Raw genomic sequence first — 288,358 nt, forward strand, 5'->3', positions numbered from 1 at the left:
AACATACTACAGCATACTCTGCCAAACATATTACACACACACAAAAAGAAATGTATGTTCCATTTGGAAGCACACAGATCACAAGCTATTGCAGAACTAGCAGGCCTACTGCATACTGGGGGTCAACAGAAACATCCGATCTCACGCGTCAGCTTTGACCTGTGACGTAAGGGTGTTGTTGTGTGTGACGTCATTACGGCGCGGAGTTTGGTTTGTGAGTGTGGCGTGTTTGAAGATGTTGCCTCGTTGACGTTACCTTAGTAGGAGTATTAGGGCCTGTAATATATAGTTTACCTTTTTACTGTACTTTTTGTTTTAACGTCGTCTATGAGGCTTTTATCAGTTTGCCATTAGATTTTTCAATCTTTATGGTCTATATGTTTTGTCGCTACTCGTTATGTCTAATGAATCAATATTGTTTTTTTCTTTGTTTCTTTTTTTTATCTTTTGATTGACCTACACATTGGTCTGTAGTGTAGCCCTGAATACGAGGTTAGGTTGGGAGGTTTTTTTTTGGTGGGGGGGGGGGGGGCGCAGCCCCCCCCCCCCTGCCTGGCCCTGAGTACCACTTGTTTATTATTATCTTTGTTTGCTATCAATGTTAGCAGACTGTTCTTGTGAAACCTTTGTGTGTGTTGTTTTTCTGTGTGTTTTCGTCTTTGTGATACGTATGCAACGTTTCTATATCCGCCATATTGGAATTGTCGTTTCCGCTATATTTGTGACGTCATGGGTCAAAGCCGACGGGTTAGATCGGACGCTTCCGTATTTCCCATACTGGTATGGTGGAGTATCAATCACTTGGAAACACTACATATAATGTAGTTCCAAATGTTGGTTTGAGGAAGATATATTTGAAAGGTATTACACACACACAAAATTATAATTGTCTGACTCCATCACACACCAGGAACAAATTTTCATAGATACCCTGAATATGCTAGTACTATTAGGTTTAAGATACAGACATCACAAACATTTTGTAGCTGGTTATAACAACAGAGACATAACGGAAAAGGAAGAATGTGCATCATTTATTAATTACAATAAGGTTACATTCCCAGTTTGCCTCAATATAATGTGTGCTTTATACAAGATGCCTCACACACTAGACCTCTGTGTACAAATATCAGTTATTGATCTTTAAAGAGTACCAGTTTTGTATAGGTTGTCCTGATTTTATTTTGATGCAATGCATCACTTATTCTCTTGGCAGCATGTTTTTGCCGTGTCAGGAGGTATCGTGTGGCATTTGCTTTAATCAGCAGTATCATATGATTGTCCAAGGGATGCTGATTTTTCATGTGGTCTGCTAACTCCCTAAACACTGGCTTGAATATGAATTCACTAAGCACCTCAGACACACATTTGGAAAACTGATTTTTCAATCAAAGGAACCTTAGAATTACCTGTACTACTCTTTCTATGAATGAGAGAATAAGCAACATGGCTACCATCCCCTCTCAATACGGATAAACATGGTTCACATTTTAAGGTTTTCTCTAAGTGACGCACCACAAATCCAGCTATATATACTACAATATGGACTGCCACTTCAGAGAGATAAATTCCAGTTGCAAAGTAATCGTGGTCGTTGTCAGTTGTCGCTGCACTATTTTCCGTGCTTAGTAACTGCCACCGTTCCGAAGTGTTAGCCACTTTCTTCTTAAGTTGTCGCTTAGACTGCTGAAGAGTTTTAATTTGTTTTTTGTACTGATCAGTTTTTCTTATGAGGTGTTCACACTTCGTCTTCAGTTCCTCACTTTCAGAGGATGTCTGACTACGTTCTGGTGGTCCTGCAGTGTACTCAGGAACAAGAGCAGGAACTTCTTCATCCTGCACTCTGCTGACGGCAGCCGAAACTGAAGATGGAAAAGAAGAGCTCTCCTTCCGCAATGGTGGCTTTCTCTTCTTGTCTCCCTAAATGAAATAAACGGATGAGAAACATTAAGAACTGTTTTTAACAGATGGTTGAATGTGTTACAGTCTTCGTGTGAACAGCATGTTACAGCCCACTAATTACTCCTATTCTTAGTCCTTTCCAGAAATATAAATTCTATTTTCCAGCAACTATTTATCTTGTTCATAAAATACTCATTACTCTAACAAAAACTGTTGTTGTGTTCAGCAGACAACTTGAAATGCCTCCCATGTGCTAAGCTACAATTAATACACACTTATTGAAAAAATATAAACTTTGAACATGTAAAAATTTCTGCTGAGGTGTCTTGTTTAACTATCACACTGTATCGTTATGGGTGCTGTCAGTTAACAAGTTACCGGTCCAACAGTTAATGATATAAAATTGTGTGTTATATCTAATTTTGCATTAGTGGTTGCTGCATATTCAATGTTCCACAGTTGTGGATAATGTTAACAAGAAGGTACTGCCAAAGCTTTTTAATCAATGATATCTTTCAATGGAGAATGTCAATGAATAGTGCATCAAACAAAAGAAATGTTCATTTGCTGTGCTTAACCCAAATACAGAGTTATATTTAACACAGCCCAAGTGTTAATTTCTGTGACTTCACTAAATAATTATACTAGACAAACTTGTTAGCTTCAGTAGTCTCATAATCTAAACAGTGAACCTGAATTTTCTTCTCAAATATTCTCTTGTGTGCAGAGGCTGATGCTCATCAAAAAGGAGTTTCATAAATTTGTTTCTACATGGCAATGTGGAGAACCAGATTATCTCTTTATAACATACTGTGTAGCTGCAGAAACACTTCAGTGTTCCAGCACCTCCCCTCTTAAATTCTATATACAGCATGGAATCATTCCTAGGCAAAAGCTTTGTGTAAGGACCTAATCAGGTGGAAAGTGAAATTAATGTATTCAAATGACCTGAAGGAATCCTCCCAAAATCAACATATATAAGTAAAACTAGAGCTGTATCAATTACTCCTAAAACATAACTGCCATTGACTAGCAAACACAGTGCAATAAAAATGTTGTACAACACAGTAGACAGACAAAGTGAGATGTTCACAAACTACTGCCTTAGAGATTCACATAACTGATATAATTTACTTTACACGTGTATTCCATTACTTTCGGAGTTAGAGCTAAATAATAGAAACTGAAAACTAAGTTAGCTATACCCTCCCTCCAAAGCCCTATAAATACATTTTGTTTGTAATACGTAATGGGACATTTCAGTTACGTTACTCTACTGGGAAACATTGTTCATTACCACCAATATTTACTGAAATACGGTACATAGAATGGCAAATCTACACAGGTTATTGTTTAGGTCTATCCTTTACGCCAGTTAATGTAGTGTTAGATTTTAATTTGGTACATGACGAAGACAAAGTGAGTTACTCAATACTTCGATTATCGACGATACGTACGTATTATACTGAAATGTGAACTTGAAAACTAAGAATTTAATTCTTTGAATTAACATACCTTTTGCAAATGTTTTGGGTGTGTAGGGAAAACTGATGGTACAGCATTTTCTCGGAGCCTTACTGTTGAAAGGGAAGTTCGGTCTATGTCCTCTTCTCGGAAATGCTGAGAACATATAGTGCTCAATTTAGACGCACGCCAATTCTTCCTCCTCACAGTATTCTCCCACAGAGCTTTCTGACTTTCATTTTTAGGAAATCTGAAATCATACAGGAGAAAAACACGCTGTAGTACAAGTACCGATGTAGCACACGTTCATTCACAATGAAATTGTAAAATCACACTTAACGAGACAACTTACACGTGAAATGTTATTCCCTTCGATTTCGCATCACAATCAGAACGATTCGTACATCTGAACACCATACAAGTCACCATAATAACGCTAAATTCTTCCAAAAGCGAGCGACAAGCCTATGCACACAAGCTTACATCAGCAATGTTTTGGTCGGACTGAGATGGCTACCCTCGGCTTCACATAGCTTCGCAGCTGTGACGTCACGGCATCTTCCTCTATTCTTACCTCCATGGTATAAACGCTGTAGCCAACATGTGACATCACTTACTTCAACAGAGTTGTTTACAGGTCTAGTCACGAGGCAGCGCTGTCACGCTTTCAGCCTTTCTGCTGACGTCATGAAGCGCTTCCTCGGGGCCCGCGAGACGACCGTTTCTAGCTCTGTAGAGTCAAGTTTCAAAGATTACCCCTATGTTTCGTCTCTGCCGTAAGTATAAAGTCATTGCTCAAAGCCGATGACTGGAATCGGACACTAGAATTGACCCAGAATTTTAAAAGCCATATGCAAGGGTAATCATTGTATATGCCACTTATAATTAACGAAGGATTCGATATGACATTGCTTACTTTGTTAAGTTGAAAATATTGTATAGATTGTTGTTACATAGCAGTTTTGAACAACACTCGCTTTTCTAAAAATACATCATAGCCTATATGTACATCGACTACCAAGAGGTCTGCGAAATGGATGTCAGTTTCTCGAAATTATCACAAAGGTTTACGTTAACTGAATGAACAGGCAGATACAATTGCTTTACAGTCTTCCATAGAATGTTACTCATTAAGCTCACTTATATTACAGAACTAAAACTTGAGCATTGGAATGGCCTTTCTGTCACTTGACATTTCGGAGTTACTAGTAATGGAAAGCGACTGCCTCTTTCATTAACATATTTATCACAAATAATTTGCCGCACGATGCAGAACTCATCGGAAAATAATTTATGAAATCTTTCGGGTTCGTGATTTGTATTTCAGTCAATGAATTAACATGTGACTAATCGCTCCTTTTTTTCAACCAGTCTCCGACCCATTTCCTCTCCTTCGTTGTTTTCTGTTTCTCGCAAGCTATAGCTCGCAGACATGTCTGTGCCATAGCTTTCTTTTGACTTCGGCAACTTAACCTTGTAAAATCACGTTGTCAACTGACAATTTTTGTCAATGTTATTGATAGTGTGAGGTCGCTTAAATATATTGAAGGATTGACAAACTAGTATTTTCAATAAATACTGATTGTGTGTAGGCCCCGACAGCACTCGTAAAACCAGATGATGTAGTCGATAGGTGAACTAGTCGATATTAGCCAAAGGTCTGAGAAAGAATATAGTCATGCAATGCTAAGCTGTTTGAGGTTGGTTGGTTAAAGTTGTGTGTACTGTGTAGTGTATAATATGACACGTGTCTACAAATAATTCGTGTGACAGTGTGCACTCCAATAATCAGTCCAGATATGGAAGTTTCATGACATGAGCATTCTTTGTCTACTTATTCGTAAATAAACGTCACAGTGATGAGAGCTGAATAAAATAAGTTTGGAGGGTCCAACGCCAATGGGATTACTTGAAGACATTTAATTATTTTGGAGGTAATGTGAAATGCCAGCGAACTGTATGATTATATACGTTGTAGATAATGGGTCGGAAAAATCGTGCACGCGATATAATAGTGGTTTCTGCGTTTCAGTTTCGTACCTGGCTGCGAAGAAGAATGAGTGATTTAAGTAACTGGTTCTATTCAGTACCAATCTTCACGAGATGGTGGATGACACTGACAACGGGGTTCTCTCTTCTGGGACGCTTTGGATTGCTGAGAGGCATTTATCTCGCCCTACTTTACGAACCTTTCATCCATCGATTTCAGGTTTGGAACATCAAATATGTATCTTGCATAGTTGGTTTGTAACTTGCAGCATTCACAAGCTGTTTAGTGTGTTCTGTATTCCTCCTATTCTGCAGAGTGCACTAAGAGAAAGAGAACAGACACACTTCTTGAATCCTAATTTGAATTGAAATATGGGTTGTGTTGAGACTATCTACAGCGTAGCCTAAAGTAGGCATAAGTGTGGAAGGTGACTGTTTATCAGTTGAAAAAGCGGTATCGAATACTTCAGTTAGACTGAATGTGACCGGTTTAGCTCAGAGTACATTATGCCTATGGATTTTATTCTCTGTAAGATTTCTGGTCAGTTAAGTGGGATTAAAGTGTTTCTTTTATGCCAGTTGGTGGAGGGGAACAGTAATTTTTTTGCACAGACATACTTAACTCAAAAGAAGGCATATTAATAAACGCCATTTCCTCAGAATTAATAACAGAACTTGTGTCTTGAGTGATGAATGGTATTGTGGAATATGCTATACTGAGCAATATTTGACTACTGATGTATTTGTAATGGCTGCTATGGCTTCACATTTTGGTGCATGTATAACAGTTTTGCTGTTAGTTGCCATAGCTGAGTTTGGACGTTCCAGATAATTGCCACAGATATGTTATAGGCATGTTGTTTGTGGCAGCTGTAGCACATTTGCTGCATCACTAATCAAAAAAGGCAACTTGTAATGAATATTCCTCTTATCCAACTTTTCAGTGTTTTGCAGAGTGCGCAATTGTACATTTTCTTATGTTTAAAACAAGTTGCCAGTCTTTACAGCATTCTGAATTATTATAATAATCTGACTGAATATTGCACGTTTAGACAGTACTCCATTAAAGATAACTGCGGCTACAAAAAGTGTGTGGTTACTGTCAATATTGACGGCGGGGTCAGCAATGTACAACATGAACAGCAAAGATGGCAACACTCTTCCCTGGCGTATACTTGAAGTTATTTCTTCATTTGTTGATGACACTTTGTCCAAGAAAACAGTGTGCCTTCTGTGCCAAGAAATTCTTATTCCAGTCACAAATGTTTTTGATAACATGTATCATTGTACTTGTGTTAATAATTGTCTGTGTGGCATATAGTCCATTATTTTGTTTAAGTCAAGAAGTACTGCATACATTGATTGCCCTGATCCATTCAAGATCTCCTGTAAGAAAAGCTCAAGTTGGGTCTTGCAGGACTTAAGTTTCCTGAATTGATGCTGCTTTCCATGGGGTGGTCATTCTGTTAGAGATGCCTCATTGCGTTTCAGCTCAGTTTATAATTTGAGATTGTACAACAAAAATATGTTGAGAGTATTGGATGGTAGACTTGTAGATGCCTCTGCCTCCCTCCAGGTATTTGCTGCAGTCCCTCCCCCCACCCTTCCTGAGGCATTTACCGTAATTTACTGGTCAAAACAGGGGGGGGGGGGGGGGGTGTTAACTGAGCTTTAGATTGTGTATAGACTGTGACAGGCTTTCCATTGAGCTTTGGAGCTTTGTTCAATTTGTGCAATTTCTGCTGTTTTCCAATGTCACTGTCAATAATACACTGATGAGCCAAAACTTCATGCCCACTGCACACCATGAGAGTGTATACTGCCTGGTGCTATTGTGAGCATGAGGCATGGTAAGAAACATGTATAATAGGAGCAGAGCCAAGTGGGCTTTTATCCTAGTATTGATAAAGGACACAAATGGGGAAATCACCGACGTAGGAGACTTTGACAAATGGCAGTTTGTCATAGGCCAGTGTCTGTGAAAGAGCACCCTAGAAACAGCAAAGCTGGTTGGCCGTTCTCATGATACTGTTGTGTGTGTCTATGGAAAGTGGTTTCAAGGACAAATCACAACCAATAGCCAACTGGGTGTCAGAGGCCTACACCTATTCACAGAACGTGGAGACCAGAGGCTTGCTTGTCCAGTAAAGCAGGATGGATGGCAGTTTTTCGTAGGTCAGATGACAGATTACAGTGCTGGTACAAGTGTTTTGGAACACATTGTTCACCATGCATTGTAGGATATAGGACTCTGCAGCATACAACCTCTACATGTTCCCTCGTTGACCCAATGATATCCCCCCCCCTCGGGTCCGGGGGTTAGAAAAGGCCCGAGGTATTCCTGCCTGTCGTAAGAGACAACTAAATGTAGTGTCTCACATTTCGGCGTTTATGTGATGGTCCCCTGTAGGATTTCACCTCCATTTTTCAAAATTTTCCCTAAGAACGAGCCAATTGGGGAAGGGTGCCTTATATGGTACATAGTGTCCATCATGCTCTGAGACCTCGCAGATCCTTTGTCAACGTGGATCTGCACTCCCGCTCATTCTGCAGCTGTTGGGCGAGTTCACCCTCCTGGCTGCGTTTTCCTCCATCCTCTGTGCAGTTTGCTTTCTGCGTTGTTGACGATAATGGACTTCTTAGCTCGTTTGCACCTGATATCCAGCACGGTAGCCAGTCCATTGTTGTGTGGCCACTATGTACCCTTTTGGTTGTAGCCTCCTGACAACACAGGGATCGCTCTGCTGATGCCTGTGCCGTTAACTACCCACATATGCCAAGGAGTAGATGCCCGTCACTCTGGGGCATCGGGACTCCTGCCAATGGCTAACCTGCCAGATGGCCTTTGCTGCGGCTGGGTGGCACCCATAGGGATTGCCCCTGGTCGGAGTGGATGGCATCAGGGCAGATGACACGCCATGAAGTGTAGTTCATCATCTCTTGCTGGTGGTCAAACACCAGCAGTCTTCTCTAAGCGGACAATGTCTAACTTCAATGCTAAGAAATGTGAACCCAAATCGTTCCTTCCCCCTCCTCCTGGCCATATGATGGGAGAAATGCTAGGCTAAGGATGGCAACAAAGCTTATAACCCCAGTACCCCGTATGTAAGAGAGTTGATAGGGAATCTTTCTTTTCAATGAAACCTAGTTTTTTGTGGAGCATTTAGAGGACAAGTTTGGGGTGGTGAAGGGCTTGTCCAAAATTCGGTCAGGGTCGGTCTTGATTAAAACAGCATCCTCTGCCCAGTTGTGGTTATTACTCGCTTGTGACAAGTTGTTTCCATCACACCCACCATAAGAGCTTAAATATGGTCCAGGGACCTTCTTTTGCAGTCTGAAGATGAGCTGCGGGCCAATTTAGAGCGGCGAGAAGTCCATTTCATCCAGCGCATCCACCGAGGCCCGAGGGATAATCAGGTTGCCATCGGTGTCTTCATCTTGGTTTTTGAGGGTGACAAATTACCCGAGAAGGTCAAGGTGATGGTCTGCCGCTGTGACGTAAAGCCATATATCCCTCTCACTATGCAGTGCTGGAAGTTTGGCCGTATGTCTTCCTGCTGTACTTCCAGTGTCACCTGTCGGGATCATGTCCTTCACATCCCAATACTCCATGTGCCCCACCTCCCATCTGTCAACTGTGGAGAGCACCATTTGCCTTACTCGCCAGACTGCAGGGTTCTCCATAAAGAAAGAAAAGTAATGGAATACAAGACCCTGGACCGACTGACCTACACTGAGGCTAAGAGAAAATGTGAGAGGCTACATCCTGTGCATAGGACGCCAGCCTATGCCGCCGCTACGACAACAGTTCTACCATCTTCTGTTCCACCGCATACAGTTGGCTCCGAGCTGTCAGACTCCACCTGCCCTCTTAATGATGGGGGCACTTCCCTCCCTGTTGCTCCTGCACAACCTACCAACCTACTTCAGGAGAATGCCCTCCCCCCCTCCCCCCCCCCCCCTCCCCAACCATCAGGGATGTCAGTCCTCACTTCTCAGCTGAAGAAACGTGAGTCTTCTTTGGCTCCTCTCGATAGGAAGGGATCCCTTGGGTAACTCCCTTCCCAGTGGCAAAGCTGACACTTGCCAGTGGCTAAAGTTACGACAGTAGCTGGTCGTAGGGCTTCACGGCCCTCCTCAGTCCCTGAGGCTGAATCAGTGAAGCCCTCCCAGCCGGACAAACCTAAGGAGCAGCGAGAGAAACCAGAAATGAAAAAGGACCCCAAAGAACCAAGGCACAGCAGTGGCACCCACATCACCACTACCTACAAGCTCTATGTCTGAGGATAAGGTGAAGATTCTGGTGTCCGCTGAGAACCTAGATCTCACTGGGCCCTCAGACACAATGGATGTCGATCTCACAGATACTCATCTGGCGGCAGAAGGTGACCCTGAGGTGTAGACTGCCTCATTGAATGTTTCATGCCTTCCCAGTCTCACATCACATAATCCTCCAGTGGAATTGTGGCAGTTTTTTCGCTACTTGGCTGAGTTGTGGCAACTGCTTTCTGCATTGGCCTCCAGGAAACTTGGTTCCTGGCAATGCGGACCCCTTCCCTATGCGGCTATAAGGGTATATTACAGGAACCATAGTGACTATAATAGTGTGTCAGGTGGAGTTTTCGTCTATGTCCTGAACTCAGTCTGTAGTGAACCTGTGCCCCTTCAAGGTCCTCTTGAAGCTGTGGCTGCCAGGATAAGAATGACGCAGGAAATAACTGTCTGCAATGTATATCTTCCTCCAGGTGGTGCAGTACCCCTGAACGTATTGGCTGCACTGATTGATCAACTCCCTAAACCTTTTCTACTTTAGGTCGATTTTAACAACCGTAACCACTTGTGGGGTGGCTCCATGCTTACTGGCAGAGGTAGGGAGGTCAAAAATTTACTGTCACAACTTGACCTCTGTCTCTTAAATACAGGTGCCCCCACACATTTCAGTGTGGCACATGGCACATATTCTGCCATTGATCTGTCGGTTTGCAGTCCTGACCTGCTCCCATCTATCCACTGGAGAGCACTTGATGACCTGTGTGGTAGTGACCACTTCCTCATCTTCCTGTCACTACCCTGGCGTCATGCCCATGGATGCCTGCACAGATGGGCTTTAAACAAGGCAGACCAGGAAGCCTTACCTTTGCTGTCGCCGCTGAATCTCCGCCACATGGTGCCATCAATGTTGTTGTCGAGCAGGTCACTACAATAATCGTATCTGCAGTGGAAAACACGCTTCCTCATTCATATTTCGGGTGCCCCCAGTGAAAAACAGTCCCTTAGTGGTCGCTGGAAGTCGCTGGGGCAATTAAAGAGCCTCGGTGAGCTCTACAGCGACATAAGCAGCACCCTTCCCTAGAGCACCTAATAGCCTTTAAGCAGCTCTGTGCCCGTGTTTGCCAGCTTACTAAACAATGGAAACAGGAGTGTTGAGAGAGGTATGTGTCGATGACTGGGTGCCACACATCACCTTCCCAAGTCTGGACGAAGATCGGACGTCTTTCTGGGTACCAGACCCCATCAGGTGTCCCTGGCATTATCATAAGTGGCATGTTATCTACCAACGCAAATGTGATTGCCGAGCACTTTGCTGAAGCCCCTCTGTCTCAGAGAATTACCCCCCCCCCCTCTCCCCCCAGCCTTTCGAACCCTCAAATGGCGGATGGCAAGGAAAGTCCTCTCGTTCACTACATGCCACAGTGAACCCTATAACGCCCCATTTACAGAGTGGGAGCTCCTCAGCATCCTTGCACATTGCCCTGACGCAGCTCCTGGGCCGGATTGGATACACAGTTAGATGAGTAAACATCTCTCATATGACTACAAGGGACATCTCCTTGTCATCTTCAACTGGATCTGGTGCTATGGGTCTTTCCGTCACAATGGCAGGAGAGCACCATCATTCCGGTGCTCAAACCTGGTGGATAGCTGCCGGCCCATGAGCCTCACCAAATTTCTTTGTAAGCTGCTGGAACGTATATGGTGTGTCGGCGGTTGGGTTGTGTCCTGGAGTCACGTGGTCTGCTGGCTCCATGTCAGGGTAGCTTCTGCCAGGGTCACTCTACCACTGATAATCTTGTGTCCCTCGAGCCTGCCATCCGAACAACGTTTCCACATGCCAGCACCTGGTTGCCGTCTTTTTTGACTTGCATAAAGTATGCGACACGACCTGGTGACTTAATTTCCTTGCCACATTGTATGAGTGGTGTCTCCGGGGCTCGCTGTCAATTTTTATCCAAAACTTCCTGTCCCTTTGTACTTTCCGTATCCAAGTTGGTGCCTCCTATAGTTCCCTCTGTATTAAAGAGAGTGACATTCCTCAGGGCTCCCTATTGAGTGTGTCTCTGTTTTTAGTGGCTATTAACAGTCTGGCAGCAGCTATAGAGCCGTCTGTTGCATGGTCTCTGTATGCAGATGACTTCTGCATTTCATACTGCTCCTCCAGTATTGGTGTTGTTTAGAGGCGCCTACAGGGAGCCATTCACAAGGTGCAGTCATGGGCTGTAGCCCACAGCTTCCAGTTGTCAGCTGCGAAGTCATGTGTCATGCACTTCTGTTGGCTTCACACTGTTCATCCAGAACCAGAACTTTACATTAATGAAGATCCACTCACTGTAGTGGAGACATATTGATCCTTAGGACGGGTTTCCAAAGCTTGATTGACTTGGCTACGTCACCTTCGTCAGCTTAAGCAGAAGTGCTGACTGCACCTCAATGCCCTCCGCTGCCTGAGCAACACAAACTGGGGTGCAAATTGCTCTGCACTGCTACAGCTCTACAGAGCCCTTGTTCAATCCTGCATTGACTATGGGAGTCTGGTTTACAGTTCGGCGGCACCCTCGGTGTTGCATTTGTTTGACCCAGTGCACAACTGTGGCATTTGCCTAGCGACGGGAGCTTTTAGAATGAGTCCGTTGACCAGTGTCCTGGTGGAGTCTCCTCGAGGTCCATTCACGTACACCTCATGGTGTACACCTAGGCCACAGATTCTTCTGGACCTTTCACATGGCCGTAAGGACTCCATTAACCCTTCGCTATTACTTCCTGTCAATTCTCGACATGTACCGGGTCCATGAAGTGGTTTACGTTGATGGTTGATGGGCATGTAGGCTTTGTGTATGTTCATGGAGAACATACTGAACAGCACTCCTTGCCAGATGGCTGTAGTGTTTCCACTGTAGGGCTGGCGGCCATATCTCGTGCTCTTGAGCACATCCACTTGTGCCCTGGCGAGTCATTTCTCCTGTGTACTGACTCTGTAGCAGCCTAAAAGCTATCAACCGATGATACCCTTGCCATCCTTTGGTAGCATCCATCCAGGAGCTCATCTGTGCCCTGGTACAGTCCCAGTGGTGTTTTTGTGGACCCCAGGACATGTCGGAATCCCAGGCAACGAATTTGCCGACAGGCTGGTCAGACTGACTACGAGGAAACTGCTTCTGGAGATGGGCGTCTCCGAAACTGACCTGCATTCTGTCTTACACAACAGGGTTTTTTGGCTTTGGAAGATGGAATGGCATAACAGTTCGCACAACAAACTTCGTGTAGTTAAGGAGACTATGAATGTGTGGATGTCTTCCATGCGGTCCTCTCGCAGGGGATCAGTTGTCTTCTGCCGGCTCTGCATTGGCCATACGTGGCTAACACATGGTTACCTCCTCCGTTACGAGGACCCACCTCGGTGTCGCTGTGGCTCACAAATGACGGTTGTCATCCTCTTGCTGGACTGCCCACTTTCAGCCACTCTGCGGCGGACCTTTAACTTTCCCAGCACCCTACCTTTGGTGTTGGGTGGCAATGCTTCATTAGCAGCTTTATTTTTATGTTTTGTTTGTCAGGGTGGGTTTTATCATTTGATTTAAGTTTTAGCACATATTCTTTATCCCTCTGTGTCCTCCACCCTAGTGATTTTAGGGTGGAGATTTTAATGTGATGCTTTTTATTCTCATGGTCAGCCAGCCATGGTACTCTGCTCCCTTGTTTTGATCTCTTTTGTGGTTTTGTTGTCTGATTTGGTCTATTTTAGTGTTTGTTGCCCTTCTGTCTTTCTTGTGGTTTTCTCCTTTCTTCCAGGTGTTTTTTGTATGTCTCGATTACTTTACTCCCACTCTTGTGGAATTATTTTAATTGGAACGAGGGACCAATGGCCTAGCAGTTTGATCCCTCTCCCTGCCGCCCCCCTCCCTCTTTTAAACCAACCGACCCAACAATATTGCCCCCTCAGGGGGTTCACAGTTCTTTTGTGGGTTCGTGCATAGCACACATGGGGCCCTTAGTTATTGCAGCCCATTCTTCCTTCCCTAGCGGCATTTCCTTCACTGTGGCCCTCCCTTTCCATCCTCACTCCTGCCCACTGCACTCTCCTTCCACACTCTGTGTTCTTATTTATTTCAACCTGGCTATCCACCAGGTTCCCTCTATTCGTTACAATTTTGTTCCTCTTGCCTATTCTGTTTCAACCTTTTTGGTGTTTTGGTCCTCCCTTGGGGATTAACGTCCACTTATAAATTTTCTGTCTTTAGTGTGAGCTATTTGGGGAATAACTCTCTCCATAACACATACAGTATAGATTCCTCTCCCTGGTCCCCTTTCTGTCCCCTCTGTCCTGCTAGGTCACCAGCATGTGTAGCCAGTCTGTGTGGTGGAGCTCTTATGTACTCATATGGCTGAATCCCTTGACAACACAGGACTCACACTACTGATATCTGACTTGTTGCCTCCCCATGTATGCCTAGGAGTGATTGCTTGTCATTCCAGCCCTTGCTGTGGCTGGGTGGCACCCATGGGGAGAGCCCCTGATTGGAGTGGGTGGTATCAGGGCATATGCTTTGCACATGAAGTGTATCAAGCTCCAAACATCTGCCCATTCTCCTGTGACCATCTCTTCTGGTGGTAATGGATCATTGAATGCTGCTTCTTATGACCCAGCGACCTTCTTTGCCCTGGCTACAGCTGGGAGAAGGGCCAGACTCGCTGGCTCGGAGTGAAACATTTTCCTCGCTACCTGGTCTGTACTAGGAGAGACTGGGTACACACTAACTGTCACAAAGCCACAATTTTTTTTGGGAAAATATCGAAGCCAAGTTTCGTGAAGTCGAGTGTCTTAGGAAGATCCGGTCAGGTTCCCTGTTATTTGAAGCTTCTGCCACCCAATCTGCAGCTCTTCTTGCTTGTGATCATCTTGGCAATTTCCTGGTGTCTATTACACCTTACCGGTCTCTGAGTATGGTCCAGGAAGTGATTTTTCATATGGACCTCATCCTGTAAACTGATGAGGATCTCTTGGCTAACCTGGAGCAACACGGTGTTCATTTTGTTCAGTGTGTGCAGAAGTGTTAAGACAACCTCCCCAATATCGGTGCTTGTTCTGGCTTTTGAATGGAAACCCTCCCATAGAAGGTCAGGTTGTGTGTTCCTGATGCAACATGAAGCTGTACATCCCACCATCCATGAGGTGCTTTTAGTGCTTGCATTTTGGGCATATGTCTTTCCACTGTACAGTGGACTCAGTGTGGTGTCTGTGGCCACTCACTCTATGTCGGAAGCTCTTGTGTACCGCCACCTCTGTGTGTCAACTGATGTGAATGCCAATCTACATGCTCGCCAGATTTCCAGTTTACAAAAAACGAAAGAAGAGCCAAGAGTACAACTCCCTGGATTGTCTATCTTATGCTGAGGCCTATCAAAAATATGACCATACCCACCCAGTGTCGATTTCTTGTACTTTTGCCTCTGTTACATCCTTTCCCATTCCTACCTTTTCCTTGTGCTAGCCCTGTTCCCCTCTCATCTCCCCCTTCGCTGTGGTTCCCATACCCTCCCTTCCAGCTATAGCTACCCCTCCATGGCCAAAGAACTGCCCCCTTCTTCAGCGCCTGCCAGTGACAGAGCTCTGCTCTGACACCTGCCTCCGGTACCTCTCAGGCCGGTGGTCTGCTCCCACAACTCGGCCAATGCACCCCAAGGTTGTCCACTCCCTTTTGGTTCTAGATCTTGTGGATGCCTGCTCTCCCTCTGTGCCTTTCTGTCCTCAACCTCTAAAGGACAAGAAGAAGAAACATAAGTCCCAGGACAATCCCACCAGTCTAACAGCCCCCCCTCCCCCTCTGGGCCACCAGATGTGCCATCTCCTCCTTCACAACCTGAGTCTGACATCTTATGTACACCCCCCCCCCCCCCCTGCGGGTCCGGGGAATAGAATAGGCCCGAGGTATTCCTGCATGTCGTAAGAGGCGACTAAAAGGAGTCCCTCCCCCTCAAGGGGGTAGTTAGCGCCTGCGTCCGGAGACGGACGGTTCCACGACCTCTATTTGCGGTCATTTTGCTTTTTCACTTCTTCTCGTTTCTTCCTTCCTTTGGTTGGTTCCATTCTTTGCTCTTCTCCATTTCACTGTCTTCCTTACTCTTTCCCTTGTCTTCTTCTCCTTGCCTTCTCATTGCCTCCTCCTCCTTGCCTTCTCTGGTCTCCGCCTCGGCGTTTGAGACAGTCTGTCCTCTCTCTCCCTCTCTCTTCTTTTTCCTCTTCTTCCTTCCTCCCTGTGCGCGCCTGAAGGCCGACCCACGCGTTCGCACGCGTAGCTGGTGATGGGGTAACGCGTAATTCCCCGCCCTGGGTAGACAAGTAATGCACGAACGTACCCCCTGGTAAAGGCCAGGCCCAGGGAGGGGTGATTGCCTGAGCTGATACCTTCTGACCATGCCGATTGGTCCCTCCGTCTGTTTCTCGGGAGGTGTGACCTGAGGTGTAAACATTCACCCAAGGCGGGAGTGCCCTCTGAGAGGGTCCCCACAAGGAAGGAGTGCGCCATCGGAGACGCTGGCAATCGTGGGGGATTCCTCCGCAATGGATTTCTCTTCTTCTTCTCTCTCGACTTCTGCCCATAAACGGAAACTTGACCAGCCACCAGTGACAAAAGTACTACCGCCTACCCCACAGTTCCTCGTAGTTCCTCGTAGTTTCTCGATCTGAGGATGGCAAGGATTTTTCCTCTGTCAACCCTTTCGTTATCCAGAAGGGCGTAGATGCCATAGCCGGATCTGTCAAGCCGTGTACCAGGTTGCGTAATGGTACCTTGTTACTAGAAACTGAGAGCGCCTTTCAGGCACAAAAACTGCTTCGGGCCACACTCCTGTACACGTTCCCTGTCCGGGTGGAGGCTCACCGCACTTTGAATTCGTCTCGTGGTGTGGTATATACTCGATCACTCGACGGATTGACTGACGAGGAGATTCAGTCTTTCCTCGCTGAGCAGGGCGTGACGGCTGTCCATAGGGTCATGAAAAAGGTCAACAATGACCTTGTACCTACCCGGACACTTTTCTTGACCTTTGACAGTGTTCAGCTGCCGTCGCATATCAAAGTGGGCTACGAGGTTATTTCTGTTCGCCCCTATGTCCCGACACCTACGCGCTGCTACGAGTGTCAGCGTTTTAATCACACTCGCCAGTCTTGTTCCAATGCGCCTAAATGTGTCACTTGTGGCAGGGATGCCCATGAGGGTGACTGTCCACCTCCGTCTCCTCGTTATGTGAACTGTCAGGGTGACCATGCAGCGTCCTCCCGCGACTGTCCCATCTACAAGGAAGAACGCTGTATCCAAGAAATTCGGGTCAAAGAGAAAGTGTCCACCTCGGCTGCTCGCAAGCTATTTGCTAGTAGGAAACCCACGCTGCTCCCAGTGGGAAAATACAGTACTGTCCTCGCCTCTCCTCGGACTACCAGGGAGGTGGTGATGCAGATATGCAATCTGACCTTCGGCACCACGGTCGTCCATTCGGCCAGCGCGGTTGACGTCTCCTCTTCCTCCCGTCACCCCTCCAACACAAGCACCTTCATCAGCTTCTGCCAAGACGAAGACCCAGAAATCGGATGCACAGGCCTTCAAGAAGGAACCGTCCCGTGCAGACTTCCTACGTACCTCGAATTCCCAGCCGTCGACCAGTACTTCCACTAAAAGACCTTCCAAGAAGGCTCATAGGAAGCACAGTTCTCCTTCTCCGCCACGGCACATTTCTTCTCCTGCGCCACCCAGCGGTTGCCGCCCCAGGCCGTCATCCGTTTCGCCTGACCGCACTGCTGGTAGCCGAACATCTGGCCATCCACCGGCGGAGGAAGCTCCTCCTCCCGGCCATCTTAACGAGATGGCCGATGAACCTATAGAACCAATGGACGATGACTGTCCGCCTACTGATAGCGGCAGCATTACTCGCTCGAAGCCAGGCCCTCAGCGGCATTCGAGGTGACATCTTCTTTCATCTTCCTTTTTTTCTCACAATGGCACTTATTCACTGGAATATTCGCAGCATTCACTCCAACCGAGAGGACTTGAAGTTGCTGCTCTGCTTGCACCTTCCGCTCGTCGTAGCCCTCCAGGAAACGAAGCTACGCCCATGCGATCACATTGCCTTGGCACACTACATCTCTGTGCGTTTTGACCTACCCCCTGTGGCAGGTATTCCGGCTCATGGAGGGGTTATGTTGCTGGTCCGAGATGATATTTACTACGATCCCATCACATTGCACACCGGCCTGCAGGCAGTTGCCGTCCAAATTACTCTCCCCACGTTTACATTTTCTATTTGTACTGTTTACACTCCATCGTCGTCTGCCGTTACCAGGGCAGACATGATGCAACTTATTGCTCAGCTACCTGCACCATTTTTGTTAACTGGAGACTTCAATGCCCACCATCCCCTTTGAGGCTCTCCAGCATCCTGCCCGAGGGGCTCCCTGTTAGCAGACCTTTTCAACCAGCTCAATCTTGTCTGCCTCAATACTGGCGCCCCTACTTTTCTTTCGGACACATCTCACACCTATTCCCATTTAGACCTCTCTATATGTACTACCCAACTTGCACGCCAGTTTGAGTGGTATGCCCTTTCTGATACATATTCAAGCGACCACTTCCCGTGTGTCATCCATCTCCTGCATCATACCCCCTCTCCGTGCTCAGCTAGTTGGAACATCTCCAAAGCCGACTGGGGGCTCTTCTCTTCCAGGGCGACCTTTCAGGATCAAACCTTCACAAGCTGCGATAGTCAGGTCGCACACCTCACGGAAGTCGTTCTCACTGCTGCTGAATATTCCATCCCTCACACTACTTCTTCTCCTCGTTGCGTACCGGTCCCCTGGTGGACCGCAGCATGTAGAGACGCTTGACGTGCTTTACGCACCTTTAAATGCCACCCTACAGTGGCGAATTGTGTCACTTATAAACGATTACGTGCGCAGTGCCGTCGTATTATTAAAGAAAGCAAGAAAGCCAGCTGGGCTGCTTTCACAAGCACCTTCAACAGTTTTACTCCTCCTTCTGTTGTCTGGGGTAGCCTGCGCCGTCTATCTGGCACTAAGGTCCACTCACCAGTTTCTGGCTTGACGGTTGCGAATGACGTCCTTGTGGCCCCTGAGGATATCTCCAATGCCTTCGGCCGCTTTTTCGCAGAGGTTTCGAGCTCCGCTCATTACCACCCTGCCTTCCTCCCCCGAAAACAGGCAGAGGAGGCTAGGCCACCTAACTTCCGCTCCTCGAATTGTGAAAGTTATAATGCCCCTTTCACCATGCGGGAACTCGAAAATGCACTTGCCCGGTCACGGTCCTCCGCTCCAGGGCCTCATTCTATTCATATTCAGATGCTGAAGAACCTTTCTCCTGTGGGTAAAGGTTTCCTTCTTCGTACTTATAATCGCATCTGGATTGAGGGACATGTTCCCGCATGCTAGCACGAATATATTGTTGTACCGATTCCTAAGCCGGGGCAGGACAAGCACTTGCCTTCCAGTTATCGACCCATCTCGCGTACCAGCTGTGTCTGTAAGGTGATGGAGCAAATGGTTAACTCTCGTTTGGTTTGGCTGCTCGAATCTCGGTGCCTACTTACCAATGTACAATGTGGATTTTGTAGGCGCCGCTCTGCTGTTGACCATCTGGTTACCTTGTCGACCTTCATTATGAATAACTTCTTGCGGAAGCACCCGACCGCGGCTGTGTTCTTTGATTTGGAGAAGGCTTACGGCACCTGTTGGAGGGCGGGCATTCTCCGCACCATGCATACATGGGGCCTTCGTGATCGCCTCCCTCTTTTTATTCCTTCCTTTTTAATGGATCAACAGTTCAGGGTACGTGTGGGTTCTGTCCTGTCAGACACCTTTCGCCAGGAGAATGGGGTGCCACAGGGCTCAGTTTTGAGCGTCGCTCTCTTCGCCATAGTGATCAATCCAATAATGGATTGCCTCCCAGCTGATGTATCAGGCTCCCTTTTCGTGGACGATTTTACCATCAATTGCAGCCCACAGCATACATGTTTCCTGGAGCGCTGTCTTCAGCGTTCTCTTGACCATCTTTACTCCTGGAGTGTCGCCAATGGCTTCCGTTTTTCTGCCGAGAAGACGGTCTGCATTAACTTCTGGCGCTACAAAGTGTTTCTCCCACCATCCTTACGACTCGCTCCCGTTGCTCTCCCGTTCGTGGAGACAACAAAATTTTTAGGTCTTACATTTGACAGGAAACTTAGCTGGTCTCCACATATGTCTTATTTGGCTGCCCGTTTTACCAGTTCTCTAAATGTCCTCCGTGTTCTCAGTGGTATGTCGTGGGGAGTGGATCGAACTGTCCTACTTCGCCTATATCAGTCGATCGTCCGCTCAAAGCTGAATTATGGGAGCTTCCTATACTCCTCTGCACGGCCGTCCATCTTACGCCGCCTCAACTCCATACAACATCGGGGTTTACGTCTTGCAATCGGAGCATTTTATACTAGTCCCGTCGAGAGTCTTCGTGCTGAAGCCAGTGAATTGCCACTGCCCTACCGGCGCGATATACTGCTTTGTCGGTATGCCTGTCGGCTACTGTCAATGCCCGACCACCTGTCTTATCGTTCCTTTTTTGATGACTCTCTCGATCGTCAATATGGGTTGTATGTCTCTGCCCTGCTACCCCCTGGAGTTCGCTTTTGTCGCCTCCTTCAACACCTTGATTTTTCACTCCCTGCAACCTTTAGAGTGGACGAGAGCCACACGCCACCTTGGCTCCAGGCTCAGGCTCAGGTTCGCGTTCACCTTGATCTCAGCTCACTCCCAAAGGAGGTTACCCCCGGTTCGGTATACCGCTCCCGTTTTGTCGAACTTCGTTCGAAGTTCATTAATATGACCTTCATTTATACAGATGGCTCTAAGACCAATGACGGGGTCGGTTGTTCTTTTATTGCCGGGGCACAAAGTTTCAAATACCGGCTCCATGACCATTGTTCGGTCTTCACAGCTGAGCTCTTTGCTCTCTACCAGGCTGTTCTTTACATCTGCCGCCACTGACATTCTGCTTATGTCATCTGCTCAGATTCCCTGAGCGCCATCCAGAGCCTCAGTGATCCGTATCCGGTTCACCCTTTCGTGCACCGGATCCAATGCTCTCTTCAGCAGCTGGTGGACCACGGTTCTCCGGTTAGCTTTATGTGGGTTCCTGGCCATGACGGTATCCCTGGGAACGAAGCTGCCGATGCCGCGGCCAAGGCTGCGGTCCTGCAGCCTCGGACAGCTTCTTGTTGTGTCCCTTCATCAGACGGCGCATTTTATCGCTGTGGCATGCCGATTGGGCTGCACTTACGGACAACAAGCTTCGGGCCTTGAAACCTCTTCCCGCGGCTTGGACGTCCTCCTCACGCCCCTCTCAGTGGGAGGAGGTAGTTTTGGCCCGGTTACAAATTGGACACTGCCGGTTCAGCCATCGCCATCTGCTGACGGCTGCGCCGGCGCCGTTCTGCCCATGTAGGCAATTGCTGACGGTCCGCCATATTTTAACGTCCTGTCCGGATTTTACTACACTGCGTCTTGATCTTGGCCTGCCATGTACTCTCGATGCCATTTTAGCGGATGACCCAGGAGCAGCTGCTCGCGTTCTTCGTTTTATCAAATTGACCAACCTGTCTAAGGACATTTGATTATGCTGTTTTTTTAATCCTATGCCTGTCGATCTTTTATCGTGTTTTCCCTTTTAGTTGCTGTTTTAAACTTGTGCCTCGCGGTGCATTCCTAACGTAGTCTGGGCGCTAATGACCGTTGAAGTTGTGCGCCTTAAAACCACCAAAAAAAAAAAAAAAAAAAAAAAAAAAAAATCTTATGTACTGGAGCCATGCCATCCACATCAGTTAAAATTACTAACCCAGTGACATGACCTCCCCTTGGCTTCTTTGTCTAACGAAGACTTGCACGACAGGAGAATCCAGTGGAACTGCAACGGATATTACTGTCACCTTCCGGAAATAAGACTTGTTTTCTCTTATTCTGCCTTCTGTCTGGCTCTTCAGGAAACACGTTTCCATGGTAACCATTATCCAATATTACACACTTATTGGGCATTCTGTCGGAACCGGGCCGTTCCCAGGATAGCATCTGGAGGAGGCCTGCAGTTTGATTCACCCTAAAGTTGTGCCAAGGCTCGCACCCTTATTAAGCACAGTAAAAAGGAATGGTGGAGTCACTATGTTTCCTTCGTGGGCATTATGCCTCTTCATCATAGGTTTGGTCCAAGCTCTGTAGTCTTCTGGGCCGCTAGCGACAATCAACTTCCCAGGGTCGTATCCTACAAGAGTGCTCTGTGTACCGATCTATCAGTTCTTGACGAACACTTCACGACACACTTTGCAATAACATCGGCATCCTCTTCCTATCCTGCTACCGGTCTGCAGCACAAATGACGAGTTGAAGAAAGCCCCTGTGTTTCAACCCCCTCCAAGCTGAATCCTATAATTAGAGGTCTGCGCATATAAGAAAAGTGCAATCCGCATCTGCAAGGTCCTAATCCGAAACCGCATCCGCAGCAATTAATCCGCATTCGCAAGTTCCTTATCAGCATCTGCATATATTTAAGTTTTGAATGAGTAATTAATAGTAATAGACAGTAGTACTTAGAATTATGGTATGTAATGACAGAGTTATTGTTATGCTGCCATTTCTGCGACAACTTAACTACTTTTGACTTCTAAAATCACAGGAAATGCTCTATACCTACTCTAAAGCAGACCATTCCAAACCGGAAAGCATTGGCGCTCCGGAGCACACACAGTAGAGGCTCGGATCTCGTGAGATTGGAAACGCTATTTAAAAAAATAAAATTCATTGTAATAGTATTAAATGATGAAAATACGTGTATAGAAACAATTATATTTCACTGCTCTTGTGCCAAGGCAGCTGAAAATGACGATGGTTTTAAACTGTTACTAGCACATTACATCATTTGCCGACAGTTTTTTTTGTACTCAATGCTTGGATGTGTCAAATTTTGAAGCCATTCATGTCAGCTGGTGGTTATATTATAGCTTACGCGTTCAGTCCTCGTCATTGCCAGGTGAAAATATTTACAGTATTAGGCCTACACTGCAAAACGCTGGCGCACCTGTGAAAAAGTTAAACTTGTCTGGAAGAAATAACTCGTCTTCTGAAGAGTGATAACAAAATCAGTGGTTATAGAAATTAGGAGTCCATTTAGCTTTAGCTAAAAATAAGATTGAAATCTCGAACCTCACCTTTTGGCTGATTTATCGAATTAAGACCTAGCGATAAATGAATTGTCTGTTTCATTCTCAACTAAACAAAGTTTTTCACACTTTAAAACATCCTCAACATTGGTCTAAATTACTAAGACAAAATTTGCAGTAGATTTCGCAGTTAATACTTTCAATGTTAAAAAATATTTTTTTTTTTCAGACTTTAATGGAACTGCAAACGATTTCAAGATGTCTATATAAAAACCACTGTCCCATAACTTCAAATGTTAGGCACTGTTCCCTGTAAAGCAATACCGAGTTACAGTTAAACTGTTCAATTTTGTTACGAAATTCAGCCTTTATCTTTACTAATTGTCAGGTAAATTAAAAGATACATTATTATTTTGGATGATTTGAATATGTTGTAAGTTTACAATGTGATCAGAATAATCTTTCACGGGCTATCGCAGTCACAGCTTGTTGGTCATCGTGAGCCGTAGTTTGAAGTCCCACTTGTAGTTAATTACAAGGCCCGCCGTGCGACCGCTCCAGCCGGGCTGTTTCACTGTTCACAAAGAGTGACAATGCTCGGCGGCTGCAAATGTTACTGTAGTGCACGCTAAAATTTAGGTAGGCACTTACGAGATCATCATTACCTAGTTTAATAATATTGACGTGTTAGCTATTGAATGTTCTTGTTACGAAGAGTAAAAACTTAAAATTGTGCTCCTTAATATGAAAATTACAACAAAACAAATTGCTTGTTAAATATTTCCTTCTTTTACCTAATGTTCTTATTGGGAATAGTAAAAATACTAACAATATGTCAAGGAAATTCTTTACTATAAATATTACAATAAAAACTCACAGGCTTCAGATTAAATAGTTTCATCTTCTGCTTGCTTCTGATTCAAATTATGTAAAAGAAAGAATCAGATGAAAAAAAATTGTAACTAATTCAGATAAGCCCAAAAAATACAGTGAAGTAAGAGAAGCTGTACAAGTAAGTACCTTTCTACTTTGGAAGATTACTATGCAGGAACATGATGATATCAATCGTCTGTGACTTCAAAGACGTGTGTCGGTCCTGCATTATTTGTCCCGCAGTAGAGAAGCTTCTCTCAGATGACGCGCTGGACGCTGGAATGCAGTGCACGAAGTATGTGAGTTTGGAAAGACGCGAATAGATGTTTTCACATCCATGCCACCAAGCTATCAGGTCGATGCCTTCCGAAAATTGGACTTTATCATTCGTATATCTGAGAATTTCATCTGACGCAAAGTCAAGATCTCTCGCCGATTCATCTTCTGAGGAATCTTCAAATTCATTAAAAAGTACGTCAGACTTTTTTCCAGATGTTGTTTCCTCCTTATCTTTTAACTGTGGACAATTTCTCCCAACATAATTTTTCGCTTCCTTTACAACTTCATCTTTTTCGGCACTGCTAAGAAATTTTAGATTTTTATATTTTGGATTCAAAAACATTGCAAGTTTATGGGTTGCTGTTATGTCCCATTTGCTGATTAAAATAGATTTGGCTATACTCTTTAAATCTATCAGAAATGGGCAGTCGCCATCATTTTTTTCAAGGAAGGAGAGAAGTTTTAACTTTCACAACACACATAAAGCATAGGGGTTTTGGAGGCTTCGAGATCACAAGAAGCTATTTTAAATGGTGTCAGAAAGGCTATTATATCTTCCAACATCCTCTTGTCTATAGAATCAATCAAATTATCTTGATTTTTCTCTGACAAAATTGACAGAACTTCAAACCATTGTGAATTAATAGATTCAAACGTATCCAATTTACTGTTCCATTGTGTGTCTATATCTCCTTTCAATGACTTCTGAAGGCGATTCTGAAGACCAGATCTTTTAAAGAAAGTTGTGACTGCTCGTCTGGAATTTATTAGTCGTTGCACGTCACTCTTATCATCATTTGCGTCTCCTCGAGCCGTGTGCTCCAGCACAGTATTAAGAATGTGTGCTGAGCATGAGAGCCTCTTGCATTGGCGAAGTGCTGTCACAATATTTGGACCTCTATCCGTAACGAACAAGATGTTATTCACAGCACTGAATAAATCGAACGACCGTAGTATCTTAATTAATTCAAGTTTAATGTTTTCTCCTGTTTTTTTAATCTCTCTCTCAAAATTTCTGGTGCACAACACTCAATCCTCAAGTTTCACTTCTTCATAATTAACATAATGTGCAGTCACTCCCATATAGTTTATTTTATGGTACGAATCAGTCCATAAATCGACAGTTAGTGCTCCACCTATATCTCTGAATATATTCTTCACTTCTGCGGAGACAGTTTCATGCAGATGATCGGCCTTTTCCTTCAAATTTCTGGATATAGTGGTTGGATGAGGTAGCAGTTCCTTAGCACTCACTGCACCGTACTTGGCTCCCACATCAATAAGAAATTGTGCCGTCTTGAGAAACCCAGATCCACACGCATCTTCAAATGGTAAAATGTCTTTGCTGAGAAGATTGATAAGTTTTTCTGTTGTGGCCGTCTTCAAATTTGGCAGAACTTCAGGAACTTTCACGTCTCTCTTGGTATTTAAATAAGCAATTATGCTACTTTGTCCAGCCACACACGAATGTTTTAGCGAATTTGAAGTTCCACTTTTGTGTCCAGTGTAGAAGTATAGTTTTTTACATGCAAAACAAGCCACTATATCTTTTATCTTTTCGTTGCCATCAAATACGTATCCGAATTTTTTCCAAATTGGCGATTTCAATTTGTTTTCCTTCACTAACGTAAAATCACCTTTTTCACCTTACACGAAATTGTATCCATCGACATGGTGTTCATTTGAAGAAAGAACTCTCACTGATATTTGCTGCGATGCACGTTGTCACTCGGTCACTACAAAGCGCTAACTGAAGGCAGCAGAAAATTGCAACGGGCACCTGTCTGGCAGACAGTGGGCAGGTTTGCCACCCAGAGAGCACTTCACAGGCCACACAAAAGACACGGTCGTGGAAACGGATTAGGCGCAGGTCTCTCGGGTACAGCTACGTCGGTCGTAGCCAGGGGCTGAGGACAACAGACATCCGCTCTACCCGGGCTCTGCAAAATTCCAAGAATGTTAACAGACTTGAAGTTTTCAACTAACATTGCAACATACGTACTGGGCAGCTGCCTTGCTCATTATCCGGAGATGACCCGTGGATATCCGCGCCGGTCGCGATTTTATCCGCCAAGTAACAAATACCACGGACATCAGCATCCGCGCAGACCTCTATCTATAATGAACCCTCCACTGAATGGGAATTCTTGCAGGCTCTTACCTCTTCACATGACACACCCCCAGGCCCGAATTCTATCCACAACCAAATAATCCAACACTTGGGCGTTACTCAGAGGCGACATCTGCTCACGGTCTTCCCACATGTGCCTTCCCCTCGAAATGGCGAGACAGCATAGTTATCCCCACCCTTAAGCCCGAGAGGAACCCAGTGTCTCTTGATGGCTATCGTCGGATTAGCCTCACCAGCATATTTTGTAAACTGCTGGAGAGAATGGTTAGCTTCCAATAATGTTGGGTACTTGAATCTTTGAGCCTTTTGTCCCTGTAATGGTGTCGGTTCTGGGTAGGACGATCTCCAGCTGACCATTTACAAAGATTAGAAACAGCAATCTGACAGGCTTTTACTACACAGTCTTCTGTGGTCTACGTTAGGCATATAACACAGCTTGGCACTGTCATATTTTAGTTGCTCTCCATGACTGGGAGTTTTTGTCCCACCAGCTCTTCTGGGTTTAAGGCGGCACTTCGCTAAGTACCCCTCAGATCCAGGAGAATGGTATCCCACAGAGTTTAGTGTTAACTGTCACATTCTTCCTTGTTGCCATCAATGCGCTTGTAACGTCTGTTAGGCTTCTGGTTACCTTGGTATTGTATGTCGATGATTTTTACATACGGTGCAACCCTTAATCAGTACCAGATGCTGAAAACCAGCTCAAAAGCACTATCTGACAGGCCTCTCAGTTGGTCCTTTCCTATGGATTCCAGTTCTCTCTCTCCAAATCGAGGGTTATGCATTTTTGCCTTTGACCCACAGTACACACCAATTGAAAACTTTATTTAGGCGACCAGCCCCTAGATGTTGTACCACAGTCCTGTTCCTTGGGCCTTCTTTTTGATGAAAAGCTGATGTTGCTGTCCCATATTCACCACCTGAAGACCATCTGCATGCAGAAGCTTAATGCTCTCCGCTTACCAGCCCATATGTGTTGGGATGCAGACTGTGCTACTCTTATCCATTTTTATTAGACACTTATATAGACTTCGATCAGAAATCTGTAGCTAGGGTAGAATATTCAAAATTTCTAGGTGTATGCATTGATGAGGGGTTGAACTGGAAAAAACACACTGAAGATCTGCTGAAACATTCGATTTTAGCTACTTATTCCATTAGGGTCATTGGAAATTTTGGCTATATATATCTCAGTAAATTAGCTTTCCACGCCTGTTTTCATTCTCTGCTTTCGTATGGCATCATATTCTGGGGTAACTCATCATTGAGTAAAATTGAGTAAAATGATGAGTAAAAGAGTATATATATATATATATATATATATATATATATATATATATATATATATATATATATATATATATATTCACTTATGAAATTTGTTATTAACAATCCGAACGAATTCAAAAGTAATAGCAGTGTACATGGGTACAACACTAGGAGAAAGGATGATCTTCACTACTCAAGGTTAAATCTAACTTTGGCTCAGAAAGGGGTAAATTATGCTGCCACAAAAGTCTTTGGTCACTTACCTAATAGCATCAAAAGTCTGACAGATAGCCATATAGCATTTAAAAGGAAATCGAAAGAATTTCTGAATGGCAACTCCTTCTACTACTCATTAGATGAATTTTTGGATATAGTAAGTGGGTAATTTCCCCAACCCCACAAAAAAAAAAAAAAAAAAAAAATTAAAAATATTAAGTGTCATGTAATATTTTAATGTAATATCTTGTATAGACACCTTTTATTAACCTGACACGTTCCACATGATTATGAAGTGTCATATTCATGATCTATGGAACAAGTACTAATCTAATCTAACTGGTTTGTCCAGACTAGATTATGGTTGTCAGGTTTATAGCTTGTTGGCTACTTCCAATCTGAAACTACTTGACCCTGTTTATAATTTATGGAACGTGCTTGGCTATTAGTGCCTTATGCTCTAGTTCCGTCGACAGTCTATTCGCAGGAGCGGGGATTCCCCCTCTACAAATACGACTAAGCAAACTTTGAACCCTGTCCTCTTTGAAAATGAGGTATGTCTCCCTCCTGAGACCTTTTGTTTGAATTGCCGGTTTGAATTCGTCTCACTTCCCTCTGTGGGGAACTCCATCTCCACTCACAGGAATGAGCCCCGTGTATACGGCTTGGCAATTACATACTGATAAATCTAATTTTATATTGTGCCAAAAATTGTGATGTTTCCATTAAACTGTATCTCAGTAGGACAAAACAACAGCTACCCTCAAGGAGCTCATCGCTCTTCGGTGAGTTTGTGCTTGGCTACAACGGGGCCCCATCTTTGCATCACCTTTTCCCTTCCTTGGCGCGTGTTTATCCTCGTGCCATTCTGTTTCCGCTCCCTTGGGAAATATATCTGGAATATTTCTGGGCATGCATTCAGAAGTTTCAATAGCTTCACATCAGAAAAGTCCATACCTTATTCTCTCTTTCTTTCATTCTTTCTTGGTTCTCCATCTCCTTTCCTTCCTCTGCTTTGGTGCTTGAGGTCCCTTTTTGATTCTGCTTCCTCTGTGTGTGCTCCTGAAGGCCATCCCACTTGACTGCCGCGTAACAGGTGACTGGGTAACGTGCAATTCTCAACCTCGGGTTGACAGATAGGGTTCGCGTGTACTCTCTGGTACAGGGCAGGGCCCAGGGAGGGATGGTTGCCTGAGATATTACATTCCCAAATAGCTGATTGTCCCTCTGCCAGGAGTTTTTGAGGTCTGAACAATCAACTAAGGCAGGGGGTCCCTAGTTGGAAGGGGCACGCTATTGGAGTTGCTGGCAATCGTGGGAGATTTTCTTGCAATGAGCCAGTCACCATCTCAGCCTATGTCTACTAAACATAAATGATATACGAGGGCGGTTCAGAAAGTAACCTCCGATTGGTCACAGTGCGGGTTGTGGGGGGAGTAGCGATGCCATCTGTGTGTTCACGCACTCAACAGGTCAGTCGGCATCAAGCCGTGGTCGAGTGAACGTCATATCTGCGCTAGTTTAGTTTTTGTGGCAGTTTGAAATGTGTGCTGCAATAGAAAACCCCGCCAAATGTGAAGTGCATGCTGTCATAAGGTTTTTTACAGCTAAAGGACATTCTGCAGCAGCTATTCATTGTGAGCTTTGTGCCGTGTACGGACCAAGAGTTATGAGTGAAGGAGTTGTCCATGAATGGGTACGTTTATTTAAAAGTGGACGAGAAAACGTTCATGATAAAGAGAGGAGTGGTAGACCATCATTGGTGACTGACGAACTCGTTCAGACAGTTGATGCAAAAGTTCGTGAAAATCGACGTTTCTCAATGTCGGAGTTGTCTACTGGTTTTCCACAGATTTCTAAGACTCTCTTGTACGAGATAGTGACAGCAAGATTGGGTTACCGTAAGTTCTGTGCACGATGGGTGCCCAAAATTCTTACCGACCACCACAAAACTCAAAGAATGGCTTCTGCATTAGACTTTCTGTCACGTTATGAGGACGAAGGTGAACCATTGTTAAACAGAATCGTGACCGGTGACGAAACCTGGATTAAGTACGTGAACCCTGAGACAAAAGAACAATCAAAGATGTGGGCACATTCAAATTCGCCTACCAAACCAAGAAAAGCCTCGCAAGATTTTTCTGCCAGAAAACTGATGGCAACGGTGTTTTGGGATGCCAAAGGGGTGTTGTTGGTTGAATTCATGGAACGTGGTACGACCATTAATCAAGACGTGTACTGTGAAACAATAAAAAAGTTACGACGGGCTATACAGAACAAACGCCGTGGTATGCTGACTTCCGGTATCGTTTTTTTGCACGATAACGCCCGTCCTCACTCTGCTCGCAGAACAACGGCCCTTCTTGAGTCCTTCAAGTGGGACGTTATCAACCATCCACCTTACAGCCCAGACCTGGCGCCAAGTGATTATCACCTCTTCATGCATTTGAAGAAATGGCTCGGGTCACAGCGGTTTGATGACGACGAAGAGCTCACAGATGCGGTCACAGGCTGGCTCCAGGCACAAGCGGGTGATTTTTATGCAGAAGGAATTTCAAAGCTTGTGAAGAGATACGTATAGTGCCTCAATCACTATGGAGACTATGTAGAAAAATAGTGCAAAGATGTAGTTGTAAGATGTATATATTAAAATATTTTTATTTAACTTGGTGTATTTTCTTAAATCAACCAGAGGTTACTTTCTGAACGGCCCTCGTAGATATAATATATATATATAAAATAATATAAAATATAAAATAATATAGATTCCATGACTCTCCCAGCTGCACCTCGGTTCCTTGTGGTATCATGTACTGCAGGATATCAGTCCTTTTTTACTGTTTATTTTTTATTGTTTATTATTCAGTAAGATGCTGATGCAATTGCCGGTTGTCTGAAATCCTGCTCTCGTTTACATAATGACACTTTGCTTTTGGAAACCAATTGTGATTCTCAAGCACAACTGCTTGCAGCTCTGCTCCTCCGTGGTTATCCTGTTTGTGTCAGGGCCCATCGAACACTGAATTCTTGACATGGTTTTATTTACACTATGATGCTTCATGGCCTGACTGAGGGAGAAATCCGAACTTACCTCTCTGATCAGGGTGTCACTGCAGTCTGTCAGGAGTTGACAAAGGTTGATGCAACCTTCGTACCTACATGGACGCTTTTCTTCGTGTTTGTTAGAGTAATGCTTTCATCAAAGATCAAAGCAGGCTATGAAGTCATCATGGTCCGACCGTACATTCCAAACCCGATGCGTTGCTACCAGTGTCAACATTACAACCACACTCTAACGGCCTGTCAAAACAGGACCAGATGTGTTATTCGTGGTAGGGATGCTCACGAGGGCAATCGCCTGCCTCCTCACTACTGTATCAATTGCTATGGCAACCATGCTGCCTCATCCCAAGAATGTCCCATGTATCTTTACGAGGTGGCTGTACAGGAGATCCAGATTAAGGAGAAAGTTCCTTACCCTGTCACTCACCTGCATTTCACTATACGGCACTTACAGTACCGTTCTTGCTACACCTCACTCCACAAAGGACAGAGTCACGGCAACCTCAAATTCAGCACCGCAGTTGTAAAGTTTCCCAGTGTCACAGTAGAAGTCCCATCTCCTCCTCCTCCTCCTCCTCCTCCTCCTCCAGCTGTGCAAAAAGCCACCAAATCTTTGCCGCCTCCGGTGGCAAAATCACCTCCTACACAATCAGCAGGCCGGAAAGGACAGAAGTAATACACTTGCAAAGATCTTCTTCAGTGGTGTTGCCACATGATACCCTCACTTGGCCAACTTCCGCTCTGCCGGTGTGCACCACTGACAATTTTTTTTGCCCTGGAATCCACAGGCCAACACAGTGAGAATGCCGATGCCCATGTTGATCTCGTGGAACAGGATCCTCCAGCCTCTGCGCTCTGTAGTAGTGAGTCTTCAAAGGCTGGCACTCGCTGGCTACCGAGGTGACAACCCTTAACTTTTACTCTGGTATAATCCATATCAATTCAGACAGCTTAGGGAGAAATCTTACCTTCATAGCCTCGGATATTATTGAATTTAGCATATAGCATAATCCGTATCATCATACTTCCCATTGCCTCTGCTGAAACTGTTCTTCTCAGGTGACCAGTATTTTAAGATAACACTGAACACTCTTCCACAGCATGCATAGGTTCCTGGAATAGCAAAAATGAACTCCACGTACCTTTTAAATTCTTCATTATATCGCAATAAGTCTTCATACAGTTGTTGTTGTTGTGGTCTTCAGTCCTGAGACTGGTTTGATGCAGCTCTCAATGCTACCCTATCCTGTGCAAGATTCTTCATCTCCGAGTACCTACTGCAACCTACATCCTTCTGAGTCTGTTTAGTGTATTCATCTCTTGGTCTCCATCTACGATTTTTACCCTCCATGCTGCTCTCCAATGCTAAATTTGTGATCCCTTGATGCCTCAGAACTTGTCCTACCAAATGGCCCCTTCTTTTTGTCAAGTTGTGCCACAAACTCCCCTTCTCCCCAATTCTATTCAATACTTCATCGTTAGTTATGTGTTCTACCCATCAAATCTTCAGCATTCTTCTGTAGGACCACATTTCAAAAGCTTCTATTCTCTTCTTGTCCAAACTATTTATAGTCCACGTTTCACTTCCATACACGGCTACACTCCATACAAATACTTCCAGAAACGACTTCCTGGCACTTAAATTTATACTCGAGGTTAACAAATTTCTCTTGTTCAAAAACGCTTTCCTTGCCATTGCCAGTCTACATTTTGTATCCTCTCCACTTCGACCATCATCAGTTATTTTGCTCCCCAAATAGCAAAACTCCTTTACTACTTTCAGTGTCTCATTTCCTAATCTAATTCCCTCAGCATCACCCGACTTAATTCGACTACATTCCATTATCCTCATTTTGTTTTTGTTGATGTTCATCTTATATCCTCCTTTCAAGACACTGTCCATTCCGTTCAACTGCCCTTCCAAGTCCTTTGCTGTCTCTGACAGAATTACAATGTCATCGGCGAACCTCAAAGTTTTTATTTCTTCTCCATGGATTTTAATACCTACTCCGAATTTTTCTTTTGTTTCCTTTACTGCTTGCTCAATATACAGATTGAATAACATCGGGGAGAGGCTACAATCCTGTCTCATTCCCTTCCCAACCGCTGCTTCCCTTTCATGTCCCTCGACTCTTATAACTGCCATCTGGTTTCTGTACAAATTGTAAATAGCCTTTCGCTCCCTGTGTTTTACCCCTGCCACCTTTAGAATTTGAAAGAGGGTATTCCAGTCAACATTGTCAAAAGCTTTCTCTAAGTCTACACATGCTAGAAACGTAGGTTTGCCTTTCCTTAATGTGTTTTCAAAGATAAGTCGTAGGTTCAGTATTGCCTCATGTGTTCCAACATTTCTACGGAATCCAAACTGATCTTCCCCGAGGTCGGCTTCTACCAGTTTTTCCATTAGTCTGTAAAGAATTCGCGTTAGTATTTTGCAGCTGTGACTTATTAAACTGATAGTTCGGTAATTTTCACATCTGTCAACACCTGCTTTCTTTGGGATTGGAATTATTATGTTCTTCTTGAAGTCTGAGGGTATTTCGCCTGTTTCATACATCTTGCTCACCAGATGGTAGAGTTTTGTCAGGACTGGCTCTCCCAAGGCTGTCAGTAGTTCTAATGGGATGTTGTCTACTCCCGGGGCCTTGTTTCGACTTGGGTCTTTCAGTGCTCTGTCAAACTCTTCACGCAGTATCGTATCTCCCATTTCATCTTCATCCTCTTCCATTTCCATAATATCGTCCTCAAGTACATCGCACTTCTATAGACCCTCTATATACTCCTTCCACCTTTCTGCTTTCCCTGCTTTGCTTAGAACTGGGTTTCCATCTGAGCTCTTGATATTCATACAAGTGGTTCTCTTTTCTCCAAAGGTCTCTTTAATTTTCCTGTAGGCAGTATCTATCTTACCCCTAGTGAGATAAGCCTCTACATCCTTACATTTGTCCTCTAGCCATCCCTGCTTAGCCATTTTGCACTTCCTATCGATCTCATTTTTGAGACATTTGTATTCCTTTTTGCCTGCTTCATTTATTGCTTTTTTATATTTTCTCCTTTCATCAATTAAATTCAATATTTCCTCTGTTACCCAAGGATTTCTACTAGCCCATGTCTTTTTACCTACTTGATCTTCTGCTGCCTTCACTATTTCATTCCTCAAAGCTACCCATTCTTCTTCTACTGTATTTCTTTCCTCCATTCCCGTCAATTGTTCCCTTATGCTCTCCCTGAAACTCTGTACAACCTCTGGTTTAGTCAGTTTATCCAGGTCCCATCTCCTTAAATTCCCACCTTTTTGCAGTTTCTTCAGTTTTAATCTACTGTTCATAACCAATAGATTGTGGTCAGAGTCCACATCTGCCCCTGGAAATGTCTTACAATTTAAAACCTGGTTCTTAAATTTCTGTCTTACCATTATATAATCTATCTGATACCTTTTAGTATCTCCAGGATTCTTCCAGGTATAAAACCTTCTTTTATGATTCTTGAACCAAGTGTTAGCTATGATTAAGTTATGCTCTGTGCAAAATTCTACCAGACGGTTTCCTCTTTCATTTCTCTTCCCCAATCCATATTCAACCACTATGTTTCCTTCTCTCCCTTTTCCTACTCTCGAATTCCAGTCACCCATGACTATCAAATTTTCGTCTCCCTTCACTACCTGAATAGTTTCTTTTATCTCATCATACATTTCATCAATTTCTTCATCTTCTGCAGAGCCAGTTGGCATATAAACTTGAACTACCGTAGTAGGCATGGGCTTTGTGTCTATCGTGGCCACAATAATGTGTTCACTATGCTGTTTGTAGTAGCTTACCCGCACTATTTTTTTATTCATTATTAAACCTACTCCTGCATTACCCCTATTCAATTTTGTATTTATAACCCTGCATTCACCTGACCAAAAGTCTTGTTCCTCCTGCCACCAAACTTCAGTAATTCCCACTATATCTAACTTTAACCTATCCATTTCCCTTTTTAAATTTTCTAACCTACCTGCCCAATTAAGGGATCTGACATTCCAAACTCCGATCCGTAGAACACCAGTTTTCTTTCTCCTGATAACGACGTCCTCTTGAGTAGTCCCCGCCCGGAGATCCGAATGGGGGACTATTTTATCTCCGGAATATTTTACCCAAGAGGACGCCATCATTATTTAACCATACAGTAAAGCTGCATGCCCTTGGGAACAATTATGGCTGTAGTTTCCCCTTGCTTTCAGCCGTTCGCAGTACCAGCACAGCAAGGCCGTTTTGGTTGGTGTTACAAGGCCAGATCAGTCAATCATCCAGACTGTTGCCCCTGCAACAACTGAAAAGGCTGCTGCCCCTCTTCAGGAACCACACGTTTGTCTGGCCTCTCAACAGGTACCCCTCCATTGTGGTTGCACCTACGGTACGGCCATCTGTATCGCTGAGACAGGCAAGCCTACCCACCAACGGCAAGGTCCATGGTTCATGGGGGTAGGGCTACCTTCATAGTCTTGGATTTTATTGAATTTAGCACATGTTAAAATTCAGGAGTAAGTAAGAAATACGTTTTTTTTGTTGCTTTATCATTGCCCTGTTTGTTGCTTTATCATTGCACTGGTATCCTCTGTTTGGGTATATCTAAGTTCTTTTACTGTCACCTTTTGATATTTTTTGTAATTTACAGATTTTTCTTTTCTTTTTTCTTTCTTCAAAAATGCCAATCTAGAAAAGTTAGATTTTTCTGTTGATTAGTACCGTGTAATACTATATTATCTGTAAAGGAGAACTTCCACTCCTGTAAAAATTGAAACCTAGTCATTACTCCAGTTATACCTTTGTTCTTCTTGTGGGAGAATTACAGACCAGTTCTTAGCAAAATCATAGTGAAGCACTAAACATAGTTCAGCCAGTACACACCCTTTCACTTCTGCATGTAATTTATGTAGTTATCCACTATGTCCTCCAGTCCAAGTGTGTAAAGACAGTCCTCCCTTTCCAGGGCAGTCACCACATTCTTGAAACAGACAAGTATCTTGCTTTACGTCACAGACTACAAACGACTTCACACACCCAACCGAGGTGTCACATGCTCCAGTAAGTTCTTCAAAGTTACCACACAAAGTTCAAAATTCGTGCAGTATACACCTCTAGGTGGGTATGGACTACCCACTTAGGTAGTAGTGAATAAAATTTTGATCTTCCGATATGTTAAGTTGTATAGTTGCTCTTATAAATTGCAAAAGTTTCTTTAATACTGCGAGTCATGTACCTCTTCACTTTCATAAGTTTTAGACCTTCAGCCGTTTCAGTTATATTGTCTTTTTTGTTGGTACTCTGGCGAGAACAGTCCCATTTATGTTCCAGATAAAATTGAATGCACTATTTGAACTTGAGCTGCTTCTACAGGATGACCATAATAGGAAACAGGTCTTCCTAAGACTCTCGCAATTTACTAGCCACTGCACAATTTGGCTTTTGAACAGGCCGTTCTGTAGTTGACCATGTCATCACTTAGTCCACCCATATCATGAATGGCCTTCTACAGTAATCCCAGACTGGCCGTGTTTTTCGATTTGGAGAAAGCCCACGACACCTGCAAGTGGACTGTTATCCTCCATACACTCTAAATGTGGAGGTTCTGTGGCCGCCTGCCCTGATTTCTTCTGAAATTTTTAAAAGACCGAGTTTTCAAGGTACATGTGGGCTCTGCCTTGTCGGACACCTTTATCCAGGAAAATGGTGTGCCTCAGGTTTCCATCCTGAGTGTCATCCTCTTTGCTGTAACCATTAGCCCTATAATGGCCTGTCTCCCACCGGGCATCTCCGGCTCCCTTTTTGACGATTTTGCCATCTGTTTCAGTTCTCCATGGAGCTGTCTCATTGAGCAGCATCTTAAACGACGTCTCAGTTGTCTTTACTCGTGGTGCATCAACAACGGCTTTCACTTTTCCATTGACAAAACAGTTTGTATGAATTTCTGGTGGTACAGTGGGTTTCTTCCACTGCCTTTACATCTCGGGCTCTTCTGTTCACCGATAGTACGACATTCTTGGGGCTTGTGCTCAATAGGAAACTTTCTTGGTCCTCCCACTTGTCTTATCTGGTCGCCCACTGTATGCGGTCCCTCAGTGTCTCAGGATCACGATATGCACATTTCTGGGAAGGAACATGTAGAAGAGGTGAGATTGATGTTAAGAAGAAAACTTGACCAAACACAGGTCTCATATGTACCTACTAGAACAGTTCATAATGGGAGGCACACACATGGTACATAGTCTCTGTAAAGAAATTTCTAAAGAAACTACAACTACTGCAGAATAGCTGTCAAACAAGCATAGCATAGTTGGCCAAACCAGTCAGTCTCAACATGAAAATAGGATTGCCGTAATAAGTAGTGTAGCCCCAGATATACATTATACATTAGTCATGGCAGTTATATACTTGCATATCTTATTTCGTACTGCACCAAAAATTGTGATGAGAAATTGCACAGGGCATATTCCAGCCAGTGGAGATGGAGATCCCGACAGGGGGAAGTGAGACAAATTCAAACTGGCAATCCGACCAAGGCGGTATCAGGAGGGAGACCCCCCCTCATTTGCAAAGAGGACGGGGTGCACGGGATAGTCAGAAAATCTTTGAGTGGCAATTGTGTAAAAAATCAGGAGTGGACTCAGTTGTATTTCTAGAGGGGGTAATTCCCCATTTATGCAAGTAGACTGTCGACGGGACTAGGGCGAAAGGCACCGATAGCCAGACGCACTCCATAATTGATAAACCGGGTCAAATAGTTTCAGAATGGAAGTAGCCAATGAGCCATAGACCCGACATCCATAATCTAGTCTGGACAAATGCAGTGTGTGGTAAAGATGGATAAGATTAGCACAGTCTGCCCCCAAAATGTGTGGGCTGGTAGGTGGAGAGCATTAAGCTTCTGCATGCAGATGGTCTTCAGGTGGCGAATATGGGACAGCAACATCAGCTTTTTATCAAAAAAAAAAAAAAAAAAAAAAAGCCCAAGAAATAGGACTGTGCTGCAGCATTTAGGCACTGGTCGCATAGATGAAGTTCTGGTTCGGTGTGTACTGTGGGTCAATGGCAAAAATATATAACCCTCAATTTGGAGGGAGATAACTGGAAGCCAAGGGAAAGGGCCCACCTAGAGGCCTGTCAGATAGTGCCTATGAGCTGGTTTTCAGCACCTGGTACTGATTAAGGGTTGCACCGTATGTAAAAATCATTGACATACAACGCTGAGGTAACCAGAGGCCTAACAGAGGTCACAAGGCCATTAATGGCAGTGAGCAAGAGTGTGACACTTTACACTAAACCCTGTAGGATACTGTTCTCCTGGATCTGAGGGTTGTTGAGTGAAGTGCCATCTTGCGGGTGGAAGAGCTGGTGGGACAAAAAGTCGTGGATGAAAATCTGAAGGGGGACGTGAAAGGCCTGGTCATGGAGGGTAACTAAAATGTGACAGTGCCAAGCTGTGTTATGTCTTCTGTAGGTCAAAGAAGACTGCGACAAAGTACCTGTATTTAGAAAAAGCCTGTCAGATTGCTGTTTCAAATCATTGTAAATGGTCAGCTGGAGATCGTCCTTCCCAGAACCCACACCAATACAGGGACAAAAGGCCCCAAGATTCAAGTACCCAACATAATCGTAAGCTAACCATCCTCTTAAGCAGTTTACACAGTACGTTGGTCAGACTAATCGGGCGGTAGCTGTCAAGAGGCATTAGGTTCTTCCTGGGCTTAAGGATGGGGATAATTATGCTGCCTCGCCATAGCGAGGGGAAGGCACCGTGAGTAGATATCGCCTGTGGGTAACGTCCAAATATTGGATGATTTGGTTTTGGATGGACTTCGTGTCTGGGGCCTGCAAGAATTCCCATTCAGTGAAGTGTTCATTACAGGATTCAGCTTTGTGGGGATTCAAGCAGAGGGGGTTTCTTCAACTTGTCATGTCTGCTGGACACAGTTAGCAGGGTAGAAAGAGGATGCTGATGTTGTCGCTCAGTGTGTCGTGAGGCGTTCAGCATGGACCGATGGATCAGTACACAGAGCAGTCTCGTAGATGAGCATACAATAAGCAAGTAAACATAAGTGAGGCCAAGGGCTTGGCTCATCGGGCTTATATTAGGCTGCTGTGCACGTGGCACCGTGCTTCCTGTGTCGTCTGTCCAGGTGTGAGGCAACATTACCAGGCTGGCTGTGAAAGCACTTGTATCATGCACTAAAAGATTACGTGCACTCACAATGGAGGGTTACAACAAAAGCAAAGTGGAAGTTTGCAAATGGTGTTAGAGTTCACGGGGAAGAACTTGCCCACGAAAGTTAGTCAATGGCATAAAAATTGTTAGAGAGATTGCAAATGACTTAGCTCAGATTAGTTGAATGTAATGGATATTGCCTTGGAAAAGAAGTTAAAAGACGAACATCAATAAAAGTAAAACAAGGGTGCTAGAATGTAGCCATATTAGATAGGAAAATCGTGATGAAATGAATTTAGGAAATGACACTAACAATAAAAGATGAGTTGCTTTGGCAGCAAAATGATTGACATTTGCTGAAGTAGACTGACAGTAGCAAGAAATACAAAATTATTGCATTCCATTCCTTTGTGGCAGGGAGCTACAGCAACCAGTGTAGAAGTGACATACTTACTTACTGACTTAATTCCTTTTACTCCAATGTGGAGCATAGGGCACATATTAGAGCTCTCCATCTGACCCTGTTCATTGCCATCATCTTGATATTACTCTGGGAGTGGCCAATGGCTGTCACCTCAGCTTCAGCCGTCGTGCGCCAGGTTGACCTCTGTCTGCCTGTGCTCCTTGCTCCTTTGGGGTTCCATTCTAAAGCCTGCTTTGTAATATGTTGCGGCCTCTTCACATGGTGTGTCCAAGTCATCTCCATTTCCTTTCTTTTATGGGTTATGTCAGCTTTCTGTTGTTGGGTTCATTGCCATAGTTCTTGGTTTGAGATAAGATTTGGCCAGCATACTCCCAGTATAGTCCTCAAACATTTATTAATGAAGGTTAGTACTCTTGTTTTAATTTGTGCTATCACCTTCCATGTCTCACACCCTTAAAAGAGAACAGATTTTACATCCTCCCAGCAAGAGTGAAATTATCAAGGCTCATAAAAGCTGCAAGAATTACAAGGCACCTGGTGTAGACAGTGTGGCGGCAGAAATGCTCAGGGTAGACTATGAAGTAACAGCATATACGTTACTGCTCCTTTTCCAAGAAACATGAAACACAGAACCCATCCTGGAAGGTTGGAGGAAGGGAATCCTTATCAGGTTGCCCACGAAAGGAGACCTGACAAAGTGTAACAACTGATGCAGCGTCACACTTTTGTCAGTATCCAGGAAAGTATTTTCGAGGATTGTTTTCAACTGTTTGAGTGCCCATGGATAGTAAGCCCAGGAAACAGGCTGGTTTCAGAGAAAGCAGATCATCCACAGACCAAATCAACACCTTGAGGATCATTATTGAGCAATTCATGGAATACTGGTCTCCTTTGTATCTGGCTTTTATTGACTTTGAAAATGCCTTTGATAGGGTGCAGTGTGAAGCCATCTGGAAAACAGCACAGAGCAACAGAGTACCTCCAAAGATCATCAGTATTGTGAAGATGACGTTCAGAGAATATACTTGCCAGCTGAAATATGATGGAAATCTCTGTGTAGAATTATTTCAGAAAAAAATTGTCTTTGTTGAAAAGTTATTTAATACCAGTGACGCGTTTTGAGCATCATCAGATGGCCTGTACAAACAAGAAAGCAATTAATTAGTGGAATGGGTATGACCCTAACTTTTTTCTACTACAAAGCTGACATGAACTAAAAGTAGATGAAACTTATTTAAAGGTAGCTGAATATGTAACCCATAATAACGCCATATATAATGGAAAACGGATGCAGCAGTAACTGGACATGTAACCCATCTGTCATAAAAACATATAAAATGCACGGTGAATCTAGTTAAAAGAAGACTTCTAGTGTGTCATCGAAAAGGTACAGGAAGGTAGGGGGAAAATTTCAACGACTGTAACATGATACCTTGAGCACCTCAGCTGACTGCCATAGCAGCACAAAGTTGGGCCCCACTTACAAAATAAACATGGTAAGAGCCACACACAACACTGTCTGTTCAGCGTGCACGCAGATATTACTGTGACAGATCAAGATGCCATAATGGCATGTAGTGTGGCAAGAGGTGCCCAGTGGCACGCCTGATTGATGTAAGACACATTTTCAAAATAAGAAAACTGCGTAAAACTAATTGCATGAAAGCTAGGTATACACACACCATTTCAATTGCATAAAATCAAAAGTACACTAAGGCACTACTACATAAAGCAGCAGAAATAGATAAAATTATGACAAAAAATTGCAAGTCAAATTATGCCATTAAAACTGTCATATGGAGTAAGATAGCCAAGTTTTTAAAGTCCTTTCTTCCAGGAGTGCTAGTTCTGCAAGGTTCGCAGGAGAGTTTCTGTGAAGTTTGGAAGGTAGGAGATGAGGTACTGGTGGAATTAAAGCTGTGACAACGGGGCGAGAGCCGTGCTTGGGTAGCTGAGTTGGTAGAGCACTTGCCCGCGAAAGGTAAGGTCCTGAGTTCAAGTCTCAGTCCGGCACACAGTTTTAATCTGCCAAGAAGCTTCAAGTTTTTAAAGTGCTTGCGCAGCATATGCATACGAGACTAACAACCCAAACATCAAGGCACGAAGATCAGGGACAGTAAGCAAGCATCGCAAAATAGAGACAAAGATTATTTTTAGTCATTAAAAAAAAGTTAAAAATTAGGCTTTTAAACAAGATAAAAGGTATGATTGTAGCAATGTTCCAAACACTGGTAGAATTGCATCATAATGTACTTGATTTTTGCTAATCAGTTGACAATTTAGTAACTTGTCTTTATCACCATAGAGATGTTTAACAATTTTCAGCTGCTCAAGTAGATTCAGATTTTTTTCCCCTTCTGATCAAGGTGTAGCATTCTCAAGTTTTCTAATGTGGGATGCTTGTGCCCACTTAACTTGTAATGCTCAGCGAACACAGAATTCTGTTAAACAGGGTCTTTCATAGTTAGCTTGTGTTCATTGAACCTGGTCTTAAATATCTTGCCAGTTGCCCTTTATATGACATTTCACAATCATTGCTCTATAATTTGTATATGACTGTCCCTGCATGATTATCCTTATGGGGGCATTCACTGTGAATGTAATATGCCGAAGCTTATTACCGGTAGTGAAAACAACATGGAAATACTGGTTTTTAGAAAAGCTTAGGAAAATTGTAAGAGAGGTTCCCAATTTAAGGGATCTTCACAAATTTGGACCTCAAAAACAGCTAGACTGGGAGACGTCTGTGCTCAGCTACTTATATATTTTCTTTATGTAGCTTATCAAAGATTACATGATTATAGGTATTTACAGCAATGCATTTGAAATTCTCTCTTTTTTTTTAGGGGTATGGTCTGAGTGGTATATCACTAATTAAGTGCACCACAAGTATGAAAAAACTCAGCTTACTCTGATAATGGTGGCAGGAGGAAGTGTGGATTATAGAATTATTAGTTGTGGGTTTACGATAAATGTCAAACCGAATAATCCCTCACCAAATTGAAGATGCAACTCTAAGTAATTGTGTCCTGTTGTTGCCCATCACTTTTTGTGTAAATACCATCATTTCATGTGACATTAAATTTCTCAGCTAGTAATGTAATATCAGAGATAGAGCTGTTGAAGACAGTAATAATATCATCTACACACCAGTGATAAAATACACTACTGGCCATTAAAATTGCTACACCATGAAGATGACGTGCTACAGACGTGAAATTTAACCGACAGGAAGATGATGCTGTGATACACAAATGATTAGCTTTTCAGAGCATTCACACAAGGTTGGCGCCAGTGGAGACACCTACAACATGCTGACATGAGGAAAGTTTCCAACTGATTTCTCATACACAAACAGCGTTGACCGGCGTTGCCTGGTGAAACATTGGTGTGATGTCTCGTGTAAGGAGGAGAAATGTGTACTGTCACATTTCCGACTTTGATAAAGGTCAGATTGTAGCCTATCACAATTGTGGTTTATCGTATCATGACATTGCTGCTCGCATTGGTCGAGATCAAATGACTGTTAGCAGAATATGGAATCAGTGGGTTCAGGAGGGTAATACGGAACGCCTTGCTGGATCCCAACGGTCTCGTATCACTAGCAGTCGAGATGACAGGCATCTTATCCTCATGGCTGTAATGGATCGTGCAGCCACATCTCGATCCCTGAGTCAACAGATAGGGACGTTTGCAAGACGACAACGACTAGCACAAACAGTTCGACAGCGTTTACAGCAGCATGGACTAACAGCTCGGAGACCGTGGCTGCGGTTACCCTTGACGCTGTATCACAGATGGGAGCGCCTGTGGTGGTGTACTCGGCGACGAACCTGGGTGCACAAATGGCAAAATGTCATTTTTTTGGATGAATCCAGGTTCTGTTTACAGCATCATGATGCTCTTATCCATGTTTGATGACATCGCGGTGAACGCACAGTGGAAGCGTGTATTTGTCATCGCCATACTGGCATATCATCTGGCATGATGGTGTGGGGTGCCATTGGTTACACGTCTCGGTCATCTAATGTTCGCATTGACGGCACTTTGAACAGTGGACGTTACATTTCAGATGTTTTATGACCCGTGGCTCTACCCTTCATTCGATCCCTGTGAAACCCTTCATTTTAGCAGGATAATGCACGACCGCATGTTGCAGGTCCTGTACGGGCCTTTCTGGATACAGAAAATGTTCGACTGCTGCCCTGGCTGCACATTCTCCAGATCTCTCACCAACTGATAATATCTGGTCAATGGTGGCCGAGCAACTGGCTATCACAATGCGCCAGTCACTACTCTTGATGAACTGTGGTATTGTGTTGAAGCTGCATGGGCAGCTGTACCTGTACATACCATCCAAACCCTGTTTGTCTCAATGGCCGGGCGTATCAGGGGTGTTGTTATGGCCAGAGGTGGTTCTGGGTACTGATTTCTCAGGATCTATGTACCCAAATTGCGTGAAAATGTAATCACATGTCAATTCTAGTATAATATATTTGTCCAATGAATACCCGCTTATCATCTGCATTTCCTCTTGTTGTAGCAATTTTAATGGCCAGTAGTGTAGTATCTATTGAGAGAGACGAGCATTTTGTCTCAAATATTTACACTCTAGGTGATTGACATAAATATCCACGAGACTCCATGCTAAACAGTTCTCCATGATCAGACCATCATTTTGTTTTTAATACTGACCATGGAAGTGAAGTAATTGTAGGATGTAAGTGACCTATGTAAGGTGATTAATTCTGCTATCTCGTCTATGCTGATACGCTGATGTTTGAGGAAATTTTCTTGTATAATGATCAGTGTTTCATAGATACATACATTTGTATATAGATTTTTAATATCCGAGGAGAGCAAACTGCAATCATGTGGGAAAGTTTTACCATATAGAAGCTGAACCAATTCTTTTCTAGTAGGGATTACAAAATTTTCTTCATAGACAAATTTTTTCCATATTAGCTGTGACTTGTATTCAGAGGGAAGTTCAGCTGGGAGCAGTATACTGTTAATTGTTACATATATGGGGGAACCAGATTTGAGTCTTAATTTGGGCAGGGAGGACTGGTGCCTTAGGATTCATCACTTTCAATTCTATAATCCACGCTTCATCAACATAAACTGAGCTTTTTCAAATCTATGATGCACCACATTAGTGAGATATTGCTCAACCAATCCTCCCTAGAAAAAGAAATAGCGAATTTGAAATGCATTGCTATAAACAATGCTTACACTCCTGCAATTGGTGGCAAGCTATAAAGAAAACACATCAGCGGCTGAACACAGGGGTTTCTCCATCTCACTGCTTACGAGGTCCAAATTTGTGAAAGTCCCTTTCATGGGGAACCTCTCTTACAGTTTAGCTAAGCTTTTTAAAAGCGAGTATTTGCTTGTTGTTTTCACTACTGGTAATAAGGTTTAACGTATTTAAATTTACAATGAATGCACAGATAAGAATGTAGGATTGGGCATCTACAGGTTAGTGTGTAATGATGTGAAGTGTCATATATGGGCCAGACTGGGAGGGTGTTTAAGTAAAGTTCAGTGAGCACCTGCCAACTAAAAAAGACCAGGTTAAATAGAATTCCGTGTTTGCTGAGCATTGTAAGTCATGTGGGCACCCGTGTCCTGCACTAGAAAGCTGATTCTACTCAACTGGAAATTGTTAAACATCTCTATGTTGATAAAGAAAAGTTGCTGAAGGATCAAATGGTTAGCAGAAATAAAGTATATTATGGTGCAATGCTGCCAGTATTTCGAATATTGCTATAATGATATCTTTTATCTTGTTGACAGCCTTGTTTGTTTTTTTGTGAATGAAGTGAAAGGAGTTATATTTCAAGGGAGGCTTACTAGTGACCTTATTTTATTGTAGGTGACATTATCTTTATATATTCTACAGAATATATTTCATATATTTCATTTTAATGACTAAAAATAAGTAATTGTCTCTAGTTTGCAGTGCTTACAACTGTTCCTGTTTTTGATGTTTGGGTTGTTGGTCTTGTATGCGTAACCTTTGCAAGCACTTTAAAATTTAGTTATTTTACTTTGTATGACAGTTTTAATGACACATTTCGACTTGCAATGTACATTTGGCTTTATGTGACTGCATTGGTATGCATGCATTTTATGCAGTTTTTGTATTTTGAAAATGTGTCTTATGCTAGTAATGCGTGCCTGGACACCTCTTGTCACGCTATATAGGATGTTGGCATTTTGATCTGTACCAGTAATATATGTACATGTGCACGGCGATTGGGTATGTTTATTTTGTAAGCATGGCCCTATTTTGTACTGCTATGGCAGAGTCACCTTGTGTGCTTAAGGTAACATGTGCTGCCTTTCTATACCTTCTTGATGGTATATTGGGAGCTTCCTTTTTTTAAAAAAAACCTTGGTTTGCCTTGCATTTTGTATGTTTTAGTGATGGATGGATTACATGTCCAGATACTGTTACATCCATTTTCCACTGTGTATGGCCTTGTGACGATAGGTTACATATTCAGCTACTTTTAAATAAGTTTCTTCTACTTTTAGTTCTTTTTGCCTTTGTAGTCGTACAAGATAGGGCCATGCCCATTGCCCTGTTTGTGTCTAATTACTGGTTTATTGTTTTTATGGACAATTTGATGATGCACCAAAAGGGTGAAATGTGTCACTGATTTTTAATAATTTTGCAGCTAAGATTGTTTTTATTCTAGAGCAAGAAATATGGTTTTGAAAAAAAGATATATGTGTATCCTTAATCTAAATTTGCATGAGGAAGTCTTTTCTGAAAGTATTTGTCTGGAGGTTAGCTTCCTATTGATGCAAAGCCTGGATGACAGTGTTAGGATGTGGTTTGACCATACAGGCATAAGAATAATGCAGAACTAAGAACAGCAGACTTAAAAGCATGTGCATAACAACATCTGTAGGCACTAAAGATAGTACATAGTGGTAAAATTTGAATGTTAATACCCCTGCTGAATTTTTAGTCGGTTATAAATTAAGAATTGCTTTATTAAGTTCATGGCTCTAGGGTTGAAGTCAGCGCTTAAACACATTTCAGATGCTTCACCAGTACATTGGCCATCATACCTTCTGGTGACTGATATTCCAGTTTCAGTGGATCCTCTTGCAGAGCTTGAAATACAAAGCATAATTTTATATGAATGTGCTTAATCTTTAGTGGAAAAACTGGGTTGTGTGCTACCTTTCCAGCTCAATGATTGTTACTAAACAAGATTATTTATTACAGTTTCCCTAACTGTAGCTTCTTCATGAATGTTCACAGGTGAATTGCTTCCCCTATTCCTTTGTTGAGGTTCATACCAGCTTCAGTTAATGAAAGAGCAGTGGTTCTCTGCTTGCTTGAAGCCCTTGAGATTGCTGATATGGGTAGAGTGTAGTTGCAGCCTGTGTATGACTTCCTATCAGCATCAGAACTTCCCCATTCAGCATCCATCAAACCAAAGATTACATCCTTACCCCTGATGTAGGTCAGTTTCTTGTCTAGGATTCCTTTGAAGTAACTAAGGATTCACTTATCCACTTGCCAGTGAACAAAATTATGTCTGTCATTGTAATGGCTTACTTTATTTATGGCATAGTATAACAAGTTGAGTACAGATGGTGGTGATGTACATCAGTGCTCCAACCAGTTCTCTAAATGGATTATGAGTGCCATCTTCCATAATCGTAGCTGTTGCACCCAGCTTGCTCCCAGGTTCCAATGCAGTTCTTGCCAGCATGCCGTCATCCATTCTGAATCTGTGTAGAACTTCTTTGACATAATGTAATTTTTTGAACTTATTGGTTTACTTAAATTCACAGATAGTGTCTTATGGCACCAAATTCCTTGACGTCAAATCTGCCAGTTAACTCATCAATTTGTTTGGTCCTTTCTGTATTATCTGAAGTGGTTATAAGGCGATCCACATGAGTGGGTGGGAAGACTGGACATTTTGGTACACTTGCTTACAAAGATGCATTGATCTAAATTTGTGGATTGCAGTCCAGTTTGTTAGGGTTGCATTCAGCTTAGCATACCACTGTTGACTAGCTTGCTGCAGCCTGTAAGTGGCTTTTCTAAGTTCACTCAGTTTACGACCAAATTTCAATGTTTTCAGCATGCCACTTGCCTTCTTGATTTTATAATTATCTTTTTCCACATCTTTCACCTTTAACAATGGAAGATCCACTATGGAATAATGAAATATTATGAAAAGGTCAGATTTCTACTGACCATACAGTAAAAATGCTGTCGCAGACAGCCCTGACAAAAATACTGCTAAACTAGTAAGCTTTCAGCCTAAAGCCTTCTTTTGAATTAAGTATCTCTCTCTCTCTCTCTCTCTCTCTCTCTCTCTCTCTCTCTCACACACACACACACACACACACACACACACACACACACACACATCAGTGTGAGTGCAACACAAGGCTCCTTGCTATTGCTACCCAGTCTTCCTTCCCAGGCTGCATTTCTTTCCCTGTGCCCCTCCCTACCCATCCTACCCATGCTCACTGCTCACTCCTTTCCTGCTGCCACTCCCTCCCCCCTCCCCCAGCAACCCCTCTTTCGGTGCTCTTTCCTATGTCGAACTAATTTTCCACCTGGTTTCTTGTATTCCTTGCAGTTTTGTTCCCCTCGCCTGTTCTCCTTCATCCTTTTGGGCATTTTGTTCCCCTTCTAAATTTAGTGTCTGCAGTGTGAGCCATTTGGGGAAGAATTCCCTCAGCCATTCACGTCATGGATTCCTCTTCTCCTTCTCCTCTATCTTTCCTGCTGTAGTCCCCCTTCACCCCAGTAGGTCACCAGCATGTGTAACCAGTCCGTGTGTGGGGCTGTTATGTACCTATCAGGCTCTGCCCCATAACACAGGGATCACACTGCTGATACCTGAGCTGTTGACTCCCCATACATGTGAAGGAGGGGCTGCTTGTCATTCTGGCCCTTGCTGCAGCTGGGCAGCACCCGTGGGAAGAGTCCATGATTGGAGTGGGTGGTTTGCGCACGGAGCGAATCAATCTCCCAACATCTGGCAGTTCTTCTACGGCCATCTCTTCGGGTGATAATGGATCATGAAAGCTGCTGCTTATGACCCAGCAGCCTTCTCTTCGCTGGCTACACCCTGGGAAAAGGACCAGGCTCACCGGCTTGGAGTGAAATACTTTCCCCACTACCTGGTCAGTATTAGGACAGATGGGGACACTCACAGCCACAAAGCCACTATTTTTTGTGGAAAATATCATAGATGAGTTTGTCAAACTAGAGTCTCTTAGGAAGATGTGGTTGTGTCCCTGTAGTTCAAAACTTCTGTGGCCCTATCTGCAGCTCTTCTCTCGTCGTTCTGGGTTAATCTGGAACGACAGCGTGATTATTTTTTTTTGTTTGATGAGTGCAAAAAGGTTGTAAGACATTTTATTTATGACTGTCACCCCATTATCATTGGTGGTGGAGGGTGATCCCATTTGGATACGCACTCTGTGGTAATTCAGTGGAACTGTAATGGGTACTACCATTGACTCCCAGAGCTGCAATACCTTATTGCCTTTTACTCAGCAGATTGTGTTGTTCTCCAGGGATCTCATTTTACTGATGCTTAGTTTCTGATCCTCCACGGGTTCTGTGCTTCGTCGGAACCGGGACAGCCCTTTGAGGGCTTCTGGTGGTGCCTACTTTGATAGATACAGATATTCTTAGTACACGGATCCAACTTCGTACCACATTGGAAGCTGTTACTTTTTGGGTCCATTCTGCCATCAAGGTTTGCAATCTCTATCTCCCTCCTGATAGGTCATCTACATGTGCTGACCTAACTGCCCTCCTTCAAAATATGTTTCCCAATCACTGAACAAACAGATAGAATGATACTCTGACAGACCACCACATCTTAATTAAACTCCTGGGATAGGTATGCTCAAGAAGGGGTGATGGAATAGACTGGAAACGAATTTACAAGGATTTTGTGAGGGCACATGGCCATGTTTACTATAACCCTAGAGAGACAGGACAAGAAAACTAAGTCTACACAAAATATCCACCAACAACACGAAACGTATCCAACTAAATTGCATGAGAAGTGTGTTAGTGGGGACAGAGCTGATTAAACTAATAGAGGATGAAGCAGCTGACATCATTTGCCTAGAGGAACCATACATGCACAGTGGGAAAGTACCTGGCGTTCCAAGGCAATACATTGTAATCGCAGGTCCCACATATGCAAAGGCAGCAATCATAGTGGCAAACACATAGATAAGTCACACAAATTACACAGCTGAACACGGAACACTCAGTAACAATAGAAATCACACTAAGCAGGGAACACTGGGTAATCTCTTCCATGTATGCCCAGTAGTCACTCGAAATAGAACCTTCCACAATTAAAATAAGGAAGATAAAGCATTTCGCTCAAGGCAGACACTTACTGGTACACACTGATATCAGTGCATGCTCGACCCTCTGGCATGCTGACAGAACGGATGCCAAAGGGCAGGACATTGCAGACACAATAAGCGAGTGGAACCTTTTTGACTGAATAAAGCAGGAGAGCCACCAACCTTCTCTGGATTGCAGGTGAAACTCTCACAAATGAAAAATCAGTCACAATGTCCTAGTCAACGTCACACATAGTGACCACAACATAATACACACACACACACACACACACACACACACACACACACACACACACACACACACAAGCACCCACTGTTGCTGCTTCACAAAGAAAACTGGCAAACTCTGAAAGAGGAGGTTAATAACTGTGGTGTCTCTATACCACACATTATAGCGTTGATTTCAGAGTTTATGCACTGACACATACAGGGGATAGACTAAATAATGTGAACAGTGGTATTAATGGAATGGTTGTGTTTGGCGGCCAACAACGCAGTTAAGGCACGTGTTGCACTGGACTGTGCATGTGCAGTACGGACTAGGCATTAGTGCAGAATTTTTACGAGTAGTGCACACTTCTTATTTGCAGAGGCTGAGGTCAACAGGCAATGAAAGACCTAACAGAGTTCCAAAGAGCGCAGATTGTGGGGCCCCCATTAGCTGGAGCATCAGTAACCAAGACAGCCAACTTATTGGAATGTTTCAAGAGTGTTTCAACAGTCATGACAGTCTACACAAAACATGGAGAGAAATCATTGTGTAAACATAATAGTGGGTGCAAATTAAAACTGAATGACAGGGAATGGTGTACACTAACACAAATTGTGTCAAAAAACACAAAACTACTGCAGCTAAAGCGACAGCAGGTACTGCAGCTAAAGTGACAGTAGCCATCTTAAAAAAAAAAAGAGACCCTGTATCTATTGACACTGGCCGCCGAAAACCCGAAGATGTGAATATTCGTGGGTGAGTTGCTATACGGAAACCATTTGTGATGACAACCAACACAAAGAAGTGTAAAACATGGGCATCAGGAGCAGAAATCCTGGATGGCTGATCAATGGAAACACATCATATGGTCCAATGAGTCAATGTTTTGATTATTTCCAACATCAGGCTGGGTTTACATATGGAGAGTGCCAAAAGAAGCCTACAATCATGATTGCTTGATTCCAGTGGTTAAGCATGGTAGTGGAAGTGTGATGGTGTGGGAATCCATATCACGGTATTCTGCTGGTCTCATCATTACTCTCAAAGGCCGTGTTAAAGCCAATGATTATGCGGACATTTCTGGTAGTGAGGTGCACCTATCCCTTGTATATTACAAAAAGCCCAGCTGCCATACCCGTAGCAAACAAAGGGCAAAACAGGAATGCCACGGTCCACAATGTTGACCAGTCTCCGGAAAGACCCACAAGAAAATTATACTCCAAATGTATTGCAATACTAAAGACAGGTATAGAACCGAACTTAACAAGACAAGACAGAACCGCTGGGACAACTTTGTGTGGACTCAGTTGGAAAATATGTGGGGAGAGCAGTACAAACAGCAGGCTGACAAAACCAAAACACCATTTGTACGGTTGACACCAAGACGTATAGACAGCTCCTCTATGTGAGGCTGGAGAAGCTTTGCAGAATACCCTTGTCAGAGGCTTCTCCTGGCCGATGACCAAACTGAAGCCCACCAACAACACATCAGTCTCAGTCGACTAATTGAAATTAACTACGCTATTAACCATGTAGTCATCCCTTTCGCTCAGGAGGAAGTTACCCTGTCAATTAAAAATCTCAAACCTAGGAAAGCCCCAGGGCCCTGACAGAATTCACCCAGAATGCAGCACCGCAGATCGTACCATTTCTGACCAAATTACTGAATGATACCTTACAACAACACAAGATACCCACAACATGGAAATCTGCAGATGCAGTAATGATCAAGATGACTGAGGACAGAGACCTGACAGATCCAAAGACATACAGACCAATTTGCTTGATAAACACGTTGGCTAAGATTCAGGAGAGACTGCTGTGCGACAGACTCTAGTTGCACAGACAGCTCTTCGGCCTTAGTCCCCACCAGTTAGGGTTTAGACCACAAAAATCTATCGATGACGCCATTAACAGTGCACTGCAAACAATACAGATGTCACAAGACAAATATGTAGTTGCGATCCTAATTGATATAGCCACTGCCTTTCATAACCTCTGGTGACCTGTACTATTTGCAATATTTAGGGAAATGCAGATACCCACACCGTCATATTACAGTCTCCTAGACAACTGCAACAATAGAGTTATAGAATGATGTGCAGGCCATCAAAGGGTCATCAAAAGGGCTGCCCACAGGTAGTCCCATATTCTAGGTCATCACTATAGAACCTCTTTCAAACACTCTTGATGAGGGCAATAGGGTAACAGGAGTAATTGCTTATGCAGCTGATGTAATGACAATTACATTGGCCAATTCAAGAGCAAATGTAAAATTAAAGGCAACATGAATACTGCAAATACTAAATAACTGGTGCAACAACAATGAACTTCAAATAGCAGGCAACAAAACTGTCTACCTATTGCTAAAGGTAGCATTACAAAGAAACCTAACAATCAGACTTGACAATACCACCATACAACAAAAGCTTACGACAAGATACATTGGACTATATGTTGACAGAAAACTTTCATTCGAGGACCACGCAAAACTCGCGAGTGACGAAAAACTGATGGATAAATGAGCCAGACTTAACACTGCACAGTTTATACTACCATTACAGATGACATGAACCTACCATATCACCTTGTTTGAGTCCATTCTGAGCTTTGCAGCCAGCACATGGGCCCATCACATCACACAAAACCATTGTACAATGTGGACAGAGAAGCATCCTTTTAAGAGTGTCAGGAGCATTTGGGACAACATCTGTAGAGGCATTATGTGTCATCCAGAGTGTGCAGCCAACAGACGTTACAGTACGTTTCAGAGCTGCAGCATACTGGACGAAAAAGGAATGACAGGAATAAGTACAAGAAATTGCAAGGGAAAAAAATAACTGGCGAGAAACGACTTAATGAATGACAAAATGATACTTGGCAGACTGAATGGGGTGCAACAGGACGATGACACAGAGTGCACACATTCTTCCTGAACATCTGAGAACTAATGAGCGTGTAATATATAGATTCGACACATGGTATGGTCCACTTTGTTATGGGACATGGACGTGCCCACACCATCTCCATCGTGTTGGGCTAAGTGACTCAGACATATGCATATGTGGAGAAATCAGCACAGTGGAACACATCACATTATATTGCAACGTGTTTAGGCACATACGACAGCAACAGCATGACAGTGATGTATGACAAAGGATAAGATAGCCAGATGACTGGTTAGAACTAAACAGTCACCAACAGAATTTCACAAGCACTCCACACAGCATATGGACGATCGTACACAAGACGGAGAATAGGCAATTGCCCAACAAGGCAACACAACCATTGACTCAGATGCCTCAACAAACTTAGAACAAGACAATATGGACTTGTAATAATAATAATAATAATAATAATAATAATAATAATAATAAAACCCCGTGCAGGCCCGGGAAAAGAATAGGCCTCCGGTATGTTCTGCCAGTCGTAAAAGGCGACGAAAAGAACAAACCAGTAATAGGGCTAACCCTCCTTTTAGTGTGATCAGTTGGTTCATGACAGAACTAATGAAGCCTCGGATAAGCGCTGTCATGGTCGGGGACAACGCTTGAACCCTATGCCCGTCCACAATGGTAACGACACTGCTAGCCACGCGGAAAATGATTTAAATCCAAATAGAGGTGTTTTGCAGGATATGCTTCCTGCAGCCACTCCAGAAGGAAAACAAAGACAGAGGATGAGATGGTCAGATGAAGTTAACAGACACCTTACGTTCTGTTATTACCAAGCAACAAACCTAGGAACCAACACAACTGGATACAGATCACAAGTATACTCAACATTTATTACCAGATACCCAGAATTAAAATTTTTAACAGAACAACGACTAGCTGATCAGATCCGTGTAATAATAAAATATAACAGGATACCCCAGTCAGAATTAGAAAACATAAAACAACAAGTACTACAAACACTGGAACAAAATAATGTGCAATCAGAAGAAGAAGAAAATACAGTAATGGACTCAAACATCCCAGAGCAAACAAACAAAGAACAATGCATCAATTAAACAATCAGGGGAAAACGAAATCTTAAGACAGACACCAGAACAAGCACAAATAGAACAGAAAGTGACACACATGTTAAATATAGAAGAAACATTTCAGCTGACATATATAGAATACAAAGACACAAATACAGACATTACACCATTCTTGCATAGACCACCAAATAACGCACAAGTCGAAACAATAACAACTATCAACACAATCATACACAACAAAATAAATGAAAATAAAACTATGGAAGAGTAACAACTACTGGTTTATATAGGAGCACTCACTACACTAAATATACACACTAGGCAGAGATCAGAACCAACCAACACACAGAAGAAACCCACAAAACCAGCATGGCAACACAGGCTACAGATCAGAATAGAAAAACTGAGAAAAGACATTGGACAGCTGACACAATTTATAAGAAATGAAATATCAGACAAGAAACGAAAAAGGTTAGGTAAAATCTCACAACAAGAAGCAATAGAGCAACTAGATGAAAAGAAGCAGAAATTACAAGCATTCAGAAGATACAATAAAAGTGAAAATAGAAGGAAACAAAACCAAACATTCAACACAAACCAAAAGAAATTTTACCAGACAATAGATAACACACACATTAAAATAGACAATCCACCAAACATAACAGACATGGAACACTTCTGGAGCAACATATGGTCAAACCCGGTACAACATAACAGACATGCACGGTGGATACAAGCAGAAACAGACACATACAATATGATACCACAAATGCCTGAAGTGATAATTTTGCAACATGAAGTCACCCGAGCAATTAATTCTACTCACAATTGGAAAGCCCCTGGAAAAGATAAAATAGCAAATTTCTGGCTAAAGAAGTTCACCTCAACACATGCACATCTAACTAAATTATTTAACAGTTACATTGCAGACCCATACACAGTCCCCGATACACTTACACAAGGAATAACTTATCTGAAACCTAAAGATCAAGCAGACACAGCAAACCCAGCAAAATACCCCCATAACATGCCTACCAACAATATACAAAATATTAACTTCAGTCATTACATAGAAATTAATGACACATACAACACAGAACAAAATCATAAATGAAGAACAAAAAGGCTGCTGCAAAGGACCACGAGGATGTAAAGAGCAACTGATAATAGATGCAGAGGTGACACATCAAGCTAAAACCAAACAAAGGTCGCTACACTACGCATACATTGATTACCAAAAAGCTTTTGATAGTGCACCCCACTCATGGTTACTACAAATATTGGAAATATACAAAGTAGATCCTAAATTGATACAGTTCCTAAACATAGTAATGAAAAATTGGAAAACCACACTTAATATCCAAACAAATTCAAATAATATCACATCACAGCCAATACAGATTAAGCGTAGAATATACCAAGGAGACTCATTAAGTCCTTTCTGGTTGTGCCTTGCTCTGAACCCACTATCCAACACGCTAAATAATACAAATTATGGATATAATATTACTGGAACATACCAACACAAAATCACACATTTGCTATACATGAATGATCTAAAACTACTGGCAGCAACAAATCAACAACTCAACCAATTACTAAAGATAACAGAAGTATTCAGCAATGATATAAATATGGCTTTTGGAACAGACAAATGTAAGAAAAATAGCATAGTCACGGGAAAACACACTAAACAAGAAGATTACATATTGGATAACCACAGCGACTGCATAGAAGCGATGGAAAAAATGGATGCCTATAAATATCTAGGATACAGACAAAAAATAGGAATAGATAATACAAATATTAAAGAAGAACTAAAAGAAAAATATAGACAAAGACTAAGAAAAATACTGAAAACAGAATTGACAGCAAGAAACAAGACAAAAGCTATAAATACTTATGCTATACCAATATTGACCTACTCATTTGGAGTAGTGAAATGGAGTAACACTGACCTAGAAGCATTCAATACACTTACACGATCACAATGCCACAAATATAGAATACATCACATACATTCAGCAACAGAAAGATTCACATTAAGCAGAAAGGAAGGAGGAAGGGGATTTATCGACAAAAAAACCTACATTATGGACAGGTAGACAATTTAAGAAAATTCTTTATAGAACGAGCAGAAACTAGCAAAATACACAAATCAATCACTCATATAAATACATCGGCTATACCATTGCAATTTCATAACCACTTCTACAACCCTTTAGATCACATAACATCAACAGATACAAAGAAAGTAAATTGGAAAAAGAAAACACTACATGGCAAGCAGCCTTATCATCTAACACAGCCACACGTCGATCAAGGTGTGTGGCTAAGAAAAGGCAATATATACAGTGAGACAGAAGGATTCATGATTGCAATACAGGATCAAACAATAAACACCAGATATTACATCAAGCCTATTATTAAAGATCCCAATACCACAACAGATAAATGCAGACTTTGCAAACAACGAATAGAAACAGTAGATCACATCGCAAGTGGATGTACAATACTAGCAAATACAGAATACACCAGAAGACATGACAGTGCAGCAAAAATAATACATCAACAACTTGCCATACAATATAAACTAATAAAACAACACGTCCCCACACACAAGTATGCACCACAAAATGTACTGGAGAATGATGAATACAAATTATACTGGAACAGAACCATTATAACAGATAAAACAACACCACATAACAAACCTGACATCATACTCACCAATAAAAAGAAGAAATTAATACAACTAATCGAAATATCCATACCCAATACAACAAATATACAGAAGAAAACAGGAGAAAAAATTGAAAAATACATCCAACTGGCTGAGGAAGTCAAAGACATGTGGCATCAGGATAAAGTTGACATTATACCAATTATACTATCAACTACAGGAGTCATACCACACAATATCCACCAGTACATCAATGCAATACAGCTACATCTAAACGTATATATACAACTACAGAAATCTGCAATTATTGATACATGTTCAATTACCCGAAAGTTCTTAAATGCAATATAACATATACTGTACAGTTAAAAGGAATCACGCTTGATCAAAGTCCGCGTCACTTTCCATTTTTAACCAGACATAACGTCTGAGAAAGGAAAGAAATAATAATAATAGTTGTTGTTGTTGTTGTTGTTATATAATATTAAACAGTATCCAATGGTAGAAAATGGATAAAAATATGTGAAATGTATAATGATTGTAACGCTAGATAAGTAACATGTAAATAATTGCTAAGTTTAACTTCATAACGGCGTACATTACAAAAATACACTGAGCTGAAACTTCTTGGGTAGGTGAGGTTCGATGAACTTCAGAGGCTCCTCTCCCATAGTAAAAGCCATGACGTTGCCAGTAAAATTAATATGATAAATGTATACTAACTGATAATATTTAATGAAAAATTGTAGCCTAAATAACATATTAATATCATTTGTACTTAGATCTGAGCAAATTGCTGCTTCATCTAGGAGTGCCTTGAAGTTGTTTTGATGCCCTCCCACCTGGAACAGCCAGGTAGTGGGGCACTTTCTTCCATTAAAAACCTCTCCTATCATATATTAGCTTCTTCTTAAATTTTTAAATTTTCTGTTTTCTTTTTCTCAATTTACGTTCATTTTACTCCAGTACCAACTCATCATTGTTACTCTTGTTTTATTGCTCAAGGGAAAAAAATGTTAGCAATATGGAACAGTGTATTGTAACAGGAAAAATTGTAAATTGTAAAATCTACAGTGTGCTTTTTAAAATAGGTAGCAGGTCTTTAAATATGCAATAAATGAAAAAAAATCATGTACTGGAAACAGTGGACTGAGGCTTCCTGCCTATGTTTTACCCCTTTCCAGGCAGAATCCTTTTACCGTAAAGGAACTTTTTCTGGCCCCCTCTTCCCCTCATGATTCAGTCACTGGCCATCACTCGATCAATAACTGGTTACTTCAACACCCTAATCCTCCACAATGGCAATGTCTCATCCAGGTTTTTAACCATTTTTGGCTCCAAGGCACTTTCCCTCTCAGTGGAGGGACAGTATTGTGGTTCCTGTCCTTAAGCCTGGCAATGATCTGTCATTCCTTGATAGTTAATGGCCCATCAGCATTCCTATTCTGGGTCCTTGAATCCCAGGGTCTTTGATCTCCTTACCAATGTAGCTTTCAGGATGGACGGTCTCAGATCAGTCCTCTGCTTCTGGAAATGGCAGTTTGGCAGACCATCTTGTTGCAGTTTTCTTCGACATTTATAAGGCCTACGACACAGCGTGGCACCAATTTTTCTCATCACTATTAATGGACTTGTGGACTCTGCTGGATCGTTGGTCACCCTTGCTCTATATTTGGATGATTTATGTATTTGGGCTAGCTTCCACTCATTGATCTCTGCAGAATGACAGCTCCAGGGTGCCATCTGGTGCACTCCCATTTAGGCAGTCTCACACTGTTTTCAGTTCTCTCCCCTTAAGTTGAGAGTGGTGAATTTCTGTCTCCGTACTGTGGTCCATCCTAATCTGAAGCTCTACCTCGATGCCCAACACCTGACCATGGTCCCCTAGTTCCATTTCTTTGCGTGTCTTCTTTTTGACAACAAGCTTACTTCATTGCCCCGTATCCTTCATCTGAAGGTTCTCTGTTTTCTTAAACTCGATGTGCTCCGCTTCCTTGCCCACACTTCTTTGGGGCGCAGATTATTTGACCCTTTTGCACCTTTACTGGGCATCAGTTCTGTCCCATCTGGGGTATAGCTGTCAAGTTAATAGATAAACTGCCCTTTCTGTGCTGCTCCTCTTGCACCCAGTTCACCATTGTGGTATCCATGTAGCCACTGATACCCTGTCTGTAGTTTTGTGGTTGACACTGGGATCCCTCCCCTTTCGATTTAGTGATGCCAACTCCTGGTTTCCTATGCAATCACTATCTGCTCTTCCCCTGCACACTCTTCCTATTCTATTCCTTTTGTGGCTTCAGGCCATCACCCCCTTGCTGCTCGCACTCACGTGATTTCACCAGTTGGGCTCTGCCTTGCTTCTCACCACCGTGACTTCCATCTCCCCTCCTTGTCCTCTTTCCTCCTCCATTAGTTGCTTGACCACAGATTCAGATGGATCTCTTTCAGGGATCAAAAGCCACCAAGGCTCCACTGGTGTTCCATTGTTTGTTATGACGGCTTTTACGAATGTTACAGGACGTCACTGTTTTTTACACTGATGGCTCCAAATCCACTGATAGTGTGGGATATGCCTTCATGCTTGTTAGCATGTAACATCTCCTGCCTGCCATGGGAATTTATGGCCATCTTTTGGGCACTCTGTTTTATTAAACAGTCCTCCCTCACCTGAGTTTTGTTATGTGTGGGCTCGATGAGTGGCCTTTAGGCTATTGCTCAGTGTTTTTCATACCAACCCTTCGTCTCTGCCATCCATGACCTCGTTGAGCTCGGTGCTGCTGCTTTTTCCATTGATTTTCTTTGGGTTCCTGGCCACATAGGTATCCTGGGTAATGAACATGCTGATCATCTGTCCTGAGGGGGGGGGGGGGGGGTGACCATGTACCCCCCCATACTCCTTGACCCATCCAGTGGCATATTCGTGGCTTTATATCAAATCCCTTTTTGCTAAATCACTTGCTGACTTTTGGGAGGCTACCCCTCTGTCTAATAAAATTCATTCCATCAAGGAGACTCCCACCATGTGGAGTTCTCCGCTGTGCCTCTGCTGGCAGCAATCTACCCTCCTCTGGCATCTCTGTATTGGCCATACTAGGTTGACCCATGGTTTTTTAGTGAGCTATGGATCACTCACCCTCTCTAGTTGCGGCTCCGCTCATGGTGATCCATATTTTACTGGTTTGCCCCCACCTTTTGACCCTTCGCACTAAATATGCCCTCCTACCTTCCTTGTCTTGGGTGTTAGCAGACGACTGTCACATGGTTGCGTTTGTCTTCTGTTTTCTTCGCGAAAGTGGTTTTTACTCAGATAAAAGTCCTTGTATTTTCCTCTGGCATTTGAGCCCCTCAGTTGCTTTGGGCATTAGTTATGGAGGCCTTTACCTTGCCTTCACACTGACCAGTTTCTCCTTGCATTTTGTCTGATCTGTTGTGCAGTTTTGTTTCCCCCTTTCCTTGTATCTTCTTCCCCTGGTGTTATCTCCCTTTTATCATGAGAATGGTATGATGCAGGTGTTGGGACAGGTCAGTGGCAATTCTGGTGCCCCCCGCGCGTAGCGCTCCTGGGGACCACTGCTGCCTTGGTGTCCCTTATCACTCTTTGTTTGCACCTTATCCCTTCCCCTTGACTGGGCTGTGCTGTTTGTGTTTTTCCTCCCGTGATCTCTACCATCCTCGTTCGTGGGACCACTGGCAACCCTCAAGGGAGTTCTGTGCACTTTGGCGGGTCCATGTTTGGCTACCATGGGGCCTCAGTCCTTGCAACATCTTTTCCCGCTATCCTCATGCTGTTTTTTTTCCCCTTCCTTAGGGAACTTGTCTGGGCTGTTTTGGAAATGTATTCTGCATCTTCAATGGTCAATGTCAGAATACTCTCCACTATCTTTGATTTCTTTATTCTTTCTTTGTTCACCTTCTCCTATCGTTCCTCCGCTTTGGCATTTTAGGTTCCCTTTTTTTCTTCTTCCTCCCTGTGTGCTCCTGAAGACTGGCCCATGCATCTGACGCATAACAGGTTACTGGGTAATGCATAATTCCCACCCCAGATTGACAGGTAGGGTTTGCACATACCCCCGGTACAGGCCAGGCTCAGGGAGGGGCGATTGTCAGAGCTGCTGTGTTCCCAAATTCCTGATTGGTCCCTCTGTCAGGTGTCAGGAGGTGTGACCTGAGGTGTCAACAATCACCTAAGGCCAAGGTGCCCCCTTCTGAAAGAGCACACCTTCAGTCACGCTGGCACTTAAGGATGATTTTCTCACAATGAACCAGTCAATGGCTACAAAACGTAAACAGTATAAGGTTAATGGTTCAAAGACCCTCCCAGTTGCACCACTGTTATTCATGGTTTCATGTACTAAAGACAGTCAGTCCTTTGCTATGGCAAATCCAATTATTATTCAGAAAGGTGTTGATGCAGTTGGTGGCCCTGTGAAATCCTGCTCTAGTTCATGCAGTGGCACTTTTTGTTTGGAGACTTTTTCTGATTCTCAAGCACAACAGCTGCTTGCAGCTTCGCTCCTCCACGCCTCTCCTGTTCGCGTCAAGGCTCATTGAATGCCGAATTCTTTCCATGGTGTTACTTACACTAGGCTGCTCAATGGTATGACCGAGGCAGAAATCCAAACGTACTTCTCTGATCAGGGTGCCATAGCAGTCCATCATGTGATGAAAATGGTACACACATCCTTAGTGCCCACACTCACTCTTTTTCTCACGTTTGATAGAGTAGTACTTCCATCAGAGATGAAAGCAGGCTTTGAAATTATCACAGTGCGACCATACATTCTGAATCTGATGCAGTGTTACCAGTGTCATCGTTACAACCACACTCTAATGCCCTATTGACATCCAGCCAAATGTGTAACCTGTGGTAGGGATGGTCATGAGGGCAATTGTTCACCTTCTCCCCACTGTACCAATTGCAATGGCAACCATGCAGCCTCCTCCTGAGATTGTCCCATCTGCAAGTCTCCCACAATACGCTCCTTAGACGACTGGACGAAAACCGCAACACATTATCATTTTTAGCTAATGTACTATTGTAATTAAAAACAAGAATGATGAAAATTCCTGACTTAACCACAGGGTAATTATTCTGCATAAGCTGTATGTAATGTAAGAGTGTGTTGAAAGATTTCACTGTGTAGTTAAATATTGAAGCCACTGAAGGTATTATTTACAGTAAGTCGTCTGGTAATCTCTTAGCTCCTTCCTTATCCGAATCAGAGATACACATTTCAGTTCTGGAAGCATCACCTGCTACGTTGATAATGAGCCTATAAACAACAGAATCTTCGAAGCCAACCAGGCGCAGCATTTTCTCCTCTTCTTTTATGACGAGCTGTTCTATACATGGCAGCGTTCGGCACTGATGTGTGAAAGAGCTTTGTGCGTTAGTTCCAGTGCGTCTGGCAGCCTAACACTCTTGCTACTTCTCAGGCCAAATTCCACAGCTTGGCTCCAGATCAGCTTTGTTGGGTTCATATTATAATGGTACAGTAGCAAATGTAAAAATGCAGCATTTGTATGAGTGCTCGATTCTGTGAAAATGATTGTTTTTCATGTTTCTACGATACTTATGTACCTCTGTGGTATAAAACGATGGACATAGTCCAAATAAAGATTCGATATAAGTAAGGCATATGATAGGACACACTGTATTTTCACATAACTGCATCAAGGGGCTTATGGGGCCATCTCCCCATCTTCATATGGTTTGTTAGAACCTGAGTAGGTGACACACTACCTGATCGATTTTAGCAGGAGAATGGTGTTCCTCAGGGCAGTGTTTTAACTGTTAGCCTCCTTTCCACAGCCATCAACAGTATCACATCTGCAGTAAGGAGTCCTGTACAGTGCTCCTTATTTGTAGGCAGATTTTGCTGTTTTCTGTTCCTCCACAAGTGTTGCAACGGCGAACTGTCAGTTGCAACTTAAAGTGCGGAAGTTAGAGGAGTGGGCTGCAAAGATAGGTTTCCAGTGTTCTGCAGCTGTGGTGTGTGTGTGTGTGTGTGTGTGTGTGTGTGTGTGTGTGTGTGTGTGTGTGTGTGTGTGTGTGTGTGTGCGTGCGTGTTTTTATTTTAATTGTTCTCGTCATCTTTGTAATTTGCCTGCCTTGAATATCCTACATTTTAGGGACACAGTGCGGTTTCTGGGCCTCATTTTTGACTTTAGATTGTTGTGGTTACCACACCTGTGTGACCGGAAAGGTAGAATCTTCAAGGCGCTGAACATCATCAAGTACCTTAGCCACAGGTCTTGGGGAGTGGACAGGGCTTGTCTCCTTCAGTTTTATTGGGCTTTTGTGCGTTCGCGGCTGGGCTATGGTTGCATGGGGTGTGGCTCAGTGAGACCCCCTTACTTGCAGATCATTGACACTGTCCATCATGAGGGGATTCAGCTGGCCACAGGTGCTTATCGGATCAGTCTCATACCTAGCATCTGTGCTGAGGCAGGGGAACCGCCATTTACCATCCGGCAGCAGCTCATGGTGCGTCTGGCATGCAAGTTCCTTGGCACTCCATCTTCACCATACTGTTGCTCGTCAACCTCTGGAACGCCTTTTTTCCAACTGTTCATGAGCCATTTGGGATCCGCATGCAGCATGGAGCCAGTACTACCCCAAATCCAGGGTTCTAACAGTCTGCCAACCTGGTTACTGGAGAGACCCAGCGTGATTTAGATTTGGTGCAGTTCAGGAGAGATACCACTCCTGCTTCAGTTTTTAATGCGATATTCTCTGATATTTTATCTGAGTACCATGACAATGTAGTTGTTTTTACAGATGGGTCTAAGCATGGGAACTCTGTTGGTTGCTCTGTTGTTTTCCTGGATCGTGTCCTCAAGGTAAGACTGCCTCTGTAATTTACCATCTTTGATGCCGAAATATGTGATCTTGCGATCACTGCAGTGGTTGAGATGTTCTCCTGGTGTTAGATTTCTCATCTGCTCAGAGTCTCTGTGTGCCCCTTTACTGTCTCCAACATTTGTACCCAGTGGATACAGTAACCCAGAATATCCAGGATGCGCACCTAAAACTAAAACAACTGAGGAAGGAGGTGTCTCTCTGCCACATCAGTGGGACGAGTTCCTCCTTACTCCTCTTCGCATAGGCCACAGCCCTAAGACACATGGATTCTTACTCCAGCGAGAGGCCCCTCCAGTGTGTCATGCTTGTGGTGTGCAGATCAGGGTGCACCACATTTTATTACACTGCATTTTATTTGTTGACCAGCGGATTTGCTGGTGGAACTGCAGTCTATTTAATGTAACTGTCAAACAAATGTGGTTAGGATTTTAAAGTTTTGTGAATTGTCCAAGGTTTTTAACAAGATTTTAGGGAGATGTTTTTAATGTATCAAAGTGTGGCTGCCTCACCCTAGATTTTTGTAACTGGTCAGCCAGTCACATTTTCCTGTTCTTTTCTTTTAGTTCTTCTGTAATTTGTTTTCTCTGTGTTGTAATCTCTTGATTAGATTTCTTCCCCCCTTGGTTTTAGTGTGTGATGCAGAGTGACTGTGTGATCATTTCGAGTGCATGTGTGTACAACACTTATACTTCATCTCCACATTCATTTGTTTTCATAAGTTTAAGGGCACTCATCTCACCGTTGGGTGCCCATTACACACACACACACACACACACACACACACACACACACACACACACACACACTCTCTTTCTCTCTCTCTCTCTCTCTCTCTCAGGCCATACCCTTCTCTTCTAAGAATCTTGAGTGCTACAATGCCGCCTTTACTGTGACGGAGCTAGATACTCTTCTCACTTCATCTTGATCCTCTGCCCCAGGTCCGGACGATATTCACATTTCGATGTTGCAGCACCTTTCTCTTGTGGGCAAGCACTTTCTGCTTTGTACGTACAACCACATCTGGGGCACCTTTCCCAGATGCTGCCGTGAAGCTACTGTCATACCTATACCTAATCCTGGTAAGGGCTACCACCCCATTTTTCTCACCAGCTGTGTTTGCAAGGTGATGGAACATGTAATTCATGCTCAGCTGGTATGGTGGCTCAAGTCTCGCAATTTACTAACCACTGCACAGTGTGGATTTTGATCGCACCATTCTGCAGTTGACCATGTTGTCACTTTGTCTACCCACATTGTGAATGGTTTCCTGTGGAAATTCGAGACTGAGGTTGTTTTGTTCGTTCTGGAGAAAGCCTATGACAACTGCATTTGGACTAGTATCCTCGTTACACTGTAAATGTGGTGCTTCTGTGGCCACCTGCCCCATTTCCTGCAGGAATATTTAAAAGACCAACTTTTGAAGGTATGTGTGGGTTCTGCCTTGTCGGATACCTTATCCAGGAGAACGATGAGCCCCAGGGTTTCATCCTTAGTGTCATCCTCTTTGCTATCGCCATTGACCTTATAATGGCCTGTATCCCTCTGGGGATCTTTGGCTCCCTTTTCTTTAACAATTTTGCCATCTATTGCAGTTCTACATGGGCTTGTCTCATTGAGCGGAATATTCAGTGATGTCTCGATCATCTTTACTCAAAGAGCATCGGCACTGGCTTTCGTTTTTCCACTGACAAAACAGTTTGTATGAATTTTTGGCAGCACAGTTGGTTTCTTCCACCACCTTTGCATCTTGGGCCTGTTGCTCTTCTTATCGTTGAAACTGCAAAATTTTTGGGGCTCCTGCTCTATAGGAAACTTTCTTGGTCCTCTCACGTCTTACCAGGCAGCCCGCTGTTTGTGGTCCCTCAATGTTGCACGTGTCCTCGGTGGTACTCCCTGGGGAGCAGATTGAACCCTCTCCCTCTCCCACTCCCCTCCGTTTATATCGGCAGCGGTAGTTAGGCAGCTTCTGCATACAGACTCAACCAGGCTAGTGTAAAAGGCACCAGATGCCACAATGGTGGGTAGTATGGAGATGGATTATAGCGACGGACATGCAGGTAGAAAGCAAAACTACTACTACTACTACTTCTTCTTCTTCTTCTTGTTCTTCTTCTTCTTCTGTTCGGCACCTTCCCTCAAATCAGCCAAGCAACCAGAGATAGTGTGTGTGTGTGTGTGTGTGTGTGTGTGTGTGTGTGGTTGTTGGACGTCTGTCTTCTTCAAAGCTTTACTGTTTGAAAAGATTTAATTTATGACCAGTCTGATTTTAAAGTAGATTATTGAATTCTACAATTTTGTTGACAACTCCTTTATGTTGAAGAAGGAAATAGACTTGATACCTCACAGGCATCAAAGTAGATTAACTCCAGAAGTTTCTTTCTCATTTAGTGAAAGAACTGTATGTGACTTTTTCTTCAAGACACATTATGCATCAAGTAAGAGTGACATTGTTGAATTCCAGACCTACTCATTTTTGAGCATTTTGATCATATCTCACAAGAGCGTGTGGCTTAATTGACGATGCTAGATATGCATACTTTTTATAACTTTCGACTCAGCATTGGTGCTCACTTTTGGACCACCGTCTTGTAAATAAAACAAGTTACCAACTCATATGCAATCACTTTGACTTTGCCATTAATATCTCGAATAACTGTAAGAGTTTTCTCAAATGTCACTGTGTGGTTGTTATCCATGTCTTTTGCCACAGAAATGAAATTTATTCAGAGTTTTACCACATATAAAGGGTTTCTTAGTGTTTCGGAGTTGGCACCATTGGCTACTTTTGCAATGTGTAGATCACATTTAGCTGTTACTTGAGTAGCACTATCGCCTGCAAGCATTAAATTCTCTTCTAAGCAGGCTTGTTCATAGAGAAACAGTGATTAGCTTTGTCGACATTGTTTGCAGCTTGCACACTTGGTTTCTTCTTGAAAAAACATTCAGCTTCTTGTTACAAAAGCTACATTTGTATGCTGATTTTTTTTCCATTTTTTAAAATTGTGTTGCAGTTTGTCACTATTACTCATTCATAGCGCTATTTTACTTGTTCATGAAACATTTACCAGAGTTAACAAAAATCAAGGCACTAGTATTTTCACTGTCTTTCTCAATCGTTGCATTGTGTTGTTCCAAGATTTTTACTTACAGGCTCTTTACATGTTGCAGATTCAATAGCAAGTCTAAAATTGTCGTAGTTACATGGAAGACTGTAGAGCAGCATTATTGACAATTTATGACCGTTTTTCAACATCCGTTGCATGTAACTTGTCTGCAGTATTGAAGAATTCAGTAAGATGTGTCACATCGTCATTATGATCCATGCTGTAAAGCGTTAGCCATTTGAGCAGGTTGCTTTGCGAACAGATTGTCTGAATCCTCTGACTGATTCTAGTTTAAGCCATGCCTGACTTGATGTATTTAGTGCAGTTACTTACTTGCTACAGCTTGATGGGATTTGTGGATAAAATAAAATCTGCTTTTGCTTTCATGTCTGTCGAAAGCCTTGCTTTGCATGCAGATTCTGCAGCAGCAAACATTTGACCTTCACCAGTTGCTGCAGGTTGTGGTATTTCTCCAGACCCACATCCCCATGTGTCGTTTCTGATAAGTGGTGCTCCAGCTTGTATTCTCATTTTGTCGTAATTATCATATGACAGCATCTCCAGTCAACATTAGTGTGCAGCAGTCACATGTGCCATGTTTGTCTTCACAAACTTGTTTGTTTTTGCACTTTCAGATTGTGAATTCAAGTTTTCGTCCAGTCGAAAAATGTCACTTTTCCTGGATGCATAACCTGGACCCATAATCTGTTGGCTGTGGTTTGACAATAGAGGCATGACATGTAAATACTGGACAACTTTATTCGTGACTAACTGTATGAAGAGTAACACAGAACTAAGAACAACAGACTTATGTGCATAGTGACATCTACAGACACCAAAAATATTACATATTGATGTCTGCTTGTGACTGTATTGTGCGGATGGATGTGTGTGTGTGTGTGTGTGTGTGTGTGTGTGTGTGTGTGTGTGTGTGTGTGTGTGCGCGCGAGTGTATACCTGTCCTTTTTTCCCCCCTAAGGTAAGTCTTTCTGCTCCCGGGATTGGAATGACTCCTTACCCTCTCCCTTAAAACCCACATGCTTTCGTCTTTCCCTCTCCTTCCCTCTTTCCTGGCGAAGCAACCATTGGTTGCGAAAGCTAGAATTTTGTGTGTATGTATGTGTTTGTTTGTGTTTCTATCGACCTGCCAGCGCTTTCGTATGGTAAGTCACATCATCTTTGTTTTTAAATATATTTTTCCCGCGTGGGAAAAAATATATCTAAAAACAAAGATGGTTTGACTTACCAAATGAAAGCACTGGCACGTTGATACACACACAAACAAACACAAACATACACATAAAATTCTAGCTTTTGCAACCAACGGTTGCCTCGTCTTTCCTGACGAGGCAACCGTTGGTTGCGAAAGCTAGAATTTTGTGTGTATGTTTGTGTTTGTTTGTGTATCGACGTGCCAGCGCTTTCGTTTGGTATATATAATCTGTAATTATTGATACATGTTCAATTACTTGAAAGTTCCTAAATGTAATGTAACATATACTGTACAGTTAAAAGGAAGTCACACTTGATCAAGGTCCGCGTCACTTTTCATTCTTAACCAGACATAACATATAAGAAAGGAATGAAATAATAATAATAAAAGCATAACTTGTCTGAAAAAGAAAGAATTCTTTTTATGGATTTTTGTTGTTTTGTATGTAATTAAGAATAGTGTATTGCAAAAATGAAATAATGTTTAATCTTTCGCTACTCTCCATTTCACATTTTTTGTAACTTGGAGTTTTCATGCTTTTTTATTTTTCCAGGCAAATGTACAAGATCCCTAACACATGTATTAGTTAATAAAAACACATTCTTACATTGCACCAACACAACAACTTGTACTTATTACACACTTTTTTATTAAATGTTTGCTTGTAGTCACGCTTAATTGATTTTGTCCTTTCTCAGTCAATGGATCTGCTCTGGAAGGCCTTAGTTCCTTTGGGAATTTTGTTTTCTGTTAGCACTTGAAAAAAAGATTCAATAGACTTCATGTCGACATTGCACACGAAAGCCAATACCTGCACAGTAAAAAGTGAACTCCAAACAGATAAACCTGACCCACCATAAGGTGAAACATGTCAGAAGCACGAACACAATTTCACACTCGACGATGATGTACATTATGGTTCTCAGCGCTTCAAATGGGTTACTCTATCATGAAATCCATAACTTAATATACTATATCTCATTCAGAATCCCACAAGATAGATTTTCCTATCAGTATAACTATAACATATACTGATGTCCGATCTAATTTTACTGTATAGTGAATGAATTGGTATATTTGAGGAGTGTGCTACCATGCAGCAGGCATTGAAGTAAACTTGTAATTGAGTGGTAAGGGCAAGCTGTGCACATCGCGAACCGTGCGCATTGTTTATCAAACCTGTATGTAATTGCCCCATAAGGCAGTTATGTCACACCAGTCGACCGTGCCCAAAAACTCCTTAAAACCTGCACAACTGAACATGTGCTCATGACCAAAATGCCAAGTTTCACGGAGTCAAGAGGAGTAGCAATGTAGCACAGGATGGTATGTTCAGTGTTAGGTACTCTGATTACTGGCATTCAAAGAAAAATAACCAATAAATCTGCAAGGTATCAAAAGTTAGTTGTTCATGTTATTGTCTGTTCTTATATAACGTGGGTCAGTTGTGTCCCATTAACATACATTCACACTTAATTTTCCCACTGTAAAGGTTTGAAAACTTGTGGGGCTGCTGAGATTATTTTGGTTGAAAAGAAATTTGCTATTTAATAGCTGATGTAGCAGGTCCATCATGGTAGCAAAAAATCGGAAATCCAGACTGCTTCAAAGATTCGACCAGCAGGTGCTGGGCAAGGTAATACTGTGTTCATTAGAGCAAAAGACAAAACAGACATTAAAGAAGGGTGAAAGACAATGATAAGGGGCATTGACCTTATTAGAGAGCAACTTAAAGTGATGAGGAGCGTCCAGCAATTGTGGTAATAGTAGGACTGGTGAAAACTGATGAAACTTTCAACTGAGCTTAATTCACAGAACAACTCAGAGCACCCAAAGAAGACTGAATGAGTCGTCAAAATCCTGTGCATAAAATTGAAACAGCAACAACTTGGCTGAACACCTGGGAGTACACCATTAATCTTCCACACCAAGAAAACCTGAGAGATCACAAATATTTGTTACGGTTGAATTTTTATTTGATTGTTTCAGCTGCCTGTGTTGTACATTAATCTTCATTCTTTAAGTTCATTTCTTTCTTCAGAGTTCCTTCATTCTCTGACTGTCTTTCACTGACTCTTTTTCCAAGAATACGCTTCGTGCTCTTCTTGCTTTCTCTTCAGATAGTTCTACTGTCATTTATTATTATTATTATCAGACAGAGAGAGAGAGAGAGAGAGAGAGAGAGAGAGAGAGAGAGCATTTTTGAAATGTTTGTAAGTCATGTAACTGAAGTGGAATGTGAGTGGCTAGTGGTGGCTGAGCAGGTCGTAAGTGTGCTGGGCGCGTGAATCAGACTGCCTGGTGGGTAGCCGACACTTTCTGCCTATGCCTGCAAGTTTGTGGGGACAGGTACCGTTGCCCCTTAGGACACTGTCAGAACAACAGGGCCTAGTCCTGATGTGGGAATCTGCGTAAAACCCACATCCAGACTGTCCACACACCGGCCCTCGTCGTTAATCTGCGAGGTGGACTTAGTCTGGGGCTGGCGTGCCTCCCCGCATCCTGCAAGTCACTTGTTAACAGGAACAACTATCTGGATTAATGATGATAATAATAATAATAGTAATAATAATAGTAGTAGTAATAATGCATCTTTCAGCTATGATTTACTTTATTGTGGTTCATAAATCAATTTTTCCTTGCAAAGGAAGTGACAAAAATTCTAAATAGAAAGAAGTCCATCTAAATATGAAGAAGCCAATTTTTGGCACTCACTGCTGATTATTCCTGTCTCAGTGCTTGATAAACAAATGCTGCTCTTCTGCCTTCGATGATATTTGACTGTACATGTCAGAAGATCTGTGTTCCTGATATAATAATGGAGGTTTTGAAAGAATATTTTTGTGGATGAGTTTGGGGGAGGGAGGGGGCGGTTGTGGATACATCTTTATTATTATATATTTTATATTATTATATTATATTATATATTATTGTTCATTTGATATGTAGGTCTTACCTGACTTACAAATGCTTTCGAATGTTTCAGATATGGAGGCCAGTCACAGCTGTCTTCTACTACCCCATTACTGCTTCAACAGGATTCCATTTCTTAATAAATTTATACTTCTTATACAAGTATTCATTACTTTTGGAAACTGGTAAGAATGCATGACTATTGTCAGAAATTTGTTGTCTCATTATTTGTTATATTAGAAACGCAACCTAAGAGGGTGTGATAAATGAAGTTGGGAACAGTAAGATTACCTGATTGGACCACAATATTAATAATAGATATGCCACTGTGAGTGTTAAAATATGCTCTTGAGTAACATGTTCATATCGAAGTGTTGTAGTTAAAGGCCTGATGCAACAGGAGTCTTAACTATCTATTAATCTGGGTGAGTTATGTGCAATAAAGGAAAGTGAGTGGAACTTGATGACGGATTACCAGGTGTGTGGAATTAGCACAGTATGACATGACACATTTGTGTGTGGCTCATGTGGGTACAGGTACATCTACATCTGCCTAAATACCCCACAAGCAACCTAAGACGGAGGGTGCCTTGCGTCACTGGTATTCGTGCTCTTTCCAGTTCCACTCAAATGGAGTGAGGCAAAAAAGACTGTCTACATGCCTCAGTGGAGACCCCAGTTTCTCTTGTCTTTTTCTTGTGCTCCTTATCCAAAATTTATGTTGGTGTCAGCAGAATCAGTCTGCATTCAGTCTGAAATACCAGCTCTCTAAACTTTGTCAATAGTATTCTGCAAAAAGAGCATAACTTCCTTCCACAGATTTCCCTTGGTGTCCACAGAGTATTTCTGTAATGTGTTGATTGAACATGCTGGTAAATCTCTGGCAGCATGCCTTTGAATTTCTTTGACATCTTCATTTAATCTGACCTTGAGGGATCACAAACACTCAAGCAGTACTCAAGAGTGAGTTACAAACAAGTGTTCTGTATGTCGTTTCTTTTATAACTGAGGTAAACTTTCCTAGCATTTGTCAGTTAACTGAAGTCGGCCATTCGCATTTCCTAAAATCAACCTTATGTGCTCATTCCATTTCTCATAACTTTGTAATGTTAATCAGTCAATTGAGCAGCACACAACTAATCCTGTACTTTGAATTTTAAGGGATTGTTTTTTCTACTTCTCTGCATTAACATACATTTTTTAGATTCAGAGGAAGTTGCCATTCACCACAGCACATAGAAATTCTGTTAGTCATCCTGTACCCTCCTGTAGTCAATCAATGAAAACACTTTCCCATACACTTCAGCATCATCAGCAAACCACTGCTGCTCACCCCATCCTCCAGATTATTTCTAAATATAGAGAACAAACGTGATCCTATCACACTTCAGTGGAGAACTTGTTTGTTTTGAACACTCGCCATCCAGGACAACGTACTGTGTTCTTTCACTTACGAAATCTTTGAGCTATTCACATATATGACAACCTGTTCCACATACTCGAACCATAGTTAAGTTTGCAGTGAAGCATTGTGCTTTCTGGAAATCTAGGAATATGGAATCTGCTATTGCCTTTCATCCACGGTTTGTAGGATATTGTACGAAAAAAGGGCAAGCTGAGTTCACATGAACAGTGCTTTCCAAATCCCAGCTGATCTGTGGGCAGGTGCTTATGTGTATGGGTGTTGCTCTGTAATTTTGTGAGTCCACTCTTTTACACTTCTTGTATACAGGAGTCACCTGCACTTATTTCCTCTCAGCGAGACTTTGCACTGAATGCCTCTGGTGGTGTTGTGACCATGTGACACTGTAAGGAAAAAGTGTAAGCAGAAGAGAGATGAAGTGGCAGTCATTATAGTGAAGATACAGGCCAAAACTGCGGAAATCCACTGATATAAATGGTTTGGACAAAGGACACATTTTTGTGGCACTGCAGCTGGAAACGAGAATCTCTTAAATAGCGAAGCTGGTCACTTGTTGACATACTACTGTTGAGAGCACCTATGGAAACAGGTTGAAGGATGGTGAAATGAGTAGGCCGCATGGTATTGGATGACCACGTCCCATCACAGAGGTCAGAGGATCCTCCACTGTGCAATCCAGGATAGGCAGCAATCTGTGGCAGATCTGACAGAAGAGTACAGTGCTAGTGCAGGTATGAGTGGTTTGGAGCATGATGTTCAAAGCCCACTGTTGAACATGGAACTCCACATCACACAACCCCTACTTGTTCCTGTACTGACCCAATGACATCAGTTCTGATTGCTGTGGGCACAGCTTCACTGAGTTGTCACTGTGTACCTTGCGCATCAAATGAATCGCATTTCTTGTTACACCAGGTTGATGATTGGGTCCTTACAGGCTGCACACACGTCCAGTCCTGAGAGTCTGGTGAGGACAAAATTATGCTATGGGGTACATTGACCTGGGGTTTGATGCGATCTGTGGTGGTAATTGAAGGCATCGTGACTGCAGTGGACTATGTGAACATTATTTCGTACGACCTGCATCACTTCTTGCTTGAAGTTTTCCCCTTTGGCAATGACATCTTCCAGCAGGATAACTGTCCCTGTTGCAAAGTCAGAATCGTGCGACAATGGCTTTAGGGGCATTACAGAGAACTCACATTGATGTCTTGGCCAGCAAGTGTGCCTGATCTGTACCCATTGGAACACGTCTTGGGCACCAGCTGCCTGCCCTTAAATGACCATCTTACAGTTTGTGGGAACTACTTGATCTGTGCATGGGCATCTGGTGCCACATACTTTTCGAATTCTGTCAAGGACTTGTAGAATCCGTGCCAGACTGAATCTCTTTTTCATTGTATGTGAAAAGTGGAATAACACACTATTAAATAGGTGTTCTTAATATTTTGGCTCATTAGGCTTTAATAAATCCAAAGATACATTTATTGCCATTGAAAACTTAGTCCTTTAATGTGTTCATATTCAGTACTATCACTCACTGTGAAACATGCCCCAAATTTTGAGTTGTCACAACGATTATATCAACAGCAGTGTGCTTTATCATGCATCTGCTTTGCAAGCATTACGTTAGTACTGCATTATCTGGTTGTTGCTTAATGTACTGAGGGAAGATACCTGCAGCTTCAGCATCAGCAGTGTGAGAAATCATCATGCTCTCCACTCCTCTTGTCCTCTTCATCAGTTTCATCATCTTTTCTTTCTTGTAGGCTTTTGATTATTTCTTCATCTATTAAAGTTTGATCTGTATCACAGTTTTCCTCGTGCAGCCACTCAGCAACATAATCTTCACGAGTATCTCCTCCTCCTGGAAGCGTGCGGAACATGTCGGTGTACAAAGCGTCAGCAACTGACAATTTGAATTGACTGGCTCATGGCTGTTGCTCAGTACTGGCTCCAACTTAGCATCAGTGGATAATCACAGTTTTCTCCAGCTCTTCATTTTGGTAGTACCAGTCTCCACCTTCTCATGCCTCTGCTGTTTGGAAAACATCATGCAAGTTGATTTCTTTCCGCACCTTCAACATAGCCTCGCTAGAATCTTTTTCAGTTTTGTGTGGCAAGCGGACAAGAAGTCCGTGTTGATAGTGATGTTTTAATTTGATTTCACAATTCCCTAATCAGTGGGCTAAAGCAGAGCTGTGAATTGGATGAAAGTAAGTGTGTTTGTAGTGTATTCCATCAGACTGTTGAGTCAAGCCGGAAGGATGACGGGAAGCACTGTCAGTTATAAGGATAGCTTTCAGAAGAATGTTTTTCTTCTTTAGCTCTTCTCTTGTGAATGGTGCAAATGGTTTGTGGAACCACTGAGAGACTATTTCTGTCCCTCCACGTGTTATTCTCAGTGCATTGTTGCATTGGTAGTGTATTTTGATTACTTTTTTTTGAAAACACTGTAGATGTTGAGATTTCCCAGTCACTATGAACAGTAGTTTGACTCTCATTTGCATTCCAACACGCATTGTTTCTGTTGTTTGTGCACGTGAACTTTTTCTTATTCTTGGCAGCTAATGTTTTTGAAGGAAGCAATTGAGGCTGGTTTCATCAGCATTGTACAGGGCATCAGAAGTTAAAATCTTCTTCCTCTGTTATCTTCCATATCTTGGTTACAAACCTACATGCATCTTTTTTGTTAGCTGAGAAAGTTTCCCCATTGACTGTCACTTGCTGCATGCCATGTCGGTCTTGCCAGTGTGATAGCCAACCCTCTCTTGCTGCAAACAAAGCTACTGCCATCAAGTTGTTTCTAATATGCAACTGTTTTTCCCCCTATTATGGAGCAACTGAATGGAACTTCTTTACTGTGTTGTTGTATGAACCAGTCAAGTTCTTACTTCTCACTCTTTCATATAACCTCCCATTTACCCAGTTCGATCTCCATTTGAGTTGCATCCTGTCGAATAATGTCTTGTTTCATTTTTAAAGCCAAAAATAGTTGTTCACCCAACAATTTAATCAGTGGTAGTGGCTTTCTGCAGAGAACCTCAGTTCAACTTACCTAAAATTTAAAGTTTGTCCATAAGGTCTAGTGTAACACGTTTCCTTTTAGAAGTGATGATACTGAACTGTAAAGAAAGCCACCATTTCAGGTATGTATAGAATTATTTAACACCATAATTAACAATATTGTCACACACGATAATTCATTATTGTGCTTGTCATTTCTATGTGAGCAACTAGATGCTGAATGTGGGTCAGATAACTGAGGGAAAGGCCAGTAAGAGTTCAGTGTAGTTCAATAGGAAAAAGCTTGAGGGTGAGAGGAATATCTATAATGTAATTTTATAATTATGTGAGAATTACGTTGGAGAAAATGGGAGAGAGGCCAGTTAAGTCTGAGAGAATGAAAATACATACTGCACGTGGCAAAAAGTAACAGCAGCAGAGAAAATTGTAAGCAGTGAACTGCAGAGCAGCAGTAACCAAGAAAAGTAAAATCATGAAATGAAGATGGACATGACAAAGTGAAGAAACATTAAAATTGTGATGGATAAGTCTGCAAGGAGGATGAGGGGGGAGGGGGAGGGGATTTGAATCGGGTGAGGGGGGTAAGAGGGTTATTAACATAAAACAGGTGGTGTTGGTAACCAAGCATTTGACAGGTAAGTCTTATTTCTGAAGTACTCACATAATCCAAAGTAAGGAACCTCTGTCATCCCTGTAGTGCAGCTTGAACCCGAGGGTGGGATAACAAGAATGAGGCACATAGATGGGAGAAACAAGAACTGGGGATTGGCGGATAGTCACAGGAGTAGTGTGGTGCATGTGGTTATGCAGGATGTTAAAAACTTTGGGGATAGGTTCCTGACTCATAAATAAGAAAAAAAAATCATGTCAACATGAGATTTAAAATGTGTACAATAAGAGCTATCAGCCCTTTTTCAATAAAAGAGATGTTTTTCACAGGAGCAAAGATGTAGTAGTGCTCATATATCCTAAGGTACACATTTTAGAGCAAGTGTTTACTTCATGATTTTTCTTGATTTGGCGTAAGGAACCGGTCTCCAAAAGTTTGTAGACATATTTTTTGAAATACCATGTATACAATGGTCTGTTTGGGGGGGGGGGGGGGGGGGGGGGGAATTTAGTCTGGCGATCTCCAGTCAAATGGAAACTGCTGACAGAACAGTGTGGATGAAGTTTCATAGGTGTGAACTGAACTGATACAAGATGTGATAAAAAGTAATGGGAATTTTTTAATTTAGTGGGTTGTGTTCATAGGATTTTCAATTTATTTATTTTTTATGTTGTTCATATACATTTTTTTGATGTATGTTTGCATTTTAGCTGTTTTGAATACTCAGTTTTTGACAGTTTTCAAGTACTCAGATAATTTTTTTCTTTCGATAAAGATGGTTCAAAGAATTTGCTTTAATAAATGGAAGAAAATGCAGCACCACATCCAAAATGTGAATTGTGTCTTTAGGCAAAACTACTAGGAGAAAGACAAAAGTTTATTGGTGGTATAAATGTTTAAGAGGTTTGAGAAGACAGATGACGACCACCACCCTGGGCACCCTAGCGCAATTACTAACAATAATGTGGAAGAAGTAAAGAAAATGGTTCTGGAAAATCACCAAATCACCATTAGAGGGGTTGCTCATGATGTTGGCGTACCCTTTGGCTCATGTCAAGGAATTTTTTCAGATGTTTTAGGCATGAAAGAGGTAGCAACCAAGTTTGTTCCAAAATTGTTGAATTTAGACCAGAAACACATTGCGTAGACATCCCCCAGAAAGTGTTGAATATAGTCGACAATGATCCAGGACTTATGAAAGGTGACAAAGCATGGGTATACGGATATTACGATGAAACTAAGGCCCAGTCATCCCAATGGAAACTGCCTGAAGAGCCAAGACCTAAAAAAATTCAAGAAGTTCGATCACATGAAGATTCTTCTGTTTTCTTTGATTACAATGGGATAATGCTTCGGGGGCTCCTGTGTTATGGTTGTACAGTTAATAAGGTATGCTACCTGTAAGTTATGCACCATTTGCATGAAGCAATCTGGAGAAAATGACCAGAATTGTCGCAAAACCACTCGAGGAAATTACATCACAGTCATCCTCCTGCTCATGATTGATTGTGTTTTTTTGGCAAAAAACAAAACTGTTGTGTTGCCTCAGCCACTGTATTCACAGGACATGGCCCCTTGCAACTTCTCTCTATTACCGAGGCTGAAGAGAACCATGAAAGGACATTGTGTTGCCACCGTTGATGAGATAAAAACAGACTCGCTGAAGGAGCTAAACTCCGTAATGGAAAGTGAGCTCCAGATATGCTTCCTGGAGTGGATAAATCACTGGTGCAAGTGTATTACATCTGAGGTGGATTAGTCTGAAGGGGACAAAGTTGACTATGAATAAAGATTCATAAAGAAAAATAAAAACACCCGTTACTTTTTGATCACAGCTTGTATATTGGGTACTACAGGATCCACAACTGCCACACATTCTCTGAATAACATGTCATTAGATGAATTACCATTTATTTTGTTTCCATTACAATACAGTTACTGCTGTAAAGCTGCATTAGTGTGTCAACATTTGCTCACTCTTTGACCCTTTGTTTAGTGCTGTGTGGTAAATATTATCTATACCATTTTTGAACATTATAACCAGTATAAAAATATTTTATTTAGGTTGCATAAGGAATAGTTTTTAGCTACTGTGAGGAATAGGTGTTGAGGAGATAATTTGAATAGATATATGCAGTGTTGTTTTTTTAATATGGTTTACAAATCCTGCCAATGTTTTTCTCATTGTTTTAGGTATTTTTGATGGTCGCCCTGCTGATTATCTGTTCTTACTTCTTTTCAACTGGATATGTATTGTTATTGTAGCACTCATGGCTGATATTAATGTAAGTACAGTTATATTTCATAAGTTTTTGTATGGTATTGTGGAAATGTAAATTATAAAGTCCTGCGAAGAAATTGAAGAAATGTAGATGAAATAAAAGAAATTATTCACATAGTGAAGGGAGACGAAAATTTTATAGTCATGGGTGACTGGAATTCGGTAGTAGGAAAAGGGAGAGAAGGAAACGTGGTAGTTGAACATGGATTGGGGCTATCAAGGGAACCTCCCCATCGCACCCCCCTCAGATTTAGTTATAAGTTGGCACAGTGGATAGGCCTTGAAAAACTGAACACAGGTCAATCAAGAAAACAGGAAGAAGTTGTGTGGAACCGTGAAAAAATTAGTAAAATATACAAACTGAGTAGTCCATGTGCAAGATAGGCAACATCGAGAAGAATGTGAGCTCAGGAGCGCCGTGGTCCCGTGGTTAGCGTGAGCAGCTGCTGAACGAGAGGTCCTTGGTTCAGGTCTTCCCTCGACTCAAAATTTTACTTTCTTTATTTTCGCAAAGTTATAATCTGTTCATTGACGTCTCTGTTTACTGCAATAAGTTTAGTGTCTGTGTTTTGCGACCGCACCGCAAAACCGTGCGATTAGTAGACGAAACGACATGCCTCTCCAATGGGAACCGAAAACATTTGATCGCAAGGTCATAGGTCAACCGATTCCTCCACGGGAAAACACGTCTGATATAGTCTATACGACACTGGTGATGGCATGTGCATCTCATGACAGGAGTATGTTGTCGACCCACCTAACTTGTACACTAAGCGAATGGGTAAAAAGATTCTTCTACCTTGCCCGATTTAGGTTTTCTTGTGGATGTGGTAATCACTCCCAAAAAAAATGATGAAAACGTAAGAGTTTGTCACATAAACTGAAAATAAAAAAATTAAACTTTTCACTCGAGGGAAGACTTGAACCTAGGACCTCTAGTTCCATAGCTGCTCTCGCTAACCACGGGACCATGGCGCTCCTTGACTTCCAGTGTCCTTGATGTTGGCTATCTTCGCACGGACTACTCAGTTTGTATAGTTTCCTAATTTTTTCCATAGTTCCACACAACTTCTTCCTGTTTTCTCGATTGATCTGTGTTCAGTTTTTCAAGGCCTATCCACTGTGCCAACTTATAACTAAATCTGAGGGGGGTGCTATGGGGAGGTTCCCTTGTAAGAAATGAAAGAGGAAGCTGCCTGGTAGAATTTTGCACAGAGCACAATTTAATCATAGCTCACACTTGGTTCAAGAATCATAAAATAACGTTGTATACATGGAAGAAGCCTGGAGATACTGACAGGTTTCAGATAGATTATATAATGGTAAGACAGAGATTTAGGAACCAGGTTTTAAATTGTAAGACATTTCCAGGGGCAGATGTGGACTCTGACCACAATCTATTGGTTATGAACTGTAGATTAAAATTGAAGGAAAACCAGAGGTTGTACAGAGTTTCAGGGAGAGCATAAGGGAACAATTGACAGGAATGGGGGACAGAAATACAGTAGAAGAAGAATGGGTAACTTTGAGAGATGAAGTAGTGAAGGCAGCAGAGGATCAAGTAGGTAAAAAGAAGAGGGCTAGTAGAAATCCTTGGGTAACAGAAGAAATATTGAATTTAATAGATGAAAGGAGAAAATATAAAAATTCAGTAAATCAAGCAGGCAAAAAGGAATACAGGCGTCTCAAAAATGAGATCGAAAAAAAGGGCAAAATGGCTAAGCAGGGATGGCTAGATGACAAATGTTAGGATGTAGAGGCTTATCTCACTAAGGGTAAGATAGATACTGCCTACAGGAAAATTAAAGAGACCTTTGGAGAAAAGAGAACTACTTGTATGAATATCAAGAGCTCAGATGGAAACCTAGTTCTAAGCGAAGAAGGGAAAGCAGAAAGGTAGGAGTATATAGAGGGTCTATACAAGGGCGATGTACTTGAGGACAATATCATGGAAATGGAAGAGTATGTAGATGAAGATGAAATAGGACATATGATACTGCGTGAAGAGTTTGACAGAGCACTGAAAGACCTGAGTCGAAACAAGGCCCCGGGAGTAGACAACATTCCATTAAAACTACTGACAGCCTTGGGAGAGCCAGCACTGACAAAACTACCATCTGGTGAGCAAGGTGTATGAGACAGATGAAATACCCTCAGACTGCAAGAAGAATGTAATTATTCCAATCCCAAAGAAAGCAGGTGCTGACAGATGTGGAAATTACCGAACAATCAGTTTAATAAGTCAAAGCTGCAAAATACTAACGCGAATTCTTTACAGATTAATGGAAAAACTGGTAGAAGCCGACCTTGGGGAAGATCTGTTTGGATTCCGTAGAAATGTTGGAACACGTGAGGCAATACTGAACCTACGACTTATCTTAGAAGCTAGATTAAGGAAAGGCAAACCTACGATTCTAGCATTTGTAGACTTAGAGAAAGCTTTTCACAATGTTGACTGGAATACTCTCTTTCAAATTCTGAAGGTGGCAGGGGTTACATACAGGGAGCGAAAGGCTATTTACAATTTGTACAGAAACCAGATAGCAGTTATGAGAGTCGAGGGGCATGAAAGGGAAGCAGTGGTTGGGAAGGGAATGAGACAGGGTTGTAGCCTCTCCCCGATGCTATTCACTCCGTATATTGAGCAAGCAGTAAAGAAAACAAAAGAAAATTTTGGAGTAGGTATTAAAATCTATGGAGAAGAAATAAAAACTTTGAGGTTCGCCGATGACATTGTAATTCTGTCAGAGACAGCAAAGGATTTGGAAGAGCAGTTGAACGGAATGGACAGTGTCTTGAAAGGAGGATATAAGATGAAGATCAACAACAATACAAGGAAAGTGGAATGTAGTCGAATTAAGTCGGGTGATGCTGAGGGAATTAGATTAGGAAATGAGACACTTAAAGTAGTAAAGGAGTTTTGGTATTTCGGGATCAAAATAACTGATGATGGTCGAAGTGGAGAGAATTTAAAATGTAGACGCAATGGCAAGGAAAGCCTTTCTGATGAAGAGAAATTTGTTAACATAGAGTATAGATTTGTCAGGAAGTCGTTTCTGAAAGTATTTGTATGGAATGTAGCCATGTATGGAAGTGAAACATGGACGATAAATACTTTGGACAAGAAGAGAATAGATGCTTTCGAAATGTGGTGCTACAGAAGAATGCTGAATATTAGATGGGTAGATCACATAACTAATGAGGAGATATTGAAAAGAATTGGGGAGAAAAGGAGTTTGTGGCACAACTTGACTAGAAGAAGGGATTGGTTGGTAGGACATGTTCTGAGGCATCAATGGATCACCAATTTAGTATTGGAGGGCAGCGTGGAAGGTAAAAATCGTAGAGGGAGACCAAGAGATGAATACACTAAGCAGATTCAGAAGGATGTAGGTTACAGTAGGTACTGGGAGATGAAGACGCTTGCACAGGATAGAGTAGCACGGAGAGCCGCACCTCCCCCCACCCCGCACCTCCCCCCCCACCCCGCACCTCTCTCCCCCCGCACCTCTCTCCCCCCGCACCTCTCTCCCCCCGCACCTCTCTCCCCCCGCACCTCTCTCCCCCCGCACCTCTCTCCCCCCGCACCTCTCTCCCCCCGCACCTCTCTCCCCCCCCGCACCTCTCTCCCCCCCGCACCTCTCTCCCCCCCGCACCTCTCTCCCCCCCGCACCTCTCTCCCCCCCGCACCTCTCTCCCCCCCGCACCTCTCTCCCCCCCGCACCTCTCTCCCCCCCGCACCTCTCTCCCCCCCGCACCTCTCTCCCCCCCCGCACCTCTCTCCCCCCCCGCACCTCTCTCCCCCCCCGCACCTCTCTCCCCCCCCGCACCTCTCTCCCCCCCCGCACCTCTCTCCCCCCCCGCACCTCTCTCCCCCCCCGCACCTCTCTCCCCCCCCGCACCTCTCTCCCCCCCCGCACCTCTCTCCCCCCCCTCACCTCTCTCCCCCCCCCTCACCTCTCTCCCCCTCACCTCTCTCCCCCCCACCTCTCTCCCCCCCACCTCTCTCCCCCCCACCTCTCTCCCCCCCACCTCTCTCCCCCCCACCTCTCTCCCCCCCACCTCTCTCCCCCCCACCTCTCTCCCCCCCACCTCTCTCCCCCCCACCTCTCTCCCCCCCACCTCTCTCCCCCCCACCTCTCTCCCCCCCACCTCTCTCCCCCCCACCTCTCTCCCCCCCACCTCTCTCCCCCCCACCTCTCTCCCCCCCACCTCTCTCCCCCCCACCTCTCTCCCCCCCACCTCTCTCCCCCCCACCTCTCTCCCCCCCACCTCTCTCCCCCCCACCTCTCTCCCCCCCACCTCTCTCCCCCCCACCTCTCTCCCCCCCACCTCTCTCCCCCCCACCTCTCTCCCCCCCACCTCTCTCCCCCCCACCTCTCTCCCCCCCACCTCTCTCCCCCCCACCTCTCTCCCCCCCACCTCTCTCCCCCCCACCTCTCTCCCCCCCACCTCTCTCCCCCCCACCTCTCTCCCCCCCACCTCTCTCCCCCCCACCTCTCTCCCCCCCACCTCTCTCCCCCCCACCTCTCTCACCCCCACCTCTCTCACCCCCACCTCTCTCACCCCCACCTCTCTCACCCCCACCTCTCTCCCCCCCACCTCTCCCCCCCCCACCTCTCCCCCCCCCACCTCTCCCCCCCCCACCTCTCCCCCCCCCACCTCTCCCCCCCCACCTCTCCCCCCCCCACCTCTCTCCCCCCCACCTCTCTCCCCCCACCTCTCTCCCCCCCACCTCTCTCCCCCCCACCTCTCTCCCCCCCACCTCTCTCCCCCCCACCTCTCTCCCCCCCACCTCTCTCCCCCCCACCTCTCTCCCCCCCACCTCTCTCCCCCCCACCTCTCTCCCCCCCACCTCTCTCCCCCCCACCTCTCTCCCCCCCACCTCTCTCCCCCCCACCTCTCTCCCCCCCACCTCTCTCCCCCCCACCTCTCGCCCCCGCACCTCTCGCCCCCGCACCTCTCGCCCCCGCACCTCTCTCGCCCCCGCACCTCTCTCGCCCCCGCCCCGCACCTCTCTCGCCCCCGCCCCGCACCTCTCTCGCCCCCGCCCCGCACCTCTCTCGCCCCCGCCCCGCACCTCTCTCGCCCCCGCCCCGCACCTCTCTCGCCCCCGCCCCGCACCTCTCTCGCCCCCGCCCCGCACCTCTCTCGCCCCCGCCCCGCACCTCTCTCGCCCCCGCCCCGCACCTCTCTCGCCCCCGCCCCGCACCTCTCTCGCCCCCGCCCCGCACCTCTCTCGCCCCCGCCCCGCACCTCTCTCGCCCCCGCCCCGCACCTCTCTCGCCCCCGCCCCGCACCTCTCTCGCCCCCGCCCCGCACCTCTCTCGCCCCCGCCCCGCACCTCTCTCGCCCCCGCCCCGCACCTCTCTCGCCCCCGCCCCGCACCTCTCTCGCCCCCGCCCCGCACCTCTCTCGCCCCCGCCCCGCACCTCTCTCGCCCCCGCCCCGCACCTCTCTCGCCCCCGCCCCGCACCTCTCTCGCCCCCGCCCCGCACCTCTCTCGCCCCCGCCCCGCACCTCTCTCGCCCCCGCCCCGCACCTCTCTCGCCCCCGCCCCGCACCTCTCTCCCCCCCGCCCCGCACCTCTCTCCCCCCCGCCCCGCACCTGTCTCCCCCCCGCCCCGCACCTGTCTCCCCCCCCCCCGCCCCGCACCTGTCTCCCCCCCCCGCCCCGCACCTGTCTCCCCCCCCCGCCCCGCACCTGTCTCCCCCCCCCGCCCCGCACCTGTCTCCCCCCCCCCCCCCGCCCCGCACCTGTCTCCCCCCCCCCCCCGCCCCGCACCTGTCTCCCCCCCCCCCCCCGCCCCGCACCTGTCTCCCCCCCCCACCCGCACCGCACCTGTCTCCCCCCCCACCCGCCCCGCACCTGTCTCCCCCCCCACCCGCCCCGCACCTGTCTCCCCCCCCCCACCCGCCCCGCACCTGTCTCCCCCCCCCCACCCGCCCCGCACCTGTCTCCCCCCCCCCCGCCCCGCACCTGTCTCCCCCCCCCGCCCCGCACCTGTCTCCCCCCCCCCCGCCCCGCACCCGTCTCCCCCCCCCGCCCCGCACCCGTCTCCCCCCCCCCGCACCTGTCTCACCCCCCCCCCCCCCCCGCACCTGTCTCACCCCCCCCCCCCCCCCCGCACCTGTCTCACCCCCCCCCCCCGCACCTGTCTCACCCCCCCCCCCCCCCCCCCCCCCCGCACCTGTCTCACCCCCCCCCCCCCCCCCCGCACCTGTCTCACCCCCCCCCCCCCGCACCTGTCTCACCCCCCCCCCCCCCCCCCGCACCTGTCCTACCCCCCCCCCCCCCCGCACCTGTCTCCCCCCCCGCCCCCCCACACACACCTGTCTCACCCCCCCCACACAAACACCTGTCTCCCCCCCCCCACACAAACACCTGTCTCCCCCCCGCCCCCCGTCTCACCACCACCACCATCCTATCTCCCCCTCCCCGCCCCTTCTACTACCTGACCAGCCTACAATTGGAAATACTCAATAACTCTATCTTGTTGTGCGACGGCTTTGTTCAGTACCTTTTTTTACCACGGCCGTTCAAAATCAAGTATTTAAGTTCTCATACAAATAATTGCAGTGTTGTACAGTTCAGTGCCCCGTACAACTTATAATTTCCATCACAAATCATGCTGTCTTCAATTATTTATTTTAAAATTTCCTTTCTTTGTTTTATCTTGATTCTGTTTGGGAAGCTTACGGAAAAGAATCTGACAGCAATTTATGCCTTTTGGTGTGACAGACTCAAATTTGTGTAAAGCCTTATTTCTCTCATGGAATCCACTTGAAGGTGTATAGATTGCAGTGTCAGCTTGCCCCTTTACGAGAACTTGCAGCTCCTGATTTTGATGAAATGCAGTTTATTGCCCAACTGCCATCGCAAATGAGCCCATATCTTAGTGGTGCAAATCAAATTCTACTGATGCCGCAAGAAACAAACCAGTCATACAAGGTCTGGGCTGCCAAATTTTATGGTCTTAGCCGTAAATATCAATTCATTACTGATGCCCATAATGAGTCTTACGCAGGCTCTGTGGTGTGTGACGCAATTATGTGTTTAGCTCCGGATGAGAAGGCACACCAGAAGGCTCTGTGAAAACCCCCCATTGGCAGATGTTTTGCAAATGGCACAATCTTTTGAAGTTTCTCAGGCCGTGGTTGAATAATTGAATTGTGGCATAATGTTGCAGTAGTGTCACAAGATGTACCCATTAGGACACAGTGTGCACAAGGAAGTGGCAGTGGCAGCTGTAAACAAATGGACCGAGCACCAGCACCAAGCAGATCAAGGCCGGTCCAAGTAGCTGCGACCACCACAGCCCTTGCGTCAGAGTTCGTTTCCGTCTTGTCCTGTCTGTTTTGTTCACCACGAACATACAGCAGTTCTAAGCGCTGAGCTACTTGTAACGCTTGCCACAAGATAGGCCATGACACATCCGTGTCTCATTCGCTGAAGGTTGCTAAAGATGTGGACACTGGTGAAAACTTAGACTCGAATACCTGTGACTTTGAGTTAAGTGTTTTTCACCAAGTGCTCTGGGTACAAGTTGATACAGGTGCTGTAGTGATGTTACTGAATTCTCAAACCTACATGAGTTTAGGCTTGCCGCATTGATGCAGATCACATGGAAGCTGGTCAGTCCTAACAAACAGATCATTGCACTGCTGGGACAGTTTACAGCATCATCTTTGTACAAGTCAGTGGTTCATTCAATTACATCTTTGGTGGTTGCTGATGCCTGTGATGAGAACTTTTTCAAAAGGGATGCATTTCAGGCATTTGGATTCTCTGTCACCAACGTGGTTTACCTTGTGTCTAATCGTGTACCCGTATTCTCAATTGGCATCAGTATATGAGGAGTTTTTGGAATTGTTTTTGGGAGTTATAGGGTGTGCTACAAATTTTTCTGCTCATATTTCTTTGGAATCCACGGCTCGACCTCGATTTTGTTGGGCACTTCCTATTCCTCTCATCCTGAAAGATCAAGTGAAAGCTGAATTGGACAGGCTTCAATCTCTGGGGGGTAGTGCAACCAGTTATAGCTAGTGAATGTCATCTCTGCTCGTTGTAGTTCAGAAGTCGTTGGGGAAATTTCACCTCTGTGGTAAATTCAGTACCTAGCTGGTGGACGTCGGTACGCCGGTTAGCTTTATGTGGGTTCCTGGCCATGTCGGTATCCCTGGGAACGAAGCTGCAGATGCCGCGGCCAAGGCTGCGGTCCTCCAGCTTCGGACAGCTTCTTGTTGTGTCCCTTCGTCCGATTTTAGCAGGGTCATTTGTCGGCGCGTTGTGTCGCTGTGGCATGCCGATTGGGCTGCACTTACCGACAACAAGCTTCGGGCCTTAAAACCTCTTCCCGTGGCTTGGACGTCCTCCTCACGCCCTTCTCGGCGGGAGGAGGTCGTTTTAGCAAGGTTAAGAATTGGACACTGCCGGTTCAGCCATCGCCATCTGCTGACGGCTGCGCCGGCGCCGTTCTGCCCATGTGGGCACTTGCTGACGGTTAGACACATTTTAATGTCCTGTCCTGATCTTAACACACTGCGCCTCGATCTTAACCTGCCTAATACTTTCGATGCCATTTTAGCGGATGACACACGAGCAGCTGCTCGTGTTCTTTGTTTTATCAATTTGACACACCTCGCTAAGGACATTTGATGATGCTGTTTTTTAATCCTATGCCTGTCAGTCTGTCTTTTATTGTGTTTTCCCTTTTAGTTGTTGTTGTCAACTTGTGCCTCGCGGTGCATTCTTAGAGTAGTCAGGGCGCTAATGACCATTGAAGTTGTGCGCCCGAAAACCACAAAAAAAAAAAAAAAAAAAAAAAAAAAAAAAAATTCAGTACCTACTGTCATGTGCATTGATCATGGACATGTATCCTCTCTCACACCAGGAGGAACTGTTAGTGAAAATATAGGTGGCAAGTACTGTACTAAAATTTCTTTGTTTGAAGCGTAACTGCAGATTCCTATGGACAAAGAGTCTCGGTCAGTTGTGGTATTGAATACTTATGTGGTCTCTATCAATATTAACATTTTCCTTTTGGTGTAATTAGCACCCCTGGTATTTTACAGTATTTTTAGAGAAATTGACAACGTTAGTCCCCAGTTTGCATTAATTGTGTGGATTATATTGTTTTCACATGCTCCTCTGTGGCCAGTCTCCTGAAAAAATTGTGCACTTTGTTTTCTGTCTTACAGTCGGCAGGGTTCCGGTATAACCTTGTAAATTCTCAGAGTTTTCAACCTTCTAATGATTATTTGGGGGATGGGGTTCGTCCTCTGCCATATCACATCTCCACTGTTATGTCTATGCCTCATCCTCGTCCATAAAGGAACTTCGGGCCTGCCTAGGGAAGCTAGCCTGCTACCATTATTTCCTGCTGGGGGTGGCCACATTGACCCACTCGTTGCATGTTTTCTTACGCAAGAATTCACCTAATTAGTAGAACCCGGACTCAGAACATGCTTTTCAAGTGTTGAAATCCAAACTACTCTCTCACTTGTTTAGTTACGTTCTTTTCAGACCAGCACATAGTTTTGGCAACTGATGTGTCACTGTATGGCCTCAATGTGACCCTGGAGCACTAATATGCCAATGACCTGTTGCTTTCTCTTCTAAATCTCTCACTCTGGCCCAGCAGTGTTACTCTAAGATAGAAAAAGGGGCTCTCCACACCATCTACAACATGGGGAGCTCTTTTTATCTTGGTACAATTATGAAATTCATTTTCGACCTATGTTGCTTTTTCCCACCGCAAACCCCCAGTAGGCTGACTGCTCATTGGCGGGTTCGTGCTTGGGTACCATGGTCATTGCAACATCTTCTCCCTTCCATGCTGCATATCTATCCTCTTGCTGTTCTTTTTCTCCTCGCTTGGGAAACATGAATGGACTGTTTCTGGAAATGAATTCTGCATTTTCATTTGTCAGTATCTGAACACTCTCCACTGTTTTTCATTCCTTTATTCTGTTTTTCATTCCTTTATTCTGTTTTTCATTCCTTTATTCTGTTTTTCATTCCTTTATTCTGTTTTTCATTCCTTTATTCTGTTTTTCATTCCTTTATTCTGTTTTTCATTCCTTTATTCTGTTTTTCATTCCTTTATTCTGTTTTTCGGTCACCTTCTCTTATCGTTCCTCCACTTTGGCGTTTGGGGTTCCATTTCTTCTTCTTCTTCTTCTTCTCCTCCTCCTCCTCCTCCTCCCTGTGCACTCCTGAAGGCCGGCCAATGTGACTGACATGTAACAGGTGACTGGATAACGAATAATTCCCAATCCCAGATCAACAGGTAGGGTTCGCACGTACCCCCTGCACAGGACAGACCCAGGGAGGGGTGATTTCCTGGAGCTGCCACCATCCCAAGTTACTGATAGGTCCCACTGTCAGGTCTTTGGGAGATGTGACCTGAGGTGTCAAGAATCACCTAAGGCAGGTGCGCCCTCTTCTAAAGAAGGCCACCAGTTGGAAGGAGCATGCCATCAGAAATGCTGCAATCATGGGGATTTTCTTGCAGTGAACAAATCATTTTCACAGTCAACAGCTTTGAAATGTAAACAGAATGAGACTATTGATTCGAAGACCCTCCCAGTTGCACCATGGTTCCTTGTGGTTTTGCATACTGTGGAGGGCCTGTCCTCTTCTACAGTATATCACTTTATTATTCAGAAAGGTGTTGGATATCACAGGGCCAGCAATTGTATCTTCTCTCTTTTATGCAATGGCACTTTGCTTTTGGAGGCTGCTTCTGATTCTCAAACACAACTATTGCTTGCAGCTTTGCTCTTCCATGGCTGTACTGTTTGTGTCAAGGCCCATCGAACACTGAATACTTCCCAAGGTGGTGTTATTTACACTAGGCTGCCCGATGGTCTGACAAAGACTGAAATCCAAACATACCACTCTGATCAGCGTGTCATTGCTGTCCATCAGGTGATGAAACAAGTAGATGACTCCTTAGTGCCCACACACACACACACACACACACACACACACACACACACACACACTCTTTGTCACTTTTCATAGAGTAGTTCTTCTGTCAGAGATCAAAACAAGTTATGCAGTTATCTCAGTCAGACCGTATATTGCGAACGCAGTGCACTGCTACCAGCGTCGTCATTACAAACACTCGAGAGTCCTGTCGAAACCTAGCCAAATGTGTAACCTGTGGTAGGGATGCTCACAAGGATGATTGTCCGCCTCCTTCTCCCCCTCCATCAACTGCAATGGCGACCATTCTGTCTCCTCCTGAGATTGTCCTGTGTATCTTGATGAGTGGGCTATCCAGGAGATCCGAGTGAAGGAAAAAATACCTTAACCGCTCCCCCATAAGTTGTTGGCTAGTCGGAAACCCTGTGTTCTACCATCTGGCACAGACAGTACTGCTCTTGCTACATCTTGCTCCATAAAGAACATGGCCATGCAGATATGTGACCTCAAATTTAGCACTGTGATTGTGAAATTGCCCAGAATCATGTTAGGATCCCCATCTCCTTCTCCAGCTGCGCAGCACACTACCAAACTTTCATCTCACAAGGCAAAGCCACCTGCTACACAACCGGCAGGCCGGAAAGGACAGAAGGAATACTCCTGTGAAACCTTCATACGTCCCTCCAGCCAACCTACATCTGAGTCTTCCTGTGCTAACGGGTAAGGCTCGAAGAAGTCAAAGAAAGGCAAACGGTCTTCCCCTTCACTGACTCTGAGATCCTCTTCAACAGTGTCGCCATGTGGTACCCTCGCCGAGCTGACCTCTGTGTCGCTGGTGTGCACCACCAACCGTGTTTCAGCTCTGGACTCCATAGGCCGACAGCAGGTGAACGCTAACACTTCTGTAGACCTTGTGGAGAAGGATCCTCCTGCTTCTGTGCTTTGTAGCTACGAGTCTCTAAAGGCTGGCATTTGACAGCCACCCGACTGACACCCCTTCATTTTTTCCTCCTGATTATTCTCTTCCAATGGAACGTACGGGGCCTTCAATCCAACAAAGAGGATTTACGGCTGCTCTTAGAATCACAGCATCCACTTTTTCTGTGCCTTCGAGGAACAAAATTGCACCCTCATGACCTCTGTGAGCTCTCACATTTCTTGCCGGTCCGTTTTGACTTTACCCCGAGATTGGCATTCCATCTGATGGGGGAGTCATGCTACTCGTATGGGATGACATTTATAGTCAACCCATCTCCCTGACTACCATCCTTGAAGCTGTTGCAGTTCACCTTTTCCTTTCTTACTTGACCTCTCCCCTTTGTACTGTTTACATCCTTCTATCATTAGATGTCACCAGGGCAGACTTCCTCCAACTTATTGGGCAGCTACCTCACTCCTTTCTGATGCTCGATGACTTTAATGTGCACCACCTCATTGGGGTTCTCCCAGAACCAGTCAGAGAGGTGCCCTCTTGGTTGACCTTTTCAATCACCATAACCTCATCTGCTTTAACACTGGAACACCCACGTTCCTTTCAGACTCCAAGCACACCAATTCCCATGTGGACTTTTCCTTCTGCACTGCCCAGCTAGCCCATCATCTTGAGTGGTCTGTTCTCTCTGACACACACTCGAGTGTCCATTTCCCATGTGCTATCAGTTTGCTGACTCATACCCCACCTATGTGCACACCCAAATGGCAGCTTACTATGGCCAACTATAGGCTTTACTCCTTCCTGTTGACCTTCGACAAACAACATTTCCCCAGTTGTGAGGACCAGGTGGAATATCTTACAAATGTTATCCTTACCGTCTGACTGTTCCATTGCTCACACTTCCTCTTTAGTACGCTGTGGCCTGGTCCCTTGGTGGACTGAGGTGTGCCGCACCACCATGCAATTCGCACACAGATAGGTGCTCTCCGCATTTCTAACAGTAATCCTATGATGGCAAACTCCATTCATTATGAATAGATGCATGCACAGTGTCATCGCATTCTTCGAGACAGCAAAAAAGCTTGCTGGATTTGATTCACTAGTTCATGTAACTGTGCCTGTACCTCTTCCATCATGTGGGCCAACCTCTGATGGCTCTCTGGGACCAAGATCCATTCCCCAGTTGTGGGCATGACAGTAGCAGACAATGTCATTATGGACCCTGTTGCTATCTGCAACACCTTGGGCCACCAGTTTGCGGAGATTTCAAGCTCCTCCCACTATCATCTTGCCATCCTCCATCAGAAATGAGTGGAGGTGGCTCGGGCGATACCCTTCTCTTCTCAAAATTGAGTGCTACAATTCCGCCTTTACTATGAGGGAGCTAGATCACACTCACTTAATCCTGATCCACTGCCCCAGGCCAGATGCTGTTAATACTCAGATGTTGCAACGTGTATCTCTTGTGGGCAGTTGCTTTCTGCTTAATATGTACAATTGCGTCTGGGCAGAGGGCCTGTTTCCCAGATGCTGACATGAAGCCACTGTAGTACCTGTACCTAAGCCTGGTAAGGACAAACATCTTCCTTCTAGCTACCGCCCCATTTCTCTCACCAGCTGTGTTGGCAAAGTGATGGAACGTATGATTCATGCCCAGCTGGTATGGTGGCTCAAGTCTCACAATTTACTAACAGCTGCACAATGTAAATTCTGAGCGCACCATTCAGCGGTTGACCATCTCGTCTATTTGTCCACCCACATCATGAATGGTTTTCTGCTGAAATACCAAACTGTGGCTGTGTTTTTCGATTTGGAGAAAGCCTATGACACCTGCATGAGGACTGGTATCCTCCTTACTCTGTAAATGTGGGGATTCCATGGCCGCCTGCCGTGCTTCCTTCAGGAATTTTAAGACAGGTTTATTCAAGGTATGTGTGGGTTCTGCCTTACGGACACCTTTATTCAGAAAATAGTGTCATCATCTTTGTTATCGCCATTAAGTCTGTAGTGGCCTGTCTCCCGCCAGGCATCTTCGGTTCTCTTTTTGTTGACAATTTTGCCACTTATTGCAGTTCTCCACGGATGTGGCACATTCGGCATCTTCCTTGAAGTCGCGATCATCTTTACTCAAAACATTGGCAATGGCTTTCATTTTTCCACTGCAAAACTGTTTGTTTGAATTTCTGGTGGTGCAATTGGTCTCTTCCACCATCTTTACATCTTTGGCCTGTTGCTCTTCTGTTCGTTGAAACTATGAAATTCCTGTGGCTCACGCTCGATACAAAACTTAGTCCTCCCACATGTCTTGCCTGGCAGCTCGCTTTATGCAGTCCATCAATACCCTGTGTGTTCTCAATGGTACTTCCTGGGGATCACATCAAACCACTCTCCTCCTTAGGTATCGGTGTCTTGTTTGTTCGAAACTAGACTATTGGTGTTTCATTTATGCATCTGCATGTCTGTCGTCTTACACCATCTCAATACTATCCGCCATTGTGGTATCCATTAGGCCACTGGTGCCTTTTACAGTAGCCTGGTTGAGAGTCTGTATGCAGAAGCTACCGAACTACCATTGTCATTCCGCCATGACTTTCTCCTCAGCAGATGTGTGTGCCATTTGTCTGCCATACGTGGCCACTCATCCTATGCCTCCCTCTTTGATGATTCCTTTGATTGCCAGTATGGGGCGTGTCCCTCTTCTCTGTTACCTCCTGGAGTTTGCTTTTGGCTCTTACTTCAGCAGCTTAATTTCACTCTACCTGCAACTTTCCCAGTGGGTGTGAAACCTTCACCACCTTGACTTCATCCAGCGGCCCATGTTTATGTTGGTCTTCATTTACTTCCTAAGGATGCAACTCCAGCCTCACTCTATCAACTTCAGTTTCACGACCTTCACATAGAACTTCACGATCGGCTTCCAGTACACTGCTCAATATTTGTAGCAGAGCTCTTTGCCCTGTATCAGGCCATAGAGTACATCCGGCGACACACTTTTCAGTTGTGTCACCTGCTCAGACTCTTAGTTCACTTCAAAGCCTGTGTGTGCTGTATACCATCCATCCCTTAGTGCATCAGGTCCAGGAAAGCTGTCAGTTGCTCACTCTTGGAACCTGTATTGCCTCTGCTTGTGGCAGCCAGGACCAGAGTCTTATAATATTGAATCTAACGATCTCGCGGCTGCAAAGTGTGCTCTGTAGCGGCTAATCGTATGATTCTCCCCATCTCCAGTTGCCCGTGTGCTCTATGTAGTAGGGAATATTGCCGGCCACTCAAAAATGCTGGAACATTTAAGATCAGTCAAAAATTTCTCCAAAGCTCTGGAAAAAGTGAGAATTTGCAGGATAGCATGTAGTGGAGGCATGAACCTGTGTACCACAAAAAAAGTAGAAAAAGAGTAGGGCAACTGTAAAAGAGGTGAAACAGATAGGCCTTCTGTCACGGAACATGTTTTGCAACTGGGATACCACCAGTTTAAATTTGATTAGACTCAGATCGTGACTTCCATCAGGAGATAACAGGTAATGGAGATTACTAAACATTACAAATTTTATCAAATGGAAGAGGATGTGAAATTGAGTGGTATCTTTATTCCTGTGCTAAAAAAGATGTATGCCTGTCTTCAAATATGGGGTGATGGACATAGCAGACTCAACAACAGCCAGTCACATGCCAGTTAGGATAAAATGCAATGTCATGCCAGTATGAGAGAGCTCTTAGAAATGAAATGTTACTTAATTCAGCAGTTAGCCAGGTTAGGAATCAGCCTTTCACAGAAGCTGCAACCCCCCTTGAAGGTGTTCTCCACAGATGCAGATGAAACAATGGGTTTCTTCAAGAAACCATGGCATAATAGCCCATAATGTTTTTTTAAGTGTAATATTTCCAGCCAAGAAAGTGCACATGTTACTGAAAAACTGTTGATACATACACAATTGTGGAAAAGTAGAGGCCTAGAGTAGGAAAATTAAAAGAACCTTTGGTGAAAGGAGAAACAGCTAAAAGGAGAAACAGCTATGCAAATATCAGGAGCTCAGATGGCAAGCCAGTACTAAGCAAAGTAGGGAAGGCTGAAAGGTGCAAGGAATAAATATAATGGCTGTACAAAGGAAGTGAGATTGATGACAGTATTATAGGAAGGAAAGAGGAAGTAAATGAAGATGAGATTGGAGATATGAGACTGCGAGAATAATTTGACAGAGCTAAGTGAAAACAAGACACATGGAGTAACAACATTCCTCAGACTTGCTAAAATCTTTGGGACAAAACTATTCCACCAGGTGTGCAAGATATGAGATAAAATAGTGTCAGCTTCTGGAAGAATGTAATACCAATTCCGAAGAAGACAGGAGTTAAGTTTGTTGCAGGATTATCAGTTTAATAAATCATAGTTACAAAATACAGACATGAATTATTTGCAGATGTATGGAAAGACGGTCAGAAGCTGACATCGGACAAGATCAGTTTGGATTCTGGGGAATTGTAACGATATGTGAGGCGATACTGACAGTACAGCTCATCTTACAAGGGAACCTCCCCATCGCACCCCCCTCAGATTTAGTTATAAGTTGGCACAGTGGATAGGCCTTGAAAACTGAACACAGATCAATCGAGAAAACAGGAAGAAGTTGTGTGGATCTATGGAAAAAAATTAGCAGAATATACAAACTGAGTAGTCCATGCGCAAGATAAGCAACATTAAGGACAATGTAAGCTCAGGAGCGCTGTGATCCCGTGGTTAGCGTGAGCAGATGCAGAACGAGAGGTCCTCGGTTCAGGTCATCCATCAAATGAAAAGTTTAATTTACTTTATTTATAATAATCACAAACTGGCAAGATAGAAGAATCTTTTTACCCATTCGCCGCGTGTACAAGTTAGGTCGGTCGACAAAATATTCCTGTCATGTGACGCACATGCCGTCACCAGTGTCGTATAGAATATATTAGACGTGTTTTCCTGTGGAGAAATCGGTTGACCTATGACCTTGCGATCAAATGTTGTCGGTTCCCATTGGAGAGCCACGTCCTTTCATCTACTAATCACACGGTTTTGCGGTGCGGTCGCAAAACACAGACACTAAACTTATTACAGTGAACAGAGACGTCAATGAACGGACAGACAGATCATAACTTTGAGAAAATAAAATTTTCGCTCGAGGGAAGGCTTGAACCAAGAACCTCTCATTCGGCAGCTGCTCACGCTAACCACGACACCACGGCGCTTCTGAGTTTACGCTGTCTACATCTACATCTACATCTACATCCATACTCCGCAAGCCACCTGATGTTGCCTATCTTGCGCATGGACTACTCAGTTTGTATATTTTGCTTATTTTTTTCATAGTTCCACACAACTTCTTCCTGTTTTCTTAATTGAACTGTGTTCAGTTTTTCAAAGCCTATCCACTGTGCCAACTTATAACTAAATCTGAGAGGGGTGCTATGTTAGAAGGCAAACTGAAGAAATAAAAATTTAAAATGGAAACTCCAAGCAGAAATACCAGCAGTGTAAGAAAAGAAAGATTGCTCCTTAGGACAAAAGAAGACATGAAAATTTGCAGACAGGCCTGTCAGCAATTTCACACGTCGTCTTTACAGTAGGTAGCAATCTCTTTCCCTACAGTGTTCAAACACAAATTTAAAATTTATAGAATTGGCATATTTAGATAAAGCTTTTGAGAGTGTTGACTGGAATAGTCTTTTGGAATTCTGAAGCTAGCAGAGGTAAAATTCAGGAAGCAAAAGGTATTAACGACTTGTATAGAACCCACACTACAATGACAAGAGTAAAAGTGCGTGAATGGGAAGCATTGGTTGAGAAGAGTGAGTCAGGGTTTTAGGGTATCCCCAATGTTATTCAGTCTGTATATTGAGCAAACAATGAAGGAAACCAAGGAGTAATATGGAAAGGAAATTAAAAGTTCAGGGAGAAGAAATGAATTTTTGAGATTTGCCAGTGACTGTGAGTCTGTCAGAGAGAGCAAAGAGCAGTTGAACATCATGAAAGGTCACTTGGAAAGACGTTATAAGGTGAATATCAAAAAAGTAAAACTACAGTAAAGGAGTCTAGTAAAATTAAATTGGGTGATGTTGAGAAATAAGATAAGGACATCACACACTAAAAATATTACTTAATTTTGTTTGAGCAGCAAAACAACTGGCTCTTGTTTAAGTAGAGTGTATAAAAGTGCAGACTGGCAATACTAAGAAAAATTTTTCTGAAGTTGTTTGTCTATTGTGTAGAGGTCTAAGTGAATAAGAGAAAAGAGATCAGCAGGTGCCTTATCTGCAACCACAGCTCTTTTACCACATTTGTATCCATGAATATAAATAATCAATCTGCAGAAATCATGAGGTAGGATACTCACTGGACTGAATTTTCATCTGGTGAAGTTGGACCTCATACTTCACATTACGTAGACTACTAAGGAAGGAGGCCAATCATGACCGTTTCTTAATACAACAAAACTGTTTTAGTAAGTTTCATACCCTACAAATTTGTATCGGAATTTGTGGAATTAATTTTCTGAAAAACATTTTTGTAATATTGAGAAGTCAAAAATGTGTTAATACTCGTCATAACATTTTTATATGGTAAGTTGATCATCTAGTTTATCAAAATCACATAAATTCACCACAATTTTGTCAGTAGTGAAATCTTTTGTCTTAAAAAATTGTGGAAAATAAAGGCCGTAAATAATTAACAAAAATCTGGGAGTTGTGCACTGAGTAATGATGGGGATCTTCCCCCTAACCCTTTGAACTTTGGTCATCTCTACGATTTGCACAACTTCTTAATACATTATATTACCTATGCAAGTGTATAGTATCTGTTCCCTTGTATGTATTGTAGATTTCCTAGCAAATGTTTCTAAAAGTTTGATTGTTAATATAATGCTTCATAATTTCAATTCCAGCTCCTTATGGTTTCCATGGTCCTCAGTGTTCTGTATGTTTGGTGCCAGCTAAACAAAGATGTCATAGTCAGCTTTTGGTTTGGAACTCGCTTCAGAGCTACATATTTACCATGGGTCCTCTTTGCCTTTCATCTTATTATTTCTGGAGGGTAAGCACAATTAGCTATACAAAAAAGTTATTAGATTAAGAGAGAGTAGTAATATTAGTTATGACACAAGAAAGTAATCTGTTGCATTAGGACCTTAGCTGTTTGTAAATTGAAGCAGGAGTTCCTTGTAACTGAAACCAGCTTTCTTATTGTACCAAATGATATCTGGCCACATTGAAGTGAGCCAGTGACTGAAAAGGGGTGCTTGCGCTTATAGGGAAGTGTTACAGCAGCTGGAGTGGATTCTGTTTTGTTCCTTGGTGAGAGGACTGGAATTAGAATGAGGTGTTTTCAACCTTGTGTGTCCAATTGAGGAGGTACGTGAGTGAGAAGTGGTGGTTCCAAGTTTTAGAAAGCTGACAGTGGCTGGGACAGTGGTGTGCTGATATTATGCCTTCCATACCACACCAGTGATGGCCCAGGGAGAGGATGATACGGCGGCTGGTTGATACCACCATCCTCGTGGCTCGGCTTTGGAGTCAGGATTTTTTTAGATGTGATTTCCTTTATCAAATTTCCTGCTTCAGTCAACCTATCTCTTTAATTAAGTTTTTCATTTTGCTTTAATTACTTTTGCTTAGGTAATTACAATGGTGTAGATACTCATAAGGTAATTTTTTCTTTAATTCCAAAATTTTTTGTTGATCATTGTGTTGTGTATGTTCTAGAATGCATATGGAAGTATACTCCCATTCTAAACATTTAATAGTTATTGCAATACAAACATGTAAAATGTGAGTGCATGTGCACCTTTGCGTGCAGAGAGAGAGAGAGAGAGAGAGAGAGAGAGAGAGAGAGAGAGACCTAGTGCAACATTCTGTGCCAGCTTGCTATGTGGCAGTTAACTGCTATATTAACTACTTTTTAAATTGTTTCTATTATATTTTGCATATCCATTATACTGAGATTTAAATCTCCTATCTCAGTGTGTATTCTCAAAGATTTTTGATGAAAACATTAAACTCACCTGTAGTGATAAACTTAATATTGCACAATTTAATTTTAGTAACTATGCATTACAACCAAACTGGCAAAGTAAGTAAAATAACAGTGAAATACGTTGACTTAAAACTGAATCCCCAAATTCTATAGTTCACTTGTGACAATGTTTGCATTTCCCTGACCATGCATAATATGCAGTGGCCTCAAAATCATGGTGGTGTTGTTAAACCCAGTGGATTTGTAGGAACAGAAGCCATTAAAACTGTTCTGTGTGAAAAGTTAATGGCACTGATCAAATAGCTTAAGTGTCTCAGTACTGACAAGCTGACATACAAGATGTCGTTTGTCTGTGAGTGTCCATAAATTAGAAGCATTGAGTTGGCAGCAGGCGTGCACACACAGAAGAGAAAAGAAACTTGCTAGCTTTCTGAATCATTGTGATTTTTTTTATGTACCCCATCACCATGACTTACATAATTGGTTTATGCAAATAAGGAAGCAGAAAAAAATAAAGCTGTGCAAAATGTATGTGGGAACTTTAAAAATTCAACTTACGTTGACATAAGCATACCAGGGAGATGATTTCATACAGGATGTTGTTTACACATTAACAGACTGGGAAAAGCCTTTGTTAGTCATAAGATCTTGGATATCGTCCACGTGAAATGAAATGTGCAGCAAGGCTTTAAGCAAATTATATCTTTGAAAGGCAAAAGTTTGTGTGTGTGTGTGTGTGTGTGTGTGTGTGTGTGTGTGTGTGTGTGTGTGTGTGTAATTTAATTTGCAATGTGATGAAACAGTGTCAGTAATGGCCTCTAACAAGACCAAGAGCAATGATGACAATGCTTTCTTAGGGTCAACAGTTCCAACTTACACAATTACAGTGTTTGTAATTCAGATTTGCCAGGTGCCAATGATGATAAAATATGTACTCTGCAAGTCAATGCCTGTTTTATAAAAAATAAATTATTAGAATTGGAACATTGTTGTATCGTTGTTAAGTTACTTACAGAGAATATGTGGCTAGCCAAGCTGATAGAGTATTTGCAGATCACGTTCTGTTGTTTTTAACATTTTATCATAAGCAACCAACTTATTCTAATGAATTTAGTGTGGCATGAGTAGGAGTTGGAACAAATTGTTATTTATTGACAAGTCAAAGAATGCAAAGTAGGACTCTGTATATGAGTGTCAGACAGAAAAAAATGGAGTTGAAAATGATTTTTGATGACTTTTTTAAAAAATATAGAGATTCATGGTTTTCATGTTCCCCATTAATAACAATTATCTCCTTTAGGAGATGTAAAAATACAAAAATTACCTGGTACACAAAAGGACTGGCAGAAATCGCTCATATGGTATTGAATATATAAAAATGAGCACAATTGAGGGATTTGGATTACAATGCTTACTTTAAAAGTAAAAAAAGTACTACAAAGCAAAGATCATACAGGCTAAAACAGCAGTATGTGAAAGGCATATAGAAGGTGCTCCAAATAACTACAAGGCAGGGCGGAAAGTCATCAGACCAGTGAATTCTTCCAACTGGGTCTGTCAAACACTGCTTGATCAAGGAGAGTTAAATGACTACTTTGTCACATCAGTCAGAGAAATAGACAATATTAAAACCACAGTCATGTCTGCAAGGGATCTGCGTGATCCCCAGTTGCCTGAAAGGGCTTCGTTTCATTGTAATAAAATCATGCCTGATAACGTCCGTAAAACTATTTCCAAAGCATCTAATTCCAAAAGTATGGACTGTGGCTGGATGTCTAATTATGTTGTTAAACAAATAGATCACTTGATAAGCAAGCCACTAAGTTTTGTTCATAATAAAATGTTGAGTATGTATTTTTTCCAGGACTCACTTAAAATCTCAAAATCTATCCCCATTTTCAAAAAGGGTCATAAGCAAATCCCCCAGAGCTGTGAACCAGTTTATATTGTGCCAGTATTCTAAAAAATATTTGAATGACTCATGTACATTCAATTAACCCTGGAGCATATAAAGTACTGGATATTTAGGTTTTTGCTAGGCGACACTGCTTTTTCTCAGATTGTTGGCACACTAGCTATTCCTCTATTGTGGTCTCGGCTACCGACTGTTATAGTTAGTTTCACTCTGTCGCTTTCTGTTGCCTGTGGTTCCATGAATCTGTTGGCAGAATGCTATTGGTGTACAAAGTACCCCGCACGTCTGATCCTGTAAGTAAATACATAGTTGATATGTATGTTCAGACATGTGTAGATATTTATATCAGATCGGTAGTTTGAAAAAGCTAATTAGTTTGTTATTTATTCAGGGAAATGACACCAGAAGAAGTAGCCAAAATCCTGCAGGAGTTGTCAGATTATAAACTCTGCAGCAGTGGGATTGAGATGAGGAGGTGGAAGTAATTCAATAAAGTGAGCATGGCAGTGATTTTGAACAAGACACACTATCTATTACTAAAGGTGGCAATAGTGATTCAAAAGAAAAGTAAATGTGGAGTTTTTTATTGGAAGAGATAATGTTACCAAGTGGAGAAAAACTGAATACTTTACCCCCAGGATGTGATTTGATGGAAAGGACACATGAGCTGAAAGTGGAAAACGGACAAACTAGATGCCATTCATCCTTTCTTGCAGATGTTTGTTCTCAATTGCAGAAATTTGTACAACCTCGGGCCGTATGTGACTATTGATGAGAAATTCCGTGGGTGCTGCAATGTGATACAGAATATTCCCAATAAGCACACAAAATATGGACTCAAGATCTTTCCTATGTCCAAATCAGAAACATTTTTACTTGTAATTCATGGATCTTTTACATATAGCTTGGAAGTATACTGGGGAAAACAAGAGGGTGGCCCATATCAGACCCCAAACAAGCCAAGCGAGATAATGATGCACCTGATTCCTGATGTCAAAGGTAGCAATAGGAACGTCACATTTACACCATTATTATTATCATCTTCACTTTCTCAGACGTTAAGTCCGGTTAAAAATGGAGTGACGTGGACCTTGATCAAGCGTCACTTACTTTTAACTGTACGGTATGTGTTATATTGCATTTAGGAACTTTCGGGTAATTGAACATGTATCAATAATTACGGATTTCTGTAGCTGTATATATATGTTTGGATGTAGCTGTATTGCATTGATGTACTGGTGGATATTGTGTGGTATGACTCCTGTAGTTGATAGTATAATTGGTATGATGTCAACTTTATCCTGATGCCACATGTCTTTGACTTACTCAGCCAGTTGGATGTATTTTTCAATTTTTTCTCCTGTTTTCTTTTATATATTTGTTGTATTGGGTATGGATATTTCGATTAGTTGTGTTAATTTCTTCTTTTTATTGGTGAGTATGATGTCAGGTTTGTTATGTGGCGTTGTTTTATCTGTTATAATGGTTCTGTTCCAGTATAATTTGTATTCATCATTCTCCAGTACATTTTGTGGTGTATACTTGTATCTAGGAATGTGTTGTTTTAAAAGTTTATGTTGTAAGGCAAGCTGTTGATGTATTATTTTTGCGACATTGTCATGTCTTCTGGGGTATTCTGTATTTGCTAGTATTGTACATCCGCTTGTGATGTGATCTACTGTTTCTATTTGTTGTTTACAAAGTCTGCATTTATCCGTTGTGGTATTGGGATCTTTAATAATATGCTTGCTGTAATACCTGGTGTTTATTGTTTGATCCTGTATTGCAATCATGAATCCTTTTGTCTCACTGTATATATTGCCTTTTCTTAGCCATGTGTTGGATGCGTCTTGATCGATGTGTGGCTGTCTTAGATGATACGGGTGCTTGCCATGTAGTGTTTTCATTTTCCAATTTACTTTCTTCATGTCTGTTGATGTTATGTGATCTAAAGGGTTGTAGAAGTGGTTACGAAATTGCAGTGGTGTAGCCGATGTATTTATATGAGTGATTGCCTTATGTATTTTGCTAGTTTCTGCTCGTTCTAGAAAGAATTTTCTTAAATTGTCTACCTGTCCATTATGTAGGTTTTTTATGTCGATAAATCCCCTTCCTCCTTCCTTTCTGCTTAATGTGAATCTTTCTGTTGCTGAATGTATGTGATGTATTCTATATTTGTGGCATTGTTATCGTGTTAGTGTATTGAGTGCTTCTAGGTCTGTGTTACTCCATTTCACTACTCCAAATGAGTAGGTCAATATTGGTATGGCATAGGTATTTATAGCTTTTGTCTTGTTTCTTGCTGTCAATTCTGTTTTCAGTATTTTTGTTAGTCTTTGTCTATATTTTTCTTTTAGTTCTTCTTTGACTTTTGTATTATCTATTCCTATTTTTTGTCTGTATCCTAGATATTTATAGGCATCCGTTTTTTCCATCGCTTCTATGCAGTCGCTGTGGTTATCCAATATGTAATCTTCTTGTTTAGTATGTTTTCCCTTGACTATGCTATTTTTCTTACATTTGTCTGTTCCAAAAGCCATACTTATATCATTGCTGAATCCTTCTGTTATCTTTAGTAATTGGTTGAGTTGTTGATTTGTTGCTGCCAGTAGTTTTAGATCATCCATGTATAGCAAATGTGTGATTTTGTGTGGGTATGTTCCAGTAATATTGTATCCATAATTTGTATTATTTAGCGTGTTGGATAGTGGGTTCAGAGCAAGGCACAACCAGAAAGGACTTAATGAGTCTCCTTGGTATATTCTACGCTTAATCTGTATTGGCTGTGATGTGATATTATTTGAATTTGTTTGGATATTAAGTGTGGTTTTCCAATTTTTCATTACTATGTTTAGGAACTGTATCAATTTAGGATCTACTTTGTATATTTCCAATATTTGTAGTAACCATGAGTGGGGTACACTATCAAAAGCTTTTTGGTAATCAATGTATGCGTAGTGTAGCGACCTTTGTTTAGTTTTAGCTTGATATGTCACCTCTGCATCTATTATCAGTTGCTCTTTACATCCTCGTGCTCCTTTGCAACAGCCTTTTTGTTCTTCATTTATAATTTTGTTCTGTGTTGTATGTGTCATTAATTTCTGTTTAATGACTGAAGTTAATATTTTGTATATTGTTGGTAGGCATGTTATGGGGCGATATTTAGCTGGGTTCGCTGTGTCTGCTTGATCTTTAGGTTTCAGATATGTTATTCCGTGTGTAAGTGTATCAGGGAATGTGTATGGGTCTGCAATGTAACTGTTAAATAATTTAGTTAGATGTGAATGTGTTGAGGTGAACTTCTTTAACCAGAAATTTGCTATTTTGTCATTTCCAGGGGCTTTCCAATTGTGAGTAGAATTAATTGCTTGGGTGACTTCATGTTGCAAAATTATCACTTCAGGCATTTGTGGTATCATCTTGTATGTGTCTGTTTCTGCTTGTATCCACCGTGCATGCCTGTTATGTTGTACCGGGTTTGACCATATGTTGCTCCAGAAGTGTTCCATGTCTGTTATGTTTGGTGGATTGTTTATTTTAATGTGTGTGTTATCTGTTGTCTGGTAAAATTTCTTTTGGTTTGTGTTGAATGTTTGGTTTTGTTTCCTTCTATTTTCACTTTTTTTGTATCTTCTGAGTCGTTTGGCTAATGCTTGTAATTTCTGCTTCTTTTCGTCTAATTGCTCTGTCGCTTCTTGTTGTGAGATTTTACCTAACCTTTTTCGTTTTTTTTCAGAGATTTCATTTCTTATAAATTGTGTTAGCTGTCCAATGTCTTTTCTCAGTTTTTCTATTTTGATCTGTAGCCTGTGTTGCCATGCTGGTTTTGTGGGTTTCTTCTGTGTGTTGGTTGGTTCTGATCTCTGCCTAGTGTGTATATTTAGTGTAGTGAGTCCTCCTATATAAACCAGTAGTTGTAACTCTTCCATAGTTGTATTTTCATTTATTTTGTTGTGTATGACTGTGTTGATAGTTTTTATTGTTGTTTCGACTTGTGGGTTATTTGGTGGTCTACGCAAGAATGGTCTAATGTCTGTATTTGTGTCTTTGTATTCTATATATGTTAGCTGAAATTTTTCTTCTATATCTAACATCTGTGTCACTTCGTGTTCTATTTGTGCTTGTTCTGGTGGCTGTCTTAAGATTTCGTTTTCCTCTGATTGTTTAATTGGTGCATGTTGTTCTTTGTTTGTTTGCTCTGGGATGTTTGAGTCCATTACTGTATTTTCTTCTTCTTCTGATTGCACATTATTTTGTTCCAGTATTTGTTGTACTTGATGTTTGATGTTTTCTAATTCTGACTGGGGTATCCTGTTATTTTTTATTATTACACGGATCTGATCAGCTAATCGTTGTTCTGTTAAAAATTTTAATTCTGGGTATCTGGTAATAAATGTTGTATATACTTGTGATCTGTATCCAGTTGTGTTGGTTCCTAGGTTTGTTGCTTGGTAATAACAGAACATGAGGTGTCGATTAACTTCATCTGACCATCTCATCCTCTGTCTTTGTTTTCCTTCTAGGGTGGTTGCAGGAAGCATATCCTGCAAAACACCTGTATTTGGATTTAAATCATTTTCCAGTTGGCTAGCAGTGTCGTTACCATTGTGGGCAGGCATAGGGTTCAAGCGTCGTCCCCGACCATGACGGCGCTTGTCCGAGGCTTCTTTAGTTCTGTCCTGAACCAACTAATCACACTAAAAGGGGGGTTAGCCCTATTAGTGGTTTGTTCTTTTCGTCGCCTTTTACGACTGGCAGAACATACCGGAGGCCGATTCTTTTCCCGGGCCTCCACGGGGTTTATTATTATTATTATTATTATTATTATTATTACATATCTGCTAAAGAAGCAGCTCACTTGTATTGGTACACTGAAGGACAGAAGAGAGATACTTGTTGAATTCCAGGAAGGCAAAGAGCAAGAAGTTTGGTCCTTACTTTTTGGATTTCAAAAAGACGTCATTCTCACATCATGTGTACCAAAGAAAAATGACTCGGATACATAAACTACCGAAACTTGACAATAAAACAAACAAACCTGAAATAATAATGTACTATAACTCGGCAAAAGGGGAGTTGACACCGTGAATCAATTATATAATTCTTACAATGTCCCATGTGTCAAGAGGCGATGGCAAATGGGTGTCTTTTACTCTCTTGTGAATGCACAAGAATCAAGGCACAGAGTTTGTATTCCTCAAATCTAAAATAACTTGCATCATGCAAGAAGAACTTTCTTTTTAAGAATTTAGCAACGGCATTTATGGAGCCACATCAGACTGAAGGATCTAAAATAATGTGTTGGCCTCGTGACATTTCGGGATTCTTGATGAAATGGTGAGAAATCTTGGAAAAGAGAGACATACGTCCATCTACTTCTCAAGAATCAGCAACCAAGATTCTTGATGAAATGGTGAGAAACCTTGGAAAAGAGACATGTCCATCTACTTCTCAAGAATCAGCAAGCAAGAAATGTGTGTGGTTTGTGGCTGAGCAGCAGGTGTGTGTGATATATGCAAAAAGTTTGTTTGTAAGAAATGTGACAGTTGTTTATGCTTGCAACAACTGTAATGCCTAAGTCATTTCTTCAACTGTGGCTTATGTTCGTGAGGCTTAAATTGTAGGTGACATGTACAAAAATGAAAAATAAAATAGGTAAACCTTAAGCGAAACATTTTCTATTAACTTTTCATGAAATATTTAAATTTCATCGTAAAAAATGTTCAAATAATCAGTCAGGTTCAGAAAGAAATATAGAATTAAAATGCTCAGTAACATTAACATTATCCATAAAACGAACGTCATTTTCCCAAAGATTGAGATTTTGTTATGTAAATTGTGCACTGGGCTATAAAATACCCCACCTGTCTGCTTGACTAATGAAAATGTTGCATGCCTGATTAAGGGTTAAGCAATTATTTTGAAAAACATAACATCCTTACCAACGGTCAATACAAATTTCAGCCAGGTAAAAATACCACCTCAGCTGTTCTGGAAATTATTGATCAAGCTTTAACAGCTTTTGAAACTAAGAAACCAGTGTCATTTGCATTATGCAATCTAAGTGAAGCATTCTACTGCATTCCTTTTAACATATTGCTAACAAAATTAGAATATTATACTATATAAAAATCTAATTTAGCTGTAATTTCTTCCTGCCTGAACAACAGAAGACAAATTGTCTCCATTAGAAATACACACTCCTCTTAGTAGAAATTGCTCCAGATGTATCACATGGCTCTGTCCTTGGCCCGTTTTTCATTGTGTATCACAGTTGGTTATCTGGTATGCTGATGATACGACTTTACTTTCTTTGCATCACGTCATCCCAACTCTGGATAAGATTACACAGGAAACTCTTGACTCTGCTTTAAACTGGTTTGCTGCCAATAAACTTGTCTGTAATCCAGACAAAAACCAGAAGGGCTGCCTAAAAATATAGATAACAAATGTGTCAAACTCTTAGGAACATGTATTTATTCCAAACTCAGTTGGGAAGAACATATCAACAAGTCGGTAAAAAGATTTCGTGATTGTCCTACCTCATGTGGATATGGTCAGCAATAATCATCTCTGTATGACATATTTTGCACTCTGTCACGTATATCATATGGTCTACTCATACGGGGTCATTCTCCTCAAATCAGTAACATTAAAAAAATTGTGCATGTAATATGCAAGGCTGGGCCAAATCAGCACTGCCACTCTCTTTTTACCAGGCTTAGGGTAATAACAGTGTGTAAGTCTGCACCCCTTGTCAAGAACAACATAAAAAAATTTGTTATTAGGAAAATAATTCACGAACATGACACTAGAAATAAGGCAAACATTGACATCCCAAGTTGTACGTTACCAATAAAAGAAAACTCCCATAAAGTGAATACGCTAAAAATTTTTAAGAAGTTTCTTCTCACTGCTCTATCTTGCTATTCAAAAAATTAAAATTTAATTTATATGACTGGCTAACAAAAAATCTGTGTTATGATATCAGGGTTGCCACAATCCTGGAACTCAAGGAATATCAGGGAATTTCAAATGTGTCGGGGGAAGCATCAGGGAAATTTGAAAAAACGCTGGAAAAATCTTGTTTTTTATCCCAGTAGATGAAATAGTTTGGTTACTGAAATGTCATGCTGGCTGAATGCAGCGGAGTACGTGCGCCGCTTCATACTTCTCATTCTTACTGCTTTTCCTCTTCCTACCATAGCCCTCTGCTTACAGTCAGTGCTACCATCACTTCTTGCCACTAGCCTAGCAGCTGCCGACGAGAGGCAGGGAAGCATGAGGAGCGGTTTGTTTGGAACTGATTCTGAGAGATTGTTGGTGCAGTGGCTGGAGACAGCAGTCGCGTGTGTGTGTGTGTGTGTGTGTGTGTGTGTGTGTGTGTGTGTGTGTGTGTGTGTGTGTGCGCGCGCGTGCGTCTCTATAAAAAAAAAATTTTAAAAATCCTCAATCTCAAGGCGTGCTGCCGCTGATGGGATAGGTGGCTGTTGAGGTGGAACAGTCATTAGCAGGCAACCTCTAGGGAACCTGCCACACCTCAGTTGTATAAGGCTTACTCAGGCATGCAGGGCTCTGTCAGAGTGGACCCTTATTTCCCTAGCTGCTCGTGGGACCAAGACGGAACCCTCGAAATCATCATCATCTCCTTCCAGCGGGAAGGTCACTGCCTGGGAGTATTCACACCCATTCATCCAAGAGAATGAGAGAGGTTAGTCCTCCTGATAATAAGAATACTTTGTCTGGTACCGCGTGCCGTGGAATTTGAATCCACGCCAGACGTCATGGACGTCGAAGACCCCCTAGAAGTCTCTGCACAATCGCGCCGTAAGCTGTGGCGGCACGCACCTCCTGGCCCGCTTTTAGTGTGAGGGTGCCACAGTGGAACACGTGGTTCCAGCAGCCAGTAGCGGCACCCCTGATAGCGTACTTACGCGCCTGCCTCTGTCAGCCAGTCAGTCTAATCTCGCGTACGTCTGTTGACACATCGCCTCGCCAGCGTACTTATTTGTTCTGTGTACGAGTGGACGTGTTTGTTAGGTTTCCTTGTGACTCCGTTGTTCAATCTTGTTGTTGTTCGATCTTGTTGTTGTTCGATCTTGTTGTTGTTCGATCTTGTTGTTGTTCGATCTTGTTGTTGTTCGATCTTGTTGTTGTTCGATCTGGTTGTTGTTCGATCTGGTTGTTGTTCGATCTTGTTGTTGTTCGATCTTGTTGTTGTTCGATCTTGTTGTTGTTCGATCTTGTTGTTGTTCGATCTTGTTGTTGTTCGATCTTGTTGTTGTTCGATCTTGTTGTTGTTCGATCTTGTTGTTGTTCGATCTTGTTGTTGTTCGATCTTGTTGTTGTTCGATCTTGTTGTTGTTCGATCTTGTTGTTGTTCGATCTTGTTGTTGTTCGATCTTGTTGTTGTTCGATCTTGTTGTTGTTCGATCTTGTTGTTGTTCGATCTTGTTGTTGTTCGATCTTGTTGTTGTTCGATCTTGTTGTTGTTCGATCTTGTTGTTGTTCGATCTTGTTGTTGTTCGATCTTGCTGTTGTTCGATCCTGCTGTTGTTGTTGTTGTTCGATCCTGCTGTTGTTGTTGTTGTTGTTCGATCTTGTTGTTGTTGTTGTTCGATCTTGTTGTTGTTGTTCGATCTTGTTGTTGTTGTTGTTCGATCTTGTTGTTGTTGTTGTTCGATCTTGTTGTTCGACCTTGTTGTTGTTGTTCGATGTTGTTGTTGTTGTTGTTCGACCTTGTTTTTGTTGTTGTTGTTGTTCGACCTTGTTTTTGTTGTTGTTGTTGTTCGACCTTGTTTTTGTTGTTGTTGTTGTTCGACCTTGTTTTGTTGTTGTTGTTGTTCGACCTTGTTGTTGTTGTTCGACCTTGTTGTTGTTGTTCGACCTTGTTGTTGTTGTTGTTGTTGTTGTTGTTGTTGTTGTTGTTGTTGTTTGACGTTGTTGTTGTTGTTGTTTGACGTTGTTGTTGTTGTTGTTGTTGTTGTTGTTGTTGTTGTTTGACGTTGTTGTTGTTGTTGTTGTTGTTGTTGTTGTTGTTGTTGTTGTTGTTTGACGTTGTTGTTGTTGTTGTTGTTGTTGTTGTTGTTGTTTGACGTTGTTGTTGTTGTTGTTGTTGTTGTTTGACGTTGTTGTTGTTGTTGTTGTTCGACGTTGTTGTTGTTGTTCGACGTTGTTGTTGTTGTTCGACGTTGTTGTTGTTGTTGTTGTTGTTGTTGTTGTTGTTCGACGACGTTGTTGTTGTTGTTGTTGTTGTTGTTGTTGTTGTTCGACGACGTTGTTGTTGTTGTTGTTGTTGTTGTTGTTGTTCGACGACGTTGTTGTTGTTGTTGTTGTTGTTGTTGTTGTTCGACGACGTTGTTGTTGTTGTTGTTGTTGTTGTTCGCAGGCCTCTCCGTGGGTCCTGCCGCTCTTTCAGTCATTTCAACCCCGCGACTGTCCCAGTCTGTTACAACACTTTGGACTTCAGTCACAGGGCTCATGGAGTTATAAACAATAATGTGTTTTTGGTGGCAAAGAGGAAGGAAGGGACATTTGAGAAAGTGTCGTCCTTCTATATCCGTAAGGGCCGGGGTAGGCCTTGCTGGCACTTAAAAATCTATAAAAATGACTGTGTAATGTCTCACTTTTGGTCGAAACTAACAGGTCAAAGCAGGTGGAACTTGATAAGAAATTGCAGAAACTCAGTGAATATTATATCATTGTTTAGATGCATGGTTCATGGTGTGGGTTCCTGTAGTCATGTCCTAGTTCATGAACCACGGGCAACGTATGAGTGGCCAAGTAAGTTGTCCCAACAGTCGGGATACCAGTTACTTTGGAATAAGGCTGGGCATCTCGGACATATTCTGAGTCGTGGTCACCTTTGTGCTCATATGGCAAAGACTACCAAATCCACCGGTTTGTCCCTCAGCCGTTAGGGGTAAAACCCAATGGGACTCGGGGCAAGTAAGGCTAGCAACCTGCTTCCCTGGTACTTTAAATATGATTCTGGCAACAATCGGAGCAAAATGCCTCGGACCTTTGGAGGTGACGGAGTCCCACCTCTAACTGACAAACCAGGGACTCCAAAGATACGACTTGGCAAACAAATGGTAATGAGATGGGGAGCTATTAATATCAATGGGGGCTACTCTGGGAAGAAGGTAGAACTGGCAGAGGCTGCAAGTACAATGGGGCTGGACGTTTTAGCTGTTAGTGACGTTCGGGTAAGGGGTGAGAAAGAAGAGGTAGTGGGAGAATACAAGGTCTACCTGTCAGGAGTCAAAGCAGAAATAGCACAATGGGGTGTAGGGCTTTACATCAGGAAAGAAATGGAACCCAGCGTAGTTGGAGTAAGGTATGTAAACGAACGACTGATGTGGATAGATTTGACAGTGTCTAGCAAGAAAATTAGGATTGTGTCAGTATATTCGCATTGTGAAGGGACAGATCAAGATAAGGTGGATAGTTTTTATGAGGCACTCAGTGATGTAGTTGTTAGAGTAAAGGACAAGGACAGTGTTCTGATCATGGGTGATTTTAACGCCAGGATTGGAAATCGAACAGAAGGGTATGAAAAGGTTATGGGTAAATTTGGAGAGGATATGGAGGCCAACAGGAACGGGAAATAACTCTTGGATTTCTGTGCCAGTATGGGCTTAGTAATCACAAACTCCTTTTTTAAACATAAGAACATTCACCGGTATACTTGGGAAGGCAGGGGAAACAGATTTGTCATTGACTATATAATAACAGATCAGGAATTCAGGAAGGCTGTGAGGGACACACGTGTATTCAGGGGATTCTTTGATGACACTGATCATTATTTAATCTGCAGTGAAATTGGGATTGTGAGGCCGAAAATGCAGGAGGCCAGGTCCATATGTAGGAGGATAAGAGTGGAGAAACTTCAGGATAAGGAAATCAGGCACAAGTACATAACAGCGATCTCAGAAAGGTACCAGTTAGTTGAATGTAGTCAATTACAGTCATTGGAAAAGGAATGGACAAGGTACAGGGACACAGTACTAGAAGTGGCTAAAGAATGTCTTGGAACAGTAGTGTGTCAAAGTAGAATGAAGCAAACAGCTTGGTGGAATGATACAGTCAAGACAGCCTGTAAAAGGAAAAAGAAGGCGTATCAAAAATGGCTACATACCAGAACCCAGGTAGACAGAGAAAGTTATGTTGAAGAAAGAAACAAAGCCAAACAGATAATTGCAGCATCCAAGAAGAAATCGTGGGAAGACTTTGGAAACAGGTTGGAGACTATGGGTCAAGCTGCTGGAAAACCATTCTGGAGTGTAATTAGCAGTCTTCAAAAGGGAGGTAAGAAGGTAACGACAAGTATTTTGGACAGGTCAGGAAAACTGCTGGTGAATCCTGTGGATGCCTTGGGCAGATGGAGGGAATATTTTGAAGAGTTGCTCAATGTAGGTGAAAATGCGATCAGTAATGTTTCAGATTTCGAGGTAGAATGGGATAGGAATGATGATGGAAATAGGATCACATTTGAGGAAGTGGAAAAAATGGTCAATAGATTGCAGTGCAATAAAGTGGCTGGGGTGGATGAAATTAAGCCAGAACTCATCAAATACAGTGGAATGTCAGGTCTTAAATGGCTACACAGGATAATTGAAATGGCCTGGGAGTCGAGACTGGTTCCATCAGACTGGACAAAAGCAGTAATCACACCAATCTTTAAGCATGGAAACAGAAAAGATTGTAACAACTGCAGAGGTATCTCTTTAATCAGTGTTGTGGGTAAAATCTTCTCCGGTATTGTTGAAAGGAAAGTGCGAGTATTAGTTGAGGACCAATTGGATGAAAATCAGTGTGGGTTTAGGCCTCTTAGAGGTTGTCAGGACCAGATCTTTAGCTTACGGCAAATAATGGAGAAGTGTTACGAGTGGAACAGGGAATTGTATCTATGCTTTATAGATCTAGAAAAGGCATATGACCGGGTTCCTAGGAGGAAGTTATTGTCTGTTCTACAAGATTATGGAATAGGAGGCAAACTTTTGCAAGCAATTAAAGGTCTTTAGATGGATAGTCAGGCAGCAGTTAGAGTTGACGGTAAATTGAGTTCATGGTTCAGAGTAGTTTCAGGGGTAAGACAAGGCTGCAACCTGTCTCCACTCTTGTTCATATTATTTATGGATCATATGTTGAAAACAATAGATTGGCTGGGTGAGATTAAGATATGTGAACACAAAATAAGCAGTCTTGCATATGCGGATGACTTAGTTGTGATGGCAGATTCGATTGAAAGTTTGCAAAGTAATATTTCAGAGCTAGATCAGAAATGTAAGGACTATGGTATGAAGATTAGCATCTCCAAAACGAAAGTAATGTCAGTGGGAAAGAAATATAAACGGATTGAGTGCCAAATAGGAGGAACAAAGTTAGAACAGGTGGACGGTTTCAAGTACTTAGGATGCATATTCTCACAGGATGGCAACATAGTGAAAGAACTGGAAGCGAGGTGTAGCAAAGCTAATGCAGTGAGCGCTCAGCTACGATCTACTCTCTTCTGCAAGAAGGAAGTCAGTACCAAGACTAAGTTATCTGTGCACCGTTCAATCTTTCGACCAACTTTGTTGTATGGGAGCGAAAGCTGGGTGGATTCAGGTTACCTTATCAACAAGGTTGAGGTTACGGATATGAAAGTAGCTAGGATGATTGCAGGTACTAGTAGATGGGAACAATGGCAGGACGGTGTCCACAATGAGGAAATCAAAGAAAAACTGGGAATGAACTCTATAGATGTAGCAGTCAGGGCAAACAGGCTTAGATGGTGGGGTCATGTTACATGCACGGGAGAAGCAAGGTTACCCAAGAGACTCATGGATTCAGCAGTAGAGGGTAGGAGGAGTCGGGGCAGACCGAGGAGAAGGTACCTGGATTCGGTTAAGAATGATTTTGAAGTAATAGGTTTAACATCAGAAGAGGCACCAATGTTAGCACTGAATAGGGGATCATGGAGGAACTGTATAAGGGGGGCTATGCTCCAGACTGAACGCTGAAAGGCATAATCAGTCTTAAATGATGATGATGATGATGATGATGATGCTTAGATGCAAATCTCTCTCAACTAAGGGCATTGTCATGTGCTGAGGTATCATGGACATGGATATATCGCAATTGAAACAAGAATGGGTATCCCAGGGGATAACTGATGTGGAGCAATGGACACGGACAAATGGAGACACTGAAAAGACTGCCACTTTCATTATCACATTCAATTCTCTGACACTGCTTGAACATAATATGGCAGGATTCCTTCGGCTTAATGTTCAGCCTTACATACCAAACCCTATGCAGTTCTATAAGTGTCAGCGTTTTGGTTGTAAACCATGAGTTGTGGAGTGCAGAAAAGCAGCTGACACTGGGACCGACTGCCCATCTCGAGCAATCTGTGAACTGCTCTGGGAACCACAGAGTCTGGAGCTGAGACTGCCCTGTTTGTGCTGAGAAATGCAAAATACAGGAAATAAGTGACCAAGCAGATCCCTATGCTGAAGCTAAAAAAGAGTATAAGGTAACAAAACCTCCCTGTCTTTGCCATCTCATTTTCATCCATGGTGCAGAAACCTGTTCCCCAGTCAGACGCTGCAATGCAGGCGATGTCTAGTTTGCGTGTATCCACCACAATCACCTATACTTGCGTGTGTACATGCCAAGGAAAAAAGAGAAAGGACAAACTAGTTCAGGCAGCTGCAGTAGGAAAGACCAATAACAATTGAGCAGCGAACATCCAGAAGGCACACATAAAGCAGGGTGCCTCTCAACACCCCCTTCTCCCTCATCCTTGATGGGACAGGGTGCAGGGAAAGGAACCCAACGTTCAGGTGACAAGCTTCCCAGGCGTCGTCAGATGTCATTCTGGGACGTCTGACTGATGAGGATGAGGGGAATGTCATGGAGTTAGATGCCTTGGATCCAGGCAGCCCTTCCATTTACCCTCACTCTACAAGCCTCCCTGATGCAAAGATACGGGTAAAGTAAAATCACACCAATGACTTGTGTTTACAAGAAACACATTTTAAAGATGCAGACATCCCTGTGCTACGGGGCTATATGCTATACTGCAAAGATGACCTATTGTGGGGAAAGAGCCAAGGGAGGGGTTGCAGTGTTTGTCACTAATGCGTACCATTCTTCTGCTGTCCCCCTGGATACTGACCTGCAAGCAGTAGCAGTTGAAATTTATGCACGTCGGAGGCATACAGTTTGCTCTCTGTATTTACATCTGTTGGATGCAATAGGTTCTAAGGCTCCCCTCAGATCTTGTGGAACAACTCCCTCGACCATTTCTCCTCCTGGGAGACTTCAATACCCATCTTGTCCTGTAGGGCTTGACCTCTACTTGGTCTGAAGATGGGGTTTTGGAGAGCCTCCTGATGTCTCAAGAGCTATGCATCGTACTCATTTCTGTGCTGCTACTGGATTATTCATGGCCATCAACCTATCTCTCTGCTCTCCAGTCCTTCCCAACTCTGTTCACTGGGAGGTCATTGACGACCTTTATTCCAGCGACCACTTCTCAATTTGCTTTTGCCTGATGTTGCTGGAACACAAGCCACCAACATGGATGATTGGCAGGTCTAACTGGGCATTGTTCAGCCAGTTGGCTGTGTTTGAACACTGTGACAACATCCAGGAATGGGTGGACCACATCACTACTGGGATCCATCATGGTGCTGACCTGTTCATACCATAGTCTTTGAGTCCTCTTAGGTAGTGACTTGTACCCTACTTGACAGAAGAGTGCCATTCAGCCATCCAGGCCAGATGTGCAGCTCTTAGACGGTTTAAATGCTGCCCAACAGCAGACAACCTCACTGCTTTTCGTGTCAAGAGAGCCAAGGCTTGACGTATCATTAAGAAAAGCAAAAAGCACTCGTGGCAAACATTCCAGGACTCCATTAACTGTTCCACATGTTTTACAAAAGCATGGGAAGCCATCAGGAGGATTTCCAGTAAACACAGCCATTTACCAATAACAACAGTGCTGAAACAGGTGCATCTCCGAACGACGCCCAGAGGCATTGCTCAGACACTGGCCAGAATCTTACATGGAAGACAGGCAACGTCCCCAACTCACGGAGGGTGACAGTTTTATTTTACTTTATTTACACATCACGTTCCATAGGACCAAATTGAGGAGCAAATCTTCAAGGTCATGGAACGTGTCAGTACATGAAAGTACAACATAGAAGTAATAACGGATAAAAATAAAAATAAATTTTTATGAACTCAAAAAAAGTCAGTCAATAAGTTTAAGTAAATGCAATCAACAATGCAACAAAAATCAGCTTAATTTTTCAAGGAATTCCTTGACAGAATAGGAGGAGTGACCTATGAGGACTATTCAATTTCGATTTGAAAGCGCATGGATTACTGCTAAGATTTTTGAATTCGAGTGGTATCTTATTGAAAATGGATGCAGCAGTATACTGCACACATTTCTGCACAAGAGTTAAGGAAGTCCAATCCAAATGCAGGTTTGATTTCTGCCAAGTATTAACTGAGTGAAAGCTGCTTGTTCTTCGGAATAAGCTAATATTGTTAACAAGAAATGACAGTATGGATTATATATGAGAGGCCAGTGTCAAAATATCCAGACTCGTGAACAGGGTTCGACAAGAGGTTTGTAAACTTGCACCACTCACTGCCCGAACCGCCGTTTTCTAAGCCAAAACTATCCTTTTAGAATGGGAAGAGTTACCCCAAAATATAATAGCACACGACATAAGCGAATAAAATTAAGTAAAGTGACTAATTTTCGTGTCGAACACTCACTCACTTCAGATACCATTCGAATAGCAAAAATGGCAACATTAAGTCTTCGAACATGATCCTGAACGTGGGCTTTCCATGACAGGTTACTATCTATCTGAAAACCTAGAAATTTGAACTGTTCAGTTTCACTAATCATATGCCCATTTTGTGAAATTAAAACGTCAGGTTTTGTTGAATTGTGTGTTAGAAACTGTAAAAACTGAGTCTTGCTGCGACTTAGTGTTAGTTTATTTTGTACAAGCCTTAAACTTAGATCATGAACTGCACTATCTGAAAGCGAGCCAATGTTGCACCCAACATCCTTTACTACCAAGCTAGTGTCATTAGCAAACAGAAACATTTTAGAGTTACCTGTAATACTAGAGGGCATATCATTTACACAAATAAGGAACAGGAGTGGCACCAACACTGATCCCTGGGGCACCCCCCTCTTGACTGTACTCCACTCAGACCCCACATCACAGCCATTCTCAACATTGCGAATAATGACATTTACTGCCTGTTGCTAAAGTAAGAGGTGAACTAATTGTGATCTACTCCCCGTTTTCCGTAATGGTCCAACTTGTGGAGCAATATTTTGTGATCAACACAATGAAATGCCTTAGTTAAATCAAAAAATATGCCTAGCATTCGAAAGCTTTTATTTAACCCATCCAGTTCCTCGCAGAGAAAAGAGAATATAGAGTTTTCGGTTGTTAAGACTTCTATAGCCGAACTGCACATTTGATAGCAAATCCTGTGATATAAAATGATCTATTATCCTTATATACACAGCCTTTTCAATAACTTTACCAAACTCAGATGGCATTGAAATAGGTCTAAAATTGTCTACATTATCCTTTTCTCCCTTTTTATAAAGCGGCTTTACTACTGAGTACTTAAATCGCTCAGGGAACTGACTGTTCCTAAAGCAAAAATTACAAATATGGCTAAATACAGGGCTAACATGTGCAGCACAGTACTTTAATATTTTGCTAGGCACTTCATCATATCCATGAGAGTCCTTAGTCTTCAGTGATTTAATTATTGATTCAATCTCCCTCTTGTCTGCATCACGGAAGTACTTCAGACATCAATCTTGGAAAGGCATTTGCCAAAAAAGTTATATGGTTCCCTGTAGAAACTAAATTTTTATTTAATTCGCCAGCAATGCTCAGAAAATTATTGTTAAATACCGTACATATTTCTGATTTGTCAGTAACAGAAATATTTTTACTGCGAACTGACTTTATTTCGTCGACCTTGTGCTGCTGACCAGACACTTCTTTTACAACTGACCATATGGTTTTAATTCTGTCCTGTGAATTAATTATTCTATTTGCATACCACATTCTCTCTGCCTTCCTTATAACATTTTTAAGCACCTTACAATACTGTTTGTAATGGGCTACTGTAGCTTGATTGTGACTACTTCAGATGTTTTATATGTGCACTGCAACGACATTACTGTCTTTACAGATGGATCTAAGCGAGGGGGCTCCATTGGTTGCTCCGTTGTTGTCATGGATTGTGTCCTCAAGATCCGACTGCCTCAGGAATTTACTATCTTCAACACAGTTATACGCAATCTTACAGTCACTGGAACAGATGAGGCATTCTTCCAGTGCTAAACTTCTTGTCTGTTCAGATTCTCTGAGTGCCATTTACTCTCTCAAATGTTTGTACCCAGCATGTAAACTCATCCAGAATATCCAGGATGCCCTCCTCCAACTGTGAGTGGGGAAGGTGGTGTCTTTCTGCTGTGTACCTTGGCAGATGGGAACTGATAGGAATGAAAGGGCAGATCGAGCAGTCAAGGAGGTGTGTTGTTATCTGGCTGGAAGTGACTGACAACAAGCTCCATGTAGTAAGCCAACAACTCGGCTGTGGTGTACTTCCTTCCAGCCACATTGAAGGGACGAGGTCCTTCTTGCTCGTCTTCGCATAGACCAAAGCCCCATGACACAAGGATTCTTATGCTGGTGGAGGAACCCTCCAATGTGTGGTGCTTGTGGTGTGTGAGATCACTGTGCAGCACATTTTATTGGACTGAGTTTTATTTGTCAACCAGCAGACTGCAGTGGATTTGCCGACAGATCTGCCCTCTATATGAAGCTATGTTCCAATGGTGCGGTTAAAGTGTTAAAGTTTTGTGAATTGTCCAACATTTTTAAGATGATTGTAGAGAGATGTTTTTAATGTGTCAACAGGGTGAGTGGCTCACCCAATTTTTTTGTATGTGGTCAGCCAGTCACATTTCTCTGTCCTTTCTTTTAGCTCTTCTGTGTTTTGTTTTCTGTGTTTTAATTTCATGTATAGCTACTTTCTCTCCTAATTGTTTTTAGAGCATTTGAGATAGTGACCGTGTAGTCATTTCCAGTGCATGAGTGTACAATAATTTTAGTTTATCTCCACATTCATTTCTTTTCATAAGTGTAAGGGTTCTGATGACCTAGCCATTAGGTGCCCATAAAACTCATGTCCCTCCATAATCCACCACAACTTTCCAAGTATATTGTCCATAAATCACTAATTTACCGGAACCAAGATAACTCTGGGCCATAGCAAAATGATTTTAAACTCTGTTACCTCAGCTGTTAAGTTTGTATTAGTTGAGCAGAGTCAGTTCTTAAAAATTCTATGTTTATTTGCTTCAAATTTTTGAAAATTTTACATGCGTAATATTGTTTTTTGTATTAAGTGTGCTACATTTGTTGTTGTTTTTCTGTTGCAGAGGACTTAATGAATTGGTGGGTATCTTAGTTGGACACCTGTACTTCTTCCTCATGTTTAAATATCCCCAGGAAATGGGAGGTCCAAGCCTTTTAACAACACCATCAATTTTGTAAGTAGAAATTAAAATTTAATATATGGAAAGGCTAAGATGTAAATTAGTGCTGAAATTGTATTATAAGTAGCAACTAAACATAATGAGAAACTTTTCTGTCATATCAACATACCACTTGATGTATTTGTGGTATGGCATTCAGCATTGTTGGTGTGCTGTGGTGGGGGCATAATTGTTAGTATTTTACGGTTTCAAAATTAAAACAGACAAACTTGCCTAAATGCTGTAATGTATTGTTGCAATTGCCATTTTTCTAATTGGGTGAAACACTTAAACTCAATTTACTACATGAAACTACATACCAATTAAGTCAGAAAGACAACCAGTACCCAAGATGGTGATGGTGATTTGTGGGTGAGGATGCTTCACAAGATCATCAGTGCTGTTGCATGCTGATGTACAGATGTGTGTAATGAAAATCTATTAAAAAATAATAGTAAATCTTAAAACAAAGTTTCTTTCATATACAATTGAAAATAACACCCTGTAATCTTACCCTCCTTCACATCACTTGTCACCCACTTCAAAATAAAATCTTTTAATAAGCTTAGAGAGGAGTAAGATTTACAAATAACTTTTTTACTTACCTTCTTTTCTCATTGTTGTCTCCAGTTCTTCACATCTAGGGGTTGATTTGTGAAGCTGAAATTTTTGATATTGTATGTTCCAAATGACATCATAACTACTGAAGAATTGCCTGTTTTTATCTTAATTTTTATATTTTCACATTTTTCTACACCACACTGTCTTTACAATCTCCACTTCTAAATCGAAAATTACATTGTTATTGCCAAAACTAAAAACACGTCCAGTCACATCAGAGGCATGCCCACTACTACCTCATTCTGCAGTATTAACAATATTTCAAAGAGTTTACAAATTTTCTTGACGAAAGAAGAATCTTCACTAAGTTATATCATTATTTTTCAAATGAATCTAGAAATAAATTTGATAAATATCATCAGATTGTGCTATTAATAATACGAATTTTAAGTGTGCCAAATATTTCCTCGTTTCAGATGTTTCTAGAAAAAGAGTAATTTTGACTGTATATACAGAGTTAGTACATATCGATTGTAACATTGAAAATATATTGATTTGTTTTTATATATTTTAGCCTGAAATATATCACATTGTATAAAAAATCATATGAAATTCTCTTTGGAAAACAGCTGAGATAATATTAACCTGTTTAAAAGATAGAAAGTATTTCTGATGTTGATAGCTTCTGTTGAAGAAAAGGAATGTTAGAGGAGGGTGTCCCTTTACAACCGTCATAAGGTAATCATCAGAAAAGCCCTCAGTAAAAGTCAGACATAACCCAGCAGGATAACTAGATGAAATCAAGGATAAAATACCAGTTCATACATGGTTAAAAAGGGGACGGGTGACTGTGGCTAGGTGACTACTTTGAAATAATTGGTGACCAATCTGTTCTGTGACAAATCAAAAACTGACACCCAAAATTTTGGGAAGAATTGTGGACTAACACGCAATCTTGAAACACGAACTACACTCATCTCGTCAGATAAAATAGAGGGTAGGTCCTGTGGGAGATCCAGATCTACCTCCAGGTTGTCACATAAAACAAAGTAAAGTAAAACTGTCATGTTGACAGCTGTGTCCCACATTGTGACACAACAGCGGCTCCTCACGACATAAAAGAAAGCGATGGGTCTGTGCACAATGTCCCACTCTAAAACTTCTAGGGGCTACTACTTCATCTCAGCACGGTCAGAAGGGTGTAAGCCATGGTCGCACTGAAGATTTTAGAGAACATAAGTTTAAAATTACTCTTCACTTACAGCAACTGAGCCTCCCGACGACACATGGTAGTCTGATCACAAATGAGACGAGTGCCTGCAGGGAGACTGAACAGTGAGCAGGAGGTGGCAGGGAGTAAGCCTGTTTAGCAGCTGTATCAGTGTGTTCAGTTTCCTAGTCCTGCCGTTGCAAGAGGACGAGAGGGTCCTGCACTCCTTGCAACATCTGATCTGCTGGGTGTGTCTGACCAATAGCAAGAAAGAGACTGTGGGAATCTGAGCAGATGTGGAATCTCATGCCACAATGGGTTCTCAACTGCTCCATTGTCCTCAGGATAGCATACAGTTCCACGTAATTTACTGAAAGCTGCTCTAGGAGCCCTATCTTGAGGACAACATTGGGAAACACGACAGTGCAACCAGTGTCCGTGTAAAAAGTAATAAAATCCAGGTGCAGATGTAAAATCTCATTAAATTTAACTTAAAATAATTTCTGGGGTACAATTCTTCCTGTAGCCTGTCAATTTGAATAGTAACCTAAAACTTTTGTAGCCAGGAGGCTCCCTTATTCCACCCTTGGCTATGGATCTCAATGCCTCCCTTCCCCCTCTTCCCCTTTTCTGTAGTAACTCGAGGCTCTCCCTTGCACAGATCCCAAACAGTCTTGTTGCCTGGGGACGGTAACAGAACAGCCTTTCCAGTGGAGGCTCTAAAGCAGAGAGGGGTGCTAGTGAGTTCGGGATGGACAAACTCCTGTATGCTGGGCTTACCAAATGGAGATATTAGGTTAGCAATTGGACTTGTGTGGTAATCCCCTATTGACAGTAATATCACCACGGTGAACCACATTCAGAATTTTTAGTATGAAGGCCTTGCTAATCTATAAACCTGACGTCTATATTCACGATGGGGTCACACGAAGGCATTATAATATGGGAGCAGACATGCTCTTTTGGCTCCCCAAGACTTGTATCCGGTGAATTTAAGGATGTTAACCTTGCAACACCTCCATTCTTTTTATAATTATTAAAGATGTGGCAGCAGCATTAGCTTCTGATCAAAAATGAGGCCCAGGTATTTCACCTATTTTGCCTTAAAAGTGAGAACAGTACCCCCAGTTTTAAAACACACAAATTAAAAAGAAAGAGGGAGCAATTAAAATCAAGACAATTTTCTCCATAGAAGATTTCAAACCTATGGTGGTAGAGCATTCTTCCTACCACCTGATTATCAAGTGCAGTTACCTAGTAGCCATGCATGGATGGAGGATGCACAGAAGATAAAATCGTCCACAAACAAGGAACCCTGTATGGGACACTGTACTATGGATGTAATACTGTTGATAGAAGTGGCAAATTTTGTGATACTTAAAACACTCCCTTGACGGACACCATTCCCCTGCTTAGAACGAGTTAGACAGGTCATTTCCAGCCTTGTATCTAAGATATTGTCAGAGATGAAGACCCCCCCCTCAACCAGGGGCTCTCAACTGTTATGTATGTTTTTGCCTGCCTCAGGGCCCCAGCATTTGCAGCACAACTTCCCTTTCTGTGTAGCAAGCCTATAATTCCAATATCCCTTTCCCTGCCTTTCTATCGGATGATCTTTGTGATGCAGAACTCACTTGGATCTGGTACATGATTTAGTACCCTTGTTTCACTCTCTACACCTCATTAATCAATACATGGTCCCCGTTGTTGGGTTTGATCTGCCGCCACTTTTCCAGAAGTGCAGATTGTGCAGAGAAAGTCACTCAATGTTGTGCATATTCCACCTTAGCCTACTTCCTTTCCAATAAAGTAGTACATCCAAAACCCTGCACAGTAGCCATCCCATTGTGGAGGGAGGGAGGGGGGGGGGTTGTCAAGTACCTGCATGGTGGTAGCTCTCTGACCCATGCAGGGTTGCATGTGCTAGAAACTCCCTATATATGCCAAAGAGTATGAGCTTGTCATGACTGGGGCAAGGGGACTCTTGAGCAATGGGTTACTGGCCAGGCAGCTGTTGCTGCAGCTAGGTGTCTTCCATGGGGAGAGCCCTCGTTCGGAGTGGGTGCCACTGTGGTGGATGACTTGCATATTAAGCAGATGAAGCTTTCTCCTGCTGGTTGTCATAAGGCCCCAGCAGTCCCTTCAGAAGGAAAGAACTCATTCAATGCAGAAAGATATGACCCCAAAATATTTCCTTCCCTGGCTGCACTGTGGGAGGAATGTAGAGTTATGTGACAAGCAGAGAAATACTCCCTCCAGTACCTGGTATGTATAAAGAGTGATGGGGAGTCTTTCCTGGCCACAAAGCCTCTATTCTTTGTGGAGAACATAAAGGAAAAGTTTGGAGAAGCTCCAACAACATCCAAAATGAAGAGTGGGTCAGTTTTGATTAAAATGGCATCCCCTGCCCAGTCATGGATGTTAGTCACTTGTGACAAGCTGGATGACATTTCTATGATAGAAAGAAATCTTCTAAAAGGAGATTCCAGTGGCCCCAACACCACTATATCCTGCATGTTCCACTTCTGTGGCCAAGGCGGAGATCCCAGTGACTCCTGAGGCCCGAGATTGCTCTAAACATCATCTCAAAACCAACATGTGTTGATACTATAACCTCTCAACCAGTGGCAGCAGGTGACCATGGAGCATAACCTACGTCCTTCGTCCCTTTGCGCCTTCACAGTGTACCAACAGCAAGAGGTTTTTTCCACCACCTGACTGAACTATGACATCTCTAAGCTCCTGCCCTGCTTTCTGCATAGCCCTTCATGTAACTTGTTTTCAGCAATGCGGAGCCCTGCCCTTCATGACTACCAGGGATATTTTAAGAATCGCACTGGCTATGATTCGGTGTCAGGTAGAGTTTGCACATATGTTCTGGACTCTGTATGTAACGAACTTGTGCCTCTCGATACAGTTTTGGAGACTGTGGTTGTTTGGGTAAGGGCGTTTCAGAATTTTACCACCTGTAACGTTCATCTCCCTCCTGAAGGTGAAGTCTCAGATCGTATTGTCTCCATTGGTTTCTCAGCTTGCCCACCTTTCCTAATCTTGGGTAACTTCATTGCCTATAACCCTTTGCAGGGTGGAACCACTGTCACTGGCCACATTAAAGGTATCAAAAACTTACATTTGTCTTTTGAATACTGGTGATCCCACACACTTCAGTGTGGCACACAGAACTTACTCGGCCAATGATCTTTCTATTTGCAGACCTAGTCTTCTCCCATTCATCCACAGGAGAATCCGCAATGACCTGTGTGGTAGTGACAACTTTCAATCTTCCTGTCCCTCCCTCAATGTCACTCCCCTGGGCGCCCACCCAGATGGGCTCTCGACCGTGCCAACTAGTGTGCTTTCACTTCCTTAGCACTCACAAAATGGGGATATTGGCATGGCTGTCCAGAGTACAACAGCAGCCATTCTACTGATGACCAACTTAATGATCCCCTATTCTTGAGGATTGCACAATTGGAAGGTAATGTGTCGGAAGAACCTCAGAAATCGCTGAAGCTGTTAGAGGTAGCAGGTGTGTTCTTCAGGGCCATAAGTGGCATCTATTGATGGAGTACCTTATGCATTAAACCAGCTCCACGCCTGGGTCCACCATTTAATAAAACGGCGGAAGCAAGAACGTTAGGACTGGTTTGTTTTGAATGATGTCCACACTTTATTTCTGTCTTCTTTGACCTGCAGAAGGCTTACGACACCACATCCTCGCTACCTTACGTGAATGGAATTTCCGGGGCCTGTTTCCGATTTTTGTCCAGAACTTCTTCCACCGTACTTTCCGTGTTGAAGTTGGTGCTTCCCACAATACCCCTCATATCCAAGAGAATGTGGTCTCACATGGCTCTGTATTGAGTGCCCTCTCATGCTAGTGGCCATCAGTGGTCTAGCAGCAGCTGTTGGGCCCTCAGTATCACCCTCCTTGTATGCTGCTTTTACTGTTGCTGGTCTAGTGTGGGTGTTGCTGATTGGTGATTGCACAACACCATTCAAAAGTTGCAGTCAAGAGCTCTCACCCACAGCTTTCATTTTCAGCCACCAAGACATGTCGTGCGTGTCATTTGTCGTATATTTCATCCACAACCAGAACTGTACGTAGATGACCAGTTATAAAGTGTGGTGGGAACTTATCACTTTTTGGTACTTTTGATGCACGGTTGATGTGGCTACCCCATTTTTACAACTTAAGCAAATGTGTTGCCTACACCTTTAACACTTTGCTGCATCCATAGCACACCTGGGGTGCAGAGTGCTCTACCCTCCTGCTACTTTAAAAAGTGCTGATCTTGTCCTATCTTCATTACGGATCCTGGCATGTGGTTGGGCATCATCTTCAGCATTGTCGTCACTGGGCCCGAAACACTATTGTGGGGCCCAGCTTGCAACAGGAGCCTTTCAAATTAATCGTGTGAACAGCCTACTTGTGGAGGCTGTGGTCTCTCCATTACGGATCAGACACCAACTACAACTTCTCAGTTACGCTGTAGAGACTTGCAGCTCCCCTAAACATCCAAACTACCAGTGTTTCTGCTCTGATCTAAACTTCCTCCACTGTTGCCTTTTGTCAGGTAGCAATTGCTTACACCCCCCATGGCGTGTAGCCTGACCTCAGATCTCTATCGATTTATTGTTTGAATTGAAAGATTCAGTTGACCCCGTGGTTTTTTTGCTGCCTGCTCCTGGCTGTCATTGGTGCGTTTCCGGGTTTGAAGTGGTATACACGGACAGGTCAGTGGTTGATGGACAAACTGGTTTTGCATATACATGTGCAAGGTACTGTGAACTATACTTCCTGCACTGTCTTCACTGATGAATTGGTGGCCATCAGATGAGCCCATAGCCATGCTTGTTCTTGCACTTGCAACATGCTTCTATTCTGCAGCAACTCCGTGAGCAGACTACAGACCAGTGCTACCCTCATCACCCATTACTCGTAACTATCCAGGATCTTCTTTGTGACCTCCGTGAAGTTGGACAGCCAGTCATCTTTGTGTGGACCCGTGGTCATGTCAAGATATCTGGGAGAGAACATGCCGACTGGTTAACAATGTTCGATACCCGGATGCCAATTTTGGAAATAGAACTGGACCTTCTTTCGACTCTGTGCCATCAGTTAAGAGGTCTGGAACTCTCAATGGTCCACCCTAAACTCCCCAAACAAACTGAAGGTGATAAAGAAGACCATTAGTTGCAAAGTCTAGCAGAAAGAAGGTTGTGCTGTTAGGTAGTTCCCACGGTAGAGGTGTGGGCCAGCAGTTGCAGGAAGAGTTGGGGAGTGAGTACCAGGCCACCAGCATTGTGAAGCCTAGTGCAGGGTTGGCTCAGGTGACTGAAAGCATAGGGGAGTTATGTAAGAATTTTGAGGAGGAGGAGGATCAGGTAGTGATAGTGGGTGGAGCAGGGAACAGTCCCGATAGGGACGGGGAATATGGTGTAGGTGGTGACCTGGTTAAGATAGCTACTCATTCTGGTGGCACTAATGTGCATTTGGTGCAACTGTTTCAGTGTCATGATCGGCCTCACCTTATTGCGGCTGTTAGGTTTGATGACTTGGGGCTGGGGAGGGCACTGATGGCAGAGGGCATGGGTCACATCTCAGTGGTTCCAGTTGGGTCTATCAGTAGGTCGGGTTTCACTAGACATGGCCTGCACCTCAACAGGTATGGGAAGAGGAGGCTTATAGGTGACAGTGTTGTGGTGGTGGTGGTGGTGTGGAAAAATTCCTGTAGTAGTTTGTGTTACAGCTGCACATTTTTTAGATTGAAGTCAGCAGATAGGTATACCTGCTTAAAGGAAGTCCCTCTAACTAAGGGTTCACCTTCAGAGGATGTAACATTTACAAGTAGAGAAGGGATTAGCATATTTCATCAAAATATGAGTTATTAGAGATAAAGTTAGTGAACTGCTTATGGATGTCAACTCTGAAATTTTTGGTATATCAGAGCACCACTTAAATAATTTGACAACTCGGAGGCTTCCTTTACCAGGCTACACATTAGCTGACTGTTTCTCGAGGAGTTCCTTGCGGGTTGGGAGAGTGCCTCTGACGTATCATGACACTGCACTGATCAGATATTTGAATGTTGTGCAGCGTTAGTTGAATTTAATGAAACTAAACTTCTAATTGTTATTGTTTGTAGGTTAGGGTAACTCCGACTTCAGAGCATTTCTGCTCAATCTAGAGAGGGTTCTTGATTCACTTTGTAGGAGGTGCCAAAACTAGTTATATGTGGTGACTTCAATATTAATTTGTATATGATTGTGCAAAAGAAAGGATGTTGGTAGATCTCCTAAATTCATATGATCTGATGCAAACTGTTTTTTCCAACTAGGATGCAAGGGAACAGTAGCACAGCCATAGACAATATTTTTATTCATTCTTCGTTATTGGATGGGCATACTGTTAGTAAAAGGGTGAATGGCCTTTCAGACCATGATGCACAAATTTTAACACTAAAAGGCTTTTGTACTCGAACTAATGTCATATTTAATTACAAACTGTGTAGGAAAGCTAATCCAACAGCAATAGAGAATTTTTTAAAACTTGTCAAGGAACAAGAGTGGCAGGATGTTTATAGTGCCGCTAACATAGATAATAAATACAATGCTTTCCTTAACACATTTCTCATGCTCTTTGAGAGTTGCTTTCCATGAGAACATTCTAAACGGGGTACTAGCAGTAATGGGCTGCCCAGGTGGCTGACTAGTGGGACAAGGATATCATGTAGAACAAAGCGGGAATTATATAAAAATGTTAGAAGTAGTCACAATCGAGCTGCAGTAGCCCATTACAAACAGTATTGTAAGGTGCTTAAAAATGTTGTTAGGAAGGCAGAGAGTATATGGTATGCAAATAGAATAGCTAATTGACAGGATAAAATTAAAACCATGCGGCCAGTTGTGAAGGAAGTGTCTGGTCAGCAGCACAAGGTCGATGATATAAAGTCAGTTTGCAATAAAAATATTTCTGTTACTGATAAATCAGATATATGTATGGTATTTAACAATCATTTTCTGAGCATTGCTGGTGAATTAAATAAAAACTTAGTTTCTACAGGGAATCATATAACTTTCTTTTTGGCAAATGCCTTTCCAAGATTGATGTCTGATATGCTTCTGTGACACAGACAAGAGGGAGATTGAATCAATAATTAAATCACTGAAGACTAAAGACTCTCATGGATATGATGGAGTGCCTAGCAGAATATTAAAGTACTGTGCTTCACGTTAGCCCTGTATTTAGCCATATTTGTAGTTTTTCCTTTAGGAATGGTCAGTTTCCTGAGCGATTTAAGTACTCAGTAGTAAAGCTGCTTTATAAAAAGGGAGGAAGTGATAATGTGATAATTTTAGACCTATTTCTATGCCACCAGTGTTTGCAAAAGTTATTGAAAAGGCTGTGTATGTAAGGATAATTGATCATTTTTATATCATTTGCTATCAAATGTACAGTTCGGCTTTAGAAGTTGTTTAACAACTGAAAATGCTATATTCTCTTTTCTCTGTGAGGTGCTGTATGGGCTAAACAAAAAGTTTCGAACGCTTGGTGTATTTTTTGATTTAACTAAGACGTTTGATTGTGTTGATCACAAAATATTGCTCCACAAGTTGGACCATTGCCGAATATGGACAGTAGCTCACAATTACTTTTTGCAACAGGCAGCAAAAATCATTATTCACAATGTTGATAACAGCTGTGATGTGGGATCTGAGTGGGGTACTGTCAAGTTGGGGATGCCCCAGGGATCAGTGTTGGGGACACTCCTGTTCCTTATTTATATAAATGATACGCCCTCTAGTATTACGGGTAACTCTAAAATATTTCTGTTTGCTGATGACACTAGCTTGGTAGTAAAGGATGTTGTGTGCAGCATTGGCTCGGTTTCAAATAGTGTAGTACATGACCTCAGCTAATGGCTTGTAGAAAATAAACTAACGTTAAATCACAGCAAGACTCAGTTTTTACAGTTTCTAACACACAATTCAACAAAACCTGACGTTTTAATTTCACAGAACGGCATATGATTAGTGAAACTGAACAGTTCAAATTTCTAGGCATTCAGATAGATAGTAACCTGTCATGGAAAGCCCACGTTCAGAATCTTGTTCAGACTTAATACTGCCATTTTTACTATTCAAACGGTATCAGAAGTGAGTGATACTTTGACACGAAAATTAGTCTACGTTGCTTATTTTCATTCCCTTATGTCGTGTGGTATTATATTTTGGGGTAACTTTTCCCAATCTACAAGGATATTTTTGGCTCAGAAATGGGTGGTTCGGGCAATAAGTGGTATCAGTTCACAAATCTCTTGATCTCTTGTCGACCTCTGTTCACGAGTCTGGGTATTTTGACATTGGCCTCTCAATACGTATATTCCTTATTGTCATTTCTTGTTACCAATATTAGTTTATTTCCAAGAATAAGCAGCTTTCACTTGGTTAATACTTGTCAGAAATCAAACCTGCATTTGGATCGGACTTCCTTAACTCTAGTGCAAAAAGGTGTGCAGTATACTGTTGCATCCATTTTCAATAAGCTGCCACTCGAATTCAAAAATCTTAGCAGCAATCCAAGTGCTTTCAAATCGAAACTGAAGAGTTTCTTCATGGGTCACTCCTTCTATTCTGTTGAGGAGTTCCTTGAAAAATTAAGCTGATTCTTATTGTATTGCTGATAGTGTTTACTTGAACTTATGGACTGACTCTTTTCAGGTTCATGAACATTTATTTTTATCTGTTATTACTTTTATTTTGTAATTTTATGTCCTGACACATTCCATGACCTTGGAGTGTGGCTCCTCAATTTGGTCCTACAGAACTTGACATGTAAATAAGTAAAAAAAGACCACATGGTTATCTACCCTTCACACTTTTCACAGAGAATCCACCGTCTTTTGTTGGCTATGCATAGGGAACACGTGACTGACCCATGGCCACATTCTCTGATGTGAGGATCCACCTATGTGGTGCCTGCTTGATAGTGGCCTATATGCCACTACACTGCCCAAATTTGGATGCTTTGCGGTGATATGTTAACCTTCCTGATATGCTTCTTCTGGTGCTAGTGGACAATGCCAAAGCAGCTGACCAGTTCCCCCCCCCCCCCCCCCCCCCCCCCCCCTCCCCCATTATCCCCATTGTCAGCAGAGTTTGTTGAAGGTGTAGCACACAGCATTTCATCATTTCCTTCACATGTGGCTGAAGTTTTTCAGAGGCTGGGTGATTTAACGCACAAAAATCCCATTTCCCACACTACTGAAGTCACATTCAGACTCTCAACATGAAATAGAACTAAGTTTTATTCACCAGCATCAGATATCACGACACCTTTGCCTAACAAATTGTATAAAAAACTTACACGTTTTGGAGAGTTCTTCAGGTGCTTGAATTAAACAGCATGTTTTCTGTTGCCTACAAGTGTATACACATGAACAACATCGATGACAGGACTTAAGCTGCACAGACACGTAAATTAACATGGTGCCTGCTCAGCTTGATTCTATCATCCAGTCGCAGCATAGGATGCATGCTGTCATGCAAATGTGTTTCTGGTGACTGCCTGATCTGAAGTGCAGCTTGAGCTTGAAAGGTGACAATGTGATTGAGAGTTGTCAAAGCCAATGGATGTGGTTCCATAAGGAGCTATCTTACTATTTTTGCAGTTTGATTTTGGCTGATAAAAGCAAACCGAGCACGTGCTGTTAAGTGTTTGCAAATGTAAAGTGGTTTTGAAATACGTAATTTAACTGATGCACTTCATTCAAATTATCTCCAAAAATGTCATCCATGGTTTAGTTTGTTGTAGAAATGTGGCAGTAAAAGTAACTAAGTTACTCTGGAATAGTTAGCTGTAAATAGAGATTTTCGTCTGATATTCCAAAGCTTTTTCCATGTGAAGTGATTGGTCGTTTTACATGTGAACCTCAACTTGGAGAAAAAAGTAGAGATTCAATTGTTATCATTATCAGTAAACTCGTGCCTTCAGACTGACCATATCTTTCACACAAGAATGTTATTATTTGTGTTTTCATGTCCTGTATGTACATCATGTAGTAGAAAAAAATGGTGTTTTTAAGTTCACAAATTTGAAACTTTGGGGGGAAAGATTTTTTTAGGGGATAATGGAGGGGCAGAGATTTAGCAACCAGATTTTAAATTTACTGCCTACAGGAAGATTAAGAGGCCTATGGAGAAAAGAGAAGCAGCTGTATGAATATCAAGAGCTTAGATAGAAAAAAGTTTAAAGCAAAGACGGGAAAGCTGAGAGGTGGAAGGAGCATATAAAGGGTCTGCACAAAGGTGATGAGTTGAACACAATATTACAGAAAGGGAAGTGGATGTAAATGAAGCTGAGATGGGAGATACGATACTGCGAGAATAATTTGACACATCTCTGAAGGATCTAAGCTGAAACAAGGCGTTGGGGGTTGATGATATTCAGAATTACTGACAGCTTTGGGAGAGCCAGCCATGACAAAACTCTTCTGTCTTGTGTGTAAGATGTGTGAGACAGGTAAAATACCCCCAGATTTAAAGAAGAATGTAGTAATTCCAATTTCAAAGAAAGCAGATGCTGACAGGTATGAAAATTACTGAACTGTCAGTTTACTAAGTTATGATTGCAAAATACTAACGTGAATTCTTTACAGAAGAATGGTAAAGCTGGTAGAAGCTGACCTTGGGGAAGATTAGGTTGGATTCTGCAGAAATTTAGGAACACACAAGGCAGTACTGGTCCTACATCTTATCTTAGAAGGTAGCTTACAGAAAGACAAAGCTACATCTGTAGCGTTTGAGAAAGCTTTTGACAGTGTTAACTGTACTATTCTCTTTGAAATTCTGAAGGTACCAGGGCTGAAATACAGGGAGCCTTTCCCCAATGTTATTCAAGTTATTCAATTTGTAAATTGAACAAGCAGTAAAGGAAACCAAAGAAAAATTTGGCGTAGGAATTAAAGTTTAGGGAGAAGAAATAAAAATGTTGAGGTTTGCCAATGACATTGTAATTATGTTGGACATCAAAGTATTTGGAAGATCAGTTGAACAGAATGGCAGTGTCCTGAAAGGAGGATATAAGATGAACATAAACAAAAGCAAAACAAGGATAATGGAATGTAGTCAAATGAAATCGGGCGATGCCGAGGGAATTAGATTACGAAATGAGACACTTAAAGCAGTAGATAAGTTTTGCTATTCGTGTAGGAAAATAACTGATACTGTTTCATTAGAGTACTTGATAGATTTTATATATAAGACCTTGGTACAAACTACCCAAAGATGACATGCTCTCACGATATAAGAACAAATATTTAAAAGTTATTTTAAAGAAACTACATACTGTCATATTTACACCAATGATGAATGATAATTAAATATAATTGAGAACAAAAGCACATGCAGGTTAACTAACAAATTTCTGTAAAATAATTATAATCTTCCTAGTTGTAAGTATATCAAAACATGGGCCTTACGTATAAGAACTTCGCAACAACTCCTCGAAAGTAACCTTGTCACAAAATAGCGTATAACATCACAGATTTACTTTAGGCTACTGACCATTAAAATTGCTACACCACTAAAATGACGGGCTACAGATGTGAAATTTAGCCGACAGGAAGAAGATGCTGTGATATGCAAATGATTAGCTTTTCAGAGCATTCACACAAGGTTGGCGCCGGTGGCGACATCTACAACGTGCTGATATGAGGAAAGTTTCCAACCGATTTCTCATACACAAACAGCAGTTGACCGGCGTTGCCTGGTGAAACGTTGTTGTGACGCCTCATGCAAGGAGGATAAATGCGTACCATCACGTTTCCGACTTTGATAAAGGTCGGATTGCAGCCTATCGCGATTGTGGTTCGTCGTATTGCGACATTGGTGCTTGCGTTGGTTGAGATCTAATGACTGTTAGCAGATTATGGAATCGGTGGGTTCAGGAGGGTAATACGGATCACCGTGCTGGATTCCAATGGCCTTGTATCACTAGCAGTCGAGATGACAGGCATCTTATCAGCATGGATGTAATGGATCGTGTAGCCACGTCTCGATCCCTGAGTCAACAGATAGGGACGTTTGCAAGACAGCAACCATCTGCACGAACAGTACGACGACGTTTGCAGCAGCACGGACTGTCAGCTCAGAGACCGGGGCTGTAGTTACCCTTGACGCTGCATCACAGACAGGAGCGCCAGCGATGGTGTACTCGACGATGAACCTGGGTGCGCGAATGGCAAAACGTCATTTTTCGGATGAATATGGGTTCTGTTTACGGCATCATGATGGTCGCATCCATGTTTGGTGACATTGCGGTGAACGCACATTGGAAGCGTGTATTTGTCATCGCCATACTGGCGTATCACCTGGCATGATGGTATGGGGTGCCACTTGTTACACGTCTCGGTCATCTCTTGTTCGCATTGACGGCACTTTGAACAGTGGACGTTACATTTCAGATGTGTTACGACCTGTGGCTCTACCCTTCATTCGATCCTGCAAAACCCTACATTTCAGCAAGATAATGCACGACTGCATGTTGCAGGTCCTGTGCGGGCCTTTCTGAATACAGAAAACGTTCGACTGCTGCCCTGGCCAGCACATTCTTCAGATCTCTCACCAATTGAAAACATCTGGTCAATGGTAGCCGAGCAACTGGCTCGTCACAATACGCCAGTCACTACTCTTGATGAACTGTGGTATTGTGTTGAAGCTGCATGGGCAGCTGTACCTGTACACGCCATCCAAGCCCTGTTTGACTCAATGCCCGGGCGTATCAAGGCCGTTATTACGGCCAGAGGTGGTTGTTCTGGTTACTGATTTCTCAGGATCTATGCACCCAAATTGCGTGAAAATGTAATCCCAGGTCAGTTCTTGTATAATATATTTGTCCAATGAATACCCATTTATCATGTGCATTTCTTGTTGGTGTAGCATTTTTAATGGCCAGTAGTGTATGAGTATAATATGTAGTCATAGGAGCAAAGACATAATAGCATATTTTACTACTAAAAGTCATCCATAAAGTAAGTTATAATGAGCCAATATATCTACAGATATGACTTATTTCTACATAAAAAATCACAAGCTTCACTAATGTATACAACGTATAATGCGTCAGTTTTAGATACTTGAAAATGGTACAAGGCCGAAATTGTACAATTATACATAAAATAAAGAGAATGGCAGCTGAAGCCATCATGAAAGCTTTCAAAAAACTGATATTGGCTGAAGTGGGGAGGATAAAAATGGACATTGGCAATGACAAGAAAAGAATTTGTGAAGAAGAGACATTTGGTAACATCGGATATAGGCTGAAGAGCCAAACAAAACTGGTACACCAGCCTAATATTGTATAGTGCCCCCGCGAGCATGCAGAAGTGCTGGAACACAACTTGGCAGGGACTCGACTAATGTCCGACTTAGTGCTGGAGGGAGTTGTCACCATGAATCCTGTAGGGCTGTCTATAAATCCGTAAGAGTACGAGGGGGTGGACATCTCTTCTGAACAGGACGTTGCAGGGCACCCCAGATATTCTCAATAAGGTTTATGTCTAAGGAGTTCGGTGGCCATTGGAAATGTTTAAACTCAAAAGAGTGTTCCTGGACCACTCTGTAGCAATTCTGGATGCTTGGGATGTTGCATTGTCCTGCTGGAATGCACAATAAACATGAATGGATGCAGATGATCAGAGAGGATGCTTATGTATGTGTCACCTGTCAGCCACGTCTAGACGTATCGGGGGTCCCGTATCACTCCAACTGCACATACGCAGCACCATTACAGAGCCTCCACCAGCTTGAACAGTCCCCTGTTGACATGCAGGGTCCATGTATTCATGAGGTTTTCTTCATACTCGTACATGTCGATCCACTTGATACAATTTTCCAATCGTCAACAGTCCAATGTCGGTGTTGACAGGCTCAGGCAAGGCACAAAGCTTTGTGTCGTGCAGTCATAAAGGGTACGAGAGTGGGCCTTCAGCTCTGAAAGCCCATATCTATGATGTTTCGTTGAATGATTTGCACGCTGAGACTTGTTGATGGCCCAGTATTGAAATCTACAGCAATTTGCGGAAGATTGCACTTCTGTCACATTGAAAGATTCTCTTCAGTCATAGTTGGTCCCATTCTTACAGGATCTTTTTCTGGCTGCGGTGATGTCAGAGATTTAATGTTTTACTGGATTCCTGTTATTCACAGTACTCGTCTGAAATGGTTGTATGGGAAAATCCCCACATCCCCACTTCCTCGCTACCTTGAAGATGAAGATGATGTGTTCAGAGTCAATTAAATCTTCATAATGTACCATTGTAGCAGCAGTAACCAATCTAACAACTGCACCAGACACATATTCTGCCTGTTTACATATCTCTGTATTTGAATATGCATGCCTATACCAGTTTCTTTGGCACTTCAGTGTAGATTTAAGTGTTAGGAAGTCTTTTCTGTAGATATATGTTTGGAGTGTAGCCAGCCACATGTGGAAGTGAAACATGGACAATAAACAGTTTAGACAAAAAGAAAACAGAAGCTCTCAAAATTTTGTGCTATGGAAGAATGTTGAAAATTATATGTGTTGATCACATAACCACTGAGGAGGTATTGAATAGAATTGGGCAGACAAGAAATTTGTGGCACAGTTTCACCAAAAGTAGGGATCAGTTGATAGGACACATTCTGAGACACCAAGGCATCACCAATTTGGTAATGGAGATAAGTGTCGGGGGGGGGGTTAGAAATCATGGAGGGAGACCAAAAGATGAGTACAGTAAATAGATAGAGAAGGATGTAGGTTGCAGTAGTTATTCAGAGGTGAAGAGGCTCGTACAGAATAGAGTAGCATGGAGACCAGTATCAAACCAGTCTTCAGGCTGAAGACAACAACAACAGTAATAATAATAATAATAATAATAATAATAATAATAATGGAGTATGGTGGTCAGCAAGTTAAAAAAAAAAAGTATTTTCAATCATTTATATTATATGTAAGCCACAAACTTTCTCTAGGCTGCTCATAGTACACTCATGTTCAGAAAAACTTGAATAATTAGAGGTAGGACACTCATATTCACAGGACACGTACAATAGTAAGTTCTGCAGAAATTATTAGCATTTGTCACCTCATTTCAGTATGTGTGCTGTTGCCTAGTAGGCACAGCATCCACCATGGGACCTAATAACATGTTCCAAGCTAGATAGCATCCTGTGGTATAGGAAATAAACAGAACCTGGATTTGTCAGAGAACACTATTTGATGCCATTCCTTTCTCCAGTGACATCATTCTATACACCATTGCCATCTTGTATGTTTCTGCAAACTTGTCAAAGATAGGCAAGAAGTGGACGATGCACACAGGATCCTTGCTGCAATAAACGGCAACTGACTGTCACCCCTGATAGTGTACAATGTGTTAAACTGTTCCACTGTTGCAACAGACCCGAGGAGGACACAGATCTCTCCTGAAATGCAATTCAGTTGAAATGTTGATCTTGTCGGGGTGTGGTGTGGGTGGTGCGACCTGACCCATCTTGTCGTGTTCTACGGCCTTCCATAAACCATTCTGCATACAACCATTGCCGCTCGTATGGAATGAAATGTGCAATTTCCCAGATAGATGCATCACATTCCCTCATGCCAATAATGCGCCCTCTTTCAAACTCATTTATTTGATGGTACAGTTCGAGCATATGTCTACGAGGCATCCTCCATGTCTGCTCCAGTCACACTGATCCATTACGTTCAGTTTATAGCAACAACAAGAGGTGCTGGCACATTTAACGCTAAATGGTGGTGTGCCACACTATTGATGTTCTCCGTGAACCCATGGGCCGATGTGGTTCTAGTGTTAATCATTTCTACAGAATGTACTAATGTACGTGTCCTGTAAAATTGAACATCCTGTATCTTGTGTTCAGGGTGTTCTGTCTTTCCTGAACATGAGTGTATGTTACTGGCCTTACTGAAACTCTTTCATCATGTGATTTGGTGACGTTCCATTTTTTACCAAGTTGGTATCAACATTTTGAAGACGAAGACCGAGCACAGCTCAGGTCACAACATTGTGTCATAAAGAGCATGCCCGAATACAGATCAAGCATTGGTTTTCTTGATGAACGAGCCACATATCACTCAAAAACTGGACTCGTTTCATACAAGAAAAATGTACGGATATCTCAATAGCTGTCCTTCAACTGGTGCTATCTTTTATTGTCTATTTCTGTATTTATTTCAAAAGAAACATTAGTGGATGTAACAGCTGCTGTTGCGATGGATGAGCCGATACGGTCAGTTAGATATTTGTTAGATTTTGGAGTTTGCTGTAATTCTGCTACAGATATGTAACATTTATTGAGTGGTGATGAGCTGCAGGTAGGCACAACAAAAAGACTGACAGCAACTAAGCTTTCGGCCAAAAAGCCAAAGAGGCCTACATTAGAAGTACACACACACACACACACACACACACACACACACACACACACACACACACACACACACACACACGGCCATAGTCTGTGGCTGTTGAGACTAGACTGTGAGCAGCACTGCATGATGGGAGAAACACCCCAGTAGTGTGGGTAAGGAGGAGGCTGGGGCAGATTGGGGGAAGGATAGCAGGATAGGGGTGGGGGGCAGTAATGTGCTGCTTGTAGGAGCATACAAGGATGAAGTAGGGAGAAGGTAGGGCAACTGACAGTGGATTGAGTGTTGCATTTGCAGCAAAGTGTTAAGTGTGAGTAGTATATACATTTCATAATCTTATTTAAAACGTATTTGTAAGGACCTACCACACAGCTAGTCTGTGGTATTGTACAGTTTGAACCATAATGTCTTTTGAAACTATGTAAATTGTTTGTTGTACAAATATTTACAGGAAATACTGCAAAATTATAATTATTTAATATGTGTAACCAGTTTATTCGAGTGTCTTCAGTCACATTTGACACACTGCAGATGAAAGCAGTAATGATACATCAGTCTTACATTCTGTTATAATTAGATGTGAGGCTTCAGGGCAACGTTAGTTATTTTTTTTTTTTTCCTTCCCTTTCAGGTACAGGTGGTTCCCAAACAGACAAGGATCAGTGCACGGTTTTGGTGTCCCACCACAGAGCCGGCGGCCAGTGGCCGATCCTCCAGGGGGGCGCCACAACTGGGGCCGTGGATATGTTCTCGGCGAGGAATGAGCGAGCTGCATGGAGCTATCATAAAGCAAATTTATTAAAATCTTATTTTCCTAAAAGATGTTTGTTTTGCTTAAAGTGTATAATATTTTAATAACTTGTTAGGTGAATGAAGGTTTCAAGACAAATAACATGTGCTGGCATAAATCTTGTTTTATTGAGGATTGTTCAGTGTGCAGTTTATTATCTTTCATGAGAGGGAGAGATAATGTTTGTCATCTTAGGTATTATTTCTGTACAGTTACTTAACCGCTTAAAGGCATAAGTAATACTAAATGCAGAAAAGGGAGGATTATTTGTTTTACACTTCCAGAGCAACTTACTGAAAGTGCAAGTACTATTCAGTAGTAAAAATAAAGGTTGTAAAAGAACAGTGATGTGTATGTATGAAAGTGAAAAGAAGTAAAAAAATAAAATAAAAAAATAGACAATATTCTAACATTGTCAGTATTCTTTCCTTAAAAATTATTTAGTAAGCCATCTCAAACCTTTAGCATTTTTTTGTGGCCTCCGTGTGTGTTACGGAGGGTGCATGCTGCAGTAGCTTTGGAAATAAGTCCACATAATGACCAATCACTATTCTACCATTTTGATTTAAGTGCACAAGATGGTTACCAAAGAATGTACTCTCATGCTAATACTTGCAGAGACTTGATAATCTTTGTTCCTCATTATCCTAACAATAGGTGGGTCTAAGGATCTGAGCAGAGTAACCTCTCCTTCTATAAGCTTTCTTGACCTATCCCTCTTTCCTCACCAAGAAAGGAACTAATAATTCCAAAAGTTAGGATATTGGCAGTGTTAAGAATTATATAGTTCTATACTAGTCTTCCAGTTTCAGCCAGGAATGTGTAGTGCGTCCAGTGTAGCAGATTGTAACCACCACATATTGGTTTCCAGATATTAAAGCTCTGTTGTTATGATAAAAATGCAACTTACCAGGACTCCAGGAATGCTCATAGTTGGTCTGTGGTTTCATTTCTGCAGATGCCCGAGAGCAGTTGTCAGTGTTTGGCTGTCAAGTTTTAAGTAAAGTTTAAAGGATCATGTGAGCCAGATAAAATGACAGCTGAGTTAACCAAATAAATAATCTGATGTAAGTAGTACACTGCAAATATCGTGTATAGTTTATGTAACATAGACTGGCAGCTTCTAGTATGACAGAGCTGAGTGAGATATTTAAAGAATATTTCGGGTCAAAAGAGAGAGTCAACTGGTAATTAAATTGAAATGCCTTCTTTTAAAGTATCAAATGTTACATCATTGTGAGTGGTCAGTTTGTGGAGGGGACGTTAACTGTTAGTGGTAAGTGCGTCCCTAGGCAGGCAGTGACCGGTGGGCACAGGCTTTTCCCCTGTGGGGCCATGCAAGGTGATTGATACAGAATGGCAACAGCAGTGAATGAAATATCTTAGATTTCCTGAGAAACCAGTTACAAACCTTACAAACATGATACAATAAAACCAAATACACCATCATGGTGGTGAAATGAGCTCATTGCATTTTTACGCATACTTCTATGATAAGGATAACAATTGAAACAATGGCGTTATCACATCAAAGTATCAAATTACAATTGACATCAGTAAACACCACAATATGCTAAATTCCAAATCCTGCATGGAAAACTAGACTATTTTGTGAAAGAGAGATAAGCAAATGTGCCACAGCCATAAATCCTCCACAAACTACACATGATATGAAGGCAGAATGAGTTACATATTTCCTCACCTAATCATGGCAGGTAATGACTACCTATAGCTAACAATTTGATATACTTTAAATGAACAGTTGTTAATGAAAGTTATATTGAACTGGTATGAAATCACAAATAATAAAAAAGAAAACATTTGCATGAAAGAACACACATCTAGAGAACAGAAGGGAATGCTTTCATTGATCTGTCCACTGATAACTTGTAACTTTAAGTAACTATTTCATATTGTAAAATGAAGTATAGCAGTTTTGCTAATAAAAATAATGGAAATTCCTGGATGGTAAAGGCAACTACTTACCCATAGAGGATTAGTGTGGGCCACACAGAAACGTGAAAAAGCAGTTAACATTAGAATGAGATTTTCACTCTGCAGCGGAGTGTGTGCTGATATGAAACTTCCTGGCAGATTGAAACTGTGTGCCAGACAGAGACTCAAATGCAGGAACTTTGCCTTTTGCCGGCAAGTGCTCTACCACTTGGTAGAGCACTCGCCTGCGAAAGGCAAAGGTTCCGAGTTCGAGTCTCGATACGGCACACAGTTTTAATCTGCCATGGAGTTTCAGTTAACACTAGTTTTCAAGCTCTTGTTCTTTTTTCTAGTAAGAGTACACACATTCTCACACATATCCAAACGTACCTGCTTGCAGTAGCAGTAAGACTGATTATTGATTATCGAAAGCAGTTATCTGAACAGCTGGAGGGGAGCTGGGGTAACAGTTAGTGTGAGAAAGGTCTTTCACCAGATTGCTATGTGGCTGCACAAGGCAAAATTTCGAGTGCATTTCAAAAAGTAAAGATACAATGGGTTGCAGTCCTTAAATAGAACATTTATTTAGAAAACGTCAGTTACATCTTATTAACTGGATTATTTGTTATTTTTCGACATAATCACCCCCGTTATCCAAACATTTGTTAAGTTGGTGCACAAGCTTTTGTAACCCAGTCACAGAAGGTTGCCGCCTGTTGTCGGAACCACATTTCAACTTCATCTTTGATCTCTTCATTGTCGTGGAATTATTTTCCACCAAGATGTGACTTCAGGTAACGGAAGACATTGAAGTCGGTGGGCACAAGGTCCAGGCTGTATGGCAGATGGTCCAGTACGTCCCATTTGAATTGTTTGAGTAGTGCTTTGGTTACGAGCGCTGTGTGAGGCCGAGCATTGTCATGAAGCAAGCGGACTCCACTTGTCAGCATTCCCCTGCGTTTGTTTTGAATTGCCCTTCGAAGACATTTGAAAGTCTGGCAATATGCACCAGCGTTAATTGTCGTTCCAGGATGCATAAATTCCAACAGAAGAATGCCTTGTCTGTCCCAAAAAACAGAAGCCATGATTTTCTTCACTGAAATCGACATTTTGCATTTCTTGGCTTTTGGTGAATTTGAATGGCGCCATTGAATTGATTGTTGCTTGGATTCAGGCGTATGGTGATAAACCCACATCTCGTCACCTGTCACAATGTGATCAAGGAACTCATCACCTGCTTCAGCATAGCGTGTGAGGAAGTCAAGTGCAAAGCCCATCCTTTTCTTTTTGTGTTCTTCCATTAACAGTTTTGGAACCCAGCACGCACACAATTTCCTGTACCCTAACTTGACAGTCATGATGTCATAAAGGGTTGTCATTGACACGTCCGGTATGATCTGATGCAATTCTTTCAATGTGAGACGTCTATTCACACGAATTGCTTCCTCCATTCTCCGAAGATGGGCATCAGAGATCACAGATGGCTGACCTGTTCTTTATTCGTCATGAATATCGGTCCTACCTTCAAAGAAATGAGGACACTATTTCGTTACATTTTGTCGATTCATAATGTTCCCATAAACAGAAACAATTTCTTTGTGAATATCCGCTGGTCGCTAACCTTTTGCACAAAGAAAATGTATGACGGAGTGCACTTCGCATTTGGCAGGATTCTGAATCGGCGCAGCCATTTTAAACACGACCTATTCCAACCAGAAGCAACGTTCAACTGCCAAACAACCGCGAGGAGAAAGCTAACAGTTCAAGGTTAACACCAGTGTTGCCAACTTGCTCGCCAAAACTCTTCTGTTCCTTTGGCGTATCTTTACTTTCCGAAATACCCTCGTACTTCAGAGGGTAGGGCACATTACGGATTGGGGGGAGGAGAGGAAGGTGGTGGCAAAGAGCAAGGCATATGGGGGGAGGGGGGCCAAAGAAAGAAAGAAAGAGAGAAGGGTAAATGTTAGGTGAGGCAGTGAGAAACAAGTTAGGAGAGGTTTAGGCCAGGGGGACTGCAAGAGCACAGAATATGCTGGCGACACATTTCCCATATGTGTAGTTCAGAGAAACGAAACATCTCGAAGAGAGAATCCAAATGGTCCGTGTAGTGAAGCAGCTGTTGAACTCACTAGTGTCGTGATATGCTGCTTGTTTGGCAACTGTATGGTAAAGTTTATAGTTTAGCAGTAGCCATTCGTGTGAATGGATAGTTGTTGCTTGTCGTGCCCACAAAGAATGCAGATACATAAAAAAGGCTGCTTTCATACGTGGCCCTTCCTTTCATGGGGTGGGAAATGCTTGTCACTGGACTGTGCATACACCCCCCTCCCCCTCCCCCTCCACTTCCTACGCTGTGGGGCTCACCACTCTTTGGTGAGTTCATGCTTGGCTACTACGGGGCCACAGCCTTTGCAGCACCTCTTCCCTATCCATGCTGTGCACGTCTATCCTTCTGCTGTTCTTTTTCCCCTTCCCGTGGGGAACATGTCTTGGATATTGTTGGGAATATATTCTAGGGTATTAATAGCCTGACATCAAAGCAGCCCCTCATCTATTTTTTTTTTCTTCCCTTCTTCTCCAGCTCCTACCCTTCCTTTGCTCTGGAATTTGAGGTTCCTCTCTGCTTCTTCTTCCTCCTCGTGAGTTTGTGAAGGCCGGTCTGAATGTTGGCACGTAACAGGTGACACATTTCCCAGCTCTGGGTCAACACGCAAGGTTCGCACTTACTCCTTGGACAGGCCAGGCCCAGGGAGGGGTGATTGTCTGAGCTGCTACTTCCCCAAACTGCCAGTTGGTCCATCTGTCTGGAGTTTGGGAGATATGACCTGAGGTGTGAACAACCGTCTGAGGTAGGTGAGCCCTCCTCTGAGGGAGTGCGCCATCAGAGAAGCTGACAATCATGGGGTATTTTTTCACAATGAGCCAATCACCATCTCAGTCTACATCTAGTAAACATAAACAGAATTAGACTATAGATTCAAAGAATCTCCCTCCTGCACCTTGGTTCACATACTGAAGGTCAGTCCTTCGCTATGGTTAATCTGTTTATTATTCAGTTAGGTGTTGATGCTGTTTAGAGCCCTGTAAAATCTGCTCTCATTTATGCAATGGCACTTTGCTTTTGGAGAGTACTTGTAAATCTCGAGCCCAACAACTGCTTGCAGCTTCGCTCTTCCACGGCTATGCTGTTCACGTCGAGGCCCATCGAATGCTGAAATCTTCGTGTGGTATCATTGACACTAGGCTTCTTCATGGTCTGTCTGAAAGAGAAATCCAAACTTATCTCCGATCAGGGCATCACTGCCATCCACTGGTTAATGATAAAGGTTGAGGCAATGTTGATGCCTACACACACTCTTTTTCTCGTGTTTTATAGAGTAGTGCTTCCATCGAAGATTGAAGCAGGCTATGAAGTTGTCATGGCCTGACCGTACATTCCAAACCCAATGCATTGCTACCCATGTCAACATTACAATCACGCTCGCGTGTCCTGTTAAAACACAGCCAAATGTGGTTCTTTTGGTAGGGATGCTCGTGAGGGCTATAGACTGCTTCCTGCTCCCCACTGTGTCTATTGAAATGGCAACCGTACAACCGTATCTTGGGAATGTCCCGTGTATTTAGATGAATGGGCCATCCAGTAGATCCAGGTGAAGGAAAAAGTACCATCCTCTGTTGCTCGCAAGTGTTGGCTAGTCAAAAGCTGGGTTTACAATATTGTACTTGCTATGCCTTGCTCCGTGAAGGACATGGCCGTGCAGACTTGCGACCTCAAATTCAGCACTGCAGTTGTAAAATTGTCCAGTGTCTTTGTAGCACCCCGTATCCTCTTCCAGCTACACAACAAGCCACCCAATCTTTGCTTCTGACAGCAAAATCACCTCCTTCACAGCCAGCAGACCAGAAAAGACAAAAGAAACACCCCCACAAAGCCTTCTTACGTCCCTCCGGGCAACAAACATCCAAGTTGTCATCTGCCAACTGCAATGGCTCTGAGAAACCAAAGAAAGACAAATGGTTTTCTCCTTCCCCAACTCTGAGATCCTCTACAATGGCGTCACCACATGATACCCTCACCTGGCCGACCTATATTTTGCTGGTGTGCACCATCTACAATTTTTCTGCCCTGAAATCTGCAGGCTGACCCAGAGAGAATGCCGAAACCTCTGTAGATCTTGTGGGATAGGATCTTCCAGCCTCTGCACCCTTTAGCAGTGAGTCTTTGAAGATTGGCACTCGGTGGCCGCCATGGTGACAACCCTTAATATTTTCCCTCCTCCCTTCCCCCTTGTGAATCTGCTCCAATGGAGCATTCGTGGCATTAGATCCAACAAGCAGGAATTACAGCCACTCCTGGAATCACAGTGTCCGCTTGTTTCCTGCCTCCGAGAAACAAAACTGTATGCTTGAGACTGCTTTGACCTCTCGCATTTCCTTTCAGTCTGCTTTGATCTTCCCCCTGTGGACAGCATTCCATCTCGTGGGGGAGTCACACTGCTCATCTGAGATGACATTCATAGCCAAACCATTTCACTGAACACTCGGCTGCAAGCTGTTACAGTCTGTATTATACTTCCTTGTTTACCTTTTCTCTTTGCAACATCTACATCCCTCTGTCGTTCAGTACCACCAGAGCAGACTTCCTCCAGCTTATTGGTCAACGCCCTCACCCCTTTCTGCTGCTTGGTGACTTTAATGCACCCGCTGGGGGGTCTTCCAGAGCCTATCTGAGAGATTCTCTTTTTCCTGACCTTCTCAATTAACTCAACCTCATTTGCCTGAACACTGGAGCACCCATGTTCCTTTAAGACTCGACACATACATATTCCCATTTGGACTTTTCCTTCTGCACTGTCCAACATCGCCTCGAGTGGTCCATTCTCAGACACGTACTCGAGCGACCATTTCCCATGTGCTATCATTTTGTCAACTCCTACCCCACCCATATGTAAACCCAATTGGCGGCTTTCTAAGGCCAACTTGAGGCTTTACTCCTCCCTGGTGACTTTTGATGAACAACATTAAGGCCAACTTGAGGCTTTACTCCTCCCTGGTGACTTTTGATGAACAACATTTTCCCAGTTGTGGTGACCAGGTAGAGTACATTACAAATGAAGACATGGGGGGGAGGGGGGGGGGACAATGAATATCACTTTTTACCAAAATTTTGTTTATTCTTCTGTTAAACTTGTTGAAGTGCATAATTTAGAATCATAAGACAGGGAAAATTGTGATTGTCACGGTATTTTGCAAAGCAATGATGAATGTCTTGCATGTGTTTGAATATTATTAAAACCAGATTCAAGTTTGTATTTCGGTGTAAGTAGTGCTGGATATCAGTTTAAAGCATTTCCATTGTTGTTTAGATGAATTACTGCTTTAATTGTTTAAAATGTCAATAGATTCAAGAGCCACATGGATTAAGTTTAGTATTCTTGAAAGACTCATAGTGACATGAAGTGCTATTTTGTTAGTGCAAAGGTGTTGTTATTTCGATTTCTACAATGGATCCAAATGAAAATGCTGTTCCAGAGTGGAAAGTTAATCCAAAGAAAAGGCAAAAGTATGGATGAGTATGGGGTGCTACTAAGATGAGTAACCACAAGTGTGAAACTGGAAAAAACTGTGAGTGTAGTAGATTAAAATATTTTGAGAAAATTAATGAAAGTGAAGGGCAGACTATTATAAAGCATTTTAATGGGTTACCTGATAAAATGCTGAGAATTTACATTTATCTGGGCTAGTAAAAGCCCATTTCATCAAACAAGGATGGAGTCATAAGAATCAAGCAGAGTCTGATCTTCATCATCGTTCATACACATTCAAAAGAGGTGAATTATTACATGAAGAATGTGTATGCTACAAAGCGTTCATAGCACTTCATTGTGTAACCCCACAACGTCTGCTAACTATTCAACAACAGCTGACAATGTATGGGATGGTATGTTATGGAAGAGGTAAACACAGTAACAGACCCCACTCTATAAGTAATGAAACACAATTAAAGGTCAATGAATATATTCAGTCCCTCAAAGGTCGCCACTCTCATTACTCCTTGGAAAAAAAAATCCAAAATATATTTACCAGAGGAACTCAGTGCAAGGATAATACACAAAATGTATAGGGAAATTAATCCAACCAACCCCATTTCATATGATAGCTACTTGCACATTTTTAACAATGAGTATAACATTTCATTTGGTTATCGTAGGTCAGACACTTTGTAGTGAATGTGATTCAATAAAGGTACAAGAGAAACAACTACATGAAGAGCTGCCACTCTTTGCAGAAACTAACAACCCCAGTTTAGTCAGCCAGAAAACAAACCTTTTAAAAAACCTGGCCATAATAAAGGAGCTCTACTTAAAAAGAGCACAAACTTTCTACAAAAGAAAACAAAAATACTGAAAAAGTTATTAAAAAAGTGACACAGAAGAATCTATGGACTTCCAAAAGAACTCTTCTCCAAATATATCAAGCAATATTGTGTACTACAAACCCCAGTTGACAATACATCTGTTTAATATCCATGTTCTGACATCTGGTTACTCAGTGTTTTACTGTTATTATCAAAGCATTGCAAAGAAAGGATTGGATGAAATAGTATCCATGCTTTACCATGATATCTTCAATATTTTTCCACCTAAAGTGAAACAGCTACACATTTTCTGTGGCTCTTGTGGTGGACAGAATAAAAATTACACCATTTTCCGCTATATTCATTACATTGTAACAACATGGTACCGTTCAGAAAAAATCACAATGACATATCCTGAAAGGAGGCGCTCTTATTTGGAGTGCGACAAAAATATGGTGCTCATTCCACAGAAACGAATTGCTGAAGTTCCTCAAGACTAGTATGCCGTTATTAGAGATTGCAGCCTAACCCATTCAAAGTACTTGAATGTGACCAGACTCTTTTCAAAGAATGGACATAATTCTTTTCTCTTCAAAATTTGAACAAGCCAAAATTATCTATACCTGCTAGACCATTGAATGAAGTTAAAACTGAAGTTCAGCTCCCGCGCCTCCTTTCTCTGAGGACAGGAATCTGCAATGGGCCTTGGGAAACTACAGTAGTGACCATGAAGAGGAAGACAACAGAAGAGAAACTAACTGATGGAGAATTCATGTTACCTGGCTCAGCCTACTCGGACTTCATACTAGTTCCACTGTTGAAATGAGTGAATGAATGCAATGAATGAATGAATACAACTGTTCACAAAAATGTTCTGACATATTTCTGTAAACTGAGTTCTTCTATTCTAAATATAATTTATACTTTTTTTTTTCGGGAAATTTCAAGACTTATCTAGTGAGACAAGGAAAAACTATTGTAAGAATGTACCTAACTGAAAAAAGAATGTTAAAAATGTGAACAGGTTTCATTATTTTACATTCTTAGAAATTTAAATTTGAGTATTCTATTACTTCCTTAAGATAGAAACCTCATTAACATAAAATGATTAGCGCAATGAATATGAAATGTGTGAATAAAAATGAATATCCATCATTTTTTCCGCTTATAAATATTCATCAGTTTCAAAAATGTGTTCATTGTTGTTATTGTTATATAATACTAGTTACAAACGAGTCAATACTATGCCTAAATGCTTGCTTCATGTTAACCAAAACTGAATTTGAATTAATAAATAAAGGTTCACAAAAAATGGTTTCAAAGCTTAAAAATTGTTTTTCTCTGTAATAGTAAAAAGTGACAGTCATTGTTCCCCCTCCCCCCCATGTCTTCGAATGTTATTTTTACCTCTGCAGAATGTTCCATACCTTGCACTTCATCTTTACCACGCTGTGTCTTGGTCCCTTGATGGACTGAGGCATGCTGCAACTTGGTTTGCACACGGAGATGTGTTCTCCACATTTTTAACTTGTTTTGTTGTTGTTGTTGTGGTCTTCAGTCCTGAGACTGGTTTGATGCAGCTCTCCATGCTACTCTATCCTGTGCAAGCTTCTTCATCTCCCAGTACCTACTGCAACCTACATCCTTCTGAATCTGCTTAGTGTATTCATCTCTTGGTCTCCCTCTACGATTTTTACCCTCCACGCTGCCCTCCAATACTAAATTGGTGATCCCTTGATGCCTCAGAACATGTCCTACCAACCGATCCCTTCTTCTGGTCAAGTTGTGCCACAAACTTCTCTTCTCCCCAATCCTATTTAATACTTCCTCATTAGTTATGTGATCTACCCATCTAATCTTCAGCATTCTTCTGTAGCACCACATTTCGAAAGCTTCTATTCTCTTCTTGTCCAAACTATTTATCGTCCATGTTTCACTTCCATACATGGCTACACTCCATACGAATACTTTCAGAAATGACTTCCTCACACTTAAATCAATACTGGATGTTAACAAATTTCTCTTCTTCAGAAACGCTTTCCTTGCCATTGCCAGCCTACATTTTATATCCTCTCTACTTCGACCATCATCAGTTATTTTGCTCCCCAAATAGCAAAACTCCTTTACTACTTTAAGTGCCTCATTTCCTAATCTAATTCCCTCAGCATCACCCGACTTAATTAGGCTACATTCCATTATCCTTGTTTTTCTTTTGTTGATGTTCATCTTATATCCTCCTTTCAAGACACTGTCCATTCCATGCAACTGCTCTTCCAAGTCCTTTGCTGTCTCTGACAGAATTACGATGTCATCGGCGAACCTCAAGGTTTTTATTTCTTCTCCATGGATTTTAATACCTACTCCGAACTTTTCTTTTGTTTCCTTTACTGCTTGCTCAATATACAGATTGAACAACATCGGGGAGAGGCTACAACCCTGTCTTACTCCCTTCCCAACCACTGCTTCCCTTTCATGTCCCTCGACTCTTATAACTGCCATCTGGTTTCTGTACAAATTGTAAATAGCCTTTCGCTCCCTGTATTTTACCCCTGCCACCTTTAGAATTTGAAAGAGAGTATTCCAGTCAACATTGTCAAAAGCTTTCTCTAAGTCTACAAATGCTAGAAACGTAGGTTTGCCTTTCCTTACTCTTTCTTCTAAGATAAGTCGTAAGGTCAGTATTGCCTCACGTGTTCCAGTGTTTCTACGGAATCCAAACTGATCTTCCCCGAGGTTGGCTTCTACTAGTTTTTCCATTCGTCTGTAAAGAATTCGTGTTAGTATTTTGCAGCTGTGACTTATTAAGCTGATAGTTCGGTAATTTTCACATCTGTCAACACCTGCTTTCTTTGGGATTGGAATTATTATATTCTTCTTGAAGTCTGAGGGTATTTCGCCTGTCTCATACATCTTCCTCACCAGATGGTAGAGTTTTGTCAGGACTGGCTCTCCCACGGCCGTCAGTAGTTCCAATGGAATATTGTCTACTCCGGGGGCTTTGTTTCGACTCAGGTCTTTCAGTGCTCTGTCAAACTCTTCACGCAGTATCATATCTCCCATTTCATCTTCATCTACATCCTCTTCCATTTCCATAATATTGTCCTCAAGTACATCGCCCTTGTATAGACCCTCTATATACTCCTTCCACCTTTCTGCTTTCCCTTCTTTGCTTAGAACTGGGTTTCCATCTGAGCTCTTGATATTCATACAAGTCGTTCTCTTATCTCCAAAGGTCTCTTTAATTTTCCTGTAGGCGGTATCTATCTTACCCCTAGTGAGATAGGCCTCTACATCCTTACATTTGTCCTCTAGCCATCCCTGCTTAGCCATTTTGCACTTCCTGTCGATCTCATTTTTGAGACGTTTGTATTCCTTTTTGCCTGTTTCACTTACTGCATTTTTATATTTTCTCCTTTCATCAATTAAATTCAATATTTCTTCTGTTACCCAAGGATTTCTACTAGCCCTCGTCTTTTTACCTACTTGATCCTCTGCTGCCTTCACTACTTCATCCCTCAAAGCTACCCATTCTTCTTCTACTGTATTTATTTCCCCCATTCCTGTCAATTGCTCCCTTATGCTCTCCCTGAATCTCTGTACAACCTCTGGTTCTTTCAGTTTATCCAGGTCCCATCTCCTTAAATTCCCACCTTTTTGCAGTTTCTTCAGTTTTAATCTACAGGTCATAACCAATAGATTGTGGTCAGAGTCCACATCTGCCCCTGGAAATGTCTTACAATTTAAAACCTGGTTCCTAAATCTCTGTCTTACCATTATATAATCTATCTGATACCTTTTAGTATCTCCAGGGTTCTTCCATGTATACAACCTTCTTTCATGATTCTTAAACCAAGTGTTAGTTATGATTATGTTGTGCTCTGTGCAAAATTCTACCAGGCGGCTTCCTCTTTCATTTCTGTCCCCCAATCCATATTCACCTACTATGTTTCCTTCTCTCCCTTTTCCTACACTCGAATTCCAGTCACCCATGACTATTAAATTTTCATCTCCCTTCACAATCTGAATAATTTCTTTTATCTCGTCATACATTTCATCTATTTCTTCGTCATCTGCAGAGCTAGTTGGCATATAAACTTGTACTACTGTAGTAGGTGTGGGCTTCGTATCTATCTTGGCCACAATAATGCGTTCACTATGCTGTTTGTAGTAGCTTACCCGCATTCCTATTTTCCTATTCATTATTAAACCTACTCCTGCATTACCCCTATTTGATTTTGTGTTTATAACCCTGTAGTCACCTGACCAGAAGTCTTGTTCCTCCTGCCACCGAACTTCACTAATTCCCACAATATCTAACTTCAACCTATCCATTTCCCTTTTTAAATTTTCTAACCTACCTGCCCGATTAAGGGATCTGACATTCCACGCTCCGATCCGTAGAACGCCAGTTTTCTTTCTCCTGATAACGACATCCTCTTGAGTAGTCCCCGCCCGGAGATCCGAATGGGGGACTATTTTACCTCCGGAATATTTTACCCAAGAGGACGCCATCATCATGTAATCATACAGTAAAGCTGCATGCCCTCGGGAAAAATTACGGCTGTAGTTTCCCCTTGCTTTCAGCCGTTCGCAGTACCGGCACGGCAAGGCCGTTTCGGTTATTGTTACAAGGCCAGATCAGTCAATCATCCAGACTGTTGCCCTTGCAACTACTGAAAAGGCTGCTGCCCCTCTTCAGGAACCACACGTTTGTCTGGCCTCTCAACAGATACCCCTCCGTTGTGGTTGCACCTACGGTACGGCTATCTGTATCGCTGAGGCACGCAAGCCTCCCCACCAACGGCAAGGTCCATGGTTCATGGGGGGGGCATTTTTAACTGTCATCTTACAATGCCGAACTGTCTTTGTTATAAATCATTGCATGCACCATGTCGTCGCATTCTTCAGGATAGCAAGAAAGCTAGCTGAATTTCACTTACTAGTACTTTTAACAGTTTGACTACCTCTTTCGTGCCCACATCTCGTGGTCGTGCGGTAGCGTTCTCGCTTCCCACGCCCGGGTTCCCGGGTTCGATTCCCGGCGGGGTCAGGGATTTTCTCTGCCTCGTGATGGCTGGGTGTTGTGTGCTGTCCTTAGGTTAGTTAGGTTTAAGTAGTTCTAAGTTCTAGGGGACTGATGACCATAGATGTTAAGTCCCATAGTGCTCAGAGCCATCCCTCTTTCGTCATGTGGGGCAACCTCCGTTCGCTCTCTAGGGCCTCAATGCATTCCTCAAATTCCGGCCTGACCGTAGCAGATTATGTTGTGACCATATTGCTATCTCCAACACCTTAGGCGCTATTTTGCAAAGAGTTTGAGCTCCAACCACTATTACCCCACCTTCCTCCCTCGAAAATGAGTAGAGGAGGCTCAGGTGACATCTTTCTCCTCTCGGAATCAGGAGTGCTACAATGCCGCCTTTACCATGAGGGCGCTAGATCGTGCTCGCATGAACTCAATGCCATCAACCTTTATTGGTTTGTCATTTCATGACCGAATGCTTTTTTCCCCCCATTGTAGTGTATGTTTGCCATCCGACTTATTGGTCGTTTCAGTGAATGATGCATAGGCTGCCAAGTGCATTTTACTTCTTATCCGCTGTTGCAATATGGTGAAGGACATTTAATCTTTAGTTCAGGACCTCCGCTGTCTCAACAGTGTATTGTGTGGACCTTTAACTAAGAGGAAACCCTTGTTCTTAGCTCACTTTCCTTCAATTTGGCTTAATGTGTAGTTGCTTTTAATTTCTTTTTCATATTGGTTTTCTGAAGGTATGACATGGGTGCTTACAACCTCAGTTGTCTTTGCATCCCCCTGCCCTGCAAAGAAGAAGAAGAAGAAGAAGAAGAAGAAGAAGAAGAGGAAGAGGAAGAGGAAGAGGAAGAAGCAGCTCTGGACTGCAGCAGGAGATTGTGGATAGATGGATGGGGCAGTTCTCTTTCACCTGGGTCAACCACAAGGGAATGACTCGGGGGATGCAGGATTAGTATAAGGAGGGACGAGACATTCTGTAGGTTAGGTGGCCAGCAGAACACTGGTTTGGGAAATGTGGGTAGGATTATCGGTGGGATGTCCCTCATCTTGGGGCACAGAGAGAGGATGACGAATTCCTTGTGAAGAATATAGTTAAGCTTTTCGAGACCACTGTGATACTGAATGATTAGAGGGATGCTGGTTGATGGCTGGTTAACAGGGTTGCTGGAGTCAGAGGAGGAGGTGGCACAGGAGATATGTTTATGGATGAGCTGGATAAGAAATTGTCTGTCAGTAGAGGCTGTGATGAGTTAATCAATGTATTTCGACAACTCCTGCTTTCCACTCCAGAGGCAGTGTCCACAGGTGCCGAGGCTGTGTGGAAGAGACTTTTTGACATGGAAGGGCCGACAGCGGTCAAAGTGGAGGTACTGTTTGTGTTGGTGAAGGCTGTATTTGTGGAGCCATCTGAGACATGGAGATCAACACCTAGAAAGATGGCTCGTTGAGTTGAGAAGGACCGGGTGAAGTGGATTTGGGTACAGATGCTACAGTAATGGAGGGAGGAGCAAAGGTTGTCCCTCCCACGAACCCAGATCATGAAAATGCTGTCAATGAATTTGAAGCAACAACGTGTTTTCGGTGTTGACTGGAAAGGAGGGATTTCTCCAAGTGAGACATAAATTAGTTGGCATAGGAAGGTACCATATGAGTACCTATGGCAGTATCACATAGATTTGGCTTCAAAAGTGAAATAATTGCGGGATCAGGATGTGATTGGCAAGGATGATTAGAAAAGAGCTGATGGCTTTTGTATCACGATGATGTTTGGAAAGGTAGTGTTGGAAAGTTGGTGTATAAGGATGTCGCATTCACAGTGACCGGCAATGAGTCTGGTGGTAACAGGATAGGAACTGCGGAAAGGTGCTGAAGAAAGTGATTATGTCTTGAATGTGGGACAGGAGGTTGTGGACAATAGTTTGGAGGTGTTGGCCAACAAATGCAGAGGTTTGTTTAGTGGGGACATTGTGCCCATCCACAGTGGAGTGACTAGTGGGAAGACCTGTGCGGGTTGGTTTTGGAGAGTAGGTAAAATGTAGGAGTGCAGGGGTTGCAGGTAAGGGAAGGAAACGGATTCAGGTATCATAATTTGAGATGGACCTTAAAGGCCTTAAGGAACTGCTGGTGGTCTTGTTGAACTTTTGGATTTGGATCATGGTCATAAAGTTTGTATGCAGAAGTGTCAGAAAGTTGGCGGAGACCCTCAGCCACTTCCACTATGATTGAGGACTATTATGGAGAAGCCTTTTCCTATGGGAAAGATAATCAGATCTGGATTTGTTTTTAGGTTACCAATTGCTGTGTTCTGTCAAAGTAATGCTGGACTCATTGGGGAGGAATTTATGAAAGGAAGGGGAGGCCAGGTTAAAAGTGAGGAATTCATGAAAGCTAACCAGAGGGTGACTGGCTGTAAGGGGAGGAGGGTCATGGCTGGAGGCAGTTTCTGTGTAGGGTTCTGGTTGGCTGTTGCCAGTGCAATGTGTGGTGAAGAAATTTGTCCACTGCAGAGAACGGGTAAAAGAAACAGGTCCGTTACAAGTCCAGCGTGGTTGAATTCGAGTTGTCAGTGAAAGGCAGGGCCTTTAGAAAATACTGAGACCTCTGCAGGAGTTAGTGTTTTGGTGGAAAGGTTGACAACAGTGTTATGGCATGGGTGTTTAGCAGTAGTTTGTTTTGTGAAGTGTGTAGTTAGTTAAGGATATGAAAAGTGAAGTAGTAGTAGTAGTAGTAGCAGCAGCTTTATTCATCCGTAGATCCGTCCGTATTTACAAGGTTAGATCAATTTAAAATAAGCTAATTCATATACACATATATTTACAGATTTCTAGTGAGAGGCAATCATTAGATTTACTCCTGGTATACAATACTTTTTTATAACTTGTTAAATAATGAAATGCCACACTGTTCACTCATATCTCACTGCAAACACTATACACACATTGTTTCATAACACTTCAGTCACGACACACACACACACACACACACACACACACACACACACACACGTACATGTGTGATCTCTGGGCAATTTTCTGTACTGCAACTTTCCATTTGCTATCCTGAAAAACTGAGTCAGCATCCCTCCATAATGAATGAGATGTTGAGCTCGGAAAGAGGAAGAGGTGTTAGTATTGTGCTATGCATAGCTTGGGGGTAAGTATTTCTATAAAGGAAAAAAGAAGGAAAAAAACATAAAGTGAAGGTGTTATGTGGAATTTTGGATGTTTTATAATCATTATTGTTATTATTATTATTTGTTTGTATTACATTTTTTCATCAAACCTCTACTCTGTTTTATCTAAGTAATCATTCAAACTATAAAATGTGTAGCATAACAGGTACTGTTTAGCTACCTTTTTAAATAAGTGTATTTTTACAATTTCTTTTATCTCTTTTGGTAATTTATTGTATAGTTTTATTCCTTGGTAGAAAATGGTGTTTTGAGTTTTATATTTATGTTTTCCTGGTTAATGTAAGTTGAGTCTATCTCTTGTTGCATGGTCATAGACAGAGCTGTTTGTGCAGTACTTACCAACGTTATTTTTGATGTGTACGACTGACTGGTAAATATATTCACATGGAGCAATTAAAATCCCCAGTGTTTTGAACAGATGTTTACAACGAGCTCGACTAGTATTTTTGGTTATTATTCTTATGGCACTTTTCTGAACTTTGAAAATTGTGTTCATATTTTGTGCGTTTGTTCCCTAAAAAAGAATGCCATAACTAAGAATTGAGTGTACATATGAATAGTATGTAACTAAAAGACACTGCATGTTACACACTGATGATATTCTGTTTGCAAGTACCTTTGTTTGTTCACACCACTTCAACTGAGAATCAATATTCATTCCTAGAAATTTTGCATTTGTTACACAGTCTATAGAGGTGCCATCTACATTTAATTTTCATTTTTCCTCTTCAAACTGAAATTCATGGCATTAGTTATCTTTATGTTCAATGTCACTTTATTGCTTATTAACCAATCATAAACTTCCTTGAGAGTTTCATTGGCTTTCTCGGAAAGGAGTTCTCTTGTCTTCTCAGTCACTATAATATTGCTGTCAACAGCGAAGAGAATTTTTTCACCATGAGTAAAACTACTGGGAAAGTCTTTGATGTACACTCCTGGAAATGGAAAAACAAACACATTGACACCGGTGTGTCAGACCCACCATACTTGCTCCAGACACTGCGAGAGGGCTGTACAAGCAATGATCACACGCACGGCACAGCGGACACACCAGGAACCGCGGTGTTGGCCGTCGAATGGCGCTAGCTGCGCAGCATTTGTGCACCGCCGCCGTCAGTGTCAGCCAGTTTGCCGTGGCATACGGAGCTCCATCGCAGTCTGTAACACAGGTAGCATGCCGCGACAGCGTGGACGTGAACTGTATGTGCAGTTGACGGACTTTGAGCGAGAGCGTATAGTGGGCATGCGGGAGGCCGGGTGGACGTACCGCCGAATTGCTCAACACGTGGGGCGTGAGGTCTCCACAGTACATCGATGTTGTCGCCAGTGGTCGGCGGAAGGTGCACGTGCCCGTCGACCTGGGACCGGACCGCAGCGACGCACGGATGCACGCCAAGACCGTCGGATCCTACGCAGTGCCGTAGGGGACCGCACCGCCACTTCCCAGCAAATTAGGGACACTGTTGCTCCTGGGGTATCGGCGAGGACCATTCGCAACCGTCTCCATGAAGCTGGGCTACGGTCCCGCACACCGTTAGGCCGTCTTCCGCTCACGCCCCAACATCGTGCAGCCCGCCTCCAGTGGTGTCGCGACAGGCGTGAATGGAGGGACGAATGAAGACGTGTCGTCTTCAGCGATGAGAGTCGCTTCAGCCTTGGTGCCAATGATGGTCGTATGCGTGTTTGGCGCCGTGCAGGTGAGAGCCACAATCAGGACTGCATACGACCGAGGCACACAGGGCCAACACCCGGCATCATGGTGTGGGGAGCGATCTCCTACACTGGCCGTACACCACTGGTGATCATCGAGGGGACACTGAATAGTGCACGGTACATCCAAACCGTCATCGAACCCATCGTTCTACCATTCCTAGACCGGCAAGGGAACTTGCTGTTCCAACAGGACAATGCACATCCGCATGTATCCCATGCCACCCAACGTGCTCTAGAAGGTGTAACTCAACTACCCTGGCCAGCAAGATCTCTGGATCTGTCCCCCATTGAGCATGTTTGGGACTGGATGAAGCGTCGTCTCACGCGGTCTGCACGTCCAGCACGAACGCTGGTCCAACTGAGGCGCCAGGTGGAAATGGCATGGCAAGCCATTCCACAGGACTACATCCAGCATCTCTACGATCGTCTCCATGGGAGAATAGCAGCCTGCATTGCTGCGAAAGGTGGATATACACTGTACTAGTGCCGACATTGTGCATGCTCTGTTGCCTGTGTCTATGTGCCTGTGGTTCTGTCAGTGTGATCATGTGATGTATCTGACCCCAGGAATGTGTCAATAAAGTTTCCCCTTCCTGGGACAATGAATTCACGGTGTTCTTATTTCAATTTCCAGGAGTGTATATCAGGAACAGTATTGTAATGCGGAACCCCTATATTGAAGTATTTTGATTCTGATAAGTGTTTTACGAAATGTTTCGATCTATTTGAAGTATGTGTTATCTCTAGTCTTTGTACCCTATCTGTTAGGTATGATCAAAACCAGTCATTAGCTACCCCTCTTTTTTGTAATGCTTCTAATTTATTTAATAGAATCTTATGGTTGACTGTATCAAAAGCCTTAGAAAGATCCAAAAATATGCCTGCAACACACTCGTCTTTACCAAGACCATCAAGTACAACTTTTGTGAATTCTACTCCGTATTTTTGCCACTTTGGAAACCAAACTGTGATTCGCTTAAAAGATTGTATTTATTCAGGTAATTCATTAATCTGTCTTTCATAACTGCTTCTATTATTTTTGAGAATGCTGACTGCAGGGAAATGAGTCGGTAACTTTCTGTGTCTTCTGCATTACCTTTCTTAAGCAAAGGCACAACTCTTGCCTGTTTTAACTGCTCTGGAAATGTCCCTTATGTGAGGGATTCATTTATTATATTTGTTAAGGGGCCGTGTATAATCTGTATGCATTGTTTCAGTAAGCACATTGGTACTTCATCTAAGGCTACTGGATTTTTATTTTTTAGTTTTTGAACAATTTTATTGACTTCATTCTCTGTGGTTGGAAGTAACATCATTGTATTTAGTGCAACCTTATTTACAGGTGTTATATTTTTTTGGGGGAATTTTTGCTGTAACTTCTCTGCAATACTTGAAAAATGCTCGTTTACATAATCTGCTAAGTGTTGTGGATGATTTACCTTATCCCCCTCCTTTAGCAGTATGTTAATCTGTGTTTGTTTGCCTCTCCCCGTTGCCTTTTTTATAACATCCCAGACTGCTTTGCTTTTGTTCTCTGAATTATATATTATTTTGTCATTAAATGACTTTTTTGTAGCAATCAGCACCTTCCTGTAGATCTTTTTGTACCTATGATAGAAATTTAAGAATTCTGGATCATTGTGAGTCTTTTTCATGGAACTGAGGTGTTTAAGTGTTTGGGAGGACTTCTTAATTCCTGCTGTTATCCATCTGTTTTTGTGAGATGTTGATACAGACATGAATACTTTTGGAAATGCCTTTTCAAAGTTAAATTTAAACAATGTGGAGAATTTAGAGAATTTCATATTCACATTGGTTTCCTTATATACTTCAACCGAGCTTTGTTTTTCTAGTTCTTTTGAAAAATCTTCTATTTTGATTTCTGATAGATGTTGTCTGTAGGCTTGTTGTTCAGGGAATGATTCAATGCCTTATTTTCCTGTTGTTATTTGACAGAGATGATCTGATAGTCCGAGATCTTTAACAGCTACATCACATTTTTCCCTGTCCATGTTTGAGGCCACATGGTCAAGTACGGATGCAGTTGTTGCAGTAACCCTTGTTGCACTATTGACCAATAGGGACATGCCAAAACTTTGAAGGATGTTTATGAAGGTGCTGCTGGATTCATTTATGATATTAGTGTTGATGTTAATTTCCCCACATAGAATTATGTTTACCTTTGTACTTGAGACTTTATCTAGATCTTCTGTTAATTTATTGAAAAAAGTGTCCACTCTACTACTGGGAGATCTATACACACACAAAATGATTAATTTCTTGCTGATATCACACCCTATTAATGCAATAGTTGGTATTTCAAAGTGTTTGTGTTCACTTGCTGTACTGAGGTCATGTCTTGATTTGAACTGTGTTCCTTTCCTGATATAAATTCATGATCCTCCACCCCTTGAAGTAGTTCTGCAGTAAGAGTTTGCTTTTTCATACAATGATAATACTACATGTTGCATTTCCGTGTCTCTACACCAGTGCTCAGTAATACAAACTACTGTGCAGTTCAAAGATTGGACCTCAACTTCTAGTAGTTGTAATTTATTTTTTATTGATTGCATGTTTTGATGGAGGATTGTAAAGTCTGTGAAATGCCCCATGTTACTCTTTCCAATGGTTTGTTTTTCTTTGTGACATCTGGTTTGTATGATATTTGAAGTGTTAAAATCTGTTTTATGAATGATTGTTTCAGTATTTTTTAAACTGCTGGAGATACTCTTTAGGCAGGGGAACCTGTTGTCTGGGTTTATACTAAAAAAAATCCTACTTTTCCTACCTATGACAACAGGTATTTGACCGTGTGTCACCTGAGATCCACACCCTATACTTTCATGAATTGGCTGTACCAGTCTTCCCTTCCCAGTCCTGTTTAGGTGTGGGCCATGCCTAGTGAAACCCCATCTGTTGATAGTCCTGACGGGCACCAGAGAAACATGAGCAAAGTTGGCTGTCATCAGAGCCATCTCTAACCCCACATTGATTCACCTCACAGCTCCATCAAGGTGTGGTCGATCATGACGCTGGAACAGCTCAACAAAGTGTATGTTGGTGCCATGAGTCAGGGAAGCTATCTTGTCCAGGTCATCACCTATGTCATATGCCCCATCCCTGTCCAAACTGTTCGCCACCCCACTACTATCACTACATGGTCCTCTTTTGTGAAGTCCTTACATATAGACCCCAGGTCCTCTATCACATGACTTAGCCCTGCATTTGGCTTGAAGATACTGGTGGCCTGGTACGCTGCCCCTAAACTTTCCTGTAACTGAGGCCCTACATCTCACCCATGGCTACTATCTAGCAGCAGCACTTTCTTCTCCCTAAGACTTTGTACATTTCTAGGCCTCTCGGCCTCGGTTGAAGTGTGCTGCACATTTCCTGCTCCTCGTTCTACTTGAGGCTCTTCTCCACTTAACTCTGGCAGTGATAGATACTTGTTTTTGGTGTTGATGATAAAACTGTCAGATCGCATTTTCTTTCTTCCCGTCCGCCTACCAGCTGCCAGTTCCCAACCACCCTCCTCCTCCCTATCTACCTTGATCCTTATGAGTTCCTTCCTTGCTTCCTTCCAACTGTGCCTCAAGTGCCCAGATTTTCCTTTCCTGTTCCCCAATCAAAATGTTCCTACTGCATACTCTGCTGTTCCAGGAGAGAGCCTCTTCTGTTCTCCCAACATTGTCCCCACTGCAGCCCCCTCCCCCCCCCCCCCCATTGAAAACATTGGCAACAAATCCCTCTACTACCCTATAACAGCTCCCACATTTCTCACTCATGGTCAGTTACGAAAGAATAACTAAGTTTAAAGAACGTTTTAAATTTGTCAAGGGCGGCAGTGTGTAATCAAAAAGCGGACGAAGGTCTTATGTGCGATGGTTGTTGTTTTTGTACTGATTTAGAGATACGATGACAGAAGAATGAATTTGTAATTACTTTGCTTTTAGAGAATTTACATTATCAGGTGTGTTCGGTCAGGTTCTTAAGCGTTTATAACTCAGAAAATTTAGGCCTAGATCGCGTGTAACTAGTAAACAATACGAAATGTGTTGGTTAAATATGATTTAGAAACGTTTAATTACACTTTTATTGTGACAATAAACACAGATGAAACTAGTAGCTGACTTTTTAAAGTGAGTTTTGCACTATCAAGAAAACTTGAATAGAATTTTTTGTGTTTGTCACGCAAAATTTCCGGTTATGTCGCAATTATCGGGACTTAAGTTAAAGAACAAGTTTTTTCAAGAAATTGTATGTACAGCTTCCTAAGATCATGCTGGGAATGCTGTTCCAACTGTTGGAGGAAGGGCATTTCTATTGCAATAACAGAATTAAGTAAGTTGTGGTCTGAGAGGAAAATGGTTTTGTGAAAGGAATAGAGGCTGTCAAAGAATGATTTGAGCTTGGCTTGTTTGATTATGAAGGACCAGATTGGTGAGGGGCTAATGGAACTGGAGAAGGTGAAACTTCTTGTGATAGGATGGATGACAGCATGAAATGCCAATTTTAATGGTAAACCCATAAGGTGGAATACCAAGTGCTTGACAAAATTTCAGGAAGAGGATGTGTGCTTGGAGTTTCGCTGGGGCAATGTGGAGTGAATGAGCAGAGATTCATGGTTGGATGGTCAGAAGACAAAAGTATGAACGGGGAAAAAAGTAAGAAAATGAAAGCTTATGGTCAAAGAGTTATAAAGTAAAACATGGTAGGTACCATAGATAGAGCTATGTAGGAAGTTCTAATGAAGATCAGGAAATGGTTTAAAGAAGCAGGAGGTAGTAGGATAATTCTTCAATAGATATGCTTGATCACAAATTGACACATGCAACAGTAAAAAATACACACGACCCTAAAGTGCTGCGGAAAATAAACACGCGCACTTGGACAGCATGATTCAGAGGTGAAGAAAATTTGTAACAAAGCACTGGAATTAAATATTCCAAGAAAAGAAACCATTGTGAGAACAGGTAATTGTAGCACAGCAGTTATTAATGTGGTGGGTTGTCACAACAGTGAGCATTCTGACTGTACAATAGAGGGTGTTTGGTGTGTGTTTAGAAGGCAGATACTGCAGAGGAGAAGAAAGTAAAGACATATTAAGGAATAAAGAATGGACAAATAAGCTTTAGATAATAAAAGAAAGACAGTAACAGACATAAAACGATATGGGATTCAAGAGAGCTGATTGGCAATGTAATACGAGGGTTGACTGAAAAGTAATGCCTCCACCTTCATAAGTCTTCAATGGTTGCCAGTATTGGTGTGCGGCAGGTACTGGCTTGTTCCATAGTCTCTTCTCTACAGCTCCAGTTGGCTGGAAGCCTTAGCATTGAACGGTTGTGTTGTTACATTGTGAAGTATGGAACTCTGCACAGAAAGTTGGTCAATGCAATTTAAGCAACGTTCAGGCATTGAATTCTTGACAAAGGAGATTCATCAGTCACATTATTGCTTTGCTTGGCTATCAGAACATTTGTGCAAGATGGGTACCCCAGATGCTGATTCCTGAAATGAAAGCACACAGACTTGAAATTTGCCAGGATCTCGTCTTGCATTATTAGAATGAAGGTGACACCTTTCTCCATTCAATTGTGACAGGAGGTGAAATCTGGGTACACCATTATGACCCAGAGGCGAAACATCAGTCTATTGAATATTGACGCAAAGACTCACCCCAGAAAAAGAAGTCCAGGATGCAGCTCTTAGCTGGAAAAATCCTGGCCAAAGTGTTCTGGGATGCAGATGGTGTTACCGATATTGATTTCCTTGATCATGGAACAACAATAAATTCAGAGCATTACACCACAACACTGAAAACTGTGAAACGATGGCTAACAAGTGTCTGAAAGGAAAAGGGAAGTGTTTTCCTGCAGCATGACAATGCCAAACCACAAACTTCAAATGCCACCACAGCAGAACTTCAGAGACTGAATCTCACCACCGTACGCCATCCTCCATACAGTCCAGATTTAGCACTGACTGACTTCCATCTGTTCCTGATGATGAAAGACAATCTGTGGAGAGATCATCAGGTTTCTGATGAGGACGTTGAGAGAACTGTGAAACTGTGGTTGTGGAAACAGTGTGTCGACTTCTTCCGTGACGACTTCAGAAAACTTGTTCATTGTTGGCAGAAATGTATCCAATTTCTTGGTGATTATATGGAAAAGTGAATATTGGTAATTAAAAATCACATTCTAAGGATTATTTCTATGTTTGATTTATTAAAATATTCCCATCCAAATCTAATTAATGAAGGTGGAGGCATTGCTTTTCATTCAACCCTCATACAACGATGGAAATGCCTGGATGAAAAATTAAGGGAAAGACAACCACTTTCCTATAGAGGGTTGGCAAGTGGCACACAGAAACATGTAATAGAAAACGATAGCACTAGCTTTTGAGCTCTTGCTCGTTTTCTGCTAAGAGTATACACATTTACACACACAGACAGTGCTCACCTCCTTCGTCACCTTTTCACAGTTCTTCTCCCATCACAACCAGACTCCTTACTGGTCACAGTGGATGCAACACCCTTAACATTAACATTCCAACTCTACCTTTCCTCCTGATACCAAACCCACCACCTCTGTCCTAATTATCCCAGCCATCCACATTCTGTCCCACAATTAGTTCACTTTTGAAGGCCAGATCTATCAACAAATCCATGGTACTGCTATGGGTACTCACATGACACCTTTCTTTGCCAACATATTCATGAGCCATCTGGAGGAATTCCTCCTTTCCATTCAACAGCTAAACCCCTTGTCTGCTTCATATTCATTGATGGCATTTTCATGATATGGGCTAATGTGAGGGACAACCTTTACTCCTTCCTCCAAAACCTTAATACCTGTTCCCAAATCCACTTCATTGGTCCTTGTCAATGAAGTGAGCCACATTCCTAGATGTTGAGCTCTACCTCTCAGATGGCTCCATAAATATGTCCATTCATATCAAGCTCACCAACATTACCTCCACTTTGACAACAGTCACTCTTTGCATGTTAAAAAGCCTCTTCCATCATCCATACAGCCTTCCCACCTGTGCACACTGCATGTACAGTGGGAAATGGGAGTTGTCAATGTATACTGATAACCTTACCACAGCCTTTATTAACAGACTATATTCTATCCAACTCATCCATAAACATATCTCCCAGGCCATCTCCTCCGGTGACACCTGTAGCCCTGTTAAGCAGCCATCGACCAGCACTCCTCTAACGATCCAGTATCACCCTGACCTCGAAAAGCTCAATCTCATTCTTCACCAGGGCTTTGACTCCCTATCGTTCTGCCCTGAGATGATGAATATCCTGCCCAAAATCTTGCCCAGATTGCTAAAAGCAGTGTTCTACCACCCACCCAACCTACAGAAAGTCTTTGTCCATCTATATTCTAAGATTCTAAGCCAGTTCCCAATCCTGCAAACCCGTAGCTCAAATCAGATGCAAGATGTGTTCCATACATCTACTTATCACCTCCTACTGCAATCCAGTCGCAGGCATCTCTCACCCAATAAAAGGCAGGGCCACATTTTAAAGCAGGCATATTATATATCAGCTACGCTGCAATTACTGTACACCAGTCTATGTAGGCATTACAGGTAACCAACTGTCCACTTACGTGAATGGTCACCACCAACCTGTAGCAAACTGCTGAGCTGTTTGTAGTCACATTAGAGTTGTAATGAAGGTCTTTGGCTCTCAGCAATGGCACAAACTATAAACCACACAACAGTAGTATCAGGAGCATGAGGAGCTGTGAAGCAACACATTCTGGCAAGTACTTGTAACGTGTGGCCTGGTTAGCCAAAGTGGCTACAGGAAGTGTGTTGTGGCTGACCTCTACCCTGCATATGGTACTGGAACTTGGTAGTTGGAGCAGTGGTGCCAGAGTTGACATTATGGGCCAGAGGGATTAAGAGAGGGATTAAGTACGATTCCATGTTGGATCACATCAGTTGCTGAACTCTCAGGAGAGAAGTTGTTTCCTTGATGAGCGACGGCAGTACAAGGAACATTGTATACACTGCCCGAAACAATTAGAGGAACAAGAATTTGGTTGAGTGCACTATGTACATAGTCCATGATCAGGATATATATACTGTTGCTCTTGTGCTTCCAACATGTTTTAATAATGACAACAATCCTCCACAAAACAGTTGAAAGCCATGGGTTAGTGGCAGTATTCAAATGTATTTCACTAAGCCTAAGAGTGAAATGGATGAGCAATGTTTCCATCTAGTGAGTGCCCTGTCTACTCTTTGTGTATATTTCATAAGTCAACATAACACATCTGATTGAGGCAAAACATGCTGAGGCCATGACTTTACTGTAGGAAGGTTGGTCTATTTTTTTCAGTGTCTACAGAACTTAATATGGCTTCATCTGTTGTTCGGAGGGTTTGGAAATGATTTCCTAGAAAGGGTATGTACATAAGTAGACCAGGGTAAGGGAGAAAACGGAAAATATCAGTGAGAGATGACTGATATGTGGTTAATTGTTCTCTCCACTGGCACACTTTGACTGCTGAGGACCTACAAAGTGATTTGAGGGCAACAACTGGTTGCAATGTCGGTGACCAAACACTGGTCAACTGACTCCAAAAGACTAGTTTAAGTCCAAGAAAACCTCATTTAATCCCTTGATTAACTGCTCGGCACATGGGAGATCAATTTTGATTTGCTGAGGAACACAAGCACTGGCGGCTGCGTCACTTCCTCAATGTATTGTTTACAGAGGAGTCCTGCTTTTGTCTAACACAGTACAATGAACATATATATATACAGGGTGTTTCAAAAATGACCGGTATATTTGAAATGGCAATAAAAACTAAACGAGCAGCGATAGAAATACACCGTTTGTTGCAATATGCTTGGGACAACAGTACATTTTCAGGCGGACAAACTTTCGAAATTACAGTAGTTACAATTTTCAACAACAGATGGCGCTGCAAGTGATGTGAAAGATATAGAAGACAACGCAGTCTGTGGGTGCGCCATTCTGTACGTCGTCTTTCTGCTGTAAGCGTGTGCTGTTCACAACGTGCAAGTGTGCTGTAGACAACATGGTTTATTCCTTAGAACAGAGGATTTTTCTGGTGTTGGAATTCCACCGCCTAGAACACAGTGTTGTTGCAACAAGACGAAGTTTTCAACGGAGGTTTAATGTAACCACAGGACCGAAAAGCGATACAATAAAGGATCTGTTTGAAAAATTTCAACGGACTGGGAACGTGACGGATGAACGTGCTGGAAAGGTAGGCAACCACAGAGGGCAACGCGCAGCTAGTGCAGCAGGTGATCCAACAGCGGCCTTGGGTTTCCGTTCGCCGTGTTGCAGCTGCGGTCCAAATGACGCCAACGTCCACGTATCGTCTCATGCGCCAGAGTTTACACCTCTATCCATACAAAATTCAAACGCGGCAACCCCTCAGCGTCGCTACCATTGCTGCACGAGAGACATTCGCTAACGATATAGTGCACAGGATTGATGATGGCGATATGCATGTGGGCAGCATTTGGTTTACTGACGAAGCTTATTTTTACCTGGACGGCTTCGTCAATAAACAGAACTGGCGCATATGGGGAACCGAAAAGCCCCATGTTGCAGTCCCATCATCCCTGCATCCTCAAAAAGTACTGGTCTGGGCCGCCATTTCTTCCAAAGGAATCATTGGCCCATTTTTCAGATCCGAAACGATTACTGCATCACGCTATCTGGACATTCTTCGTGAATTTGTGGCGGTACAAACTGCCTTAGATGACACTGCGAACACCTCGTGGTTTATGCAAAATTGTGCCCGGCCACATCGCACGGCCGACGTCTTTAATTTCCTGAATGAATATTTCGATGATCGTGTGATTGCTTTGGGCTATCCGAAACATACAGGAGGCGGCGTGGATTGGCCTCCCTATTCGCCAGACATGAACCCCTGTGACTTCTTTCTGTGGGGACACTTGAAAGACCAGGTGTACCGCCAGAATCCAGAAACAATTGAACAGCTGAAGCAGTACATCTCATGTGCATGTGAAGCCATTCCGCCAGACACGTTGTCAAAGGTTTCGGGTAATTTCATTCAGAGACTACGCCATATTATTGCTACGCATGGTGGATATGTGGAAAATATCGTACTATAGAGTTTCCCAGACCGCAGCGCCATCTGTTGTTGAAAATTGTAACTACTGTAATTTCGAAAGTTTGTCTGCCTGAAAATGTACTGTTGTCCCAAGCATATTGCAACAAACGGTGTATTTCTATCGCTGCTCGTTTAGTTTTTATTGCCGTTTCAAATATACCGGTCATTTTTGAAACACCCTGTATGTGTATCGTCATCGTGGTGAACATTATAATGAAGCACTAGTCCAGGAAATGGGCAGATTTGGCTACAATTCAGTCACATTGTGGGGTGATGTCACAATTGATGGTTGATCAAAATTTCAGATACTCAAGAGGCAGACTTAATGCTCAGAGGTACAGCAGAGAGATTGTACAGACTCTTGTATGTCCATAGCAGATGTAGTGGGTCCCCAGTTTATCCTACAACAAGACAGTGTGAGAGCGCATTAAGCAGAAGTCACTCTGGAAATGTTGCAAGAACTCGCAGTTCAAACATTAGAGTGTACTGCTATGAGTCCTGACCTCACTCCTATTGAATCCTTATCAGATATGCTGGACAGACATCTATGGACATGTTCTATAGCACCGCAAACTTGTGAACAACTTGCAGAGGTGCTCAGTGAGGAGTGGGAAAAAATTCCATAAGAAAATGTTTGCTGACATGTCAGGAGCATGACTCGGGGATACGGGACAGTAATTCGGCCACATGGAGGACCTATCACATACTGAAATGTTTCGTTTTGTAACAAGTGAAGGAATTTCCACTTTGATTTATGACATTGTGGTGAATTTCTTGCCATAGCATGAAAAGAGAACAGGCTATGTACATTTCTGCTAAAAGAACGTTTCACTTTCCAGAACAAAAGTCTGTTTCACTCCAGACATTCCTAAAAAAATAATGCAGGTGTTTAAAATGTTACCCCTTTAACTTTTTGAGCAGTGAATATTGGTATGTTCCCTCTGAAACTAAAAGTACTTGGCACAACTAAATTACACTCGAGTCCTTTGTGACTTCAGTAATTACATTTGAACTTCCTTTGCAAATTCTGCTTTTCAGTTAAAAAACTATTGCTACAGTGTTTACAGGTGGTGCCTCCATTTTGACATTGATAGTTATTCTTGTAATCAGAAATTCGGACTTGTATTTATGAATGTTTTACTGCATGTGTAGTTGGCAATGATGTACAAGTCATCAATCCTCTAAGGCATTAATCTACATAAGTTTAACATTGACGTTTAGTGCATCCAGAGAGAATTGTATTGGAAAAGGCATTTCGTAATTGTTACTGTTTTGAATATTGTGATTTCCTTTTATTTGGTGTTGTGAGCTTTTAGAAGAGAAATTGTTTATTCTCCGGTTTATTAGAAATTTTAACCAGCCTAGTGTGAGTAGCTACCTTATGGTATGCAATAATAATAATAATAATAATAATAATAATAAAACCCGTGGAAGCCCGGGAAAAGAATATGCCTCCGGTATGTTCTGCCAGTTGTAAAAGGCGACAAAAAGAACAAACCACTAATAGGGCTAACCCCCCTTTTAGTGTGATTAGTTGGTTCAGGACAGAACTAATGAAGCCTCGGACAAGCGCTGTCATGGTCGGGGACGACGCTTGAACCCTATGCTTGTCCACAATGGTAACGACACTGCTAGCCACACAGAAAATGATTTAAATCCAAATAGAGGTGTTTTGCAGGATATGTTTCTTGCAACCACTCTAGAAGTAAAACAAAGACAGAGGACGAGATGGTCAGATGAAGTCAACCGACACCTCATGTTCTGTTATTACCAAGCAACAAACTTAGGAACCAACACAACTGGATACAGATCACAAGTATACACAACATTTATTACCAGATACCCAGAATTAAAATTTTTAACAGAACAACGACTAGCTGATCAGATCCGTGTAATAATAAAATATAACAGGATACCCCAGTCAGAATTAGAAAACATAAAACAAAAAGTACTACAAACACTGGAACAAAATAATGTGCAATCAGAAGAAGAAGAAAATACAGTAATGGACTCAAACATCCCAGAGCAAACAAACAAAGAACAATGCATCAATTAAACAATCAGGGGAAAACGAAATCTTAAGACAGACACCAGAACAAGCACAAATAGAACACAAAGTGACACACATGTTAAATATAGAAGAAACATTTCAGCTGACATATATAGAATACAAAGACACAAATACAGACATTACACCATTCTTGCATAGACCACCAAATAACGCACAAGTCGAAACAATAACAACTATCAACACAATCATACACAACAAAATAAATGAAAATAAAACTATGGAAGAGTAACAACTACTGGTTTATATAGGAGCACTCACTACACTAAATATACACACTAGGCAGAGATCAGAACCAACCAACACACAGAAGAAACCCACAAAACCAGCATGGCAACACAGGCTACAGATCAGAATAGAAAAACTGAGAAAAGACATTGGACAGCTGACACAATTTATAAGAAATGAAATATCAGACAAGAAACGAAAAAGGTTAGGTAAAATCTCACAACAAGAAGCAATAGAGCAATTAGATGAAAAGAAGCAGAAATTACAAGCATTCAGAAGATACAATAAAAGTGAAAATAGAAGGAAACAAAACCAAACATTCAACACAAACCAAAAGAAATTTTACCAGACAATAGATAACACACACATTAAAATAGACAATCCACCAAACATAACAGACATGGAACACTTCTGGAGCAACATATGGTCAAACCCGGTACAACATAACAGACATGCACGGTGGATACAAGCAGAAACAGACACATACAATATGATACCACAAATGCCTGAAGTGATAATTTTGCAACATGAAGTCACCCGAGCAATTAATTCTACTCACAATTGGAAAGCCCCTGGAAAAGATAAAATAGCAAATTTCTGGCTAAAGAAGTTCACCTCAACATATGCACATCTAACTAAATTATTTAACATATCTAAAAATAAAGATGATGTGACTTACCAAACAAAAGTGCTGGCAGGTCGATAGACACACAAACAAACACAAACATACACACAAAATTCAAGCTTTCGCAACAAACGGTTGCTTCATCAGGAAAGAGGGAAGGAGAGGGAAAGACGAAAGGATGTGGGTTTTAGGGGAGAGGGTAAGGAGTCATTCCAATCCCGGGAGCGGAAAGACTTACCTTAGGGGGAAAAAAGTACAGGTATACACTCGCGCGCACACACACACATATCCATCCGCACATACACAGACACAAGCAGACATTTGTAAAGGCAAAGAGTTTGGGCAGAGATGTCAGTCGAGGCGGAAGTACAGAGGCAAAGATGTTGTTGAAAGACGGGTAAGGTACGAGCGGTGGCAATAAAAAATTATTTAACAGTTACATTGCAGACCCATACACCATCCCCAATACACTTACACAAGGAATAACTTATCTGAACCCTAAAGATCAAGCAGACACAGCAAACCCAGCAAAATACCCCCATAACATGCCTACCAACAATATACAAAATATTAACTTCAGTCATTACACAGAAATTAATGACACATACAACACAGAACCAAATCATAAATGAAGAACAAAAAGGCTGCTGCAAAGGAGCACGAGGATGTAAAGGGCAACTGATAATAGATGCAGAGGTGGCATATCAAGCTAAAACTAAACAAAGGTCGCTACACTACGCATTGATTACCAAAAAGCTTTTGATAGTGTACCCCACTCATGGTTACTACAAATATTGGAAATATACAGAGTAGATCCTAAATTGATACAGTTCCTAAACATGGTAATGAAAAATTGGAAAACCACACTTAATATCCAAACAAATTCAAATAATATCACATCACAGCCAATACAAATTAAGCGTGGAACATACCAAGGAGGCTCATTAAGTCCTTTCTGGTTCTGCCTTCTTCTGAACCCACTGTCCAACATGTTAAATAATACAAATTATGGATATAATATTACTGGAATATGTTTTCGTTGTTGTTGTGGTCTTCAGTCCTGAGACTGGTTTGATGCAGCTCTCTATGCTACTCTATCCTGTACAAGGTTCTTCATCTCCCAGTACCTACTGCAACCTACATACTTCTGAATCTACTTAGTGTATTCATCTCTTGGTCTCCCACTACGATTTTTACCCTCCATGCTGCCCTCCAAAGCTAAATTGGTGATCCATTGATGCCTCAGAACGTGTCCTACTGACAAATCCCTTCTTCTAGTCAAGTTGTGCCACAAACTTCTCTTCTCCCCAATCCTATTCAATACCTCCTCATTAGTTATGTGATCTATCCATCTAATCTTCAGCATTCTTCTGTAGCACCACATTTCGAAAGCTTCTATTCTCTTCTTGTCCAAACTATTTACCGTCCATGTTTCACTTCCTACATGGCTACATGGTTTCACTTCCTACATGGCTACACTCCATACAAATACTTTCAGAAACAACTTCCTGGCACTTAAATTTATACTCGATGTTACCAAATTTCTCTTCTTCAGAAACGCTTCCCTTGCCATTGCCAGTCTACATTTTATATCCTCTCTACTTCAATCATCATCAGTTATTTTGCTCCCCAAATAGCAAAACTCCTTTACTACTTTAAGTGTCTCATTTCCTAATCTAATTTCCTCAGCATCACCCGACTTAATTCGACTACATTCCATTATCCTCATTTTGCTTTTGTTGATGTTCATCTTATATCCTCCTTTCAAGACACTGTCCATTCCATTCCACTGCTCTTTCAAGTCCTTTGCTGTCTCTGACAGAATTACAATGTCATCGGCAAACCTCAAAGTTTTTATTTCTTCTCCATGGATTTTAATACCTATGCCAAATTTTTCTTTCGTTTCCTTTACTGCTTGCTCAATATACAGATTGCATAACATCGGGGAGAGGCTACAACTCTGTCTCTCTCCCTTCCCAACCACTGCTTCCCTTTCATGCCCCTCAACTCTTATAACTGCCGTCTGGTTTCTGTACAAATTGTAAATAGCCTTACGCTTCCTGTATTTTACCCCTGCCACCTTCAGAATTTGAAAGAGAGTATTCCAGTCAACATTGTCGAAATACTAGAAACATAGGTTTGCCTTTTCTTAATCTAGCTTCTAAGATAAATCGTAGGGTCAGTATTGCCTCACGTGTTCCAATATTTCTACGGAATCCACACTGACCTTCCCCAATGTCGGCTTCTACTTGTTTTTCCATTCGTCTGTAAATAATTCATGTTAGTATTTTGCATCTGTGACTTATTAAACTGATAGTTCGGTAATTTTCGCATCTGTCAACACCTGCTTCCTTTGGGATTGGAATTATTATATTCTTCTTGAAGCCTGTCTCATATATCTTGCTCACCAATGGTAGAGTTTTGTCAGGACTGGCTCTCCCAAGGCTGTCAGTAGTTCTAATCGAATGTTGTCTACTCCTGGGGCCTTGTTTCGACTCAGGTCTTTCAGTGCTCTGTCAAACTATTCACGCAGTATCATATCTCCCATTTCATCTTCATCTACATCCTCTTCCATTTCCATAATATTGTCCTCAAGAACATCGCCCTTGTGTAGACCCTCTATATACTCGTTCCACCTTTCTGCTTTCCCTTCTTTGCTTAGAACTGGGTTTCCATCTGAGCTCTTGATATTCATACAAGTGGTTCTCTTTTCTCCAAATGTCTCTTTAATATTCCTGTAGGCAGTATCTATCTTACCCCTAGTGAGATAAGCCTCTACATCCTTACATTTGTTCTCTATCTATGGTACGGCTATCTGTATCGCTGAGGCACGCAAGCCTCCCCACCAACGGCAAGGTCAGTGGTTCATGGGGGGGTACTGGAACGTACCAACACAAAATCACACATTTGCTATACATGGATGACCTAAAACTACTGGCAGCAACAAATCAACAACTCAACCAATTACTAAAGATAAGAGAAATATTCAGCAATGATATAAATATGGCTTTTGGAACAGACAAATGTAAGAAAAATAGCATAGTCATGGGAAAACACGTTAAACAAGAAGATTACATATTGGATAACCACAGGGCTGCATAGAAGACATGGAAAAAACAGATGCCTATATATATATCTAGGATACAGACAAAAATAGGGATAGATAATACAAATATTAAAGAAGAACTAAAAGAAAAATATAGACAAAGACTAACAAAAATACTGGAAACAGAATTGACAGCAAGAAACAAGACAAAAGCTATAAATACTTATTCCATACCAATATTGACCTACTCATTTGGAGTAGTGAAATGGAGTAACACAGACCTAGAAGCACTCAATACACTTGCATGATCACAATGCCACAAATATATAATACATCACATACATTCAGCAACAGAAAGATTCACATTAAGCAGAAAGGAAGGAGGAATGGGATTTATCGACATAAAAAACCTACATTATGGACAGGTAGACAATTTAAGAAATTTCTTTATAGAACAGGCAGAAACTAGCAAAATACACAAACCAAGCACTCATATAAATACATTGGCTACACCATTGCAATTTCATAACCACTTCTACAACCCTTTAGATCACATAACATCAACAGATACAAAGAAAGTAAATTGGAAAAAGAAAACACTACATGGCAAGCACCCTTATCATCTAACATAGCCACACATCGATCAAAAGACATCCAAGACATGGCTAAGAAAAGGCAATATATACAGTGAGACAGAAGGATTCACGATTGCAATACAGGATCAAACAATAAACACCAGATACTACAGCAAGCATATTATTAAAGATCCCAATACCACAACAGATAAAATGCAGACTTTGCAAACAACAAATAGAAACAATAGATCACATCACAAGTGGATGTACAATACTAGCAAATACAGAATACACGACAATGTAGCAAAAATAATACATCAACAACTTGCCATACAACATAAACTAATATAACACGTTCCGACACACAAGTATGCACCACAAAATGTACTGGAGAATGGTGAATACAAATTATACTGGAATACAACCATTATAACAGATAAAACACCACATAACAAACCTGACATCATACTCACGAATAAAAAGAAGAAATTAATCAAAATATCCATAAATCATAATTACCATAATTAATCAAAATATCCATACACAACAAATATACAGAAGATAACAGAAGAAAAAATTGAAAAATACGTCCAACTGGCTGAGGAAGTCAAGGACATGTGGCATCAGGATAAAGTTGACACCATACCAATTATACTATCAACTGCAGGAGTCATACCACACAATATCCACCAGTACATCAATGCAATACAGCTACATCCAAACATATATATACAACTACAGAAATCTGTAATTATTGATACATGTTCAATTACCCAAAAGTTCCTAAATGCAATGTAACATATAACGTATAGTTAAAAGCTAGTCACGCTTGATCAAGGTTCGCATCACTTTCCATTTTTAACCAGACATAATGTCTGGACCTTGCCGCTGGTGGGGAGGCTTGCGTGCCTGAACGATACAGATAGCCGTACCGTAGGTGCAACCACAACGTAGGGGTATCTGTTGAGAGGCCAGACAAACGTGTGGTTCCTGAGGAGGGGCAGCAGCCTTTTCAGTAGTTGCAGGGGCAACAGTCTGGATGATTCACTGATCTGGCCCTGTAACACTAGCCAAAACGGCCTTGTTGTTGTGATATTGCGAACAGCTGAAAACAAGGGGAAACTACAGCTGTAATTTTTCCCGAGGGCATGCAGCTTTACTGTATGATTAAATGATGGTGGCGTCCTCTTGGGTAAAATATTCCGGAGGTAAAATAGTCCCCCATTCAGATCTCCGGGCGGGATTTCGTTATCAGGAGAAAGAAAACTGGCGTTCTATGGATCAGAGCGTGGAATGTCAGACCCCTTAATTGGGTAGGTAGGTTAGAAAATTTAAAAAGGGAAATGGATAGGTTAAAGTTAGATATAGTGAGAATTAGTGAAGTTCGGTGGCAGGAGGAACAAGACTTTTGGTCAGGTGAATACAGGGTTATAAATACAAAATCAATAGGGGTAATGCAGGAGTAGGTTTAATAATGAATAAAAAAAAATAAGAGTGCGGATGAGCTACTACAAACAGCATAGTGAACGCATTATTGTGGCCAAGATAGACACGAAGCCCTCGCCTACTACAGTAGTACAAGTTTATATGCCAACTAGCTCTGCAGATGATAAAGAAATTGATGAAATGTATGATGAGATAAAAGAAATTATTCATGTAGTGAAGGGAGACGAAAATTTAATAGTCATGGGTGACTGGAATTCGACAGCAGGAAAAGGAAGAGAGGGAAACGTAGTAGGTCAATATGGATTGGGGCTAAGAAATGAAAGAGGAAGCCGCCTGGTAGAATTTTGCACAGAGCATAATTTAATCATAGCTAACACTTGGTTCAAGAATCATGAAAGAAGGTTGTATACATGGAAGAACCCTGGAGATACTAGAAGGTTTCAGATAGATTATATAATGGTAAGACAGAGATTTACGAACCAGATTTTAAATTGTAAGACATTTCCAGGGGCAGATGTGGACCCTGACCACAATCTATTGGTTATGAACTGTAAATTAAAACTGAAGAAACTGCAAAAAGGTGGGAATTTAAGGAGATGGGACCTGGATAAACTGACTAAACCAGAGGTTGTACAGAGATTCAGGAGAGCATAAGGGAACAATTGACAGGAATGGGGGAAAGAAATACAGTAGAAGAAGAATGGGTAGCTTTGAGGAATGAAATAGTGAAGGCAGCAGAGGATCAAGTATGTAAAAAGGCGAGGGCTAGTAGAAATCCTTGGGTAACAGAAGAGATACTGAATTTAATTGATGAAAGGAGAAAATACAAAGATGCAGTAAGTGAAGCAGGCAAAAAGGAATACAAATGTCTCAAAAATGAGATCAACAGGAAGTGCAAAATGGCTAAGCAGGGATGGCTAGAGGACAAATATAAGGATGTAGAGGCTTATCTCACTAGGGGTAAGATAGATACTGCCTACAGGAAAATTAAAGAGACCCTTGGAGAAAAGAGAAGCACTTGTATGAATATCAAGAGCTCAGATGGAAATCCAGTTCTAAGCAAAGAAGGGAAAGCAGAAAGGTGGAATGAGTATATAGAGGGTCTAATCAAGGGCGATGTACTTGAGGACAATATTATGGAAATGGAAGAGGATGTAGATGAAGATGAAATGGGAGATATGATACTGCATGAAGAGTTTGACAGAGCACTGAAAGACCTGAGTCGAAACAAGGCCCCGGGAGTAGACAACATTCTATTAGAACTACTGACGGCCTTGGGAGAGCCAGTCCTGACAAAACTCTACCATCTGGTGAGCAAGGTGTATGAGACAGATGAAATATCCTCAGACTTCAAGAAGAATATAATAATGCCAATCCCAAAGAAAGCAGGTGCTGACAGATGTGGAAATTACTGAACAATCAGTTTAATAAGTCACGGATGCAAAATACTAACGCGAATTCTTTACAGACGAATGGAAAAACTGGTAGAAGCTGACCTCGGGGAGATCAGTTTGGATTCCATAGAAATGTTGGAACACGTGAGGCAATACTGACCCTACGACTTATCTTAGAAGAAAGATTAAGGAAAGGCAAACCTATGTTTCTAGCATTTGTAGAATTAGAGAAATCTTTTGACAATGTTGACTGGAATACTCTCTTTCAAATTCTAAAGGTGGCAGGGGTAAAATGCAGGGAGTGAAAGGCTATTTACAATTTGTAGAGAAAACAGATGGTGGTTATAACAGTCTAGGGGCATGAAAGGGAAGCAGTGGTTGGGAAGGGAGTGAGACAGGTTTGTAGCGTCTCCCCGATGTTATTCAATCAGTATATTGAGCAAGCAGTAAAGGAAACAAAAGAAAAATTCAGAGTAGGTATGGAAAAGGAGGATATAAGATGAAGATCAACAACAATACGAGGATAGTGGAATGTAGTCGAATTAAGTCGGGTGATGCTGAGGGAATTAGATTAGGAAATGAGACACTTAAAGTAGTAAAGGAGTTTTGCTATTTGGGGAGCAAAATAACTGATGATGGTCGAAGTAAAGAGGATATAAAATGTAGAATGGCAATGGCAAGGAAAGTGTGAAAATATTTGTATGGAGTGTAGCCATGTATGGAAGTGAAACATGGACGATAAGTAGTTTAGACAAGAAGAGAATAGAAGCTTTCGAAATGTGGTGCTACAGAAGAATGCTGAAGATTATATGGGTAGATCACATAACTAATGAGGAGGTATTGAATAGAATTGGGGAGAAGAGAAGTTTGTGGCACAACTTGACTAGAAGAAGGGATCGGTTGGTAGGACATGTTCTGAGGCATCAAGGGATCACCAATTTAGTACTGTAGGGCAGTGTGGAGGGTAAAAATCGTAGAGGGAGACCAAGAGGTGAATACACTAAGCAGATTCAGAAGGATGTAGGTTGCAGTAGGTACTGGGAGATGAAGAAGCTTGCACAGGATAGAGTAGCATTAAGAGCTGCATCAAACCAGTCTCAGGACTGAAGACCACAACAACAACAACAACGTCTGAGAAAGGTAAGAAATAATAACTATAATAATAATAGCAACAACAATAATAATAACAACAATAATATACAAAAAAATATTTAAAATTTCTTGTGAGTTGGAGAGTGTTTTTGAGTACCATTGCTGTATTGTAACTAGTGTTGTGCCGCAGTCTATGGAATAATAAGCACAGCTCCAGAGTAATGCCATACCATGTGTGATGGTTGTCTGAAGTGAAAGATAGTACTTGTTATTTCTCAGATGACTGTTGTTGTCTTGTGATGGCCATGTGGAAATTATACTTTGAATCTGGTTTAGTGTAGACACACCCCAAACAGCTCCCTGTGCCATTTATTGAAATATGATATTGTAGAATTGTCCGTACTGCTTTCAATGGGCCACTGGGTCATTAAAGTTTAAAATAAACTAATTGTGTTATCTTAAATTGACAAATTGCGGTAGGTTTTTGAAATCATTTTATCATGTAATTGTGATAATTTATGTGCAAATACCCTTAGTTTTGAATGATGATTGTTGTTTTAATGTTTAAGAGTGATTCATTAGTGTACGACATCAATGAAAGTATTTAAGGGCAAGCAGCATTGTCATGTGGCCTTTCACCTTTAATGAGTAGTCTTCCATTCTTGAAATCTGTATTGATGGCAGCAGTCGATATAGTCCAGATGATGAATCAGCCACACTAGTTAAAGTCTTTAATTTTATTTGGATTCCAAGTACCTATTTTTCTGCAGTTAATATTGTGACTCATGTGTGATGTCCTTATGCTTGTTTTCACAGATATTGTTTAGGGCAATGAACTTCAGTTTTATGGCACGATTGATAGTAAGAATCTGTGCAGTTGGACTTTGAGAGTGTGCATACTAATTTTGTGTTTAATGGATTTTTAAATGAATTTTGCACGCATATTTTGCTTACATTGTTCTGCTACACTATATTAATTATTATTTATTATTGTGTTGATTTGAATCTGTAATTATGTAAGGCTACCATTTGCAAAAAGACATTTATTGAATACAAGCAACAGTTATTCTGTTTCAGCAATATTATCAATCCTATGGGATTTATCTAGGTAGTTTCTATATTTATAGATTGTTTCAGTAAATGGCCTATTACATTATAGTGATCCAAGTGTTAGTTCTTTAATAAATGCTTGAGCTACAAAGCACTGTTATGCAACTGACACCTGCAACACTGAAGCAAGTTGAGATAATCGTACACAAGGCACATCAAGAGCAAATTTAAAACATTCCCAGACTAGAAAGGACTTATTCGAAGCAAATACTGACACTTTAAATGTCAAGCCATATGTTTTCTATGCTAGAGCAAAACAAATAAAACCATACATTACTTATTGGTAGAAATTTAAATAGTTTCTTCATAAGTTACATGGGCACAGAATCTACTAGTTACAGGGGTCCAATCTGAGATATTTCAATTCAGAGCTTTTATTTCTCAGTGCTGTTTCTGCTGAAATTGAAGCAAATTGGTGAGAGAACTGTTTGGTTTCCAGTACCTGTAATCCTTAATTTGAACAAAAAATCCAAACTGGTACTTCAGTGAACATAGGAGAGAGAGAATTTCTATGAGGAAGACTGATTAGGTGGCATATTTCTACAGGCACATGGTAGTAAATAAAAGTTAACCTTCAGAATTGAAGTTTAACTCTGCAATAGTAATGAAAACTGATGAATGAAAATTATGTTTCAGATTCACATATAAACCAATAATTTGGGTCCACATTTGCTCTATAAGGCATGATGTTAATTTGTTATAATGTTTCTGACTTTCTGCTTTACTTCTGCAATGCCTGAAACCTATTGCTTGCAGCCTTTAGTCTTACATTAAAGATGCAGTTTCTTTCTTCTTCTTCTTGCTTCACCTCCTCCTCCTCCTCCTCCTCCTCCTGCTCTGTACCCCTACTACACTCCTTGCTTGTCATTTTTAATATTTGCCATCTCATTCACCATCATTTCTAGCAACCATGATTTGGTTGCCAATGAGCATTACTTTACCGTGAACTACCTCTATATTCTGCATACATATTGAAATAAAATGTACTGAGCCCGGTGGTGCATACTGAACTTGCATTCAGGAGGACAATGTTTCAAACTTGTGCCGGGATGTCTAGATTTAGGTTTTCCTTGTTTTCCCAGAGTGCTCCAGGCAAATGCCGGGATGATTCCTTTGAAAGAGCATGGCCAATTTTCTGCCCCATCCCTCACACAATCCGAGCTTGTGCTCCATCTCTAATGACTTTGATGCTGACAGGACGTTACACCCAGTCTTCGTTTCTTTCATCTTGAGAGGTAATGAAAAAATGGGGCTTTTGATGGCCATCTGAACCTGGAAGATGTGCTACATTTCAGTGATCTGTCACCCTGATGCTGCTCATGAACATCTGTCTAGACTATTTTCTTCCAGTCACATTCTTGTAATTTCTTGATGCTGTGGACCTGCTGTCCAGTGCCTCCAACTCTCACTGTGTTACTTCTTTTCCATTTGCTGTTGTAAGAGAGCTCTATTGTCTTCAAGTTATGAATGACATAACTTCCTTTTTTTTTTTAAAAAAAAAAAAACAAACTCTTTTGCATTTGCTCCATGTAAAACATACATGTACAGTAGATGAACAGATCTCTTATTAACTAGAACAAAATTTTTGAAACAAATCTCCTAGCATCACAGAAGAGATTGGCTTTCCTCATCATCTTCATTCAACAGTTTCTGGGCATTGACACTGTAGGCAGTGCTTCTTCCTCTCTGCCTTCCAAACCACCACAAAGCCCTGACCCCAAAGCATAAGCGATCCCTTCATTACAGGTGGAGATAATTGATCACTGTGGCACTTTGCTGATGTTCTGTGCCCACGTTTACATCATATATACATGAACACGAAGCAAGCACAGTGGACATTCTCCAGATGCTACCTACTTAAACAACACCTTTACATCAAAATCTTTACATCAAAATCTTTCATCTGATCTCAAGGATGAAATGGAAGATGTTTTTCTGGATGAATAACACTTACCACCACAATATGACAGTCTCTATATTCATCCACATCTCCTTCTTCTCTGAAGTAAAGATACAGAAACACATCCACAGCATAGCCCTTAGGCACTCAGATGGCAAGTATTCATGTGTCACTGAGAGGATTCCTTCCAAGTTACCTAAAGCCTTCAACCTCTCACATTCTCAGATTCACTGATGATGCTTATGTAAGAAGGACTAAGAGAATTTGTGGTAATTTGTCCCCAACCTTGACATCCTTCCAGTTTGTTTCATTTGGTGCTATGTGGCAGAGCAACTCATCTTAATGGACATCAATGTCGACCTCTCAGATGGGTCAATATCTTGACAATTGACATAAGATGAGCCAAAACAGACCTTTTGTAGATCAAATTCAGACCAGGAGAATCCCACAGGAAATCCACGAAATACCAGGGCACTCAAACGTAAAAAAGTCCATGTAAACCAACAATACACAAAAATAATGTAAACGAGTAGGAAATAATACTAAATGAAGAAACTCCTGGTATTCTAGCTATGACAGAACATGAATGAAATGGGCATGAAATTTTAAATCATGTTGTGGAAAATTAACGTAATGACCAGCTCTTGGAAAAGGAATAGTAAAGGTGGGGGAGCTGCTATATTAATCTTTAGCAGAACAAGGAGAAACTGTATATGTGCTTCTGATGGGTGCAAAATATGTAATATTGAAAAAAGAATCTTAAACATCTACAGATCGCCAAATGGCTGCATAGACTCTTTCATTGAAAATATTGGAGACCACTTGCATATTGTCCAATCAAGGGGAAATATGTTTGGCAGGTCACTTGTGTACCACTTAAAGTGGAGGACTAGAAGATATTTTGACTCACTGCCCATGTTTTAGAAACAACTGCCTCTAACGTTATGACCTGCAATCAACTCAGAACTGATTGAATTGGTTGATAATTGAAAACTGCAAATTGCACATTTTCATAATTATATATAGGGCCCATAAACACACATTTTCTGAGAAATAATGCCCTTCAAAGAAATTGTCACTGGCTGAGCAACCAAGGCAAATGCCCAAAGAGTAGAGAACCTGTATTTGAATCTTACATGTGTCTTGCAGTATTTTCTTATTTGTATTTTACTTTGCAATGAAACTGGTGGAAACAGAAGAGTTAATAAGGTAAGTAAATTTCTCAAACAGCTTTGATTAATAAAGAATTAAAATTTTGATCCTCATTCTATGAAAACAACTCTGAGGAGGATTGCTCTGAATTCATCACAATGTACAGCAGACAGCTTTGTTTTGAAGCTTCATAATGGCAATTCATTTCTGGAATGCCAATGGGAATTGTACAGCTGCAGAAACGAAGTCATTCGTGATCAATTTCCGGCACTGTTTTTTCATATGTTATTGTATGTGTGGTGTGGTATGAATGCCACACTCAGCATCACTCCCATCTTTGCAGAAGAAACATGTAAATCAGCTGCTGCTAGAGAGGGCTCACCAGACAACAACAGGGGATGCCACATTCATGTCGCTTCATTGCCTGCAATTGTGATTGGTCCATACATCTTTTTAAGCCACCACACTCAGAGCTCTATCGCAGACTCTCCTCAAATTAACTTCAGACAACTCTCCAGTCACACCAAGCACATGGATGAGAGTGCAGTGAGATCTTACAAATGTAGCACAAAGCCAGTGGGAACTTGACATACCTAGCACAAAGCTATTCCAGTGAATACTGATAAACAGGGCTAACATTGGGGCAGAGGATTGGGGAGGGTTAGCGGAAAAGGAGACAAGTAAAAAGACTGGGTACTTTGGTGGAATAGAGGGTGTGCAGTGCTGGAATGGGAACTGGAAAGGGCTAGATGGGTGAGGACCATCATTAACAAAGGTGGAGGTCAGGAGGGTTGCGGGAGCATACGGTATATTGGAGGGAGAGTTCCCACCTGCACAATTCAGAGAAGCTGGTGTCGGTGGGAAGAATCCAGATGGCACAGGCTGTGAAGAAGTCATTGAAATAAAGGACATCATGTTGGGTGGCATGCTCAGCAACAGGGTGGGCCAGTTGTTTCTCGGACACAGTTTGTCACTGGCCATTCATGAAGACACACATCTTGTTTGTCGTCTGTTATATCCACAGATTAACACACATTTGCGAACAAAAATTTTTTATTAGGTGGAGCTTAATTTTACAAAAAGATAAACTTCCTTTGCAAACAAAAAGCTTCTTCTGCCAAAATTTTATAACAAGCCAAAGAATTATGCCACCTTATTGAATTAAAATATTAGCAACTGAACTGAATTTACGTTCCTTTGTCGGGTTTTCTCTCGACACTTTCTGGTGGATGCTGAGGAAGTAGAAGGGCGCAGAGTCTGGGGCCGTTGGCCTGCATAGCGAAGATGTGGCACCTGGACGTTCCGGCTGCATTGAAGTCTCTTCCGGGTGGCAGTCTGTAGCGGGTCGAAAGACGCCTGCTTTCCTTTCTTCTAGCTATTTAACACGGTGGCTCCAGTCTTCCTCTGCTGATTCCGGAGTGATGATTGGTGGCCGTTGGCAATCCCTGATTGGTGGATGGTGATATCATGGTGTGACCACCTGTGCCAAAAAAAGGCTCGTGCACGTGTATAGTTTGCGGCTGATTGAATGTTTCTCGGGAATGCCACTAGCGCTGGCTGGTGGAATGCGCCGGTACTAAGTTGCAGGCGCCACTTAACTCTGCCACAGTAGCTGACCGATGAGTTTGTGTGGCTGTGCGCGCCATGGCATTGTCAAACCCATGTAGAATGCAGCACTGTGGTTGCAGCTTAGCTCGTAGAACACATGAGTGGCTTCACAGGTTGCCCCGCTTTTGATGGCATAGGTGATGTTTGTGATAGGACTGGAGCAGCAGGTGGTGATGGGAGGATGTATGAGACAGGTGTTGCATCTAGATCTGTAATAGGATTATGAGCCATGAGACAAGGGTTGGGAGCAGGGTTTGTGTAGAGATGGATCAGGATGTTGTGTAGGTGAAGTGGGCGGTGGAGTACCTTGTGGGAGGAAAGGGAAGGATAGTGGGAAGGACATTCCTCATTTCATGGCATCATGAGAGGTAGTTGAAACCCTAGTGGAGAACGTAGTTCAGTTGCTCCATTCCTGGGTGGTACTGAGTCACGAGGTGAATGCTGCTCTGTGGCTGGATGGTGGGACTTTTGGAGATGTTGGGTGACTGGAAAGATAAGGCACAGGAGATCTGTTTTTGTGCAAGGTTGGGAGGGTATTTACAATCTGTAATGGCCTCAGTGAGCCCCTCTGCATATTTTGAGAGAGTCCGCTCGACACTACAGAATCGACGGCCAAGGGTGGCTAGGCTGTATGGAAGGGACTTTTTGGTATGGAATGGGTGGCAGCCATCAAAGAGGAGGTATTGATGGTGGTTGGTATGTTTGATATGGACAGAGGTAATGATATAGCCATTTTTGAGGTGGAGGTCAAATTGTGGAAGGTGGCTTGATGGGTTTAGTAGGCACAGGTAAGCAAATGGGGGAGAAGGTGTTGAGGTTCTGGAGGAATGAGGATAGGGCGTCCTCACTCTTAATCCAGATCACAAAGATGTCATCAATCAATCTGCACCAGGTGTTTGGGATTCTGGGCATTTAGGAAGGATTCGTCTAGATGTCCCATGAATAGGTTGTCTTAGGATGGTGTTGTGTGAGGATAGGTTGCAGGTAATAGAGTGAAGGTGTTGGTCTATGAGAGCAGAGATTCTCTCACTGGGGCCCAAGAAATCGGTCACAATAGGGCATCCTGGGTGGTTGGGCGTATGAACTTTAGTAGGAAGCATCTAGAAGGTAAGAGAGTGGGGAGTAGCAGCAGGGAGGAGAGAGATGGACTCTGGGGAAAGGTTCTGGGATAGGCCTAAGTATTTGAGGACATACTGGACACCCTGCTGGATTTCTGGAGTGGTGTCACTGTAGCAGGGTTTTTAGGTGGATGAATCTGACAGCTGGTGGAGTCCTTCTGCCAGGTAATCCTTGTTGTCCAAAACAACAGTGGAGGAGCCTTTGTCGGTAGGTAGGACTATAAAGTCAGGATCAGTTTTTAGAGTGTGGATAGCGGTTCTTTCGGCAGATGTAAGGTTAGTTTGCATATTAAGAGATTAGGGGAATGATGGTGAGGAAAGGTTTGAGGTTAAGAAATTCTATAAAGTTAACGGGATGATTTAGGAGCAGTCTGGGTGGATCACACTCAGATGGAGGAGTGAACTGAGTCAGGTAGGGTTCAACATTGGTTTCTGGTTGAGTCTGATTGGTGGGGTTGGTGACAAATAAGGGTTTCCACTGTGAGAAGGAGATAAGGTCTTCAACAAGTTATGCGGGATTGAATGTGAGGCTATTGGATAGGGCTGATATTTCTGTGGGGCTAAGGCTTTTGTATGAAAGGTTCATGACTGTGTTTCAGGTCTATTTAGTTTCTGGATTCTGTGTGGTGGTGGGAAGGAGATTTGGAGGGTGGGTTAAATGTAGTAGGTAAGCAAGGCTGGGTTTGTCAGTTATGAGGGGACATGGGGGAGGTTTGGAGGTACTTGTAGGGGTGATGGACAGTGTTAGTCCAAGGCAGGAGTAGGCAGTAAGCAGGTTGGAGAGTTTTTTGAGGTGGCTTTGTGTATATCACTCTATTTCCTAGATGGCAAGAGTTTCATTGTGTGTAATGGGATCCAGAAATTTGGGATTGCATAGCAGGGATTGTATAGCACCCAGAATGCCAGACCCCTCATGTGGTTCATATTCGTTGATGACATCTTGATCTGTATTGAGGGTGAGGACATTCTTTCCATCTTCCTCCAGAACCTCAACACCTTCTCCCCCAGCCCGCATCTCGTGGTCGTGCGGTAGCGTTCTCGCTTCCCACGCCCGGGTTCCCGGGTTCGATTCCCGGCGCGGTCAGGGATTTTCTCTGCCTCGTGATGGCTGGGTGTTGTGTGCTGTCCTTAGGTTAGTTAGGTTTAAGTAGTTCTAAGTTCTAGGGGACTGATGACCATAGATGTTAAGTCCCATAGTGCTCAGAGCCATTTGAACCTTCTCCCCCATTTGCTTCACCTGGGTCTACTCAACCCATCAAGCCACCTTCCTTGATGTTCACCTCCACCTCAAAGCTCAAAGATGGCTATATCAGTACCTCTGTCCATATAAAACATACCAACCACCAGCAACATCTCCATTTTGACAGCTGCCACCCATTCCATATCAAAACGTCCCTTCCATACAGCCCAGACACCCATGGCTGTCACATATGTAGTGATGAGCAGTCTCTTTGGAAATATATTGAGGAACTCACTGGGGCATTTACAGATCGTAATTACCCTCCCAACATTGTACAAAAACAGATTTCCCACGCCTTTTCTTTCCAGTCCCCAAAACCTCATCGTCAGGTTACAGAGGAGCATTCCCCTCGTGACTCAGTACCACCCAGGACGTGAACAATGGCATTTCCTTCTCTGCCAGGGTTTCAATTATCTCTTGTTATGCCCTGAAATAAGAAATGTCCTACACACTATCCTACCCACTCCTCCCACAGTGGAATTCCATTACCCATTGAACCTATACAATATCCTCATCCATCCCTACAGAACCCCTCCTACCAACCCCTTAACTCATGGCTCATGTCCTTGTAACTGACCTGCATGCGAGACCTATCTTATACATCCTTCCACCACCACCTACTCCCATCCTGTCACAGACATCAAACGCAGGGCTACCTGTGAAACAACTCATGTGATCTACAAGTGAATCTGCAACCACTGTGCTGTATTCTATGTGGTCATGATGACCAACTGGACCACTCTGTTGCTGAACATGCTGCCCAGTGTCTGCTTCACAGCCTGTGCCATCTGGATCCTTCCCACCAACACCAGCTTTTCTGTATTGCACAGGTGGGAACTCTCTCTGCAACATACCCTACGTTAACATAACCCTCCTGGCTTCAACCTTTGTTAGTGATTGTACTTACTCATCTAGTCCCCTTGCTGTTCCCATTCCAGCAGTGTACAGTTCTCTATTCCACCAACGCACCCAGTCGATTTACTTCTCTCCTTTCCTGCTAACCCCCCCCCCCCCCTCCTACCCCCGCCCTACGTCTAACCTCACGACTGCACCTAGCTGCCCCACTCTCCACTTCATCCCTGCATGCTCCCAGTGGCATTTTACTGTCTGCCACCCCTACCCTGCTATCTTTCCTCCTCCTCCCTCCCAACCACCTCAACCCACCCACCTCCTTAACCCACCTGGTCGTCTCTCTCATAATGCCTTGCTGTTCTCAGTCTGGCTCCAGCTGCCAGGGACTGTGGTTTTGTGTGTGTGTGTGTGTGTGGGGGGGTGTTCCATTTGCGTGTGTTTATGTTGTCTATTTTTGACAAAGCTCTAGTTGGCCGAGAGCTAACTTTCTGACAGTCTTTGTGTTGTGCCTTTTTGCAGCTCAGAATCTCTGCTACATGGTGAGTAGCAACTATCCTTTTCATTATATTGTTACATTCCATCCTGGATTTTCCATTGTTCAATTTTGCCTGATGGTTTTTCTTCGATCCTAAACCCGTGCTGTTTCTCTTTGTTACCAGTTAGTTTCGCATCATTATACACAATGTCCGTCCTCCTTCCTTTTCTTCCCTGTGATTTTCTTGTCAGCTTAAAAACTGCACTGCATGCTCTACTTACGAGCCACACTGTATAAATCATCTCAGCCAGGGACAACCTACAACTAAAACACAATTCTGAATGTTGGTGCAACGTCTTATGCCCCACATTACTACTGCTGATACCATCAGTCCTACACTTTCATAGGATTGATGATATCAGCAGATGTAATGTGGGGCATCAATCGTATACCTTCATATCCCCATCCCCCATGAACCACGGTTCTAGCCGTTGGTGGGGAGGCTTGCAACCACAACAGAGGGATATCTTTTGAGAGGCCAGACAAACGTGTGGTTCCTAAAGTAGTTGCAGGGGCAACAGTCTGGATGATTGACTGATCTGGCCTTGTAACACTAACCAAAACAGTCTTGCTGTGCTGGTACAGCGTATGGCTGAGAACAACGGGAAACTACAGCCATAATTTTTCCCAAGGTGATGCAGCTTTATGTATGGTTAAATAATGATGGTGTCCTCTTGGGTAAAATATTTCAGAGGTAAAATAGTCCCCCATTCGGTTCTCCAGGCGGGGACTACTCGGGAGGACGTCGTTATCAGGAGAAAGAAAACTGGCGTTCTACGGATTGGAGCGTGGAATATCAGATCCCTTAATTGGGCAGGTTGGCTAGAAAATTTAAAGAGGGAAATGGATCAGTTAAAGTAAGATATAGTGGGAAATAGTGAAATTCGGTGGCAGGAGGAACAAGACTTCTGGTCAGGTGAATACAGGGTCAAATAGGGGTAATGCTGGAGTAGGTTTCATAATGAATAAAAAAATAGGAGTGTGGGTAAGCTACTACAATCAGCATAGTGAACACATTATTCTGGTCAAGATAGATATGAAGCCCACGTCTACCACAGTAGTACAAGTTTATATGCCAACTAGCTCTGCAGATGATGAAGAGAATGATGAAATGTATGATGAGAGCAAAGAAATTATTCAGATAGTGAGGGGAGATGAAAATTTAATAGTCATGGGTGACTGGAAGTCGACAGTAGGAAAAGGAAGAGAGGGAAACGTAGTAGGTGAATATGGAATGGCGGTAAGAAATGAAAGAGGAAGCCGCCTGGTAGGATTTTGCACAATACATATCTTAATCATAGCTAACACTTGGTTCAAGAATCATGAAAGAAGGTTGTATGCATGGAATAGGCCTGGAGATACAAGAAGGTTTCAGATAGATTATATAATGGTAAGACAGAGATTTAGGAACCAGGTTTTGAAGTGTAAGGGCAGATGTGGACTGTGATCACAATCTATTGGATATGAACTGTAGATTAAAAAGGAAGAAAGTGCAAAACGGTGGGAATTTAAGGAGGTGGGACCTGGATAAACTGGCAGACTCAGAGGTTGTAGAGAGTTTCAGGGAGAGCATAAGGGAACAATTGACAGGAATGGGGGAAAGAAATACAGTAGAAGAAGAATGGGTAGCTTTGAGGAATGAAATAGTGAAGGCAATAGAGGATCAAGTAGGTAAAATGGCTAGTAGAAATCCTTGGGTAACAGAAGGGATACTGAATTTAATAGATGAAAGGAGAAAATATAAAAATGCAGTAAATGAAGCAGGCAAAAAGGAATACAAATGTCTCAAAAATGAGATCGACAGGAAGTGCAAAATGGCTAAGCAGGGATGGCTAGAGGACAAATGTAAGGATGTAGAGGCTTTTCTCACGAGGGGTAAGATAGATACTGCCTACAGGAAAATTAAAGAGACCTTAGGAGAAAAGAGAACCACTTGCATGAATATCAAGATCTCAGATGGAAACCCAGTTCTAAGCAAAGAAGGGAAAGCAGTAAGGTGGAAGGAGTACTTAGAGGGTCTATACAAGGGCAATGTACTTGAGGACAATATTATGGATTATGGAAATGGAAGTGGATGTAGGTGAAGATGAAATGGGAGATATGATACTGCGTGAAGAGTTTGACAGAGCCCTGAAAGACCTAAGTCAAAACAAGGCCCCAGGAGTAGACACTATTCCATTAGAACCACTGACAGCCTTGGGAGAGCCAGCCCTGACAAAACTACCATCTGTTGAGCAAGATATATGAGACAGGCGAAATACCCTCAGACTTCAAGAAGATTGTAATTATTCCAATCCCAAAGAAAGCAGGTGTTGACAGATGTGGAAATTACAGAAGGTGTTGACAGATGTGGAAATTACAGAACAATCAGTTTAATAAGTCACGGATGCAAAATACTAACGCGAATTCTTTGCAGACGAATGGAAAAACTGGTAGAAGCCAAGCTCGGGAAGTTTAGTTTGGATTCTGTAGAAATGTTGGAATACGTGAGGCAAATATGAACCTACGACTTATCTTAGAAGCTAGATTAAGAAAAGGCAAACCTATGTTTCTAGTATTTCGACAATGTTGACTGGAATACTCTCTTTTAAATTTTGAAGGTGGCAGGGGTAAAATACAGGAAGCGTAAGGCTATTTACAATTTGTACAGAAAGCAGATGGCAGTTATAAGAGTCGAGGGGCATGAAAGGGAAGCAGTGGTTGGGAAGGGAGTGAGACAGGGTTGCAGCCTATTGCTGATGTTATTCAATCTGTATATTGAGCAAGCAATAAAGGGAACAAAAGAAAAGTTTGGAGTAGGTATTAAAATCCATGGAGAAGAAATAAAAACTTTGAGGTTCGCCGCTGACATTGTAATTCTGTCAGAGACAACAAAGGACTTGGAAGAGCAGCTGAACGGAATGGACAGTGTCTTGAAAGGAGGGTATTAGATGAACATCAACAAAAGCAAAACGAGGATAATGGAATGTAGTCGAATTAAGTCGGGTGATGCTGAGGAAATTAGATTAGGAAATGAGACACTTAAAGTAGTAAAGGAGTTTTGCTGTTTGGGGAGCAAAATAACTGATGATGGTCGAAGTAAAGAGGATATAAAATGTAGAATGGCAATGGCAAGGAAAGTGTGAAAGTATTTGTATGGAGTGTAGCCATGTATGGAAGTGAAATATTGACAATATATAGTTTGGACAAGAAGAGAATAGAAGCTGTCGAAATGTGGTGCTACAGAAGAATACTAAAGATTAGATGGGTAGATCACATAACTAATGAGGAGGTATTGAACAGAACTGGGGAGAAGAGAAATTTGTGGCACAACTTGAGTAGAAGAAGGGATTGGTTGGTAGGACATGTTCTGAGGCATCAAGGGGTTGGTAGGACATGTTCTGAGGCATCAAGGGATCACCAATTTAGTACTGGAGGGCAGCAAGGAGGGTAAAAATCGTAGAGGGAGACCTAGAGATGAATACACTAAACAGATTCAGAAGGATGTAGGTTGCAGTAGGTACTGGGAGATGAAGAAGCTTGCACAGGATAGAGTAGCATGGAGAGCGGCATCAACCAGTCTCTGGACTGAAGTCCACAACAACAACACCTTCATACTGATCATTCTCCGTGCAACCTCCTCAGATATTTTCGAATCTTGTTTGCTGCACTTTTCCCGAACCACACAAACTTGTATCACACCCTACTAACCCTCCCCCCTGCCCCTCCCCCCGTTGTAGTTTGCACCTATTAATTTCACCTTCTGCCATCCCCATTTTGACACTTAACCACCCACAGACCTGCAACCCACATTAAAAATATTTTTATTTTCCATTTGATCTCACTGTTACTTCACACCAGTTTCAATTGCTTTTCACCTTTCGCTATCGGCCTACCCCCTCAGATTTCATCTAGTTTCATGTCATCCATTTCTTCCTTTTTGTAAATTTCCTATGTGTTTGAGTTTATTTTTTCAATTTTTTTTGGATGTCATTGTACGTTATTTATGTATTTTACATGTTTTTTTATACCACCTTGGGTCCATGCTTCATGTGTCAATACAGAAAATTTTCGTTGTCCCAAACCAGAACCTAGTCCCACATGATGTTCTTGCAATGTTGCTTGGGTCATAAAGTCCCCCAAATATCCTTACCATCAAATTACCCATCTCCAGCTGCCATCTGTCCTTCCACAATGTTCCATCTGTTCAGATTTCACCAATCATTAGCCCTCACCAACATAGTGTTGCAAAACCATATCAGTTAGGCCCAAACATTCTTGCAATAACTTCTCCCCATCCATAAAATTCTCCTGCTATGCAATCCCAAATTCCTGGATTCCATTACACACATTGGAACTATTGCCCTCCAGGATTTAGAGCAACATGCACAATGCCACCTCAAAAAACTCTCCAGCCTGCTCACTTCCTACTCCCATCTAGGACTACCACCTCTACAAGGACCTCCAAACCTCCCCCATGTCCCCCTATAGCTGACAAACTTTGTCTCACAGACCTACTACATTTACCCCACCCTCCAAATATCTGTCCCATGACCACGCAGAATCCAGAGCCTAAACAGACCTGTAACACAATCGTGAACCTTTCCTCCAAAAGCCTAAGCCCCACAGAGGTATCAGTCCTTTCCAAAGGCCTCACATTTTGCCCCACCCCCAAATTCAGTCTTGGAGGACTTGTTAAAGACTCTCTCTCCTTCTCCCGGTTCCCACAGTGGAAACACTTTTTGCCACCAACCCTACCAATCAGACTCAACCAAAGACCAATGTTGAACCCTACATGACTCAGTTCACTCCTACAGCCAACCATGATCCACCCCCACTGCCTCCAAACCACCCACTGTTAACTTTCTAGGATTTCTTAATATCGAACCTTGTCTCACCACCATTCCCCAAATCCCTTAACACACAAACTAACCTTACATCCACCAAAAGATCTGAAGTCCAACACCTAAGAGCTGATCCTGACCTTATAATCCTACCTGCTCACAAAGGCTCCTCCACTGTTCTTTTGAGCTGCAAGGATTACCTGGCATAAGGACTCTGCCAGCTGTCAGATTCAACCACCTACTAACCCTGCCACAGTGACCCCACTCCAGAAATCCAGCAGGGTGTCCAGTATTTTCTCAAATTCTTAGGCCCATGCAAGAACCTCTCCCCAGAGTCAATCTCTCTTTTCACTGCTGCTGCTCCCCGCTCTCCTACCTTCTACATGCTTCCTACTAAATTTCATAAACCCAACCACCCAGGATGCCCTATTGTGGCCAATTACTGTACCCCCAGTGAGAGAATCTTTGTTCTCATAGGCCAACACCTTCACCCTATTACCTGCAACCTACCCTCCTACATAAAAGATACCAACAATTTTCTCTACCGACTCTCCACAGTAGCTATCCCTTTACCACAGGCTGCCCTGCTTGTCACTATTGATGCAACCTCCCTTTACACTAATATCCCTAATACCCATTGCCTTACACTATTGAATGCTACCTTTCCCAACACCTGATGGATTCCAAACCAACCACGTCCTTCCTAGTCGACATGACCAAGTATAGCCTCACCCACAATTACTTCTGCTTTGAAGGCATTACCTACAAACAAATCCAGGCCCTCGCATAACACCATCCTAAGACAACCTCTTCATGGGCCATCTAGAGGAATCCTTCCTAAACACCCAGAATCTCAAACCCCTCACCTGGTAAAGATTCATTGATGACATCTTTGTGATCTGGATTAAGAGTGAAGACACCCGATCCACATTCCTACAGAACCTCAACACCTTCTCTCCCATTTGCTTCACCCAGACCTACTTGAACCACCAAGCCATCCTCCTTGATTTTGACCTCCACCTCACTGATGGCTATATCAGTACCACAGTCCTTATTAAATCTAACAACTACCAACAATACCTCCACTTCAACAGCTGTCACTCATTCCATACCAAGAAGTTCCTTCTGTACAGCCTAGTCACCAATGGCCATCACATCTGTAGTGACAAGTGGTCTGTCTCCAAATATACTGAGGGTCTCACTGGGACCTTTACAGATTGTAATTACTCTCCCAGCCTTGTACAAAAACAAATCTCCTATACCTTATCTTTCCAGTCACACAACACCTCCCAAAGCCTCACCATCTGCTCACAGAGAAGCAGTCCCCTTGTGACTCAGTACCACCCAGGACTGGAGAAACTGAATTACATTCTCTGCCAGGGTTTCGACTACCTCTTGTCATGGCCTGAAACGAGAAATGTCCTACCCACATTCTTCCCACTCCTCCCACAGTGGTATTCTGCTGCCCACTGAAGTTACACTATATCCTTGTCCATGACTGCACAACTCATGATCCAAACCCCTTGCCTCATGGCTCATATCCACGTAATGTGCCTAGATGCAAGACCTGTTCTGTACATCCTCCCATGACCACCTATTCCAGTCCTGTCTTAAATGTCACCTATCCCATCAAAGGCTGGGCTACCTATGAAACCACTCATGTGGTCTACAAGCTAAGCTGCAACCATTGTGCTGCATATGGGCATGATGACCAACAAGCTGTCTGTCCTCATGGATGGCCACTGACAAACTATGGCCAAGAAACACCACCGCCTTGTGCTGAGCACACAGCCCAACATCAACATGACTTCCTTTGTTTCAGAGACTGCTTCACAGCTTGCGCCATTTGGATCCTCCTGACTGTACCTAGCTGCCTCACTCTCCACCTTGTCCCTGTATGTTCCTAACAGGACCATATCATCTCCCATCCCTACCCTGCTATTCCTCCCTCTCCCCTCTTCTGCCTCCTCCTTAGCCCCACCGGTTCCCTCTTCGATAATGCCCTGCTGCTCACATTCTGGCTCTAACTGCCAGAAACTGTGCCCATGTGTGTGTGTGTGTGTGTGTGTGTGTGTGTGTGTGTGTGTGTTTTGTCTGTTTTTGATTTAGTTGGCCCAAAGCTAAATTTCCGACAGTCTAATTGTTGTGTTTTTCTGTGACTCAACATGTCTTCTATATGGTGAGTAGCAACTCTCCTTTTCATTATATTACTACAACTTAGAAGTAGTTTGTGATGAAGTGGTTCTCTTCCCCTGGATTGGGTTTACCTGTATTTTCATAACAAAACTGCCCTTTAACAGTTGCAGATCTGGTTTCTGTTAACACAGCAGCATTTCCTAAAGCTGAAACCTATTCCTCTGCTTCTTTCTTAGCCTTTTCAAAACCATTGACTCTATGTTCTTCATTAACACCAAGTGCTGATTTATTAATTATACTGTAGCGTCTAGTTGCTTACTTTTTCTATGAACTGCTTTGTTGACTGTTGAGATGACAAAGAACAATATGCTATATTACATTACATAAAAAAATTTAATTTTGTGACCTCTTCAAAGACACTACATATTTAATTGAAACACAGTAGATAATTTTTTTGTATGTATTCTTTAACTATGTTAATGCAAGACCTATGCTATTAAGCTCAGACTTTACAACCTGAACACTTTCAATCCTAACCTCCCATCTTGCATCACACAGCAGTTTCAGAATCAGGTTTATGTGACTCTTGATTGATTTCCAGTGCTTTTCAGAGGCACAAAGTAATGCAAACACTCCTTGAATAACACCAAAAAATTATAGTGCAATTACAGATGACTTACACGTATCATTAACACGTTCAAGATAGGAGCGTAGCAAGGGACATAATGAGATCTTGGATTTTCTTGGATGGTGCGAGCTGGTGTAGCACTCTTCTTGTTCTTCATGTTGTAACATTGTCCATGACAATCTACAAATGGTGGGCCCAAGTTATGTAGTAAGTTCTGAAGTAACAATTGTTTGAGACCTTTTCCATTAGCGTTTCTCACTTTAAAAAATATATAATGCTTATTTTTGAATTGGTATACTTCATGATAGATACAATCTCACCAGAAAATATGGAAATTGTTCAATGTTGTATGTCCTTACTGAAGAAAGTAACCGATCTCCCAGGTTTAATACATAATTAATATGACCATTTAATACATAATTGAACTTTTCCATTAATTCTACTTGCCCTAAAAAGTTTCAAATATCTTGATTTCCCAACATTTCATGGTTGCCTCTTAATGCAAGATTTCTTTCAGCAAGGAAACATACTGTGGAAAATAACCTTAGCAAAACTGATCTCCACAACTTTTCTAATTGATCAATTAGATCTTGAGTTGCCTGATCATTAATTTTGAGTTTTTAATTCTCTGTAAAAGCTCTTACCATTTGCAAATTTCAGTTATCTGGGTTAGGGACAGTTCATGGTTAGAGAGAATTTTCAAGCGCTTTGCAAGTGTCTTACACAATTTCTTATGAGAGTGCCAGCACTCGGGTTTAACAACTTGCAACAAAATCAATACACAGCAGCCTTTGTTCAAGAATATACAAGCCACTTTTGCTTAACTTGTCAGTGATTTAAAGGACAATGAAAGCAGTGAAAAATAATAACACATGTTCTTGTCTTGCTATCCCCAGGAAATTTTACATTATTTTTGCTAGTATCTTGCTGATCTTCCTTATTACTCTTGTCCTAAAATTATAATTTATATTATCCAGCCAGGTTTCCAAATTGCTAAGACCATCGACAAAACTTCCTTAGACAATTTTCTTTCTTCTGGTTGATGTTGGCCTGCTCCAATTTCTTCCTCAGTAACACTATCACAAGCTATTTCCACAGTTTCATCAACCACTAGTTCTTGCTTCCATGAACCATGCATTCCTCAGCATTATCAACTGATGAAACTTTGTAACACTATATGCTATCATATCACACTGTGCATTCACAGAAACTCTGTAAATTCAATTTAAAAACTTATTTAATGAACCCTTTTGCTGCAACTGATCTTTTAGGATGTCACCATACATTTTCTTTTTTGGCACTGAACAACTACTTACATAAAACAAACCACATGTTTCAACAACACCAGACACAGACACACAGACTGTGTTCATACTTCATGCGTGACTGGATTGCTAACCCAAGATACTGATAACATTAGAGCCCTTTCCTCATACATGCCCATCCCAGAGATTAGCAGTGGAAATTCCAAACTGTGTTGGTCGTAAGAGTTGAGAGCTGACGCTGCGGTATGCCTGTTGACTTCAGCCTCCATACTGCTGCACTTTGTGTAGCATTGTAAGCAACATCAAACATTTCTTGTATTGCCGCACAAGCCAGCAGCCAACCGGAAGAGAATTGAAAATCTATATTGCCATCAGTTCATGTGAAGAAAAACTTCTGAGGTATTCATCAAAGCTGTCCAGATTAAGGAAATGTAGAATCAACAGTGAAAGTGCACTGGGTAGTGGGACTAGTATGAATTCAGCCTATCAACATTCCAAATTTGAAGAAATGTGTTCCTTTTGGGAGGAAATTATGCTGTTCATCAAGAAAGGACAAATTTTGCCAAGCACCATTGGGGGGGTCTCATAATGCTTTGGACCCCCTACGACTGTAGTTCTATTTCTTGTGGTAGCCTTAAACCGGCCCTGTTGCTGACACTTACCTTCAACTTCCCCAGGATAAGGAAATGACAAAAATTTACGGTGTTCAATTCACACATTGGCGTGTATCCCTTTGAGAATTCATCTTCTCCTGCATTATTTCAGTGTTTTATTTAACAAGAAATATTGAAAGTTCCATCATGTTTGATATGGATGACATTGTTATGTCAGAACGTCCAGTCAAACACTGGAACAGCATCCAAAATTTTGGAACTTCTTTTTCAAGTTTAACCGAAGCAGGACTTAAGTGTAATTTACAATAATGTTCATTTGTCAATATGGGAATGGAATATTTGGGACATCTCACTGATACCAAGATACTTGGCCCTCAACTAAGCGTTTGGAGGCAAACTAAAGGTTACCTTCATCATTTCAAAAGTTCGAAAATGTATTGCTTTCTTTCCAATGCCTTATTCACTTCAATCATCCGTAATCAGTAGTGCCTGCAGTTGGCACATCATGACATGAAAAAGGGGCAGCTTTATCGTACAATTTTTAGCAACACTGAAAACAAGTCAACTACAGCCAGAAGGAAAAGGACGCCTACACCATTATCTAAGGTGTCATGAAATTTCATTGATATTTGCATGGTCGAAAAGTTTTTCTCATTTTTATCCAAAAAAAAAATGTGCCAAACAGTACAGCACAGAAGCTGTAAAAGTTGATCACTGTTTCTTTCAAATTACCAATGTGAAATTCTCAATCACCCTGTAGCATTGCATGCAAATGCAAACACTGTGTTTCACTTACCTATGGAAAATTATGCAGTGTTCTGTACATCAGAAGCTTCTTGTCTTCAGATTGATTGATCTGATATTCAAGCACTACATGCTTTTAGTATATGTAGACAATGCAGTAATTATATCACATATACACTTTAGATAAACTAATATCTCGATTAACCTGAAACTATCTAAATCTCAATTCAGTAGGACAGAAGTTGAATTTTTAAAACACGTGTTAAATAGGGAATGAAGGAATAAGACCGGGCCCACATAAATTACATGCAATTACTAAATGTTGGCAACCATCAAACAAAAAACAACTGTGAGCATATTAAGGCTGGCAGAATTTTACAGAACATTTTTGAACAAATCAGTCCAAACTGCACACACATGACAAAGTTGTTGTTGTTGTTGTTGTTGTTGTGGTCTTCAGTCCAGAGACTGGTTTGATGCAGCTCTCCATGCTACTCTATCCTGTACAAGCTTCTTCATCTCCCAGTACCTACTGCAGCATACATCCTTCTGAATCTGTTTAGTGTATTCATCTCTTGGTCTCCCTCTACGATTTTCACCCTCCACGCTGCCTTCCAATACTAAATTGGTGATCCCTTGATGCCTCAGCATATGCCCTACCAACCGATCGCTTCTTCAAGTCAGGTTGTGACACAAACCCCTCTTCTCCCCAATTCCATTCAGTACCTCCTCATTAGTTATGTGATCTACCTGTACAATCTTCAGTACTTTTCTGTAGCACCACATTTCGAAAGCTTCTGTTCACTTCTTGTCCAAACTATTTATCGTTCACATTTCAGTTCCATACATTGCTACACTCCATACAAAACTTTCAGAAACGACTTCCTGACACTTAAATCTATACTCGATGTTAACAAATTTCTCTTCTTCAGAAACACTTTCCTTGCCATTACCAGTCTACATTTTATATCCTCTCTACTTCGACCATCATCAGTTATTTTGATCCCCAAATAACAAAACTCCTTTACTACTTTAAGCATCTCATTTCGTAATTTAATTCTGGCAGCATCACCCGATTTGATTCAACTACATTCCATTATTCGCATTTTGCATTTGTTGATGTTCATCTTATATCCTCCTTTCAAGACACTGTCCATTCCATTCCACTGTTCTTCCAAGTCCTTTGTTGTCTCTGACAGAATTACAATGTCATCGGTAAACCTCAAAGTTTTTGTTTCTTCTCCATGGATTGTAATTCCTACTCCGAATTTTTCTTTTGTTTCCTTTACTGCTTGTTCAGTATACAGATTGAATAACATCAGGGAGAGGCTACAACCCTGTCTCACTCCCTTCCCAACCACTGCTTCCCTTTCATGTCCCTCGACTCTTATGACCCCCATCTGGATTCTGTACAAATTGTAAATAGCCCTTCGCTCGCTGTATTTGGCCCCTGCCACCTTTAGAATTTGAAAGAGAGTGTTCCAGTCAATATTGTCAAAAGATTTCTCTAATTCTACAAATGCTAGAAATGTAGGTTTGCCTTTCCTTCATCTATTTTCTAAGATAAGTCATAGGGTCAGTATTGCCTCACGTGGTGCAACATTTCTACGGAATCCTAACTGACCTTCCCCGAGGTCGACTTCTACCAGTTTTTCCATTTGTCTGTAAAGAATTTGTGTTAATATTTTGCAGCTGTGGCTTATTAAACCGATATTTCAGTAATTTTCACATCTGTCAACACCTGCTTTCTTTGGGATTGGAATTATTACATTCTTCTTGAAGTCTGACGGTACTTCGTCTGTCTCATATATCTTGCTCACTAGATGGTAGAGTTTTGTTAGGCCTGGCTCTCCCAAGGGTGTTAGTAGTTCTAATGGAATGTTGTCTACTCCTGGGGCCCTGTTTCGACTTAGGTCTTTAGTGCTCTGTCAAACTCTTCACGCAGTATCATATCTCCCATTTAATCTTCATCTACATTCTCTTCCATTCCCATAATATTGTCCTCAAGTACATCGCCATTGTATAGACCCTCTATATACTACTTCCACTTTTCTGCTTTCCCTTCTTTGCTTAGAACTGGGTTTCCATCTGAGATCTTGATATTCACGCATGTGGTTCTCTTTTCTCCAAAGGTCTCTTTAATTTTCCTGTAGGCAGTATCTATCTTATCCCTCGTGAGAAAAGCCTCTACATCCTTACATTTGTCCTCTAGCCATCCCTGCTTAGCCATTTTGCATTTCCTCTCAATCTCATTTTTGAGACGTTTGTATTCCTTTTTGCCTGCTTCACTTACTGCATTTTTGTATTTTCTCCTTTCATCAATTAAATCCAATATCTCTTCTGTTACCCAAGGATTTCTACTAGCCCTAGTCTTTTTACCCATTTGATCCTCAGCTTCCTTCACTATTTCATTCCTCAAACTACCCATTCTTCTTCTACTGTATTTCTTTCCCCCATTCCTGTCAATTCTTCCCATATGCTTTCCCTGAATCTCTGTACAACCTCTGGTTTAGTCAGATTATCCAGGTCCCATCTCCTTAAATTCCCACCTTTTTGCAGTTTCTTCGGTTTTAATCTATAGTTCATAACCAATAGATTGTGGTCAGAGTCCACATCTGCCCCTGGAAATGTCTTACAATTTAAATCTGGTTCCTAAATCTCTGTCTTACCATTATATAATCTATCTGAAACCTTCTTGTATCTCCAGGCCTTTTCCATGCATAGAACCTTCTTTCATGATTCATGAACCAAGTGTTAGCTATGATTAAGTGACGCACTGTGCAAAATTCTACCAGGCGGCTTTCTCTTTCATTCCTTACTCCCATTCCATATTCACCTACTACGTTTCCTTCTCTTCCTTTTCCTACTATCGAGTTCCAGTCACCCATGACTATAAAATTTTCATCTCCCTTCACTATCTGAATAATTTCTTTTATCTCATCATACATTTCATCAATCTCTTCGTCATCTGCGGAGCTAGTTGGCATATAAACTTGTAGTACTGTGGTAGGTGTGGGCTTCATGTCTATCTTGGCCACAATAATGCTTTCACTATGCTGTTTGTAGTAGATTTCCCGCATTCCTACTTTCCTATTCATTATTAAACCTGTGTTGTCACCGCCATACACCACACTTGCTAGGTGGTAGCCTTTAAATCGGCCGCAGTCCATTAGTATACGCCGGACCCGCGTGTCGCCACTGTCAGTGATAGCAGACCGAGCGCCACCACACGGCAGTTCTAGAGAGACGTACTAGCACTCGCCCCAGTTGTACAGCTGACTTTGCAAGGAACGGTTCACTGACAACTATGCTCTCATTTGCCGAGACGATAGTTAGCCTAGCCTTCAGCTATATTTGCTACGACCTAGCAAGGCGCCGTATTCAATTGATATTGAGATTCTATTAATGTATCATCAAGAGCGATGTTCTACAAATGTGGATTAAAGTTAAGTATTACAGCAACTGCGTCCATTTTCTAAGTTCTCATTTCCTTTTAACTGTTCCAGACCTCACGCTAATCTGCGTGAGCTTAATGCGTGCCTTTCAGCTTCCTCTCGTTGTGACTTGGCTGTCTTGCTAATTCACAACAAAACCTACTGCTGCTTTACCCCTATTTGATTTTGTATTTATAACCCTGTAGTCACCTGACCAGAAATCTTGTTCCTCCTGCCACCAAATTTCATTAATTCCCACTATATCTGACTGTAACCTATCCATTTCCCTTTTTAAATTTTCTAACCTGTCTGCCAGTTTTCTTTCTCCTGATAACAACTTCCTCCTGAGTAGTCCCCGCCTGGAGAACCGAATGGGGGACTATTTTATCTCCAGAATATTTTACCCAAGAGGACGCCATCATCATTTAACCATATAGTAAAGCTACATGCTCTCGGGAAAAGTTACGGCTGTAGTTTCCCTTTGCTTTCAGCCGCTCGCAGTACCAGCACAGCAAGGCCAGTTTGGTTAGTGTTACAAGGCCAGATCACGCAAGAGGCTGCTGCCCTTCTTCAGGAACCACAGGTTTGTCTGGCCTCTCAACAGATACCTCTCCGTTGTGGTTGCACCTATGGTACGGCTATCTGAATCGCTGAGGCACACAAGCCTCCCCACCAACAGCAAGGTCCGTGGTTCATGGGGGGATGACAAAGTTATCAAGACAATATTCAGTGTGATGATGCACACAACAATGCACAGCCAAGTTCTTAGCTATCAGGGACAGCTTAGTGTCAGCAGCATTACTTATGCATACTGATTTCAGCCAACCATTTCATCTGGCTGCAGATGGCTCAGATTACTGCCTTGGGGCCCAGCTGTACCAAGAAACATTATTGAGTGTTATAGTTGAACACACACCTACAGCATTTTCAAGCCATATGCTCACACGTACTGAAAGAAATTACAGAATAACGGAGAGACACTAGTAGTAGTATTTGCTTTTAAAAATTTAAATACATATGAGCAGGACACGAAATGAGAGAATTAGGAACATCATGTAGAACATATTGTGCTGGTAAACACAGCAAGTGGATGGAGCTGGTGACTGATTTTGAAAGAATACTGGACAATCTCCCCCGTTCATTTACCAGGATAGCTAGCACCCATAGATATTTTAGGCAAGAAAATCAAAGATGAACTTTAATTGAAGTTTATTGATTGCCCGAAGAGAATGGGTGGATTACTTCAGTATCACAATCGAATATCAAAGAGAACTTAATTAAAGAAAATAACAAGAGAAAAAAGATGGCAAAGGAGTGCCCCAACAGTGTATATACTAGAAGATTTAGTGTAGCACAATAAAAGTCCAAAGAGTGAAGGACTAACTTCCAAGTTTCAACATTTCAGCGAAGGACCATATGTAATAGCAAATATACCTCACTCAAAAGCGGCCATGCTAACTGACTCGATTACAAGGAAAGAAAAAGTTATGTTTAACATGCAAGACTAAAAACCTTTTGTAGTCAGAGAGCAATAAATTCTTCACTATATTATGTTAAAGATTTAAAGCAAAGTGGGATTCAATGAAAGCCCACAATCATTTTTGAGGTCAGAGAGTACGATGTCAATGGCAAGGGAATACCCAATGATAGTCCATATATAAAGTGGTGAAGAGATGAAATACGGAAATTAAATAGCAATCAAGTGAGGAACTGTAACATGATCTGAGTGAGATGGCAACTATGAAAGTCATGGTTCATATTAAGCTGTGAGATACCTGATGAAGGAGAATTAAGTATTAATGTTGAAATTGCTACTCTTTTTTTTACCTCTTGCATGAATGGGGTATATTACTTAAGATTGCTTTGTTGACTCAGTCAGTTTAGATTAAAGATACATGGTACTGGTATTGAATGGTGCACATGGATGAACCTGTTCTCGTTATTGACTGTAATAATTTCTTGTCAATTGGAAGTTAAACCAATTTGTAATTGGAATAATAAACCCTTGTTCGTGAACCCACTAGCACCTACATAATAGTAATCATTTCAAAGGAGAAGTCAGGGTCCCTTTGAAACAAGTAAGAAGATCGCATCAAGAAGGACAGAACTCTCGCAATGTCCAAACATTGTGACCCACATTCGAGGGAAGATGCTTTGATGTTTGTCAGGTCCTATCACATTTTGCCTTTCCCCAACATTTCACCAACAGCATTATTGTGTGGTTGTCATCTTTGCACTCCATTGCATCTATTGTACCGTTGATAGCTGCTTCAAATGCCAACATCACAATGAAGTTCCGTATGAAGGACAAACTTTTGTATCACGTCTTTAAGAAGCCTCACATCTGGAAATAATGGATTATCACTCAGATGACTGACCAAGCTTACTATACCATTAATGACAAATTAGGCACCTGTCCTCATTAGGTTTTCTTCCTTGTTTTCCCTAATCATCGAAACAAATGCCAGGTTGGTTTCTCTGAAGAGACCTCATTTCCACAGTCTTGTAGTGTGTGTTTTGTCGTTTATAAACACACATATTTTCTTTAAATAACTATGACCTTCTTTGATTTTACAGTAATTATATTTTTTGTAATGTATTTCTTGACATGTCTCATACTGTTGTTAAGATGGTCCATGGACAAATAAATAAATATGTGGAACTAATGGAATATCATCTATACAAATCAATTATTGTATTCAGAAACTGAAGAAATCTCTTACACAACTAACCAACACATGATTCTTGAAAGTAATGTCTCCAAATTGCTTGAAGACTGCACTGACAGAACCAATACATGAAAATGGAAACAAATATGAACATGAAAATTGTAGACCCAGAGTTCCTCTACAGTTCATACTGAAACGCTGAAATGAGCTTATGTGCAAAGACTCATTGATTTCTGATGAAATATGGTGTAAAGATAAAAATGTCTTCCGTAAAGATAAATGTACCATAGATGCAGTCATAGATTGATTGAGAATGTCATAAACAATTCGAAAAATAAATTACTCTGAAACAAGTATGTAGTAGTAGTTATAGGTCCAAACACAGGTTTTTGACTGTGTGGACCATAAAATGTGTACAACTTTATTATATAGGAGATTTACTACTATCACACCTGAAAAACATGAGCCAATGTACAGAAATTACGAAAAGTCAAGAGAGAATAAGATCTAAAACAAGAATTTTATACCTCTCTCCTCTAAAAGGAACCATACTTGACCCATTGTTCTTCATTTAATGCACAAATCACATCCCAAAGACTGTCAGTTATGACATCTACATCTACATGGATACTCTGAAAATCACATTTAAGTGCCCGGCATAGGGTTGATCAAACCACTTTCACAATTCTCTATTATTTCTATGGCACGCAGAAAGAACTAACACTTATATTTTTCTGTACGAGCTCCGATTTCCCTTATTTTATCGTGCTGATCGTTTCTCCCTATGTATGTGGGTGTCAACAAAATAGTTTCGCATTTGGAGGAGAAAGTTGGCGAATGGAATTTCGTAAGAAGATTCCGTCGCAACGAAAAATGCCTTTCTTTTAACGATGTCCAGTCCAAATCCTGTATGATTTCATTGTCACTCTCTCCCATATTTAGCGATAATACAAAACATGTTGCCCTTCTTTGAACTCTTTCGATCTACTCCGTCAATACTATCTGGCAAGGATCCCACACCGTGCAGAAGTATTTCAAAAGAGGACAGACAAGCGTAGTGTAGGCAGACTCGTTAGCAGATCTGTTACATTTTCTGAAGCTACGTTTTCCTAGCTGCGGGAATTTGTCGCAGCGTGCTGCGGAATACGCTTGCGTTTTCCGCTGTGCGATTTGGGTCGCAGGATGCTGCGTGAAACCTTTTCCTAGGCACGGCGCGGTGCTCGTCAGAACCCACAAAATGAAACTTTTTAACCAACTGCACCTCATAGAGTGATACGAGAGCTACCTCCTGATACGTTTTTTTTAACTCGGTGAAAATTTTGTGCTATTGAAATAGATAAATATGTAAGATTTTAAGAAAAGTTGATTTTCGTGCTACTCGATATTTATCTCGCCATGTCTCCTAAACTAAGTGTCGTACGACAACATAACTTTATAGTTGCCGTCAGTAGTATATGTCGACAACGTCTGCAAAAGCTCTCGCCAATAGAGTCGGCAATAGTGAAGGGGGTGACAGCGAGAAAAAGTTTCGGAAAGGTTTGAAATAATTTTTACAGTTTGTTGGAAGTCGGTGGGTGCTATAGTTTCTGCTAGACGAAAGCAGTTTCGTGCGGTTCGTTGGCGCCACGCTGTTTGCTGCGCACTGCGAGGAGCTCTCTGCTAGGCCCGGGGCAGTTAGCGCGAGAGCAGCAGCGGAGGCATGTTTATGCAGCGCAGTGCTCGTGATAGAAAACTGTTGATTTTGAAAGTACATATAAATTAGGGAGGAGGAGGAGGACTGTAAGTTATTGGAATGAGAACTCAGGAAGCGCAATGCAGTGAGACGAATGTTCTTGCATAGTGAAGAAGAAGGAGCACGTAAAATTTTAGTTACAAATCATTTGCTCGACGATGCGGAGAAGTTTATGGCATTTTTCGATTCACACTCGACCAGTTTCATTATTTTCTTTCGTTAGTTGAAGACAAACTGAGAAGTAATTCCTGTAACTGAGTGGCAAAATGTATTACATCGGACATAATAAAAGACATTTACATCTACATCATACTCCACAAGCCACCTAATGGTGTGTGCCGGAGGGTACTTTCGGTTCCACTATCTGATCCCTCCAACCCTATTCCACTCACGAATAGTTTTACTCATTTTTCTTCCGATTTATAACCAAATTAAGTCTTTTCCATTTGATTTTTCCACTCGGCGTCGGCCATATTCCACAAAATTTGCGTTTCGGAAACCAGTTCGATAATTTGCTCATCCTGTGGGGCAGCCGACATTTCTGGTGATTGTTTCTATAACAACTCTGTTAAAAATTGTCTGTTGTTGCCTGTGCGCGCGAAACAACAGTGGAGCTGTCGTCTGGCTGCTGCCCAGTTCGACTTTCCCTGCTCCTCCGGCCTAGTAAAGTCGCTGCGACGTGCGGGGCAGACTCCTCCCGCGTGCGGTTCTCACAGGCGGAGCCCGCTGCGGCACCGCGTTGTGCGCATCCTAGGAAAACGGTCTCGTATGTTTGTATTGTGCGAGTGAGCTGCGGAGTCCCGCATGCGTTTTACGCAGCACGCTGCGGGAAATTCCCGCAGCTAGGAAAACGCAGCTTAAGTGTCCTGCCAATAAAACGCAGTCTTTGGTTACCCTTCCCCACAACATTTTCTGTGTGTTCCTTCCAATTTAAGTTGTTCGTAATTGTAATTCCTAGATGTTGTTGTTGTGGTCTTCAGTCCTGAGGCTGGTTTGATGCAGCTCTCCATTCTACTCTATCCTGTGCAAGCTTCTTCATCTCCCAGTACCTACTGTAACCTACATCCTTCTGAATCTGCTTGGTGTATTCATCTCTTGGTCTCCCTCTACGATTTTTACCCTCCACGCTGCCTTCCAATACTAAATTGGTGATCCCTTGATGCCTCAGAACATGTCCTACCAACCAATCCCTTCTTCTTGTCAAGTTGTCCCACAAACTTCTCTTCTCCCCAATCCTCTTCAACACCTCCTCATTAGTTATGTGATCTACCCATCTAATCTTCAGCATTCTTCTGTAGCACCACATTTCGAAAGCTTTTATTCTCTTCTTGTCCAAACTATTTATCGTCCACGTTTCACTTCCATACATGGCTACACTCCATACAAATACTTTCAGAAACGACTTCCAGACACTTAAATCTATACTCGATGTTAACAAATTTCTCTTCTTCAGAAACGCTTTCCTTGCCATTGCCAGTCTACATTTTATATCCTCTCTACTTCGACCATCATCAGTTATTTTGCTCCCCAAATAGCAAAACTCCTTTACTACTTTAAGTGTCTCATTTCCTAATCTAATTCCCTCAGCATCACCCGACTTAATTCGAGTACATTCCATTATCCTCGTTTTGCTTTTGTTGATGTTCGTCTTATATCCTCCTTTCAAGACGCTATCCATTCCATTCAACTGCTCTTCCATGTCCTTTGCTGTCTCTGACAAAATTACAATGTCATCGGCGAACCTCAAAGTTTTTATTTCTTTTCCATGGATTTTTATACCTACTCCGAATTTTTCTTTTGTTTTCTTCACTGCTTGCTCAATATACAGATTGAATAACATCGAAGAGAGGCTACAACCCTGTCTCACTCCCTTCCCAACCACTGCTTCCCTGTCATGCCCCTCGACTCTTATAACTGCCATCTGGTTCCTATACAAATTGTAAATAGCCCTTCGCACCCTATATTTTACCCCTGCCACCTTCAGAATTTGAAAGAGAGTATTCCAGTCAACATTGTAAAAAACTTTCTCTAAGTCTACAAATGCTAGAAACGTAGGTTTGCCTTTCCTTAATCTAGCTTCTAAGATAAGTCGTAGGGTCAGTATTGCCTCACATGTTCCAATATTTCTTCGGAATCCAAACTGATCTTCCCCTAGGTCCGCTTCTAGTAGTCTTTCCATTCGTCTGTAAAGAATTCGCGTTAGTATTTTGCAGCTGTGACTAGTTAAACTGATAGTTCGGTAATTTTCACATCTGTCAACACCTGCTTTTTTTGGGATTGGAATTACTATATTCTTCTTGAAGTCTGAGGGTATTTCGCCAGTTTCATACATCTTGCTCACCAGATGGTAGAGTTTTGTCAGGACTGGCTCTCCCAAGGCCGTCAGTAGTTCTAATGGAATGTTGTCTACTCCCGGGGCCTTGATTCGACTCAGGTCTTTCAGTGCTCTGTCAAACTCTTCACGCAGTATCATATCTCCCATTTCATCTTCATCTACATCCTCTTCCATTTCCATAATATTGTCCTCAAGTACATCGCCCTTATATAGACCCTCTATATAGTCCTTCCACCTTTCTGCTTTCCCTTCTTTGCTTAGAACTGGGTTTCCATCTGAGCTCTTGATATTCATACAAGTAGTTCTCTTTTCTCCAAAGGTCTCTTTAATTTTCCTGTAGGCAGTATCTATCTTACCCCTAGTGAGATAAGCCACTACATCCTTACATTTATCCTCTAGCCATCCCTGCTTAGCCATTTTGCACTTCCTGTCGATCTCATTTTTGAGACGTTTGTATTCCTTTTTGCCTGCTTCATTTACTGCATTTTTATATTTTCTCCTTTCATCAATTAAATTCAATATTTCTTCTGTTACCCAAGGATTTCTACTAGCCCTCGTCTTTTTACCTACTTGATCCTCTGCTGCCCTCACTACTTCATCCCTCAAAGCTACCCATTCTTCTTCTACTGTATTTCTTTCCCCCATTCCTGCCATTTGTTCCCTTACGCTCTCCCTGAAACTCTGTACAACCTCTGGTTTAGTCAGTTTATCCAGATCCCATCTCCTTAAATTCCCACCTTTTTGCAGTTTCTTCAGTTTTAATCTACAGTTTATAACCAATAGATTGTGGTCAGAGTCCACATCTGCCCCTGGAAATGTTTTACAATTTAAAACCTGGTTCCTAAATCTCAACCGAGCGAGGTGGCGCAGTGGTTAGCACACTGGACTCGCATTCGGGAGGACGACGGTTCAATTCCGTCTCCAGCCATTCTGATTTAGGTTTTCCGTGATTTCCCTAAATCGTTTCAGGCAAATGCCGGGATGGTTCCTTTGAAAGGGCACGGCCGATTTTCTTCCCCATCCTTCCCTAACCTGAGCTCGCACTCAGTCTCTAATGACCTCGTTGTCGACGGGACGTTAAACAACACTAACCTAACCTAACCTAAATCTCTGTCTTACCATTATACAATCTATCTGAAATCTGTCAGTATGTCCAGGCTTCTTCCATGTATACAACCTTCTTTTATGATTCTTGAACCAAGTGTTAGCTATGATTAAGTTGTATTCTGTGCAAAATTCTATCAGGCGGCTTCCTCTTTCATTTCTTACCCCCAATCCATATTCACCTACTACGTTTCCTTCTCTCCCTTTTCCTACTACCGAATTCCAGTCACCCATGACTATTAAATTTTCATCTCCCTTCACTATCTGAATAATTTCTTTTATTTCGTCATACATTTCTTCAATTTCTTCGTCATCTGCAAAGCTAGTTGGCATATAAACTTGTACTACTGCAGTAGGCGTGGGCTTCGTGTCTATCTTGGTCACAATAATGCGTTCATTATGCTGTTTGTAGTAGCTTACCCGCATTCCTATTTTTTTATTCATTATTAAACCTACTCCTGCATAACCCCTATTTGACTTTGTATTTATAACCCTGTATTCACCTGATCAAAAGTCTTGTTCCTCCTGCCACCGAACTTCATTAATTCCCACTATATCTATCTTTAACCTATCCATTTCCCTTTTTAAATTTTCGAACCTACCTGCCCGATTAAGGGATCTGACATTCCACGCTCCTATCCGTTGAACGCCAGTTTTCTTTCTCGTGATAACGACGTCCTCTTGAGTAGTCCCCGCCCAGAGATCCGAATGGGGGACTATTTTACCTCCGGAATATTTTACCCAAGAGGACGCCATCATCATTAACCATACAGTAAAGCTGCATGCCCTCGGGAAAAATTACGGCTGTAGTTTCCCCTTGCTTTCAACCGTTCGCAGTACCAGCACAGCAAGGCTGTTTTGGTTAGTGTTACAAGGCCAGATCAGTCAATCATCCAGTCTGTTGCCCCTGCAACTACTGAAAAGGCTGCTGCCCCTCTTCAGGAACCACACGTTTGTCTGGCCTCTCAACAGATACCCCTCCGTTGTGGTTGCACCTACGGTACGGCCATCTGTATCGCTGAGGCACGCAAGCCTCCCCACAAACGGCAAAGTCCATGGTTCATGGGTGGGGTGGGGGGGGGGGGGGAATTCGGAGATATTTAGTTGAATTTACGGCCTTTACATTAGACTGATTTATCGTGTAACCGAAGTTTAACTAATTTCTTTTAGCACTCATTTGGATTGTATAAAACTTTTCGTTATTTAGGGTCAATTGCCAATTTTTGCACCATTCAGATAGCTTTCCTAAATCGTTTTGCAATTTCTTTTGATCTTCTGATTAGTTGATTAGTTGATAAACGGCACCGTCATCTGCAAACATCCTAAGACAGCTGCTCAGATTGTCTCCCAAATCGTTTATATAGATAAGGAACAGCAAAGGGCCTATAACACTACCTAGGGGAACTCCAGAAATCACTTCTGTTTTACTCAATGACTTTCCGTCAATTATTACGAACTGTGATCCCTCTGACAGGAAACATAAATCCGGTTACATAACTGAGATGATATTCCATAAGCACGCAGTTTCCCATCTGAAAGCCCACTGTCAATAACACTCAGCAGTTCATGCGAATAAAGAGCTAGTTGTGTTTCACAAGAACGATGTTTTCTAAACACATGTCGACTGTGTGTCAATAGACCGTTTTCTTAGACGTAGTTCATAATGTTCGAACACAATATATGTTCCAAAATCCTGCAGCATATCGACGTTAATGATATGGGCTTGTAATTAAGTGGATACTGCTACTACCTTTCATGAATATTGGTGTGACATGTGTAACTTACCAGTCTTTGGGTACGGATCTTTCCTCGAGCGAACGGTTGAATATGATTGTTAAGTATGGAGCTAATGCATCAGCATACTCTGAAACGAACCTAATTGTTATACAGTCTGGACCAAAAGATTTGCTTTTATTAAGTGATTCAAGTTGCTTCGCTACTCTGGGAATATTTACTTCTACGTTATTCATGTCTTCAGCTATTCATGATTCGAATTCTGGAATATCTACTTCGTCTTCTTTTGCGAATGTAATAGGAAGGCTGTGTTTAGTAACTCTACTTCGGCAGCACTTTCTCCGATGGTATCTCCATTGCTATCGCGCAGAAAATGCATTGATTGTTTCTTGCCACTAACGTACTTCACATACGACCAGAATCTCTTCGGGTTTTGTGCCAGGTTTCGAGACCAAGTTTCGTTGTGGAAACTGTTATAAGCATCTCGCATTGAAGTCCGCGCTAAATTTCGAGCTTCTTTATTAGCCATTGATCATGCAAGATGAAATAGGCTTCGTCAGTACATAAAATAATATTAATATTCCAGACACTATATATAAGGCATAGATATAATTAGCATATGAGTAACTTACAAATAACCTAAACCTTAAGCAGGTGACTACAATGCTTAATACATATTCTTGTTTCAGATACATACAAAGGTACCAAAAATGAGTTACATTGTAGTAGCAAACACAGTAGTTACGTAACACATCATAACACTGGCAAATAAAGTAGTTACCTAACACAGTTGAAATACAAAGGTATTAGATATGAAATATTTTGTAACAGTATATATAGTAGTTAATTAAGTTAATTATGCAATTACAGGTTTATCTCTGTGCTACTCAGATCATAATATTCTTGCATAGAATAAAATGGATTGTCAGATAACCAATTGTACAAATTTTGTTTAAGAATTTTTGTGGGCATGTCCCGAGCAGATTGCGGTAGTTTGTTGAATATTTTTAAGGTATTCACTTTGTGTGAGTTACTACTTTTTGTTAGTCTGTGTCTTGGTATATCATAATCTGCCTTCCTTCTAGTGTTGTAGTTATGAATTTCTTCCCTGACAACACCTTCCATACCATTGTTTTTAATGTGTAACACACAGATATAAATATACAAGTTTACAATGGTCAACAGTCTTAGCCTTATAAAGAGAGGACGACAGTGCTCCGTGGAACCGACTTTACACATTATGCACAGCATTCTTTTCTGCATCAACAAAATTTTGTTACTGTGAGAGCTGTGCCCCCATATGAGAAGGCCATATGTAATATGTGACTGGAAGAGTCCACAGTACATTGTTCTCAGAAAGTTCATGCTAATCATGTCCCTAAGTTTCCAAAGGAGATAGGAGACTCTTGAAAGCTTTTTGCAAACCTGATTTACGTGTTCTTCCCAATTAAGTTTGGAATCAATATGCATTCCTAATAGTTTTACAGTTCTGTAAAGGATCGCCAATCTTGGGGATTTTGCATCTATTTAAATTTGGCATGTTTGTTTCGTTGTTTCTGCAACAGTGCTCTGACCCTTGTGTACCAAGGACGATCAGCTCCGTCGTTTGTTAATTTATTTGGTATAAATCTCTCAATTGCTACCGATACCATTTCTTTGAATTCAAGCCACAACTGGTGTGCACTTATATTATTAATTTGGAATGAGTGGAGATTGTCTCTCAGGAAGACATCGAGTGAATTTTTATCTGATTTTTTTAATAGGTATATTTTTTCTTTATTTTTGGAGGATTTGGGGGTTACGATATCCAGTCTTGCTACGACAACCCTGTGTTCACTAATCCCTGTATCCGTTTTGATGCTCGTTATTAACTCAGGATTATTTACTGCTAAGAGGTCAAGTGTGTTTTCACAACCTTGTACTATTCGCTTGGGCTCATGAACGAGCTGCCCGAAATAACTTTCAGAGAATGTGTTTAGCACAATTTCGGATGATGTTTTATGCATACCTCTGGAATTAAACATGTATTTTCGCCAACATGTCGAGGGCGAATTAAAGTCACCACCAACTATAACTGTATGAGTCGGATACGTGTTAGAAATCAAACTCAAGTTGTCTTTAAACCTTTCGGAAACTGTAGCATCTGAATCGGGAAGTCGATAAAATGATCCAATTATTATTTTATTCACGTTGCCAACAAAGACCTCTGCCCATACTAACTCACAGAAACTATCTACTTCAATTTCGCGACAAGATAAACTGTTTCTAACAGCAACGAACACGTCACTGCCAACCGTGTTTAGCCTATCCTTTCGGAACACCGTCAGGTTCTTCGCAAAAATTTCGGCTGAGCTTATCTCCGGATTTAGCCAGCTTTCAGTGCCTATAAGGATTTGAGCATCAGTGCTTTCTATTAGCGCTTGGAGCTTTGGTACTTTCCCAACACAGCTACGACAATTTACAACCGTTATGCTTCCAGTTCTAAGCAAAGAAGGGAAAGCAGAAAGGTGGAACGAGTATATAGAGGGTCTATACAAGGGCGATGTATTTGAGGACAATATTATGGAAATGGAAGAGGATGTAGATGAAGATGAAATAGGAGATACGATACTGCGTGAAGAGTTTGATAGAGCACTGAAAGACCTGAGTCGAAACAAGGCCCCCGGAGTAGCAACATTCCATTAGAACTACTGACAGCCTTGGGAGAGCCAGTCCTGACAAAACTCTACCATCTGGTGAGCAAGATGTATGAGACAGGCGAAATACCCTCAGACTTCAAGAATAATATAATAATTCCAATCCCAAAGAAAGCAGGTGTTGACAGATGTGAAAATTACCGAACTATCAGTTTAATAAGTTACGGCTGCAAAATACTAACACAAATTCTTTACAGACGAATGGAAAAACTAGTTGAAGCCGACCTCGGGGAAGATCAGTTTGGATTCCGTAGAAATATTGGAACACGTGAGGCAATATTGACCCTACGACTTATCTTGGAAGCTAGATTAAGGAAAGGCAAACTTACGTTTCTAGCATTTGTAGACTTAGAGAAAGATTTTGACAATGTTGATTGGAATACTCTCTTTCAGATTCTAAAGGTGGCAGGGGTAAAATACAGGGAGCGAAAGGCTATTTACAATTTGTACAGAAACCAGATGGCAGTTATAAGAGTCGAGGGGCATGAAAGGGAAGCAGTGGTTGGGAAGGGAGTGAGATAGGGTTGTAGCCTCTCCCTGATGTTATTCAATATGTATATTGAGCAAGCAGTGAAGGACACAAAAGAAAAATTCGGAGTAGGTATTAAAATCCATGGAGAAGAAATAAATAGATATAAAGAATAAAAGAAATAGGAGAAGAAATTGGTAGGACATGTTCTGAGGCATCAAGGGATCACCAATTTAGCATTGGAGGGCAGCGTGGAGGGTAAAAATCGTAGAGGGAGACCAAGAGATGAATACACCAAGCAGATTCAGAAGGATGTAGGCTGTAGTAGGTACTGGGAGATGAAGCTTGCACAGGATAGAGTAGCATGGAGAGCTGCATCAAACCAGTGTCAGGACTGAAGACCACAACAAACATGCTTCCTGTATCTACGTGCTTCCGGTGTTCGGCCTGCACCTTTTGTGACTGAAGCCCTTCTTGTGTTTTCTCGAGACCCTCTAACCTAAAAAACCGCCGAGTCCACGCCACACAGCCCCTGCTACCCGTGTAGCCGCCTCCTGCATATAGTGGACACCTGACCCATTCAGCAGAACCCGCGACCAAACCACCCTTTGGCACAAGTCAAGGAATCTGCAGCCTGCACAGTCGCAGAACCATCTGCGCCTCTGATTCAGACCCTCCACTCGACTCTGTACCAGAGGTCCACAATCGATCCTGTCGACTATGATTCAAATGGTCAGCTCTCCTTTCATCTTGCAAGCAAGATGGTTCAAATGGCTCTAAGCACTATGGAACTTAACATCTGAGGTCATCAGTCCCCTAGACTTAGAACTACTTAAACCTAACTAACCTGTAATGTTTGAATACTCCATTAATAGTGTAGCACTTGACACAGTCACGTCAATTAAATATTTGGGCGTAACATTGCAGAGCGAGATGAAGTGGGACAAGCATGTAATGGCAGTTGTAGGGAAGGCAGACAGTCGTCTTCGGTTCATTGTTAGAATTTTGAGAAGATGTAGTTCATCTGTGAAGGAGACCGCTTATAAAACACTAATACGACCTATTCTTGAGTACTGCTTTAGCATTTGGGATACCTATCAGGTCGGATTGAGGGAGGACATAGAAGCAATTCAGAGGTGGGCTGCTAGATTTGTTACTGGTAGGTTTGGTCATCATGCGAATGTTACGGAAATGCTTCAGGAACTCGGATGGGAGTCTCTAGAGGAAAGGAGACGTTCTTCTCGTGAATCGTTACTGAGGAAATTTAGAGAACCAGCATTTGAGGCTGACTGCAGTACAATTTTACTGCCGCCAACTTACATTTCGCAGAAAGACCACAAAGATAAAATAAGAGAGATTAGGGCCCATACAGAGGCATATAGGCAGTCATTTTTCCCTCGTTCTGTTTGGGAGTGGAACAGGGAGAGAAGATTCTGGTTGTGGTACGAGGTACCCTCCGTCACGCACCGTATGGTGGATTGCAGAGTATGTATGTAGTTGTAGATGTAAGCACATCACACACACCCATGCCTGAGGCAGGATTCGAACCTGTGACTGTAGCAGCATCACGGTTCCAGACGGCCCGAATCTCGTGGTCGTGCGGTAGCGTTCTCGCTTCCCACACCCGGGTTCCCGGGTTCGATTCCCGGTGGGGGTCAGGGATTTTCTCTGCCTCGTGATGGCTGGGTGTTGTGTGCTGTCCTTAGGTTAGTTAGGTTTAAGTAGTTCTAAGTTCTAGGGGACTGATGACCATAGATGTTAAGTCCCATAGTGCTCAGAGCCATTTGGTTCCAGACGGAAATGCCTAGAACTGCTCAGTCACACTGGCCGGCTGCAAACAAGACTGGCAGCCTTTACCACTTCTGTTAGCCACTCTAAACCAAAGAGAATCTCTTCTGATCCAAAGTGACATACATCGTTGGTGCCGACATTAGCAACCACCTGCAATTGGCTGCACCCTGTGCTCTTCATGGCATCTCGGAGGACGCACTCCACATCTGGAATGACTCCACTGGGAATGCATACAGAATGCATATTGGTTTTCTTTCCCTTCTTAGTAGAGTTGCGTGTCTCCAGGAGAGATTACAGCTGCAGCTTCCCCTTGCTTTCAGCCATTCGCAGTAACAGCACAGTAAGGCCATTTTGGTTGATGTTACAAGGCCAGATCAGTCAATCATCCAGACTGTTGCCCCTGGAGCTACTGGAAAGGCTGCTGTCCCTCTTCAGGAATCAAGCGATTGTCCGATCTCTCAGCAGATACCCCTCCATTGTGGTTGAACCTATGGTATGGCTATCTGTGTCGCTGAGGCATGCAAGCCACCTCACCAACTACAATGTCCATGGTTCATGGGAGTTAATTCTTAACACCTCCAATGTGAAACCTGGTGGCATGTCTATCAACGTAAATAAAACACTAAAACTAAATTATGAAATTATAGATGTAAGTGAACTTTGTATACAGTCTAATTTTGAAGATGCAGCAGTATTGCTACCAAGACTGAAAATTATAACTGTGTACGTTTCTTGGAATGAGATTTATTTTAGAAAGTCTTCAGAAATTATCAGTTTTGCTCCCAAAGTATAAAAATAGCAGAGTTTTAATATCTGATCTCATTAATATAGCTGCCATTATGTTTAGAAGTAGGATACATTAAGGTCACAAAATTTTTGCTGTGCAAATGAAAAGACCATCAAACTGAATGAAAGTGTGGATAAAATTATCTGTAATTTTCACATGAGCAGATGTCTGTTTAATACAATCAAACTAGGTACCTATGAACATCAAGGACTGTGACTTAGAATACATCTGAAACGTAAAACAGATACTTTTCAGGAAAGAAAATCAGACCTGTATGTGGACAGAAGCTAAACAAACTAAAATCTAGATTAATATTAATAGACTGTAATGAACTACTTACACATGATATGCACACTAATGTGTCAAGCAAAAAATTTTTAGAAGTTGTAATTGAAGTCTTTGATGGCATATACCATAGGTACTATTGGAAACATTACAACTATAACCCCTATTGTAACCCAGTATATTTAAAACACTGGTACACACTACAATTGAATCGGTAGTTGGAAGAAGGGAATAAACACCGAAAGTAATAAATCAAGATTTTGCCGAATTCGAGTCATGTAAGGTTACACGTAACTATAGAATACAAGAAAGGAACGAAAACCAACCCATCAAGCCTTGAAAACCAGGTCTGAATATTCCGTAAGTTGGAAGAAGAAAACAAAGACTGAATTTATTTCTGTCTTCCAACTACTGCCACACACGGCCAAGAGATGGCACCAGGGCAAGGAACAAGTTCGTTCTTGCTCCATCTGCTGGATATCTTTTTAACTAGTTAGTTTGCAAACAGTTAGTTAATGTGATTAAGTGTTTGCCTAAAGCTTTTACTAGTCACTAATTTCTTCGTACCACAACATACTTATATAATGTCATCGATTTCCGAGAGTGATTCTGAAGTGGTTTCATCGTTCAGAAACAAGCGGAAAAAAGGAGTTCGCAATGTTCACTGCTATAAACGAGAAGTTCAGAAGAGGCAGTGTCTTCTTGGTCAACAATATGTGAGTACCATCACAGGTAACACTAGTCCTGCAGAATCAAACACCAACATTTCGTGTTCTTGCAAGTTGAAATGTACAGACAACTTCTCTCCTGAAGAGAAGAAATATTTTCTACATAATTTATATGATGTAGGAAACAAAAATGAACAAGATACATTTCTAATGGGTTAATAATACGAAGTGATCCAAAACGCCGCCGTTCAGACAACGAAAACCCTAAGAAACGAGACAACGCTTTCGATTTCTTTGTTCTGAACAATGCCAACAAAAGAATTCAAGTTTTATATGCCATCAAAAATAAAGCGCTTTTCCGTTTGACGACTACAGCTGCTTCTGGAAAATCTGCAATTGATATGCGCGGTAAACATATGAACCGGAGTAATATGTTACCTCCACAACTACGGGCTGCTATTGATGATCATATACATGAGTTCCAATTACACCATTCTCATTACTGCAGTAAGGAAATTAAATATCTAAGTGCTGAGCTGGAAATAAAAACTTTGCACCGCCTGTTTAGTGAGAAATATCCGCATTACGCATTTAGCGTCAAATACGATTTTTATCGAAAATATCATGATGAGAATCATGTATATAGATTTGGGAGGCTCCAAATTGACGTCTGTAGCACATGTGAGGAACTGGAAACGAAGATCAAATCACCAGTTCTCAACGACACTGCAAAACCTGTCGTAGTCGCTGAAAAGATAGTCCACTTACGTCGAGCCAAGAAATTTTACTCCAAACAAAAAGAAGTGTTGCAACTGTGCAATGAAAAAGAAGAAGTAGGGTGCCTCATCTTTGACTACATGGAAAATCTTCCACTGCCGAAAATTACGGTGGAAGAGATGTTCTATCTAAGAAAGCTTTGGTTGTACATTTCACGTATCCATGATGTGAAAACAGGATCAGCAAATTTCTACACATATCCAGAAGGTGTGGCTAAAAGAGGCCCTGATGAGATTTGTAGCCTACTTTGGTTGAAGATTCAGGACATGAGTCCAACGGTTAAGGAACTTTACATTTTTAGCGATTTCTTGCGGTGGACAAAACCGAAATAATACTGTTGTCAGGTTCTACTTGTCTTGGTATCACTTGGCCGTTTTGCTACAATTCACAAATATTTTCCTATTCGTGGACATTCGTTCCTGCAGTGTGTTAGGATCTTTGGTATCGCCAAGCATAAGATTAGGAAAATGGACAGAATATACACATGGGACGAGTACTGTGAGTTGATACAAGAGAATCTGGCTATTCTGTGACAAAGGTGACCAGAAAAGATCGTGAACTATAAGGTTTGGTGGTCAAAGTTCTTCAAGAAATCGACGAAAAGTACTGACAAACATTCAAATTTTTGTATTTCTAAATACCAACACCTTCAATATCCAACTGATTTGAAGGGTTCTGTAATAGCCTCCAAATTCATTGATGGCATCGTTCAGACAAGATTTGTCGTTCAGAAACCAAAGTTATTGGATGAAATAACGCTTTGTACAGATACTGCATACACAGGAAAAATACCCATAAATGAGAAAAAATGCAAGACGTAGAGAAGATAATCACCTACATACCTACAGCAAAGAAAGACTTCTATGAGGACTTAATGACCTGGCCTACCACCTCAGATCTGTGTGTAAGTACAATCTAACTTCTGCACCATTTCAGTGCAGTAATGCGTTCATTGTAAATAAGTATTATAGTAGTTGTATTACATGTTTATTACCTTATAAATAAATAAAAAACTTTTTTTATTTTAAATTCAGTGCATTAGCATTTGTAAAATGACTCTTTCATATAGTGTTAATTAAAAAATGACGATCATTCCACTTGGGACCTGTGGAATGGTACATTAGCTTATTTGTTTTAGTTGTAAATATTTGTCATGTATTGTTGTTCTTCTGACATGTTCCACATCCTGGAGGACCTCCTCTCTATGGATCAATTGGAATGAAAGAAAATCTAATCTAATCTAATCTAGCTGGTCATGATGATGAGTGATTTTTGTGTCCAAGTTTTTTTTCTCTAAAACTTTCTGTGCATTCTTGGTGACAAATAATTGATGCCCCTTTAAACTTTTCAACTATATACACTTTTGAAATAGCATAGTGTTATGTTTTTACAATTTTGAATAAAATTTGAAAAGCATTATTGACTTTTTTCTTTATTTTTAGTAACATTTTCAATCAGGTGGATGAAGGAAACAAATCCATCAACTTTGTATAATTTTACGAGTCAAAGTACAATACTTTGAAATTGTCTGAACACTGCAAACGGATGGAAATGTGGTTCTGTATGTGCAATAAAAAATAAATTCTGGTTCAATGAAAAAGTTATACAGTTTTTTTTAAATTTCGCAACAAATAGGTTTAGGGAGTTATTTCCTTCTTCCAACTGCCAATTCAATTTAAGAATCATGATGCTGCTGTATTTTAATGGATCACAACAACGTAAAACAGGTAGGGATAAATATGAGATAATAAAAAGGAACTTTCAGTGTGCAATTTTGGCAGAAAAATGTAGGGACAAAGATGGACACACTCTTAAGTCTTAAAAAAATATAAAGCAACAATGGAAACGATCAAAACTGAAATAATTGCCAAAGAAACATTACAGTATTCAGGTTCCTCCTGATGCACTAAAAAATAGTTTGTGAATTCTGCATCAGAAACCAACATCAAGAATTATGTGAGCAAAACAGAAGCACTACTGCCACCATTACCTAATAAAGCAACTGAATGTTTTGAATGCTATATTGTAACTTCCTGACAAGTCTGTGATGCAGTAGCTAAACTTAGTAATAACTGAACAGAAGATCACTACAGCTTTCCAATTTTTTTTGTTAAGCATATAAGAAAAGATATAATAGCGGCCTTAGCAAAATAATAAACAAAACATTAACTGAGGGAGTGTACCCGTAATGCCTGAAAATATCCATCATGGAACTGGTCCACAAGAAAGGTAGCATAACATCTCCTGACACCTGTCAACCCATTTCACTAGTCACAATTATGTCTAAAATAACAGAGCACTGCACACACCAACAGATGACACATATTTTGAATATAATAACCCAATCTGACGTGAGCAGTATGGCTTCAGGTCTGCCCTCTGTACTGTGAAAGCATTTGACAGCGTCATAACAAAAGTCTATGACTGCTTTGAGAATAATTCAATAGCCTATGCAACACTACTGGATTTAAGGAAAGCCTATGATGCATTGTCCCACCCTATCCTAATGAGAAAGCTCCAGTACTATGGAATAGGGGAAAATGTCTTCCTCCTACTGCAATCATACCTAAGCAATAGGAAACTGGTAAGCATGATAGCACCTGAAAAGTTTGTGGGACAAATGTTGCATGGGACAGTGAGGGCCATAATATGATGTTAGTTTTTTGTTGCTATGTGGGGTCGTGTCAGAGATATGAAAGTCGACTTTTTTTTACTGGAATGCTATAGTTTGGTACTTACAAATCCAATGATGTGTAACAGTAATGTCTTTGAAGGTCAACGGAGGTCAAAAATTTGGCATGAACATCCATTTGCAGAAGGTGGTCGAAGTAATGACCATTGGTATCAGTGCAGTGCTGCGATCTTGTTATCTTGGATTGAGTGGCATTCCTTATCACTGCAGCACTTATTGAAGCACATGCTCTGACCATTCTCTCTCGTATATAGTGCAAATAATAAATATTCGCCAAATGTGGCATATCCACCTAACATACCATTGACGTGTAAACACCAGTCGATAGTTTCGCAATACAACACTAATAGGAACCATAAGGCTAGTATCGTCGAATGAAGTGAATGTAAATCATGTATTCCTTCGAAGACCAAGTCGATATGCTTCTCATTTATGGAGAATGCCAACGAAATTCAGTGAGAGCTAGCGATTTATACAATGAAAGAGATCTCTCTATTTATTTATTTATTTTTTATGATGGCCTGTAGAAATGTGAAGTATAGTTACAAACATAAAATACATTTAGATCTTAGCCGTACAGGTAGCAATTAAAGAATAAATTGATGCTTGTCAAAATACATTACATCTTACACATATTAATACATTACCTTTTATACATTATTTTACAGCTCTTAAACTTAACCATTTAAAATTCATTGAGTGAATAGAGACACTTTTCAATTAATAACTCTTTTAGTTTTGATTTTAATTGCTTTTTATTACTGTTTTTCACTGGCAGTTTATTATACTATATCAGTCCATTAGTGTATGGGCTCTCATCCATCATTTTTAATCTTTTTTTTGTTGGTAGTATTTATCTTTGGATATTGTGTTGTGGTCATGTATATCACTACATTTAGTATTTTGGAAAAAACGACATTTTGTCAATGGAGTGCGTGACTGAATATTTTGTAAATTTTTTTTTGTCTATTTATAGACGCAATAACAGTCTTATGACACAGTCATAACTGGTTTCGGCTGTACAAAGACCATCTTCAGAGTCTAAAGGCGGCATACACTAAATACAGGTTCACGCATTGTCAAACGCATGAACTTGTGTTCAGTGCATGCGGCCTTTAGAATCTGAAGATGATCATTGTATGGCTGAAACCGGTTATGACTGTGTCATAAGAATGTGATTGCATCTATAAATAAACAAAAAAATTACTACATTTAGTTACCTCAGTTTCTGTGAGACAAAAAAGTAATTAATTTATAAAGATACAAAGAGTACATGGTGAAGTACTTGCATTGTCTGAAAACTTCACAGCAAGAGTCTTTATAGCATAGTCCATGTATAATTCTTAACCCTCCTTTTTGTAGCAATGGTACTCTGTTAAGGTGAATATCTACAGCACAACTCCATATTTCTATACAGTAACTAAGATTGGGACAGATTGTCTCATAATACACAGTTTTAAGCATATGGGTGGCCATCACTTTGGACAGTTGGCTTAGAAGACACAGTCAATTTCTAACTTTTTTTTACATACAGCGTTAATGTGCCTAATCCACTGGAAGTTTGAGTGCAGATGGATGCCTGGAAATCTACAATCATTTGCTTCCTCTGCCACTATGCCACACACCTCATTTACACATGAGTGGTGTGAGCTGCCAGTTGTAAATATTAGCGTCTGGTATTTATTTACATTCACCTTTAATCCTTGTGCGTGAAAATATGAACTTAATTCTAGTATTCCATTACTTGCTGAAAATTTCAGTTCCTCACAGTCTTTACCATGAAATAAAACTGAGGTGTAATCAGCATAATGTAAAATGTGCGAGTTAATGGAGTGTACGATGTCATTAATATATTCTAAAAAGAGGAAAGGTCCAAGAATTGAGCCTTTGGGAATCCCTGTGTCACTGTTCCACTTCTGTTTTTAAAAGCTAAGATTTTATTGTCAATTTGGTATCTAAGTTTGGTACACTGTTTCCGTTTCACCAAATAGGTGGATAGAAGTTTCATTGATGCATCACTGATATTGTATGCCCACATTTTCTTTAGGAGCAGTTCAGTAAACCATGAACTTCTTCTAAAAAAAATGTGGGCATACAATATCAGTGATGCATCAATGAAACTTCTATTCACCTATTTGGTGAAACGGAAACAGGTCAAGGAATATTCCGACTGTGTGCATACCCTGTACTATACTGCTATATACTTCATGGAAGAAACTGGTAACAGGAGTGGCCATGCTTAGGTCTTTCCTAAACCCATGCTGCAATTTGGTAACCATTTTGTGTCTTGAGAAAAATGTTGTGAGTTGTGATAACTGTTTCAAATATTTTACTGAAGATAGGGATTAGTGATGTAAGTCTATAATTTGAAACTTCTACTTGAGTTCTCTTCTTATGGAATGGCTGGGTTACACTTATTTTTATGGCATTTGGGTATATGTTCTCATTAATACCACAGTTGATAAGATAGGTAAGGGGTTTAGTTATTTCATTGGCACATTTCTTTAACACCACACTTGAGATACCATCCCATCCAGATGAATTCTTGTTCATTAGCTTTTGTGTCCTGTTAAATACTTCCTGTTGATTCACCTCCATAAATTCGAGCTCTATACCATCCGTGACATCATTTGGTGTGCCAGCCTGTAGATCTATAATAGGAGCTGGTTGGTCAAAAGGAGAGATAAAATGCTTATTGAATAAATTACGTACTTCATTGTGATCTTTCACTAGATGGCCCTTGTGTCTAATGCTAACTGGTTCACTCTGTCCCTTGCTGGTGGCTTTACGATGTTTATTGATTAGTCTCCAGGATGCCCTACCGATGTTGGCTGAATGCTCTAATCTTCAATGCTTATCTGTTTCCTCATGTGTAAAAGGTCTGACTTAAAAGTTTTTTTGGCTTGATTGTATTTTTCCTTAAATACATGTAGCTTTGTTTCCTTATATAAACAGTCAAGATCATATATAATCAGCCTTAACATAATCAACCTAGGTGTAAGTTTCAGCCTAGTATTACTTTCAAGACGAGAGTTGGTTCATACCCTGGTTATTTCTTCGAGAGGGCAACAGCAGTCGAGATGTCCTGGAAGTGAATCGTAGACGATAAATAGTTTAGACAAAAGGAGAATAGAAGCTTTCGAAATGTGGTGCTACAGAAGAATGCTGAAAGTTAGATGGGTAGATCACATAACTAATTGGGGAGAAGAGAAATTTGTGGCACAACTTGATTATAAGAAGGGATCGGTTGGTAGGACATATTCTGAGGCATAAAGGGTTCACCAATTTAGTACTGGAGGGCAGTGCAGAGAGTAAAAATCGTAGAGGTTTGAAGGAGCTGATGCTGGTGGTATTCAGGATCCACTTCTCAATTATCTCAGTTGCTGTTGGTACAGCAAACATTAAATATTTTAACACCTGACAATAATGATTTGAGTAATGAAAATCAACACTTTGAAAGTCAGAATTGTCTGACTACCTTTCATAAAAGGGACTTGAATAAAGATGGCGGCTAGTGTTGATATACATAGTGTTCATGCGAAAAAAAGTGAAAAGTATACCGATAAAAACAGCGTGTGCACGAATTGTAGTGATGAAATCAGAAAGCTAAATGATCATGTAAGTAGTCTGCAATTAACCATTAATACTCTGATGATCGAACTAAAGAAACGTACGTCCAAAAAGTGTGAACCTACATCAAACTTGCCTCACAGTAACCACGAAATTCCAGGCAAACTGAAAAACAAAGTGCCTCTTTCGCAACGAAGCTTATTGTATGAGCCTAATATCGCGGTTACAAGCAGGTTCAGTGTGCAATCAACTGTGCAAGATAAGAAACATGGTGCATGTGATAAAACTAACTTCCGAGCTGAATATGAAACTACAAATACACAGAATGATACAACCGAAAGAATGCCTAACAACTCAACTACTGTTATGAAAGGAAATGAAACTGAAAGACCTGAACACTTGCGTGACCTAAATATCAAGTGTTTGTCCAGCGCTGATACTAAATTGTTTGGCCATAACGCCGGTGGGCCTTCTAAACATGCAGAGAAACCTAAACGAAGAAAACTAGTTGTGATGGCAGACAATCATGGTCGTGTATTTGCTCGCCTTCTGAACGGTCAGTCCAGTGTACAAACAATCGCTTACATAAAGCCTGGTGCTTGTATGTCGGAAGTTTGCAATCATGTACGATCCACAGACTTTGCTGATTTATCCTCTGAAGACTTTGTTGTGCTAATTGGTGGGTCAAACGACGTATATAAAAACGAAACACACAAAGCAAAACAAGAACTAAAAAGGTGCTTAGGACAGTTGACACACACAAATGTTTTAGTGCTGAACGTCCACATCGGCATGACTTACCGTTTTGGTCATGCGTAAATAAAGAAATAATCAATGCCAACGAACAAATTTCATTACTTTGCAAACATTTCAGAAATGTAGAACTCGTAAATGTTAACAATATTGGGCGCAGATTCCACACATTACATAGATTGCACGTTAACAACATGAGGAAAAAAACTGCTAGTCGGAAAAATTGAAGAAATTATCATCAAGAGGCATCAAACACTCAAAAGCAAAATCATTCTGGATTGAGTACTTCCAGCACACCTGAATGATTTTTTATTGACAAGGTAAAGGTAAGTGATCAATTAAATATGCCAAAGTTTAACAATATGCCACAGCCTAACAAATCCTTCAATTTCATGCTGATTCATCAAAATGTCCAATCATTGCTAAACAAATTAAGTGAAGTTGAAATTTTATGTACTGATGAGCTAAAAAACGCTTCTGTAATGTGTATAACTGGACACTGGCTGCCTAAAGATGCAATATCAGTCACAAGACTTGCAGACTTCAATCTTTCATCATCATTCTCTAGAATTACATCCAGTCATGGAGGGTCATGCATATTTGTTAAAAGTGACATTGATTATTGCAATGTAAAACCCATTGAACTGTTAGCTGAAGAGAAATTTTTTGAAGTATCTGCAGTTGAACTCTCTGCATTAAAATTAATAGTCATCTGTGTATATAGGAGACCTGATGGGAACTTAAATGATTTCTGTCATCAGCTAGAAGCAGCTTTAAATATTATAAAAAACTTCAACAAAACAGTGATCATATGTGGAGATTTTAATATTGACTTTCAAGAAATCTCAAAAGACCAGTAAAGCATTATGACCCTACTGGAAACATATAATATAAAAGCCAACATAGACTCTCCTACAAGAGTTACACCAACAACTATCTCAACAATTGACCAGATATTAATAAACACAAATGTAAATCACAATTTCTGTGCTGGAAATATTAATACTGGTTTCAGTGATCACTATGCACAGTTTATTGCTTTGCACACCCCAAGTGAAACAACTGAGAAAGAGGAACTTGTAGGAAATTCACTAACAAACAAATAAACCTTTTTAGATTAGATTAGATTAGATTTACTTTCATTCCAATTGATGCGTAGTGAGGAGGTCCTCTAGAATGTGGTACATGTCAGAAGAACAATACATGACAAATATGTACAACTACAACAAATAAGCTAATGTACCATTACACTGGTCCCAAATGGAATGATCGTATTTTTTAATTAACACTATATGAAAGAGTGATTTTACAAATACTAATGCACTGAATTTAAAATAAAAAAGTTTTTTATTTATTTATAAGGTAATAAACATGTAATACAACTACTATAATACTTATTTACAACAAACACATTACAGCACTGAAATGGTGCAGAAGTTAGATTGTACTTACACACACACACACACACACACACACACACACACACAAATTTTCATTGAACACATTACTGCACTGAAATTGTGCAGAAGTTATATTGCACTTATATACAAATCAGTTGGTTTTACTGAGAAATTCATCAATGGAGTAGAAGGAGTTGGCCACCAATAGATCCTTTAGGCTTCACTTAAATTGAATTTTACTGGTTTTTAAGCTTTTTACGGCTGCTGGCAAGTTATTGAAAATGTGTGTTCCTGAATAATGCACACCTTTTTGTACAAGACTAAGTGACTTTAAATCCTTGTGAAGATTATTCTTATTTCTAGTATTGATTCCATGAATTGAGCTGTGGGTTTGACAAAAGTGATATACTTTTAATGAGAAATTTCATTAAGGAATAAATATATTGGGAAGCAGTAGTTAGTATCCCCAGTTCCCTATACAGGCTTCTGCAGGATGTTCTTGAGTTCACACCACATATAACTCTTACTGCACGTTTTTGTGCCTGGAAAACTTTAGCTTGGATTGATGAATTACCCCAAAAAATAATACCATATGACGTTATGGAATGAAAATAAGCATAGTACGCCAGCTTTTTCATTTTTATATCCCCTATGTCTGACAAAATTCGCATTGCAAACAGAGATTTGTTAAGACGCTTCAGCAGTTCTGTGGTGTGTTCCTCCCAGTTGAATTTATTATCAAGCTGTAATCTCAAGAATTTAATACTGTTCACATCTTCTATCTTCTTGTCATCGTATGTTAGACATATACTCGTGGGACAACCCTTACAAGTTCTGAACTGCATGTAGTATGTTTTTTCAAAGATTTGTGACAAAGAATTGGCTAGGAACCAGTGATTAATGTCCACAAATATTTATTGGCTGATCTTTCTAAGACTACACTTGATTTGCTATTTATTGCAATGTTTGTATCATCGGCAAACAAAACGAACTTGACATCTGGTAATGTTACTGATGAAAGGTCATTGATACACACAAGAAAAAGTAAGGGCCCTAAAATGGAACCTTGTGGGACCCCACATGTAATTAGTTCCCAGTTGGATGATGCCTGATAGCTTGATACATGTCTCTTTCCTGATAACACCCTTTGTTTCCTGCCAGAGATATAAGATTTGAACCATTTTGCAGCATTTCCTGTTACACTATAGTATTCTAATTTACCTAAAAGGATATTGTGATTTACACAGTCAAATGCCTTTGACAGATCACAAAATATACCAGTTGCCTGCAATTTTTTGTCTAATAAATTAAGCACATTTTCACTGTAAGTGTAGATAGCCTTCTCAATATCAGAACCTTTTAGAAATCCAAACTGAGACTTTGACAGCATGTTATTTGAGATAAGATGGTTATAAAGCCGACTGTACATTACTTTTTCGAAAATTTTTGAGAATGCTGGCAACAGTGAAATTGGACGGAAATTTGATGCTGTTTCTTTATCTCCCTTCTTAAACAGTGGCTTAACTTCAGCATATTCAAGCCATTCAGGAAATATTCCACTGATAAACGACTGGTTACACAGATAACTTAATATGATACTTAGCTCAGAATCACATTCTTTAATTAACTTTGTTGATATTTCATCATACCCACTAGATGTTTTTGATTTTAAAGATTTTATGATGGACATTATTTCTGTTGGGGTAGTGAGGGTCAAATTCATATTATGGAAGTTACTTGAAATGTCTGGTCTGAGGAATTCCATAGCAGCATCTACAGAACCTGACAACCCCATCTTTCCAGTAACAGTTATAAAATGTTTGTTAAAAAGTTCTGCAACACTATACACATCTGCCACCAATGTATCATTTACTCTTAATGCTATTTGTTCCTCTTCATGTCTGGTTCTACCGTTCTCCTCCTTCACTATATCCCATGTTGTATTTATTTTGTTATCTGATATGACTATCTTTTCCTTGTAATATATTTGCTTTAATGTCCGTATTACAGTCCTTAATATTTTGCAGTATTTCTTGTAATGAGCTATAGCATCAAAATCGGAACTGTTTCGGATTGACACATACAGTTTTCTTTTTGTTTTACAAGATACCCCTATTCCTTGAGTAATCCATGGCTTCTTTGTAGACTTTGCTCTAACCTTGGTAGGTTTTGGGGGAAAACAATGTTCGAATAAAGTAAGCACTTTATTAGCAAAAGTGTTATATTTTTCATTCATGCCATGAGCACTGTAAACATCAGTCCAGTGAATGTCTCTGAGGAGTGTCCTAAAATAATCAATTTTTGGCTTACTGATTACCCTGTTGAACTCAGATTTAACAGATTTTATATCCTGTTCAGTATTAATATTTAACAGAAGGAACTGCATGTCATGGTCTGAGAGGCCATTGACTATTGGTTTTGTAATATAATTTTGTTCATTGGACTTTTCTATAAAGATATTATCAATGGCTGTTTGTGAGCAAGTGGCTATCCTAGTGGGGAACTTTACAGTGGGAATTAAGTTGAATGACAGTGTTACTAACTCAAATAAGTTCTTATTGGGAGAGTCTTTAAGGAAATCTACATTGAAATCACCAGCAACCACTATTTCTTTGTTTTTGGTTGTTAAATGGGCCGGTATAGCTTCAAGGTGGTTTACAAACAGATTAAAGTTACCTGCAGGTGCTCGATATACACTTAATATTATGAAAGATTTTTTGTCAAATTCTAATTCTGTTGCGCATGCTTCCATATGCTGTTCTAGGCAAAATTTATGAATGTCTATGTTCTTAAATTTATGACAGTTCCTGATGAATGTGGCAACTCCTCCTTTCTCCATTTATGATCTACAAAAGTGAGATGTTAACCTAAACCCTGTAACACTTAAAAGTTCTATACCAGTGGTCACATGATGTTCAGAGAGGCAGATTATGTCAGCTGGGTTTGAAGACTCTAATTCATCTATGCAGATAGTTAATTCATTAATTTTATTTCTCAGTCATCGAATATTTTGATGCAATAAAGATAGCTCACATTTCACATTGACTGAGTTAAAATTGGGTAGAGTTAAAATATCTGGTGACTGTTGAAAATTCTTAACCAATGGCTGTTTATGCTGATGTAATAAGCTGGAATTATGTTTTTTGATTTATTTCTCAAACTGAAGGTTTGTCTCAGATCCAACCTCTCTTAAAATTTGATTTCTTTCTGTCCTCCCTACCCTAAAAAAGGGTCTTTTCTGAACCCTATAACCACTGGTATTTTACCACTCATGACAGTGCCTCCCCCCTTTAACTTTCCTGCTATTTCCCCAGGCAATTTACCCTTCCCCTTCCTGTTGAGGTGAAGGCCATGCCTAGTATAATCCCACCTACTTAGAGAATCAACAGGAACCCTGCATCCGACATGAGCAGCCGTTCCAGATCCAAATTAACTCTCTTGACAGAAGAGTTCAAATGAGGTCGGTCATGGCGCCCAAGAACAGATACAAACTCAACACTAGTATGCTTCGATGCTGATGCAATCTTCGCCAGGTCTCACTCTATCCTGTACCCAGGATCTCTGTCAATACTGTGTCCTGCCCCACCCACTATAACCACGGTGTCTTCGTTAGTGAAATCTTTGCAAAGTGACCCTAAATCCTCTGTCACCTGCTCCAGACCAGCACTAGGTTTAAAAAAATTGGTGACCTGGTATTCTGATCCTAGTTCATCCTGCAAAAGTTGGGCAACACCTCTTCCATGGGAACTACCTAACAACAACACTTTCTTTCTCTTTACTGATTTCCCTACATTCTTACTTTTCAATTTGCTGCTGAAAGTTTGTTGTGCCCTGTCTACACCTGCAACTGCTTGAGGCTCACCAGCTTCTAACTGAAGTAACAGGTCAAATCTATTTTCCACATTCACCATGAAGCTGTCAGACAAAGATCTATGCCTGTTCCTCCTGTTGCCTGTTGCCACTTCCCACCTCTCTTTACCCTTCTCCCTCCTTAACCTGTCAAGATCTCCCCTGGCCTTGTCTAATACAGCCTGAAGGGCGGCAATTTTCCCCTCCTGTTCTAGTATCTCCCTATCTCTACTACAAATCCTACAAAACCACTGACGAGTCTCATTTACTTCCCCTATTCCCACGCCACTACAATCACCCACATGGAAAAAACTACAGCACCCATCACACCAAAGCCCCGACCTAACAATTCTACGGCAAGTCAAGCACTTTTCACTCATGATAAAGGTAATAGTTTATTAAGAATAATTCAGTTAAATTACAGATAAACACGAACATATGGTTACACAAATTTGGCCTATACGCAACTGTGTGTAAACAAAAACACTCCCAAAGTTTCTGAAACAACAACTTAAACTTTACGCTACTTTCCGGAAATGCTATTTAAATAACGAAAAGGTACGCTAAGTTAAATTGCTGGAGAGAGCAAGGAACAACTAAACGAAATTCTATAGATTTGCTGCAGCAGAATGTATACAGAAAATACGACTGTACGGTCTTTTCGCGTTTTCTGCTATATTACGTAAAGAAAAATGAAACCTTCAATGGTACACTTAAAAGGCACACTAATACACCTATTTACCACGTAATCACTACTAATCTATATGTTTTATAATCTAAAATGACTTATCTTTACGAGAACACCAAAACTCGCGCTAGTCGCCTGGCTGCAGGGCAGCCAACAGACCTTGTACAGAGACTAAGTGAATAAAGTGTATACTTGTGAAAATACTAACAAAAAGTTTGAAAAATTCATGGAAACCTTCATGTCATACTTTGAAGGTGCATTTCCATTAAAAAAACAAAAATGTCAGCCTAACTTCAAAAAGAACAAATGGATTACAACAGGTATTAGAATCTCTTGTGCAGAGAAAAGAAGATTACACGATATAGCAAAGACACAGAACATGCCTCGTGAATTTCATTTGTGCCTGAAGAATTATAAGAAGATCCTCAAAAATGTTGTAAGGAAAGCTAAAACAATAGCAAATAACAAATACAATGAAAATTCAAAAAACAAATCTAAAGCTATATGGGAAGTTATAAAAAAAATCGAACAACAAGTGAAACTAAACAATATAAAAATATGTGCTTATTATATGAAGGACAAATTATTTCTTGCCCTACAGAAATTGCTGGGACCTTCAACTAATATTTTGCAAACGTTAGTGAACAGTTGGTGAGTGGGCTGGAAGAACACTTCAAAATATCACCTCCACCATGCAACAGTGTGAGAAATGTGTCTACATCTTTATTTCTTTCACCCACAAATACTGAAGAAATTTTATCAGTTATAAAAACCTTGAAAACAGGGTACTCATGTGGAATTGATGGTATACCAGATGCAATTATTAAAAAATGCTGTCTTGCCTTAGCTGAACCCTTGACACACTTGTGCAGCAGCTCACTGGCATCATGAACCTTCCCTTCATGCTTAAAAACAGCAAAACTGAAACCACTGTTCAAAAAAGGAAATCCAGAATGTGTTTCAATTTATAGACCAATAGCCCTGCTGCCTGTATTTTCAAAAGTTTTAGAATTTTTTTTACAAGAGATTGTCTGATTTCCTAAATAAAAATAAAATTCTCTCTCCTTCACAGCATGGCTTCAGGAAAGGCTATTCAACTGAAAGTGCAATATTTGAATTAATGAAATCTATACTAAACTGGATGCAAGTGAGTTTGTGACAGGCATATGTCTTGATTTATCTAAAGCTTTTGACGTCATTGACCATAATGCCCTACTGCAGAATTAGAGGTATATCCAATGAGTGGCTCAAGACATAGCTATGTGGTCGCAAACAGGTGGTTGAAGTGCAATATACTGACCATAACAAAATCAGCTACTACTATTCAGGATATGAAAATGTGAAATATGGCGTCCCTCAAGGATCAGTATTAGGGCCCATTCTGTTTCTCCTCTATGTCAATGATCTTATGTACAACAAGTATTGCCAAACTACCCTCCAATTTGCAGACGATACAAGCTTCCTTATGTGTGGTAAAACAGAAGAAGAACTAAAAGACTCTGCTATCCAAACAATGAACAGTGTAGAACAGTGGTTCAGCTATAACAAGCTAATTATAAACAAAGAAAAGACAGTAGCACTGAACTTCTATAATGTAAAAGGAAGACCACCCAAATATAGAAATTGAACTTAGGGACAGAGTTCTTGAAAGTGTTGACAGCACTAAATTTCTGGGACTCTGGCTCCAGAACAACACAAAATGGGAGGTACACATTGAATATTTGCAAAGAAAACTAAGCAAAACCTGTTACATGACACTGATCTTAAAAACATGTTGCAGCAAAGCCAGCCTGTTAAATGTACCCTACTCCTATGTGCATTCTGTAATTAAATATGGCATAATCTTCTGGAGCAAGACAACAACAAATATTAAACTTTTCAGGATGCAAAATAGAATACTAAGAATTATTGAAGGGGTAAACAATACGAAATCATGCAGACCCATATTCAAAAAACTGTCAGTTCTTCCTCTTCCTTGCATTTTTATCTACGAAACATCAGTTTTCATCAAACAATATATTGATAGACACCCAGATATCTTATTTAAAAAATGAAGATATACATGCACACAATATGAGGCAAAAATCTGACATTCATATGAAACAGGTGAGAACATCATTGTGCCAAACGGCACACTACATACTGGGATAAAGATTTTCAATAATCTACCTAACCATATTAAATCAATAGGTAAACTCTGTAGTCTTAAGGCTGAAGTAAAGTCATATTTAATTGATCATTGCTTTTACAGTCTGACAGAATATATAAAAGCCAAACAACAAAAATAAGATGCATTATTAATATTCTTCTTTGTATGTTGCCTGTAATGTTTGTTGTATGTGTGAATCTTTGCTAAATTATTTCAATAACTAGTCCTTAGGATTGCAATACAAACTGTATTTTATCTTGTAAATACCTAACCATGTCCAATATCCTTGTATATATTCTATACATATAGGATTTGAAGGACTAAGTAAATAAATAAACATTTTTGTTGACTCTTACATAATCTATCTTACTGGAGCTTGACTCAGTTTTTCTAGTGTCAGAGTTCACTATATTTCTGAGATTACATGAGTTTAATATATCTGTTATTTTCAAATAGTTTACACTACAGGAATTTGCATCAATATTTAAGTCTCCAACTATGCTAAGGTCAGTGGGGCCTGTTTGTCTAATTTCCCTGTTAAGTCTATCAAGATGGTACAACACATCTGTATTTGGTGGGCGATACATACCAATAACTTTATCTTTAGCTAATCTGCCTGAATGAGTGTTAATGTGGACCACAACACCAGCCATTTGAGTTGTTCCTTCTTTGCAGTATTGCTCAACAAATGCTATTTTCTTTAATGGAAGTTGTTCATTTACAAGTATTGAGACCCACCCCCTTTGTGTTGTTGCCCTCAGTAACTATCTGCTAACACATAACCATCTAATTTGTAATACTCAATTTAATTGTCTTTTAGTCCATGTTCTGTAATAGCTAACAGGTGTGGCCGATGGCTAGAAATGAGTGCAGAGACAATTCCCAAATTGTTGGATTGGACACAAAGATGTGTCGTGGCCGGCTCGTTCGCGAGACTTGACGCCTCTGGATTTTTCTTGTGGGGGTTTCTAAAAGACATCACTTAAGAAGATGTTCCAACTACACCTGAAGGTATGCAAGAGAGAATTGTTACAGCATGTGCTTCGATAAGTGTTGATGTGATAAGGAATACCACTCAATCCTTGATAAGAAGATTGCAACACTGCATTGATACCAGTGGCCATCACTTCAACACCTTCTGTAAATGGACGTTCATGTCACCTTTGAGACCTTCGTTGACCTTCAAAGACCTTACTGTTACACATCACTGTATTCGTCTCGATAGCTGCTATCAGAAAATAAATACCAAACTATAGCACCCTATATAAGAAACAAAGTTGACCTTCATATCTCTGAAGCGACTCCACCTAGCAAGAATAAACCAACATCATAATATGCCCCCACTGTCCCATGCAACATTTGTCCCACAAACTTTACAGTTCCTATCATAATTTCGCAGTTATTCTTGGTGGCAATGGTTAGTGACTCACCCTGAATATATATAAATTATAATGGACTGAAAGAGTATAAGAACAAATAAAATTATTGTGTACATATATATATATATATATATATATATATATATATATATATATATACGCAAACTGTCTTCAATATTGCTCTCTAGGGTTGTACTATATGCAGATGACACCACATTAATTGCTCAGACTATCAACAGGGATGAGTTGCAACTGACTGTAGCAATAGCAATGGGCAGGTGTACCTCCTGATTTCAGGTTAATGCATTATACGTAAATAATAGCAAAACAGGATTTATTGAGGGGCATTCTTAAAAATAATAGAAGCAATTATGAAAGACAGATTAATGATTTACCTGAATAAATACAATCTTTTAAGCGAATCACAGTTTGGTTTCCAAAGTGGCAAAGATACGGAGTCAGCGATCGCAGGTCTGCGGCGGGGCCCGGGCACGGAATGCGCGTTGTCTGCCCGTTGTCGGTTGCGTGGCCGAAGCTGTGCGGTCACGGTGTCGGAAGGCGGGCGGTATCTCCACGATTCCTCTTCTCCTTCTCATCCATCTCCCATCTCAGCTCCTCTTCGCAATATTCTTCCTGTCGGCGTTGTCATTGGCGGACGAAATTTTCAATGCATCCCAATGACAGATCGCCTCTCCGTACAGGGTGGAAATTTTCTATGTGGCGTGCGCTGGCGTGTGGCTGATGAATCGGTATCTTTCTAACGATTTCACATTCTTAAGACGTTTTCCTGCGTTACGAGGCTGTTGGGAAGCAACTACACAACACTTCATTATAACCGCACTCTCTGCGTGAGGCCTGGACAGACTCGTGTTTGGGCTGCGTCTCAGAATCTGCCGGGGTCCGTCATTTACAAGGAACGTCCTCACTATCGAGGAAAACATCTTCATAAGGATGCTGGCTTCTTTCACACGCCTCCCGGCGCCAATTCCCCGCGCTTTTTCGCACGCTCCTCCCTGTGCCCATGGGGTGTTGTAATTGTCGGCGCATCCCTGCTTCCTAAGCCAGGTAAAACGACTGCCGCCAGACCAGAAGAGCTCAGATGCTTTTGCTCGCACTCTCTCGGCTGCAGGTGTCCGCCAGCCCTCGGCGCGGCACGCTCCTCGCCGCGTCGCATCGCGTCGCGCTCCCCTCGAGCGAGGCGAGGGCGCCCGGCCCGGCTTCCCGCCGCGGCTCGCCCCGTCGTGTCCGGCTGGCCGCTCGCGCTCGGCCGCACTGCAATACCTAAAGCATGTAACGCACCCGATCATCTGACTGCCATAAATTTTGACCCTATAAGGCTAAATTCAGATTTTAGCGACCGTGCCTAAAGGGTTGGATAAACAATTTTGGGACAGAACTTTGGCTATGTAATACTATTCTATTGAAAATACGTGTTTTGTGTTAATAAGGTTCATTCTTAGGGCTGCCATATGTAAATCAACGTATCCTTCTCAAATACAATGAGACACAATCACCTCTTCGCGTTACATATTACGAATGTTGAATCGCAACACATTCCAATAAATTGAGATATTGTCACGCACTATTCTGATGGCACACCGACGTTTTTAAATATTTCATTCTTTGGCCGGCACGGCTGACACGAACACTTTAGTAACAACGACTCTACTGAGCAATAATGTCACAGCCACAGCGCTCTTGAAGCTTCGACCTCGAAAATCGATCTTTGTCTCAACAAGTGACGTGTATCACTCCGCAACGAATAGCTCGGAGTAAGAGATCGAGGATTGCATATAAACTGAAGACAGAAAATGTGAAGAAATTTTGGAACGTGCTAAAATGATAGCGGACAAAGGTTTGTGACGGTGGAGACTCCCTACCGTTTTTATGTCAGGTGACACTTATCCTCAGTTATATTATTCTTCACTGCATTAGGCCAGCGTCTATTCCGTTCTTAGCCGCTGTAATAAAGTTCGACGTTCTTTGAGGCACTCTTTCATCTCCTCCACCTGGTCTGAAAGGTAATACATTCTTGTGAAACTTAGAACTACTACTGGTCACACATATTCTTGTCTACACAAACATTTCACAGGGCTCGTATTACTGATGTTAGTCATTCCTATTCCGGCTACATAAGCAAATCGTGTTGGAGTTAAAATGATAGCCTGTTTGCCTTTGCAGCAGCCCAACCCCCTCTTGATGTTATAGTGCACACGCGACAGATGTTGAAGGTAGAAAAATATCTCTTTTTCATTGGTCCTTCAGTTAATAAGCGTAAAGCCGGAATTTCTACTCTATTATTTCCACTGTTAATTACATGTATTGGTTATTATCTCGTTTTTTCTTGCTGTTCGCATAATTAGCTGCTGCCGTAATACGCCATGGCGTTTATTCCTACGGGTATTGAGCAAGAAATCTCAATCTTCGTATGTTGTTTGCTGAGTACCTGAAATTACTTGTGAGCAAGTTCACAATTTAAAAATGGTTCAAATGGCTTTGAGCACTATGGGACTTCTGAGGTCTTGTCCCCTAGAACTACTTAAACCTAACTAATCTAAGGATATCACACACATCCAGCCCCAAGGCAGGATTCGAACCTCCGACCGTGGTTCAGTACTGAAGCGCCTAGAACCGCTAGGCCACAGCGGCCGGTTCCTAATGTTATAAGAGACGCGAAAATCAGTTTGGATTTCGGAAACATAAAGGTAACAGAGACGCAATTCTCAAGTTACGCTTGATAATGGAAACAAGAAAGAAGAAAAATCAACATACGCTCTTAGATTTTGTTGACCTACAAAAAGCTTTCGACTATGTAAAATAGTGCAAGGCGTTCGAAATTCTGCGAAATATGAGGGCACGTTTTGGGAAAGACGGGTAATATACAATATGTACAGGAATCGAGAGGCAACAATAAGATTGTAAGAACGAGAACGAAGCTTTCGGATTGAAATGAGTGTTGGAATGGGATGCAGTTTTTTCCCCTGTTTTTGAATTTATACATTGAAGGAAGAATGATGGTTCAAATGGCTCTGAGCACTATGGGACTTAACATCTGAGGTCATCAGTCTCCTAGAACTTAGAAGTACTTAAACCTAGCTAACCTAAGGACATCACACACATCCATGCCCGAGGCAGGATTCGAACCTGCGACCGTAGCAGTCGCGCGGTTCCGGACTAAAGCGCCTAGAACCGCTCGGCCACACTGGCCGGCTGAAGAATGATGAAAATACCAGAAAGTTCAAGGAGTGATATTAAAATTCAGGATGAAAGGGTATCAATGATAAGATTAATTGATGATATTGCTACCTTCACTGAAAGCAAAGAAGACCATACGATATGTTGACTGGAATCAACAGTGCAATGGGTATAGAATATGGATTCAGACTGTACCGGAAAATGGCAAAGTAATGAGAAACAGCAGAACTAAGAATAGCGAGAAACTTAACTTGAAAATTGGTGAGCGTGAAGAAGGAGAAGCTAAGGATTCTGCTACCTTGGAAGCAACGTAATCTACGACGGATGAAGGAAGGAGGACATAAAAAACAGACTTGCAAAAGCAAAGAGGCCATTCCTGGCTAAATGAAGTCTGCTAGTATCATAAGCCTCAATTTGAGGAAGAAATTTCTGAAAATATATTTTTGGAGCACATCATAGTATGGTAGTGAATCATTGACTGTGGTAAAACCAGAACAGAAGAAATTAGAAATAGTTGAGATTTGGTGCTACAGAAGGACGATGAAAATTGCGTGAGCTGATAAGATAAGGAATGAGGTGGTTCTCCGCAGAACCGGTGACAAATGCAACGTATGGGAAACACTGACAAGAGAAAGGGGCAGATTGATAGGACGTGTGTTAAAACATTAGGGAATAACATCCGTGGCCATAGAGAGAGCGGCAGAGAGTAAAAACTGTTGTGGAAGGCATAGAATGGAAAATATCCAACTAATAATGGAGGAGATACGGTATATGTGCTACTCTGAGGTGAAGAGGTTATCGCAGGAGAGATACTCGTGGCAGGCTGCACCTAACCAGTCTCACAAAATACGTACTTCATCATCAAAACACACAGTGCTGTTTTGTGTCAAATATCCGTTATAAGCTGGTGAACACAATGAACGAGTCTGAACGACTTCTCCAGTGAGTTGTATTTTCTCTCCAACAGCATGCCCCACACTGAATAGTTTCAAGCGCACACGTAAACAAACGAATCGTAGTTGATTCTTCTAGAGAGATTGCCTACACTACGCTCTCCGTTCCGTTCTTGAGTATTGCTGCACAGTATTATGAGATCCTTAAACACATTGCTCTGCAAAATTTAAGGACGAGCAAGACAAAGTATCGTAACATACTATCTAATAGGTGGAAATGTATTACAGTGCGAGAACACGTTGCCAGAGTTCTCCCAGTCCTCCTCACGGTGTGAGATCAGCGTAGCTACAGCAGACCCCGCAACACGAGGGAGAAGACAGTGCGTGTTGATCAGGTGATCAGTCAGCGGTGCGCCACGATGGTGGCCTCTGTTGTAACACGGTCCGGAAACAACGTCTGGGTGGCTCCACGCAGGGAAGCATCTACCGGAACATGGAGGAGGACAAAGTAATACAAGTATAACCCGCGAGTTCGGTATTGCTCACAGCATTGTTTCAGCTGTGTGGGGAGCTTTCCGAATTACAGGCTTTGCTGCCCGAAGGGGAGGAGGTGGTGGACCACAGTCTAATGCAGCAACGGGTGACCGCTGTGTTATAATACAGGAAAGAAGCGATCCACTTCATTTAGAAGGCATAATTACAACTACATTTAGCAGTACTGCAAGGCACGCAATCTCACGCTCCACAGTTGCACGACGACTGCATGGGGGTGGTCTCTTTACGCGACAACCAGAATGTTGTTTTTCCGTTGACATCCGCACATCGGCGACACCGTTGGCGGTTGTGCCAAGAGAACAGGGACTGGAGCAGCGAGCAGAGGGATCCCGAGCTCTTCTCAGAGAAAGCAGGTTCAGTCTGGGTAGTGATTCTGAATCCACGCCTATATCGTGAGAGGTGGAACTCGTATTGCACCGAGGAGCATTGTCGAACATGATTGATATGGTGGTCCAGGCGTTATGGGCTGGTGATACGTAATGTTGCATACTGACCACCAAATCCTGGTACACTCACCGATCGAATCTACTACGACAGTCTACGTGCGTCTTTCCGAGGATGCATTCGGTCCTGACTTCATTTTTAAAGACGACAATGCACGACCACATCGAACAGCAACTCTTGGAACGAGAGGACAGTGGGTCTTCTTGTTGCCCCGACTTAAATCCTGTGGAGCACGTGTGGGACGCGTCGCCCCAGTCGCTTCTACACTGCCGGAGAAACAGTACTCCTAGAAAGACGATGTCGATTTTGATTCGACACCTCGGGACAGAAGATGTACTGGTAATGGTTTCAGCGTCGTCCGCCATCAGATAACGTAGTGGTACAGCTAGAAGAGCACCCTGTGTGTGAATGCCTCGATAGGAAATGCTCACAGACAGAAGGCTCTGTATAGTCCAAACGTGTGAAACAAGCAGGCAACCGTGCCACAGAGACTCGCACCTGCTTCCTACAGGCAACCGAGAGGGTTTGAAAGAGGTCAAGTCAAGTTGTGGCCTTCCGAGGGAGGGATGGTGCTTTCGGAGAACTGCCACACAAGTTGGACGTGCTGTGCTTCCCACACTCGTAGATGAGGCTGGCCGTCCGTGCGGCACAGGCGGCCCGCAGTGCCCGATCATACAGTCACCGTAACACAGGTAAGGGGGCTTGTGAGCCCATACGAGTCACCGTCAACTACTGTGAACCGTTTATTAGCAGTGGAAGTACAGTCGCGCACATCTCGGGCCCGTCTTTCACTCACGCCACAGCATCGACGTGCACGTCTAGACTGGTACCGTCAGAGGATCACTTGGAAAATGGAATGGCGCGCAGAGGTCTTCAAAGGTGAAAGCAGATTCTACCTACACTCAAGATATAGTCGTCTGCATGTACGGCGTACGTCTGGTGAACGCTGTCTCACAGAGGGCATTCGTCCAAGTATACTGACCCCAGCCCAGGCCTTATGATCTGAGGTCTGGTAAGCTACAACACTCTGTTTGATGTCTCTGGAGGGAACGCTAACCAGCGGTCAGTACGTGTAAAATGTTGTTGCTCGCCCACACACTGCTCTTGAAACTCAACGTGCTGTGCAAGGCGCGCAGCAACTGTCCTTGGCCAGCACGATACTTGGACTTGTCTCCAGTCGAGCGCTTGTGGGGTATGATGGAACGAGAAGTGACTCGTACAGCTCGTCCAACAACTGCTGCAGAACTACACGAATATGTCGAACAGGCGTGGAATAACGTACCCCAGGACAGTGGTCGCCATCTGTGCCATCGACTGACTGCCAGAGTGAGCTCCTGTCCTGACGCCCGTACAGGCTACAGCACATACTAATACGGGTGTTTCCGCATGGGTCGATGTCTAGTGCCTCAGAACCGCTTGTGCTATGCATCTGTAAATGCAATCATTTGATGTCTTCAGTACGCACTGCTGCAACAAAAAATGCTGAGTGAACTGGAAATCTCTAAAATGATGCACAATTTTTTTATTTTATATTCTATTTTATTCCATTTTTTTATTATTTTTTTTTTTACAACAGTGTATGTTTGGTCCAAGTTTCATCCAACTATGTAGCTTGACAGTGACACATTATGAGAAAGGAATTTCCGTACACACGCGTTTTAGGGGTAGTGTCTTAGACTTCTAATGAAAGCTTCATCGATGCCTGGTTCGAACCCCGCCACTACTTAAATTGTAGATAAAAATCGTCACCAATAGCGGACGAGGACTCTGGCATAAGAGATCACCCTCGTTAAAACAGTCTTGTCAAAGAGGGCCTTGAGGAGGGAAACTGCACCTAAAAGGGGGAAAGAGTCTGCAATGACCAACTCTATGAGGACCCCAAAGACAACGGAAACCACTGCACTGAAGACACATAATAAGTACCCACAGGACATGTGGACTGTAATTGAAAAATGTGTCATGATGATCTCTCTGTTGGCAAAAGGTTCTGGCTAGTCCCCCATTCTGACCTCCAGCAGAGGACTGCAAATAGGGAGGTGAGAGTAAGAAAAAGATTGAATAACCAACGAAAGGATAACGTTCTATCTGTTGGGGTGTGGAATGTCAGAATCCTCAACGTGGTAGGTAAACTAGAAAATCTGAAAAAGAAAATGCTAAGGCTCAATCAAGAAATAGTGGGAGTCAATGAAGATAATTGTATAGAAGACATGAATTTCTGGTCAGATGAGTATAGTAGCAGAAAATGATATCATGGCAGTAGGATTCGTTATGAATAGGAAAGTAGAGCAGAGAGTGAGTTACTGTTAACAAGTCAGTGATAGAGTTGTAATCATAAGAATCGACAGGAGGCAACAGTGATAACAATAGTTTAGATATTCACGCTGACATCACAAACATAGCATGACGAGGAAGTATATGCGTATTGGGGCTAGGCCAGTACCATCCAAAAGTACCATTAGCCAAGATGGTGGCGATGACCTCATCCAATATGGCGGCAATGCCGTCATCCAAGACGGCGGAATTTGGCGAGAAGTTTGAATTTTGTCGGGAAAGTGCCACGCCCCCCCTCCCCCAGAAAAATGGCGCGAAGTTCAAATTCCAACATGACAATGCGTCACACCCCGGTTATCTCTACTAAGCAAAGAAATGACGGGAAAAAAGGACTTGTCTTTATTATTTAACCACCGGGCCGCGGACATCCGACCATTTATGTCACACACCATCGGCCGCCACCTCCATACATGCGCCGGACATACTTTTCTGTAAGTATGCTAACTAAAGTAACACCCACATCGCGCATCTAACCTATCAATTACCTAAGTACTTAATTCCATTTCAATTTTAATCATATTCAATAATTCAATTTACAATTTCAATATTCAATGATCAAATGAGAAGTTCCACATTTTCCCAGTATCAGCGCGGTGTTCATGTGTTCATTCATGGCCTAGCACCCCCTCCCTCCCCCCCCCCCCGCCACTCCCAGAATGCTGCACTCCTATTGGCTACTGCATTAGTCACATGATTCGACTTCACATAGGTAGGAAAAGGTGTTCACTATACTTTCAACTACCTAGTTTCAACTACTTTTCAAGGTCCAGACCGCCACCTCTTCCTAAGAACCGGCGCCGAGTTTGAATTCTGGCAGTAAGGAATGATCACTTGGGCTTTCACTACCAATGTTAGAAAATTTTTGCAAACAAAGCTCACTGCCACGAACCTAAGCCTCCAGACCGCAACCTCTTCCTAGTGGTTGCTGGTAAAAGGACTCAGCATGCACTAGGCTGATGGGGAGAAGAAGGAGTGTACTTTATTTATTTGAGAGTACTTTATTTAGGGATGGAGTATCGTCGTCGGCTGATACTCGTATCCGAGTTTTCATTTCTCTACTGAGATTTCCTTTGTCACGGTTCAGGCGTGGAAGTGTCGTTGATGGCTTAACAATCCAATCCTAGCGTGGAACAGGTGGCCACAGACATTTCAGCTGATGGAAGGTGGAGGACGTGGCTGAGCCTGGAGGAGTTTACGTCTCCAGCGTTTTTTATTCTCCATTCTTCGACGTTCCAGCTCAAAGTTTTGAAGAGCATTTGAGGTAACTGAGCGCCAGCGACTCCGATCTTCTGCTATTGTGGACCAGTTACTCGGATCGATATTCAAGTTTTTCAGTCTTTTCTTGTACTGATCCTTATAACGTTTGAGAGGGGCACCTCGTGGTTCTATTCCTGTGCTCACTTCGCTGTACAGCATTTGGCGTGGAAGTCCGTCATTTTTCATCTGCTGGACATGTCCGACTCATCTGAGTTGATGCCCAATGGTAAGAGCTTCCATGCTACACATTTTTGCTTTCTCAAGAACAGCCGTGTTTGATATGAAGTCATCCCATTTCAGGTTCATGATATATCTTAGCTTCTGTTGGTTGAAGCGTTCTAGTTTCTTCAGATCACAGCAATATAACGTCCAGGTTTCGCAACCATATAGCAGGGTGGAAATGACTACAGCTTTGTACACCATCAGTTTGGTGTACAGTGTTAGGTCTTTATTCAGGAAGACACGTTTTGTAAGACGTCCAAATGCTAGATGGACAGCACGTAATCTATTCTCCACATCTTTTCCAGATGAGCAGTTAGATGACAGTATGCTTCCTAGGTAGAGGAAATGGTCCACTTGTTCCAAGGGTGTATCATAAATGGATATGCTGAAATGAGGAACGGAGGACCCAGGAGTTGGCTGCACCATCACCTTTGTCTTTGGAATATTGATGGAGAGACCAAATCGTTCGTACGCCCTGCTGAAGGAATCGACTGACAGCTGCAACTCTGCAGGTGAATGAGCTGGAGAAGCATTCTCATCAGCATACTGCAGCTCTGTCACATGAGTGGTACTGGTGAACCTTTTTGAATGGAGTCTGGACTGGTTGAATAATCCTCAATCGAACCTGTACTTTAGTTCTATTCCTGCATTGTTTACGGATGTCTCGTAAAGCATAGCTGCCAGATACAATGCAAATAATGTTGGAGCAAGAATGCATCCTTGTTTAAGCCCACTTGTTATTGGGAATTCACCAGTTGTTTCATTCTGGCAGAGGACCTGCCCAGTCATCTCATCGTGGAGAGCTCCAATCAAGTCAACAAAATGTTCAGGGCAGCCGAAGCGTTTTAAGACCATCCACATGGCTTCTCTGGGAACTGTATCAAAGGCCTTTTCTAGATCGTAGAAAACAAGTAGTAAAGGCTTTTGCTGTTCTCTGCGCTTCTCCTGTAGTTGTCATGCACAGAAAATCACGTCAATTGTCCCTCTTGAAGGTCGAAACCCGTATTGAGACTCAGGTAGTATAGTCTCTGAAAGTGTCTGGAGGCGATTTAAAAGGATTCTTGCAAAAATTCCCCGGTAGTTACCACAGACGCTTCTGTCGCCCTTCTTGAAGATGGTGACAATTGTGGAGTTCTTCAAGTTAGTGGGTTTCCGACATTAATTGAATGAGTGAGAAGAGTCTAGTTTTTAGAGGCAAGCCGCCACCCTCAATAAGCTCCATCGGGATGCTCTCAGGTCCAGGAGCCTTCCCAGGTTTCACACTCTTGAGTGCCTTGCAAAATTCTTGAAACGTTGGAGGATCAGCCATTCAGGGTTGTGGAGGGTGCTGTAGGACATTTTTGAAAAAATCTCCAGTGGCATTAGAAGGGCGGTTTAACAGTGAGCTGAAGTGCTCTTTCCAGCGATTTAAGATGTCCTGACTTTCAGTAAGAATGGTGGAGTTGTCAGCAGCTTTCAGTGTTCCTGATGAGGAGCGGATAGGTCCATACAGCTCTTTAATACCAGCGTAGAAGCCACGCAGGTTCCTTGCATCGGAAAGATTTTGGAGTTCTGTGGCTTTCTGTTGCCACCATTTGTTCTTGATTGCTCGCATTTCACTTTGACATTTCTGCTTGAGTTCTTGAAAGTGTGCTTTCTTTTCTGCGCGGGACGGATCTTGAGCAAGGGATAGATAAGCATCCCGCTTTGCATTGATGATGGCTTGGATTTCTCCATGGTTGTCATCAAACCAGTCACTTCTTTTCTGTGCACTGAAACCAACAACATTCTCAGCAGTTTCTTTGATGATGTTCTTTAATGTGGTCCATTCTTGTTTGACATCATCTGTGGTTGCTGTAGCTTTGTTAAGTTGTTCAGACAACATGTCTTGGAAGTGTGAGCGAACGTTTTTGTTGTTCAGGTTGCTTATGTTGAATTTTCTACGTGGTGGGTTTCTAAAGTGGGATCGTGGCTTGCGATACTTTGGTACTCTCAAACGGCTGACTAAAAGTCTATGGTCAGTCCAGCACTCATCGATGTTTAGTGCTGCTTTTGTGATGAGAATGTCTTTCTTGTCACGCTGTCGAGTAATAACGTAGTCTATAAGATGCCAATGTTTGGAGCGTGGGTGCATCCGTGTGGTCTTATAGCGGTTAGGCAAGCGGAATTGGGTATTGGAGATGAAAAGCTCGTGCTCAGCACATAGACCAAGAAGCAACAACCCATTTTGCATTGCAGTTTCCGACCGCTTGTTTGCCCATGACGTCTCTCCAAAAACGGTTGTCCCTTCCCACTCTGGCATTGAAATAACCAAGTAAAATTAATTTATCTTTAATGGGTATCTTAGAGAAAGTACTGTTTATTGGTGGTAGAACTGATTCTTTGTGTCTTCATCACTGTCTAAAGTAGGAGCATATGCGGAGACGAAGCTGATGAAACTGTCTGAATCAATGGGTACTCTAAGAGTCATCAGTCTTTCATTAATTGAGACAGGTGTAAGTCGAAGATCTTTCACTATTTTCGTTTTTACGGCAAATCCTGCACCATGGATGCGTTGTTCTCCTGGATCCTTTCCCTTCCAGATGATGGTGTACCCTGAACGTACTTCACTAATGTGTCCCTCACCTGAGAGTCTTGTCTCACTCAAGGCAGCTAAGTCTACATCTAGCCGGGCTAGTTCTTGGGTGATGAGAGCGGTTCTTCTCTCTGGCCCGTAATTGTTCACGTCCAGGAGGGTCCTGACATTCCATGTCCCTATTGTCATAATCATTTCATTCTTCTTTTGTTTACATCCGCAGTATAAGGAGTGACCTACTGGGTGCGGATTCCCAGCTCGGTTCAAGTGTGACTTCCGATGTTTAGGCCACATTTTCTAGGGCCTTCCCCATTCAGGGTGGGCAGTGGTCATCCTAAATAGGCCTGCCCAGTCGCAGATGCAGGACCGGATTCCCGAGTAGTCACACGGGTTCTCAGGAAGGCGACCATCACACACCTGCCGCCAATGTGCAGGTCCAGACTAGTAGCTTCCAGCCTCACTCGGAGCCTGCTACCATCGTCCTTATCCCATCGCCTTTGGTCTTTAGAGAAAATGACAGGAGAAATTGCCATTTGCGTGAATTTGTTTAAGGTGGATAACACCTTGCGAGGAAGTGACCCACACACTATGATTCTGGAACAATTCATCAAGGCACATATGTATGTGACATGTGACTTCAGGTACCAGAACTGCAACGAACTGCTGCGAGCACTATGATGGTTGAGCGGCGCCTTTACAGCCAGTTCGTCTGACATGACCTCTTCCGCCTCCACGATCGTTGAGAACCTGGGATATAAGATTCTTCTTCCGCTCGCTTCGCCGTTGGGTCGAATGGTAGATAATAGATACTAGAGAGGAAAGTGAAAGACACCCTTGGGCCTCGGAAACCTAATACCGTTGGGGTCGAAGAAACCAAGAGTTGGCCAAGGGAGGCCGGATAGGAAAGGAAACAGGAGAAGCCTGACACAAGTAAGTGGAAGTAATGCCAGGCTTAGCTAAGGGCCCGTGTGGTTGCCACCCACATACTCCCAAGACGGGAGCCCCCTGAGGGGGATGGAGTATATGTATCACAGAACACATGCTCTGACATGCCCCACAGCATACAGACCTGCAAACTACTCCTACATAACTGATGTATAAGATTCTACACACACTCTTGCTAATTGTAAACCGTCAAAAATAATGCATTGCACAACCAACAGACATGCGAACCATTCATAAATAATGCAATACATTTACATCCAGATAGCCAAACAACTCCTAAATTATCAAAATAATAATCCATCTAAAACACTCTGCTTGCTAATCGTCAATTGTCGAAATAATACACCAGTCTTTATTTAAACAGTTAGAGACAGCACCACCACCAAGTCTTTTCGCCACTGAGTCCATAGCCCAACTGACTTAGTTCATTTCGAGGCCACTAGAGGACACTGTAGTGACATCGGGTGATGACGCAAGTACCGTAATCTAAGATGGCGCCACCTAGTGGGTCACCATGAGCTCCAGACACAAACTGGCTTAGTACATTTCGTCGCCCCCAGAGGACGGCACCGTGACACCAACTGATGACTCGAGCACAGTTGTCCATGATGGTGGCAAACAGTGTGTTCTCCACTAGGTCTATTACTCAGTACCACTAGCAGAGGACGCTGTCGCCCGTTTCCAGACGTAAACCAAGATGGTTAGGGAAAATGGTGGCAAAACGACTCAGCCTTCTTTAGGGTGCTGGGGAGACTGCACTCTATTTGTTTTGAAACACCTTATTTAATGACAGAGTATATCTATCACACTGATACAAAAGATCCACCTTGATGTGCCTGGGGCCATGTTGCACACCCACAAACACGCAACCAACTCGTAATTTCATTACACAATAGCAAATTGCTCCTAAATAATTCTTCACACTGATGTGTAGACACGCTCAGTACTCGTAAACTGTCCAAATAGCGCATAGCACGGGCAACAGAGCCACTCCCGAATTAAATGCAATCAATACACGCAAGCACAGTCCAGTACAGTACACAGGAGGTTGTGATAAGTGACGCATCAGTCAGATGTCAAACCGCGCACTGGCCCCTGCTCGGCTTCCACAAGCATCAGGTGGCGGCACCCCCATTCATACGTAACACCTGTGAAATTCCTATCCGCTAGACACCGATGAAGAAGCCATCGCACGTACAGTCGACGCGGCCGTCAGCTGTCAAAGCACTAACAGACCTCCAGTTAGGGCCGCGCGCCACAACCCCCGCGAAGTGAGGCAGCCGCAGCTCGGGTCCCGTGTGCTCCCTCACAGCCCCCATGCCAGCGTTGTCGAACACTGGTGAAAGTTGCATGCCTCTATACGGTCACCGTTATACTGTCATGGCATTCCAAAGCGCGTTCACGCCAGTCTCATATTCGAGGCATCTGTAGGCGCCACTTGTCCTTACCATTGAAGGCAGAATAGCACAGAGCGTGTTGACACATTCGTTCAACCGCACGTACTCTCCCCAGCTTGACTGACACATCGCCATCTAAAACATTCTGAATGTTATTCTTACGTAAAAGGGTAAAAGACCATCCTCACACTCTCATTGACCAATCAGCCCTGCAGCACAATTAGCGAATTAATCTGCAACCGACCATAAGAAGACCACTACACTCCACATCTCGTGAATGAATTGAGCTTTCTGAGTCCTAACCCGTCCAAGTGCACGAGGTTTCTCGAGATGCGACCATGTCGAGGAGCTTAGCACCCCTTATCGACATGTAGTAACAGATTCCAAAGTGCAATCATATAATATTAGACTGATAAGAAGAACAACAAATGATTGATTTTTATACGCGATGGAACCCCAGGCGGATGGAGCTCACAGCATTTTTACGTCAGTCAATCAAGCTATCAACTCTAAAGTATTGTTCTAGAGTCTAGGATCCGTACCTGGAAGGTATTCCTAAGAGAGAGAGAGCATAAACACACGCACTCTTAAGAATACAACGTTCTGCATTTAAAAACTGGCTATAATGTTAGATCGCATATGTTTCCAACCTATCAGACACACATCCTTCTTCCCCGTTTCTCTACGTTGAACTATCTTATCGAATCGTACCTCGTTACAGCTCGTTATGTCTATTGAGGTATCAGTGATGCACTCGAGTTGACTACTGTATTTCGTGCTTTTGAGGAGTACAGAGAACGTTTCGCCTCTAAACTTACTTGCATCTGCGTTATAGGATGAGAGTGGAGGGGTTGATCGATTTAAAGGTTGACTAATTCATTCTAGAGAAGGAGAAGTTGATGCAGGTCAAATTTTTTTCAATGTTGTATCTGGATGCATGAGTCACGTATTATTTGTCATCATATGCATCCAGTTATTGAGGAGGTAATATTATACTTAGTATTAGTGCTGGGTGTGTGATTTGTTCACCTTTGAGCATCAGGTTTATAAAGTATATATTTTTGTGTAAAGGAAATATCTATGTGCTGTTGTAGGGAGGGTATGGATTTGACTTTGAGTACCGTGATAGCGAAGGGAAGAGTATGTCTAGTGGTAAGGAAGGTACAGGTACGAGGGCGGTTCAGAAAGTAACCTCCGATTGGTCACAGTGCGGGTTGTGGGGGGAGTAGCGACGCCATCTGTGCGTTCACGCACTCAACAGGTCAGTCGACATCAAGCCGTGGTCGAGTGAACGTCGTACCTGCGCTAGTTTAGTTTTTGTGGCAGTTTGAAATGTGTGCTGCAATAGAAAACGCCGCCAAATGTGAAGTGCGTGCTGTCATAAGGTTTTTTACAGCCAAAGGTAATTCTGCAGCAGCTATTCATCGTGAGCTTTGTGCCGTGTACGGACCAAGAGTTGTGAGTGAAGGAGTTGTCCGTGAATGGGTACGTTTATTTAAAAGTGGACGAGAAAACGTTCATGATGAAGAGAGGAGTGGTAGACCATCATTGGTGACTGACGAACTCGTTCAGACAGTTGATGCAAAAGTTCGTGAAAATCGACGTTTCTCAATGTTGGAGTTGTCTACTGGTTTTCCACAGATTTCTAAGACTCTCTTGTACGAGATAGTGACAGCAAGATTGGGTTACCGTAAGTTCTGTGCACGATGGGTGCCCAAAATTCTTACCGACCACCACAAAACTCGAAGAATGGCCTCTGCATTAGACTTTCTGTCACGTTATGAGGACGAAGGAGAACCATTGTTAAACAGAATCGTGACCGGTGACGAAACTTGGATTAAGTACGTGAACCCTGAGACAAAAGAACAATCAAAGATGTGGGCACATTCAAATTCGCCTACCAAACCAAGAAAAGCCTCGCAAGATTTTTCTGCCAGAAAACTGATGGCAACGGTGTTTTGGGATGCCAAAGGGGTGTTGTTGGTTGAATTCATGGAACGTGGTACGACCATTAATCAAGACGTGTACTGTGAAACAATAAAAAAGTTACGACGGGCTATACAGAACAAACGCCGTGGTATGCTGACTTCCGGTATCGTTTTTTTGCACGGTAACGCCCGTCCTCACTCTGCTCGCAGAACAACGGCCCTTATTGAGTCCTTCAAGTGGGACGTTATCAACCATCCACCTTACAGTCCAGACCTGGCGCCAAGTGATTATCACCTCTTCATGCATTTGAAGAAATGGCTCGGGTCACAGCGGTTTGATGACGACGAAGAGCTCAAAGATGCGGCCACAGGCTGGCTCCAGGCACAAGCGGGTGATTTTTATGCAGAAGGAATTTCAAAGCTTGTGAAGAGATACGATAAGTGCCTCAATTGCTATGGAGACTATGTAGAAAAATAGTCCAAAGATGTAGTTGTAAGATGTATATATTAAAATATTTTTATTTAACTTGGTGTATTTTTTTAAATCAACTGGAGGTTACTTTCTGAACGGCCCTCGTATTTCCAGAGCCACAGCGGTCAACAGAGTGTGTTTCCGATACTTCGCTCATTGCCGAATACCTTTCAGTTGAGACGGCGATCGTAAGATTTAGTTGATGAGTATAATGATAGAAGATATATGTGAGGGCTTTTCTAGAATGTGTTTGTGTATGCAAAGTCTGTTGTGGTATTGATTCGCGTTCCCATGTTAATGGTAGCAGTATTCCGAATGCAGAGGCCTGTTGGAGTGTAGGAATGTATCAGAGTTAACTTTACCATCTTCTAGGCGACCGAATAGTGTGTGCTGGGCGGCTTTTCTGATGAAGTGTAACTTTGAAAAGATGGTGTGTTTACGGTGGAGCGTTATTCCCTCCCATGTAAATTGTTCGGTAGACTGCTTCTGCACATTTGATGCCTTTATTTAGTTGAGGGACTATCGACTGTAGTGTTTTGGACACACGTTTGCCTGTTCTCTAGACGTGAGAAAGATGCATGTTAGTTTGTAAACAATATTGATCATCTGGAATCTGTTACATCACCGACATCGGTTTTCGAGAGTGCGAATATCAGTTTACTATATTTGTTTCTAGTTAGTCAATGGTTTACAGCACGCTGCACCTCGCTAAAGTTTGGTGTTTGTGGAGAAATAATTTACTATCTATTTTGTGGACTGGCAAGACAGCCAATCCACTAGGACGGGAGGCCGAAGGGCACGCGTTGAAGCTCACGCAGGGTGGCGTGAGGTCTGGAACAGGACAAGGTCCTTATACTAGCAAAAATAGTACGTAGCTTCTGGAATACTTAACTTTAATCCATAATTGGTGAACATCGGTCTGACGGTACATGCATCACAAGATAAATAGCAATTGATAATGGCGCCTTGCTAGGTCGTAGCAAATGACGTAGCTGAAGGCTATGCTAACTATCGTTTCGGCAAATGAGAGCGTAATTTGTCAGTGAACCATCTCTAGCAAAGTCGGCTGCACAACTGGGACGAGTGCTAGGAAGTCTCTCTAGACCTGCCGTGTGGCGGCGCTCAGTCTGCAATCACTGATAGTGGCGACACTCGGGTCCGACGTATACCAGCGGACCGCGTCCGATTTAAAGGCTACCACCTAGCAAGTGTGGTGTCTGGCGGTGACACCACATTCCTCCCCCGCAAATCGGCGTACGGTTGTGTTATAAGGCTTCCGCCTACCGTGGGGAGGACCCCATGTTGACGTATGCGACGAGGTGGGGAGCCTAACAACAGGCGAGGCTGTGCCACCCGCACCTTGCCATTCGGTCCGAGGGGAGCTAGGAAACGCCTGAAAACCTAGTCCAGGGTGCACGCCAACATGCGGTGTGCGCGCCCGTAGAGAGACAGGAGGGGCCGAAGGGTCGACCTCCATCGGGTCGGGGCACCCGACGGGCGAAGACGTCCTATGGTCCGGAGCGGGCAAGAAGTCCATGGCAGAGGACAACGGGTCACGGGAAGCGATCGGCGGCGCGTGACCCAGGGAGGCTCCCGGCGGTTGCAGCGACGCGTCCACCGCGGGCGTCGCCGACGGGAGAACAGGCGGCGGCGGCGGCGGTGGCGGCGCGTCGCCATGGGGCAAAAGGGAAGGCATCGTCGGTAACACCTGGGGCTGAGGCGAGCCAGTAGATGGGTCCCCAGGGCGCTGACCGGACGGCACCATCGCTGAAAGCAGACGGGGAGCGGCAGAACCCGTGCGACGACAGATGTGCAGCTGATTGAGATGCCGACGCACCTCACCAGAGGCCCCCAAAACCAGATACATAGCGCGGCCGAGGCAGCGAAGAATGCGCCCTGTGAGCCAACGCCGTGAACCTCGATAGTTGCGGTAGTAGACAACGTCGCCTGGGGCAAAAGCAGGTGTCGGCCGCTGCACAGGAACCTGATGCGGCGGATGTAGCAAAGACATCAAGGTTCGATGAGGGCGACCGTGGAGCATCTCAGCCGGCGAGCGACCATCTCGGGGCTGAGAGCGATACGAGGACAAAAAGAGCAATAACGTGTCCTCCTGAGAATGAGACTCTTTTAGCTTCAACATCTGTGACTTGAAAGTCCTGACTAATCGTTCAGCGGCACCGTTTGACTGTGGCGAAAACGGCGCGGACGTCAGATGTTGAATACCATTGGCCTTGCAGAATGACTGAAATTCTGCGAACATGAATTGTGGGCCCTTGTCGGAAACAATAGTCTGTGCAAGACCTTCAATGCAAAAGATAGCGGATAACGCTTGGATGGTGGCAGATGACGTCGTGGAATACATCCGGACAACAAAAGTAAAATTACTGAATGAATCTACCACAGCCAACCATCGAGCATTCCAGAATGGATCAGCAAAATCGATGTGTAAGCGTTGCCAAGGGGTAGTGGCTTTCGGCCATGCAAAGAATTGCCGCGGTGGTGCGGATTGTTCGGCACACGCCATGCAAGAAGAGCACATATTCGTAATCGCAGCATCGATTCCGAACCAAGTACAGTGCTGAAGAGCAAGTTGTTTCGTTCTCACTATACCCCAATGTCCTTGGTGGAGAAGCCGTAAGACAGAGGACTGTAACGAACGTGGGTCCACAACGCTGGACTGATCATTATCAGAACACAACAGCAAAACACCACGTCGAACAAAAAGTCTCTCCTTGTGAGCAAAAAAGCGGCGAACCAACGGATCCTCGATCCGTGACTTTGACAAGGGCCATTTCGTAGCAACAAAACGCAAAACGGTAGCAAGGACAGGGTCAACAGCTGTGGCTGTAGCTACACGACGAAAATCAATCGGAAACGATTCTACCACGTCATCGGTTTCCGAATCAATGTACATGCAAGCAAGTTCGGAAGAATCGAATGCTATAACCTCAGCAACAGGCAAATGGGACAACGCATCGGCGTTTCCGAGCTTAGCAGTGGACCGATACAAGATATCGTAGCGGTACTGCGAGAGGAAAATTGACCAGCGAATGAATTTCTGTGCTGTACGTGGAGGTACAGGCTTGTTCGGATGAAAAAGCGATGTCAAAGACTTGTGGTCTGTGATGATGGTAAAGTGACGACCATACAAGAAATCATGAAACTTAGTAACACCAAATACGAGAGCCAAAGCTTCTTTCTCGATCTGTGAATAATTTCTTTGTGCAGACGAGAGCAATTTGGACGCAAAGGCAATAGGGCGATCGTGGGAACCGTCTTTGTGCGCAAGCACAGCACCAATCCCGAAATCCGATGCATCTACCATCAACAAAAGGGGCTTCCAGGGATCGAATGGCTTAAGGCAAGTATTGGAAAGCAACGCCGATTTCAACTGGCGAAAGGCGCGTTCGCATTCCGTCATCCAGACGAACGGAACACCTTTACGGCGTAAGCGATGAAGCGGAGCTGAAATGGAAGAGGCGTGGCGCACATAGCGATGATAATAATTGTTTTTTCCCAGCACACACTGTAGCTGCTTCAAATTCTGCGGCGAAGGCAAGTCTTGTATGGCACGGAGGTGCTCTGGACTGGGATGTATGCCTTGGGCAATGAGTACATGGCCCAGATACGGTAAGTCACGAGCAAAAAACACACATTTGTCCTTCCTCAAGCGAAGACCATTTTGGCGCAAGACCTGAAATAATGGTCTGATATTGGCTAAATGTTCTTCTTCTGTCTTTCCGGAGATCACAATATCGTCTAGATAGTTTGCTGCAGTAGGGACCGACGCACAAACTGTTTGCAGATATTGCTGAAACAATGCAGGGGCGGATGCACACCCGAATGGCAGTCATTTGAATCGATACAAACCAAGATGCGTGTTAACCACCAAAACGCGCTGGTATTCTTCGTCCACCAGTATTTGCAAGTACGCATCTGCTAGGTCCAACTTCGAAAAATATTTACCCGGGAACAGTTTGTCAAAAAGATCTTCCGGGTGGGGTAAAGGAAAAGTTGCAGTCACTAGTTGTGGATTCACTGTTGCCTTGAAGTCCACACAAAGTCTCAATTTTCCGGAAGGTTTTGGCAAAATTACTAAGGGTGATGCCCAGAGAGAAGCCTGCACACGTTCAATCACACCTTGTGATTCCAAATCGTGAAATGTTCTTGTGATCTCATCACGCAATGCATGGGGAACATTGCGCGCTCTGAAAAATTTCGGTTGCGCGTTTACTTTCAGTTCCAAATGTGCTTTATAGTTCTTAGCGCAACCAAGGCCCGGTGCAAAAATGTCTGCAAACTCTTCACATAGACGAGAAACACTGTCTGAAGGCACAGTCTGGTTCACTGATAGGACCTGATTGACTATAGACAAGTTAAACAACTGACGTAAATCTAAACCAAACAAGTTCACTGCAGAAGAAGAACGAAGGACGTAAAATGACACAAGTTTTGTTTGTCCTTTGTATGTTGCAAGAAGGCTGCACTGTCCTAACACAGGGATTGCTTGTCCTGAATAACTACTTAACTTAACATTTGCGGCACGCAACGGAGGGGTGCCCAGCTGTTTGTACGTGTCTTGATTGATCAATGAAACTGCAGCTCCGGTGTCGAGCTGGAATGGTATCACTTTGCCATTAATGTCCAAGTCTACAAAAAGTTTATTGTCCTGCTGACGACAAGAGCGACTGTCTCGTGCAACGTGAACTGACACTGGTACTGACACACTTGCGACTTGACGGGATTTCCGGCGATGTCGACGCACACTAGTTGTGGGATGAACACAGTCACTGTTAGAGGGTGGCGCTGGGCGGAGTGGAACGAACTACATGAATTGCCATGGGCGAAGGTTCACGAGCCTGACTATTCTGGGTTCGATTTAGATTCCGGCGCGAAGCAAAGGGCCTGGAATGGTTGTGAGTGTCCGTTCTGAGCTTTTTCAGGCAAACACTTTGAACATGTCCTTTTTTATTACAGAAAAAGCAAATAGCTTGGCGTGACGGGCAATTCTCACGCGAATGTCTAGTAGCACACTGCGGGCATGATTTTAGCACTGCATTTGCTAGCTTTCGCGGCACACGTGGCGGAGAGCTTGGCGGCAGCTGCACGGACGGACGCGAGGGCTGTTTACTGTTCCGTGCAGCGCGCTCGGTGGGCTGGTTAATGTGACACACGGTCGGTGAAGTTTCAAATGATACCTGACCAAAGTCAAGTGTGTCCTGTCGATCCAATATGTCCATCACTTGGTGAAGGGAGGGATTGACTAGTTTCAAAATCTGTTCCCGTATATGAACATCAGAAACGTTCTGTGCAATTGCATCATGCACCATAGTATCTGAATAAGGGAGTCAACATTCACACTCAAAAGCACAATCCCTAGTAAGGCCTTGTAAGGTTGCAATCCAATCCCTGTTAGTCTGACCTGCTGTATGTTTTGTACGAAAGAACGTATACTGTTTGGCAACTACATTGACTGTTTCTTTGAAATATGCATCCAATGCAGACAAAATTTCTTCATAGGATAGAGTTGCTACATCACATCGGGGAAACAATTTGACTATCACACGGTACGTTTCACCGCAACGGATGCTAACAAAAAAGGCTGCCGCTCGTTACCTTGAATTCTGTAGGCGGCGAGATGGAATCCAAATTGGCGTGACCACTCCGTCCAGCTTTCCAGTGCAGCATCAAAAGGACGAAAAGGTGGTGCAACTGCGTGTTGTGGCTGCGTGAGCGGTGGAGCGGCGGCTGCCGCATCGTTTTGCAGTGCACGTTGACCCTGGACGAGCTGTCCAAGGGCATCCAATAAGGCCTGCATCTGCTGATTCTGCAAGCGTTAAAATTCGGACAGTACATCTGGACATTGTGGCGAAGCCATGACACAAGTAAATCAGGGCAACAGCAAGACAAACGCAAAATCCTCGTCGTCAACTTTTGTGGACTGGCAAGACAGCCAATCCACTAGGACGGGAGGCCGAAGGGCACGCGTTTAAGCTCATGCAGGATGGCGTGAGGTCTGGAACAGGACAAGGTCCTTATACTAGCAAAAATAGTACGTAGCTTCTGGAATACTTAACTTTAATCCATAATTGGTGAACATCGGTCTGACGGTACATGCATCACAAGATAAATAGCAATTGATAATGGCGCCTTGCTAGGTCGTAGCAAATGACGTAGCTGAAGGCTATGTTAACTATCGTCTCGGCAAATGAGAGCGTAATTTGTCAGTGAACCATCGCTAGCAAAGTCGGCTGTACAACTGAGACGAGTGCTAGGAAGTCTCTCTAGACCTGCCGTGTGGCGGCGCTCGGTCTGCAATCACTGATAGTGGCGACACGCGGGTCCGACGTATACTAGCGGACCGCGGCCGATTTAAAGGCTACCACCTAGCAAGTGTGGTGTCTGGCGGTGACACCACAGTCTATATCTTGTGCATTATGTTGCGTTAGCGATTGGGAGGCTACTGCTTTGTGCTTGATATCGAGAAGTACAGCGAAAATTGTATAATATTATGGCGAAAATATGGTTGTTCTTTTAATCGACGAATCTGGAAATCTGGAGATGTCTGTAGAAATGCAAGCAAGAAAGCGAAAACAGTAAAGCGTTTGTGCAAGGTGGGGGGGGGGGGGGGGGCCACGAGCCTGTCTTTTCACATGAGAGAGTGACTTCGGTTCGCTGATGTAAAGGGGATGATTTGGTAGGGCGGGGGGAATGAATTGCATGTTTACTAGATCGAGACAGTACTCAGTGCAGTAATTTCTGAAAACCTTTTCACACCACAGTCGCAGTGTTCCACATCCATAATGGATAAAAGTCTCAGTGATATATTCCCTGGTTGGAAATTGGTTTCACGCACCAATATTCTTGCAAGTATCGTATGTATTTGTTGACCTGTAGACAACTTTGCGATGTTTAGTTGTGAGTGCAAAATGGTGATCAGTGTAAAATAGTTTATTACGACTGAATGTAGCGTCTGTAGAAAGAAGGAACAGATTGGGAGTGTACAAGTTGAGAGAACTGTTGGTGCAATTGAGCAATCTTTGCAAAATAACGACAGAAAGCCCCAGAAAGCAAATGCTCGATTGATTGTGGTGAGATATACGAGTGCTGAGAACATTTGAATATGTTGAGATGCCTCGAATATGAGACTGGCGTGAACGTGCTTTGGAAAGCCATGACAGTATAACGGTGACCGTGTAGAGGCATGCAACTTTCACCAGTGTTCAACAACGCCGGCATGGGGGCTGTGAGGGAGCACACGGTACCCGAGCTGTGGCTGCCTCACTTCGCGGGGGTTGTGGCGCGCGGCCCTAACTGGAGGTCTGTTAGTGCTTTGACAGCTGACGGCCGCGTCGACTGTACGTGCGATGGCTTCTTCATCGGTGTCTAGCGGATAGGAATTTCACAGGTGTTACGTATGAATGGGGGTGCCGCCACCTGATGCTTGTGGAAGCCGAGCAGGGGCCAGTGCGCGGTTTGACATCTGACTGATGCGTCACTTATCACAACCTCCTGTGTACTGTACTGGACTGTGCTTGCGTGTATTGATTGCATTTAATTCGGGAGCGGCTCTGTTGCCCGTGCTATGCGCTATTTGGACAGTTTACGAGTACTGAGCATGTCTACACATCAGTGTGAAGAATTATTTAGGAGCAATTTGCTATTGTGTAATGAAATTACGAGTTGGTTGCGTGTTTGTGGGTGTGCAACATGGCCCCAGGCACATCAAGGTGGATCTTTTGTATCAGTGTGATAGATATACTCTGTCATTAAATAAGGTGTTTCAAAACAAATAGAGTGCAGTCTCCCCAGCACCCTAAAGAAGGCTGAGTCGTTTTGCCACCATTTTCCCTAACCATCTTGGTTTACGTCTGGAAACGGGCGACAGCGTCCTCTGCTAGTGGTACTGAGTAATAGACCTAGTGGAGAACACACTGTTTGCCACCATCATGGACAACTGTGCTCGAGTCATCAGTTGGTGTCACGGTGCCGTCCTCTGGGGGCGACGAAATGTACTAAGCCAGTTTGTGTCTGGAGCTCATGGTGACCCACTAGGTGGCACCATCTTAGATTACGGTACTTGCGTCATCACCCGATGTCACTACGGTGTCCTCTAGTGGCCTCGAAATGAACTAAGTCAGTTGGGCTATGGACTCAGTGGCGAAAAGACTTGGTGGTGGTGCTGTCTCTAACTGTTTAAATAAAGACTGGTGTATTATTTCGACAATTGACGATTAGCAAGCAGAGTGTTTTAGATGGATTATTATTTTGATAATTTAGGAGTTGTTTGGCTATCTGGATGTAAATGTATTGCATTATTTATGAGTGGTTCACATTTCTGTAGGTTGTGCAATGCGTAATTTTTGACAGTTTACAATTAGCAAGAGTGTGTGTAGAACCTTATAAATGAGTTATGTAGGAGTAGTTTGCAGGTCTGTATGCTGTGGGGCATGTCAGAGCGTGTGTTCTGTGATACATATACTCCACCCCTACATAAATTGCTCTCAAATAAATAAAGTATACTCCTTCCTCTCTCCAGCAGCCTAGTGCGTGCTGAGTCCTTTTACCAGCAACAACTAGAAAGAGGTTGCGGCCTGGAGGTTTACGTTCGTGGCAGTGAGCTTTGTTTGCAACAATTTTCTAATGTTGATAGTGAAAACCCAAGTGATCTTTCTTTACTGCCAGAATTCAAACTCGGCACCTGTTCGTAGGAAGAGGTGGTGGTTTGGATCTTGAAAAGTAGTTGAAACTAGGTAGTTGAAAGTGTAGTGAACACCTTTTCCTATCTATATGAAGTTGAATCTTGTGGCTAATGCAGTAGCCAATAGGAGTGCAGTATTCTAGTGTTCTGGAGTGCTAGGTCATGAATGAACACCGCATGGATAGTGGGAAAATGTGGAATTTCTCATTTGATCATTGAATATTGAAATTGTAAATTGAATTATAGGATACGATTAAAATTGAAATGGAATTAAGTACTTAGGTAATTGATAGGTTAGATGCGTGATGTGGATGTTACTTTTGTTGGCATATTTACAGAAGACTATGCCCGATGTGTGTATGGAGGTGGCGGCCGAGGGTGTGTGACGTAAGTGGTCGGATGCCCGCGGACCAGTGCCTCGGCGAATGTCCAGCTATAACGCCTGCACGTGATAGAGAGGAGACGTTCTTGTGTCATCACGGAACTTCACAGTAGTGCCCTCTGGTGGGCACGATATGAGCTAGGTTAGTTGGACTATGGGGACAGCAGTGAATACATTGGTTGCCATCATCTTGAATACCAGTACTTGGGCCATGATCTGAAGTCAGGAGAGCGCTCTCTGGTGGCACTGATACATACTAAGCCAGTTGGAGTCCAGACTCAGTGGAGAACACACATGCTGAAATTGGTCAAATAATAAAGACAAGTCCTTTTTTCCCACCATTTTATTTGCTCACTGGGTGTGACGCATTATCATGTTGGACTTTGAACTTCGCACCATTTTTCTGGGGGAGGGGGCCATGGCACTTTCCCGCCATATTTCAAACTTCCCGCCAAAACCCGCCATCTTGGATGACTTCATCACCTCTATATTTGATGGCGTCATCGCCGCCATCTTGGATAATGGTACTATGGGGTGGTTCTAGCCTAGCGCCAATACTTATATGAAGATACTGAGCCGGTTGGTCAGCCTGTAAAGGGAGACGACAATAATAGTCATGACGACACTAATAGTCATGGGGATTACGAATGCGGTTATATGAGAAGTAGTAGAACAAACTGTTATGGGAGATATGGGATTGGTAGAAAGAATGTTAGAGGAGAAGGACTAATTGAAATCTGCGATTAATTTTAGCTGGTAATAGATTTTCAAGTATTACACGAGAAGGAGGCATACTTGGAAATGGACGCGGAATATGGCAAGATAGCTGTTAGAGATTTCGAAGTTAGGTACTCGACACAGGATACTGGATACAGGAGCAGATATAGATTCAGATCACAATTCGAAGATTCTGGATTTCATGGTGTACCCAAGGGAAGATATTGACTCAGATCATAATTTAGTAATGATGATTAGTAGGCTAGTCAGAAAGAACCAAAGCATAAAGAAGTGGGGTATGGAACCACTAAGGAATGAAGAGACGGGTTTGAAGTTCTCTGAGGCGATAATGAATAGGTCGGTAGGCAGTTCAGTTGAAGAGGAATGGAGATCTCCAAAAATGACATTGACTGAATTTAGAAAGAAAAACATCGGTACAAGGAAAGCAACTGAGGAGAAACCATGGATAACAGAAGAAATACTTGAGTTGTTCGCCAGAAGAAGGAAGTACAGAAACGTTTGCGGAAATTCAGAAATACAGTAATAGATATTCCTTAGGATTGAATAAAGAGAAAGTGCATAAGGTGAAATGGCTGCATGAAAAATGTGAAGACATCGAAAAAGAAATTACTGTCGGAAATATATGCTCGTCATAAAGAAAAGCAAAAACACCCTTCTGTAAAATTCAAAATAAGTGCGGTGACATTAAGAGTGCAATGGGAACTCCGTTGCTAAATGCAGAGGAAAGAGCGTGTAGTTGGAAAGAGTACATTGAAGACTTTTACCGGCTCTACCAGGGGGGGAGACGTATCTGATGACGTGACAGAAGACGAAATTGAGGTCGATAATGAAGAGACAGGGTATTGGAATGTGAAATTAAAACAGCTTTGGATGACTTAAGATCAAATAAGGCAGAAGGAATAGATAACATTCCATTAAGATTTCTGAAATCATTGGGAGAAGAGGCACAAAACGATGATTCAGGTTGATGTATAGAATGTATGAGACTGGCGATATACAATCAGACCTTTGGAAACACATCCTCCACACAATTACGAAGACAGCAAGAGCCGACAAGTGGGAGAATTATCGCACAGTCAGCTTAAGAGCCAATACATCCAAGTTGGTGACAAGAATGATGTATAGAAGAATAGAGAAGAAAACTGAAGATGTGTTATATGATAGTTAGTTTGGCTTTAGGATGGGTAAAGGCACCACAGATGCTGTTGTGACGTTGCAGTTAATAACGGAAGCAAGACTAAAGAAAAGTCAAGACACGGTCATAAGATTTGTCGACCTGGTAGAAGTGTTCGACAGTAACAAATGGTAAAAGACGTTCGATATCCTGAAGATTATGGGAGTAGGGTATAGGGAAATAGAGTAATGTAGAATATGTATAAGAACCAAGAGCGAACATAAGAGTGGAAGACCAAAAACAAAGTCTTCGAATTAAAAAGTGCGTAAGAAAGGGATGCAGTCTCTTTATCCTGCTATTGAATCTGTACATTGATGTACCAATGGCGGAAATAACAGAAAGGTTCAAGAGTTGGATTAAAATTCAATGTGAAAGGATATCGATGTTAAGATTCGCTGTTGGCACAGCGATCCTCAGTATAAATGAAGATGAATCACATGTCCTGTCGAAGGAATGAACAGTCAAATGACTCCACAATACGGATTGAGAGTAAATCAAAGAAAAAAGAATGCATAAGAAGTAGCAGAAATGAGAACAGTGAGAAACTTAACATCAGAATCGGTGGCCACGAAGGAGATGAAGTTAAGGAATGCTGCTACCTATGCACCAAAATAACGTATGGCGGCCGGAGCAAGGAAGACATAAAAGGCAGGCTAGCATTGACAAAGGGGGCATTCCTGGCAAAAAGAAGTCTACTAGTTTCAAACATAAGCCTTGATTTGAGGAAGAATTGCGGAGAATTTGGTGCACAGCATTTGTATGGAAGTGAAACGTAGTCTGTGGAAAACCGGAAGAGATGGTATAGAAGAATGTTGGAAATTATGTGGACCGATAAGGTAAGGAATGAGGGGGTTCTCCAGAGAATCGACAAGGAAATGTATACATGGAAAACACTGACACGAGGAAGGGACACGATGAGGGACACTTGTTAAGGCATCAGGAAGTAACTTTCATGGTGCTAGGCAGAGCTGTATAGAAGAATGATGGAAATTATGTGAACTGATAAGGTAAGGAATGAGGGGGTTCTCCAGAGAATCGACAAGGATATGTATACAGGGTGTTACAAAAAGGTACGGCCAAACTTTCAGGAAACATTCCTCACACACAAAGAAAGAAAATATGTTATGTGGACATGTGTCCTGAAACGCTTATTTTCCATGTCAGAGCTCATTTTATTACTTCTCTTCAAATCACATTAATCATAGAATGGAAACACACAGCAACAGAACGTACCAGCGTGACTTCAAACACTTTGTTACAGGAAATGTTCAAAATGTCCTCCGTTAGCGAGGATACATGCATCCACCCTCCGTCGGATGGAATCCCTGATGCGCTGATGCAGCCCTGGAGAGTGGCGTATTGTATCACAGCCGTCCCCAATACGAGCACGAAGAGTCTCTACATTTGGTACCGGGGTTGCGTAGACAAGAGCTTTCAAATGCCCCCATAAATCAAAGTCAAGAGGGTTGAGTTCAGTAGAGCATGGAGGCCATGGAATTGGTCCGCCTCTACCAATCCATCGGTCACCGAATCTGTTGTTGAGAAGCGTACGAACACTTCGACTGAAATGTGCAGCAGCTCCTTCGCGCATGAACCACATGTTGTGTCGTACTTGTAAAGGCACATGTTCTAGCAGCAGAGGTAGAGTATCCCGTATGAAATCATGGCGGTGAATCGAGGAAGTACAGTACATACTGACGAAACTAAAATGAGCTCTAACATGGAAATTATGCGTTTCTGGACACATGTCCACATAACATATTTTATTTATTTGTGTGTGAGGAATGCTTCCTGAAAGTTTGGCCGTACGTTTTTGTAACACCCTGTATATGGAAAACACTAACAAGAGGAAGGGAGACGATGAGGGACATTTGTTAAGGCATCAGGAAGTAACTTTCATGGTGCTAGGCAGAGCTGTAGAAGGTAAAAACTGTAGAGGAAGATAGAGACCAGAATACATCCAGCAAATAATTACGGTCGTAGGTTGGAAGTTTGACACAGGAAAGGAATTTGTGGTGGGCCGTATCGAACTAGTCCGAAAACTAATGAATGAAAAAAATATAAAATAAGAGTTTTGTCCTCAAGTTTTGCTCACCAGTGTAATGCTACATTACAGGGTTGACAGGCGACATTAGAAAAATTGGAAGAAATCACCATCTTTTCTATTATGACGAAACAGGAGACAGTGATTCGAGGATATGGTAAACGAGTTGGTTGGTATACATAGAGACAAAGATGTTTCTTGTCACGCCCAGATATTTTCACGAAGTTGCCGTCATTTACTTTTCTTCAAAGCGCCAAAACATTTTCTTGACTCCCACCTACATAAGCCGATATAACGATAGCAATAAAGTAAGAGAAATCGGAGCTTGCACAGGGTGGTCCATTGATAGTGACCGGGCCAAATATCTCACGAAATAAGTATCAAACGAAAAAACTACAAAGAACGAAACTTGTCTAGCTTCAAGGGGGAAACCAGATGGCGCTATGGTTGGCCCGCTAGATGGCGCTGCCATAGGTCAAACGGATATCAACTGCGTTTTTGTACATAGGAACCCCCATTTTTATTACATATTCGTGTAGTACGTTAAGAAATATGAATGTTTTAGTTGGACCACTTTTTTCGCTTTGTGATAGATGGCGCTGTAATAGTTACAAACGTATAAGTACGGACGGTATTTGCTTCGTGATACATTTACCCGTGTTAAAATGGACCGTTTACCAATTGCAGAAAGGTCGATATCGTGTTGATGTATGGCTATTGTGATCAAAATGCCCAACGGGCGTGTGCTATGTATGCTGCTCGGTATCCTGGACGACATCATCCAAGTGTCCGGACCGTTCGCCGGATAGTTACGTTATTTAGGGAAACGGGAAGTGTTCAGCCACATCTCAAACGTCAACCACGACCTGCAACAAATGATGATGCCCAAGTAGGTGTTTCAGCTGCTGTCGCGGCTAATCCGCTCATCAGTAGCAGACAAATTGCGCGAGAATCGGGAATTTCAAAACCGTCGATGTTGAGAATGCTACATCAACATCGATTGCACCACGAATTGCATGGCGACGACTTTGAACGTCGTGTACAGTTCTGCCACTGGGAACATGAGAAATTAGGGGACGATGACAGATTTTTTGCACGTGTTCTATTTAGCGACGAAGTGTCATTCAACAACAGCGATAACATAAACCGGAATAATATGTACTATTGGGCAACGGAAAATCCACGATGGCTGCGACAAGTGGAACTTCAGCGACCTTGATGGGTTAATGAATGGTGCGGCATTATGGGAGGAAGGATAATTGGCCCCCATTTTATCGATGACAATCTAAATGGTGCGATATCTGCTGATTTCCTACGTAACGTCCTACCGATGTCACTACAAGATGTTTCACTGCATGACAGAATGGCGATGTACTTCCAACATGATGGATGTCCGGCACATAGCTCGCGTGCGGTTGAAGCGGTATTGAATAGCATATTTCATGACAGGTGGATTGGTCGTCGAAGCACCAAACCATGGCTCGCAAGTTGACCGGATCTGACGTCCCAGGATTTCTTTCTGTGGGGAAAGTTGAAGGATATTTGCCATCGTGATCCACCGACAACGCCTGACAACATGCGTCAGCGCATTGTCAATGCATGTGCGAACATTGATGATGATGAGTCCCATACTTCTTTACAGAGCGTAGGGGAGCGACGCGGGAGAACCGCGCCGCCTAGTGGAGGTGGTTTGCCATTGCCTTCCTCCGACCGTAATGGGGATGAATGATAATGATGAAGACGACACAATAACACCCAGTCATCTCGAGGCAGGAAAAATTCCTGACCCCGCTGGGAATCGAACCCGGGACCCTGTGCTCGGGAAACGAGAACGCTACCGCGAGACCACGAGGGGTGACGGAAGGCAAAATACTCTCTGTTGAGAGGAATGTCGTTACACGTATTGCCAAATGCGTTGAGGTTGACGGACCTCACTTTGAGCATTTATTGCATTAATGTGGTATTTACTGGTAATCACGCTGTAACAGCATGCGTTCTCAGAAATGATAAGTTCACAAAGGTACATGTATCACATTGGAACAACCGCAATAAAATGTTCAAACGTACCTACGTTCTGTATTTTAATTAAAAAAACCTACCTGTTACCAACTGTTCGTCTAAAACTGTGAACCATATGTTTGTGAATATTACAGCGCCATATATCACAAAGCGAAAAAAGTGGTCCAACTAAAACATTCATATTTCTTTACGTACTACACGAATATGTGATAAAAATGGGGGTTCCTATTTTAAAAAACGCTGTTGTTATCCGTTTGACCTATGGCAGCGCCATCTAGTGGGCCAACCATAGCGCCATCTGATTTCCCCCTTCAAGCTAGATGAGTTTCGTTCTTTGTAGTTTTTTCGTTTGATGTTTATTTCATGAGATATTTGGCCTGGTCACTATCAATGGACCACCTTGTATGTATATATGAGGCAATTGTATCACACACGCTATACATATACACTTGGAGCCTTCAATGGTGATGAATGGTTGGTCTGATGAAGATTAGATTAACGGGTGAAGCGAAACTATATGTAAGGTCCCAGAATGAGATTTTCACTCTGCAGCGGAGTGTGCGCTGATATGAAACTTCCTGGCAGATTAAAACTGTGTGCCCGACCGAGACTCGAACTCGGGACCTTTGCCTTTCGCGGGCAAACGCTCTACCAACTGAGCTACCGAAGCACGACTCACGCCCGGCACTCACAGCTTCACTTCTACCCGTACCTCGTCTCCTACCTTCCAAACTTTACAGAAGCTCTCCTGCGAACCTTGCAGAACTAGCACTCCTGAAAGAAAGGATACTGCGGAGACATGGCCTAGCCACAGCCTGGGGGATGTTTCCAGAATGAGATTTTCACTCTGCAGCGGAGTGTGCGCTGATATGAAACTTCCTGGCAGATTAAAACTGTGTGCCCGACCGAGACTCGAACTCGGGACCTTTGCCTTTCGCGGGCAAATAATCTACCAACTGAGCTACCGAAGCACGACTCACGCCCGGCACTCACAGCTTCACTTCTGCCAGTACCTCGTCTCCTACCTTCCAAACTTTACAGAAGCTCTCCTGCGAACCTTGCAGAACTAGCACTCGGTCGGGCACACAGTTTTAATCTGCCAGGAAGTTTCATATCAGCGCACACTCCGCTGCAGAGTGAAAATCTCATTCTGGAAACATCCCCCAGGCTGTGGCTAGGCCATGTCTCCGCAGTATCCTTTCTTTCAGGAGTGCTAGTTCTGCAAGGTTCGCAGGAGAGCTTCTGTAAAGTTTGGAAGGTAGGAGACGAGGTACTGGCAGAAGTGAAGCTGTGAGTGCCGGGCGTGAGTCGTGCTTCGGTAGCTCAGTTGGTAGAGCATTTGCCCGCGAAAGGCAAAGGTCCCGAGTTCGAGTCTCGGTCGGGCACACAGTTTTAATCTGCCAGGAAGTTTTATATGTAAGGTGTTCTGAGACCTTAAGGAAGACAGGGCAGTTTAAGCAGTTAAAGGAAGGGCGTTCACAAAGGTACAAAAAAACAGAATAGTGCTCGGTACTTTAGAGAGAGGTTAAGTACAATGTCAAAGAGACAGGGGGAGACAGAGAAATTTGCGGACAGGATAAGGGAAAATAATGAGTATACTTACGATTTGGCTGGCTCTGAGCACTATGGGACTTAACAGCTATGGTCATCAGTCCCAGCGATTTGGTCACAGCGATGAAGTGAATAGTGTTCTGTTGCAGGAGGCCGAGCAAAGGGCACTTGATGTATTTTTGTGAGAGTTACCGGCGCATATGCCACGGAAAGTGCGTGAAGGGTCTCCGAAAGATGTGTATTCGGCCATTCAGTTGGCAATTTAGTATGAGGAAATAGACGTGGCAACAGGGGTACGCGAGAGGCAAACAGTGTTTACAGCGGGTGTGAAATGTTTTAAGTGTGGTCGTACGGGACATGTGCAGAGGCAATGTACCCAATCATCAAGGAATAAAGGAAGGGGTGGAAATCGGCAGCGGGGAGGATGGCGAAGTGGAGATAGGAGAGGTGGACAAGTGGTAAACGGCAGAGGGGGCCCAACACCCACCTAAGGGAGCTCCCGTTTAATTTCAATGCAACAAATACGTATGGAGAGGTGGCATGTTCAGTGGTAGGATCCGTAGGAACTAAAAAGTTTAAGATTTTGTTGGACACAAGGGCGCAAGTGTCAGTGGGTACTAGGAATATAATTGGATGAAGGAAGCTAGACCCAGCACATTATAGGTTGCGTGGAGTGGGGGATAATGCGGTCACGCCTTTGGGATCGGAGACAGTTGACTTTCGAATAGAGAAACTCCGATTTACTGCATGCATGGAGGTAGCACCATGAGTATGCGAGGATTACGACATGATACTAGGAGTAGATTTCTTGCATCAACATCACGCCAGAATCGACCTTGGACAACGAACTGTGGAACTTGGTGGAATGTTATTTCATCTAGAGGAAACTGTTGTCGATGCAAGGCTGTCGCGAGGGGCATTGAACGTAATGAACAAACCAATCGAACCGCGTACATTAGCATTAAGGTTTCATTCGATGAGTGTGTGTCTGGTGGCACCGGAAAGTCGCTTTGGGTAAGTGCGGAGACAAATCTACCTGTGGGTACGGTATGTGTTATTGAACCATTGGAAGATAGTGAAGTTTTGGGTTCATTGGGTTGTTTTGTGAAACGTAGTGTTGTACGCGTGCAGGAGGGGAACGACGGGCGGGTAGTTCCCGTGAATGTGGATAATTTTAGCGCTGTAGACGGAATTTGAGGAAAGGAGTTTTAGTAGCAAAGCTGAATGTGCCAGATGACGAAGACTGGTGTTCGAGAGGTAGGCGAAGCGATCAACCACTAACTGCCGATAGAACTGCATTGCGTGACAAAATTAAGCATTTCAAAGGAGGAGAAAGAGAGCATATGGAAGAATTATTGTGGGAATTTAAGGATTTGTTTTTCCTCAAGGGCCGTTACCAGCAATTCCATTAGTTCAACATAGGATACCAACAGGGAATGAAGCACCAGTTTACCGTAAACCATATAGAATACCGAGGTATTAGCAGCCGATTGTGGAGGATTTCATTGATCAGCAGCTTGCAGACTGTATTATAGAGAATAGTAATAGTTGCTGGGGAGCGGGCATTGTCGTTGTTCCTAAAAAATCTGTGGATGGAACTAAGAAATGCAGGTTCTGTTGTGACTACCGATACCTCAATAATAAGACAGTAACGGACGCATAGCCCACTCCAAACATATCGGAGACTTTGGATCACTTGGTACAGTGCCAGTACTTTTCTACGATGGATTTGAGGAATGGTTATCATCAGATAGGGGTGGCTCCAGAGGATCATCCAAAGACTGCGTTCTCTACTCTGGGAGGCCTTACCAGTACAAAAGAATGCCATTCGGTTTGAAAAACCCTCCGGCAACGTTTCAGAGGTTGCCAGACAGTGTCTTAAGGGGTTTGAGACCACGGCAGTGTCTTGTCTATTTGGATGACATTATAGTGTTTTCGAGTAGTGTGGAGCAACATAGACAGCGTTTAAGGGAAGAGTTTATGAGGTTAAGAGCAGCTCGTTTGACGTTGCCGGCCAGTTTGGCCGAGCGGTTCTAGGCGCTTCAGTCCGGAACCGCGCGACCTCTACGGTCGCAGTTTCGAATCCTGCCTCGGGCATGGATGTGTGTGATTTCTTTAGGTTAGTTAAGTTTAAGTAGTTCTAAGTTCTAGGTGACTGATGGCCTCAGATGCTAAGTCCCATAGTCCTCAGAGCCATTTGAACCATTTTCGTTTGAGGTTGAGTCTGGAGAAGTGTCATTTTGCAGTAATTACTGAAATGACACTACTAAATTAATTTTCGCACGTTCACAGACACTATCGGGGTATTGCCTACATACAGTCGCACCAGTTGAAGGTGCAGGACAAATTTAACATTTCACCTTTAATCACTATAGAAGTCGACCAAAATGGCAAAATATAGCTTGGTTGTGTGGCCGTTATTTCGAGTCGTTGTTGAAGCCACGCGGTGACGGAGCACACACAGTTCTACCGCGTTCTGAGAATTCACTGCAGCTCAGGTCACCCAACTTGCGGAACGGGACAGCAGGAACGGTTCCATCTCTCACAACTGTTTGGTTGGCTACAAGGACTTTCTCGAATGCCACGGAGCTGTACCGTACCTCATTGACTGAGTCTGTAAGTAATCAGAGGTGCAGTTCTCCAGTCAATTCCGTTGCAAATTGTAGAGATGCACCATCCCAAGGTTCAGTGAACGTTACTTACCGACATTTGGTGGCTAGTGCTTTCCATTACCATTGGAAAAGCCTAGTTTAGTCATCCGCGAACCACTAGTGATGTTCAGAAGTACTAAGTACATCGAAATTAGAATAGCTAGGACTCTACTACCTCTATGTCTGCGCCGCGCTGACTGGTGCTGCAGACTGACATGCAGCGTGGAAAGCTGTTCGGGTCGACCGCTGTTAATGTTGTCGTAAGTGTGTCCCATTAGTTGATTTTTCTGGTATAGCGGAACCCGTTATTTCATTTCAGCGCTCTCTCGTGGGAGTCGTCTGTATTCTGGAGACTTTGTTGTGCGAAGCTGCATACTTTCAACTTGTCCTTTGTCAGGTGTAATGCTCGCTCAGCGGCTGGACTCCGTGTGAGATAACTTATGGAAACTTGTACAGTGTTTCCTTTGACCTGTGTGTTCATTTTTTAGTATATGTTTACGCAAATCATGTGGAATTTCATTGTCTGTAGCTTCGCAAATGCCCCTTTTGTAAATCAGTTCCTTACTAGGTGATGAAACATCTGCTGTAAGAAATGAACTCCATAGATTGGAACAGATGACCCGACTGGTTAGCAATCTGCTACAGAAAAATGTTAGGCTGTGGTTCTTCACTGATCTGCTACTGTCACATCCACCAACACCAGAAGGCTACAGACGTGGCGCCTGTGACAGGATCGAGTAGATATGTCAGCAACCATATTTTGGGTTGTCCCGGTCACGAGTTTCAAACGCTCAATTCAGCTACCGTTGTTGGCCGCTCTTGTCTGAGTTATAGCGTTGACAGGATCATGACTTAATTCCCGCTGCCCCTAAGTGTTTTAATTCAGTAAGAAAACTTGGCGCTATGTGCCGTGTCGGAACGATAATGATGGTACATAACCAATAGCAGCCGCTTCAGTTAAACACGTTGCTTAGGAAAGCTAACGAGCACAGTCAAGATACTTCCGCTGGCTGTGTTTAGTGATTTGGGATGGGAGCTGAACTGCCTGTAGAATCCTTTGGAAAACTTGCTGGTGGAAGAATTTCTCGTACCAGAACAGGTGTAATAATGTCAACGCATAGCTTGTCACTGTTCCGGATCCACATGAAAGATATTCGCTGACACATGTGCACCTATCTCGGCGATCTCGTGAGTTGTTCGCTGCGTTACACTCTCAGGTTCGGCTACCCCAAAGGCGGCCCACAGTTTACATCTCGCGCCTGGATCGTCGAAATGCAGCAGTGAGGAGTCACTGGTCGCTGGACAAGCCTTTACTATGCAGCCGCAGACACAGCTGAACGGCGTTCCCTCGAAATGGGGCAACGGACACGGATACACTGTTCAGCTCGGCATACAGTATATCGCGCAGTCCCAAGAGATCATTTGATAGTTTAATGCTAGATTCTACCGAGCTTATGCTCCAGAGACCAGTAACGACGCCTGTCAGTGCTGCAGTGGAATTACCTCCTTCTCCAGAAGAGCTATTGCAAACAAAATCGTCGAAGACACCAACAAGAATGAGGAGGAAGGAAGCTCACCAGAGAGCGCAACATGATCACACAGCCGGGCATCTTACGTTTAAGGAAGGCGATTTGATTCTAGTCCGAAACAATCACCGATATGATCCCTTAGAAAAGAAAGTATTCAAGATCTGTCCGCTGTATGGCAGTCTCTGCGGAGTCGTATAATTTGAGGGCGAGCGCCGCTACCTAGTTGTCGACCCCGATACCGGTGCCGTGAGAGGCGCACAGAGCATTGCAAACATCAGGCTGTTCATCGTCGCTTCACGCCCATGGCTAAGTTAAAACAACACTTTAGCATTCTTCGGTGTGATTTTGTGATGATAGTTTAGCTCACTTAACTTTCATTTGGTTAAGGACAAGGGGTGAGGTGTGACAATTATCCTTTACGCTGTGTGTTCCTGGGGTAATTTGCTCCTAGTTATAAGTTGTGATTTGCGTAACTTTGTGGCGGTTAGCATGTGCTAAGAAGGAAACTGAAGAAAAACTTACGGTGTTCACCAAGCACAAATGGCTTATGCCTTTGGAAAAGGCTTGAGATTTAGTGAAAGTGTGGAAACTGGAAGTATAGAGCACATGTCTGGCAGTGGGGATATGTGATGAGGATAGCAATAAAGTGGATTTAGTTCTCCTTGCGGCATGTGGAAAAGCGAAAGCGATTGCCGTGCGTGACAGGCATGATTTGAGCAATCATGAACCACTCCCCCACTAATATTTACTGGACACAGGTAAGGTTTGAGAGTCTACCTGTAATGCCAAGTCCTTCACAAGAGTATCGAGAAGTCGATTTGAATCACCTCCAACCCCTCTCCCAAACACACACATACAGAGAGACGGAGGGAGAGAGAGAGAGAAAGAGAGAGAGAGAGAAAGAGAGAGATATCACTGCCACTGAGGCCACTATCTAGAATGAAAACTTTCTTTTTTTGGGTCGTCAGTCTTCTGACTGGTTTGATGCGGCCCGCCACGAATTCCTCTCCTGTGCCAACGTTTCCATCGCAGTGTAGCACTTGCAACCTACGTCCTACACAGCACTCTACCACACTGCACCACAGTACTCTGTATTAGAACCGAGCTAGATTTCTTGTTTGTCTGGATAGTTAGTCCATACCGCACTGAGGTACTACTCAGGATTCACAAGGGCTGTGCTGCTGTGCCACCAGAGGTGTGGTGATTTGTAGGTGGCTGTTACGGTCTCAGGAAATCCTTCCTTGTCCTCCTCGAGGCTCATCTCCTCACTGCTTCTTGAAAGCGGTCGTAGGTGTACCTTCTGCCGTGTTGCGTGTCGTTTCCGTGATGCGTGGCCTCGTCTTCGTTGCCTCTCTGCCATGTAGGCTTGAAGTTCATAAACTGACGCTTTAGCCCAGCTAGTTCCACAGCTCCTCATTCCTTATTATGTTACACACTGTAGTATTACCAAAGACGTTCGTTTCGTTGTCTGTAACATCTAAGCTGATTGCACATTCTTAGACGATGTGGCCAGGGTGCCGATGGATCATGTCCCTGCAGATAATGCATGGTTTTGGTGGGAAGGAAGTATGACACTATGGTCTTTCCTTTCGTGTTAGGAAGCAACTCGTAAGTTCTCTTCCCCGTTTCTGACCTGTCCAGATCTCTTGCCATTCTCTATCAATGTATGCTATTAGTTTTCTTATTTGATGGGGCTCTTATGCCCAATACCTTCTTTAGCTTACCATGTTCGCCATTTTTCTGGCAAAATTGTGGGCCTGTCTTTCTTAGGCTCGGGTCTAGAGATAGCAGGCCTATTATCACGGCAGCGCCTCAGATAGTTTTGATCTGTTCGCGTATGTCAGGTGCAGGACTACACTTCTCTGAGCTGGCGGCAGAGCCCGTGCTGTCCTAACCTTAGTGGCTCTATGAGCCCAAACGCTCCACCTGTAGCCCGCAATAGCGATTAAGATTGCACTGCCGTACTGTCTTGCTGGTCGCAGTGACAGCAGAAAACTTCTCTGGCCAATTGCTGCTATTTCGCTGAGGATATTAATGCCTCTCTGGCAGACGATTACTATGTGTCCGAGAAAGATTTGCGCTTCGTCGACGTTGGTATCAAGATAGACGGCTGCTCGTGATTGCGACCGGGTATGGCTGTAGATTTTTATTGGTTAGCTACGGAGAGAGGCTGATGTCTACCTTGAGATCCTGCAACCACAACCACAGTTTTTCCTTGGTAGAGTTGACCATAATTGCTGGACGGTTTTTCATACTTGCTTCTCATTGGTGGTATTAAGTACCCACATAGAACTGCGACGGGGCGTAATTTTTGCGTGATGGAAAATATTCACAGCCAAAAACGACAGCCACGTCTCTGAATCTGAAACGTACTGACCGAAGACGTAACACGCCACAAGAATTCCCAGCAGTACAGTCACGTACCGTATTAATTGTAACGTGTCTAAGGGAAGAAATTTCCTATACATACTTCTTTCTTTTAGATGCATATTTGCAAATTATGAAGGTGGTTGATTACAGGTTTTCGATATATTTGAGAGATAAACATAAGTTCATTTTATTCTGTAGCTCTTCCGTTATCCAGTTAAAAGCATTTTGACATTTCTTGATTACTGTCAACTTTTGGGTACAGGTATGATTTCTGATATCAAACGTATCTGCGCCTTTCGCCCTGGTACATTCCCTTTCCCTTACTATGAGCCGGCCGCGGTGGCCGTGCGGTTCAAGGCGCTTCAGTCCGGAACCGCGGGACTGCTACGGTCGCAGGTTCGAATCCTGCCTCGGGCATGGATGTGTGTGATGTCCTTAGGTTAGTTAGGTTTAAGTAGTTCTAAGTTCTAGGGGACTGATGACCTAAGATGTTAAGTCCCATAGTGCTCAGAGCCATTTCAACCATTTTCAACCTTACTATGAAACGTCTTTATTCATTCAGTTACTCCTTTCTCACCCTTTTTATCTCGGACGTTAAACCCAGTCTTTTCCGTACTTTCCATTCGCTGCACTGTTCCAGAAAGGGGCAGGTAGACCTCCCATCTGTAATACTTTTGTGTTAGCTCACGTTTCACGTTTAAAGCCTTCAGTCGTATGTGTACATGCTATTTTCAATGAGGGTATTTCACATGGACCTATGCCTTTTAGTTCTTCATACGCCCAACCTGTGGCTGTCGGCGTTATATAGAAACAACTGTATCTGTATTCATTACTCCTTCGTTAACACGTTGAAAGTATCGTCATTTTGCATCGCAGTTAACTCTTCTTAACACGACATTTACCCCTCACGATCAGGCGATTTTGACGCTCACGTCATTCAGTGTCGGTTGTTTTTTCCAAAATCAGAAATAAACTTCAATACACTGAACGAACAATAGATTGTCGCGTTGCTTTAATGCATAAAATTACAAATTTCACGCGAATGCCTAATGCAATCGTATTTCCTGCTCGTTTTCGCCAGAATATCACAATATGTAAATGTTTCGATGTGATCACAATAAAATAAACCGAGGAACAGTTCTAGTCGAAGTTACTGCGAAAAATGTGGCTATTGCCGAATGTCTCTATTACCCATTAATTTTGCTTTTTTGAGCGACCTTTAAATGAGATTCCAGATTTTCGGTATGAAGAAATAAATTTTTTGTTTTCTTCTTTTCTTACGAGGATTGTTGTAATGGATAAACCGAGAGTTACAAACAAATCGCGCATGGTTAGAAGGTTTTCTAGAGTCACAAGCGATGACAACTCTTTAGCATTGTTCCAAGGCCAGCCTCACAATAATTAAAGATCGGAGATGTGGTGCGCGCGTTGCCTAGCGTTAGTCTGCCTGGTGAACTTAAGCTATTCGGCAGCGTATCGGTGATTTTAGAAAAACAATCTGGTGAAAAGTGAAGTGAGCTTTATATCTTTGCTAAAAGGAGTTTCAGTCGTCGCCGAAACAAGGTTAATTATTGAACACAGGCAGATATCAGAGAAAACCATGAAGCCAGTGGAGGTGGGGCTCCAGTATGTGGGACTCGCAGTCTCCATTGTGAATCGTGTATCATTGTACATAGAAATTCCTATTGCGCACGCCCCATAAGGCGTGTGGCGTAGAGTGCTTCTGAATGCCCACCTGTTGTATTCGCGAGAGGTGCTTGAGTAGGTCGCCACTGTAACGTGTCTACACTCAGCCATCATCAACGTCCAAGCAGAAACCCCCGACTGTGTGCATCAACCATAAAAACTGCTGCTATTTAATGCTATGGTCTCATACGTCCTAATCAGAATTATATAGATCATGAATCCGGGGTCCATCAAAGTAATTTCGGAGCTTGGTTACGGATATTCCCTAAGTGCTTCGTATGTGGGACTCGCAGTCTCCATTGTGAATCGTGTATCATTGTACATAGAAATTCCTATTGCGCAAGCCCCATAAAGCGTGTGGCGTAGAGTGCTTCTGAATGCCCACCTGTTGTATTCGCGAGAGGTGCTTGAGTAGGTCGCCACTGTAACGTGTCTACACTCAGCCATCATCAACGTCCAAGCAGAAACCCCCGACTGTGTGCATCAACCATAAAAACTGCTGCTATTTAATGCTATGGTCTCATACGTCCTAATCAGAATTATATAGATCATGAATCCGGGGTCCATCAAAGTAATTTCGGAGCTTGGTTACGGATATTCCCTAAGTGCTTCGTATGTGGGACTCGCAGTCTCCATTGTGAATCGCGTATCATTGTACAGAGAAATTCCTATTGCGCAAGCCCCATAAAGCGTGTGGCGTAGAGTGCTTCTGAATGCCCACCTGTTGTATTCGCGAGAGGTGCTTGAGTAGGTCGCCACTGTAACGTGTCTACACTCAGCCATCATCAACGTCCAAGCAGAAACCCCCGACTGTGTGCATCAACCATAAAAACTGCTGCTATTTAATGCTATGGTCTCATACGTCCTAATCAGAATTATATAGATCATGAATCCGGGGTCCATCAAAGTAATTTCGGAGCTTGGTTACGGATATTCCCTAAGTGCTTCGTATGTGGGACTCGCAGTCTCCATTGTGAATCGCGTGTCATTGTACAGAGAAATTCCTATTGCGCAAGCCCCATAAAGCGTGTGGCGTAGAGTGCTTCTGAATGCCCACCTGTTGTATTCGCGAGAGGTGCTTGAGTAGGTCGCCACTGTAACGTGTCTACACTCAGCCATCATCAACGTCCAAGCAGAAACCCCCGACTGTGTGCATCAACCATAAAAACTGCTGCTATTTAATGCTATGGTCTCATACGTCCTAATCAGAATTATATAGATCATGAATCCGGGGTCCATCAAAGTAATTTCGGAGCTTGGTTACGGATATTCCCTAAGTGCTTCGTATGTGGGACTCGCAGTCTCCATTGTGAATCGTGTATCATTGTACATAGAAATTCCTATTGCGCAAGCCCCATAAAGCGTGTGGCGTAGAGTGCATCTGAATGCCCACCTGTTGTATTCGCGAGAGGTGCTTGAGTAGGTCGCCACTGTAACGTGTCTACACTCAGCCATCATCAACGTCCAAGCAGAAACCCCCGACTGTGTGCATCAACCATAAAAACTGCTGCTATTTAATGCTATGGTCTCATACGTCCTAATCAGAATTATATAGATCATGAATCCGGGGTCCATCAAAGTAATTTCGGAGCTTGGTTACGGATATTCCCTAAGTGCTTCGTATGTGGGACTCGCAGTCTCCATTGTGAATCGCGTATCATTGTACATAGAAAATCCTATTGCGCACGCCCCATAAGGCGTGTGGCGTAGAGTGCTTCTGAATGCCCACCTGTTGTATTCGCGAGAGGTGCTTGAGTAGGTCGCCACTGTAACGTGTCTACACTCAGCCATCATCAACGTCCAAGCAGAAACCCCCGACTGTGTGCATCAACCATAAAAACTGCTGCTATTTAATGCTATGGTCTCATACGTCCTAATCAGAATTATATAGATCATGAATCCGGGGTCCATCAAAGTAATTTCGGAGCTTGGTTACGGATATTCCCTAAGTGCTTCGTATGTGGGACTCGCAGTCTCCATTGTGAATCATGTATCATTGTACATAGAAATTCCTATTGCGCACGCCCCATAAGGCGTGTGGCGTAGAGTGCTTCTGAATGCCCACCTGTTGTATTCGCGAGAGGTGCTTGAGTAGGTCGCCACTGTAACGTGTCTACACTCAGCCATCATCAACGTCCAAGCAGAAACCCCCGACTGTGTGCATCAACCATAAAAACTGCTGCTATTTAATGCTATGGTCTCATACGTCCTAATCAGAATTATATAGATCATGAATCCGGGGTCCATCAAAGTAATTTCGGAGCTTGGTTACGGATATTCCCTAAGTGCTTCGTATGTGGGACTCGCAGTCTCCATTGTGAATCGTGTATCATTGTACATAGAAATTCCAATTGCGCAAGCCCCCATAAGGCGTGTGGCGTAGAGTGCTTCTGAATGCCCACCTGTTGTATTCGCGAGAGGTGCTTGAGTAGGTCGCCACTGTAACGTGTCTACACTCAGCCTACATCAACGTCCAAGCAGAAACCCCCGACTGTGTGCATCAACCATAAAATCTGCTGCTATTTAATGCTATGGTCTCATACGTCCTAATCAGAATTATATAGATCATGAATCCGGGGTCCATCAAAGTAATTTCGGAGCTTGGTTACGGATATTCCCTAAGTGCTTCGTATGTGGGACTCGCAGTCTCCATTGTGAATCGTGTATCATTGTACATAGAAATTCCAATTGCGCAAGCCCCCATAAGGCGTGTGGCGTAGAGTGCTTCTGAATGCCCACCTGTTGTATTCGCGAGAGGTGCTTGAGTAGGTCGCCACTGTAACGTGTCTACACTCAGCCATCATCAACGTCCAAGCAGAAACCCCCGACTGTGTGCATCAACCATAAAAACTGCTGCTATTTAATGCTATGGTCTCATACGTCCTAATCAGAATTATATAGATCATGAATCCGGGGTCCATCAAAGTAATTTCGGAGCTTGGTAACGGATATTCCCCAAGTGCTTCGTATGTGGGACTCGCAGTCTCCATTGTGAATCGCGTATCATTGTACAGAGAAATTCCTATTGCGCACGCCCCATAAAGCGTGTGGCGTAGAGTGCTTCTGAATGCCCACCTGTTGTATTCGCGAGAGGTGCTTGAGTAGGTCGCCACTGTAACGTGTCTACACTCAGCCATCATCAACGTCCAAGCAGAAACCCCCGACTGTGTGCATCAACCATAAAAACTGCTGCTATTTAATGCTATGGTCTCATACGTCCTAATCAGAATTATATAGATCATGAATCCGGGGTCCATCAAAGTAATTTCGGAGCTTGGTTACGGATATTCCCTAAGTGCTTCGTATGTGGGACTCGCAGTCTCCATTGTGAATCGCGTATCATTGTACAGAGAAATTCCTATTGCGCACGCCCCATAAAGCGTGTGGCGTAGAGTGCTTCTGAATGCCCACCTGTTGTATTCGCGAGAGGTGCTTGAGTAGGTCGCCACTGTAACGTGTCTACACTCAGCCATCATCAACGTCAAAGCAGAAACCCCCGACTGTGTGCATCAACCATAAAAACTGCTGCTATTTAATGCTATGGTCTCATACGTCCTAATCAGAATTATATAGATCATGAATCCGGGGTCCATCAAAGTAATTTCGGAGCTTGGTTACGGATATTCCCTAAGTGCTTCGTATGTGGGACTCGCAGTCTCCATTGTGAATCGCGTATCATTGTACAGAGAAATTCCTATTGCGCACGCCCCATAAAGCGTGTGGCGTAGAGTGCTTCTGAATGCCCACCTGTTGTATTCGCGAGAGGTGCTTGAGTAGGTCGCCACTGTAACGTGTCTACACTCAGCCATCATCAACGTCCAAGCAGAAACCCCCGACTGTGTGCATCAACCATAAAAACTGCTGCTATTTAATGCTATGGTCTCATACGTCCTAATCAGAATTATATAGATCATGAATCCGGGGTCCATCAAAGTAATTTCGGAGCTTGGTTACGGATATTCCCTAAGTGCTTCGTATGTGGGACTCGCAGTCTCCATTGTGAATCGCGTATCATTGTACAGAGAAATTCCTATTGCGCACGCCCCATAAAGCGTGTGGCGTAGAGTGCTTCTGAATGCCCACCTGTTGTATTCGCGAGAGGTGCTTGAGTAGGTCGCCACTGTAACGTGTCTACACTCAGCCATCATCAACGTCCAAGCAGAAACCCCCGACTGTGTGCATCAACCATAAAAACTGCTGCTATTTAATGCTATGGTCTCATACGTCCTAATCAGAATTATATAGATCATGAATCCGGGGTCCATCAAAGTAATTTCGGAGCTTGGTTACGGATATTCCCAAAGTGCTTCGTATGTGGGACTCGCAGTCTCCATTGTGAATCATGTATCATTGTACATAGAAAATCCTATTGCGCACGCCCCATAAAGCGTGTGGCGTAGAGTGCTTCTGAATGCCCACCTGTTGTATTCGCGAGAGGTGCTTGAGTAGGTCGCCACTGTAACGTGTCTACACTCAGCCATCATCAACGTCCAAGCAGAAACCCCCGACTGTGTGCATCAACCATAAAAACTGCTGCTATTTAATGCTATGGTCTCATACGTCCTAATCAGAATTATATAGATCATGAATCCGGGGTCCATCAAAGTAATTTCGGAGCTTGGTTACGGATATTCCCTAAGTGCTTCGTATGTGGGACTCGCAGTCTCCATTGTGAATCATGTATCATTGTACATAGAAAATCCTATTGCGCACGCCCCATAAAGCGTGTGGCGTAGAGTGCTTCTGAATGCCCACCTGTTGTATTCGCGAGAGGTGCTTGAGTAGGTCGCCACTGTAACGTGTCTACACTCAGCCATCATCAACGTCCAAGCAGAAACCCCCGACTGTGTGCATCAACCATAAAAACTGCTGCTATTTAATGCTATGGTCTCATACGTCCTAATCAGAATTATATAGATCATGAATCCGGGGTCCATCAAAGTAATTTCGGAGCTTGGTTACGGATATTCCCTAAGTGCTTCGTATGTGGGACTCGCAGTCTCCATTGTGAATCATGTATCATTGTACATAGAAAATCCTATTGCGCACGCCCCATAAAGCGTGTGGCGTAGAGTGCTTCTGAATGCCCACCTGTTGTATTCGCGAGAGGTGCTTGAGTAGGTCGCCACTGTAACGTGTCTACACTCAGCCATCATCAACGTCAAAGCAGAAACCCCCGACTGTGTGCATCAACCATAAAAACTGCTGCTATTTAATGCTATGGTCTCATACGTCCTAATCAGAATTATATAGATCATGAATCCGGGGTCCATCAAAGTAATTTCGGAGCTTGGTTACGGATATTCCCTAAGTGCTTCGTATGTGGGACTCGCAGTCTCCATTGTGAATCATGTATCATTGTACATAGAAAATCCTATTGCGCACGCCCCATAAAGCGTGTGGCGTAGAGTGCTTCTGAATGCCCACCTGTTGTATTCGCGAGAGGTGCTTGAGTAGGTCGCCACTGTAACGTGTCTACACTCAGCCATCATCAACGTCAAAGCAGAAACCCCCGACTGTGTGCATCAACCATAAAAACTGCTGCTATTTAATGCTATGGTCTCATACGTCCTAATCAGAATTATATAGATCATGAATCCGGGGTCCATCAAAGTAATTTCGGAGCTTGGTTACGGATATTCCCTAAGTGCTTCGTATGTGGGACTCGCAGTCTCCATTGTGAATCATGTATCATTGTACATAGAAAATCCTATTGCGCACGCCCCATAAAGCGTGTGGCGTAGAGTGCTTCTGAATGCCCACCTGTTGTATTCGCGAGAGGTGCTTGAGTAGGTCGCCACTGTAACGTGTCTACACTCAGCCATCATCAACGTCCAAGCAGAAACCCCCGACTGTGTGCATCAACCATAAAAACTGCTGCTATTTAATGCTATGGTCTCATACGTCCTAATCAGAATTATATAGATCATGAATCCGGGGTCCATCAAAGTAATTTCGGAGCTTGGTTACGGATATTCCCTAAGTGCTTCGTATGTGGGACTCGCAGTCTCCATTGTGAATCATGTATCATTGTACATAGAAAATCCTATTGCGCACGCCCCATAAAGCGTGTGGCGTAGAGTGCTTCTGAATGCCCACCTGTTGTATTCGCGAGAGGTGCTTGAGTAGGTCGCCACTGTAACGTGTCTACACTCAGCCATCATCAACGTCAAAGCAGAAACCCCCGACTGTGTGCATCAACCATAAAAACTGCTGCTATTTAATGCTATGGTCTCATACGTCCTAATCAGAATTATATAGATCATGAATCCGGGGTCCATCAAAGTAATTTCGGAGCTTGGTTACGGATATTCCCTAAGTGCTTCGTATGTGGGACTCGCAGTCTCCATTGTGAATCATGTATCATTGTACATAGAAAATCCTATTGCGCACGCCCCATAAAGCGTGTGGCGTAGAGTGCTTCTGAATGCCCACCTGTTGTATTCGCGAGAGGTGCTTGAGTAGGTCGCCACTGTAACGTGTCTACACTCAGCCATCATCAACGTCAAAGCAGAAACCCCCGACTGTGTGCATCAACCATAAAAACTGCTGCTATTTAATGCTATGGTCTCATACGTCCTAATCAGAATTATATAGATCATGAATCCGGGGTCCATCAAAGTAATTTCGGAGCTTGGTTACGGATATTCCCTAAGTGCTTCGTATGTGGGACTCGCAGTCTCCATTGTGAATCATGTATCATTGTACATAGAAAATCCTATTGCGCACGCCCCATAAAGCGTGTGGCGTAGAGTGCTTCTGAATGCCCACCTGTTGTATTCGCGAGAGGTGCTTGAGTAGGTCGCCACTGTAACGTGTCTACACTCAGCCATCATCAACGTCAAAGCAGAAACCCCCGACTGTGTGCATCAACCATAAAAACTGCTGCTATTTAATGCTATGGTCTCATACGTCCTAATCAGAATTATATAGATCATGAATCCGGGGTCCATCAAAGTAATTTCGGAGCTTGGTTACGGATATTCCCTAAGTGCTTCGTATGTGGGACTCGCAGTCTCCATTGTGAATCATGTATCATTGTACATAGAAAATCCTATTGCGCACGCCCCATAAAGCGTGTGGCGTAGAGTGCTTCTGAATGCCCACCTGTTGTATTCGCGAGAGGTGCTTGAGTAGGTCGCCACTGTAACGTGTCTACACTCAGCCATCATCAACGTCCAAGCAGAAACCCCCGACTGTGTGCATCAACCATAAAAACTGCTGCTATTTAATGCTATGGTCTCATACGTCCTAATCAGAATTATATAGATCATGAATCCGGGGTCCATCAAAGTAATTTCGGAGCTTGCTTACGGATATTCCCTAAGTGCTTCGTATGTGGGACTCGCAGTCCCCATTGTGAATCATGTATCATTGTACATAGAAATTCCTATTGCGCACGCCCCATAAGGCGTGTGGCGTAGAGTGCTTCTGAATGCCCACCTGTTGTATTCGCGAGAGGTGCTTGAGTAGGTCGCCACTGTAACGTGTCTACACTCAGCCATCATCAACGTCCAAGCAGAAACCCCCGACTGTGTGCATCAACCATAAAAACTGCTGCTATTTAATGCTATGGTCTCATACGTCCTAATCAGAATTATATAGATCATGAATCCGGGGTCCATCAAAGTAATTTCGGAGCTTGGTTACGGATATTCCCTAAGTGCTTCGTATGTGGGACTCGCAGTCTCCATTGTGAATCGTGTATCATTGTACATAGAAATTCCAATTGCGCAAGCCCCCATAAGGCGTGTCGCGTAGAGTGCTTCTGAATGCCCACCTGTTGTATTCGCGAGAGGTGCTTGAGTAGGTCGCCACTGTAACGTGTCTACACTCAGCCATCATCAACGTCCAAGCAGAAACCCCCGACTGTGTGCATCAACCATAAAAACTGCTGCTATTTAATGCTATGGTCTCATACGTCCTAATCAGAATTATATAGATCATGAATCCGGGGTCCATCAAAGTAATTTCGGAGCTTGGTTACGGATATTCCCTAAGTGCTTCGTATGTGGGACTCGCAGTCTCCATTGTGAATCGCGTATCATTGTACAGAGAAATTCCTATTGCGCAAGCCCCATAAAGCGTGTGGCGTAGAGTGCTTCTGAATGCCCACCTGTTGTATTCGCGAGAGGTGCTTGAGTAGGTCGCCACTGTAACGTGTCTACACTCAGCCATCATCAACGTCCAAGCAGAAACCCCCGACTGTGTGCATCAACCATAAAAACTGCTGCTATTTAATGCTATGGTCTCATACGTCCTAATCAGAATTATATAGATCATGAATCCGGGGTCCATCAAAGTAATTTCGGAGCTTGGTTACGGATATTCCCTAAGTGCTTCGTATGTGGGACTCGCAGTCTCCATTGTGAATCGCGTATCATTGTACAGAGAAATTCCTATTGCGCACGCCCCATAAAGCGTGTGGCGTAGAGTGCTTCTGAATGCCCACCTGTTGTATTCGCGAGAGGTGCTTGAGTAGGTCGCCACTGTAACGTGTCTACACTCAGCCATCATCAACGTCCAAGCAGAAACCCCCGACTGTGTGCATCAACCATAAAAACTGCTGCTATTTAATGCTATGGTCTCATACGTCCTAATCAGAATTATATAGATCATGAATCCAGGGTCCATCAAAGTAATTTCGGAGCTTGGTTACGGATATTCCCTAAGTGCTTCGTATGTGGGACTCGCAGTCTCCATTGTGAATCGCGTATCATTGTACAGAGAAATTCCTATTGCGCAAGCCCCATAAAGCGTGTGGCGTAGAGTGCTTCTGAATGCCCACCTGTTGTATTCGCGAGAGGTGCTTGAGTAGGTCGCCACTGTAACGTGTCTACACTCAGCCATCATCAACGTCCAAGCAGAAACCCCCGACTGTGTGCATCAACCATAAAAACTGCTGCTATTTAATGCTATGGTCTCATACGTCCTAATCAGAATTATATAGATCATGAATCCGGGGTCCATCAAAGTAATTTCGGAGCTTGGTTACGGATATTCCCTAAGTGCTTCGTATGTGGGACTCGCAGTCTGAATTGTGAATCGTGTATCATTGTACATAGAAATTCCTATTGCGCAAGCCCCATAAAGCGTGTGGCGTAGAGTGCTTCTGAATGCCCACCTGTTGTATTCGCGAGAGGTGCTTGAGTAGGTCGCCACTGTAACGTGTCTACACTCAGCCATCATCAACGTCCAAGCAGAAACCCTCGACTGTGTGCATCAACCATAAAAACTGCTGCTATTTAATGCTATGGTCTCATACGTCCTAATCAGAATTATATAGATCATGAATCCGGGGTCCATCAAAGTAATTTCGGAGCTTGGTTACGGATATTCCCTAAGAGCTTCTTATGTGGGACTCGCAGTCTCCATTGTGAATCGCGTATCATTGTACAGAGAAATTCCTATTGCGCAAGCCCCATAAAGCGTGTGGCGTAGAGTGCTTCTGAATGCCCACCTGTTGTATTCGCGAGAGGTGCTTGAGTAGGTCGCCACTGTAACGTGTCTACACTCAGCCATCATCAACGTCCAAGCAGAAACCCCCGACTGTGTGCATCAACCATAAAAACTGCTGCTATTTAATGCTATGGTCTCATACGTCCTAATCAGAATTATATAGATCATGAATCCGGGGTCCATCAAAGTAATTTCGGAGCTTGGTTACGGATATTCCCTAAGTGCTTCGTATGTGGGACTCGCAGTCTCCATTGTGAATCGTGTATCATTGTACATAGAAATTCCTATTGCGCAAGCCCCATAAAGCGTGTGGCGTAGAGTGCTTCTGAATGCCCACCTGTTGTATTCGCGAGAGGTGCTTGAGTAGGTCGCCACTGTAACGTGTCTACACTCAGCCATCATCAACGTCCAAGCAGAAACCCCCGACTGTGTGCATCAACCATAAAAACTGCTGCTATTTAATGCTATGGTCTCATACGTCCTAATCAGAATTATATAGATCATGAATCCGGGGTCCATCAAAGTAATTTCGGAGCTTGGTTACGGATATTCCCTAAGTGCTTCGTATGTGGGACTCGCAGTCTCCTTTGTGAATCGCGTATCATTGTACAGAGAAATTCCTATTGCGCACGCCCCATAAAGCGTGTGGCGTAGAGTGCTTCTGAATGCCCACCTGTTGTATTCGCGAGAGGTGCTTGAGTAGGTCGCCACTGTAACGTGTCTACACTGAGCCATCATCAACGTCCAAGCAGAAACCCCCGACTGTGTGCATCAACCATAAAAACTGCTGCTATTTAATGCTATGGTCTCATACGTCCTAATCAGAATTATATAGATCATGAATCCGGGGTCCATCAAAGTAATTTCGGAGCTTGGTTACGGATATTCCCTAAGTGCTTCGTATGTGGGACTCGCAGTCTCCATTGTGAATCGCGTATCATTGTACAGAGAAATTCCTATTGCGCAAGCCCCATAAAGCGTGTGGCGTAGAGTGCTTCTGAATGCCCACCTGTTGTAATTGCGAGAGGTGCTTGAGTAGGTCGCCACTGTAACGTGTCTACACTCAGCCATCATCAACGTCCAAGCAGAAACCCCCGACTGTGTGCATCAACCATAAAAACTGCTGCTATTTAATGCTATGGTCTCATACGTCCTAATCAGAATTATATAGATCATGAATCCGGGGTCCATCAAAGTAATTTCGGAGCTTGGTTACGGATATTCCCTAAGTGCTTCGTATGTGGGACTCGCAGTCTCCATTGTGAATCGCGTATCATTGTACAGAGAAATTCCTATTGCGCAAGCCCCATAAAGCGTGTGGCGTAGAGTGCTTCTGAATGCCCACCTGTTGTATTCGCGAGAGGTGCTTGAGTAGGTCGCCACTGTAACGTGTCTACACTCAGCCATCATCAACGTCCAAGCAGAAACCCCCGACTGTGTGCATCAACCATAAAAACTGCTGCTATTTAATGCTATGGTCTCATACGTCCTAATCAGAATTATATAGATCATGAATCCGGGGTCCATCAAAGTAATTTCGGAGCTTGGTTACGGATATTCCCTAAGTGCTTCGTATGTGGGACTCGCAGTCTCCATTGTGAATCGCGTATCATTGTACAGAGAAATTCCTATTGCGCAAGCCCCATAAAGCGTGTGGCGTAGAGTGCTTCTGAATGCCCACCTGTTGTATTCGCGAGAGGTGCTTGAGTAGGTCGCCACTGTAACGTGTCTACACTCAGCCATCATCAACGTCCAAGCAGAAACCCCCGACTGTGTGCATCAACCATAAAAACTGCTGCTATTTAATGCTATGGTCTCATACGTCCTAATCAGAATTATATAGATCATGAATCCGGGGTCCATCAAAGTAATTTCGGAGCTTGGTTACGGATATTCCCTAAGTGCTTCGTATGTGGGACTCACAGTCTCCATTGTGAATCGTGTATCATTGTACATAGAAATTCCTATTGCGCAAGCCCCATAAAGCGTGTGGCGTAGAGTGCTTCTGAATGCCCACCTGTTGTATTCGCGAGAGGTGCTTGAGTAGGTCGCCACTGTAACGTGTCTACACTCAGCCATCATCAACGTCCAAGCAGAAACCCCCGACTGTGTGCATCAACCATAAAAACTGCTGCTATTTAATGCTATGGTCTCATACGTCCTAATCAGAATTATATAGATCATGAATCCGGGGTCCATCAAAGTAATTTCGGAGCTTGGTTACGGATATTCCCTAAGTGCTTCGTATGTGGGACTCGCAGTCTCCATTGTGAATCGCGTATCATTGTACAGAGAATTTCCTATTGCGCAAGCCCCATAAAGCGTGTGGCGTAGAGTGCTTCTGAATGCCCACCTGTTGTATTCGCGAGAGGTGCTTGAGTAGGTCGCCACTGTAACGTGTCTACACTCAGCCATCATCAACGTCCAAGCAGAAACCCCCGACTGTGTGCATCAACCATAAAAACTGCTGCTATTTAATGCTATGGTCTCATACGTCCTAATCAGAATTATATAGATCATGAATCCGGGGTCCATCAAAGTAATTTCGGAGCTTGGTTACGGATATTCCCTAAGTGCTTCGTATGTGGGACTCGCAGTCTCCATTGTGAGTCGTGTATCATTGTACATAGAAATTCCTATTGCGCAAGCCCCATAAAGCGTGTGGCGTAGAGTGCTTCTGAATGCCCACCTGTTGTATTCGCGAGAGGTGCTTGAGTAGGTCGCCACTGTAACGTGTCTACACTCAGCCATCATCAACGTCCAAGCAGAAACCCCCGACTGTGTGCATCAACCATAAAAACTGCTGCTATTTAATGCTATGGTCTCATACGTCCTAATCAGAATTATATAGATCATGAATCCGGGGTCCATCAAAGTAATTTCGGAGCTTGGTTACGGATATTCCCTAAGTGCTTCGTATGTGGGACTCGCAGTCTCCATTGTGAATCGTGTATCATTGTACATAGAAATTCCAATTGCGCAAGCCCCCATAAGGCGTGTGGCGTAGAGTGCTTCTGAATGCCCACCTGTTGTATTCGCGAGAGGTGCTTGAGTAGGTCGCCACTGTAACGTGTCTACACTCAGCCATCATCAACGTCCAAGCAGAAACCCCCGACTGTGTGCATCAACCATAAAAACTGCTGCTATTTAATGCTATGGTCTCATACGTCCTAATCAGAATTATATAGATCATGAATCCGGGGTCCATCAAAGTAATTTCGGAGCTTGGTTACGGATATTCCCTAAGTGCTTCGTATGTGGGACTTGCAGTCTCCATTGTGAATCGCGTATCATTGTACAGAGAAATTCCTATTGCGCACGCCCCATAAAGCGTGTGGCGTAGAGTGCTTCTGAATGCCCACCTGTTGTATTCGCGAGAGGTGCTTGAGTAGGTCGCCACTGTAACGTGTCTACACTCAGCCATCATCAACGTCCAAGCAGAAACCCCCGACTGTGTGCATCAACCATAAAAACTGCTGCTATTTAATGCTATGGTCTCATACGTCCTAATCAGAATTATATAGATCATGAATCCGGGGTCCATCAAAGTAATTTCGGAGCTTGGTTACGGATATTCCCTAAGTGCTTCGTATGTGGGACTCGCAGTCTCCATTGTGAATCGCGTATCATTGTACAGAGAAATTCCTATTGCGCAAGCCCCATAAAGCGTGTGGCGTAGAGTGCTTCTGAATGCCCACCTGTTGTATTCGCGAGAGGAGCTTGAGTAGGTCGCCACTGTAACGTGTCTACACTCAGCCATCATCAACGTCCAAGCAGAAACCCCCGACTGTGTGCATCAACCATAAAAACTGCTCCTATTTAATGCTATGGTCTCATACGTCCTAATCAGAATTATATAGATCATGAATCCGGGGTCCATCAAAGTTATTTCGGAGCTTGGTTACGGATATTCCCTAAGTGCTTCGTATGTGGGACTCGCAGTCTCCATTGTGAATCGTGTATCATTGTACATAGAAATTCCTATTGCGCCAGCCCCATAAAGAGTGTGGCGTAGTGTGCTTCTGAATGCCCACCTGTTGTATTCGCGAGAGGTGCTTGAGTAGGTCGCCACTGTAACGTGTCTACACTCAGCCATCATCAACGTCCAAGCAGAAACCCCCGACTGTGTGCATCAACCATAAAAACTGCTGCTATTTAATGCTATGGTCTCATACGTCCTAATCAGAATTATATAGATCATGAATCCGGGGTCCATCAAAGTAATTTCGGAGCTTGGTTACGGATATTCCCTAAGTGCTTCGTATGTGGGACTCGCAGTCTCCATTGTGAATCGCGTATCATTGTACAGAGAAATTCCTATTGCGCAAGCCCCATAAAGCGTGTGGCGTAGAGTGCTTCTGAATGCCCACCTGTTGTATTCGCGAGAGGTGCTTGAGTAGGTCGCCACTGTAACGTGTCTACACTCAGCCATCATCAACGTCCAAGCAGAAACCCCCGACTGTGTGCATCAACCATAAAAACTGCTGCTATTTAATGCTATGGTCTCATACGTCCTAATCAGAATTATATAGATCATGAATCCGGGGTCCATCAAAGTAATTTCGGAGCTTGGTTACGGATATTCCCTAAGTGCTTCGTATGTGGGACTCGCAGTCTCCATTGTGAATCGTGTATCATTGTACATAGAAATTCCTATTGCGCAAGCCCCATAAAGCGTGTGGCGTAGAGTGCTTCTGAATGCCCACCTGTTGTATTCGCGAGAGGTGCTTGAGTAGGTCGCCACTGTAACGTGTCTACACTCAGCCATCATCAACGTCCAAGCAGAAACCCCCGACTGTGTGCATCAACCATAAAAACTGCTGCTATTTAATGCTATGGTCTCATACGTCCTAATCAGAATTATATAGATCATGAATCCGGGGTCCATCAAAGTAATTTCGGAGCTTGGTTACGGATATTCCCTAAGTGCTTCGTATGTGGGACTCGCAGTCTCCATTGTGAATCGTGTATCATTGTACATAGAAA

General features: G+C 42.5%; 2 protein-coding genes and 2 non-coding genes across 5 annotated transcripts; 2 read left to right on the forward strand and 2 right to left on the reverse strand.

Moving 5' to 3' along the window:
- Positions 1-660: 660 nt before the first annotated feature.
- Positions 661-3,849, reverse strand: LOC126416172 (THAP domain-containing protein 1-like). The gene is made up of 3 exons (XM_050083743.1): positions 3,719-3,849; positions 3,418-3,616; positions 661-1,920 (listed from the first exon to the last, which is right to left on the reverse strand). The coding sequence occupies exons 1-3, from the start codon at positions 3,793-3,795 to the stop codon at positions 1,357-1,359; spliced, it is 840 nt and encodes a 279-aa protein (XP_049939700.1). The 5' UTR covers positions 3,796-3,849; the 3' UTR covers positions 661-1,356.
- Positions 3,850-5,006: 1,157 nt separating this feature from the next.
- On the forward strand, positions 5,007-137,738 carry LOC126416173 (derlin-1). Of its 2 annotated transcripts, none has more exons than XM_050083745.1 (7): positions 5,007-5,300; positions 5,382-5,575; positions 70,694-70,805; positions 77,874-77,965; positions 96,743-96,891; positions 118,245-118,355; positions 137,178-137,738. In XM_050083745.1, the coding sequence occupies exons 2-7, from the start codon at positions 5,423-5,425 to the stop codon at positions 137,308-137,310; spliced, it is 750 nt and encodes a 249-aa protein (XP_049939702.1). In that variant the 5' UTR covers positions 5,007-5,300; positions 5,382-5,422; the 3' UTR covers positions 137,311-137,738. The 2 variants fall into 2 exon arrangements, with proteins under 2 accessions (XP_049939702.1, XP_049939701.1); XM_050083744.1 differs by having other exon boundaries at positions 5,009-5,300; positions 5,399-5,575.
- A 126,984-nt stretch (positions 137,739-264,722) lies between these two features.
- On the reverse strand, positions 264,723-264,797 carry Trnas-cga (transfer RNA serine (anticodon CGA)). Its single transcript has one exon. It is a non-coding gene; the product is annotated as a tRNA-Ser (tRNA).
- Positions 264,798-265,437: 640 nt separating this feature from the next.
- On the forward strand, positions 265,438-265,512 carry Trnas-cga (transfer RNA serine (anticodon CGA)). The gene has a single exon. It is a non-coding gene; the product is annotated as a tRNA-Ser (tRNA).
- Positions 265,513-288,358: the final 22,846 nt, after the last annotated feature.

This window comes from Schistocerca serialis, chromosome 8, assembly GCF_023864345.2.
Source record: "Schistocerca serialis cubense isolate TAMUIC-IGC-003099 chromosome 8, iqSchSeri2.2, whole genome shotgun sequence".
In the NCBI taxonomy this organism is placed as follows: Eukaryota; Metazoa; Arthropoda; class Insecta; order Orthoptera; family Acrididae; genus Schistocerca; species Schistocerca serialis.

Excerpts from the sequence above, each read along its gene's own strand:
- LOC126416172 (XM_050083743.1), bottom strand. The coding sequence starts at position 3,795 with ATGGTGACTTGTATGGTGTTCAGATGTACGAATCGTTCTGATTGTGAT. Across the intron at positions 3,617-3,718 it reads AAGGGAATAACATTTCACGT|ATTTCCTAAAAATGAAAGTC; the intron begins GTAAGTTGTCTC and ends GTATGATTTCAG. Across the intron at positions 1,921-3,417 it reads ACCCAAAACATTTGCAAAAG|GGAGACAAGAAGAGAAAGCC; the intron begins GTATGTTAATTC and ends TATTTCATTTAG.
- LOC126416173 (XM_050083745.1), top strand. The coding sequence starts at position 5,423 with ATGAGTGATTTAAGTAACTGGTTCTATTCAGTACCAATCTTCACGAGA. Across the intron at positions 70,806-77,873 it reads TTCATTACTTTTGGAAACTG|GTATTTTTGATGGTCGCCCT; the intron begins GTAAGAATGCAT and ends TCATTGTTTTAG. Across the intron at positions 118,356-137,177 it reads TTAACAACACCATCAATTTT|GTACAGGTGGTTCCCAAACA; the intron begins GTAAGTAGAAAT and ends CTTCCCTTTCAG.